Source organism: Bombus terrestris, chromosome 11, assembly GCF_910591885.1.
Source record: "Bombus terrestris chromosome 11, iyBomTerr1.2, whole genome shotgun sequence".
NCBI classification, from domain to species: Eukaryota; Metazoa; Arthropoda; class Insecta; order Hymenoptera; family Apidae; genus Bombus; species Bombus terrestris.
In genome coordinates, this window is record NC_063279.1 from 16,532,348 (window position 1) to 16,744,140 (window position 211,793).

Sequence of the window (211,793 nt, forward strand, 5' to 3'; positions counted from 1 at the left end):
TATTTCTAGACTACCTAACGTTAGACACCAATCGTCCACAATTAGTAAATAGATCCCACAAAATCCTACCCTTCGTTGTTTTCACATTCGTTCAACATAGGTTTGTTAAAAATTTATTGCGATTAATTTTTGTATCTTTTAATCGATCGTACGTAGCGATCGCTAATATTAGGTATTAAAGATAGGATCGATATACATGTGTACAATAACGTGAACAAATGTCTCAGACTAGTAATCAAAGAAGAATAGATAGAGATAGAATCTCTTTACGATATAAGGTACCTATAATTTATAACATCGTATTGAATGATTTGGAGTAGAATCGGATGCCGAGGAGAGATCTGAATAAAATTTACAAACAAAACGTTAAGCAGTTATTACGTACACGTAATACGCGCACAAGTAGGTATGCAACGACCGCTACAAGTGAAAATTTTATATTCCATCGGAATATACGCAAGTGTACATATTAAAGATTACTTTCTATGGTTAGAGAAAAGGAGATATTTTAAAATGATATGTAAACTCTGTAAACTACGTATAACAATAGAAAATTATTGCGTTTGAAAGACAAAGGCAATTTGAAAATGTACCGATATTTGTACCGATGTATCAGAAATGGGCTTAAATCCATTAGAATTTTATTAGAAAATTGTATAAATCAGTTTCAAAGCATATGCTGTCAGTTTTACGAAATAGAGAAGAAGAATGTATAAATTATTATTAAAAGTAATATTTTATGAATTCTGGTTTATCATTTTGATTTGTGATTATCTTGTTATATGTAGATACGTAGATAGGTATACTCGAAGGACAAGATTTTTACTTTTATTCTTTTATGGTAGGACGTACAGTTTTACAGATGATACTTTATAACAAAATTCTTTTAAGACCCAAACCAACAAATTTCTAACATAAAAATTACAAAAACGTTAAATTTATTCGGTGTGCTATACATTTGTTGCGATATCTTATGCTTGCTATTTGTTGTTAGTATTAAAGTGTTGTTCGAGTTAACATACATATTTAATTGTACGAGTCAGCAAGATATATGTACGGTAAAAAGTATTCTGCGCAAAGTCAACTATTTTGATAGTTGTTTAGAGATTTTATCAATTGCAAGAGAACAGTGGGACGTTTAATGCTAGATGCGAGTGTGCCAGCGATATATCAACGTCAATGCGTTTCGGATATCTGCTTTAAATACGGATTGAAGTAAGTACATAGTTATCATGTCGATGAGACCTTCATATTACCATTGTATCTATAAGGTGCTATGCAAAATCGTTAAGAAACAAAATAAAATATATCGTTAGGTGATTAGATTCAACGCTAATACACGTTAATATCATTTTATTTAGAGTTCAATATTTCTTTTAATTTCAATGCCAGGAATTATAAACGTCTATTTATGGAACTGCAAAGTTAAACTTTGAACTCGTGCAACGCATCTATCTATTAAAAGAACTACCTGTAGCATATAATATGCGCGCTGAGATTATGCAACATTTGTACCTATACCTATATAATACGAATTGCACATATGCAACGTATAATCCGAAAGAGATGTGTCGATTAATTAGATCACCTTATACATGCGTACATGGGTACCTAAATATGTACGTGCGTATGTACTTATATATTATACATTACGTTAAATTAAATCTTCAATGGTGAAGTAAAGTCATCCAAATATTTTTACCAAACATAGGCCTGAGAGGCATCTATGCTATTTTTTACGAATAAAAGTAAATTTGCATATCGATATTAACGTCCACTAATTTATATCAAAGAAATTAAATTATATATATTTCATTAAAGGAATGTAAGAAAAATAAAATATGCCTGTAGGTAAGAATGTTGTGTTTTAATTTTTCAGCGTATCTATTTTGGTCGTGATTCCTTCGGTGCAAGTCTTTGTACAAATCTTTAAACATTGTGCGTGGTTTTTTCACATAATAATAGAAAAAGAAACGTTATGGGAAAGCGAACGCGATATTAAATAAATACATATAATACGATTTAACGACATTAAACGTTAATATTTCAATAATTTTTCCAAGCTTTCTCGATTCCTTTAAAAAAAATGCAATTTCGAAGTTAATATCTCAAATGATCCTAGCAATCTCGATGTTTGTCTACTCGAGATTAGCTCGATGTTTCTGATTTTACATTTATCTGTGTATTTCGATTGTACCTAATTCGATAATCAAGTAATAATCAAGTAATGCGTAACGAAACGATGATTCCATTAAAAGTACAAATAGTTTCCGTAACAAAGGAATATCTTTTTAATAAATCAAATATTTTAAAGCGAAAAATTGTAGCAAATATCTACTTTCCTTTTAATGATATTCGATATTGTATTTATTCGAATCGAACATTTTGAACATTATGTATCTCTTATATTTTCTCTATTATTAATAAGTGGCACAATTTTTCAATGTGGAGGAGACGTGTTATCGAACAACGTAGTTGTTAATTATTTGGTAAAATATTATTAACTTTTGTTTGAAACCTGCTATGAAATACCTTCATAATCGTTAAGATGATAACTCTCAGTAAGATAAATAATATTTTCGCGAAATATCCAGATTTTATTAAATTTGTATATCTGGTTATACATAATACGTCGTGATAAATGGTTGAATGTGAAAAAATTATCAAAAGCTACTTACGATGAAACTAATATAATATTGCTCTAATCGTAAGTGGAATAATTCGACGTATGCGAAGATGTACGAGTTGTATTAAGAAGTTGAAAAGAGAGAGACGGAATATCGGTTTGAAACATGCACCAACCACTAGTTAACGAAAGAGAAAGAGCCAGGAAAGGAGAAAGAGGGGGGATTGGTAGAGAGAGGTGGGCGGTCTGGTAATGTGACTAAATGAATCCACTAACGGGGTTGGTTTTGCAGTAATGGAAGGGGTAATTAAAACCACCCTTCTGCGGATGCGGACCGAGCTAGATCCACTCTCCAGGGCCGCAATCCTGCGATGAACTAAAATTATTCAGCAATGAATTTTCATTAGCAGTTGTTTGCTATTCTATCACACCCTACGATACGTTTCGGATTATTTCGTAAATTTGTGTTCACGTGAAAGTAGCGTACCGTTACCTTTATTATTAGATATCATAATCAGAGTCCGAATTTTAACGCGTAGGTAATCGATTGCCTTTGAAATGAAAGTTCGTTATGAAAGAAGAAAAAGGGAGGAGAAGTTCGTTTTAAATATTTTAATAAACGTTAACACGTTATTCGTCATAACGAATTACACCATAGTATAGTACGCTAGTTAAATCGAGCAAATATTTCATTTACAAGAATTTACGCTGCAGCTCAAATTTCAAGGATAGATTTATAAACGTGTGTAGATAATATATGCAGACAAGCATCAAATTATCCGGACAGTAGTCTTAAACTTATCCATTTTTATATCTTTGTAACCATACCACGAAACTAGGCAAAATGCAATGAAAATATGGTACAAACTGGAAATTACTTTGTGGAAATAACAAGGAACGAAGTAAACGGTAAAACAAGTTAAAGATTATTTAATTGTATAGAACAGGATGTAATTGCCTCGTAACGATTCGTACGATGTGTAACTTAAATAAAAAGCAACATTGGGCACGTACTATGTACTTACGTACGTATGATGAGAAATTCTAGAAGAACCGGCGGCCCTGGAATTCTCGATTCAGTCGTCGAGGGAACTGCGGCAGCGATGCTTTGCAAAATGGAACTGATTAACAAAGATTCAGAAAGGCGCGCATCCAATTTCCCCATTCTTCGTAAAACCATCCTCTAATTATCGGTAATTCACTTACTGGCTTATACGATCGAGTCGACACGCTTATTCCGATCTCCAGAGATGTTCTCTTCTTTACAGTAGCGGTTCTAATTGTAACGAGTATGTTTCGATCTGTGCTTGGGTATCTTCTTCGGCATTGCTAAATAACATTCGCTCTAATATTATTATCATAACTATCCGTTCGACATTTTCGTCAATTCGAAGAGAAGTAAGCTTAATATTTAATATTTAAGTTTGGAATAATATTTAATAAATAAAATCCAATCCAGGCACGTGCATACGTACATAAAATAGAGAGCAAAGGAAAATTTAACGATTTAGAAAGAAATATTCAAACGATATCTGCAAAATTTATGTTGTCTTTTTTGACGATGAAAGGAAAGCTTCGATGTTAATTTACGGACTTAACCGAACAAAAGGTATCCTATTAAACGTCATTACAGCTAATTTAATATTATAGAAAAGCAATTTCTACGTAATTCTTCTAATTTCTGTATCCATAATTTTATCAATCACTTCCATATTTATACGACTGCCTATATAGGTACAATGATATAATAAAAATGATAAGAAATAAAATTTTCATTTCTTGATCGTTCGTTTTCTCTTGTTATCGTATTACGTTTCAATGAGACATCGATTTGAATAACCTGCACTATCCTTTTCCATTCGTAACCATATAGAATTATCTAATAAAATAAAAATTAACGTTGCGATAATTATAGTTATCAAAGAATTACGTTTTTTTTCAAAAATATTTCCAATGGAATTCCAGATGTTTGTTCTTTTTACGAAAAAAGTAATAAATCGTAGAATGTGAAACGTAGATAAAAGGATATGTTGCTATATAAATGTACATACTGTGTGAAAAAGTTGTTTGCATCTGTGATTAAGAAAATGAAAATTGAGAAAATAAAACGATAATCGAAGTAACAGCATTTTCTATGTGTAAATTTTATGTATCAACGAGACAGAAGCAAAACAAATAGGATACATTTTTCTTTATTCGACATCGATGAGCACAAGCTGGTAGAGACATTGTCCAAAGGTACGAATAGCCACTAACTTTTCTCTAGAGGGTTGCTCGACAAATACAAGCTCCGTCTAGCGAGGAAGGGGTAGGCGGCAGGGTAGAGGGTGGAGGAACGGGGGTGGGTTGGTGAGTGGGAGGAGGGGGGCGGGGCGTAATCAATGAATGGACCAGGCGGACAAACCTTCTGTTACAAAAGCCTGACATTTTTCGGCTTTTCAGTGTCATTACCATAATAATGCGAATAAAAGGGAATTCTCGGAGTCCAGACTACTCTCCTTCGCTTCCCGCTTGTTCACCTTCAGCCCCGGGAGAAGATGGTACTAATGAATAGATTTCTTCTAGCTGAAGTATGCTCGACATAACGACGAAAAAAAACTCTCTCTTTCCTTTCGTATTTATTTATATTTACTCATTTCCACGGAAACAGTGCTACGGTTGTAATACACTTTCTATGCTGTGTCCGTTTTACAAGTAAACAACGATACATACATTCGACGATCGTATTTATGTACGCTCTTTAAAAACTTATATCTAAAACATTGCATAAGGATAGAACTTTTAATTAATTACCGAATGTCTGGTACGGAGATAAAAGTATACCTAACAGCGTGAGAGCAGTTACGAGAATTATCAGTTCGATGACACAATTGGCAACGTTAAATCGGTATAATAATTTTTATAATTAGGCAAATCATCAAGCGTAAAGTAATCTTCTGTAATAAAGTTGTTCTAGTACTCTATTTTCGGTACAATACGATAGTTACGATACGATAAATCAATAATATAACGAAGAATAGTTACATAACGTAGTTACTAAATTTCAATATAATGTTATTCACTATTGACTTTTACGTATCATATCTAATACGCTAAATGACCGTCGATTTTATCGTGTAAGAAGATGAATGGTATACCCATTATAAATTTTGTCAAGTTGCGTATTGGATACAATATTTGAACGAAATAATGCAAATAATTTTTACGTCAAGTATAATTTCAAATTTAAACGTAACCACTAACATTGATTATAACCGGGAATAATAACGAGAAATAATTGTTAATATTATATATGAATATTGTACCAATAGTTTGCTCAATACAGTTATGTATGTGGGTAGAAGCTTAAAATATTATTTGAAAACTAGGGAATCGTTGGTTCGGGAGAAGTGCGAACCATTAGTATTATACAGTGGTATTTATTTACATTTCGTAACATAAAGAAGACAAAATCCGAGGCAATACATATACGTAACTACATATTATTATACGAAAGAAAAAAAAAACGCGATATTTACCTGCCTATAATCTTAATCCACGATCAGATATGTGTGTCAAGTTGGATCGTGATCAAACAGGCTACTTATGACATAGAATGTAAATACGTGTTCTACAAATATGATGATCTAACAAAAATATAATCTTAAATAACTAATTGTACATGTATGTACATCGTTAGTATTCCATATGGCTAAACGATTCGGTTTGATTCTTTTTAATTTTTATTGTCATTCTAGAAGTTAATGACAAAAGAGGTCGTTGAATTTTGGTACTTAACACGTTAAACGCTATGTCATGTCATGTCGATCCTGGTGACGGATTCCATTTAAGCGACGTTGATCCCTGGACACAGACACTAAACTTTTGTCTTTCGTTTATATGCAGACACATTTCCTGTATTATTTATGCGCCGCTTAAATGCAAAGTAAAACAGAATTATCTCCGCGTTTAACGTTTTGGTAATGATTAATCTGATTAGGTAATCGGGTTGATCTTTCAAATTCACAAAACGATAGTTTCAAGTTAAGTTACACGTTCCTATTATAAACGATTGTATTAGGTTGTCCGAAAAGTGTCTTTCTTCTATAGACCCGTCTTTTACAGCGATGCATCTTTATACAAACATGTAACCTAATCTGTCGAACGTTGTGATCTTTATTTCGATAGAAGAAAATGGATCATACGTAATTCGATAAAATAATACAAAACGGAAAATGTCGTGCATCCATTATTTCCTTATAAAACGAAAGAAACTTTTCAGATGACCTAATAACTCGATAATTTTAAAAAACTATATGCGAATGTATGATGCAATTGTGAAAAACGACAAGCATATTTACTTATCGCAGTTATAATTTTGCTCTTACAATAAGTGATTTGTTTCCCTGACTTGCGTATACATGATGCGTACCTAAATACGTACAAATAATATGTATATACGTAGAAAGCCAATAAACAGTTGAACAAATCCTATTACAAAGAAACAAGAATAAATACTATATTAAAGGGTGAGATGGGGAAAAAGAATTTAGGAAAAATCGGAGAAGAAGATCAGGGGAAGAAAGAGAAAAATAGTGGTGAAGAGGTCTTGCCGCGGAAGACAGGGACGGGGAGACGATGGAGGCGGAAGATGTAGAGGGAAGGGGCGGAGGGGGGGGGTAGTTATGGAAAGGTAGAAACGCAATGCAATTCGTAGTTTTCATTGTCACGCGACAGAGCTACCGTGATTCTGGGGTGGAACATGGCTTAGGAAGGGTAGCGGTTGGCGAACGAATCACAGTAGCGAGGGGAATGGAGGTTGTACAAGCGGTCCGTGGAATGAGAAAACATTAATCTAGGCATGTTTTGCAATCTCACCACCGCACCACCACTCCCACCACCACCACCACCTCCGTCTCTCCCTCTCGTTGGTCTACCTACATATAATGGAACACTGTTATTGCTACGTTATGGCGTGCGCACAATGTTCGTTTCGACGTCAACCCCCTTTCCACCTCTCTCTCTACCTTCCTTTCCTTCTCTCTCTTCCTCTACTTATCGTACCTAAAGATATACGCTTATATGTGTTTTTTCTCTATATTTACATACTTTCATCTACGAATGTACTCGGTACATTACAAGTATACGAATAAAGCTATAATATTGTATCCGTATGTATGTATGTATATATATATATTATATATCTGCTGTATGTACCTATATACATGTATATATGCATATACATATACGCGCATACACAGCATCGTTTGAACATTACATTTTAGTATCTCCATGTGTTCTTTGTGTTCATACGTGTATAGGATATATACGCGTTTATAGTTACATGTACTATTTACATTGACAGGCGTGAGACGCGGCGCGGCGGTAGGATTAATACATCGAGAATAACGAGAAAATTTCTTCATCTCGGTGCAACGGGTAGAATATGTTACCCTGCGTCGTGCGACTAGGAGAAAGGGCAAACACGTATAAACATATATGTATGTATATATAAATGCAAACAATACACGGAGGTATTAAAATATTAACTGTTTAAAGAAGAGTACCTACGACGATTCACTGAATATATCGATGTTGACATTGAAACGAACGACAGGCATCGGAACGTGTAATTTATAAATATAAATCTTTAGATTTGTTACAGTTATAGGTCGAAAGTTGCGAGAAACTGATTCTCACCATTTTTAACCGCTTGTAGATCATACTAATGTTAACCAATATCGATTAAGTTTTCAGCCTGTATAGCAAAGTACCTACGTCCAACTGACGTAAATCTACAAAACGTATCGTTTAAATTTTCGTTGCAGGCTCGGATAAAGGAATTGTAAAAAGTGACCTTTCTTCCGACTATTTTTTCATGATTCCGGCCAACTATAACTTTTTCAAAAATTTTTCTACATATCGTCTAATAAACTAATCCTTCTGATTTGTGGAGAAAACTCAAACAGTTTGATCCAATTTTGAGAGAGGTATTCCGTTTTTAAGAAGTATTCAAATAGTCTCCGAATAAACGCTGACATATTCTATGAATAAAAATAAGAAAAAATGTTATGCGCGTAAATATAGGTTTACGCTTTCTTAAGAATTTAATTAGAAGTAACAAAGATACAAAATAAGAACGGACTGATTTTTCGTTAGATAAAGGATAGGAACAGATTGATGATATTTATATTCGTTCCAAAACGTATTACGAATTCTTCGTATCATCTCTATCCATTGAAGGTGGTCGTACCGCATTCGTACTGTATTTTGTAATGCTATACCACATTTTCAACAATCGCAGATTTTATTCTAGCGCATTCAGAGCATGCTGCCTTGTACTGTTTTCCGCCATTCGGAATAGAATAATCACCGAACTATAGGCAAATATCGATACGTTATTTCCATATGTTTTAATCGATTCTTTAACGTTTGATTCGAATACAATAAATATTCATATTTTAATATCTGTGCTCCACTAATGCATTTTCACTGTATAATACTCGAGTAAAGAAGATTTTATTCCATCAAATATACTTGATAAAATACGAGAAATTAGTAGAAAATCCTAGTATCAAATAAAAATGTTTAAAGGAAACGCGAACTTTTTATGAGAATTTTTTAAGTATTCAGATATTCGGAAGGAATTGCGAAATCTGCGCAATATTTAACCAGAGAATTCGATATTTCCATTGATGGAACTGAACTTTTCGATGAAATCCGGCGCTTGAAAATGTTCCGCGGTGAAGAAAAATATGTGAATTGAACGAATGAGGAAGCTCAAAGAATCGCAGAAACGATAATTAGAAATAATTGAGCATTTTAAAAGTCGATGTATTCCTTTAAGGGATATGCAAAAATACTTATCAAATCAATGATCCTTTCTGGAAGAAACGAGATGTCGAAAGAATTTTGTCATTGATCTACGACTTTTGTCACTCCAAAGATCTACTTTAACAGTAAATACGCGATACCGTGAGCTGTCACGAAAGTAAAAACTAATGTGTGATAGATACAGCTGTGAAATGTTCTTAAGTATCTGCCGTAAAGGTAAACTATGTAATTGTAAAAAAGATTCATTTAAAAGAAAAATGTTTAAAATCAAAAGACAAATGTTTCAATCTAAAATGAGGAATAAGAAAATTAAATTAAGCCTATACGGTTGAATAAGTTTCTTGCAAGAAACAGAATTTTCACGGAAAAGAACCGGTCACTTTAATTTACGTAGCTATGTGACATTTTTATTATCATGTTTACTCATAAAATATACATTCTTTTGCATTGTTACATCCTTTCGCAAAAGAAAGTACCCTGTGCACATTTCGATCATTTGTTACAACGATGACATAACTCAAAAATCAAGACTTTGGGAAAAACGAGTTTAAACGTTTTGAATCATCGTGTATAATTTTGTAAAAACATGGCGTTAAAATATGAAATTATGATATAACAGGATGACGAGCTTACACAAAAGTATTATAATATTCTTATCTAGTTGGATAAATTCTCATTTACTTGCCCTTGTTCGATGTTCTCATTCGTTTATACTAGTCAATGTATGTATACGTATATATGCATAAACGTGGTTCACGAAAGATTCGAGCATCTATGTTTAAAACTTTTACCAAGCGAGAAAATTACGTTGTACCAGTAAGATTAAAAAATAATTCAATGACATATATATGTTATGTATGTATATGAATAGTTACGCTTGGTTTGTTTCAAACACGTATAAGCCACTGTATTTATGTATGTACGTTGCATTTTCCGGAATATTTGATGGCTACAATGTGAATCGTTAAAGTCTACGGTGCATCGCGGTGCAGAAAATCGAGAAGAGGATCGGTCCTCAACGATATCCGCTATATCGATTAAACGTCGAAGGACAGAGAGTTGATTCCGGAACTTTGTACCGAACGCACGTAACCTAAATTGCGCCGCTTTATATGGTACATTTGCGAATATATATATATATATATATATATATATATATATATATATATCGTGATCATCGTAAATAAATGGTAAATTATGAAAGAAAATCACCACCGCCCCGTGCAACGTTAATAATTCAGTTGTTAAAATAACGAAACAATCTATATTTATTAGTAATTACAAATTTTTTACTATATCCTATTCTTTTGTTCGGCCAGGAAAAGTAATAATAAAAAATATAATAAACTGTATACAATATATAAGATTATATAGTAATATAAGATAAAAAATAAGCGAGGTAATACGGATAGTAGCATGCTAGAATCTCAATATCAGTAGTACCGTATTGTCCTGTATTGTACTGTATTATACTCTATCGGTATATACAAATATGAAATATATAGATATTTATATGTCCGTACTGTGACCAAAGGCATTTACTCGTGTCACTAGATTTCAAACAACAACATTAATGATTAATCAAATAATTCTCGCAAACAAGCAATTGAAAGGTGAACGAACCAAAGATTCTGCCGTCAATATTATCGTTTATCATATTGATATTATCTAACGGATATGTATCAAAGTAATCGCTCAAACGTCTTAAAATCTATAAACAATCAATTCCTTTATATATTATCTGTAGATAAAGTAAAAAAGCATCTGTATGTTATAGGTGTCTATGGGCATGGGAATTGAGAGAGGAACTCGCTCCTTCCATTTCAAAAATTGTACAACTTTCTGCAGATCGCGATAAATTATTTTTACATTATGAGAAAGAAAGGACAGGACACCATCGTATTGAAAAATTAATTCGAACGTTAGAAGGCAAATTGTATTAGAAATCTTCTATGTATCATTCTATATCGCCTTTCTATATCATATCTGTGCATATTGATCTCTTTAATATCTTTGTAAATAAGTAAAGAAAAATAAGTTTACAAAAATAACGATCACTGACCATACGTATCTTGTTGTTTTAAAAGCCACTATAGTTCTTAAACTATCTCGATGTAACTATCTTTCTTCCTCTTCCATTGTACAACAATGACTAGTTGTTTCTTTTTCATAGCGAACGAAAACGATAACGAGAACGATAACGAAGATGTTCCTTCCTATCCTCTTCGCCCCTCGTTTTCTACATCCAGCGTTTCTTTGTTCTTGTATTTTTAATGCAAAATGAAAATGAAACAGAGGCGCGAAGGAAGGGGTTGTCGAAGGAAAAAGAATGAGGAAGAGGACGAGGAAGAGAGAGGGAGAAGAGGTGTCCATGCGTGGATTTGCGCATCGGCACTCCCGTGGATGCAACTCGGAATCGCCTCGATGACGTTAAAAGGAGACTCGATAAACGGGTCGCATTGTCGCATTATGAAGAAAAGGGGTTGCTGCCTTTTTTTCTCGCTTCCTTTCTTCTTTTTTTTCTATCAGCTACTCCGTCACAAAAGTATGCCTGATGGAAATGGTTTCCTCTCGACAGATTCCAAATAAGGAAAGTAATCTCCTTAACGGCAAGAATCAAAATTAATAGCAATTCGTTTCCTCTGTTTTCCAACTGTTTTACACGAGGCATTAATTTATGAAGCGATTTTCAAATACTCGAGCGTCTTCCATTTTTTATTTTATGATACAGCAAAAGACAAAATCGAAAAATCTGTACAAGTATTAATAACGAAACAAGTACTAATGTAACAAACGTTTTCGGGCAATTTTATTTTAATGTAACAGACATACGTATATAATAAAGTAAAAAATGAGCCATTTGACGAAAACTACCTAACTTTGAACAGTTTCTCTTATTATGATGTTTTTTATCTTAATACAGACATCGTAATAGATAATTGATTAAACAGGAAGTCAATCTATCGATGTTTTAAAGGATCTTTCATAAATTTTACATACCAGCTATCTGTATATGCTATTTGTTGATTAAAATCTTCGTTCTAACAATTTGAATCACTTTTGATAATTATTAATGTTCTATTTGCCAGCAAAACTGACCAACTGTATCGATCAGAAAACGCATTTTACAGGCGAAAATAATCTTGTGTCGGATAGTTTGTTATACATAGTAGTAGTCTACGTGTACCTATATATTTAATAATAAAGACGCGTTTATCTCGCGATATCGCTACGATATTTCATTACGAATTCAAACCTCGAAACGAATGAAACGTACGAATCCTTGAATATTCAAATTCTATGGATAATAATAAGAAAACATGACCGTTCGAATAAGGCAATTTTCGGATACAGCGAGACTCGCTCTTCTTTATACCGATCGATTACTTACCGAGGATAACACGCACAAAGGATAATTTTATATAGATACATAATCAATATTAATATCAATACCTATTAGTTTCAATTATATTTCTTGTGTTTTGAATTACCTATATAAATATCCTTTCTCTAATATCATAAATAGGTACATTAAAGTGAGAAATGCGTTTAGAATCGTACATTTTGCAACGTTTTTACCGTCTCCTAATTACTAAATTAAATTCGATTTCTTCTATAAATAAAGTGCTATAAATATCGTGAGCAATGTTACTATTGTCATTATGCAATAGTAGTTAAACGATAAATTGATTTATGAAATTTTTTCACCGTATTTCTTCTCCGCGATATAGCTTGACTTTTACATTGGTAAGTTTGTATTTTACAACTGATTTGTATAAAGTAAAAGTAGAAAAACGATCTATACAGATATATCATATATGACTTGCTATCTGTTTCGTCGTTTCTTGAATGTAATGATAAACGACATTTTATATCGGACATTCGCACGTTCCAAAGTAGAAACTGAATTTTTGACGAATATATGACGATGAACAAAATTATATGAAAAGACTTTCTTTTTTCTAATGATTCTTTTTATATACATAATTATTCTTATTTAGATACAAATTGAATCTTCAGAAGAATATCGTTAAATTAATATTTAGAATTTATCCTTTTTACCTATATATGTCATGTGTGCGCGCTTATTCGTTTTATGTTTCAAATATATATTTTAATATTGGGATCGAAGCCTGTTTTACTTTTCCTCGCAAATAATCGTCGATATTAAGTAATCTGTTATTCAAGATCATTATGTTTGATACTTTTTGTATGCGAGTTATAGGTATTTAACATTTTTTCTGACAGTAATTTTTTACGCAGCGCCTGGCTCTTTAACCAAACTTACTCTTTAACTAAGTAATTAGAAATTTTTACATTAAAGAATTAAATTTATCTTTAATGACATTTGTAGAACGTATCTATGTATATGCATATGTCGGGTTCACATTATGATTAGGGTTAGGGGCGTGTAACGAATCTTCGTTTGGATTAGATATTGTTGTTATGCAATAGAGAAGATATTTGCTAGTACAAATATGATTATTAGTACAAGTGTGGATGTTGCAGAATTGACAGGTAACCGCGGTGATTAGATACTAACGACAATGGTCTTAGGTTCGATAACGAATCCGCGGTCAACGGGATAACAAATATACTTTCTTCCAAAGTCTAAGTCGGACTCGATCTACTTATCTACGGTACAAGAATTATTATACTAGCTCTTTGTTAAAACGTAAAATAGTCACCGAGCGTAAAGACGCTATGTAACTATGTAATGAGACCTTACGAGAGAATGACTTTCCGTCACGATGATGCTGCAGAGGAAAACTATGATGGCGTGTGTCTAAGGACACGAGATCATTCGGAAATTGACGTTGCCGTTAATTGGTCAATTTCCATGTTGGTGGTGTTAGAGAAAGATGCTAGCCGCCTTTGAGGGAAAGTTGCTAGTGGAAAGTGTCGTTTGTGAAAAAAATAGATTTCCCTTATCTTCCCGTAGTTGGGACAAAGACTGTTCGTCTGTTTGAAGGAGTTTAGTTAACTAAATCTTAATATTTGTAACTGGACCTCGAGCTTACCCGAAGAATAGGGTCTGCGTGTGGCAAACCACGGGACAGAGACCGTTGGAATGTTTACTGTCGAGTGTCGCTACAACTATTTCTTTTTAAGGAGAGCTATACTATTACCCCATATCTTTGTTGGACAAAGCGTTCATCCTTTGACCGCGGCTACGTTCGGCGACTGGTTGTCGCCTCGAGCCTAAGCTCAATGTCACAAATCTCGAACAAATACAATCGGGTTGAATGACGACAATTGCTTAATTACGGCTATGATTAGAATCTAGATTATAATGTTAGGGGATTTTCGCAAAGTTCCAAAAGGAAGGCTTCGGTGTCCTTTCATCTCCAACATATATAAATTTACAAACTGTATCGTATAAATTTTCTTAATAGGCTCAGATCAAGAAGTTGTAGAAAGCCAGCGTTATCGTTTCTTCGCGATTTTCTAATCTAATTGCAATTTTTTGAACATCTTTTTACACTGAATGATTCAGCAAATTAATCCTCCTAACTTATCAAGAAAGAAAGAGAATTAAATCGTTTGGTCCCATTTTAAAGAAGTTATTTCATTTTAAAGGACGTACTGTGGAGTATAGTACTAAAACAGATTAATAATTTTTACTAGTAATACATATACAATAGATTGGTTAGGAATATACTCTGTCATTTACTTACTTTATGTAATTTAGTTTTGTTCTCTGATACCACAGTAGCACAAATTTGTATATTCTCGTACCGAATAAACGATATATAACAGTCGGATAGATTGGACATTTTTTTTTTGAATATGTAGGACAAAATAACTGCTACGATAATATAAAGTCATTGCCAAAACGATCAATAGTGAACAATGAAAATAAATTTACAAATGGTGGACATCCATTTGTGAATTGTGTACATTGCAAATCTGCCTAACGATGTTCTCAAACGAAATTTTATGTATCAAAAGATGTAAATATAATTATATTTTTGTAACTAAATACGATAATTCTATCAATAGTATAATATCGTTGCCGCCATTCTTAACTGTTCCATTTCCATTAGTTCGTGAACTGGCAATGAGAAAATTGAGTTTGAATTTTATGAAGTTTAATATTATATGTTGTATGAAGTTAGGACTTAAAATAACTGAATATTTATTGTTTTCTAAATAGAGCTTTCATCATGTTATTATGAATTTATATCTATTCTCTCTACCAATGAGACATATGTGGATAGGTTAACTACATTTCTATTAAAAATGAAATTAGATCAGTTGAGAACTAATGCGACGCGACGATATGCATAGGATACTTATTATCAATTCGATTTGTTTTATTCGGTTATACTCAACATCTTCTATAGAAACTACTGGATAAGCAACTCGAAAGAAGGCTGTACCTATCATATCTATCTATATTTATTGTTAATGTAGCGAAATACGTTATCAGAATATGAATATTCTTTGGCTACGTTAAACAAACGATAAGTAAGGAAAGAGAAAATATCAAAACGGCAGGGAAAAATCCAAGTGACAAAAGCGGAGACTTTTAATATGCTTTCGCTGTAAAAACGCGCGTTCGTTTATTTATGCATTTCATAAAAACGGCCGACCAAGGTTGTATTATATTCGATTCTCCTCCAGTCTGCTTACTATCCTCTCCTACCGATCGTGTGTCTGCGCAGCTCTTCTACAGAGAACTCTACGTTAATGTATAAATGAATAGAGTACCAGTGCTGTTACTCCCTCTACTACTTTCGTCATACTCTTGCAGAGGGTGATGCTAATGGTAGTAGCGGCAGCGGCTGCGGCACCGCGCACCGGCGACGACGACGTCATTCGAAGTGGGGTTTGTCAAGGGGGTGCTGGTGCTGGTGCGTTGGTGGTGGTGGTGGTGGTGGTGGTAGTGCGCTGGTGCATTGGTGCTGGTGCTGGTGCTGGTGTTGGTGCTGGTGCGCTGGTGCGCAGGTGTATTGGTACTAATGGTGGTGGTGGTGCGCTGGTGCGCGGGTGCATTGGTACTAGTGGTGGTGGTGCGCTGGTGCGCAGGTGTATTGGTGCTAGTGGTGGTGGTGGTGCGCTGGTGCGCGGGTGCATTGGTACTAGTGGTGGTGGTGCGCTGGTGCGCAGGTGTATTGGTGCTAGTGGTGGTGGTGGTGGTGCGCCGGTTTGCTGGTGCATTGGTGCTGGTGCGCCGGTTTGCTGGTGCATTGGTGCTGGTGCGCCGGTTTGCTGGTGCATTGGTGCTGGTGCGCCGGTTTGCTGGTGCATTGGTGCTGGTGCGCCGGTTTGCTGGTGCATTGGTGCTGGTGCGCCGGTTTGCTGGTGCATTGGTGCTGGTGCACCAGTGTGCAGGTGCATTGATGTTGGTGCGCCGGTTTGCTGGTGCATTGGTGCTGGTGCGCCGGTTTGCTGGTGCATTGGTGCTGGTGCACCAGTGTGCAGGTGCATTGATGTTGGTGCGCCGGTTTGCTGGGGCATTGGTGCTGGTGCACCAGTGTGCAGGTGCATTGATGTTGGTGCGCCGGTTTGCTGGTGCATTGGTGCTGGTGCGCCGGTTTGCTGGTGCATAGGTGCTGGTGCGCCGGTTTGCTGGTGCATTGGTGCTGGTGCACCAGTGTGCAGGTGCATTGATGTTGGTGCGCCGGTTTGCTGGGGCATTGGTGCTGGTGCACCGGTGTGCAGGTGCATTGGTCCTGGTGCACTGGTGTACAAGTGCATTGATCCTGGTGCACTGGTGTACAGGTGCATTGGTGCTGGTGGTGGTGCGCTGGTGCTGGTGCTGGTGCTGATGCTGGTGCTGGTGCTGGTGCTGATGATGGTGGTGCTGGTGATGGTGGTGCTGGTGCCATTGCTGGTGGTAGTACTGGTGCTGCTACTGATGGTGGTGCTGGTGCTGCTGCTGCTGCTGGTGGTGCTGGAACGGGTGGTGGTGGTGGTGCTGGAACGGGTGGTGGTGATGGTGGTGGTGCTGGAGCATTTGCTGGTGCATTGGTGCTGGCGCAGGTGCTGCTGCGGGTGCTGCTGCGGGTGCTGCTGCGGGTGCTGCTGCGGGTGCTGGTGCAAATGCTGGTGCGAGTGCTGGTCCAAGTGCTGGTGCTGGTCCAAGTGCTGGTGCTGGTTCTGGTGCTGGTTCTGGTGCAGGAGCTGGTGAATGTGCTGGTTCAAGTGCTGGTTCAGGTGCTGGTTCAGGTGCTGCTGCAGGTGCTGCTGCAGGTGTTGGTGCTGGTAAGAGTACGAGTGCTGCTGCTGGAGCGGGTGCTGGTGCTGGACTGGGCGCTGGTGCGGGAACGGGTACGGGTGCTGTTGCTGTTGCTGCTGCAGCTGCTGCTGCTGTTGCTGCTGTAGCTGCTGCTGCAGCTCCTCCTGCTCCTGCAGCTCCTCCTGCTCCTGCAGCTCCTCCTGCTCCTGCAGCTCCTCCTGCTCCTGCAGCTCCTGCTGCTCCTGCTGCAGCTCCTGCTGCTGTTCCTGCTGTTGCTGCTGTAGCTGCTGCTGCTGTTGCTGCTGTAGCTGCTGCTGCTGTTGCTGCTGTAGCTGCTGCTGTAGCTGCTGCTGCAGCTGCTGCTGCAGCTGCTGCTGTTGCTGCTGCTGCTGTTGCTGGTACTGCTGCTGGTGTTGATACTGGTGTTGGTAGTGATCCATACTACGCCAGAAAACGGGACGGGAGTTTACATAGCTGGAGAGCGATGAGTTATGAAAAGTTTTGTGATTTTGTTGACAAAGATTGGTGAGCCCCGATAGGATTCGTACCTCGCATATTTCTTTTACCTCATAGAAATGACAAGCTAGTATGAATCTGTAGCGGCACATGAGGTAGAGGACAATTCAAATCATGTTGTTGTTTTGCCTCGGAGTATCAAGACCGTTAGATTACAAGTAATGTAAGAACAAATAAATGCCGGGCAAAACAATGTAGCCGCTACATGCAACCGTCGAACGAAGACGAATTTGAATTTTCCGACTCTCCCCCGACCAGTATAAATAAACAGTGCGATCGCGAGCGACACAGTTCATATCGAGTACATATCGAGTACATATCGAGTATCTAACAGCATCTAGAGTATCTTCGAGTATCTTATTACGTGACGAGCATTTACGAGTATTTATTCCGCGATTCTATTTTGCGATTTATACTTCGTACTAACGACTAACGTCTACGGCTGTATATTAATTTATTGCCTTAAATATATTCGACGGTTACAAAAACGAGTAATCTCATTATTAATCCTCACGACCTACGTCCTCTTCACACAAACATCTACAAATCATCGACGTATGCGTCAATGAGAGCGTATAATAATAAAAGTAGTTATAATTATAGACTAGTTATTGTAATATATAATATCTGTATGAACGTAATTATGCCTTATTCTCCTATTTTCTACAAATCGTGTGGTTAATTATTATATTTTCGGCGAGTTGCGGGTAGATGCGTTCGCGAGGAAGCGCGTCAGCGGGAGTCGTAAATTCCCGTTACGATTACAATAATCGACACCACGAACAGATCGATCCCCTTATTTCTTTTGGGATAATAGGGCTGATTGATGTGGTATAACATTGCGATTAACATGTTATAATATTTATATTTCCAACAACTTATTACAAGATAAAGTTACCTTGTTACGTGTGATATAAATGTCGTAGACGAATATTTGACGGATGAAGACCCGATAGAGATGCACTGAATGTTCTGTCGTAGTAGAATAAGTCCCTTACAGTTGAATGTAGTAATGTAGTAGAAGAAGAAGTTGAGTTGACCCTCTTGATGTCGTAGAAGAAGAAGTTAACTCTCCTGATGTAATAGAAGAAGTGAAGTCCGTTCTCGTGTTATTACGGGGGAAAGCTCGGTGTGCGAATGCCTTTTGAACTAAGAAATCGGATTCGTTGCTCACACTTTTCGTTAGTAAAGTGAGGGTAACGATCTGCGATGCTCATTGGTTATAGTCAACGTTAATGAATGATGATAGGAGGATGAAATCTCCTACCAACGTTGCTAGTGAGTGTCATTGTTCATGAAAACACTTCTAGGATTAGAAAATCCTTCAGGATAAACAGATTAACTTAAATACCATGTATTAAAACAATTAAATTGAAAAGTTTATGGTGGGTCCTTAGGTTTATCGAGGTAATGAAGGATGTCGCACGGACCATCTCACGCGACGTAACGATTATTATCGACATTATTTATTTAAAATCGATAGCAAAGAAATATCCTATTTGAATTACATAATTTGAAAATTAACTATTTGAACATTTTCAAATTCTGAGACAAATTTAGTACGGTAATTTTCTCAATTTTAGTAGTTTTCTAACTTGATATATTACTTACTTTTCAAATATGTACGCGTTATATAAAGAATAAGCAACTATTTATTATAGATAAACATGTACATATGTAGTAAGTATCGATCGAAGGTAAATCTTAAAGCCTCTAAAATCGTAAAAATTTTTTGAACAAATTTCGAGATGGATATATTAATATTTAGTAGAATAGAATTGTTTAACGTAACAGGAGAAGTAAGAGCGAATAAAAAAGGATATGCAAGAAAGAAAGAAAGAAAGAAAGAAGGAAGGAAAGAAAGAAAGAAAGAAAGAAAGAAAGAAAGAAAAAGTTCTGGGGGATGAAATGCGGAATACAATGGAAATGTTGTAGAAATGATAACATCCGGTTGTCTGGCCCGTCCTGTTGATCTCCCTGGTAGCACTATGGTTTCATGTGCACCCTTGTTGTAAGGGGTTGGGGGCGGTGGCGGTAAGGGGAGGACGTGGTTTCGTTGATTAAAATAACCTCGTCAGTGTAGTCGTTCTGTTGTACCACTAGTCGGGGGATGATGAGTAATCGTCTGGCTTAGGAAATCGTCATGACAAGGGCATCGGACAAAACAAGGGGCGGAGAGGAGAAGAGCTGCAGGTCACCCGTTCAACAAGATCAAATGCGAATTGAATAAACTGTAATAACATAAATTTATAATTTACCTATAGTACTGACAATAAGTGACTGGAAAATTATATATTTCCTTAATCGTTAAATAATTTAACGATAAAAAAAATAATCGATAGATACTTGTAAGTATACCGTACGCGTAATTGTAATTGCAAGTACACGTACTTAATGTAAATAAATAATTAATTATAGGACCGATGAAGTAAAAATATCGTACTTTAAACGTAACTGCCTTAATTTTTATAATTATCCTTAAATTTTATCCTAATTCTTTAATTATTTTTTTTTTTTTTTTCATTCTCATTACAACAGTTACTTTCAATTCACGTGAATTAAATATACCTATTCCTGTAAGTTACGATTTAGAAATAGGATTACAGATAGTTTAAATTTTAGTTTCAAATTTTATTTGAAATAAACATAAAAGATAACAATCTGAAATAATAAATCGTTCCAACCACTTTATTATTCTTACTTTAGAAATAGAGAGTGTAACTTTATTTCATATCAAGATTAAATAAATTATTTTCAAATGCTTTTCCATTTTTGTTAACTCTTTCAAATGACAAATAATTTGAACTTTAAACAACACTTATACTTTGCATACGATTAAGTCATAAATAACATAATCAAGTTATTCTACCTACAACATAACGATATTTGCTCTTGGAATCGTTATAATTACGATAATATTTAAAGAACACGGGTTTGAAATTGTGAGCGGGAGAAACTGTGAGAAGATTTTTATTTTACGGAAGAAACAACAAATTATTTCTTATAGGTATTATTTCAGGAAACATTTATTCAAATGCGAAATAAGAAATTATATAAAATGATTATTCTTCTTCGTGAGGATAATCGTCTTAATAAATAATACAATGAGTGGAAGAAACTAACGCATAATTATATCAAAATAATATGTTGCTAAATGAGATAATGTATCTTTTAAATAATCATTTTTGAAATGTCTTATTTAGATAATATCTATCATTTCTTCTGAAAATAAATGCAAGTGGTATAAAAATTTCTTATTTGCATCGTATTTATACAACAATGTACACACAGATATACTTACTTAATTACATACATGTGAATATATGTTATTACTTATAAGTAATAACAAATAAATAATTTTTATATTTAATAACAATAAATGTTATAATAACTTACAATAACGCATTTTCATTCTACAATGGTCTTGAGGAAAAGACTTATCACTTTGGAAGAAAACGTTGCAGTACCTAAGTGCAAAATACTTATTTATCGTCTTGCATTAATTGAGAAAAGAATTCAGTTTTATAATAACAATTTGTCACGATTAATATTTGTAATATTCGTTTTTATTAATTAAACCGTTATAACTTGTTCGATCTTTTCATGATAGATACCTATTATTAATAACTTTTAATTTTTTTAGTATCTTTAACTTTTTTTTAAAACTACGATTTTTAGCTTAAATTGCTGAATGTATCGTACTCAAATATTATTTTTAAATAATATATATATGTTGTGAGTACATATGTACATAAATAATTTGGGATAATGGTGGGCACGATATTTATTATAAATTGTAAGGGATTAGTAAGGGATTATCGATAGAATAACTATTGGGATTAGCCGATTTTACTATAGGAAAAAAGAATTTTATACTTAAGAATGAGGAATAAAAATATAATCAATGTGTTAGTAAAAGTATCGAATTGTATCTATAGGTACATACCTATGTACTTTTAAATCGCATACGAAATTTTAACTTAGCTGGCTACCTATATATCTTTTTAAAATCACTGCGAAATAGGTATGTGCATACATGGCTACCTACTTACATATTAGATTCTCCAAAAGTGTCTTTCTTCTACAGACACGTCTTTTACGACAACGCATCTTTATACAAACATGAAACCTAATCTGTCGAACGTTGCGATCTTTATCTCGATAGAAGAAAATGAATCATACGTAATTCGATAAAATAACATAAAACGAAAAATGTTGTGCATCCATTATTTCCTTATAAAACGAAAGAAACTTTTCGGACGATCTAATATAAACGAGTAGTTTAAGGTCTAAGCACTCACTAAGCATAGTAGTAAGTCGATTATATTATAAATTATAACTATCCGTGTACATACTTACCATTAGATAGTGAGATAGTAGTGAATTTTAAAGATCTCAAAGATGTTTTATTTCGTAGTAATATATCGTAAAAATCGTTCAAGAAGAAATGAGTATTAACAGCGAAATAAATAGGATGATTTATGTAACCATGTTTGTACACGAGTATGGTTGAAATTCTTCAAACGATTAAACGAATTAGTATATTTTTGTCAAGTATAATTTCTACATAAGCATTAAGTTTATGGCATAAAATTTAATTTATGACGACAAAACGTTCACTACACACTGATATTTGCAAACTAGTGTTGTTACAATCCGAAGCATGCGCCTGTTGTTAATACATAATGCGACATTCTTACATGTATTCGTAATGTTCAACGTTCCAGATTCACATGATTTTTCACAGTAGGTATTACGTTTAGGTATATATTATATTCTGCACCAAAGTTGAAGAGAGAAACGTACAATTCAATGAATACACATTATGTACTTTTACAACTTGAAGGATAGATAAACATACATAGGTAAAGGAATAGGTATAATGTGTAACGTTCATTGAGCGATAAAAGTAGAGCAGTAGGGTAGACTAGAATAGATAGGGTAGAATAAAATAGTAGAATAACCTAACGATAAATACAATTGTTCTTTGTAATAACATACGTATACGATCTTTGATATGGTCGTATTTATTTGATAATACAAAAGAAAACACGGTAAACATTTGAAAGAAGAGAGCCACATCCGATTTCGATAATTTTTTAATATGTTCTCAAGTTGCAGTATTGCAAATTAAAAATGTATTAGAATTAAAAATATTTTACACAAAGATACATAATTTTTTGGACACCATTTGTATCTAATAGAGCGTAAATGTAGTAAATCGAATGCTCGTGTTTACTTCTCTTATCGTGAGCTATAGCGATGATATTTCTAATGGCTCCGACAGAAATAAATAAAACAGTGCGGTGTTTTGTAAAATTATTATTTTATGCTTTAATATCGCATAAGTACACGTGTATTATAGGATTAATGTTATGGGATAAAAGTGTGGGCCCGAACAAATCTAAGCCAATTTAAATCTAATTTTAATTTAAATATTAGATCATCCCATAAGTTCGTGCCGACTTTTGTGTATACATTTCACGCGTCGATTTATAAACATACGGCGATAAGGGACCAATGCACTTGAAAAATTGGAAGAAATTGTACAACGAGAGGATGATTACATTTTTTCGTTAAATCGAAAGGTATTTAAACGATCTTAACATATATAACCGCTCGAAAAACGGAACGAACTTATGGGATGACCTAACAGAAACGAGTTTGACTAAGGTTAGATTTTTCACCAAGCGGGAGTGTAGGAAAAGGTACGACGGAAAAGGCCCCTCTGCCATCCATGCGTTTGATTTACCCCCGTTATAATAAAAACCTTCGCAACACGATTCAGGCGGTGATTTAGACGACATATTAAAACATTATCAAAATCGGAGGTGGCTTCTCTTTTGTAAATATTTAATATTAGCCGACTAACACGCAGCAAATATTCCATATCATTTTATATCGTATACGAAGATCACAGAAAAAAGGAAATAATGCACTATTTGGTATATGTAGAGCTACAGAGATTCGCTTAATACATATGAATTTGTTATACGTAAGTATGTATACATGTGGAGATTAATCAAACGATAAGTAAATATACCTATCGAAAGCAATGTACGCAATAGATATATCGCTACATTTCCATCAAATATACCATATATCTCTGGCAACTACAAAAGACAGAAAACAAAAAAGTAGATCAAAGAGAAAATAATAAATGCACGAGTTTTGATAATTTCTCTCCGATCTCTCCTCTATTTCCGTAGTTTCTTTCACCAACATAATACAACAAAGTACATAAATATTGCATAACGAGTATACGTATTACCGTGCCGTTCGTTTATGTACCTATACGTATCGTCAAGAACGACGTTATAATTTGCCAAATAAGGAAAACGTTGGAACGAGTCAATATTTTATATCGCGTATTGCATTTGCCTAAAGAATGTCCATTGAAGCAAAATAATTAATACAATCTAGTTATAATTAAATTGATATAAAAACATTTTGCTGGTATTTGGATCATTAAAATAGCGAGAATATAAAAAGAGGAGTCAGGGTAAGAGAGAGAGAGAGAGAGAGAGAGAGAAAGAGAGGGAGAGAGAAGGAGAGAGAGAGAGAGAGAAAGAGAGGGAGAGAGAAGGAGAGAGAGAGAGAGAGAAAGAGCGTCGTCCAGAAAGAAAGACTCGGCGGACAATCACAGAGAAAATCAGATGGAAAGGGAAAAAGAGAAATACAGCGTAGCGAACAGAAAGGCTCCGTACAGGAGGCGAGCATAGAACGCCAACGAGAGAAAAAGCGAGAGCAAGAGAGAACTGTACTCAGTGCATGCAATCTTTTTAATTATGAAAACACGGCTTTGTGTTTCATTTTGTTTTGTCGTCAGGGGCGCTATTCTATTCGGGCCCTTCTCCTTCCTCATCCGGCTGGTTCTTCCTTTTTTTTATATTATAACGCGCGCGCACCGCTGAAGTCAGGAGAGGGTGTGCAGGGCTGGATAGGGTTCAGGAGAGGGGCAGAGATAGGGCAGGGTGAGATTGCTTTAGTAATGAATTACATGGCTTCGGGGTATGTGCCTGTCTGATGCGCTATGCTATACGAATACCGAGCATCACTTTCTGGATTTCGCTACGGCTCCTATCACTAAACTCGCGCACCTTCTTCCTCTACCTCTTCTTCTGCTTACGCTTCTTCTTCTTTTTTTTTTCTCTCTCTCTTCCTCCCCTCGCAGCTCCATCTTTTTCGCGGTCTTCTTCTCTTTCTCCCACTTTTCCTCGGTCACTTTTTACTTCTTTATTTCCATTTGCTTTTCCCTATTTCCCTAATTCTTATATCTTTTCGTCTCGTTTTATCTTAAATTAGTATGTATATACTTTGAAATAATACAACCGTATAGGTATATTCAGTTTGATATCTCGAAGAAATAAAATACAAATGACAGAAAATTGGAGTTGGCTGGAACACTATTTTCTTGAGATAAAGCAGGTATAATATTCTCGTTGTCGATATTTCCGTGTAATAAACGCGCGATCAAGTTGACATAAGTACGGAAAAGAAGAAAATTTCTACCCGTCACAATGTTAGATCGCATATAGTTAGTGACTAAATATAATACCATTCGAAACAAAATTCGATTACAATTGCGCTTAACTTTTGGTTAATTTACAACATGTAGATACTAACGATGAATTTTGAATACTTTGCCCTATTTTAGAAATTACAAACTTCGTCCCAACGCCGCCTAATAAGCGTGGCCATTAAATTATAGACGTACGATTAAATTATTCGCATAAAAATGGTATCTACGTAGGTATAGGTACTCGTAGTTTTTACTTATAACGATTAAAGATATAACTTGTTACCTGCTGATCATACTCCGTTAGAAACGTAATTTATTAAAGTCGTTAATAATAAGCCGTTGATAATCCAAACTACTCAAATCGCTCAAGTACGTATTTCGAATGCAACTTTTAAATAACTTTTATTTGGCCAAAGAAATTTTATGTTAAACGTTTCGGTCCGTCGTTTTGTTTTCATCCATCTATTTCCGTTTTCATCGCAGCAACAGCATAACGTTCTCGTTCTGTATAGCGACGGTATAATTTCTAGTTATAAGTTATAACCTCGATTCAAAATGAAAGGTGAAAAAATTGGAGCTTAAGCAAACGTTAAAACGAATATTAAATAGACGATGTGACTATTACGAGAAAAATTGCTAACGGGGTAAGAAAATTACCTAATGAACAAAGTGGAACAACAAACGACACGAACGAAGGAGAGTTTCGAGAATGCAAATTGTAAAAAGCGAGAGAAAATCTTGAAAAATCAAAATTCAGGTATCAACGTTCTTTGGAGAAAAAATTCTGCGCGGTACGATTTAGTGAATTTTCCACAAGAGGGGTGTGTACTTATCTCCATGGAGGTGGTACCGCCCCTAGAATCGGCGGACCAATCCCGTGATATAAACCAACCCCCGTTCTGCACGTAACTCGGAGCTTGATCGAGGGTGAACTCTCGAAAGGAGACTTCAGTTTTCTCGGTGTCGTCTATCGAGAACGATAAAGCGACTCTCTCGCAGTGAGATTCCAGGGTAAAAAGAACGCAAAGCTATATCTTTGTTAGTTTTGCCAAACAACCGACAACTTACGAAAGGATGGCAGGCCCGTATTTATCACCCTTAGGCCCTCAGGCTGACTTGCTCACCGAATATATGTTTGGAAGACGTCGTCAGGTCAGTGTACGTTTCTTTTTTGCTACTGTTTAGCTCCTTTTTTTTATATTTTCACATATTCCTGCTTGTATTATTAAAAGCAGCCAACTCGTGTTCGATAAGTATCTGTCGAATCTTCTTCTTCTCCCTTCTGCCTCGCAATTTGCTTTTGCCGTGTTTCTTCTTTCATACACGATCTTCACCGATGCATATTTTGTATAATTCTACCTTTTATTATTATCTAACGATATAATGCTTTACTCCTGTAAAAACAATGTGTGATAGGAACATATTCAAAATAACAATTAACGGCAAAAGTGCTGTTTAGCTAGTTTTAATTAGGTATCGCTTAATCGTTACGAAGCGGGTTGTCTTCATTTATTGGAAACCAGTGACTGAAAAATATTGTAAGGTTTGTAGGTACGTTTGTAGGTACAAGACAAAAATTTTGTCGTCAGATTCATATCCATACGTAAACAAATACTGTCGTTATAAAAGAGCCGTTTGATTCTTTTGCGTATTACTCGAGTAAGTAAAATATTGATTGATCGCGATTACGTTCTATTATGTTCTGCTTTACCGTATAAATGAATCATCGATTTATTTCTTTACAAGATTGTACCAACTTGGTACATTTGCTTTGGTAGTAATCTAATTGTAAGTTTTTACGCTCAAATATGTACTCACTCAAACTTTGTACTTAACTGAATGTTACAAGATGTTTCTCCGATCGTTACGAACGATTTATTATCGCTAAAGAGAATTCCAGCGCTAACTATAAGCAGGTGCATAATTGACAACTGACTAAAGTCAAACTGCGCTGTATTTCGCTGCGATAGCTATCGGCTATTAACTATTCCTACATATAAATATATATATATATATAACCAAAAAAGTAGAGATAAACATACGTTCATTTATTTGTAACAGACGAGTATCTATACATGAACCATTGTTATACCTAAAATCGTAGTTAAAATCGTAGTCGTAAAATTCTCTACTAACGCACTAATCTGCAAGCACAAGGGATGTAAAAATGAACCGAAAAAAAGCACGAAGGAACTACTCCTCTGATGATTAATTCATATACCTACAGCTTTGTCAAACGTTACAAGTTACGTTAAAACGTAATAATATACTTGCCAAAATACATGTAATTTGTTCCATAAAAGATTCTTATTAAATATGAAAAATACCCTAAATGCCAAAAGCTTAAGCATTATGCGATTACGTAACAACGATCAATCTCAAATTTATATACCTATATGTAATAAATTCTATAATATAAGCAGTTATAAAAAAAGACTGAAAATTTTAAAAAGGTAACGAAAATATATATTCGTCATTCATATATGTATAAACCTATCCTCTTACGCTGATGCTTGTAAACTGTATTTCTAAAATAAAAGAATTGGTTATTTTTATTCTTTTATCACTTATGATTTTTATTTTCCTGTCGATTAATTTTATGCTACAGTTCAAAATATTTTCTCCTTGTATAGCCTTCATGTATATTTCGTCTACCTTCCGTCTTCCAAACGTACAAAAAACCTGTTGTTATCTTATCTTTTAATTGATTAATTATGTATGTGTGTGTGTATATATGTATAATATAGGTATAGATAGTATATACCTACGTATAATATATGAACGCATGTATTAATGCATAGTAGGTAAACAAAGAAATTAGTTGCAACAGTGTGTAAACATACTGCATAAATTAAAAAATCTACCAATATTTATCCAGTTTGAAACTTTGTATATTAAAAGTATGTATGCATATCATGAAGGTTTATTGGAATTTCATGATGTCGTACATTATTTAAATAACATTTCGTTAGGTTTTAGATGACAGATTTTCGAAGGTACAACCAACGTACCTACTGATATTTATACATATATATATAAATCTAAAAACAGAGAAAAATGAGTAAAATTAAAAAAACAGTTGCTTTAAAACGTAATAATATGAACAATCGGAACAACGAAAATAATTCGATTGATTCTAAGGATATATGTACCTACTTGCGATAGGTATATACTTAATATCAAACATAGAAATTTTCTTATATTTATATAAAGTAATAAGATTTTTCCGAATAGTAAAGTGAAATAAGTTGATGTAAAGAAATAAGAAAGTGAATTGAAATAAAATTCAACATAATTTAGTATAATCATGGTCTCTCTGTAATTAAAATTAAACCTAAATTAATTTTTAATATTTTAATACTTTTAGTATTTCCCATTCTTTATTTTTATTTATTTATTTATTTTTCTTTTATTTGACAGGAAAATCAATAGAAATAATTTGTATTATTTTCCAACGCCGCTCATGTAGGTATACTATGATAATCTGATCTGACAACGAGATCAATTATGTGACATAAGTTTAGGGACATAAAACGTAGTAGTAAATATTTTTATACGATCATTAATTATTGTTAATCATGTCTGAATAGAGACGCAATCGGACAACTTTCACTCCGCAACAGCTTCAAGAATTGGAGTCGCTGTTCCAGAAAACGCACTATCCTGACGTTTTCCTAAGAGAAGAAGTCGCTCTTAGGATTTCACTTTCAGAGGCTCGTGTTCAGGTTAATAAACATAAATATTTTTCCCTGTTAATCCATAAATAGGTATTCTTCTTTGCTTTTTTTTCTTATTATCAAATTAACAGGACTATTAAAAGTATTTTACTTTTAGAAAAATCGCCTTTTATTATAGATGTTGCTTTATGCATAAATCCTTCTTTATACAAAACCAAATTACAATTTATTTAGACACCATGCAAATGTATGTAAGAGATCTTTATTTCTCTCTCCAATCGTTTTTAAATCTGGAATTGACGTCGCCTAAAATTTTTTACTAGAATTATTCGAATAATGGAAAAAACATTTAAAAAATAATTCGAAAACTATAGAGTTAGGTGGATATTGATGTAACGTGTCTTCAAGTCTGTTTATAAAATATAATTTCCCACAGTTTGATTAGTATCTACCTATGTTTAGCTCAAATTCTGTGTCAAAATTTTCTATTCACCCAACTACTATAATTTCTTTCGAATTTGTTGATGGATACAGAACCTTTCAAAAACCTCGTTTGCTACGGCCATTTTATTCTTCGCTATTTGACGGAGTCAAGCTGCACTACGCGTTTAGAGCTTCAAAGAGGTAATATAATAAAACAGAATACTTTATACAGTTGAAAAGATCATCATTTTTGCGGGGCATATTTACAAGTACATGATTTTAGAATGTTTTATAATTAAGTTATATTATTGTAACTAAATAACAATATTTATTTATTTTTATACAAATTACAAATGTTTCGCTAATGTTTCATTACAATTTATAGCGAATATCGATCTACATTTTGTGGAGAATAATTTTTTGTAACCATCGATCTACGCTCGAATAATTTGTTCCGTAAGGAGCATTGATGTTAAGTTCCATGTGGGAAACATTTAAGCAAATAGTTAATAAGCAAATATTTGATTAGCGATAGAAAAATTGGTAATAGGCTAAAATGATAGGTATTAAACATTGTATTTATAATATGACAAGAAAACGTTGAAAAACCTATTTCTATAATCGATACGCGTGATTAGTAAAATAAAATCTGCAATATTATTTTACAAGTCCATCTAAACACAGCTAAAATATCATAAAAAATTAAATAATGCTAAATTATTTAACTAATATATTTGCCGCCTGTTTTTTACTATAAACCGTAAAGTCTGTAGCATCGACATTTTACAAAAATAAGTTCCTATCGGTAATTCATAATGCGTGTGTAGCTACTTTTCAGCTGAAAATACTTATTTTATTTATGAAATAATAACGCGAATTATTTGCTATTTTAGGTTTGGTTTCAGAATCGACGAGCGAAGTGGCGGAAACAGGCCCGATTGCAATTGTTGCAAGATGCATGGAGAATGCGATGTTTGGGATTAGGAAGTGCAGCACCCCTTCTTTTAAGGCCGCCACCTACAGCATCTTTGGAACGACCTGATGCTGCGACACCACCACCCCCGCCTCCCCCACCTCCGCCGCCACCGCCGCCTTCAGCCTCTGCTTCTACCAACGGACCACCTATAACTATAACGGCGAGCAACGCGGACAAAATACCTGACGCTTCAACTTTATCCGTTTGCAGAGATTACAGGATTCTTCCACCTCCTCACGGGTAATAAAATTACTTTCCTTAATCGTATTCTGCTTTTACTAATTCAAACGTGCAAATAGTAGAACAAGAATTTACGCAAAACGATATAACGCAATCGTAAAATCAATGGACAGTGTTGAAATGTTGAGTATCGAAACGTATTATTTATTACACGGCGTGAACCCAAAACACTCAGTCTCTCTCTCTCCTAACTGTTCTTCCCTGCCTTTCGGAAGTAGATATACGTTCTAATCCTAGCCTATCGTTAGCCTTCTTAAAACTTCAATTTACAACTGCGCTATGCCGTTTCTATCTAGTATCTAAGTATACATAGGCGTGTTTTAAATTAGACTTTTGATCGATTAACTTCTATATTTAATTTTCTTGATATTCGACAGAGTATGTGAATATGCCGTATCCTCGCGTATTTTCGACATTTATGTTTCAATTCAAATGAAAAAATTCGCACACATACGCGCCTGTCGTAGCAAAACCATCAATCTTATATAATATAAAGAAATAGTACTATTCGAAATTTCAAGTTAATAAAGGATTAAGAGGAAAGTTCTTAATTCGTTAATTGTACGTTATTTCAGCTTCTGAATTATTTAAACTTTTCTAATAATAGCTACTTTATACAAAGGATACAGCAATTAATAATGTTACATAAAAGTATTTCATGTTACATTGCTCTCAATACTATGGAGGAAATTATTGTTGCAACATACCAAACAATAAGATTTCGAATAAGATTGGTCATCTTGTACTGAGTTTTTTAAAATAATCTTTAGAATGCAAACATGAAATTTCGATTGACCAAGTTTCCAGTTTAGAATAATTAAATCTATTGTAATATAATATAATCTAATTAAATTTGTAAAGTTGAAACAAATAAGAAACAGACGATATTTATTGATGCGTAATTTTTTAATTATATACTTAGCGTTTCTATGACATGTGATAGATTGGAGAAAAACTTTCATTAACTACGACGAAACAGATATTTTGTTCCATAACAGAATGAAACATTTCATTTATTGAAACTACGTAAAAATATGTAAAAGATAAAGGAGAATACAAGAAAATAAGAATAAGGGATATTCTTCCAAATATTATATACATACATAAGTACATAGTAGCGGTGAACGCTAGTAAATATGAAGTGTGTACTTAGTATCTACAATATAAAAAATATGCATAAGTATAAAAATGTTTATGATTCCTAGTAGGTACACATAATTTGCGAGATTAGATGTATCTATGTTCATACATTCAGATATTGAATTAATGTGTTCATTATAACTGTAACATACCTATGCAATATACCTGTTTATGTAAATGCGGAAAGACACTTTATTTTTATAACTAGGTGCACTAGCTTACGACTTTTTACATATTAATAGTATTTATATATGTGGGATAATATATATTTTGCACTTTTATCCCTAAAATTTCGTTCTCATAGAAAGGACAATTATTACATTTCAGATATTCGCTGACCTGTGAAAAGTCTCCAGAAAGAATGAAATGTGGTTGTGGTTCTCCACCAAGAATATGCGGCAGTCCAGTAGAAAGAGACATCAATTTAACCGCTAGAGATAGGCCTCAAGAGGCTGAGATGGATCTCACCGTGAAGGGTCCACCCAGGCACACACCGACCGCTACTTTGTTCCATCAGCTACCCCAACAAGAACTCAGTCCATCGCATAATGTCGACGAACCTTTGGACGTTACACTTAATGCTAACAAAAACAATTAATTGTTTCTTGTTACGTTAGCTTTATATAATTCAGTTTCTCACTCGCGACTAACTTATTATTTCTTCACTTTTTCACTCGAAAGAATCAAATATCTACAATGGACAAATCAGCTGTTGAAAAATCTTTGTTCTAAAGGTACGTCGTTAAAATTTCAAATAAAAATGCTACTTACAATTATATTAAAATACTCAAGTAGTTAGTTTAAAATTGAATATTTCTCCACAAATAACTTTCACTTTATATTTGTAACATTATTATTTTTCGATCTTGACAATGTTACAAGTGCTTCGTTAGACACAGTATTTTAGGTAATCTCACTAAAAATCCTTATATATTCTACATTCTGCATTCTCTTCTTGCTCGATATTTTACAAAATTACGAAATACCTCAATCATTATTTATTATATGTTGCGTAATTTTTATTATCTCATATATTTTTATTGGGATAAAAAAATATAGTTTATTTTCTTTTCTACATAACTAGAAATGTACATATAATATGCATATGTATTCTTCATTGTCTTTACCAAATTATATTCATTGATACAATGTATTATTAAGAATGATAATTGATTATATAAAATGTACTATTTATTTTATTGTTATAGTCAAAACGTTTCTTTCTTTTTAAAAAATATGTGAGAAGTAATGGATTTTATAAAAGTTATGTGGTTTTAGAAGCACATGGTAATGAACAAACTTTTTTCTATAAAACAAGCATTCTAAAAATACATTAACCATTTAAGCGATTATGTCGCACGCGTTAAAACTGAACTCGATTCGCATTCATAAAAAGAATGACGGATATAATCGGTTTATAAAAATTTATGTCGAGTACGTTGTGCTATGAGATTGTTCTGCGTTTATACCTTCCAATGTCTCATCACACTAATGGTCTTCTTTAAACTTATTTTTTCCTGTTCAATAGTAAAGTCAGCCCTCGAGATACTGTATTAATTATAATGGACATACATACGTATACGCTAGTGGAAGAAAATTCGTGCCACTGTGAAGTACATTCTACACTTTCAGCGATGAACAACAACTATAATGTTCGCGGGGTTAACGTCAGTTTTATTTTTTACAATTACATATGTAGTTATTACCACCTAGTCATAATTTTATTTTGTTATTAATAAAAATTACCTACTAAAATAAATTCTATGTTTATTTACATTTTACTGCTAATAATGTAATGTTCTTAATACATTTTAAATCGTATGATAAATACGATCTGAAATTACAGGACATACACAGGAAACGCTTTTTTAAAGTTCTGAAAATAAAATAGTGACCTTGTAAGGGTTACATATATTTACAATATTATTATTATATTTACATTACATATATGTTACATATATTATTTCATGCAAACATTAAATGCTTTTTACGTTCGTATAATATATATAATATATTACATTTTTAAATTGTTACCGTCTATTAATTCGATTGTTAATAAAAGACTAATGTAATAATAATTATAAAACGATAATTATACTTTTACGTCAATTCAGTTTTATCCATATTGTAGATATTATGAAGTTGAAAGTGCTGCTCAAGTATAGTAATAAATGTAGCATGAAATAATTGACTGTCGTTTTATCAGTATCTCACTTTTCGCTGTGAATGCATACTATGGATACGTGATGAATGGAATGATGATTTTTAAACCGCTTCAACCACCCTGTGCTCGTGTGAAAGTTGGATATGAATTCTATTTCTTCGTGTAATTGTGTCGCTTTGTTCCGTTGCACTAGATTAATCACAGAACCGTTCCCTAATCATTTTTTGCTCCGAAAACCATCAACTTACAAACGATTGTCTCATTATTTCTTCTATGTTCTACTGACCTTTCTACCTTGTTATGTAACATGTATTATATTGTCTCAATCGTATTTTGTTAGTAAATTATGAGCTTATTTTTATTATCTCACCGCTTTCATTCCGCTTTTATATTACTCTTTGAGAAACTATTATTTCTGATGACGTAGGATAGCTTTCATCAGACCGATTCTCCAGTTATCATGATGCACTTTAAGTATCATTTTGAACCTATAGAATAAACCAAAGTGTTTTTTTTTAGTAATTTTAATAAAGAATTAAATAAATCCAAATATTTTTCCTTATTATATATTATGTACATATGCTTTTGTGTTCATAATTCAGAATAGTTAAATTTCAACATTCTGAAACTCTTCTCATACTTGTTTAATTTTATGGATTATAGTTTATATACTTTTTATGTAGTAATAAGTCTCAAAGCACTATTCTCTAATGATCTAACGATATACACATGTTATTAGAGAGAACAATTTCTACATTCTGATATGCTTGTCTTTTATATATGATTTTTCACTGACTAAAGCTGTAAAATATTTACCTTTTTTACAAAATCTCTATATTTTCCTTAGCTAAATAATAATTTTTTATTTGTCAAAATTTTTTGTCACTGATGAGAGCATAAGTGTACATTGCTTTTTTATAAGAAATTATTGATTTATTACCTGTAAACTTCAATCGCACAAAAGCCTTAAGAAAAGTAAATACGTAAAATGGTGAGAAGAAAAAAGTGTAAAATTAATACTAAAATTGGTACTTATGCATATGTATGAATACTTTTCACCTTTCACTATGTTAGTAACAATCATCAATTCTGAGATAATATACACTGTATTTATTCGTTGCATGTGTTAATTATTCTTCATTTATTTTTCATTCATTTTTCATTATATTTTATGGTGTTTCTTTTGCTTTAACTTTCAAATTTTCTTCCATTCTCCATTGTTTGTCTTACACATTGGATATTTTAACAGCATAATGAATTAACAATGCAGGATATATAGACAAAGAAAGCAAAAGATTTAAAGGATAGATTTGTTTCTATGGATATCCTTGATCTTTATCAAATTCTGTCCTTATTTTAAAACAACCTCTCAGGTATCATTTAGTCGTAAATTAGTTCATAGTTAATCATTTAAGCCTTTAATATTTGCTTAATTTCTTTCATGTTCTTATTTTCAACCTTTTTATTTCATACAAGTGCGAAGGTAGACGAATATTATATTGTATTATGTAACTACCATTTCTCATAATTCGTGTATTTTCTATGATTCTTCTTATAAAATGCAATATTTATTGTTTAATCTTATTGAACATTTATTCTTCTCTATGACTTGTACGAGGTAAGCTGCTGGTATGTATCATCGTTTGAGAATCTTACATCACATATAAGATTCCTCATTATATTTTCTCCTTATGATTATTTCAAACTATTGTTATACAGAAACTTTTGAGACATTTTAGAGGCATTTCATGATAAATATTTTTTTATGAGTAAGAAGTGCCTGTAAGGTTTGGAGGTAAAACTATTTCTTTTTTGTTTTCGTTTAGGTATATTTTTTTAGATAGATGTATAGTCAACTCCAAGACGGATACATAAACTTATATAATTTAGTATCCCAAAGTTATTCAAGTTTGTTGTTACATGAATTCAAAAAAATAACGTTAAGTACAATCGCTGTGTACAAGTATTGGGTCGCCCGGAAAGTTCGTCCCGATTTACATTTCGATTCAATATACATTTATTGAATTATATAGGTGTCATTTTGTTCCACAACCTTTCTCCATCTTTCAGGCAACTTGAATATTCCATCCTTCCAGAACCTCTTTGGTTTTTCGGCGAAAAACTTTTCAATATGATCTTTCATGTCGACCAAATTCCTCAATGATCGGAACGAACTTTCCGGGTGATTCGATACAAATATTTTCCTGATCTTCCTGATCTTTCACTATATAAGACAATGTCTAAAAAATAAAACAATTAAATATTATAATAACTTATTTTATTCACACATAGTTTTTAAACTCATTTTTAATATTTTCAATGCAAAAAGATATAAATATGAACAAGTAGTATTAAAAACTAATGATAGTATATTGAAACAGGTAATAATGAGTTGATAATAACTCATATGATATACATACAGAAACATTTCTTTATTATATATCTCATAATATAGAAGGAAATTTAATTCTAGTATCTTTATATAAAATTAATACAGCAAACAAAACAAACGATACATTTAAGGCAGTGAATTTAATATTAATGTATAAATATTAATCTTTGTTTTAGTATGAAATTATTATACATTAATATTTCTTAAAAATTAGTAATAAAAACACTAATTAAATAACATGTACCATTAATTTATAATAGTAAAATATTCTATAATGTAATGTTGGAAGAAGGAAACTAATTTTAGCACGTAGTAGGCCTTCGGGAAACATTAACACACTTTTTAAATTCTCAGAATTACTTTTTCTTATGGTAAAAATTGTTAGGCCTATTGACCATATTGAAGTGTCTCGATATTAATATAATATTCAGTCTTATGTTGCCTTTCTACTACTTTTCTCATCAATATTTTATGTCTCATAAACGTATGCAAAAGCTCCTGAAAGTAATGAATATGTTAAAATAAATTTAATGCCAGTATCATAACAAAATAAAAATTACAATAAAATTTATACGTCTTACTTTGAAAAATCGCTACTTTTTTCTATAATATGTTCAAATTCAGCAAAGCTAAGTGCACCATCATCATCCAAATCTGCTTCATCAAGTATATATTGGAGAACCTGTTGCATATCAGTCTCGTTTAATCTTTGTGGAGCAGTAAGTCTATCTACAACTTGTCTTAAATCTCCAATACCAAGCATATCATCTCCATCAAAATCTGTATACAATATAATTCAATCAATAGATTAAAGTTATAAAGAAACTGTCAAATAAGATGTAAATATTACCGAATATTCTGAAAGCATGTTCTGCTTTTACAGCTTTTGGAGCTGCATCACTAAAAACAGACATCATGTCTAAAAAATCTTCAAAAGTACAATCTCCATCTTGACTAGAACTAAAAACTTTACAAATCCGGTCTCCGAAAGGATTTGCTCTTAATTCAGGATATTGTAAGATTTTAGACATTGGAAGTTTTGCATTTCTATTATGACCAACCTTCTCTGGAGCAAGTGCTTTAAACTTTTGATGTGCACTGTCATACAAAGTCAAAATTTCACACATGAATTAGTGACTTTCAATATATAGACTGTTAGTTTAAATACAGAAATATGAAAAGTTGCTAATAATACATAATAATACATAAGAGTATAAGAACTGTTCTTAATTCTATGATCATAATAACTATATAGGAATAACCACAATCATAAAATTATTGATATTTTATTGCATGTTCTGTATGTACGTGTCTGTATAATTAACAAAATATTGAACATTAATGGTTCTTAGATATAATAAATACAAATGTTGTATGCCTGAGGATAAAATATTTTTACACAATAATCAGAATAACATAAAATATTTGTACTTGAAATACGTATAAAATACCACATTAAAACAGATCTATTCTTCATTTTGAAACATATATGTAAAATACAAAACTAAATCTGTTTTTTATTTTCCATAAATACATTCAAATACATTACATCGAAAGATTAAAAATCCAAAGTAATATCTATATTATTATTGTAAAAAGCAGAATATAAATAGCTATGCATCTTCCTTTTTCTAATATTAGATAAATCAATGTGTTAGAATAATCACTGTATATTCCTAACTATTACAAGAAGCTATTAAATAGATATTATTTAAATTATTTAAGTATACTTACTGCAGAACTTCTTTTTTCGTAAAATATGTCAAATCCTATAATGATAATAAGATAAGATTAAATAATTAAACAAAATTTATGGATACTGAGTTATTAAGAAGAACCAAATACCTGGTAATCTTGTAACTCTTCTTCAGAAAATTGACTTTTACCTACTCCCATCTTTTATGGAACTCAAAAAATTAATTTACTACCCTCTACACAATTACTAATCAATAATATTTATTTTTTCGAAGCATTAGATTTATGATATCCTATATTAATGTTATGCTTGTCTTTAGCGCCTCAAACAATCGATAAATTTCTTTTATCTAAAGAGAATACTATTCATCTGTAGATAATACAAGATGATATCCACAATGAATAAATATACTGTTTTTTAAATAAATATCGATTAATATCGTATAACAGGAATCTGAACATATCAATTTCGTTACTACAAATTGGTTTATGCGAAAGATATGAAAATTATTATTTAAATTTACGATAGTTCATGTATATTCATTTACATATACATACTGATATTTTAGATATAAGTCAATACATCTTAAGATTGTATTCAAATCATATTGAAATTCCTATACATTGTTATGTATAATATAGTATTTATAATTATGTAAGAATAGTTTACTTATTCAATTGTAACAAGTACATAATTTTTTTTAATACAGTTACAATTAATATGAGAGCCTTATTTGAAAGATTTTTACATTGAACAATTCAAATTATTCCAATATTTAAAATTTGTCTGTTTAATGGTCCTTTGTTTATTTCGATCTGATTGGTTCCAATATAGGGACCTGTGTCATACTTCTTGTGTTTGCTTGTAGTTACGTTGGAATAGTTACAGTTGGTTACACACAATGGCAAGTTGGATTTGCGACATTTGTCAAAGTTCATTATAATTTCTGTGCAATTTGTGTTTTTTTTTGTTTCTATTTTCTGTATTATATGATGTAAACACTAATCGTCGAATCTTTCCTTATAACTTGTACAACTCAAAATACTTCGTGCCAAAATTGTTTCTAAATTATATAAAGTGCAGTGACATAAATATTGAATAAAATAAAAGAAGGTTAAGAATCGGCTTATTGTAACATTGTAACCTATATAATTTGCTTTTTCTTCGGTTAGTTATTAGTGGACCTGATTTGTTTTATTTAATTACATTAAGTTCAATTATTATAGTTCTATTCATTTCTATTTATATTGCAGTCTAAATTAGCAGCCAGTTTGTAAGAAGACGTTGTGACATGGTTCAACAATATCAGTCACCTGTTCGGGTGTATAAGCATCCTTTTCCGCTCGTAATGATGGTGCGTTTGTTGTATATTTTTTTATTTCATTATCATTATTTGTAGCAACCTATATTACTTTTTAACTTACTGAATTACATTTAGTTTACGCTATATCATATATGTGATGTGTATATTATGTACATATTATGTGTAGTAAGAATTATATTACGTGTGTATATATGCAAATTAATAAGATGAACTATACATAATTTCAAAATTTGGAATTAGAAAACATGAATGCGTTATGTCGTATAAAGTTTGTTAATAATTTATAGTTTGCGTGGATTAAAATGTCATATTACCACTGTACATAGTTAGTTACAAAACTGAACATATACACAATACAGAAATTTGTATGATTTAAATAACGTGACAAATAAAGAGATCATTTTGTAAATAAAATTGGTTGTAGGCATATGTTAGTAATTAATCATTCAATAAAAGCATAAGAATTATATTAATATAATTTTATTCACTGAAATAAGCAAGATATAAAAATAATATTTGCTACTACATAGCCTCATAATACTATAAAATTCTTTGTGCGTGTGATTGTGAGACTTGTATCTTTTTTGAATAATTATTTGATCTTGTGTAAATTGAATATATTAATTTTAACTTTATTGAGAAATATTACATTATTCTATAAAGTTTGATTACATATCTTTTTGCAATTCCCAACAATTTGTTCCATTTGCTATAGAAATGTATGGTTCCTTTTATGCTGTCCTATTATTATAACTGTCATTTTGTGGTATCCAAAACAGTTTCCGTTGAAATAATTTTCTTACGTTTCAATAGCATATCAATTGTTAATGTTTTTCATTTTAGGAGTAATTTTAATTTGTCTGATTATATATTCTCCATTCGTTATATTAGTTATAACATTTTTCTTTCCTTGTTCTGTCTTATTGTACACTGTCTAATTGTATCTATAAATACAATATATGTATTTCTTATCTTTCATATAGTAGTGTAAGCTCTATTTATTATGTCTTACAGATTTGCGCTGAAAGTATGATTTTATCATTAATTTACATGTTGAAATGTTAGTCTCTGGTCTGTTTAAAGTCATAATGCAAACTTTTATTAATATGTAAACAGACAGAAATGATTATTGAACATAACATAGCGTAAGTTAAATATATGTTTTGGTGCTTTAGAAAATGCAGTTTTTAAGTAACTCTATCTATATAACAATCAATTCAATTTTTGGCAACAAAATGTACATATCATTTTATTTTAATGAATAAGATCATATTATTATAGCTGTATATAGTATTAGGTTATCCCAAAAACTCAAAGTTGTCCCAATAGAACAAGTTGGATAATACCTAATTCAGTAAAATAATATAAACAAAAAATGTTGTGCATCTATTATTTCCTTGTATTTCCTTGTAAAACAAAAGAAACTTTTGGGACAACCTAATAATTAATATATTGAAGATATTAAAGATGTAGTGATTCATTCATGCTATTTAATATTTCTATTATATATTATTTACTATTTACATTATGCTAAAAATGCATGTTAAAATACAACTTATTTTGAAATAATTACATTGTTTTAATATAGAAGCATTTCAGATGTACAAAATAATTGATTTTATTTCATTTATATATTTTTAATAATGTTGATATAAAGATTTTTATAAATGTCTATTAATTAGTAAATTAAATTTATTTTGAAGAATAGGTAATTCTCTTTTAATGTAATTTTTAAATTACAAATATTTCGTAATGCACATTTATAAAAATGTTACAAATGATTAAATTAAAATAATTTGTAATGCACATTTATAATACATTGTATTTAATAGCATAATTTAATATGTATTTAATATGTAATATATAGTGCTCTATATTCATCATCATCCTAGGTTAAAACTAAATTCATATTTTTAATTTTATAGTATATTAGGCTGCATGGAAGAATTTATGTGCATCTATTATAATGCCTTTCATTATAGAAACTATGTATATTCTATTCAAATTATTTATTTACTTATAGCACGGTTTACATATGTGATAACATTATTATTAATGTTGTTATAACATAAATGTATTTTATATATTTTTCACACATTTTAATTTGCCTTTATTATCGGTTTTGTGATATAAATAATATTTTCTCTTCTTTCTAACTGCTGAAACATCTAATTCTTATATCGATACAATATATTATTATATTATACTATTATAGTTATATTATATTATTCTGTTATAGTTATCTGGTACAATAACCTCTATATGTTTAAATATACATACTATGGATATATTTCAATATTATATTATATTATTATATTATAGTTATATTGATACAATAACCTTTATCAATAGTGCATATATTTAAATATACATATTATGGATGTATTTCAATATAATTGAATGTATTTAGGTACATTATAGATATTATTTTCCTAATAAGAATATGTAACCTTCAGTTTTGATATATCCAGAATGTTTGTGATAATTTATAATTAGTATTATATATATTGTTGTGCAATTCAACTCCATCTTGTCAAATATTTTAACAGGTTTAGTATATCATATTTGAAAATTGTTGGTTAGTAAATATATTTGACTATTAGTTGCCATCATGGAATATAATAATTGAATAGTAGTATTACCTCCAGAGGTGTGCAAGAACCCGAAAATATCGGGTCGGATCAGGTCGAGAAATTTTTCCGGGATTGGATTCGGCCCTGAAAGTATCGCGAGACTCGAGACTGTCTCGAGAACCCGGACGATATTTCTAACGACTAGCTATATAGTGCTTGCCCATTCTACAACAAAGTTAGTTGCAAAACATTGTTCGAAAACAACACATATACAGTTGTTTTCGAAATTGTCGGGAATTCCAATATTTTCGAGTCTCGAAATACTTTCGGGAACCGACCCGATCTCTGCTCGACCTGTTTCGAACATCGGGTACCCGCATATCTCTACTTAATAAGTGCTGGTCGTAGAATTTTCAATTTTTCGTGCATTTCTTCGATATACTTGTAATATATTTCGGCTGTGATAGTCTCTTTTAAAATGAGTAGTGAAGTATTCCAGTTATATTTCACTAATGTTAACTAATGTTAACAATATCTTCAGAGGATAAAGTGACAAGGTTTCGGAGCATGAACAGTCAACTGATCTTTATCGAATCACTACGAAGATCTCTTTCGATTGTCGTAAAGAACTTACTTTTCAATGTTGATAGTAGTGAGATTAAAAAATGGCTCCCAATTACATGTGGTTAATAACAACGAGTACACATTCAATCACTGTAGCTCATATCTTGACATTTTTTCACATGACGCGACGCGGCGTCTCGCCGGTACGAGACACGAACGGTTCGCAGTGTATCGGACATAATTTTTCGACACCATCTACTTTAAACGAAATCATTGAAAGTAAGTTATTCTTCGCAAATTTTCATTTCGTTCTGAGGTTCAAGGTCAACTGAAGGTCACCTTATTGTAGGTAGTTGAATTCGTTCTCTTAGCGGCTGCAACGAAATGTAAAAAATATATAAAAAACTCAAGATCATCTTGATTTCTTAGATACATTTAAGGCATCAACAAAACACAATGTATTCATCTGATCAAAGTTCTTAAATACAATAAATTTCACTTCAAACATTTTTTGATAAAATCAGTAGATAACGAGTTATTTCGAGTGATAGTTTTTACTGATCCTGTATACATATATACTATATATGTTTATATTATAAATATGTACATGACATTATTAATTAATAGAATATGATATAGAAATAGATATGATCTTGTAAATCTTAAGGACGTGAGATATTGAATACGAAAAAGTTGAGTAATAAGTTTAAACTTCTTAAAATATCTATAAATATTACAAAATTAAATATATCAAATACATATAAGTACTATCGACTTGTATTTGGTGTTTACGAACATTTCTTCCTTTTGCATTTTTAAGCGAATTTTATTAATCTATTATATTATTTCTATCAGTAGTTTAAAATTTTTTATTTAATTCTGAAAATCGAATCGATACAGTGCATTAATATCATATCGGCGAGACATTTTATATGTGTAACTCGTAATTAACCAAAATTCGAATATTAAAAATTCGTCTAAAAAAGAGAAATGTCATTTACATATCTTTCATATATTTCACAATTTCTTCAGTTTAAATATTCACATTTATGTATGCACATGCATTCTTGTATTTACTTCATTTTCAGTTTAATTTTTAAATGAATGCTATAGAGTGCATCTGTTATTTTAAAGAGTAATACGTTTAAGCGTACACATCATAAAAAAAGTAAGGATATTTGTAATAATTTTGCAATATTCCCTGTTTTGGTACGTCACACATACAGTTTCAGGTGTTTAATTTAGAGCTAATTAATCCTTCAAAGACAGTAACAAAAGGTAGAATACCATTTAAATTGCATTTCACTATAATCTCATTTACTCTCATTGATTCTCACTCTCATCACCAATTCAGATCCAAGAAAGCAAGCGGCAAGTAAGAGCAGACAATTCCTGACCTACCTCCCTCGTTAACTGTCGTGATGCGAGCTTGCAAGCTCCTGAGGCTGCGACAGCTAAGTTAGGCATCAACGAACAGTGGACATATCTCAGTAAGCAAATCAGAATATGAAACTGTCACAAACAATGCATGAAAAATTTGAAAATTGTTATACAATTACCTTCGTAAATGAGCTTCTTGGTGGACGGTATTTTGTACTTCAAATTATTGGCACTGATAATAGTGTTATATCAAACTTATAATTATCATATTCTCTTATATGCCGTGTGCAAAGATACAGGATGGAATGTCTATACAAAAAGAGATTACGGACATAAAAGATAAATATTGAAACTGAAGTATTTTTATGTACTAAGATCTCAAAAAAAGAGTTAAAAAATTCAATTTGGAAATTTTGTAAACATAAACGAAGATTATTTTTAAAAAATGTAAAGCGAGGATAAACATATTTATTGTTCGTTTCTAAAGCGATGCATAATCTTGAATTTATAAATGAAATTATGCCTCGTAAGAATAGTGGCGTGAAATACTTTCTGCATTCACAATTTAATTAGGTAATTATTTTAAAAAGGGAGCCCCAATTCTAGTTTTGTTGGATTTCGGATATGTTACAGAGGGGAGGGCGCTGAGTCCTGAGTAACACGTACTTCGTCCGTGGTTGCGTGGAATCACCGTAATTCAAAAGTTAGATTAGGTTAGATTTTTTGGAGGATCTGCACGCTCGGCTATATATAACTTAACCTAAACTAATCATACCTCACCATTATTAAGATAACAATTTACATTTACTCCTATTGGAGTAAATGTAATGTAAAAGGTACCATTTTCTTTTTGTCACAACTTTTGAACCACGAACGTCCCATGCCTTGGACAAAGTATATGTTATTCAGGACTCAGAATCCTCTCCTCTATAACAAATCCGAGATTCAACAAAATCGGAATTGAAGCTCCCCTTTCTACATAATTACCGTTAATTATTCTGTTATGACTTGTTAAACTCATAACCAGTACTGTTTAGAACCAGCATTGATCAATTTTAAATTAGAAGAGGAGTGACATAGTAATATTAGAAATACAGTAATACCTCGATACTTGCCGGACACGATGTTCCTTCTAATTTCAAGGTCTTCATCCCCAATATTGCGGGGAGTTCCGCTCAAGCAGTCCTGGTGTTTCCTTTGACATATCGCAAAGCTCGACGGTTAAGTAGTATAATTTGATCCGAATTCAAATGTTAATGAGACGACACTAATTCAATAATGAAATTTTTTTATCTTTGACCTTTTTTAAATTAAACTTTTCATTAATGTATTTGTGATACTTTTAATTATTACTTCTAATTATAGTAAGATGAAATATGATACATCTTAAATCACATTTACATACATACTTAACAAGCAAAAAAAATAAGTTAACTTTATTAAATAAGCAATAAATAAATATATCGTGTTTGGCCTTATTTTAACCAGAAAAACTTCAGAATTACACTGATGAAAATTCTATTCAACAAAAATAAAAAATCAACATTTCATTGTTGCACTAGCATTGTTTAATTAACCGATATGTTTCTTTTCGTCGATCTCTTTCTTTTTCACTCGCGCTGTCCTCTACGTTTGGAAAAACAACGGGTCGTACCAATATTTATTGTTAAAGTCAAAATAATTGGCGATCGTGCGTCTCGGCTTTCCGGCAATTATCAAGACATTTATTGTATTATTTACTAAAATTTACCTTGAAATGTACGGTTATCTATTCCACTTCATAATTAACTTTATGACCCAATTTCTTTTTTTAGTAGTTTGTGCTAATCATATGCCTAGGAAAAAAATCAGAAAGTGTATAAAAACTGGAGTTGACCAGTTTGAGTTCTAAGAGATTTAACTATCATATGAAAATATTGTAGCAATGAAGTGCATTGCTATCTACTTGGAGAAAGAACGAATTAGATAGTGTTTAGGATTATTTGCCATTTTCACCAAAAACTTGATCAATTTACTAATATGTGCCCCTGTTTTACTATTTAATTTTGTGTTTCATATTTTACGGATTTTGCATGAACTATTAATGTCAACGTATAACTGTTATATAAGTTCTCACAAATGTTAATTTTGTTTGTAGGCATATGAACGCAGATTTCCTACTTGTCCAAAAATTCCTGTTTTTGTCGGTTGCGAGATAGTTTCAGATGAAGAAAGTAAAAATGGCTCAATTAGAATAACAGAACGACGCTGTAAATTAAATGTTGAAGCACCGTATATTTTAAAAAAGGTATGTATGTAAATATATGTATATGTATAATATAGTATGTAGTTGTTTTTTAGGTTTTCTATATCGGATGATATAGGCTGGCTGGGTCAAGCAATTTTTCTATTCTTCTCATAGATGGAATGAATGATATGGAGCGTTTTTGTTTGTTATGGATTGTTTCGGTGTCTTTTTCCTCTTTCGTGGTTCTTATTGATTCTGAAAGTTTAAAGATTAAGTCACTTAGTTGTATCGGCTGGAAGTGAGAATCTTCTCACGATATCAATAGCGGTCTTTTAATCCCGGTTTTATTTATACTTGGTTTTTCTGTTTTGTCAGTTTGATGTCGAATGTTCCAGGAAATCTGGAGGAGATTTGGACTTGTGGTAGTCTGAAAACTATCTACAGCTACTATTCTCGTTTGTGTTGTTGTTATTTTGGGCATCGTTTAGCAATGTACCTCTTCTGTTTGCACATGAAGCCGTTTTGTTACCCTGTGTAGATGAAAATTTTGTTTTCAGTGAACGACCTTTGTATTATTTTAGAATCCTCTGGGTATACGTAAACTTGTCTCAAGCTAAGTATATGTGAAAATTCGGGATCAGAGTTTCCTACTTTTAAATATCTTGTTTTCAACCAATGTTTTATGTTGTATTTTTTAAACATCCTGGATCGTACAGTTGGAGATTATTGGTGCAATGTTCAAGAGTATGATCCGATGTGGGACGAATGTCTATGTTCTTATTATTTGTTGTTATAAATTTATATTTCGATGTTTGGTTTATAAGGGTAATTTTTTTTTTGTACAAGTACATGCAGACTCTTTTGTTCGAAATTCAATAAATATTTTATTGATTTAGGTCCTATTATATGTCTGATGGCTCAAGCATATTCTTTGATTATGGCTTGATCCTTAGTTGGTGCGTATTCATATCTTATGACATTCACGTAGGAGATTTTCGGTTCAGTTTTGGTTCATGATTTGGGTTCTTTGCTCAGTGATCGACTAGGTGAGATTCCTGTACTCATAGATATCACGTATGTATCGGTTCTCTGTTTCTAGTATGATAATATGTATGGTATACGTATATAGGAGCCAGGAGTCAGTTGGTGTAGTGGTATTGATATTACTACCACTACTCTAGTATCGCTAATATTAGCACCATTTCTTTCGCTACCACTATCACTTGCTTCAGGATGGCACATACTGGAGATACGTGATATTGTCAAATACGTCCTATCGCGATGGAAGCCAAGGCAAGATTGTCAAGGATGTTATTTACATAGTTTATAGGTTAAACTTAAAAAAATATTTAGTATATGCGCATACATATATTATCTAAATAATTCGTTAATTTATACGAATGAAAATATGCTTTAGAAAAATGTTATTTGATCGCAGAAAAGATATCTGATGATTTTATAGCTGGGTTACTTTCTTAATCGCAATGAGATGTTTCAAGAAATGTAAAATAATCTAAGATATAATAGAAATACTATTTCATCGAGTAATCTACATAACAATCGATAATCACTTCAAATATGTAAAACTTATATGCTTTTTATTCATAAGAGTAAGAGTAAGATACATTTTTTAATAATATACATATAAAACACCAAACATTACATCTATACAAAATTTAACCGATATGTTTTCGTTCTTCCCTAGAAATTTTTACTCTTGTCGTTTGTTTCAGATCATTGGAGTAGATTTTGTATACTTTATTCAAAGGAATGTTTTAAATAGACGAAATAGCGTTCTAGAAATAGAAGCGTATAATGAAAGTTTTTCATCTAGAGTATCGGTTATCGAAAAGTGCAGATATTTTGTAAGTATTTATCTTAATTTAATCATTATTTGACATTTTTATTGCTATTTCTAACATGCTTGTTTCTGTATATAATATGTCGTATTTATAATTTATGAGGAAATGATATATGATGTAATTAAAGAACTTAATTTGGTTAAACAGAGTAAGTTCTACAGCAAACATTTCATAAATAAATGATTTGTATAAAAGTTACAAAAAGAATTTCTTTAATAATTTATCTTTAAGAACAGTCCAATATATATAGCTATGAACATATTTAGTGAATTGCTTGTGTTTTGGTTTAAAATAGAAAATCTGTAAAATTTAAGAACAATTTTCTATTTAATAATTCACAAAATACCTAATCCTAATTATTATATTAGCGGTACTGCTTTGCCGTACCGGTATATTTAGCACGCGTTACTAATTATGTATCTATTAAAGAAGAGAATTATTATGAAATTGGTGAAGTAGTAACAGAATAGATAAATGTTTAACTTTAACTAAACTTCTTTTCATTTTCCTTTCATATTTATTTAATTAAAAGCTAATTGGTTAAACTTTTATTAAAATGATTAAAACATTCTGTTTGAAAATAAACTTCCTTCCAACAATTTAAATTTTAAATGAGTCGAGTATTACGATTTTAGTGTATATTTTATTATTAATAGTCCAGTCAAAATAGACATAAAAATAGTGATCAAAGAACAACAATTCCAACGGAGCTAAATTTTGGTAGAGACCTTGGGTACACCTGTAGAAATAAAGTGCCAAAAATCCCTATTGATTCCATGCGGGCTAAAAAAGTTATTGAAGGTCAAAGTGAAAATTTTCGGATTTTTTGAATTTTTCTTGAAAACAATAAATTTTATCGAAAATATAGCCCAGACAAAAATTGTAGATCATAAAATTATCTACAAAAATGTTCCTCATACTTTTTTTTCCTAAGAATCACCATTCCTAAGATATCGCTATTCTAAAAGTTGAAGGAGTTACATTCTACATGATATGCGCACATTTCCACACCACCTATGAGGTAATGTACTTGGCGCCTTTTTTCCACGATCTGTTATGACGGAGTTTTATGGGAAAATACTGTATTTACTGCATGATGATTAGTGATATTGATATTGTGATATAGGTGATTACTTTAAACTGTAGTTCTAATTTATGTTAATATTTTAATCTGATTCATACTCTTCAAATTCGACTTCAACAGTAATTTCTTCTTCGATTTCTTCTTCTTCCATTTCTACCTTATTTTATTATTATGGCACCTTACATTTCTACAGGTGTACCCAAGGTCTCTACCGAAATTTAACTCCGTTGGAATTTCTGTTCGTTGAAATGTCTATTTTGACCGGACTATAGTGTATTATTTATGAATGTGATTCTATTTTTTCTGCCTAAAGCGATCATTTGCTATCCATGGTTGCTTTGAGACTTTTATTCCTGGCGATGAGTAGAATACGTTATAATAAAAAATTTTTAACTTTGAAATTGATGCTCAAGGTCAATTTTTAACGAGCTATTTTTACAAATCTCCACTGTCCCGGAGATGTAGAATCACGCTATGGTGTATTTTTATATTTACTTTTTATAAACTCTTTTGTACACCAGCATTATAATTCCATATGTGTCATTATGATATTTCGACCTTATTCTACTTTATTGTTAACCTTCTGTAAACCTTTGGTTTTTGGAAAAATAATTTTTAAATTTTTTAAAAATTCTTTCAAAGTGATATTTCAGTAGAAAAGTTTCTTGTCTTCATATTACTTGTTATTTAATATGAATCATTAAAACGAATCATGTTATTTAAATAAAAAAAAAAATATATATATTACGCCTTCTGTTCTACCGTATATTATGGATGAATGAAAATCAAATCGAAATCTACATACTAATTTGAGAGTGGAATCGATTAAGAAATACTTTACTGTTGTATGATGGGAGCTTTTAATAGTCGCACTAAACCTGACATTTTTAAATCAGTTCCATTTGTGACAAGACACGTCTATGCGTTTACCTTTGTTCATACATTACTATAATATTAAGACATTTACAGAAAATAAGATAAACTTAGTAGGGATGTATTAAAGCATTTAGAATTATTATTTCATTTAGACTCTTGAAATAAAAAGAATCTGTACATTGTACGTTATAATGTAAAAATCTAATCAATTGTATATAATATCTTCTCGCTATGACTGATAAAAGTTGGCATTTGTATTATTACCCTTTCCATTGTATTTATTATTCTTTGATTTCGTGTATTTCATAAATAAAGCCACGAATCAGATTCAGAGTTTTAGTAAATATCGAACTAAATATTGTAACTAATCTTCGCAATTTTAAACGCGTACCGATAACCCCTGGGATCTGTCACTCTCTCGAATTTTCTAAGTGCCAACGGCTATGGTTCCGTATTTATTAGCATTCGAACGTCCAAGATGTACGTTCGCCCTGGCGACATCCGCTGCTTTTATCGCTTGCGATAAATTCGAATTGCGTATTTGCCTACGTCCTCGTTGTTACAAGTCGTGAACCCATTGTGCTATTTGTTTCACTATAAAATTTGAAAATCTTGTTTGTGCTGATGGTCATTGCAATAAAACGAAGCCGTCTAGCGGATTAGAAGAAGATGAAGATCTACGCCTCATTGACTTCCACACACATCCCGCCATTCTCGTTCCTAACTTACATTTTCACTATTATCGCGCTATCGAACATTTTTGAGTCCTTCGAGCTGGATCGGCAAAAGCGACGAAGACCCAGGCATCATGAACAAGCTCATCCAAGAGATTTGGCTTATGACTCGTGAGATGCTGTGTCTTGTAGAGAATGGCAAGAAGGTAAGCTACTCTAACCTGGTTTGGGCAAGGCTTGGCTGGAGAGCCTGAGAAAATCTTGGGAGCAGCGTCAGCATTTGAACTTGCAACTCCAACTGCAAGTTCCGATAATGGAACGAAATTACCTCTATTCCGCTAAGGAGGAGTTTCTGTCGATCGAGGACACCTATTGGGCAGCACAAGATGACCTCAGTAGTGTGATTGCAGCTACTAAGACGACTTCAACGCAAGACACGAGTGACCGAGACCAGTTGTCGCACATCGCCATTCTACTCTTCTTAGGGAAATACGCCGATTGGCCCGGTTTTGGTGATGTTTTTCAGATTCTTATAAGGGGAAAGGAGTAGCTCAATTTCAAAATGGGGAAACGTTGCAAAAACGTTATGATACAAACATATTATCGTGCAGAAGCTCTTGTCTGATTTTGTGACATTACCCCCCACCCTATCGAAGAGCTAACCGGTGATCTCTCTCGACTTCGTGATACAATAAACCGTTCTATTGCGACGCTTGCGAATCAGGGCTGACGGACCAAATAATGAGAAGATCTTCTTATCTACGTCATCACGCAGAGATTGGACAAGAAGATTCTCAAGGGATGGGAATTCTTCTTAGACCTCCCACTTGCTCCGAACTCGAAGCGTCCCTCAAGGCCCACATTCGATTTTTGAAAGCTGTCTACATCATAACTAACGTGACCTATCACACCCAATTTCGAACCCAGGCCTTGTACGTCATACACACGCGCCTGCTTCGGTGGGCCAAGCCGAGCGATGTCCGATGTACGGAGCTCAGCACGCGCTATATCGTTGCTCTGCATTTAACATCGCAGCATCGTAGAACGTATCATTCGTGATTGCATTTCTCTGCCCTTGCGGGAGAAGGGCCCAAGGCCCTTGTACGCGAGGAAATGTTCACCAACGTCGACCCGGTGACGCCACACAACTGTCTCGCGCGTTCAGCACAGAGTGCGTCGCTGACGGCACATTCTGACAACAACTTACGGCCATCATCACGGTTCAGTTCGGCGATTCTGCATGCGCTCATGCGCTATCAGACCAAGGATCCGAAGTATTGTTCGTTTTCGAAGCCTCGTGTAGAGTCTGTGTGTTCTGAAACAACATGTGTTTACCGTTGTTAATGGCCTCGATTCGGCACCCCGGTTCGACAGTCCGGTCGGTGATTGGAGGGTCGGATACCGGTTGACGACTCTATTATTTTACGTCTTTTGATTATTGGACATATTGCTGGAAACGGCATATAATAAGAAGATTCTATCTGTATGTTATCAGTTTGCCACATCAAGACTAATGAATAAACATGGTATATTTACAGGTTCATCCTGAAAATCCAGAATGGACGTGTTTTGAACAAACTGCAAGTTTAGATATTAAAAACTTCTTTGGTTTTGAAAACTCAATGGAAAAATTAGCGATGAAACAATATGCTCAAAATATTGCAAAGGTGATACTTTTTTCACTAAATTGTTTTTCGGTAACCTTTATTATTTAAATAAAAGGTTACTAATAAAAATCATTACAGGGCAAGGAGATAATTGAATACTTCATAAATCAATTAAAAGAAGAGGGTATTGTATATGTACCTCCATGGAAGGATCCAAATGATATATCTGAGAAAGATGAAGGGTAAGTTTGAATAAGTATGTTTTCAGATTGATATAAATTATTAAATCGTTCAAAAAGAAGAAAACACACAGTAATGACAACTTTATAAACTTTATTATATAAATTGATAAGAATGTTTTTAATGAATTGAATAACAGAAATAATTTTGGTTAACTAAGTTACACACATCTTATAATGTTGCTTAGTTAGTTATTTGGGTTGCCTTATATTCGCTTTGTGTAATGACTACCAGAGGTCAGGGATATTTTGGTTGACTTTTAAATATCAGTAACTACTAAACACAATCTCAAATGTAACTTTTTTATTCTCTAGTTCTCTGCTACTTTAGCTTGTAAGAAACTCTTTCTTACTTGGAAGATCGAACGAATTTACTTGTAAGTGAAGTACGATCGCAATTATATGAAGAACCTCGATCGAAGAAATTATTAATACAGTCACAAGGCTCTTCATATAATTTCGATTGGACTTTGCTTCAAGCAAGTCTGTGTGATCGCCCAATTAGATTTCATTCGCCTTGTTCTCGAGATTACCTATGTAGTTATTCAGAGAAAAAGTACAATTTTAAATGCAAGAATTTTATTATTATAGTACCGCTTTTTTATAATCTTTGATGTAATCTTTTATCTTAAAATACTCTTAACCTCCTTATAACAATTATTTAATTATAAACGACTATATACTCTTGTAACAAACTCATAATTATCTGACAATATAAGCCTATTATAGAATCTGGCGAACGTCTGAAAGCTTATCTATTTTTCTGCAGTTTGTCTAATCATGTTAAGATCCAGTCTGTTCGACCGTTCGCGGAGAGATGCGTTCGCCGTAGACCGCGTCAACGAAAATCGTAAATTCTCATTACGATTCGATAATCAACACCACGAATTAGTCGATCTCCTATTTCGATTAGAATATTAGAGATGGTTGACTGATTATAACACCGAAGTAACAGGTTATAATATATACTTTATTCCAAAAATGGACGGAAGTGAGGACAAGGAGATCATTAGGATCCGTGGAGATTGGCGTTAATGATCGGGAATTAAGAATTGCTTCGATCTGAACGATAAGGGTATTAAAATCTCTTCCACCATAGATCGAAATTATCAATTAACGCCTGTACAGGAGCTACATTAACTCCAGGAATCCGTAACAGGTACAGAAGCGAGATGTGCTCGATCATTAAACACCGCTGAAGCAAGTTATACAGACGTTATCGCCGCTCTCAAGGATGGATTCGATTGTCCACGACAAACTTGTTTACGTCACTTGTCTGCAATGCAGAACTATCCTAAATTGACCAAAAAGACACCGGAAACCTTAACAAATTTAATCGACACTATCAAACACCATCTCAGCTCATTGAAAAACTTAGGTGACCCTGTCACGTCAAACACCATTATCATAGGACTCTTCCTTTCCAAATTAAACCAAGACACCATTCAACAATGAAAACAACAAAGAAATACCTCCATGCATTCGTTTATTAGACTTCCTGGGAATAAGGCAAACTGTACCATAACAACATTCATAGCAACTCAGACAAGACGAGCGCCAGAACCATACTATCCTCTATGACAAGGCGATCTACGGGGGCACGCATTCACCGCTGCGCATTCTCCGTCGACATGCCCAGTCTGCCAGGGATCACGGAATGTGGGCCTGCGACACCTTCAAGACAAAATCAGTCAACGAACGTCAAAGTCGTCAAGAAAACATACTTGTGCACCAATTGCCTAGGGAAAGGGCACTTGGTTTTTCATTGCCCTGCTGGATCCTGTCGCTTGTGCGAAAATTGTCACTACACGCTTCTACATCGGGACGAAGCTCACGTTAAGAATCGGCCGATCACAACCCGCCGATCGCCTACACGTTCTTCAACACATTCTTCGAAACCCCGTCCGACACACCCTTCGACACCGCCACGTGTTTGGAAAATCCTAAGAACCTTATCCAGTCCGCAACGACGAAGAAGACAATGACTACGAAAATCGACGACTGCTAGAAGAACCGAATCACTAACAACCTTCGCATCAGAACCACTACATAACGGCCTATTAGTCACGATTCAAATCAATATATTAAATGACTAAACCCAATCAGTCGAGCACGACTCGACACCGGTTCTAACATGAATTTCATGACCGAAAGTCTAGCAAATTCACTTTTGCTCATGCAAAGGAAATGTTCGGTTCCCATTGGAGTTCTCGACACCTTATCAACGACTGCTAGATGTTACACAACAACCACAATCAACTCCACGGACAGCACATACCCACGCACATTGACGTTCCTGATTATTCCAACCATATCGACATTGATTCTAGATAAACCTATAGATCGATCGACAATCCAAATACCTAGGAATTTCCAATTAATCGATCCAAGATTCCATATACCAGTCCTGATCGATATCGTATTGAGCGCGAGATCCACACTCGCGTCGCTGTGTGTCGGTCAAATAAAACTTAATTATTCTAAAAACCCTGATCTGCGTCTGCAGAAAACGCGATTCGAATGGGTCATCGGAGGAGCCCAGTCTTCCATTCAACGGTAAATATCTTTCACGCCTCCACGACGGATCTATAGATGGACCTCGCACGCTTCCGGAAAATTGATGAAGAACCACCAACGAAACATCTTTCAGAGCCAGATCAACGATGTGAGGAACACTTTCGAAGCCAAGTCCAATGCACCAGCGAAGGGTGATACAACTAGTGGTTCTTTGGTAACGGGTGCTTCCCGCAGATAAAAATCCATACAGTACCCGGGTCCCCTGGACCAATTGGGGTTGGGTAAACGCCCAACCATCGCACAAGGCACCCAGTGCCTTGCTTCCTGGATTAGCTAAGCCTGCAGGGGCTGTCACTCGTCTCAGGTCGAACGGGGCACTTTCTAAGCCCTCCCGTCTCCCAGGACGGTTCCGGAGCAGGTGGGACGCTGCTCACCCGCCGAAGGCCATTCGTTGGAGCCAATCACCTTAATTCGGCCCTCTTGCCAGCATCTTGGCCATCAACCACTGCCACCACGAGTCCATACCCATTATTTGGCCGAGCAGAGGGGTCGCTACTCCCTCCGGGCTGTAACTCGACCCGCCCGTGGTACCAATCTTAGTCGTTGGTGGGACTATCGTGTGGATGTACGGCCACGTCACTACCGGCCCGGCGACCTGCTAACCGAGCTCGGCAGTTCCAGATGGGACTCACGTAAGCGGGGTCCACAGGGTACTTGCGTACCCTGAACATACTCCGACAGTCCCATCCTTGGCATCAGGATCGTGGGTGCGCTACTACCCAAGGCCCCGTAGAGAGAGTGTAACCGTACTTAGACGCTTTACACCTCCGGCGACCTTCCCTGCGGTGTACATAGGGACTCACGTAAGCGGAACGCTTGTCCCGACGGTCCCCCTGGCTGCGGGAACGTGGGTTTGCCAGCCCCCATAGGCTCGCAAAAGCGAGCCCTCCCTGCGAGACGAAGGGTGATACATCGTCGCGTTCCATTTAACGAATAGCTTCCATTGCTTGGGTCGTCTAAAACAATTGCGATGACACGACTCGCCTCTCTCTACCGCCGATTCGAACGAGATAAATAATTTGAAACTGAGTATCGGGCCGTCATTCAAGAATATCTGGGTTTGAGGCACATGACCAGGATTATAACAGACCGCCCCTCAGAGAACGGATGTTGTCTGCCACATTACAGTATCATCAAGGAATTGAACCAAACTACAAAACTCCGCGTCGTGTTTGACGGATCTGAACCAAGCACCACCGGAATTTCTTTAAACGACACTCTGCACACAGAACCGAAGTTGCAGGAGAACTTATTCGATATCCTCTTGAGATTCCGCCCTCACCAATACTTTCTTACTGACGATGTGGAGAAGATGTACCGACAGTTCTTCGTGCGTCTAGAAGACCGAAGATATCAACAAATCAAAACACAGTGACGTTCCTGTTGTCAGCAGCCCCGTATCTAGCAATCAAGTGATTCAAACAATTAGCGGACGATGAGAGTCAGCGATTCCCGCTAGCCGCGAGATTTTTCGTTCATTGGAATTTGGTGGAATCCTGAGGATAAAACAAGTGCTGAAAAGAATTTTGCGTTTCCTAGTTGTGTTAAAATGTCGTCTATATCAGGTAAAGGGTAAGCGTCTTGTTCTGTGAGTTCATTTAGTTTCCTAAAATCAATAACTATCTTCCATTTCTGTTTTCCTGAGGCGTCTAACTTTTTCGGAACTACCCATACCGGAGAGTTATAAGGGGATTCGGATTCTTCTATAATATTTTTCTTCAACATGTCTCCTATTTGTCACGAAATCTCGTCTCGATGACATTCCGGTAGTCTATACGATCGTGTGTTAATAATTTTGTCTTTGGTTAACGAAATTGTATGCTGAGTTAAATTAGTACAGGGCAAAAGGTCGGTTCCTAAATTAAAGATGTCAATATAGTGAAGAATAATCTTTTCGATGGATTCACGGATTGGTTTTTCAATGCGATCTGTTCTCACTAGGCTTTTTAGTATTGATACGTTGGAAACATCATGAGAATTTTGAATATTGTTAGAAATTTCAATGCTTTGCTCACCAGTGTTGATAAAATATACTTTAGTTGGTTTGCCTTCCAGATAGATTGTTTGAACTCTGTTTTTTCCAGGAGTCAAGTGGGTTGTCAAGTTGGTTTAAAAATAAAATGGTTTTGACACTTAGTCGGATTTTGTCATTGGATATTGAATAGTTATACTTCTCTAAACATGGTAACCCAATGATTCCGTCTTCGATAATAGGGAAGTTGTTCGGTACTATGTGAAAAATGTGATTTTGTCCAAAAATTCGTTTCGTTACGTATTCGTTCGTTTCGTATTTGTCTCGTCCCATGTGTGGAGGAGCGGATAGCGTTTATTATGCTCGTGTTTAAGTATTCCATGGCTGTTTCAATATCTTCATTTGTTTTTAGAGAAATTAAGGCTGATGTTGAATGATTAAAGATTTCTCTAAAGAGCTGCCAGTTGGTGAATTGGTTATGAATAAAGCCATTAGGTGAATTTTCGATAATTGTTGAGCTAATTGTTGCAATAACGAGGGAATGGTCTGAAGAGAGTTCCGCCGAGGAGTTGATTTGGACATATCTTGGCGAGATATTTTTAGTTATAAAGAAGTCAAGTAAATCAGGTATTTTGTTAATGTCAATGGACCAGTAAGTGGTTTCATATGTGGTGAGGTAGTTGAGTCTGTTAGTGTTTATGCTATTCAAGAGATTTTTGCCCCTTACTGTGATAAGTCTGCTGCCCCATTGGGTATGTTTGGCGTTATAGTCTCCTCCAGCTATGAATCTATTGCCCAGAGCATCAAGAAAGTTTTGAAATCCTTCTTTAGAAATGGAGTGTCTAGGAGGACAATATACTGCCAAAGTGGTGATTGTACCATGGCAATCGTCTATCGCTACGTTTGTAGCTTGAAGATAGTCCTTCTGGAACGATGGAAACTCGTAATGCTTAATGCTGGCTTTGATGATAATTGCGGTGCCACCGTGGGCCTTTTAGTGGGTAATTTTTGTCGGTAAAGTGAGTTTCAGATATGAGCATTACGTCGATTTGCTATTGTTTTAAGAAGAGTTCTAGTTCGTATTTGTGTTGAACTAGACCGTTGGCATTCCAAAGAGCTATGCGTCTTGATTTTATTTTGCATTGGGACGTATTAATTTATCCATGATGAGTGTTAATAATGATAGTAAGTTATTAATTTCTTCTGATTGTTTCTCGATTAACTTTTCGAGTCTAGAGAAGTTATCCGTGTTTTGTGAACTGGGAATACTATTTTGAGAATGGTCACTATGGATTTTCGGATTGTTTTGATTTCCTTGAACTGCTTGGGCATAGGAGATTGAAGGAGTAGAGAATTTTTTAGGACTGAGTACTTGGTTGGTTATCTCTTTGACTCTGGGTTTAGGATACTTATTTGTGTACAAGGTTTTGTAGGCTGAGCAACCTTTATAGTTCACAGGATGCTCTCCTTGATAGAGGATGCACTTCGCAGGGGTTTCTGAAGATTTAGTACACTGATCAGTGGGGTGAATACCTGCACATTTAACGCAGCGGAAATTATGGTTGCAATATTTCTGCGTGTGACGGTATCTTTGGCATCTTTTACATTGTACTACCTCTTTTTTTATAAAAGGAGATTCGAATTTTACTACTGAGTTCATTAGTCGATTGATGCCGTAAATTTGTTTATTGTTTGGCCTTTGTTTTAAGTCAATGAAAAATAAGGATAGCGGGTTTTTCGAGATTCTATGCCTTATGTTGCTAATGTTTGTTACTTCATGGCCGTGTTTTAGGAGTTCGGACTTCAGTTCATCTAAGTTAGATGAGTGGTGGATGTTGCGTAGTACCACACGAAAAGGTCTTTCTTGTTTGAGTTGATATGTGTGGAAATTTGCGTTCAAAGTTTTTAGTAACTTTGTTAATTTTCTATAGGAGTCTGGGTTAGTCGACAGAATTTTAACTTGGCTATTATTTATTTTTAGTTTGTAATCCTCTTTGTTGATATCTTTGTCAATGGACTTTATCATTGTTTGGATGTCGATGACATCATCAATGAAGATAGTTGGAGGAGGGGGATTTTTTTGTATATGTTGGTTAGTTTCAGCTGCGTCCATGGAGTCGTTTGTGAATTCTAATATTGCGAATCCATTGAAGGTGGTTGCACGGCTTGTTGACTGTTCGTTCTGGCTAGTGTTTGTGTGTGTTAACTGTTTCTAATTTACGTTTTGTATGTTTTTTGTGTCGATTGAAAGGAGGGATATATTGTCCTTTTGCCACAGAGGAGGTAGAGCGGTGCAGTTATAGTTTTGCTCAAGAGAGCCTGATCGAGATATTTTGTCCTAGTTAATTCGAGCTAGTTAATTCAATTTAAAATAACTAGTCGAGAGGCTATGATTCGGGCCAGAGATTAGGAGAGTTGGAATTTTTCACTAGTAAGTTAGGAAACACTTGGTTTATGTTTGTTTCGATTCACTTTCGACGGATGGGCGTCACTAGATCACTCAACAGGAAACTGATGACGTATATCATTAACCACTAGATTCACAATTTAAATTAATTTTTGCTTTTATTTCTCAAAAATACTTGTTCAATTTATGGATACTGAAACGCTTTAACTTACTAACTAAAGTTTACTGTTTGATTTGTGGACAGTGTAATGCTCCAATGCTCTTCTTTTTTAATTCTGACCGTTGTGATCTCTAGCAGACAGGATAGGGGATTGCATGAGTAATCTTGAGAACGAGATGGATAAAATATCTTTATATTTTTAATATTTTTTTTATATTTTATATTTTAAAACGTATTATTTAATAATAGATGACGATTATGTGTACAGTGAAACTTCAAACAGTTGTTTGTCTATTCATATTTAATTTGAATTAGCAAGATATATGTATTTAAGTTAATACTTATTGTAATATTACTAGGCTGTGAACATAGAACCACCAGGGAACAGTAAGCGGTAAGCGGTAAAATTGACATTTGGAGCATTGACATTGGTTGTGCCATCGTTTATTTTTCCGCTTACTGCTCGATATGTTCACGGTTTTATGTATTTATTATTTTTTATGTTTAGAGATATTGAAAAAAGTCAAGAATCTCTTGATCCAGAAGAAACTTATTCTTGCGCGGATAACAAATTACAAAATAGAGGTATGTTATATTTTTCTATGTTATTATATGTAATATTTACAAATTTAGCTAATAGTTTTGAAAAACAAAATGTTAGAAAGAATGTAGATTTTAATACAATTGAAATCTGATAAAAAATAACTGTAAACAAAAAATGTATGGTCGTAAAAACTTTGTAAATTTAATTGTATTAATTATTTTACTTGAATGAAATTATTCACGCATGAGACAGAATCAGTACAATTTAGAAGAAGATACATAAAAATTGCGACAAGTAGTGATTCTTTTGAATAAATGGAGAGTTTTCTATAAGCATTAAACGTAAAATTATAGCAAATTTACCATTGTAACAAATGAAAATAATTTCCTTACAGGTGAAAAAACTTTCTTTATATTTGGATAGTCTTGGAACTACGGAAATCATTGTTTTTAATTTTGTTCCCTTAGAGTTTACAAGAACTTCCGTTTCTATATACAACTTAAACTAACGTATTTATATCTAACTTAAGACTAGACTCCATTATTCGCATTTACGCAATATTTACAATTTGTACAGCTATTATATCAATATGGTGTTCGCAATGTTTATAACTTTATCGCTTTTATCATCACTCGCTTCGTCATCAGTTTCTTCTACCTTCTTCCCTTCCCCGCTTCATTTTCTTCTATCTTATTCTATTTTTTATTTATCGCGATTCTATCTTACTTCCATCTACTACCTATTTTTCCTCTTTTTCTAACTTCTGCCTCCTATTTACTTTTCTCTTTCAATACCTATTTGTTTTGTCTCTTCTACCTTCTTATTCTTACCTTATCATCAGAATCTATTATTTGAATATAATACCCAAGCTTGTTTCAAATTATATTTCTCTCAATAGATTCTAGAGTGTAGTATACCTGTTTTTTTTTTCATTTGTTGTGGGGTTGTGTCAGGAGAGAAAGCTTTTTAAAAGGGTTGGTTTAGGTAAGCTATGTGGAGAATTGGTCTGTTTACATTTCATGGCACGTTAGGAGATTTATATTGTTTAGTTTCATTTTTGCTACATCTTCTTGTTTAAGGGAAGCATTTCAGAACTACCAATGTTCCTCCTCTATTCACTATTGATCATTTTATTCCTTTGTCTATCACATATCCTGTAGTTAGTGTATCTTTATTCTACATTCACCTGCAGAGAATTAATAACATCAAGCTGTACCTCTTTTGTTCCTTTTTGTGTCCGTATTGATTAATATTTAATTCGTTTGTTTAAAATCTTATAGACGCTTTTTGAGCTTCTCTTGGATGCTTTAGGAGATTAAGAGATGGTATATTAACATATTAAAACAATGCTATTTGCTGAATTAGTTATTCATGATATAAATATTTAAATATATTAATTTAAGTCATTAAAACTTACTACATATACTTTGTATTTTAGAAATGCAGTTATCTTCAGATTACATAGAAAGATACTTAGGAAAGCTTGACATGATGCAAGAAAGCAAACTTATTCAGTTGAGACAAAGCATAAAGGAATTAAGGGGAAGTTCAATACCTGGAGATGCGACTCTTCTAAGATTTTTAAGGGCTACTGAATTTTCAGTTGAGAAAGCAAAGGAAATGCTAACACAGACATTACATTGGAGAAAGAAGCATCAAATTGATAAGCTACTTGAAGAATATGACATACCACAAGTAGTGAAAGATTATTTTCCTGGTGGTTGGCATCATTTTGATAAAGGTATCGTTTATTTTTATTAATGTTTATAATGATACAAATTTTTTATTATCTTCAAAAAAATTAGATATATTATAATTAATTATAATATGAAGTAGATACCAAATATCAATAAAGTATATGGTAATAATATTACCCTAGATATTTCATATATTTTTTAATAGTATATATTTTGTTACATTTGTCTATTACTTTCTTTATTGTATTATATATCTTAAAGACACACAAAGATATAAAATGATATTAATCAATGAAATAAACATTTTCTCGTAAAATATTATATATAGAATAGACTGAGATCGAAAGTAATAATTTTATTTTGAAATACGATTTCATAAAAGCTGTTAGGGTTAAAATTGTCAGTAAAGAATAGACACGAGAAAAAATATCATAAGCCCCTTGCAGTCTGAATTTTAATACTATATGAAGTCAATAATAATGCAATTGTAATTTTAAAAGATTTCAAACTATCCAATTAACCCTCAAACAGCGAAGGATATTAATTCCAATATATGGAAATATTACATGTTTATTACTTTCTAAGATACATTATTATATATTATGTATTTTTCTTCTTTTTATTATTATTATGATTATCATTATGCAATAATATTAGAAACTATAACAATTTAATTTTTTTTAGTGAATTGTAAATATTATCATGTAAGCGTAAAAGGTTCACGCTGGATCTAGGATAGCAGTGTGGGAAAATATGCTCGTCGAAGTTCTTTACTTACAAATTTAATCTTTCTTTTCGTTCTTTGCTTTTTTAATCTTTGTTTCTATATTTACTTTTACTCTTATATCCCTTGTGATTATACATTTGATAAAGTTTTAATTTAACCACGAAGCATAAAGTTAAGTGTTCTTCATTGTTTACCGTAATTTATGTTTGCTTATTAAATTTTGCTCTTCGTATAAATCGCATCTCAAATCTGTCACCATCATAAAGTGGAGCTTTTAAATGTCTAATTTTGTTGTGTATCTATCTTTAATTTTTACGAGACATAGACCATTAATAGCAAATAATTTCATATTATGCAATTTACTTTTGTTCATCAAACATATTTTTTCCATAATTTGCATTGTTCTTAATATTGCCATTAGTCTTGTCGCGTATAATATTTAAATCTAACTGTTCAAAATCAGTTGCAGACATTTATTTTATTAAAGATAAATTTATTTTTCGCCCAATTAGTAATTCAGCAGGAGCATATGTATTGAGTACTTCTATACCACGAACAATTTATTGTCAATTAAATATCAGCCAATCTATATTGCCAATCTTTACTATAGCCACTTTCAGTTACCGATAATAGGTTCTTTAAGAAACTTATTACCTTTTCAATTCGATAATTTGGCTTACTGTAATTAAAATGTAATTCAATATGGTTTTCTTCACAAAATCACTTAATATTCTACTACAGAAAGAAAAAGACCTTGATACGATTGATGATGCGATTGGACATTTTAAACATATGTTGGAAATCAGGTAGGGAATAACTCGTAATTACAGAACAAAGGTATTTATTCTGTAACGCAGGTACACAATATGTATTGTAACACTGAACTTGTAATGGCAAGTAATGAGTTCGAATCTCACTTGGTGACGTTCGGATAGAATCTGACGTGCAGGAAAGATGTTGGCGAAAGGGCGGATTTTGGGAAATGAAACTATTGGTTCGTGAAATTTGCGGAGGTGAGGAAAAGCGATTTTTTATTGAATATTTGGGAAGAGAGGTGGTGGTTTAATTGGAGAAAGTTGGAGTTTTATAGGGCGGTTATTTATGGGGCTGCAGGGCCTAATCCGCTCGGGCTCGAAAAGGTCATATTTTGGAGATGATGGAAAACAGAATGGGTTGAATAAACAGTGGAAATAGAAAATAGTATCAGTAGAAATAGACAATATAGATAGAGAGCAGGGATTGTTATTTATGATCACGTTTGTTGGGTCTCCAACAACTTCGCCTACTTAGACGATAGCATAAAATTAAGATAAAGATTTGATTTACATGATGTAGATTCTGTACATATTCACATATGTATACAGCTAACGTTACAACTAAGTACTAGCGCAAGAAGGAATGTTATAATGGTAGGGGATATTTAATGATCATAAAAATGTTTGGAGGGGATGATAAGAAATTACAATAACAAGAAACTTATGATCAACTAATATTATTATAATAACAACTTAAGATAAAACAATGACAATAAAGATATTAAAACTAGATTGTGTTCATAGGAATTAAAGCACAATAAATGACTAGATACTTTAAAATTTTATGTCTAAGAAACGAGACTTGTAAGAGATAATAATCCGATTGATAAGAGTATGGATAATAATTACATAGTGTAATCGATAACGCGACATTTGACAGAACGATACAATTTGTATACTTGATTTTGAAAGAAATGAATAAATGAATTAGATTAAACAGCAGCTTAAAATCGAAATTCTAGTTAATGGTAATAGTTTAAGACTAAGTGTTATAACATACAAAGGTGGTAATACATTATATTTAGAGTGTGATTACAGTGGCTATTGTGACTAGGTTGCTCCGATTGGTCAAAATTAGCAGGAATGTCGGATCCAACCGATGTACGTGAGGCGAAGCGATGCAACAATCACTGTCCGTAATATTAATTGTAGAGATATAGTACGTCATGTTTTTATCTGTCATACCTTTTTGATTCTAGTATATGGAAATTGATGTAACTTTTATATAGTCCTTGTAGATATAGTATTCCGATTTGTTGTAAGATTATATGCTTCGTGCGTTCTTCGTCTCCCCCGCAAAGAATGGTAAGAGTTGTTGGTTGTGTGTTACGTAGATCGAATGATTGTAACTGACGTATTTCTAAATTTCAGGAATTCGGCTTACGTAGGATAATAGTGATCGTACTTCGCACGTTGATTCGTTGTGTTGCTTTGCTTACGTGTAAATCGGAGCATACGAATTTATACGTTCCCACATATAGTGGATTTCGTACTCGTATTCGTTTAATTTAAAGCGCCAACAGACTAGTTTTGAAGTTGGGTTTTTATAATTAAACGAACACTGTTATGATCTGTGATCTGTATATAGATAGGATGTAAAATATTTTACAGAGTTTATTATGGTCAGTAGTTTCTACGTCGAATGATTCTGTCTGAAAATATGCGATAGACAGAGTTTAATCATTCCGTATCTGGGACAGTACACCACTAATTCTGACGTTAGATACATCGCATGTTAGTGTAAACGTTTCCGAGAAGTTAGAATATTGTAGCAATAATTTTTTGTGTTTTAGAAAGCTCCCTCCTATTCATTTTTCCATATATCCTTCCATTATGTCCTTTTATAACAAATACGTCAATGTTTTGGTAATTACAGAAAAATTTTGTATACATTTTTTGCAGTATCCTACCATACTGAGAAACATTTTAATGTCTGTGACTTAGTAAGCGTGGTATGTTGACAATAGTTACAATCTTTCTCGAATTTTTTGGCTCCACTCCCTTATCAGAGATTCTGTAGTCTAAATATTTGAATTGCGTCAGGAATTCGTACTTATCTGGTTGGAGCTTCAAATTATTTTCGCGAAGTCTGAGAAAGACGTTATTCAGTTTCTGGTTATGACCATGTAAAGTTGAACTGTATATCACTATATTGTTGAGGTATACAAAACCTCATACAATTGGTTAGTTTTGTTAAACATTATTCTTTTGAAACCATACAGGAACATTTTTGAGGCCGAAAGGCAAAGTCGCAAAGGTCCGTCGGAATTCAGGAGATGGAACTTGTTTTCTTTCGTTTGATTTATTTATGATGATAATAAGGGAGGTATCTTGATTCCGAACTCTCACAACCGCGCATGGAACCAATAGAGAGTAGTTATCGGCTAATTGTCGGAGCGATATGATCACTTCCGCGAGATCCAGGGTTCCATCCTAGGATTGATCGTTATGAACGTAGTAGGCGATTGAAGTGTATTGTATTAAGAAATACTGGCACTGTGAAAGGAATAGGTCTCATTGAAATAGTAAAATAAGTAATACGATAAGATACAGTAAAAGATAAATCGACTATGTATTTTCGTGATCTAAGAAAATCAGAGGTGAGTTAAATGGAACATGTAAGGAGGAGCCTAGAACTTGCAATTTTACGTCTAATTTTACTTTATGAATCTCGAGGTCGATGACTGTCTTTTCTATTGTATCGACTTGAATTTGACTCGGATATTATGTAAACTAGGTCGTCGTCTCCAAAGGGGATATTATATGCGCATAGAGAAATTTGTTAAAGCACTTCGTAACGTAGCTTTACGTTACGAAGCTTGGCACTTTCTGAAAATTTTGACTTTCGAAATCCACGTCCGCATACTTATCAGAAGGAACATTAGCAGAAGTAATATCTTGAATCTATTGTCTGTTGTTATTGTATTGTCTTTTCCTGCACTCGTTTATTAAATGTAGTTGTATTGTTTGAAGCAAGTTGTTTGGGGCTAAGCTCGTGGGATTGGTCGTTTACGAATCTACTGTTATAACTATTAAGTCTTTACGAATTTTCTGATCTTTAATTCAAGGCGTTGTAATAATTTGGTTGTGGATTTTCATACCACAGGCGTAACGCCTTTTCCTCTGTAACAGCAGTTATAAGAGCATAGGTATTTGTACGAAACTGCGATATATTTTTAACATTTGCGGCATGGATCCGTGTGATGGATAAATTTATTTACAGTCATATCGTTTACCATCGACAATCATCCTATTTAAAGTCTTACCATCGGTACTAATATGAGTAATGAGTGCCTAAAATCCAGGATGATCTTCTAGTCGCTGGTACAATTGAGAAACGTCCTCGTCTCGCTCTTGTCCGATAATAAAGTTTTCTTATTCTGATATAGGCTAATTAAAAGTGCAGAAATTTCTGACGCTAAACCGCAATGAATATCAACTTGTTCACTAGCTTTGCCGGGAATCTTACTCTTTGCGAATAACAAAGAGGTCCGGTAAACCAAGCTATTTTGTTAATACTAATTGATCTCAATGATAGGATATAATTAAATTTCTTGTACTACATTACGTAGGTATAATGCCAGAAAAACAGACCGGAATCTCTATATTACTGGAGTCTCTATATTATAACTAGAGATTATATTATGACTAGAGCAATCTTTTCTTGTAATCGATGTGGTAGAATATACTGCGATCGCTGTTCTGATTAAACGTTTAAACGTCGGAACTCACTGTGTAGCTTTTACCTCTGTTTTCGTCTGATAATCTACTGGATCTGTGTGCGGGTTTCAAAAGTTGTAGAATGTGAATCTTGCCTCCGTTTGTAATTTTACCTTCGGTTCTATGTCACAATTTAAATTGTAAACCACGAATAGTGCGATATTATTCATTTCAAAGTTCCAACAAATTTCGCAGAATGTCGAATCCAATGTCCTACCGACTGCGTCTATTTTATGTTGCAGTCCAGATAGGGAATAACTGTTAATTATAGAACAATGGTGTTTATTCTGGTATACGATATTTATTCTATCACCGAACTTGTAACGACAGAGAGTGAGTTCAAATTTCGCTCGGATAAAATCTGACACGAAACGGTGTTGGTGAGAGCGCTGATTTTAAGAAATGAGACTATTGGTTCGTGAAATTTATTGGATAATCTATAATTTATTTCCGAGTTGTTCTACGCTTGTTTTACATCGTTCCAAAGAAATGATTTATCTCAAAAGGTTCCAGAAATAACCCTCAAAAAGTGAATTTTTGATCAGTCCCTATTTTTTTGAAAATCGAACATGTGGAAGTTGTTCTGGATTGTTCTAGCTGTCACAAACATTGTTTCAAAGTATTATTTCAATATCATATTTAATTTAGGAAATAATTTGGGAAAGCTGTACCCATAAAGCAATGGACATTTCTCTTCATTTTAAAAGTAATGATATACAGTAAAGGATCCTTCTTTGGAACACGTACTTACACCTCTAGAACAAGCCAGAATAAAAATTTGGAAATCGAAACATAAATATAAAGGGTAACTTTATTATCGACGCCATTCGTTAACGATATTTTTCAATTTTTTCGGGAACGGAAATTGTTCCAAGCTTGCCTGTTTTGAACAATTACCTACGCCACTAGAACAACTCTATTATATATATATATATTTTTTTTTAAGAAGAAAATGCAATTACGCATACCCAGGTGCGCTAGCGTGTCCAACAAATTTTTTAGACCTTGTTTACGTAGAAGCCGTCTGTTGGGACTTTTCAGGCTATCTTGGATATAATAGTCCGATAAGACCTCCGCCATGGGTCCCTATCCAACGTGACGCAAAATTCCTTCCATCCTTTTTTTCTTTATTTTCGCGAATCTTCTTACTAAGCTCTTTTCTTTAAATTCTAAATTCCTCAATCAATTTACCCGCGTCCTGTAATCCTCTTATTTTGTGCTCTCTGAGCTTTAAAGTTTAAACGCCTCCCCCCTAAATACCTTTAGTTCTTCACACCACCGATAGTTTCTACTTGTTTTCTTATAGCAGGATAAACTTTTTTTATTTCGGAGGCACATGTCGTTTCTACAGTAGCCTGGAAACATTCTGCATGTGCCTCTTCGTCGTTTGAATTATGAATAAATAAGTTCCGATAATTGAAGTCAAATTTTAAAATAAAATTATCTGCATCCATCTGCTTGCCCTTCATTAAAATTTTGTCTGTTTCTATCCACTGAACGGTTTCCTCTACTTTTACTATAATTGCTTTCGGTCTATTTCTTCTGCTAGTTATCTCCCCTTCTTTTCTCTTTTTTACCTTTCTAATATTAGGTCATCCCATAAATTCGTTGCGTTTTTCGAGCGATTATATATGTTAAGATTGTTTACATACCTTTCAGTTTCATGAAAAAATGTAATGCCCCTCTCGTTGTACAACTTCTTCCCATTTTTCAAGTGCATTGGTCCCTTATCGCCGTATGTTTATAAATCGACACATGAAATGTATACACAAAGTCGGCACGAACTTATGGGATGACCTAATACTATTTACCTCTATTATTCCAATATTTTCTATTTCTTTCCTTTTTCTCCTCCTTCTTTCCTGTATTTTCCAATCTCCGGTATCATCTTCTTGCGTATCCTCATTTCCGGCGTTTACTCTACATACATCGGCGCATGTGGCTTCACCCCTTTTTACTCTTTTTCTATTTTCTTCTTTCTTCTCCTGGGCTGGTGAGATTTACTTTCTTTTTGCCGCTTCGATCATTTTTTGCCATCTACTCATTTGAACTTCTTTGCTGTTATTCATTTCATCTGTATAGCGTGACGATGTCTGTGTCATTGTAGTTTTGCTTTCGGAGATTACTCTCTTGTCCGTCCTACGACTCGTTGTCTTTCTTCTCCTTGGCTTGCTTGTCCATTCAATCAGTGATATAGCATACCCGTCTATCATTCTTTCGATTTTAGCTATCTCCGAGTCCTTTTCTTACATCAGATGTATTCGTTTTTTTTCTGTTTTTTAGGCTACCAATGCTTTCCACTGCATCCATCAGTATCTGGGTTAGACGCCTCAGCTCACCTACTTTTATAATTATTGACTCCTCGTCATCTACTAATGTGGTTTTATCATCTTTCCCACTATCTAGTACATCTTTACCGTTCGTTGATTATTTCACTCTTGCGTTATTTATATTATGCATCATGGCCGTCCTGTTCAAGTCAGCCTTTTCTTTCATTCGTTTCGGCGAATCAGTATGCTGTAGTCACGCCACTAGAACAACCAGGATTCGTGTAACAAAAGAAGAAACCTTTACTTTATAATATTGCTATTAAAATGAAGAAAAATGTCCATTGTTTTATAGATATAGATTTTTTATATTTAGAACAACTAGGACAGTCCGGAATAATTTTTACGGCGTTTAAAAAGAGCGGGGCGGGGGGAGAGGCTGGACAAAAATTAATTTTTTTGGGAGCTTATTTCTAGAACCTTTCGAGATAAATAATTATTTCTTTGGAACGATGTAGAACAAACGTAGAATAACTAGTATCAACAACAAAAAGTTCGAGATATAAAAAATGGGAGTTAATTTCATATATTATAGATTAAGCCAGCCAGGAAACAATACTGACGTGTACGCTACCACAGATGCACAATTAAATTTAGACAGAATTCATTGTAGTGATATCGACATTTTTTTGCGAGTATTCGTTTAGTTATTCAAAAATTTGATTTGTATAACATACTTGAAAACCGGATATGAGATAGTTTTACCGAAAACAACTTATTGGAAATTGAAGATTTTGCATTTGATAATTATTACAAATGTAAGGCAGAAGTTCCAAGAGCGATATTATGTACAGTGAGAATATAAAAATGATACATGAGAATGCGAAATGAGAATATAGTGATGATAGCGATGATAGTGAACTATACGTATAACGACAAGAAGATGCGTGTGTAACAGAAGTGCCATATCTATAATAATTATTTCTAATCTTTAAGAACAATACGCTTTGAATTTCCTAACACAAGGTTTTGAAGAATTTTCAATCAAACATTTTCTCATTTTTTTTTACTTTTTTCTCGAAACTATCTTTTGCATATTCATAACCATGTTCAATAAAAATAGAAGAGATAAAGTACATATACTATGTTCTTAATTATTTTATAATAGATTAATATTGTAAATAGACGAATTCTTTCTGTCTTCATTAGTGTTTATAAAGTTAATTTTCAATTCACTATATATATATCTTCATATGCATTTTACAAGAAAGGTTTTATAAGCGTAAATTTAAATAACGATGTCTTTATTAATTTGTAGATGGTCAACCTTTATATATTTTAAGAATGGGACAAATGGATGTAAAGGGATTATTGAAATCTATCGGAGAAGATGACTTGCTGTTGCTGGTAAGTTTTATTTGTATAATAATATTATATGTAGCATTATACATCGTGTAAAAATAATAATTTATATTATTTATATATTTTATAGGTTTCCACAATATTCATAATTAATATTGTCATTGTAGGTACTACATATTTGCGAAGAAGGACTGGTCCTTATGGAAGAAGCAACTGGTGTTTCTGGCCATCCAGTTTCGCAGTGGTGTTTATTAATAGATCTTGAAGGTCTAAATATGCGTCACTTATGGAGACCTGGTATAAAGGTATAAAATCTATTTAATATACTTATAATATTATATTAATTATATTAATATTTTATTCATATTTTTATAATATTATATTAATATTTTTTCAAACAACAGTTTAATAAGTACATGTATGCTACTCATATACATTATATCTTATTTGAATACATACAAAATCAATAAATATGTTTCTTATATTAATCATCCCATAAATAATATTAAAATTACATCATATATAACTTAAGTGTAAAATATTAATACTTATATTTATTTTTAATGATCATCAATGTATTATTTTTTATAATATTTATTTATTTCTTATGTAATTTTTTAATTCATGAGCCAACATTTTTAATACTTTAAATATAAGAAGAAATCATTTAATACTGATGTTAAGGACCACTAGTAATATAATTAATATACTATACTATACTAGTAAGTATAATTTACATAGAGTATAAATCGTGGAATTCCCAGAACACAATTGTGATTTTCTAAAAATTATGTTTGTCATCTGCGATTTAACATTATCATAGTGGAATGTAATTTTTTGCTATTTATAATCATTAAAGATGTATATCTATGAAGCTGCAATAAAGTAAAGTACATATACTTCTAATACACTTTTGGATAAAAAGATAGCTCATGACATAAAATAGGAAAACTTTATTGAATAACAAAGATACAAAAGTATATTTCATTAACTTAACAACTAGTTTTTAATGTACCACTATATAGTCCTGAAGAGAAAATAAGTATCTTTTCTTGGAAAATTAGAAATATTGCAAGAATTTTTTCGGACAACATGATAGCTCACGCTGCAGAAAAATGAATATTTACTCATATTTATTAAAGAAAATGTTATGTTAATATTTCGTATTCTTTATTTTTTACAATTGCTGTCATCTTTTTTATTGCGATTTAAATAGGGTCTTCTTTCTCTTTTGTCTTATATTTCTATTTTCATAAACTGTTTTCGCAAGAAGCTCGCCCCAAAAATTCTTTATTATATTTAGGTCAGGTAATCTTGCTGGCCATCATAAAATTTCGATTTTTTTCTCAAAAAAATACTTCTTTACCGACTACGTAGTGTGACCATTATCTTATTGGAATTTGAAATTTTCTCTGCAATACGCACTGCATGTGCTCGTGTTTGTTAGTTGATCAAGTCAATATCCTTTATACCATTTATTTCTTCAATTAATAAATGTCCATAGGAAACAGAGGCTGGAATTTGCCAAAAAACATTTAAAATGGTTTAAAAGATGGAGGAATGTTATTTTCCTCGATGAAAAAATGGTTAATTTCAAAAAAGTGGAAGTATTATTATCATTATTTACGGACTATAGAGAAATTTGCAAGACGCCGACAAATAGGCGGTGGAAATACAATCATAATAGTATTATAAAAAGACGGAAATTGTATTCATTGCGGAAATTCTATTATATATACCTCATCACATGCATCAAGAAATGTTTGGACAGTCAAGTTCTGATCTTAGACACAGTACAGACTTTCAATATAATAGTCATCATAGTTTACATTTTTTATATACAATCTATTTTCCGTCACTAATAATATGCAATTTAATCAATTATAATACTTTATATGTAGATCACATAATGTATAATATAAATGTTTACTCGTCGGATATAAATCGTCATTGATAGATGCACATCTTTTAAATTTCAATTTAAGCTTCCGATTTGCTTTAAATATTAACATATAGTGCTACTATAATAATTACTATATTGATTATCTATTTTGGTATTTTTTCATAAATGGATGAGGTTCTATTTTGATCAGATGCTCTTGCTTCATTATTGTGTGTATTTTTGTTAAAATTTAGTGTCCAATCTTCTTTTAACACGTTCATCACCACGTCACCCATATCTATGTGACGGGTATACTTTCGTGGGGGCCCCGTCACCAAAGTATTCTTGTTCGAGTTAATTAAATATAGGATATTATATATAGAATATACAAGATAAAAATATTAAAAACACATTATACCATACTTTTTATTAATTTATATTCTGGATAAAATATTACATTATGCTATATCGCATGGTATTTGTTAAAACATTCCAAACACATTTGGGGTGATTTTGGGCACTTCGAACAATAGTTGTGGACTTCGTCATCACTACTCTTCTCACTTCCAAATATATTTTCACGCTATTTACTGAACATTTTGAGGATGAAAAAATCACTGATGTACGCCTTACAAGTATGCTTTTCACGAAATGAAAAATCTGAGATATCTCCCGTGAGATCCCTCGGAATACTCTAGCTGGAAGGCTTATCGCTTTCTCCATTTCAGAACCAAATAATCTTTTCTTTACAATGAATCGAAGGCGATAAACAATGAATCGAATGTGATAAACAATGAATTCCCACTTATCTTGTCTTGAAACTTAGCCGAATTACACTGGGTGACGAACGTGTTAACCTGTTAACTGCGAATTTATACGGCGTATACACGTCAAACGCAAGGCAAATGCACCTATTATAAATTGTACGAAAGAAGTAAAGCAAAACGAACAAGGATTACATTTTTATTCGATAAAAAATTTACAATTCATCGTTTAAAAAGATATTGTTATTAAAAGCTTTAAAATTGACAGAAAGTAATACAAAATAAATAAGTAAATAAGACAAATTTTAAAAATTTAGTTGATTTCAGTGTGGTATTATTCAAATAAATACTGCAAGGTACCACACAAAGTGGCACTTTGCAGGTCGAACACCAGTAACGTAATTCCTTATGGATTCCATTTTTTGAGCAGACGGCATATCTTCGAAGTGGATTTGCTTTTGATAGTGTTATAAGCTATATAAGTTGGTATAAGTTATATAAACTGATACAAAACGCAAAACAATTCAGGGAATAGCCGATATACGTACCAAAGAGAATAATCAAATAATCAAACTTTCTTTTATAAAATATATAATAGCTTTTCAGGAAGTATAAAGGAAACATACTACTAAACGTCATTTATATTACTTTTTACTAACATTTTGAGTTTCTACAGTAAATGGTAACTTCTTATTTCATATGACGAGTATCGTCAACCTCACCGAAATAAAGTTTTGGATTGACGTATATACACGTCAAACGCAGTTAACTGGATAAGTAAAAGGTACCAGTTTGAATATTTCAAACTCTACATTCAACAATGCAGAATTTTTCAAAGATATAAAGGAAATTATATAAACACATCATTTAATCATATGAATGCTTATTTAAAGATAAAAAACAACATTACTCATGGAATGGCGTGGTAGAAAGCGTATATACGAGTTTAATACATGTACATTTAATTTTTACGTTTGGTCATAGTTGTGTATTTCCTGTCGCTGAAGCATTTATTCGTGTAGACAAATTTGTCGAACTTCGTTGATATTTTCAATAATTAATAAATAGAGTCACAAACATAGCTTATTTTCGGTTTCGTCTCATTTTAATTTGCAAAAACAACTCTTAAATTTTTTATGATGTGTGGCATGAAATCTGCCAGAAGACTCTGCCAGAAGAAAAATCTTTTAATATACGAATCATAATGTTACACATATATTGTAATTTCGGTTAAATAAATATTTCCTCATTGAATATTATTTTAGTACTACTTACTACAAGGGTGAACTATTTACAATACATTTTTGTTACAGGCTCTATTACGTATTATTGAAATCGTTGAAATAAATTACCCAGAAACTATGGGGAGAGTTTTAATTATGCGAGCGCCTAGATGCTTCCCTATTTTATGGACATTGATAAGTACATTTATAAGTAAGTATTTCTTAATTGTTTCTTAAGATCATTTATTATGATCAACAGTACTGTCATGTATTGCCCGGAAACATCACTAAACCTAAAATACTTTATACCAAAATATCAGCATTTACATTTCTAATCTCGTATCAAATCGTTGCGTTAACGTTATGTAGAGCATTCCACAAAGTTATCGTTAGCAAAACCCCACCTCTCTCGATCACTACCGTCGAAAATATATGTCGGAGATGAAAAGACACCGGGGCCTTCCCTTTGGAATTCTTGGGAAAATCCCCAATACTTTAGTCTTTATGATTTAATCCGATTATAATTGTCCGAGATTTGTGATAATGAGCTTGGGCTCGAAATGACAACTAGTCGCTAAACGTAGCTGCGCTTACGGATGTTTTTACCTAACAGAGGTATGGAGTAATTGTATAACTCTGCTTAAAAAGAAATAGTTGTAGCGGCACTCGACAGTAAACATTCCAACGGTTTCTGTCCCGTGGTTCGCCACAAACAGACCCTATTCTTCGGGTAAGATGATTACCAGATGTCGATACATCTCCACAGTACTTGTTCAGCTATCCTGAGGACCCGCTATAAATCCTTTCTTCTTTTTTTTTTTTTTTTTTTTTTTTATTTGGTAGACTATTTACAAACAATTCTCATTGAGAATTATAAGTAAATTCTTTTGACGTGGTACTATAACTTGAATTATAAGAGTTTATAGTATGTTTGATTCTAGTTGAATCTAATGCTTCGATCTAAAGGGTATTGTCTTTTTGGTCTGCGAATGTGATCCATCGTGTCAAGTAATTGGGTAACTAATGGGTTTTGGTGGTTCTTAATTCTTATATTATATCTGTTTCTGAACTTGGATAATTCTTCTTTAGCTGTGGGTATCTTAAGGTCGCGATGTATCGTTTCGTTGGTAACATATCAAGGTGCATCTATTAAAGATCTTAGAGTTTTTGATTGGAATCGTTGGAGAATGCTATAAATCTTAAGATTTAGTTAATTAAGGTCCTTCAGACGGACAAAACAGTCTTTATCCTAACAGTCCCTAAATCTATCACCTACTACGGCAAGATACGGAAATCTGCTTTTCTCACGAACGGCGCTTCCCGCTAGCAACTTTCTCTCAAGAGCGGCTAACCACTTTCTCTAACCACAAACATAGAAATTAACCAATTAACAACAACGTCCATTTCCCTCACTTTCCGAACGAAGGCTTTCCTCGACGAATCCGATGATCCCGTGTCTTTAGACACACTCCATTATAGTTTTCCTCTGCAACATCATCGTGACAAAAAAGTCACTCTCTCGCGCGATTTCATCCGCGGGTTACAGCGTCTTTACGATCAGTGAATACTCTATATTTTAACAAAGAGTTAGTTTAGTAATACTTATATCGTAAACAAGCAAGTTGAATACAACTTAGGCTTTGGAAGAAAGCACATTTGTTATCCCGTTGACCGCGGGTTCGTTATCGAACTTAAGACCATTGTCATTAGTGTCTAATCACCACGGTTACTTATCAAATCTGTAATATTCACATTTGTGCTAATAAACATTACCTCAATTGTATAATAACGATGGCTAATTCCAGCGAAGATTCATTACACGCCCGTAACCCTAATCATAATGTGAGCCTGACATATAAAACTACCGCACGACCGCTGGGAAAGAGTTCATCGGAAAATCAAAATAAAGCTTTTATTGATTATTTGGGATACAAGTAGTATGTTTGTTGATATCTAAAAATAGTTAAGAATATTTAAGAAATCGCAATATTGCCAGTTTTATTGCCATCTGTTTACATCTTATTTATGAAAGATATTGTATATTTGATATTTTATTATATGAATATTTATTTTCACATAAAAATGTATTAATTTGTTTAAATCTCTTGCACAGATGAAAATACAAGAAAAAAATTCATATTTTACTGTGGCACCAATTATCAAGAACAAGGTCCTGGTAGCCTAAGTGACTATATCGATCCTGAATTTATCCCAGATTTCCTCGGAGGATCATCCGAGGTAAGGATAATTATATATAATTTATTAATATGCTTAATTTATTATCTTATATTTATGTAAAATGTATTTTCACCGCGAATAAAAAATATCTTCTTTATAACCGGCAATTAACACCATAAAATATTGCATATACCACGTAAATATATGTTTTTATATAATATTATCTTCGTGTTTTCATTATGTAAGATATATGAAAACACATGCACGAAGTAATACTTCCAACGTCTTTAATACTTCTTAGTTTCAAATTACTTAGCAATAATGTATTTTAACTACTAGGACAATGTATGCGAGGTTTATGGTATGGTACCTCGAAGATTTTATATTTTCGACGCAACTGCTAATAACGTAAGAATTTTTATATCTTTGTCTTATTTGTTAAAAATCGTAGTGATATTTGGTGCTTTTATGTTTTATTATTGTTTTGTACTTATATGTAGCACCTTCTAATAGTTATTAGTCTAGTGTTATAAGAGATCAAAGATATAAGAAATGGAAGAGCCTATATAAAAGCAATTAATCAACATATATATGTGTGTACTTATAATCAAGGCTTGCTTAATTAAAGTTCGTGAAGTTACATAAAACATCTAGGTATTTAATTATCAAATAGGAGTTATTATCCAATTGTTCGAGACTGCAGTCGCGTTACGCGCGTCTTTTTATGAAATACAGTGTATGTATAATATATACATATGCAAGATGAGATTTTGAAGGAGATACCTGAGAAGTACTGATCTCATTTTGTATCGAAATGAAGTTTAATAAAATAAAAAAGGGTAAAAATATATACAGAATATGATACATGTTATCGATTTCGATGGCCTTGGAATATGTTATCAAGATCAACATTCTAAGTAATTTCTTCCTATATGTATATACAGCCGCCGCTCGGGTTTCGAAAATCTACACTTAAACTTAGGTTAGGAATCCGAACCCACGATTACACTCAGTTAGAAAAATTTAGCAAATGTCCAGCTGGACAAATTGTAAAGTACAAATTAAATAAAAAGAAAGATTACACATTCTGACGTAGACAGCCGTCTTCTTCTTTTTAACAAGAAAGAAACGAAGATATGAAGTATATAGTTATGGATCTAGAGTATCTATGTGTGACAACAGATGCTATTTTTCCCGTATGTCTGCAAGATGTAAGCATATTACAAAATAAGCGAGTTCCGGAACTAATGGAGCTTTACTGGGCATTTCTTTCCAAAAGAACGATTGAGTTGCGACCCATGATTCATTTGAGATTTTTCATCTTCGTAATGAATAGAATACAATGCAATAAAAAAGATCTGACCTTGAATTTCAAGGTGAAGGTCAATTTTGCGGCTACTTTTTTCAGATCTTCACCGATCCAAATGTGTAGAATAACACTATAATGTTCAGAACAAATCATTTCGAACATTCTATACATATATTTCTTTTAGTTTCAAATCGATTTAATTACTGATAGAACATTCTTTTCATATGACTACTTATTCTTTTGAAGCATTTTAACAAGTACATGTACTTATATATACATATACTTACGTATAGCTAACATCATGTTACATCATATCCATCTCCATCAATTTTTTGACTGCCTCATAAGCTTATAATGAATATCTGTTAGTAATTGTTCAGTCATGATTTTACTTAGGATAACTGATAAGGGATGACTTGTTATCTTGACTGGTAAACTGATAATTATACTGATAAGATCTGTTAGAGGAACGCGTGGATGAATGTGTAACAGAAATATACTTGAGTATAAGTGTAAGTATAAATATAAAAATATAAGTACAGTGTAAGACAATCCAGATTCGCACGCTGACAGCATTACATTACAACAGAGCCCCGTGGGCATATGGGTATTTGTATAATTCCGAAATTGGCCTGTCTATACCCCTTTGCATCATCTGTACAAGGCATATTTTAAAAAAGGGCTATGAGTCTGAGACTCATTGATTGATTTAGTGCTAAACAACTCTTAACTTTGACTGCTACGTTGGTCGTGTATTGCCTGCCACGGTGGTCATTGGTGATCAGAGCGCTTGAACTTCTTACAATTGTAAAAATTAAATGAAAATTGACAGTTAGGGCATTTTGAATATAATCGATAAATAGAAGATACTTTGAAATAAAAAGTGTCCTATTGAACAATTAAACATTTTTATTAGAATATTAATAAAAAAAAAAAAAGAAATGAGAATAAATCTTGCATCTAACGGTGCACTATGTTTGCATCCATATCTTTGAAGGGTAATCTACGAATATTATTATAAACACACCTTAGAAAATAATCGTAAATGCTGCTTTATAATCATATAATTGAAGTTAGAAGTGTGAACATACCTTACTATTATATATAGAATGAGCAAATACCGTTTACTAATACCTTCTACACGTTTCAACAATATATTCTGGACATTTTGCTTACGACGAAATAACGAATGCGAATGTTTTGTTGAAATAAACGAAGCCTTGTTATAATATGTCGCTATCAACTGTTACCAAGACACCACCGTGGTACCCGTGACCACCAATAAGATAAACAGTCCATTGGGCAAGAATGTTGTCTTACATCGTCAATTTATTATTATTTTGCCATTATATGCCTTGAATAATAAAAATACTCCCGTGGCGTCCTGAGCGAAACATGTGATTTCGGCATGGCAGTTAGTGTTAACGGCTTCGAAAAGCAGGAAAACTAAACTTTTACTTCGACAAAAGAAATAAATAAATAAATAACGAACATCCGTTTTAATTTAAAGCTCGAATATACGTTTGTGATTTATAATCATAGTTTTGTTTATAAGTAAATGTAGGAGTGAACTGTTTAAAAATGAAATTGAATCTCGCCTGCTGAATGTTTGGATTAGTTTCATCGAATCGAATACGAATTCGAAATATCCGAGGTTATTATATTTTTTCGAGAATGCACGTTGATTAATTCTTATCGAAAAATGTTAATTTGCTGATCAATGACATCTTTAGTGTCTTAAGCATCCCTACATGAACCTCTGATGCGCCTTTTTTAGATGGAATGAGAGATGTATCTGAACAAACGTGAGGTGTCTAAAATTTCTCGATAACATCGCGTAATTTCTTCCAAGATCGAAACCTTAGCTATAAGTTCTATCTCGTCATTTTTTCAATTTTCAATTTTCACTCCTTTTATATATATGTATAGATATTGATACATTATATATGGTGTGATTTTATCATCACTATATTTATTTTACATATGTATAGAATCATTATCAGAATTATTAGAAATTAGGATTTCCAGATTTCTATTCTATATGATAAATTTATTGATAAATGAATTCATTTGCAGTGGGTTAAACTTAATGCAGTAATGTGTTATAGCTAAGACAACTAAATTGATAATTCACAACTCACAACTAACAATTAACAACCCATAACAACTCGCAACTCTCTCAACTCAACTCACGACTCGCAATTAACTCCTCGCAACTAGACTCTAAATTAACAACTGACGGTTAATCGTCTTTCTCCCTCAAACACCCCTTTGTTGTCTTTTCATAGCCCCCACTACGTACGTGTTCGCTAAGCGTCCGCGATCATAGCCACGTACGCCTTCTTTCGAGTAACTATTTACCCGAAGGACCGAGGATATGTCACGTAAAAAAGAAACTCTCTTGATGATACAAAAAACTTTATTTCTCAAGAGTCCAAGACCCTTGGGTACCACTTACGATGTTCAAGTATCGGCTCACAGTTCAGACTGACTTGGTCGTCGATATTCGGGCTTTATATACTAACCAAAGACAACGAAAATGATGGTGGGGATATTGTTTTTGGAAATTCTTTATCAGGGTGGCAATGTGTCGGCTGTTTGGAGAATGTTTAGAGGTGGTCGCCTAAAGTGACGTCAGTGTAGTAGATTTTGGGGTTACAGATACATTGATGGGCCGCTTGGCCCATTGAAGTTTCCTAACTCTTTCGGCCTGTCGGCACTTAGGCTTTTTCGCAACATTGTACATATTTCGTCGAGTCTTTCTTAGACAATCTCTCCACGATACTACATATGTTTCCAATATTTACAGGAATTTCTTTTCGCTCTTCTTTTGTTTGATATTTTCCTTTGTAGCAATGAAACGCGCATCGATTTATGTATAGAAACAAGGTCTATGAGAAATCGTCTAGACTTTAAACATATGTATTATAAATACTCGTGTTAAGCACATACAATAACTAATACTCTGATCTTTTACACTAAATACGCATAAAAAAACAGACACAAAGTAAAAATCTGAACGTTTGATCTTCTCCTATTGAATTTTGGATTATTTTCATTCTACTGGCAGGGCTTTTATTCAAAATGAAATAAGAAGGTAGAAAAAATCGTATAACTTTTAAGGGATTATTTTACCTTCAAATTTATTATAAAACGAATCGCAAAACGGGTTTATTAAATTCTGCAGAGTTATTTGAATGCATACAATTTTCGGGAAAAATTATCTCCGCTTTACCGTCCTACTTTCGAGTATAAAAACGTCTTCAAATTGAATTTAAAGGTGAGAAAGTAGAGATTTCACCTGAAGAAGATGATCCACACAAACTGCGGTACAACTTTTTCTCACAAGGTTCAGTAGTTCCAAGATCCATAATTTTTTAGCCAAAACTGAATGAGATCCTTTGATTTTGTTGTAAAACATTTTATTGTTTTATTAAATATATACAAATTTAGTTTTCCCAAGTTAATTTGAGTGCAATTAAATCGACATACAAAATGTTAAATATCTTTTTTACTATCTTCGTATCTTCTTTTTTTTATTATTCTAGATTATTATACATCTCTAATCATTAATTACGTATACTATCTGTTAAAACCATATATTTAATAATATTCGACACACATGCACAAATACGTCCACATATATGTGCATTATTGCAAATCTGAAAATTTAACGTACACATTTTTGTGCCGCATTAGCTGTGATTCAGTCCTGTTAATATGCATTATTTATTTTATTATGCTGTTCTTAAGGTTTACATTTAACATATATTTTTTTATTGATGTTAGGCCTACATTACTGAAGGAGGAATTGTACCGAAACATCTATATAAAATGGAATTGGAACCTACATCGTCTCAAGAAGAGCATAATCTATACCATTGCATTAGTTTAAGCCGTGGACAAATTCATCGTGTAATAATCCGTTCTAATGATCCAGGAGCAGTTTTAACATGGGATTTTGATGTGATGCGTCATAATATAATATTCACCGTACTTTACCAAGCTTATAATGATGACAAAGATCTTTCTTTGGGTATGTATACGTATATGTATATGAATAAAATTACAGATTAATTACAAATTAGAAAGATTTGATTTTGACCCTTTACAGCAACTGCTTCTCAAGCTATTATTAAAGTACTTATTGTATAATGTATTAACATCTAAATACTTTTAAATAGTGGTCTAACCAATATTTCTATTGCGCAACATCTACTCTTTTCTATTATATTAGTTCAGGTAATATGTTCCATTATCCAAATTATAACAAAAGAGCGCAACTTTGTATTTTATAAAATTATAATTATTTAATTAATGAAGAGAAATCTCTTTCCTATGACAAACATTGCATATAAACATGCGTAGCAGTTATTTGTATTTTCAATGACCTCAAAGTTATAAACACTATTGATGTTATGCAGTATGAGATGGAAAAATGTAAAATAGATAGAAATATAACTCCTTTTGGTTATCCTTCAATGAAAATTTCACATTTTCAAATACATGAAGTACGCATATCATAATTCAGTTATTATTACTATAAAGTACTATTGCTGCATGGTACTAAACTTTATTGAATGATGCGATACATAAAGCACATATGAATTATTATTATATAAAAGCTAAATATGTATCCTTTTTATTATATCTATACATATACATAGTTGTTATTTCAACATCACAAAATCAGACGGAAAGGCAAAGGGGAAGAGAGAGAGAGAGAGAGAGAATGTTATTAGAACACATCAGACCCTTTAAATTAAAGTACGAAAAAGAACTTGATCTTTACATTGACGTTAAACTGTCGATTATTCACGGAGTAACCGGAACATTAAGATATTAATAAAAAATGAATAAGAATTGATAGATGTTCAAAATTGTTTTTTGTGTATTGCATTGCCAATGATTCTAATTTTGAGTTTAAAAAATTATCATTGTGACGTATAAATAATCGATAAATAATAAGAAGGGGCAATTGTATCCTTGACATCGAAAAAAAGGTGAAAAACATCTTAAAATGTAGAACGAAAGAAGAAAATTAAAAAAAATTAATAGTAACTTTAATGAAAATTGTTTATTAGGCGTGTGTAACTTCAGTTTCATTGAAATGTTGATTTTAAAGAGGAAAATATACATAGATACTAATTCGAACCAAATAAATTCTCGGTTGGCAACATTATGGTATAGAATATAGAATTGTATATACCAAGAAATGCACGAAAAGAAACAAATTTTTCTTATAATATTTTGCCGTTATTCATACTTCATAATAATGTAGTCAAAAATATTCCAAAAAGAATGCATTGAGGTGGGGTGCAAACTCTTCACGGTTCAACAAAAAATATATGATTTTGATGCAATTCAGGGACAAAAATAATTTCACATTCTATTGCGAAAGTATTAAGAAATGCGTATTTCATACATATATTGTATTCGGAATAATTGTATAAATAATCGATGTAAATTTTTCAGAATCTGTTACAGCTGAAGATGCAGAATTATTAGAGATGAAAGAAATCAAAGGACATTTCATTAAGGTCGAACCGAGCATTGTTTGTCACGATGGTGAAAGCATTCAAGTAAGTAAACAATAAGTATATTGATGTTTTTAAGAATATAATGTATAGAGTACGTTTCACGACTATTGATTGACCTTAAATGACTATATTCGTTAAATTATCTTGATGCTTGATGCTTGATCAGTGTAAATAATTTTTTTTAAATAATTACCACTAATTTGTTTCCATTCTTTTTCTAAACGTTCTTTAATATACCCGCTACTTCGGGTTGACTTTTTCTTTTTGTAGTAAACATATTAATTGTCGTATTTTAAAATTTGAAATTCACCTTAAACAAATTAGTTACAAAACTAATACATATTCGCAATCCAAAGTGCTCGGATTTGAACGAAGCATTGTTTACAAACATTCTATATACAGGTACTGGCAACATTTAATGAAGAATTAAACTACAAAATTCCTCAATGTATACTTTTAGTCTGAAACTTTTTGCGGCATAAAAATTCGCTCTTCTTTGGCATTACTTTTAATATTTAGACAACAATAAATAATAACTCAAAAGTTTTTTTCTACTGTTGTCTATAACGGTATAGCGTAACATAATGTATTATATTTTGTTGATCTTTATACGTTTAGTGTAAATATACAAATTAGAAATTAAAATTGTGCAGTGTTCGAATCTTTCCGTGGCCTATATATCCGATCATCTGTATAATTCTCCGCAAATATACAATTTATACACAGGATTTTCAGAGAAAGATGGTTTTTTCACAAGCCAAACTAAAATGAAAATAAAGTATAAAAATTACATTTGATCTTTAACTTTATAATCCTCGAATTTAACCATATAATTAAAGAAAATGAAGGCAACAAACACAACATACATTATGCACATAATAACGTACACTTCACACACAACATTTATAATGCTCATAAATCAAGAATTTTATACCATCTGTTACCGAGCAGCTTTTACATACACGATTTACGTGAGATTAGTTAAGACATTGATCCTGACAATATCTGAAGATCATCGAAGTTCGTGAAATGTGCTCTATTTTACTTGCATGTAATTATGATAGGAAAAAATTAAAAACCGTGGAAGATGCGGATAAGATTGTGACAGATGCCTAATGATGACTCATAAAATCACGTAGCTATCTGGTACCGAAGGTTTAATTGTTGGGCGTGAGAGAGTTTAGGAATATAGCACGACGTTATGTTGCTTTAACACCTGAAGTGACTAGCAAAATTAAGAAAAGTGATAAAAAAAATTGTATATTTTTTTCTGTTAATCGTAGTAAGAGGTGATTTTAACATAACGACAATTATAATACAATTATTCATATTCAGTGATTCATTTACCATTATCATGCTTTTTGGAATTGTGTACAACGCTCTGCTGGTTTCGTTTCTTTTTAATTCGAAAGAATTTCTCCTATGACATGTCCTACTTCTTTCTATTATCTTTTAAGATTACGTAAGAAATATGTACTTTCATGATATTATAAAATATTATATGCCATATAAGCAATATAAGCATATGAGAAAAAGCAGTCAAAAATTATCAAATTATATCCATACGCGAGCGAGACTCAGCAGCACGGAACGGTCACGAGCTTATCGCGCATTGTTAGACTTAGGAAGTTAAAGGATAGAAATATTGTCTCTAGAAGAGAGAGTCGGAAGGTAGAAAAGATGTAGATACCTTTTGGTAAGAAGACTGTAAAAGAATAGCACGACTCTTATTTCAATGTATCAAAATTGAGAAAACGTCTGCTAAGTAATTCAATTATGTGGGGTCATTTGTTTATCATAAGATGATTACATGTTTTAACATATTTTACTAATTATTTTTTTATTTTTTATGCTAATAATAATTATTTATTTGAACATAGGGTTCTCATATAATGCAAGATGCTGGTGTATATATATTGCAATGGCATAATCAAGATGATCCAGGAGAGTTTCTTCCATCCATTAGTGGTCATAAAGCCCAGCTTATGTATTTTTATGAAACATTATCTTCAGTTCATTACAGGTATTTCTTTTTACAAATTAATTTTCATATAATCTGTGTTACACATAGATATACTTGTATAATTTAATTTTTAGGGGATCTATGATGAGCTTGCAATCTGCTATAAGTACAAAATCAGAAGCAACTTCATTTTTGTCTAGATGACGTGTAAAGCATACATCATAGAGTGTTTACCAAGGATTAGGATTATGAAACATTGAAAATAGTGGCTTTATTTGAATAAATTTATTAATTTGCTTTGGAATTTCTTCCATATTGCAATAACATTATAATATTTAAATTTTTGAATCTTAGTTTATAACAGCACTGTTATCACGTTTTAAATAAGTATATAACTATCTATATTGTAATCGCTTAGTAGAATGCACGAAATTTTAATTCATAAAATATGTAAAACAATTTGAGGTATAATTAAAAGTTTAAATTCGAAATTAACATAATGGAAATTTATATCCCCTCGTGTTTATTTTACTCCTTTAATTTCCGTTTAAACAGCGAAACTTATTTATATGTGTAAACTCCCTAGAGTTCATGTGGGATAGGGATTCTTTATGTTTTACGGGTAGCACGACAGGCTTTGTTTCGCGGACAGAACGATCTTCTTTTATTTTAAGGACAACCATTTTGAGAAGCACGCTTTTCCCAAACGGACGGACAGAGAGTTACATTAGAGACAGACAAGGTTACAGAATAGTTATTTAAGATTTTAAAGACCGAAGAAGAAAGATCGGTAGCTCAGAACGTTGAAAATCGATTCTCGATTTTCAGGTAAACATTGTACCAAAAAACTTATTATCTCCCGTTTATATAATTATTGTTATTTATTGTTATAGACGGATATTAATTGTTTATTTTTGTATTTTATCTAATTACTTTATAATAAAAATCTCGATTTTCAGACTTAAGAATCGATCCCTGAATTATCCAAGTATTGAACATTATATATGTATATGTATCTACTAATTTTCCTATCATTTTCTTCTCACTCAACTTTCATGCAACATCTAAACTATTTTCCCTGAATGAAAATTCTGTGATTTCAAAATTATCTTACGTCAAAACTGATTTAACATTATTGATAGGAAATTGTTAATTACAAGTTCAATGTTTTAAAATAAATATTTTGTTTTTCTATGTTCACGTATATTGTTTCCTTATTGTCTTTTCGCATGTTTTTTTCGTATTTCTGTTGCAATCTTGCATACGTGCATCTTTTAAAACTGTATCCTTGCCATCAAATTTTTAATTTTTGTAGAGTATAAATTAATATTTTTCTATTAAAAATATTATTAATATTAAAACGTAGAACATTAAAATAAAACATTCAATATTAGAAGGGGCACAAAGTAGGAAGCATGCATAGAAATAACATCACTTTTACGGTGAATTAAAATGGAGTCCCAAATAGAATAAACAAAAACAGACTTCCTATTAGCCTCGGATTAAAGATCATCTAAAAGAACATATATAGCCAGCAATAGTCTATACAAGAAACATTTAATATCCCCAAAAATATGAGATTAGGAAAACACAAAAAAATGAGCAGTATCGATAACTCACAAGAAAAAGTAATGGGAGGTAGACCCTCGAAAGTAATGCAAAATACAAAAATTACACACTAAGATAATAAAACAAGAACCATAGTAATAAAAAAAAGACCAGGACAACAAACTAAGCTTTTACCCAAATACCAACCAAAATGAAAGAAATAAGCAAAGAAGTTAGAGAAGTGTGAAAAGAAAGGAAGAAATCTTATGATATCAAGACATGAATTAGTTAAGCTGTTGAAAGCTGGTCAGATTTTCTTATGTATATGTAGTATAGATGCAAAATTAATCATTACATAATAATTATAAATACTATATATACTATAAGTTATGTTATTAGAATTGTTTTAGGTTATATTCTATTATAATCCGTTATAAAATAGACGTAAAACATATTTGAACAGTACATGCAAATGTATATATTTGTATAGATAAGTATCCATTGGTGTTATAATATTATTATTAAGTAGAGGACTTGCACATATTGCCTTCGACTTTTAACCTGCTAGTCAGTAATATTAGGATATAGAATTCAACAATATTTTCGAGGACTAATCGAATTTTTGTTGCTATTCGTGTAAAAGGATTTTAGAACGAACTTAAATTTATACAGCAGCTAACTTTGTAAATCTTGTACTAAAAAATTGCTATCAGCTTCTAAAGACAAGCTAAAAAAACTCAGGATACGCTGGCATTATATAGAGAGGTACATGAAAGTACGCGTTATTAACAATATTTCCTAAAGTGCATCATGACAAATGAATAACTTCAGAAAATATATCATTACAGTTACATGTGCATATGCAATAGTATCTTAGGAAATGGAAACTGTGTGTGAAACACTGGTTATGCATTAATTTTTAATTATTACAGACATTGAAACTTATGTAATTAATCTATCATAAGAGATCTCACAGGCTGCTAATGTTTATTGCATTATCATGTATACAATTGCAGATACAAGTGCAGAATACAAATCAAATTCAGTTGTTTTTACTTTATACATTAATAATGAAAAGATCCAAGCCTAGTCAAACAATAACAAATATTTTGCAAACCTTTTTTTTATAATTATTTATTATCGTAATTCATGTCTCAAAAAAGAATGAAAAATTAGAGCTGTCTTTCACACATTCTATACTAATTAAAAGTTAAAACAAACAACCATCACATATGATATAAAAGTATACATAATTAATCGCAAAAGTCAATATACACCTCTTAAAGACAAAACATTATAGATAAAAACTTTCACAAATCTTTTTAGTACATTAGGACATACTGTAGAAATGTAACACAATTTATTCACTTTCACCTTTATTAAGAAAAGAGAAGTAACAAAATATGAAATATATGCATTGTTTGAAGCTTTTGGCTGAAAACCGTGTCCTTGTCAATGTTGAATGTGATTTCACTATGTCAAAAAACTAAAAAGATACAAGATCTTTCTTGATCAATCCTCTGTCATTGCCAAAGCCAAAGAATATACTGCACAAACTATACGTTTTTGAAATACTAAATATCGTGACGATATGAACAGATGAGCCTCTAACTCGATGCACCCTGGGACACTCTCATCCCAATTTTTTAATTGTTCAACTAAGAAATTGAAAAGGGCTGTTACTTGGTTGCAGATTCGAAATGCGAGCTGTTCACAGATTCGGAACAGGAGTAATGGTATATAAAGAACATCTAAAGGATATCTCTCGAAGATGTATCACTATTAAGACATATTTAGGCTCTTTAAAGCTTTTTAAAGCTTGTTACTATGTAGGACACTGCTTCAAACCAAAAATCTCAAGATTATAATACAGTACATAATTACATATATCTATTATATCCACATGAAATCATACAAATAATAGACTTAATATTATATTAATATCTTATAGATCCCTCCCCCTATTTAAGCATCAATAGTATCCTACTATCTCTCTGGTGTTGAAAAAAAGGTTTTGTAATTTCTGATTGTATTTTGTCCCAAGATTTTTATGAACTAAATGTTTTAAGTTTCAAAATAATTGTAACAGTATATTTCTTAGAACTGTTAAATTTGCTTTTTTATGCTCCACAAGAATAAACTTTTTTAAAAGTATGATGACCTGCAAATCTCTTAAAAAATAACTTAAAATGAGATTTTTTATACGCTTATGTTTGCTCTTTTATATAGTGCAACTATGTCATGACAAATTCTACCATATAACGATAAATACATAAGGTACATTCCGTTTAAATCATTCATCCTATATATGCAATAATCTACTGTTGAAAATTAAAACACAAATTGAATAGTATATTATAAATAAAAGCAGATGTTAAAGCTTTATGTTTAATTAAATTTATATCTCATACTTAATGTTTTAAATACAAAATAATTAATATTACTTTTCATGTGTAATAAAATTATGGGAAAGTAAGATATACTTATCGTATGAAATAATTGTAAATGAATGTTGTTATTGAAATAAACAAATTTAATTTACTTTGTTCCTCTCTGAATATTTTTAAGACATCTGTATAAAGTATGAGTTATAAAATGCAATAATTACATACATGCATATATATATATATATATATATATATATATATGTTAATTCTGCTTTAAATTCTTTTGGAATATATATAATACTAATAACACTAATATACATCAATATCGTTCTGTGAAAACAAGAAGATATATATACATATATACTTTATAGATTTTAAGGTGGTGAGTCTTGGGCCCAGTCTAGATATGTGGATTATTGCATATACAGTTATAGTGGGTGCGTGTTCTTATAAACTTTCATTTTCACAAATACAGATCAATCAAATTATGTATATAATTTTGAATTAATATTGAAGTTTCCTATGAAATTGTAAACAATGTATAAAATAGGATATTCTATATCATAAATGAAGTATAGAATTTTATATAACATATTTCTTCAATACAACTTAAAGAACACATTCTGTTTATTCCACATTTTTCGCAAATAATTTATTGTGATCTTCCATTAATTTAACACCGTCTTCTGCTGGTATCATTGACAACTTATAGTTTATTTTCTAGTTTCAGCTCATTAATAAAACTTCTATTTTCGGATCAAGTATACATCTCGTGTTTCAAAATGAACTGCGGAATGTCAGCATATGACTCACACACTATCTAGACGAATCTCAAATGACACGATTCTGAGAGTTCTTCTTAAATGAACATACAATTTGACAGTACTCTTGCGAGAGACTATCAGGAGGAATTCTCAAATGGATACTTACAATTAACATATATTTGTTCTGATACTGCTTCGTGCCGTGTGCACATTTCTTCTTTACAGTATTTACCAATACAATGCAGTAATGCAGGATCACACGATTACACATTTCCTCACTCGCTATGCATTCTCATATTTAAATCCCAGTAAAAACACTGGAGACGAAACTTACAACTAGTTCAGTCATTGACCACGAGAGGCTCTTATTTTTACAATTAGTACGCAGTTTTTAGTTGAATTTCACTACATACGTATCGCCCATAAGCATTGATGATCATCCTTATTCATTTCTGAAATAACCTTACTACGTAATGCTAGTCGTGTATGTTTTTGTTTATATTTATAATAGGTATTGTTATATTAATAATAACAATAGACGAGTTTTTCAACAGTTTATGTAGCAAAATATTGTATTTATTTTGAAAGAGTCCGAAATGTGTGATCAATATTCTCTTTTGGTTAACATATATTTAAATACATTTTATATTCTAATTTCTTAATAATTCAGAAGAAAAATATTACCAGATAATCAATTATGAAAAGTGATTATAATTTCAAAATTGGTTAAATTATATATGTATAATATGGATAAATCTCAGATCAATAAAAACGATTTTTTCTTTCAAGTTCAGTATGCATTTCCTATTTTATATGAAAAGGTTTGTTTATATTTGGTAAATATCTAGATTTGCTTATCCTGAAAATATACTTAGTAGTAACGAATACTTTATTGAGTGCTTATAATGTAATACATAATCAAATTCATATAATATTCTTGAAATATGTGTTTAAAATAGTAACTTGATATTTGTAAAGTAAGTAACTTAATATTTGTTTTAGATTCAAAATGAATGTACAGATGAAGAATTTGCAGATGTGATTAAAGAAATAAAGAGGTTGAATTTGACACAATTTGTTGAAGATATAGTTATTTATCATATAGAGTTATATATTCGGCAAAATGTAGCACCCACATTTTGGAAAAAATTCACAAATAATGTGACTGGACAACAAGGTTTCGAACATTTTAAAAATGCAGTAGATGGATTATATATAAGTTTAACAGAATTTTTGCCATTATTAAAAAAGTTAGAATACTTAACACAAAATGAAACAGTTCAATCTACAACAAATGGGAACAACGTACTAAGTCAATTTAAATTAATTGTACGATCTACGCTATTAAGTCAGTTACCACTTCACTATGAACACATAGTTGAACAATTTTATAAAATTGCGTTTAATGTATTTTGTAGTGCAGATAGTTCTACACAAGGTACTTAGTTCTATGTTACAATTTAATTATAAGAAAGTAAATAACAAAATTTTAATATTTATATATTCTACTTACTGAGTGTACTTCTACTACTGAGTGTTTACTTTGCAGTAACTAATGGAAGTGATACTGCTCAATGTATGGGTTGTTACCAGGAAGTAGATAAATGTCAGTGTCAAATGATTGTATTTATGTTCCATGAAACAAATAGAAAATTAATTGAGTTAGAACTATTAGAGAGATTAGTTGGTAATGTTCTTACATCGTTGATACATATACGTATTAAAAATCGTGTCAATCAATCATGTGATAAAACATTTGATGTGTCACAATTAAAATCATTAGAAAATGTAAGATTTTGTTATACATACTCCACTTACATAATATAAACTGTACTTGCCTGACTTCTTGAATGCGATGAATAATATAATCAATGTCATATTTTATATTTTATTTCACAGTGGCTTGAAACGGTTGTTATGAGTTGGTTAATAAGAATATATTCTGGTGGTTTTTCAAAGGTTGTATCTTTGACTAATCAAACTCGTAATGCTATAGACAAATTTAAACAGAAACTGTCTCATTTTTTATATGAAACATATACAAGATTTAGAATTGAACAACTCTTTGACATCATAATAGGTTATTAAAACATACTTCATACATATATCTTCTTATACTTGCTACATTCATATTTATGTTACTTAAACTGTTTTCTATGTTTAGAGTATCCTGATTCTCAACCTGCTATAGATGATTTACGTATTTGTCTAGAACGAACTGATTTACGTAAAATCCTAATAGAAAGTCTACAAGAAGCATTAAAAACAAGATTATTACATCCAGGTGTAAATACACCAGACATAATAACAGCTTATATTGCAGCTATAAGAGCATTGAGACAATTGGATCCTACAGGTGTCCTCCTTGAAACAATAACAGAACCTATTAAGTAACTATTATATTAACATCATATTTTATCAACAATTATTAAAGTGTACTAATTTTAATCTGTTAAATCACCAATGAACTTTTTCACAAAATATTTAAATGCTTTTACATATTATTTAGAATTTATTTAAGAACCAGAGAGGATACTGTACGTTGCGTAGTGAGTGATTTGCTTGATGACTCACCAAGTGATCTAGCTGATGAACTAATCAAGGGCGAATCCTTACAATTAGATGATGGTTCTGGCGATGAAGAAAACGAAGATTGGGATAAATGGATGCCAGATCCTGTTGATGCTGATCCTGGTATGTTTATAACATCTAAAGTGTTTTAAGATGATTACTCAAAACACTGAATATGAATTTTATGTTTTATACTAAAATAATAGAAATATGTCTTCTCCAAGGAATGTTGTATTGGTTACGTTTCCATTTAAGATACATTTGTTTCTATTTATATATCTGATTACGTAATATTTAGATAACAATTCAAAATCTATATATATAAGTCTGTTATATATCTATTATAAGTAGATTTTGGAATTATTTAGGATTAGAAGTATTTAGGATTATTATTGATATGCAGATTGTGATAAAAAGAACGTTCTTTATGATTGCTAAAATTTACCTAATTTGAATCTTTCCAATCTGTATTTGTTAAAATAATCAAAAGATCTTATGTGTGCAACTCATGCATAAACTGAGAAAATGTTTTACTGCAATATTGTAGTATGTAGTATGTAGTATTTTCAATATATTTAAACTTGCAAATTTATTTTATAAATATCTGGCTGCACAACCTCTTTTTAATTTTAATAGAATTTTCTTTACAACGTTCCTATTTAAGTTTTAACTAATTTTTTTATACATTATTATATAATAAATCTTACAAAGTACACATTTGAGCTTACTAAAACAGATTTAAATCTCTTTTTTTATAGCAAAATCAGCACAACGCAGGATGTCAGATATAATATCGATGTTAGTAAATGTATATGGTAGTCAAGATCTATTTGTAAATGAATATCGTACATTATTAGCAGACAGACTACTGTCTCAATTAAATTATCATACTGAACGAGAAATCCGTCATTTAGAATTATTGAAAAGGCGTTTTGGAGATAATCAACTTCATTACTGTGAAGTTATGTTAAAAGATGTATACGATTCTAAAAGAATAGACGGGCATATACAATCTGATGCTAGTTACACTTTAGAAAAAGAGCACTTTCCTACATCTGCATTGATATTATCAGCACAGTTTTGGCCACCATTTAAAGAAAACTGGAAATTAGAGTTACCTAAAATTGTACAGGACCAATTAAACAAATATGTAAAAGCATTTGAAACTCTAAAAGGAAATAGAACACTTTGTTGGAAACCTCATCTCGGAAATGTTAATTTAGAAATTGAATTAAAAGATAGAAAATTAGATATAAATGTAACGCCCATACATGCTACAATAATCTTACATTTTCAAGATAAGAGTAAGAAATATTTATGCACATGTTATTATTAACATCCTTAAATTTGTTTAATATTAATATATTTATTGTATTTTTCAACTTGCAGAAGAATGGGCTCTAGAAGAACTTGCAGAAATAATGCATGCCCCTGCAACTGTGTTAAGAAGAAAAATAACTTTTTGGGTTTCACGGGGTCTTTTGAAAGAAATTTCTAACGATGTCTTCATATTACAAGAAGAAAGTTCGACGAAAACCAAATCTTTATCAGACATCGTTCTGGAAGAAGAAGTAGAAAGTGCAATGGCGTCTGCAAGTGATCAGAGGGAGGAAGAACTTCAAGTATTTTGGTCTTATATCGTTGGCATGTTAACCAATTTAGATTCTATGCCTTTAGAGAGAATTCATCAAATGTTAAAAATGTTCGCATCTCAAGGTCCAGGAGCAATGGAATGTGGCTTACCTGAATTGAGACAATTTCTTGATAGAAAAGTGAGAGAACATCAACTATTATTTTCAGGTGGCTTATATCGTTTACCAAAATCATAATTATTATTTAATTCTTTGTATTATATGATGTATAATATGTGATAAACTCATCAATGTGTAAAAGCTGATTTCATACAATAAGATTAATAATAAAAATTAATCTGTATAATACTGTTTAAATCCATAGTTTAATATACTGAGCAACAATGAAATTTTATGTGCTGTATAATAAAGACGAAGGCGAGAATTACTTTTTTCTAACGCGTAAATTATATGTTACAATCAGATAATAGATACAGTTATAACAAAATATTTCTGTAATGCATTTATAAACAAAATGCATAATATAATAAATTCAATATATCAATGTAATTGCCTGCATAGTTAAGTATTATATATACATGCACATTATAGTTTAATTATATATTATATTTTAGTTTCTCGAAGAAATTAATATCATCTTTGCACATCATTCACATCATTTGCAGCACAATTTTTTAGAAAGTATACTCCTCTATACTTAAAAATATGAAAATGTTATTATATTTATACAGCAATCTTTCTTACCCTTCTCTGATATGTATGGAAAAATTGCAATGAACAATGGAAAACCTTAATTACACATTTAATAAATAAATCTTTTAGATAATTTGAAAATAAAATTATTTTATATTTTGACCTATACTTACTACATATCTTGCATTGTTGACAGAAATATCAACAATAAAATAAAATATAAAACAAATCATTTTATAAATTTTGACAAGAATTAAGCAACTATTGTAATAAACGTAAATAGTAAATACAAATATTCTTAATAACAAAACTGTATACATACACACATATATAAATCTATGTATGTATACATATATGCATATAAAGGTACATATACATGTTATTTGAATAAGTATTGTGAATACAAATGATATTTATTCCTTGATCTCAATGTTAAAAATTTTTAAATAATCTAATCCAGTTAAAATAATTTTGATGAAAGCATCTTTAATGTTTTGTGACATATATACATATATGTTACATCACTGTTACCAAACTTAAAACACTATAGAATTAAACAAATATTAACTAGTTTTTGCCATGACTGATTATTAATAGTAAATAGATTATTAATGGTAATATTATTAACATTTCAAAGTTACAGTTTTCCAAATATAATGAAAGAATACATTGTTAATTCTTTGACTGTGATTAAATGTTAATGATTATATATCATACATTCATTTCAAAAACAATGCCTCGCATATGAAAACAATATATCATAGTGATAGTATGATATATCATATTGTTATTTCCAAATTATGTTTTTTATGTTTTTAAAAATTTGTATGCGTATTTTGTAACATGTGTATGTACCTGCAACTGTATAAGACTTAAAAAATATGTAAGTTCATCTACATATAAACAGTCAATGAATACATATAATAATTTGTTTAATATTAAAAGGGAAAGTTAAAAAATAGAGACAATTTTGCCGAACTTAAGATACATATCAAACGTCTTGAATCTAGTAATGATACATATGAATGTAAGTATTCCATAATCTATATATGATATATTTAGATATACGTAAGATTAAAAACTTTTTGTTTCTAAGAAAATGGAAGAAAAAGTCTTAATAGAAGAAAAAATAGAAGAAAGAACTTTTGTTTGAGATTGCTAGAAGTTGTCGAATATTATATATCGATTATTGTAAACAAATCATTTTAATTTTTGAAATTTATAACACTTTTACTCCCTATGATGCAGTTATAAATTCTTTATTATTAAGGGAGAGTATGATAAAAACTTGATTATATAATTATCATTCCAATCAAATAATATATAGATTTTTAATACATAATCAATAATTAATATCATTTACTAAAAGTAATCTGTATTATTTTTTATTTAAAAAGGGTAATTTATATTTAATGCACTATTATATTTTACTTAATATTAAAGTCCGACATAAAATATCAAAGAATATATTTTAGTGATTTTCAAAACCAGGACATTTATATAAGACCAAATAAGAAGTAAAATATGTATATATTTTTAAGTTATTATTTTATGTGTGATTCAAAGATAGATACATATATACATACATGTGTGTGTGTACATACATATATATATATATATATGTATATATGTATATATGTATATATGTATATATGTATATATTAATGATATCATCATTGCACTAAATACACGGCAAAAGTTTCATCAATTTTCAACTTCCCCCGCTCCTACATATGTATGTACTTTTGTAAAATATCTGTGTTTCTTTTGCATCATTATTTTGAATTACATATTGTATTAAAATATAGTGGATACACTACTTTAAGCTATAAACTTAAGTAGAATTCAGATCACTCTTAGTACAATTAGATCATGAAATATAATCTATTTACACGAAGTAATAGTTGTTTGTTCTTATATAGTTGAAAATGTTCAAAATGCTTGTTTAAAGTACAAGCATGTTACACAGATCATCAAATATACACAAATGAACATGATAAAAAGTTCTTATTACATGTACATATGGCAAATCTAAATGATTAACAGAATATTATTTGTATATCTAAATGATATTATTGACTGGTAAATAAATCAATCTCACATATAAACACTCTCTTCTATTATATATAGATAACTTCATTATATAACATTATAAATGTAGATATATTCCAAATAACGATGACAACTTCCATATGCTGTTCTTTGTCTTAATTAAATTGCTCACCATTTGTAGGAATATCGTTTTTATAAACAACCCTTCCTAATCTACATTTATGAAAAGCAAAGAAAAATAAATGGTTTCTTTGTGAATTTATCTAAATAAGTAAAATTGAAAATATTCAATAAATGATCAAAGTCTATTATTTTACAAGTAAATTGCACCGTAATATTACATAACAGAATTTTCAAATTATAAAATAATAAAATATTACATATGTATCTCTTTGTTAAAAAGTGGAGATTCTTCCTAGCCGCACAACAAACTAATATATGTATTTAAAGAGACGTTTTATATTCTTAATACTTAATTAATATCTTCAAATATATTTTGATTTTCTTAGCTGTTCTTGATCAAATTAATGAGTTGTAAATTCAGAAAGTTAGATACAAAGTATCTAGTAAATTTCTTACTTATAATTAAATTTGACACGTAAAATTTTATATTTTTGTGTTATGTTATAGTTCATTGTCTATTAATATAACAATTATTTAACATGCTATTATTGGTATAAAACTTTATCTCTGTAAATAGCTCTCACTTAACATTAAAACAAAAAATATTCTTAAATTTTTATTCAGAGAATTGTTTTTTTCGCGGGTTAAACTATTCAATTTCAGTTAAAAAGTATCAAAATGAAAACAAATTTTGATTTTATATTGCACCTATTATATGTCGATATATTATTTTCTAAGTTGTATAAAATACATAACGTTATTTAAATTTTTAGCCCCTTTTCTCTCCCTATTCATTTTATTGCTCTAATAAGGACGTAAGTACTAAAAAATTGATGTAGCTATTATGCATTTTATAATCCGTGACAAACTGTTCTAAATAGAAACATGTATATTGTTTAAAATGAATTTTTAGTATATAAGTCATCTAAGAGGTGTGATATAACAGAAAAATGAGATTCTTATATTACTAATAAATTAATTTGAAAAATAATTTGCAAGAATTTTGAATATTTCCTACTTATTCATTATACAAATGTATAACATATATACATATATGTATTATTGAAATTTTAATTTGTCGTAAATATCAATTAAATTAAAGTAATATCGAGTCAATCGCCTTTGAGAACATTATTCAGCTAGGAGTACTATACATATAATGGAATCAGAAGTTATAAGGTATTAAAAATTCGTAAAACAAACGTTTATGATTCTGTTTCTTGTATGAATAGTGTTTTTATGCTTGTTTCATTGTGCATATTATTAGAAACTCAACTTTCATTAATCACACGTACATATATATATACGTACAGCAAAAATACGTTCAAGCATCGACGTTATTAAATATAGTAAGGTTTACAAATATTCAATTTAAATTGTAGGTAATATGAAGAAGAAATAATAACAGTAAGAAGATAAATGGAACGATACTTAAGAGATAGGTAATATTGTTCCACATTACGGCATGTCACAAATTTAGCGAATATAATTCATAATGATATACGCCATAGAGAATTTCTATAGATATGTACTATTTACACGTATTATACATGTTGCAAATCATGCATATATATGCGATTTTTTCTAGATTATTCAACGAATAATAATTGTGAATTTAGTAATGTTGAAAATCTATTATTTTCTAGTTATATCACGCCTTGAAACATTTTATACGAAAAAATTTGAAATTTATGATTTTAATAATAAATAAGTTAGTATTTTAACGTGAAAAAATGATGATGGTACATACGTAAAGATAATAGTCGAATAAACTCTGTACTTTGCAATAGTTATGTTTAAGAAGCAAAAGAATCGATAATAAATAATGTTGGTATTGCATTAATTTTATAGTGGCGATTCATTGAAATTCACGCAAATTTCTCAAATTTATGCAGTAGAACTGAAATAATTTTAATTTTGCTTCGAAATAAAAAATGTTGCAAAATTATCGCTTCGTTTGTGTTAAAAATAAAGATGCATTTAATTATGATCCTGATTGATTTTTGTTGAAAATTGATCCTTTTTCGTCGGTAAGTAACTCACAATCAGAGACTTAATTACCTGTCTGACGTTGGAAACGCCAGCACAAACGAACGCTAGCGGAACGAGCAAAGCAATTTAAACAAGGCTGTACAATTTTAAAGACACGAAGAGGGTACAGGATGGATAAACTTGACGAACAACAGGGCTGGTGATGCGAACGGCGAAGGTGGTCATCTGGTTGGTGAACCGATCGAACGCGGATGTTGTTCCAGAGTCCAGGTGTTAGCACGGGGCGAGTGGATTCCATTGTTAGCACTCCAAGCCTATAGGCCATGGGCAACCAAGGTTAAAAAGAAAGAAAAGAAAAACAGTTTGTTAGTAATTTAATTATGATCGATTCATGTTAACATTAAGTTTTCGAACAGTTCGATAGTTGAAAGAAATGTAGTTAGTGGGAAGCATTGCCTTTCCTTACATATTTTTGCACTTTAAGTTATCTAAATTATTAAACGATTAAAAGGAATTCATTTGCCCGATCGCCTAATAAGAGATTTGTTTTATTAATTTAAGGTACGTAATCACATATAAAAAGTAAAAGCTAACATCCAATGAAACGAGTATAATCAAAGAAATTAACGATTAACAAGCAACTGCTTCGCACTCCCTTTTGGTCAATATTAGTGTATAAGCATTTATTTCATATAAAACATGATACACGTGATAGAAACATTGTCAGAATATTATATATCGATGAAATGAAGCTCATACTTCGTTACTTGTCATTCATCGTTTACAATTAACAGCCCTCTAATTACCGAAAGTTCATATTACCGAAACTTGACACATATATGTATCCAGGTATACATATAATTTAGAGGATTTCATCATTTTTCCAAGCTTCGTTATTATTGTTACAATGCGCATGATCTGACACGATGATAGCTTTTTTCTGTCTTTCTCTTATAAAAGAAACTCGATCGATCATTAGAGGGTTAAACTATGTATTTTGGTTATAAGTTTCACATAATCATGTGCCCTCCCCGCGCTTAGGATAGTCGAGAAGATAAATATATAAAACTGTGTACAAGATTCTAAAACGGAACGATTTAAAGACATAAACAAGTGTAAAAAAAGCAGACTTAGAATAGTAGGTGGTAAGATGATTTTTAGTTATTTAAAATGCGAGGAATTCGTTATTTCCCAAAAAATTATATCATTTTGTAGGCAGCTTGGGTGTGCACCTGCCACCATATAGTAGCGTTAAATGACACTGTACGTATGTATGATATTAAATCCATAGTTACGGCAATATTATTACTGTGAATCGTATTAACTATAACGATTAATATCCTATCATCAAGCAGGTGTCAAAAGGCCAATGAATTACACGCGTGCCGTACAATAAAATAGGTCTATTTTACAATCTCTGAAAAAAGCATACCTTTGCATATGGTGTTAAGATCTGTTTACATTATATAAATACGTAGCGTTAATTGTCCAGCAAAACATGTACAAAGGAAAACCTGCGAGGTAGATTCGATGTCTCACAATTTTTGCTCACAATTGACTGTTTTGTAATTACATTGTTGTTGAATATTTTCAATGTTTGTTTCCCCTAAGAATCATCTGGATAAATTTTGTCCTCACTTTTTCCCATCTTTCCTTCTTTTTTCAATATATCCTCAATTATTCTACGATTAACACTTACAATGAACACACGATAAACACGTTGCATTATTATTTAAGCATAAAATGACAAAGAAAATCGAACATACTACATTTTCGTTAAGTCTATCAAAATAATGTATATTCTTTAGATTTTTTTCATCCAGATTATTACTTTTGTTGGTGTACCTATTATTCCGATAAAAATATTATATAGGCTACATGAAGATGTATATATATATATATAATTATTGTTACAATATATATATATATATATATATATGTATATATGTGAATAGAAACATCAAGTTAGTGTCAACTTGGCCGTGTGGAGCATTTCTGGTTAGTTTTATAAAGACAATGCATAGTTATACGTTTTGTGTAAAAAATGAAATCGCTTCTATAATAAAGGTGCCATTGTAAATTATGCGTGGTATTGTTAGTGATGATACATAAAAAAGGATATAGGATGCATTTTTAGGATTAAAATATAAAATCTTTTATTTCTAGGTAATAAAGTTTGGCAAAAATTGTTAAAAAATATTGTTTACAACGCGTTGAAAAAATTTTTAACTTTTGGTAAAATTAGTTGAGTAAGTTTCCCGAGACGTTAAAAAGAATAGTGATTAAATTAATACGATATATACAGGCAAATTTTTAGGTACATGTACTTCTAAATTTGCATATTTTCGTGCGATATAAGTGATGTCCTGGATTCAAGTGGAACGAAAACATCCGAAGTTGAAAAATAATACTATATAATAAAGTACTATACAATAGATCAGACTACACTTCTTCGTAGCTTAAGCCTTCGCATCGTATCGTAGTACCACCCCTGTCATTTTTCTTCATTCGAAATAAAAAGAAATTACTCTTCTTGTACTTTGTATAAATATTTATTTGAAATACACGTACGACACGCACGCGTAGACACGTATGTATATCGTATAAATGTACACGCACAAAAAGGCAGACGTAAATGGAATGAATAAGTGTTCCACAGGCACAAGTTGCCAAAAAATTTATCGATTTTGATGTATGGTCACATGCGTGATCTTTGAACAAAGATTACATATTATGTCGTAGGTAAATATTAAATCAATCGTAGTACACGATATTATTTTCAGAGCTGCATTTTATATTTATATTTGCTCTTCTTCAAAAGTATTTTTTATTTTCTTTTTTCGTTTTTACTTTTAAAGTATTGTTTTTATTCATGTACATCCTATATCAATTATCCTTCGACAATGATAACGGTACTCTCATCGATTATCAATAGCTATAATATGAAGATTTCAGATTAGCACTAATATAAAAATGCGGACAGATCGTGTAGAAGTAAAAAAGATTTAGAAAAAGAATGGGTAGGTGCGCACCCATACCATACCGCAGTCTCTCCATCATTTATCTTCTTGTTTCATGATGCAAAGAAGACAGAGGGAGTAATATATATATTTTAAAGATATTTAGTCTTTATACCTAATTGCGGGGAGTCAACATTACCTTGAAACTTTAACTTTTATTTCAGTTGTGCATGTGAAGGGTATAAACGGTAATATGTATCGGATCCTTTAATGTTGTACAAAATCACTAACCATACTAATCACTAACCACTAATTTGTAAAGTAAAAATTCCTTTCAACATATAGTAAGTTAAAAATTATTTAATACGAAATATAATATGATTTGAGTCTTTCATAAAATATTTTTAACTAAATTTCATATTTATTATAAATTTTATACTATAATTCAACAATAGTATCGACTAGAATTTCGATAAAACTGTTTCTTAATAATAAAGGATCACACTTCAATGTGAGATTTCATCTTACGCTTAATTAAAAAATTTAAAGTTTTAGAAACAAAAAATTTCGAAGTTTCCTTTCATATGGATATTTTTCAGTTTAAAAACATTTCAAATTTACGATAATAGAAACATTACATGAAATTCGCATTTTACCAATATGCAATTATATTTGAAAATAATTACGTAATCATTTGATTTTTGTTTTATGTAAGTGATGAATTTTACAAGAAAAATATTATTGTAGAACACTGAAAATATTATTATATTAACGTCAGTATTGGATTACATATTAATAAACATCGAAGGAAATAACATATGATAAATTAACTTATAAATAAAAAAGAAGATTAAAGTATTCTTCAAAGATATTGTTTATATAGCATGTTAAATTAAAAAAGTTGTATAGTAAATAAAAAGGAATAAAAAATTACAATGTTTTATACGAAAATAAAATTATTGGTACTTTTTTTTTTAAATTAGATGTAAATTTGGATTAAAAGTGTTTTTAATATACATAAAACAGATGTATATTACATCGTACAAAAAAGTTCCTATCTCTACTTCCAGTCTAGAACTTTATGATTTATTAGCAAATTTTTTTATATGGTTAATAGTACGATACATCATTTGCACTTTATGCAAGACTCAAACATATTTATTCGAATACTACACGTTTTAACCGATTCCCACGTGTAAAAGATTCAATAAACGCAACACATTTGTATCTCTATATATCGCAATAAAATTTGTAAATAATTTCATTGTTGTTCTTATTAACGTTATGAATATACGTTAATGTAATAATCGGAGCATACACATTTTTTGAAACGGCACCATAATTCTGCTATTACCTTGTTATATGTTATATTATACTTATACGTATAATAAAAAAATTAAAATTCACCGATATCTCCGTTACGATTTATTAATTCTAATTCATTACCTATTTATAAAGAGCAAAATGTTAAAAAAAATATTTCTAATGCAATACTTTGGATAAATACCCGTTACTATCAATTATTTTGAATTTAAACTGACATTATTTCATGGCTAAAATAATAATAATAGCGGTTTGTAATATAAATATGTAAAAGAATAAATTTTTAGCTTTGAAGTACAGAAAAAAGATGTTGTAGAACAAGAAAGAAAAAGGAAGGATCTTTTTTAATGAATTTAAATGATTTTTCTCGAACCTTGAAGCTTTCTCATATGACCATAAACAATTTAAATTTGATTTTCATATTCGTGTCTTTATGGAATGCGTGCAATTTTTTGACATTTACAGAATTATTATTATGATGCAAGTTATTATGACTGACTAATAAATAGGAAATTGTTAGCTGCGATAAACTTATAAGAAGATGAAATTAAACGTACAAGAGGAAGAAATGTATAAAATCTCAAACATTATACATCTACGATAGAATCGTTTACCTTTTTCAATTTTAAGTGAATGTACACCCAATTCTGCCTTTACACGGATTTTTGACAATGATTTTAATTTAACATGGCACAGAACAAAAATTTAATTCTCTTTTCATACGATTAAACATGGCATAAACAGAGCCATTTGAAAATGACAAAAATGTCCATTCGTTTTCAATCATCTTTGCTACAAGTTTCTTTTTGGTACTTTTTCTTAAGTTTGTAGTCTAATTCTGTTTCATATTTCCTCGGTTTTGATTAAGTTCAATTATATCGACGGCTGACTGTTTCTCTATTCTATTTTCTATTTTATAGCAATATTGTGCGGAACCTGTTTCATTCGAATTAAAATGGCAAAAATAAGTCCTGGCAATTCCCTTCTTAGAAAAGTTAGACTTGACCTGTCGTTTCGCGTTCGCTCTTTTCTGTTCTTACATACTCTATATATATGTCTATGCATGTACATATAATTGTCTTTACAACATAAAGATGCATTATATTTTGTCACATAATTTCTAGAAGGACCTGTCCACCGTATAAAAACATAAGTAGGTGCATAAGTTTCGCATAACGAGTTATTAATTTCATTCTAACATCATAATAGTTGAAAGTAACAAAGTTTAAGAAAAATCAATCAATTCTATAAAAAGAAGACTTTTCCTGCAAGTAGTGTGCACTATATGAAAGAGAAAGACATTATACATATAATATATTTTGCGAGACAATATAATATCTATATATCTGTATCTCTTTATGAGTATATATAATATATATACAGGAATATAATATAAAATAAAATAGAATATAATACAAAGGAAGATAGATAATAAAAATCTTTGTCTATCCACACGCATAGACTATAGATACGGATATATAGATATTACGAAAATAATAATTGTGGAAATAGTATACAAAAAATGGAACGTTTCTAAGAAACTAACCTTTTCACGGAGGCGCGTACAGTATTGTGATTGCGCTCTCCGGATTCACGACAAAGCACCAGCCCTTTGATAAGGGTGCTCGCGAATCTGACCCAAGTGTCTACGTTGTTTCGCAGCGGCTGCTGCACCTGTCCCCAACATACAAATGTGTATAATTCATCTGTTTCCACATGTATTTAATATTATCCAGTCCTCGGCAGGTCACATAACTGCCGCTATAAACAATAATAGCAAATTAAAGTTATCCACAAGTTTACGATTAAAACGCAAACTAATTAGCCAGTGCTTCTTTCTTTCATACTTTTGTTCTCATTTTTAGTTTCCGCAATCCTCTCACTTACATCTTATACATATATTTTATATTTAAACGCGTATAAGCACAATTCGAGCACAATTTCACAAATCACTTTTCCTATGCTCTTTATTAGTTTGCGTTTAATCTTGAAACTTGAAACAGAAAAGTTATTATCGTATAGGTATTATCCTATCCCCTGAAATGAAATAGCATAAAAGCGTTATATACATGTACATATATGTATGTGTACGTGTATTATTAATTATTTCAAATTTTTACAATATCTTACTATATATGTATATGTTTATAGTTTATAGTAATCTTACGGATCTAAAACTCCAATTTTCTTTACAAGATTCTGAACAACGAATATTTGTGTTCGTAAAAATAAAGATTAATTGGAGAAAATATACGTTCGTTCTTTTAAACCGTTTTCTTCCTTCATCCGTTACTTTTTAATATTGAAAATTGGAACAATTTTTAATGTTCCCCGTTTATATCATTAATCTATTAATTAAGCTGTTAGCAAATATACACGGGCGCATACACATACGTATTTAAGAATTATGCAGATTGTATTTATTAAATAAAACTTATTTCTTAAGTAAGAAATGAAATAATTCTCAGTAATTATACGTCATCCGATCATCGATTTCTTCTATATATGTAAAATTCTTTTGCAGTTTATTGTAATTTGTGTATCCATACGGCAAATTTTAACGTAGAGTGAATCTAATATTTTCATCTTATACCTTGCTATTAAAAAAATAGCATCATAAATTTCATTAACACGTTAAAGGTATTTGAAATATATTTACTTTACGTATGTCTAGTACTAATCGTCGATGATACTAATTATTGAAGTATTAGACATGCGCATTACAAATTATCTTTCTTTACAATTTTTTTTTCTTATTATCTATCGAATATACAATATATATATTAAATACAATAAACAGATATATTTATATGGTTTTTAAGAAATTACACGATCACGTTTAGCAAATTTTATCTATATGTATATTAAAATTCTTTGCGTTTCATGGCTATAGAGAAGTCAACAAACCGTGGACAATTATTGTTTATTTGTTCGTTAATAATAGGTATTCGTAATTAATTATTTGATTTATTTGTAATGAATAACTAAACTGTTATAAAACTATTATTCTAATCACGTTGCTACAATACACAATAATTTACGTAAATGTCAGCATTGCACATAAGATTATCGAGTACTTTTTACTAAAAAGCTTAATTAAACATATCCTTTGAATTCTCTAATACGGTGTTATCCTGCACAAATAGTTTTACTAGTCAGGCTATACCGTTCGTTAATAATTTCCATAAATAATATTTATAATATAAAAGATTTTATAATTCTTAAAATTTTTTTACGAAATAGGCCAATACAATCTTTCACAGCTATTCTCAGATTTCATTCGAAAGAAAACACTTATTAAATACTGCTTACATTGTTGAACGTATAGAACTAGACAGATGAATAAATATTTACATGCGTACAGATAGTTGCACCAGAGTATTTGGTCCCTAATATATTATTTTTATTATTGCTTCTTAATTTATTTCTTTATGTCGAATAAAAGTTCCTTAGCACAAGGAAGTTCATGAGAGTATAAATTTCTATACATTTTATTTATAAACTAATACTCAATTGTTCTTCAAACAAGTAAGGAATTAGTTACTAAAAGAACAATTTCAGCTCCAATTAAATATCACTTGACTTTAAAATGACATAAAATTTAAATATTTTGTATTCCTTTTCTTCTAAGTTTCTTCCTAAGATTATGCCATTTCTAACAAAATTCTACTATAATACTATCTTGATCAAAGTACTACTACTAAATCTTATAAGCGAAAAACATCTTATATCTCACACTTTGTTAAAATTAATCTAAAATTAACATTAATTATGTATTAGATAGTATTTAATACCTTGACATGTGTTGAAAACGTGTATAGGAATTTACAGAAAGTCAATTTTTCAATTACGGAGCGTTACTTGACAGCAGAGCAAGATTCAGTTTATATATTGAAAGGATGTTTAGCAGTCACAATAGTAAAACAATTTAAACGAAGGAATTGTAACGATGTAAATATTGTAAAACTAACTTATCAAAATATTTATAAATGAGTAATTTTTATATTTATAAAATACTATTTAATATTCAATATGTTAACAACTATTTGAATAGCAATAGTGTTTTCAATTAATTCCATTTTATTTAAAGTATTGTGTTCCAATCTCTCGCGGCAAAAATATTTATTTTCAATATTGAAACATAAAATATTTAAACATAAATACCATGACAATGATATAAAAATGGATTTAGGAAAATAGCAAAATCAATATTAATACGTAAACGATTATCACTCTTCGCAATTGTTTCTTATAACCAGATCCATCGAACTTTTTTAAAATAAATATAAGATAATCTAATCTTTTTAAATAACACGAATCCGAAACTATAAAAAATAATTTAAGACATTTATTAAGCAATTTGATATTCATTATATTTAAGAAAAGATTACATTACCGAAAAAAAGAAAATGTAGGTATGTGATATCGAGGTATTGTACTACGAGTACAATCCGCCAATGATATTGTCGATAATGGAATTAATAAAATCACAGCCATATAAAATAGCAAATTGGAAAAGTATTTGATTTATCAGAAACTATGAAAAATATTAGTAAAATTATTTAAACGAATTTTTACAGTAATCCACGTTCTGAGACGCCATTAAACATTGATATAAAAGATTTTAGAAACGTCTAATGATTTCCCTGAGAATCTAGTATAATTTTATCACTAATAAAACATTGAAAATGTGAAAACTATCCTTTTTGGATTAATGGATTGCAAAACAAATAATCGTTAATAATTAATATTGAGTACCATTAAAAAAAGGATTTTTGTCTAAATATAAACCAAAGTAACTTATATTTTACATGGTAATACAATAATTTATCTTACAATAAATTGAATGTTGTCTAACGAAAGAAGTATTAAACATAAAATATCTATTGACGTGTATATAAAAAAGACCAATTTGCTTTTAGAGGTGTATAATATGTACTTCGTATAATTATTTTCAAAGCATTAGCAATCATTGTTTGTAACGATCCATGACCCTATTGTATATGAAAACCTAGTACCTAATGATGTAAATTGTAAATCACATTAGGTAGATCATTTTCAGAAAGTAGAAATGGATATAATAAAAATATATAAAAAATATCTATCTTTAATTTCTAAGTAATAACTATTATTTATGCATAAAATACAATTTCTAGGTTTAAACGTGTCTATAATACGTAACTTTCCATATGAGGAAGGTATTTACAAGATATTTTTGTACGATATTCTATATTTAACATATGACAAGAATTGAGCGCCATTCTTTTTTATCTCGCGATATTTAATTTCTTGTTATATTTCTTAAATAATTTATTTCTCATTTCTGCACACATGTGTTCCAGTCCTAATATATATAAATATCAAATTTTTGGGACATATAACTGTATATATTTCAAAAATATTTATTTATTACGATTTGAGATTGCAGTACAGTTTTTAATGTGTGATTTGAAAAGTAAGTTTAGACTTGCGGAAATTAATCGAAAGTAATTGTAGACTACAAAAGCAACCCGAAAATATCTCGATATATTATAAATACATTATTTATATGTATATACAATTAGATATTTAATACGTATATCTAATCATATAACTTTATTATGTGCAAACAATTCCTAACATGGAATAATAGAACTAGAAATACAGATGTGCATTAATAAGTTATGCCAAACTTCTGTACACTAAATTTCACATAAATTTAATAAGCGTACATTTAATGTTTATTTATCTGTTATATAAAAATTGAATAAATAATAATATCATATATATATATATATAAGATATTGGCTTTAGTTTTGACTTAAAATATTTTCACTTTTCAATTGCGATGCAACTTTTAAAATCATTTTTACCTTGTCAAAGGTCGTAAAATATTGCATACATACATGGCTGAAAATAAACAAATTTCTCGTGCAATAATAAACTGAATACTATAATACTAGAATAATCTATTTGATCGTACTTACTACGAAAATCGTGTTACCGTAACTCTGAAAATATGTAGAATATTTGATAAATATTTCAAATAAAAGTAAAATATCTTTTACTACGCTGGACACGTCATATTAATTACTCATACGAATAAAATAATACGAGTAAAGTTGCAATCTGAAAATAATATTATATAAAAAAAAAACAAAAAGCTAAAGATGTACATAGGTAGTTGATGTTTTTTTGACGAGAAATTGGCTTATTTCTTTTCTTAATTCTTATTGTATAAATTATGTTAAAGTTGATATTTAGCTATATTGATATTAGAGCTATAGCAATAAATAATATTTGATTATTTCATTAAATATATAATCAATATGGCAATGCACCACAGAATCGATCATGCATACGTATTAACGCGTGCAGACATTCTATTCTTCAAATTCTTTTAAATAATACAAATAAAATACGTAGTATGTCATAAGACGTGATATGTTTGAAAAATGAAAGTTCCTTTTAATAATGTAAAATAAAGAAAAAAAATGATAAACGCATTTGGTTTCAAGTCACAAAATTAAGCTTGAAATAATTTTCACAGCAACATCACATAGGTGAATTGTTTTAACAGATTACGTTCTAACAAATAATTTTTCATAATATTTAATTTCTTAAACTGAAATAGATTTCACCTAACACTGCTGTATACAACACTATGCAAGGCTTATTCGGATAGAAGCTACGTCCAAATGGAATTTTTTCCTGATGTTTCTCCAGCATTGCAGCTAACTTCTTCAGGATCTAAGAACGTATTGCAACTGTTATCCGTAGTTGATGGTCTGTCTATATAATCACAAAAATGACATTGTACAACAGTGTTAAGTATAATAATCCGTTCCATGGAAGCCCCAAATCTCTGAAATCTGTTTCTTATCAATTATTTACATATTTTTTCATTCCAGAACGTTCATCTTTACGAAAAGATTATTACGATACTTTTCATTTTTTATGTTGCTAATTAATATCCTAAATAAAAAACAATAATAGATGTATATGTATGATATACGCATACATACACATATGTATAATAAATAGTAATACTTCGTATTAAGAGAGTATTCTAGTTTAAGCATTTTAAAAACCCAATTCAAGATCAATGTATAAATTTTCCATATTATGTCTGCGATAAGATTGTTTTGAATTCATAAAATTAATAAAAGTTTTAAAAATGGCATGCAGCTAACAACGTGTGACGTACAATAACGTAAAGAGAAAATTAATGGTAAGCTCAAGTTTAAGCATGCCACTTTAATAACATTTTGAAATGACAAACAAACAAACAAACAAACAGAAAAAAATATATTCCTTCGCTTCAAAACATATAAATACATTCAGAAGTAGTAGCTGTGAAAATCGCTATCTTTTTGACTGTTGATATATTTAATGAATGATTCTTAGCAGTTCTGTATGTTTATCTGTGTGATGAGACTAGCTATTGATCAGTAAGCAAAAGTATACGTAAATTTCTGCGATAAGAAGAAAGAGTCCATCGTTCAGAATGTTGGTAGAAGCTACTAAGAAGACTAAGACTAAAACCGTTCACAGAAAAAATAAATCGGTTGGGCAGGACTTTCCTGAACAAAAGTTCTGAACAGTCCTCACCTAACAAATTATTCTTAATTATAATCAATTTCGGTTAACTGATATGGTATGAAAAACTTTAAATACATCTTTCTCGAAATTGGGTTTTTTAATATAAGCTTCGATCAATTGATTGATCTCAAATTTTTGCTATAACTTCGGTATATTAAAAGTTCAATCTGTCATCCAATAGGACGCATTTTTTAAGAATCGCGCTAAATAGCATGTGATTCACTCAATTCATTAATAGCGGTGAATATTTTTAAGAAATAAATTACGCGTGTAAAGCGCTGATATCGTAGATATCGTGATATTTAGCGCGTTTTTTAATATAAGCTTCGATCAATTGATTGATCTCAAATTTTTGCTATAACTTCGGTATATTAAAAGTTCAACCTGTCATCCAATAGGACGCATTTTTTAAGAATCGCGCTAAATAGAATATGATTCACTCAATTCATTAATAGCGGTGAATATTTTTAAGAAATAAATTACGCGTGTAAAGCGCTGATATCAAAAAGTTTAATGATATCTCTGTAAAAAATTCGTAAAAAGGCCTAAATATGACACTCTAGACTAGAATAGCCCCTTAATGTTTCATGCCTCGACGAATGATCAATTTTTTAAAGTAAAATATAAGTATAAAATTTTATTGCACTTGTATCACTAATAAATTTCATATTATAAATATTTATCTATAAATAAATGCAATAGCACCACTATAATGATTATAATATATACAAATTATAAAGAAACAGATAATAAATAGCAATTATTACATAATAGAAAAGTATACGAAAAACATTCTTTAAAATATGTAATACTAAAATAATAGCGTATCAAATACGATATTATATGAAAGACGAAGTAACAATTTCATACCTAACATAATCATTTATTCGTGTACGTAAATTCCACGGACGAAACTATTATTATTTCCTACTAAAATAAGGTTCATTTTAAGTCGGAACTACTTCATTTTTCAAACATATCATACCTACTGAACACATTGATCTATATATATCTACTATAATGTGTAATAAATGGTAACGAATGTATGAGTGTATAACTGGACATACGATAATCGAGTATTTCATTCACAAAGAGAAGTCGTCTTAATTTTTAGTCTATACGATTATGTGTATATTTATATATATACAAATATACGAATTGATTTCTTATACTTATCGCGTACGAGCTTGAATACTGCATGTATTGAAATCTTGTTTGTTCTAAAGCAACTTATGAAATTCGAGTATACAAATCGAAGCTTATTATTACATTACTAAAAAAGGTTGAGACAATATGATCAAACAACATTTTAAATATTATGATAAACTTTTAACAAAAACACGATTAATTATATTCTTTTTCAATTATAATATACTTCGATAAATTTGTATATAATTATACGAATACTTTTTATAATTCTATTCAACAATATAGAAACTTTAACAGTAAAAATTTAACAATATATAACATGCTCTTCTTTAATAATAATTCTTTTACCTTTGCAATAAAAAAGAAAACAGCCATAAATCGCGTATAGAATAAATAAGAAACATTGTTACATGAAATATACATAAAAATACGTCAATTGTTTATAAACTTACGAAATTCTTTCGAAAGTTATTTGAATCGAATACTTAAGAGAAGTACGTTAAAGATCAAATAAGAAAATATTTTTTATGAGATTCAAAGTTTGTCTTACTCCGATAGATCCGCAATTCGATACAAGATTGTCAAATATTATACATGTAGTATTTACCACATACTAATTCTCTTTATACGGAATTCTAAGATTTGTCTCTTCATGATACACATATTTTAATGTCAATTATTTCTATTACTTGCTACTATCTGTTTTAAAAATGCAAATTATAATATCATTGGACATAATCAGTATTAAATAACTATCAAAACTGATACGACTAGCAAATGACTGATGTGACTCTCTTAATATGTATGTATAAACATTCAATATTATAATAAAAATAATATCATCTAATTAAGAAATGTTATCAAATTTCTTATTTTCTTTAATAACTGTCGTATTTTGACATTAAGATCATTACGACTTCTATACCAATCTGCTCATTATGTTTCTATTGTTGCTAATGATAATTATGAATGATGAAAATACTAATGATGACAATCAGGATGATGTTGAAAAATGGTACATCAACAGTAATAAAACTAAATGAGAATAATAATGGTGATTTGCGGATAATGTGCAATATAATAATGAAAACAGTAACATAATATCAATAATACCTATTACTGATAAAAACCAATAATAAGTATAATAATAATTAAAAGCATAATAATATATGACGATATTGATATAGTAATGATAGTAATATTAATGGTAATAATAAAAATAAAGACAATAATAATAATAATCGCTTTCAAATGCGACAAAATATTTGACGACATTAACATTCTTACCATACAAATAAAAACAAAAAGATACATATATACACACATGTAAATATGTATTTTTCTGCTTAATAGTGGAGAACATTCCTTTTATATTTCTATTTTTAAAGCAAAGCTTCTTTTAAGCAGAGAGATGTATATATACTATGTAAATATATATATAAAATGACGATATCAGCATATACGTTAATATCATTATACAGAGTAACTACCGTAGTTACATTTTTCGATCCAAGAATTTTGTAAAAATATTTGTATAAAAACTTTGCACGTGTTATCTTATACATCTTAGCGATTGAATGTTTAACACTGAATAAAAACGTGTTATTCCCGTAAAATCGTACGTATTTAGTGGAATATTGTTTTGATTTTATTACTATTTTTTTCTGATTGATTACTATTGTGCAACATCAAATATTAAACAATAAAATTAGGCAGAATGTTCTATGTAGAATTATGCCATTAATCTCTTATGTATTCGTTCATTAATACATAAAATAAAATAAGATAAAATAAAATAAAATAAAATAAAATTAAATTAAATAAAATTAAATTAAATAGAACAATATAAAATAAAATAAAATAAAATAGAATAAAATAGAATAAAATAGAATAAAATAGAATAAAATAGAATAAAATAGAATAAAATAGAATAAAATAAATCTTTAGCAACAATCTCCTTGTTTTTGTAAATAAATATATGGAATATACAGCATGCTATTTAAGTATTTTTTATCGCTAAAGAAAATTCTCCACGAAGAAACACAAACTTAAAAATTGATAAAAAATACAAATATATTAATTGTTTTTCATTTGTCTCTATTATTTCTTTTTATCTCGTTCTCTTTCTTTTTCTCGCACACTCTACTTTACTTAATCTGTGCTGGAAGGTCGAGAAGAGATCAAACAGGACAAGTAGCAGTAATCATAATAATGATAGTAAAAGGAAATATTCATAAAAAACGTTGTTGCAACTAATATCAGCGTGCAAACAACCCACCAGAATTATCAGCAGTAGTGTAATCCGCGAGGAGAGGCGAGGCTGCTAAGGCTGCGTAGTTGGCATAATCGGCATATGGCGTGTAAATTAAACCATGGGGATCACCGGCAGAAAGAAGAGATCCTGGTGGACCCGAACCGTTTAGAAGAGATGCCGCGGTGGTTGGGACAGATATCCGTGGCGAGAGTATTAGTGGAGCTCCCAACGGAGCACTAGGTGTCCTCATAGGTGTGGCCAAACCTGGAAGAAGCCGTTGTGTCTCTGCCGCTGCTGCTGCAACACGTCTCCACTCTTCGTCGCAAGCTGAAACATTCATTATCATCGTTTCAAGTTACAAAGGAAACTGATTTTATATTTATTCATATTTATCGTTACAACCATAGCAAACAATTTTTTACAACTCTTCTCCCCCTTTCAGTACCTTTACCTCCTTTCATTAATTTTCTAAATATTCCATCGTGTTATAGAGATTCATTTATCTATATACATAACTTGCGAATGTATAATAACATATAACATGAAAAATATTTTGAACGATTTAAATGCGTATGGTAGCGTCAGAAAAGTGTGAATCGAACAACAATAAACTGGATATGTATACCTATTCCTTATATAATATTTTTAAAATTTTGTTCTGTACAGAATTAGGTAATAAATTTATATTATAAATTTTTAATAAAGTTATACTTGAAAATGCTAAATCACGTTTAAGAAGGTGTAGTTTAGCAGATTATTTAGAAGTACAGAAATTCTTGAGATATATACAGAAGAGAAATTAATACGTAAAATTGATAGCCGTTAAAATGTTGTGAACGAATTACACGCTTCTCGTTGAGAGTTAGAAACATTCATATCTATTTACTTTATACTAATGCGTCTATATTACTTTATATTATCACTTTACTGCAAATTATTTGTATTCAATAATATAATCAATTCCTCAATCAAATCTTATATATTTTTGAACAATTTTAATTTTGAATTCTATAAATGTTATTATCAAAAAGATATTAAAAATAATTTAAATTAATATACGTCCCTCAAAATATTTATTACCATCACTCATGAAGTGTATATAGTACTTAGATAGACATATACAGAGTGTTCAATCTTCGTCAATTTTTAATAAAAAATGCGAATGGTATTCCCTATAAAATAATCTACCCTGTGAATAAAAAAATTTTCAGATAAGAATTGAATGATTTCGAGGAGAATATAATCTGCTGCAACTATAGTATATTATAGCATAAATGAATGAATTGAAGTTACATGAAGGTAGCATACTTAATTTTTCTTAAATGGGATCATATAACTTTAAGCGAACTAATCAATCCATCTTGATATTCTCTATACAATGTTATTAACCCATTTAATTATAATATACTTATACATATAACATACTCGCATATGCTTACCATACCTATCGTATGAAAGACGCTTACCTTAACTACTTTTGTATTTGTTTTTCTTGTCTTTCACACAAATTAAAGTAAAAGTTTCTCAAGATAGATAAATTGGTACCTACCTTTTTATAGGGAATGCCGAGATAGATCGATTAATGCATTAAAAATTACATGGTAACATTTTAAAAAGTAATAACAGTCATGATAATATATTCTTCATGCGTCCACCTACAAATAAACTAATTACATTAAATTACTTCTCCCTCGAAGTATCGTCCGAAATATCTTTTGGATAATGAACAATTCGAACAATGATTGCATACATATGTAGATACATACAGTATGTATGTATGTATATATATATATAGCTATAAAAAAAGTGTCTAATATTAAATAGTATTAATCAAATTTGATTTTGAAATAAAAGTAAATAAATATTTGAATCTATACCTGTAGCTGCAGCAACTTTCGTGTTAGAATCCCGATAGGTTCCATTGATAATAGCAAGTTCCATTAACTGCCGCTTCTTTAACTCATCCTCTCCATCAGCCTGCTAACAGTCAACATAATTAATAAGAAATATATTAATATTTTTGAAATTAATTATAGCAATCTAAGAAATATGTTACTCATTTTTTCAAATATTTACAATTTTACTTTAATGTAATTTCAAACCTTTTATTTCTTCGCATGGCATATAACATTTCTAAAAGATTGAAGAAAGAGAAGCTACGTTTGTATTTTATCAATCATACCATTATACAATTAAATATTTTCTATGAATATCACTTTATAGCTTAAAAATTAAGCTTCTATCAAATTAAATCACGTGAATACTTATTCTTTTAGTTTGCACGAACAAATAATATTTATTTATACATGCAGGAACATGCAGTAATACAAAGATGCAGCTGATAGGAAGTAATTAATATTATGGGGGAAACTAATTCAATAAAATTAGAAGTTATAGTTAATAATAGGAACTTTCTCACCACGGGAACAAGAAGTTTCTTCACTTCTTCTACAGCTCTGGCAAGTTTCAAAGTTGCTCGATTTTCAGTATCCTCAACTGTCAATAAAACATGCAGTTCATCTGTCAGATGTTCCCAGTTTGGTTTACCTCGGTTTAACTCTTCCTGTTAAAGGGATTAATATCATATATAGTACAATTGTACAATTTAAATAAACAAATATAAAAGACTTTATCTATAATCGTTATTATGGTAAGAATCATTGATATTATAGTATTACAAGGTACATATGTATGCCATTTATTCTAAAAATATATCACAAATATTAAGTGCGTGTAATAACAAATATCTAATTGTAGGAAACTAATTCCTGAATTAATATTATACGTCTATATATCCATGATATTACTCTATATTAATTATTATCAATTATTTCCATATAATCAATTTAAAATAAAAAATTAATATTCACATGTATTTGTTTCAATAAAAGTCATAAAGCTACAATTTCTTAAATAAATTCTTGCGACAAGTTTAAACTAATGTTGAACACGAGAATTTGGAAATAAATTTTGTATATCGATATTATTATTTGATGTATATACTTACGATAAAATGTTTTCTCAGTGATCGTACGCAGCTTGGAAACAAATATTTAACTTCAAATTTGAATAATAATCGTGTACTTTTGACATATTGCTTATGTGTATATTATAAAGAAGTTATAAATATATATGTATAAACTAACAAGGTAGCAACTTTTTCATTATCATTTTTTTATCAGTAAAAAATATTCAATCACAAAGATTGAGTACTTAATCACGCAAACAATTAGGGTTATTACCTATATTATAATATAATAAATATGATAATGTAAATTGTAATTACAAAACTAGTTACAATTGGGAGAAATTTGAAACCTTACATATGCAACAAGGAAAAATTGTACATGTCACTCAAAAATTTATACGCAAAAATATATTATATCTATGTATACAAAACATCTGTGTAAAAACAATAAATTTACCTTCTTCTTATCCCTCATAGAACCTTTTCCCCTAACCATAATTTTACATCCTGTTTCTTGCTCTAACTGTTTAGCTGTCATACCACGTGGTCCAAGAATTCTTCCAACGAAATTAAACTGTAACAAATCAAATTTTAAGACAATTTTTAAAGAAAAACATCACATCTTCATATTACGTTTGCAAGTATATGATATAAAAAATTGTGTTTTATTTCTAATGGCGATTCTTACATGTACATGAATAATTTTTTGAAAAAAGTAGAAATTTTTTAGTGTATTTAATTAGAAACAGTAGAGTTGTTAAATAAATGCCATTATTTATTGTTGCCATAAAGTACTTTACTGCACTTACATTTTAACATTCACCTGATATAAAACTTACACGGGTTATTTTTCTAAGTAGACTTATATGTAACATGCGTTTATATTATATATATAAAGAATAAGCGTAGAATACTATGCAAAATATATAAATATATAAATAAATATAAAAAATGTTATTATACATATTCTTTTTATTCTTTCGTTTAAAAAGATGATTACCTCATGCACGCTTGTACGTTCGATCAGAACCTGTATAATTATATTTGGAAGTAAAATAAAGATTTTATCATATTGCGATATCGAACTTTATGAGTCTTATTTTAGACGAATTCCCTTTGATTAATAAAACATAGATGCAAAACTAATTACTTAGGAAATTAACAAATTTATGTCAATACTATCTTCATATAAAGTAGATCAAAACATAAACCTCGTCCAATTAATTTTTTAGGAAAAATAATTTTTTCGTGGTATTTCTAAGAAAATTTCATTGTTTATATTTCAAAATCATAATTTCCTTCCTATTTTATTCTTTTTTCCTCTACCTACGCTTAAAGTTTGTCCTAACTAAACGATGAAACGTTATCGTCGTTATGCATTTATTAATTTAATAATAATTGTACTCTCTTGATTCAATGTTGACATGTAAAATCTCTTCTGTAAGTGAATAAATTCTATTTGTAATTTATTTATTTGTTCTACATTTAAGTAATATCCTTTGGACTGCGTGATTTATAAACTATGTCCCCTGATACAATATCAAATTAAATGTTCCATGATTAAACAATGATATTACCAAGAGGATTGTAATAAAAGAATAATTGCTTTATACACATGTATAATTGTTATTAAGAAACATTTATATATATCTTATTATTAGCTCAATTTTATCTCACAAGGGAAATTTATTTCAGAAAGTTACAGCATAGCTTAAGAATTATTTAAAATTGATCTGTTACACATTGAAAATTAAATATATTTTATATATTTTTGCAAACTCTTCTATTAAAAAGAAAAAGAATAAAAAATACAAATGTTAAAGAAAGCAAATGCAAGAAAACAATGACAAAATTATTAAAAAATCAAGAATGTATAATAAATAAATTAATCAACAGTATCGAACATATAGCATACGTGTAATATAACACACCTTCGCATTTAATAACAATAACCATTCTATTTAGTAAAAATTTATATTAAATTTATATCAAAAAGTTATTTTTAATAATATTCAGTCTTATTTATTTTCATTCGTATTGAATGAATATCATGTTATCTTGTTAAAATTTTCTGACTAGATACGTGTTTGTCGTTTTAGTACCCTATTTTGACAAGATTTCTTCAATATTATATAGGTATTATATAATATTATAATATTAAATATTACATAATATTGACAAATTTCTATAATATTAAACCGATTTAAAGCTCGAGTCTCTTCGTGTTGTGGGAAAATATTTTCTTACCGTTATAATACACATGCAGCATTATGTATCTTCAAAGATACGATGTAACATAATTTGGTAAAATTATTTAAGGCAATTTTTGTGACATACGTATTTATTTTTCCAGCAATAATTTCAAAATACTTCTCGTTATTGATTCAGCTTGTAATAAATTTTGTCTCTATCTTATCACGGTATCCAATACCAATAGCAGTTCAGCAAATTGAAAATAATAATTGAGATAATCAGATCCGTTCCTCTTAAATCTCTTTTAATCCGTAAATATAACTTCTTCTGTTTGTTTTAATGTTGCTTCAACATCAAAGGTCATTAGCAACATTGTCCAAATTTAAAATCTTTGGTTCAGATAGTTTGGTTCAGATAGTTAGTTTGTTCAGATAGTTTTTCAGGTGAACTATTTTTCCGGCATCGTCATATCGTTATGTAGCTTTTTTCTTCATGTGTACATACTTTTTTGCAAATAGTAAACATATAGTAGACGAAATTAATCTTCCAGATAAGACTTCCTTTATATCATATATACGTATGTATATTTACATTTCTGTAAAATGTGTCGTTCGTTTTTAACATTAGTATCGTTACGTTATAAGAATACTTATGTTTTTAAAATTTCTTCAGAAGCACTCGGCAAATAAAAATACGTTTTATTCTAAACATCTCTTGCATACGCAATGCGGGAGGCTTCGATTAGGTTGGATAACATTGAGACCAGACATGGGAACCGTTACAGATACGGCTTCACGAAAACCTCAAAGCACAATCTCACCCGTAGGATTAGTTTATCCATATGCGAGCACATATGTTTGATAATGTTTCAGATGATAAACTCATGGCCTATTCCACCACATAAAATTATCGCAGTATATAAGAAAACGGATACTTACGCTTCTTAGACAAATCGTTACGAAAAGTCACGGTGATGCTTCGCGTTATTTGCTTCGTCAAGACCGAGGTCGCACGGGCGTTGAAATGACAGGCGTTATGGGCCTCGACGGACACGGACGTTACAACGTCCGTCTCGTAACGTTCTATCTCGTTTTGCATAGGATCAGGTCAGTCACACGAACTACGCCTACTTACGTCCGTCAAACTATATGACGGACGTTGTAACGTTCGTCATTCCAACACTCGTATGACCCCAGCCTAAGGTTCAAGCTTATATCATGTGAGATGGGGCTGAATTCCGTTCCGAAACAATCATTACGCCTTAAAAATCTGTGAATCGAGATAAATTCTATTCGGCATTATTTTCGGGCTACTTCTAGTAGTACTCCGTCAAAACCAAACATTAATACTCATTTATTCGCGAAACATACACATTTGTAATAACATTTTGACTTACAAAATATATGTTGATGTTGCCATGTCAATTCGAGTTTAATTATTTCAAATCTAATATTCGTAGTATATAAGTCATAGCATCTCATAGTATATAATATAATAATCTAATATTCGCAATCGTAGTTGAATGTTTCCGAAATTACCGCTCGAATCGTATCTTCGTTTTTTAATTAGAGTTTTTCTTTTTTATTAATATCATCCGCGATTCCTCAATTTCTATCAGCAACTTCCACATAAAACCCTTCTTGCGACTTTTTGATCTCGCGTGAGATTTAGCTGAATTTTTCTAATTTCTCAACAGCTTCTCAATTTGACGTAGAATTCATCTGTATTATTCTAGAAGCTCTTCTATACTGTCTTTCGCAATGAATCCATGATGTCGTATCGGTTCATTTGCACATCTTTGAATGCCGCGCTGGCGCAATCCAAGCACGTCACAATGTTTACTTTAGTATTTTCCATAATTTGACTCAACCATTTGTTAATTTGATACCGCTGTTACTATCTTACATTTATCCTGAGTACATAAACTTTGTTTTTTTTAATAAATCAGCGATTGTTAATGCATTCTATTAATTTCACGTCAAAATGAATGTTAGAAATATCATAACGAACGCAAATTCATGTTTAATTTTTATTACTATGGAGACTAATTTCAGAATAATTGCTGAATTGAATAGGCAAATTAATAATCGTTGTTTAGTCCTAAGGCAACTATTAGGAAATATAAAAACCTGTGTGTCGTTTCAGTCTAGAAAACAAAAAGAGAGACCACTTTGTTTCCTCTCTGGTGTTCGTTATATGTAAAAATTTTTATTACAAACAGTGGCTAGATAAAGTGTTTGAATACACTCTCATTTTTTATAATAAAGCGTATCTTTATCAAGTTCCACGTTTTATTTTCATAATATTTATCATATTTTATAATGATGTGAGACACTACTGAAGATGAAAAAAGATGATAAAGACTACTTTTTGTAGCCACTGTATTTCTAAATTTATATGTTCACTGCTTACGGTAAATACGTTTGAAACATTTGTGAGCTTCCTGTGTGGTAAGTCGGAATGCATTGCACATACGAACAACAGTGCACTGGACGAATTTCTTGCCAGGTACTGATACTGCTCAAAACACACAGAAACGCGCTTAAACGATCGACAAATATATGGAATATTAGAAATTAGCTTGTAATATTGCAAGTATACAGAGCTTGATATATCGATAAGAACACTAGAAATAAATGCTTGAACAATACAAGTTAATGTGTTGTTTTGGAAGATTTTATATACCTAATGTGCAATATTGATGAAAAAACATAACAACAAAAGTAAGTATGAAATTACATTTTAAACGAATTTTATGTATAAATATAAATGCATAAATAATAATCATAATTTCCCATGTTTCACATTTTTTTCCTTAACAAGTTATTTATAGTCTTGGAATATTAGAATATAAACTTTTATTAATTCATCCCCTTGTTCCCTGAGTTGGCATTGATTTAAAGTTAAAAGTAAAATTGATTCCATATTGTTAACAAAAATACAGTACCGAGATCAATGAATGATTTTTATCATTATTGTCCCTAAATAGGAAAAAATTTCAATTTTTTTAAATATGAAAAGAAAATTTCGGAAACAAAATAAAGTTTCTAATCAAATTTCCACATTTCTAGATATTTACTACACATTTACTACACAATTAACACATAAATTAAATTTAAAAATATGATTAATTTAGAAACAAGTTTGACATACAATAATTTGAAGATATATATAAAAATTTTAATTGTTCAAAAGTGCAAAAGTTATAAAAGATACTTTTAAGAACAAAATATTTATCTCAACGGAATAACATAACTTTTACATAACATTTATTTACATTCCACATTTAGAAAAACGCATAAACAGTATACTTACGTTACTTTTTCTAATATACATCAAATTCTTATCTTATATTGATATATATATTGAATCAAATATTCTTTTAACGTATATTATAATGTACTACGTTTATTATTTTTTATATATTTTATACTGATAAAAGAATAAGAGTATAGATTATTGGAAAAAGATAAATACGTATAAATGTGCACATTTCTCCAGATTTACCATTCTTATAGAAAAGAAAATAGTAACTATTATTTCCAAGCATGTATTAAAGACGATGTCAGTTACCAACACCTTATTTAAGTACTTAATAATCATATTAATATTTATAGACACTAATACGGATTAATATATATGTACACATTAATATTAATATGCATATATATCTTTAGTATTTTAAAATTTTATGATTAGAGATTTTATGATCAAAAAGAAGATAAAAATTACTATGGATTTTTTAAAGATTTTCTATAGAGATAAAGTAAAATATGACTCATATAAAGTTGTGTAAGCAATGTCGCCAAAAAGAAATCATTTTTAGAATTTTATTTAATACCTGTCTAAAAGAAAGATGTTGAAAGCGTGTATGTTTTAAGGAAAAACTTACACAAACTTTCTTCATCTCTACGAAACGTAGAGCATACACTTAAAATTGTTTCTTAAGTAGATATGTATACTGCTGCTAATATTCCAAACAAGATTGGAATTACCGAAGGACCTTTACTGAAGAAAGTACAACTTTCAATTTTTGTAGTAATTTGTTACATTGCTATACACTATATTACAATGGAATGATTTTTTACGTTTCAATTACTTATTATCTATTATATATAAAACAAAAGTTTCTATTATAAAATGATATTAGAAATTAAAATTATTAAAATAGACACGTTAATAATGGTGATGGATATGAATAAATATTTAGTTGAATATGTAATGTTATTAAAACTTTTCATTGGTAAATTGCAAACTATCTAGTTAGATGTTACAATGTCACAACTCTAATAATAGTAGATACTTCAATAAAAACTCATACGCTAATTATAAGACAGTAAATTGTTATCTAAGATAATATAGCGATATAAATAAGAAATACTTACATCTGGATGTTCTTTAACAGGTACATATACTTTTTCCGTAAGCGTTGTGATATCACCCTCTGGTTCCGGTAGAACTAGTGGCTCCTTTTTGACGCCACTAATCTGGAAAAGACTTGCCCGCACTTTTGCGATTTCTGTAACAAAGATAGGGATGCATGTAAATATTTTTAGTTCCAATTTTAATTAAAATATTTCGTCGGTTAAAATATAATATAAAATAAAATCAGTCGGTTTGTAATTATACATATCATCTCTAATGAACATTCGTAAAAAATGAACATCGTATATACCATTCTTTCATCACGTAAAATGTCATTAGCTTTATGATAAAGAGTAGATGTGATGAAAAGACGAATAAAATTAGACAATTATAAAATCATTTAGTCGTATGTATGTAGACATGTGGATTGTGTGATTATAAAATTCATTTCTAAAAACGTAAGTTTTTAAAGCGATTAAATTTCAATTTCCTCAACTATCTTACTAAGATAAATGCGATACACATAGGAGAATTTTATAATCAATAAAATAATGGATGTACTTACGTATTTATATATATAGTGGCGGAGAAAAAAAAAAGTTCAAGTTGGCATTTGTATATGTGTGTAAACATTAATAACTTTTATATTAAACATTTTTTATCGCATGCCTAACAATCATCTATTCTATAAGATATATTACATCCTATCTTTATTTTTATTCAATGCCCTTGTCAATCATAATTCCATTGTGTAAAATTATATTTTTACCCGCTGAATATCTTTTAAACCGTTTTTTATCCACCAGTGCATTTCGATATTTAATAATTTTTGATTATAGAAACTATATCGTTGAACAAAAATATTTGGTATATCAATTTATATATAATACCAATTTATTTTTATAACAATATGTACATAATATGTATATATTTTTAGTATCTTTTCACGAAATATTTAGACACTTGCTTGTATTATATTAAATGATTTATATGTCAAAGCTTTAAAAATATTATCGCAATGAAAATAATAGAATAGCATTTCCTTACAATTCAAGGGTTTGCAAATATGGAATTAATTAATAACAAAGTTAAAAGCATTTCTCATATTAAAATACTAAATTGAATAATAGGTTCGTTCGTCACAACCTCGTACATATTTCGAGAAGTGTCATATCAAACTACTGCTTATGCATTATACGCATACTTACTAGCTACGTGCTAGATAAATGCTTACTATTGCTTATCCATTATACGTACATGCTTACTAGCTGGATAAATGTTAAATATGTATAGATATCAAAACGAATTAAAGGCAGTCTAAAGTATATAAGCTGGTTTAGATATGATCAGTTTAGTTAAGTAGCAAGTGAAACCGAATTTATATTGTTTCACTGTGGATGATCAATATCAAAGCAGATGATCCATCGAAACAGGTCGCTTTAGTTTTATTCTCGTTTCATCCGCCATGATCCTCCAATTCAACATGATTCGGCTTTACTTACTATTTTACTAGATTAAATTACTGGCCGTGCCTGATCCAGACTTAAGAGTATTTCATCTACTTATACAGCGTTAGCCAGTTCTGCTTCAGTTTTGTATAAAGTAAAAATCCTCTTGAACATGAACCAATGTAATATCCATTTCCGAAATTAAACGCGAAAATGATTACAATGGATGCAAAAATGAATTAACGCGATGAATTAATGTAGAAAAAATAAAAAGAAAATGTATGATATGTATGCTGATGATAATATCGGTAAACGTACCACTCAAAAATGGATTAAAAGATTTAATAGTGGAGATTCTGACCTCGAAGATAAGGAACAAAGTGGCAGCTCAATGAAGATTAATATTGGTAAATAACAATATTAAGCGAATAAAACTTAAGATACTCAACTAGATACTTAAATATTTTAAAGAAATCAATTTTATAACATTTAAATAAACTTGCAATGACAATTAAGTAATGATATCTGGGTTCTGCATGTGATAGCCAAAAGGAATTTGCTAGACAGCATTTGAATATGCGATTCAATATGCAATCGTTTGTTAAAAATACATAAAAGTGGTGGGTGTTACCCCACTTACCATATTTACCTAACCTTAATTTTGCACATTGGAAAATTTCCATAATTGAAAATTTTTCAAGAACATAAAATGTCCAAGGATGCACGTGTCTGAATTTTCTAATGAGAAGAACGAAAAGTTTTACAATACAAGAATAAATAAATGACGAAAAATGGCAAGAGATCGTAGAATAAAATGATGCATAGATATATCATTATTTATAGGTGTGTATTATATAAAAATACTAGTACCTACTTATAATTGTATTATAGTTCTAGCTTTATCAAGTTAACAGATTTTGCCGATTTATAAATAATATACGATTTTAAGAACAACCGAAGAAAAAGTGAATTAAGTGGAAATACAAAATGTAGAAAGCTGTATGTTCCACCTCTTTTTTACTATAAGCAATATTTTTAAACTTGTTTCCAGTTCTACCTACTTTTAAGTATCACTAACTACACAGTTATGAGTATAGATATACATATGCATGCATGTATGTATATGTTACCACAGTACGTATTACGCATGCGTGCGCAGATATAAGAGTGCAAATGAAAAGAGAGGATAGAACACACGAGCGAAAGAACGCAGCATCATATCCACTTTTAGCAACATTGCTCATTACAACTGACATCAGCTGTATTGTATTCTCGTAGCTTTCTTACCTTCCTGTTTTCCATTACATTTGTTTTGTTTTGCTTTCAGTAATTATTCAGAAACGAAATTTTTAATTAAACACGAAACAAGTACTATATGTTAATTTAAACTTTCACATGCTACGATATTCCACCTCTTCCCTTATCTAAAATCAGAAGAAATCTAGAACAAACTTTATCTGACGTAAACAATATTTTTGGTTTGAATAATAACTTTAAACACATATATATTTGACTCATATCGTGAGTCAATTAGTTAATTTCATTCGTGGAAACATCTTGCGACTCACAGAAATGCGTATTGATATACATACATATGTATACCTACATATGCATGTACATTAAGATTGTTATAAGACAAGAATATTGTACAAAGTTAAATCGGAAATACATTGAATGCTAATTAAAAGAAATATCTTTTTATAAAATTTTACTCATTGTCTGTCATATTGCTGAACACTGTAGTCATATTTTGTAAATACAAATCACAATTATTTTCAAACGATGAATCATTGTTTTTGGAATCAACTCCAAACGAGGGAAAAGGATAAAGTAAAATTCCAAGACGATATAGACCTGGGAAGTAAGAATGCTCATTACCTGTGAGAATAAAAATCTATCTAAGTGTAGCGTAGGTAGTGATGTTGAATCGATGTTGGTATTGGTTAGGTGCAGCGTCTATGACATCATCGATGGCGTAATCGTCAAGACTACGATCCATGACACAGATCAACCGGTTGAAAAAGACAATGGCGTTTTGAGGAGACAAACCTTCTCGTTAATTTACAATAAGAAAAATAATTTAATTCCTTACAATGGTAATTACAATAGTAGTAATTACAATGACACAACTTCCAAACATTTCAACGAACTTCAGCGATCGTCTTGAAATTTAATAACAATAATAAAATATTTTATTACACTTCGTGTCTTATAATATACATATTGTACTCATGTATACAATATGTATATATACAATATGTATTTCATGTACAATGAAAGCTACTATTACTCTTGCTAGAAACTGTGCACCTAAAATTTCATCGAATTTCAATTTTTATAGTTGAATAAAATCATTTAGTTTTGTAACCTTGCTTTTCATCCAATAGATACACTAACACTTACTGATGGTAATAATTATTTAATAGTAATTCAAACTATATAGTTAACCTAAGGGTATTTATAATCTTATTGGAAGAATAAAAAAGAGATTATATATCTTTTTATGTAGCTCCGTAAATCAAATCAATAATTAAGTTTTTAGATCCATTTGCATATCGACATAATATAGATACAAGTAATTTTACATGACCTTTCAACATTTTACAAAGAGTATAATTCGAGTGTGTGTTCCGAAAGTTTAGAAATTTGTTATACAGCAGACCCTCTCTCTAGATTCGTTTTTCATTAAATTAACATAGTGATACAATCTATAAAATAGTGTTAACTATAATATAATAGTTAGTATTAACTAGTATTAACTTTAAAAGAAAACAATACTGAAGAGAGCGTAAAGAATGCTTCCTTTATTTGTATGCTTGCTTTATTTATATTGCGTAATTAATAAAATATTATTAACAAAATATTGTATAATTATCAATTGCGTAGTATAAAATTTGTGATAATATTTATGATATTTGTATAAAGTTAAGCTTAAATAAAAGATAAAAATTTGATCTGAAAAAAATAAAAAGAAATATCACAAAGTATAAAAAAAGTTAATTCACAAACACACAAAATAAGCACAAATAAATAAATGACAACAAAGGAATACCTATCTTGTTGACAACTGAAACACAGAATTGTGTTTATTAAATATTTGTATTATTGTTCGGGTAATTAAGAGCAAACATTATGTAACTATTCATAAGAGAAAATATAACCCAATCGTATTGTTAATTAAAGAACAACAAAATTGAAAACGATCGATAAATATTGTATAGATGTTATATTGATTTTGTATTATCACTATGTTGTTCATCGATTTCAACAAATTAATTCTGGAATTAACACAATAGTCAAATTTAATCGCGTTATAAATACAGATTTTAAATCAATGTCACATGTATTGAAGTTATATCTTAGTAGCCAAGTTTCTTAAGCAATTCACAACTTATTTTCACATAGTGAGTCACAAGGATATATTTATAAGTCAGTGTCCAAGAAATTTTATACCAACACTAAACTATGCCTTCTAACACAAGCCTTACAAATATACAAGTATAACGTTAAAAATAATGTAGAAAAATACATTTCGCGTACTATTTACATTATCTACACACTTAGCTGGAATATAAGAATAATAATATTATTAACGCTTCTCCATAAAATGATGTCATAATATGTTTAAAATATACGATAGTTAAATTCTGTTATTGAAAACTGCAACATGGAACACGGGTAAATTTAATTTATAAAATTATTTAACAAATAGCACGCAATTCATGCTCACTAGAAAATCATTCAATATTTTTTATCAATAATTGATGATATTGTTATTTATCATTTATCAATAATTGATAATTAATCTATATAATAGAACATTTGTTACATATATTTTTAATCTTTCAACCTTTTACTTTTCCAGAATATAATATTTCAAGTACATCAGAGATCATATTACGCAAATATCATTAACCTTAATAAAATTGTAGCCAATGTATACGTATATTATTCTGCTACAGATAGAGTTTTTAAAGAAATATTTGAGACATTATTTTTATTTTTTATTTTTTATAAAATGGAAATTAAATCAGAATTTTCATTCTCTGCAGTATATTTTATTATTATATTGTACATGTAACAAGTACGTGTAGCAGACTTTGAAGCATGAAAGGCAAGGAAATATTACACTTCGAAAAAAATTTTATTAGGAGAAATTAAATAGTTTCGACTTTCAAGTGATGCATCAGATGGTACATATGTCTTCTCTGAAAGCAGAGACGTTTCAAACATTTGGAGGTCACCCCTATCTTTTTTTAAACGGAACTGTAAATCTTTTTATGCACCATTCGATGCATTTTTTAATTCTCTATAAAGAATTTCAAAGTATTTGGATCGAAGAATGATTAATTTAAAAGATATTTTAACTTTAATATTCTAAAACTTATCGTATGGAAGACAAGGAAACACAACGCAGTACTTTCTCGTTTATATTTCTCTTACGTACATGCGTATAAATGAAAACAAATGAAATTATTTCACGAAAGGTTAAAGTTACATATATATTTTCTGTCATTTTCTGTCAACTATTAAATTTAATATTATTATTTCATATGTACTAATACTATTGTACACACTACTCCTAAATACTATTGTACACACTACTCTATCTATTTATTGCGATAACAATTAAAGAAGTATGTTAGTTTAATTCAATAAAGGATACACATCATAATTTTTAAACGGGTATCCATTAGCGTGTAATATTTTAGCATTTGATTACATTAATGATCTACTCTATCTACTCTAAATTTAGTTTTGTCCAAAAAGTTCATTCAAGATGTGATCTCTTTGTGTGAAAACTATTTGAGATTTTTTAAGGGTTAAGTATAGAGATTTTGTTTATTTCACCAGCTATAAAAAGATAATCTACTAATATTTCAGACATGTTTTGCTTCAAGCTTTCGTAATTAATAAATCGAAAATATAAAATAAAATCTATTTTATTAAACTTCTTTCGTTTATATGAAAGAGCTTTTTCTTGAAAATGTACATATTTTATTACACGAGTTTCACGCGAAATATTTCATAAAATTCTTCATATCATAAAGTATATTGTATTTCCCTCAATATTTAGTTCTTTACATTAAATGTCTTATTCATGACAAAGTATTTCATATTTCGATTTCAGATATCTTATCTGATACGGTTAACATCTTTCAGGGCAAGAATGTTACAACTATTATATAATTTGAAGGCAGTTTATCTATTAATACCCATATTAACAAATGCTACTGCATTCATTTACGTCGATTTTGAAGAGGTCAAGTTTTCTTGCTTTTATTCACACTGTCTTTGTACAAACATTACACTAATAATACAATTTAGTTTCTTACTATTCATAGAAGTTAAAATGGATCCATAGATATTAATTTTGCAAGAAATATACATAATAATATACATAATAACAATATAGATATCTTTATTAATACAGATATGAGAAAGGCACGTACTTTCTATAATTAAAAACATACTAACGATACAATATTGTTAATAATTTATAGAATATAAATCAGCAAGAAGAGATGTATTTTCAAAAATATTTTTCTAATTATTATCACATTTTAGTATTGAATCATGTTGAAAGCATTTGGATATTACATTATCTTTTACATGATTAAATTAAACATACATGTACATAAATATTTCTTTTACGTCTATATAAAAACATTAATTTATGTTGTATAAAAATAATATTAATATATATTAATCTTAAATGCAAATTGAATGAACTGGCACAAATATATATTTTCACCACGAAAAGCCGAAAATTTAATTACTATGATTACCGACTACCGACTTTATTCTCTTACTTTCATTTTCCAGATTTTCGAATATTTAACTTGTATTTATCTTTGTTAGTATTTATTGCTTTTCATTTAATTTTTAAGAATTTCTAATAATCTCTAATCATTTTTATTTAATATTTTCATGGTATAGAATTAATAAAATTTTATATTTCATGTTAGTCTACTTCTGAAAGGAATACATTTTATATATGAATAAAATATAGAGAAAAATAGAGAAAACAATCTCTTCACACTATATACAATATGAATTTTGCACAAGTTAATCTAGAAATCATAGTATAGATTACAAATGGAATCAGGGTGATTCTATGACACAAATTAAGACGGAATTTAAGAAGGCTGAAACTGTGCTGTGGGTTTCATTTTTAAGAAAATTAAATTTGGAAATTTGTCAAATATTATTTGACTAATTCCCAATAGAAATGAATTATTGACTACAGGCTATCTTACATACGAAAATAAATTGAAAATGGACAATGCAAATTTGTTCGCTTATAGCCTTTCTTTTTTTCAGAAATTAGATTAGAATTAGTTTACTAAATGACGCAAACAAATTGTCGAAAAAATTTGCAATTGGCCGAAATCACGAAGAAAAACGTAAAAATCATTGTTTTCAAGATTTTTATCTGTGCTTGTAATAAAAATTTAAACAATACATTTTAAATGCATATATATAAGATATCAGAATCACACTGACGTCTCGAAGTTCCAACAACTATAGATGTTGAACCTGCTTCGCTTTAACTCGAGGCGAAGATGACCGACTAAGACTGAGTACAGTACGGGAATATACGGTTTGGTATAATGACCCAAGTAAACGTGTGTGAGTGCACGCCCAACTCAAGGCAAGCAGAAAGATTGACGAAGAGAAGAGCGAAGAGTGCCGCTTGGAAACGGAGACGGTAGAGAATTCCTTTCACCCTACCTACTTTTCGAAGCTTAAAGTAAGAGACTCGAATCGAATGGAGTGGGGGAGGGCGGATGGTGGATACCAAGGAGGATATGCGCAAGAAGGGTGGAGAGTGAATAAAACGCAGGGAAGGAGAGTAAAAAATATTCAAGAATGATAAAGAACGAAAATTGTGGGAGTGAAAAAAGAAGGTTAAAGGGAACAGGGGACATAATTGAGCGAATTGATATTCGAACGAAATAGAAAAATTAAAAGATGATAATTGCACCGCTTGAAAAATACGAGATTTTTCCTTTTTGAAATAAAAATATAACAAAAATGAACCCAAAGAATGGAAGAAAGCAGGAGGAAAAAGAAATAGAAGAAGAAGAAGGAGAAGAAGAGAAAAAAGAAGAAGAAGGTTAAAGACTAAATTCACACGAGTGAGCAAACGAACAAGTGAAGGAACGAGGGAGCAAAATAACAGAAGAGAGACGGAGAATGACGAGAATGGAACGAAGACGAAGTGGCACGAGCCCGTTGGTGGATGCCATGCGGCATGAAGCGAACTGCAGGTCAATCCGGTCATCGGCCCCTATGTGTTCCCAAGGGCCACTGTTAAGGGTTTCATGATATTTCTCTTTTGTCTAAATCTCCGTACCATCATTCTATTCGTCGTTTCTTTGCACGTACGTATTAACGCATTTTAAAATAACGATAATCCATATCACCGTATCAACCTATAAATCGTATATCACAAACTAAATTTATTCAACGTAGTTTATTCTATTGATCGATTAATCGCAGGTGCATCAATTAATTACAATCGATGTTTATCTATTATATGTAATTAAAAAGATTTGTATAATTAACGAAATCTAATGAACGAAAAGTTATGTAATGTAAAACATATACATAGGAGCAAAAATAAATTTAATCAATTTGATAAGTTTCATTAAGGCTCTTATCAATAAAGATCGTATTAACAAATTTCATTGAGTCATTATCATATATTATTATCAATACTGAATCAGTCAACATTAAATCACTATTATGTATTATCAATATTAAATCAATCAATCAATATGCTAAATCACTATCAAACGCTGTCAAAAATTCACAAAATATTATACCATTTGTTATATTATATTATTAATTGGTATGTTCTGTATCTAGACACATTCTATAGGTATCTTTTGTTAATTTTAAAAACAAATATCAAGTTTTTCATTACAATCTTTAAAAGCATTTTACACTCATATAAACGCTACTGACAATGAGCTCAAATTCATAATAACCAGGAAAATATCAAAACTTTATTGTACGTATATTACTTTCATTAAGAAATTATCACATTTTTATATGTTACCTAACAATTACTATATGCATAGTATATATGTATATAACTGAATATTCTTGCAACCAAAGATTTCATTTTTAATGAATATTTATTAACATGAATAAAAATTAGCTACGTTTATATTTCTAGTATTTAATATGAGTTTATTATATTTTAGAAATTTAATATATTAATTAATAGTAATAACAAATGAAGATCACTAAATAGAAATGCATAAATATGCATTCACTATGGATAATTATTGATTTAAAAAGCTGATAGACTGATATTCTAATGTGCATGATAAACGTATCACCGTATGTGTATAATGAACGCTACATTCACAGATACTTGAGGAATCTATATATGGCAAGCTTACGGAACAGCCTATATATTATATATACGTGCGTAAGAACGTATACGGTGGTCTGGTCTCCACGACATAGACATAGGCATAGACGAAATGACGACATGACAGGTCGACCACGGTGAGGACTGCAAAAGTGGGGGCGCGTAGACATTTCCTTATTTAGAAACGGAGAAACGTCTTTGCTTAGTAGAACAGCTACTGCGAGGGATTTAATAAAATTTAAAAAGGTAACCTTCTCTTATATGTATAAGAATGTAGAAACAGATTATTTAAAAGCAGCTACAAAGAAAGGAAACAAAAGAGGAAGTGCAAACAATACTTTGAAGAAATGTTGACTATTATTATTGACGATGCAACAATAAATAGTTAAATAAATAAATATAATAATAATAATGAAATAAAACATAATTAATGATTATAATTATTATTAGAATAATAATAATTCTATTACAATAAAAGAAGTAAACAAGTTACTAAATTATAATAGATATGCTGAGAAGGTTAATGAATAATATTTAAATAAAATACATATTATCTGTAATAGATTAAATTGTTTTAAAAATTTATAAAAAATATAGTTATCCGTATATTATTCCTTTCTTATCGTTAATATCTCAACTTGTTTCTTAAATGAACTAATATACGAAACTTTGAACATAGTAACTATTTATTCATACAATACGACATTTTTTTGACCATTCAAATCTATTAATTTCTGCATACGAAATACGCATGTAATTTTCGATATACATCTATAAATATGTATATAGACATAGAATGTCAGATATATATACTTTCAATTTTCACTACACTATTCAATCCACTACATTTTAATCGTAATTTCATTCACAATATAATACACTCCTATAGATAAAATCGCATTAATGTTTTCAGATATTATTCTCATGTTTATAATGACTTTCTAAATGAATGAACCTGAAAAAAAATTTAATAATCGTTAATATTTAATAAAATAACTATTATCCGCATTCGTACATTCAGATGAGTATAGATATAATTAATGATTAAATTTAAAACATGTACTTACGTATTAAATTTTTATATTATGAAAAATTCTTATGTTTAACGTATCGTGGTTTCAAGTAATTTGGAAGAATTTAATGTTCACGTTAAGCAAATAATTTTCATCCTATATTTACATAAAATAAATATGTATCTCGAAAAATTAAAAAATCAGAAAATTGTTTATCTTATTTATAATAACAATGAGATAACATTAAAAAGAGTTATTAATAAGTCGAATAAGTATAATGACGTTTAGAAGGGAATATTATAGAAAGATCATGATATAATGATATTTGGGAAAGATATTGTACTTATATACCTACGTATATTAAAGAACAAATAAAAATTCTACTTTTATTTTGGGTGCAGTCTAAGTTCAACTCTCATATTACGTATCATTTAATTGTTAATATTCAAATTAATCGTAGGAATTTTCTGATTATCTGATTATAATTTTACATTCATATTCTTACATTTAAAATAATATTCGGCGTTCGTTGAAGGATTTTTGTATAAAATTTTCTAATTACGTGCAACATATTACGAATAAAACTTCACTCATCTAAGGCGTATTTCATAAAATAAATGTCAATCATAAAGAAATAGTACCTTTCTAAATATTACAAAATATTAAATTTAGTTATATTCATTTAAAAAAAAGTATTATGATTCTATATTAATTTGAACTTTTGTTCTGTATTAATAATATTAAAACCGATTATAACTTGTTAGAATGATCTAAAACGCAAAAGTGTAGTGCAACGTACGTATCTATATGTAAACTATATAAGTTTGCTAATCATCATTTAATATATTATATAGATCCACCACTTGTAATTTAATACTTCACTAACAGTTATCGGAGATTTGTCACAACAACTTGTTATCAAATGATTACGATCTTATGTACTGTTGACATTAAGCGCGTGGTACACTTGAAATCTCCACATTATAAAGTGGTTATCATATCAGATAAAATTTATTTAAATGTAAATCGCTATTACGGTCGAAAACCTTAAGTATTTAGGTAATCCAACAACATTAGAAGAAGTTAAGAATGAACGGGATTAAATATATCAGTGGAAAAAATAATAATATCTTTCTGTTTCAGTAAGTACTTATGTAAACTGTGCCTACGTACGATATCGACCGCGATCGCTAACGGGTATGTGTAACCTCTTCGCTGAAGTAAAAGGAAGAGAAGTAAAGAGGAACAAAGAAGAAAGAAGGAATGCGGCCGCTACCGCCTTTGCAACCACTGCTGTCGCTATTGCTACTGTCGCCTTGTTACTTATCATTAGGACATACTAAAGAAAACAATCAGAAGAGAAAAGAAGAGTAGAATCTTTGCAATCGTCTTCTGATACTCTAGTGATAGCTGCGAGTACGAACATTTGTCATTCAACATGCTAAGAATATCAAAGGGAAACGAAGAAAGTATAAACACGTGGTTCTCTGCTTTCGAGGAAATCGTTTCTTCTTCACCCACCTTACTTCCCTTTTGTCAACTAATAACACACACACATACACTCTTCCTCTCCATCTTTCTCATTGGATGTATTTTTTGGATGTACTTGCTCATGTATGTATTTTTATTTTTACGTACAGACCATCGTCTCAGCGTTTTTTTCATTAAAAGCTAATTAATAACCTGTCTGCCTGATATACTGCAAATTCACTATATGCACAAAATTAAATATATGTATATACATACTTATATATTTGTTCGTTCGGTTAATGTCAGGAGAAATAATTTAGATATTTTTGAATAAAAATAGTAATACATAAATATCAATTCTAGTTACTGATTTCACCAGTTGTATTATTATAGTGAAAAGAATATAATTTTTGTGAATATACAGAAACAATTTCTAAAGTTTATTTAATCGAATAAGTATAAATGTCGTGTATCAACCTTGGAAACATTACACATATACCTATTTATTTAGATTATACTAAAAATCTATGCTTATTGAAAATCAAATCAACCAGATATTACAGTGTTATTCGTTAAACTTTATGTCAATTTCATTAATAGTAATGAGCGCAAATATAGGTACTATGCAAACCGCAAGCAGAAAAAGTTTGATCAAATATAAGGACAATTTCATAAAATTTCATTACACAAAAAGTTAAACATAAATTAGGATGTAATAAATTCTTTAATACATTTATTGAAAACATTGGAAGTTCTTCACTACTACATTTAGTAATTATTAGTAGTAGCAGTCGTTAGAGATACATATAAGGAGACTATTTACATTTGTAACTTATTATGGCAGATTATGGTCGTGTTTTAATGTTTTGAATACTTGTAAACAGATCAGGTCAAGTGCAAGCAAGAAATTGAATAACAGGGAAACAGTTAGCGGAGAGAACGAATAGTGAAAATGAGAATGTGAAATATGTAAGTTTACTGGAAGCTTACTTATCGACAAGCTTTAAACGAAATAAAAGTTTCAAAGATACGAAAATATTATTGTTATAATCGACCTCAATATATGTAAGTACACACCAATGTTAATCTTTGAAACTATCGCTTCTCACTTGCTTGAAAAGTTTTATGTCTGCGAAAAGATATTGATTGAAGATGCAATAGCAAAATACAGCAGTGCCCTTTATAATCATTACTGAAATTAAATCCTTACTTCAAAATGAAAGAAATGCAAATGGAGATTAAAGAAATTATTCTTAATGCATTGTTTTAATGTTTATATCTAACTTACATACTTCATTAAAATCTAGATAGATATATTTGATCTAAATGAGATTATCGGTATACATATAGATAGGAAAAGCTCGATTTCCTTGAAGTATGTATGAATTGTTCCGTGAGATGTGATACGACACTAATCAATCTATTATATTTGAGACCGTGTATGATTTCATACGTTTCCATTTGAAATGATTAAGCACAACGACCTAGTAGCAGAAGAAAACTAGACCTCGTGTCTGTCCAAGTTTTCGCTAGACAGTTTCGAAAGGACGCGCTTGACAACGAGTTCTATTCACGCCACTAGGTCACCGAGAAAACTTGCTACGTCGTGTTCGAAATAGATCTTTCGAACACGATTGCAATACGGTTGAGCCATCATGAACTATGCATTACGATGAACAACATTGTGCGGAGACTCCAGGTCTACATCATAACGCGTTATGACATGTTTGTTCTTTTCAATATTTCGCTAATTTTCTTTCACTACGTTTAATACTACGTGTTCGTCCTCAGTTGTAAGCTAGTTCAACTTTTAGCAGACAAGAGAAGTTTAGGTCGGAGAGAAGCTCCGTATACGTTAAAATCCTTGTCGAAAAGATTGTTTAGAATGTAACAGAAGACTAAATGCGTGCAATGCAAACCGTACTTTCGTCTGAAGGCGTCGTACACCAGAGCACATAATAGATGCATCAAAATATATACGTATTACCAGATTTTCTAATCCTGTTAATTGGAGTTGATGTTGTATTACTTAAAGTCGCACCGACTGTCAAAGATATTAGCGATAACTTCTTGTGTTAAAACAACACAATATATAATAATATAAGGATATATAATATTCTAATTTTTACTAAAGGTTCTAATATTCTGAAGTTGTTAGCAAGACGTTGTTCGTCGATTTTTTTTTTTTTTAAATAATATAATTTAGTTAACGTAGCAAGTATACTTATATAGCAAGCACAATATCTGAACAAAATTATTGACGAGAGGTTTCTCGTTTATGAATCGATATACTCGTACAAAAGTTAAGATATGTATGAAGTATGAATCAATATAAGGAATAAGAAATGCATAAAATTGAATTTTGAAGATTAATCAATGAAATATTATACTAAATTGAATCGAAGAGGAGAAGAATAAAATGAATTTCTTTGCATCAACAGGACTATATCCTTGTAGGAATGCGCGAGATCAGAGAGCTTTCGCAAAACCGGTTCTTGTCGTAAACGTCATTTGACACATTTCCTGTGAAACAGTATAGACGACTCGAATGCACATACGCTTTAAATAATGTTATTTTCAAGCAAATCAAAAATAACAGAGAAGCTTTCACCTGATTTTCCAAATATAATCTATACATACATTTATTTGTTATAGTTACTAAAATAATACATTTAGAACTTTATTATAGTTATTAAAATAACACGTATTTAGCTGCAAAAATGACAAAAATTACTTTTAAATTTATTATTTTTCTATATGTAAATCACATACTACGGAGTAACTATGTATCTGTTATTTACAAATGCAAATACAAGTTACAATCATAAATGATAGGAATCTATGATTGTAGGCACTATCAGAACTATTACTTACAAAGTTACTTTTAAACACTAATCATCATGATTTATGTTAAATAAATACGAATATTACCATTTATATAATTATTATATAATTATAGTATAAAAATAAATATATATACCCTTTAACCTTTTAATAAATACATATATAGTAAATGATTGTTTCGATGCAGTAATAATATGCTATTTAGATATAGGTTATGCATTTCCCTTCCAAGAGTTAAATGCTCGTATTAAGTATAATTTTACTACTGACAATAAGTCACGATAGAATAATCATTTTATAACTTCTTGTGAATTAAATTATTCAATTAGATTCACTGAGAATATGTTTGCGTATACATAGCAAAATGACACATATAGTAAAAATGCTAAAAACATGAAATAAATATTGACAAACATATTTCGAAAGATATTAAAGTATTTTAGAAAATACATAAATAGTAGCTCTTTCATAAAATGATATTTCACAATCAGAAGGTATTATTTCCAAAGTATAGTTTTTGTTCAAGTTTTAGGTACTTAAAATAAATTCATTCGTAAAGAAACCAAATAATAATTTAACCAGATATACAGAAAATATATATTTTACTTTATAATTCGTGCTTTATTATAATAACAGTGCTATTAAATTATATGTATTTCCACGTGACTCATGCTTCAGTAATTTAAAGAGAAGTCAGAAATACAATAAGCCAAGTTTTCAACACAAACCCTATATATGATATATATATAAGTATGTATACTGAAATTACATTATACGAATGAACAAAAAATACATATATGAATATGAATCGTCTTGAAGCCACATTGATTAACTATGAAAGTTGACAATTAGAATTATGAACGTAATTTTTTAAAATTTGCCTTAGAGCGTAGATAATATTATTTACGCCATGCCCATGAGCAAAATGAGCTTATGAAATTAAGTCATTTACTACTTGAGAATTGAACGTAAATCGTGTATCTGAATAATGAAAATTGACATTTGCAAAAAACCGAATTGATCAGTTTCCCTTTTAAGTGGTTCGTATATTGGAACAAGTATATATCAGAAAATCGTACACATGAAGTGATAATAGAATTTAGAGACACAATTTACAAACCAAAAATACGAAATAATTCGTGTGTAGACTGGATGCTTAAAATTTTCTGCATTCAGGATATTACATGTATCTCTTTGTTCATCTTTTAAATTACTAACTTTAATTTGCAAACTTTTCTTGTTTCCCAATGACATATAATACTCAAATGTACAACGCACAAGATAAATTTAATATATCGTCGCCCTGGTTCGTAATTAGTTCTAACTCCATTTTTCAAAAAAACACAAGGAATTGATTAATTCATATAAGTACGTATGTCTCATTGTTATAAAGAATACAATTTGGTGATAATACGATGAAAATTCCAGTTAGAAAGCAATAAATATTCAGTTCTGTTAAGCCCTAACACCGCACAATAATATAAACATCATAAACTTTAGACTGAGTTTTCTCAGTTTACAAAGCAGTGGAGACAGAATAGTTGAGAACTACATAGAGCGGCGATATGTTACGATATATTAAACAATTTATTAGATTTTATATGAAAATTTACGAAATAGGTTTCTCGTCTAGAAAAAAACTGAAAGCACCGTAAACATGTCGTAAAGTCTGCATGTGTACAGTGCATACACGTACGTGACGCGCGCACAAGACTGTCTAAAAATAGAGAGTGAAAAACTATTCTCCAGAATGGTTGATACGAGTGAAGCAGATTATAGAGAAAACACATATTAACGAGCAAGAGAAACGCAAACATAAAATACGGGCGTGAGCAAACTGTGCACTACGAATTTTCCATAATCCATGACATTAGTAGATTTGTATAGTTGATTTTCAGAATGACAGTTTCCTCACCCGTTATTTCATATCTTGTTTCCTCAATCGTATGCAATAATTCTGAGCCAGGCTGGCGGAATGCCGAATAGACTAAATCGAATTATGTCAAGATTAGTAGAATCGATCAGTTATGTATATGGATCGTAAGTCACATGAAATTGTAAGTTACTTTGATCAACTTACATTGTATAAGTTAATTTCCTGTCCTTCTCGCTCCGACGTAGAAAATTGGAAAAATAAAGTGAACGGCAGGCTCGAAGACACGAAGAGCAGACCGGGACGCGTAACACGTGACACATGATCGAGATACGATGTTTGCGAGCAGTTCGTTGCCGATTATGGGAAACTACGAGGTAACAAGAACCGGTATCTCAGGCATGAACAGCGTTCCTCGACACGACGCGACGCGACGTTGCGTATTTTTTTCGCGTGCACGAATGCCGTAGCGAAATCCGTAAGATCTCAGAAACTATGGCGAAAGTTTCACAGGCATGTAGAACATGCTTGGACCGAACTCCAAGTATGAATCGCTGTGGGCGTTAATCATGCAACCAAAGTAAGGCGTGTCGCGAGTGAAATGATGCATTACCGAAGGTACAGAAGATATTAGTGGATTAATGGTTGCTTACCTTCGTCTAGTAGGCGCTCTACATGTATGAAGACATTAGGGAAAGCAGCTAACTGCTTTCGATCTTTTAGTAACTGTGACAGGTAGTCCGCTATACTCTGCGTCGTCGTGTTAGTATTATCACACATCGCAATTACTTGATTACTCCTATGGCGGTCACGCGAAAATAGAAAAAGATACAAAAACAAAAAAGGTATTGCAAAGAGAGGGAAACGGAAAGAAAAAGTGATCGTTAAACGTAAACGAGCAAGAGACAGACGACGTTGCAATTAAGATTCAAAACAACAGTAGTCCTTTCACGTTTTGGTTTTGCACAACGTTAACGCTGATTTTTCAATTATTCACTATTATATCACTTTGCCTTTTTATTTTTCGCACAATTATCTCGTAATTAATACAACTCGCTGTTCGTGCGTCGCGCCTTCTCACTCGTGGTTTCTCTGGCGCGCTCCTCGCATACGTCGCCACGATTGCGTTACGTTTTTAGAAATAGCGGAGTCAGTATACTATGTATAAGAAGGAGAAGGAGGAGGTAAAGGAGGAGGAGGAGGAGGAGGTAAAGGAGGAGGAGGAGGAGGAGGAGGTGGTGGAGGTGGAGGAGAGGGAGAGAAGTATGTAAGAGCGACAGAAACAGGGAGGATAGAAGGAGGGACAAGGAAAGAAGTAGCACGCGCGAGAAAGAGAGAGAGAGCGAAACTGCGAACAAGGGAGAAGAAGCGGAGGAGAAAGGAAAGACGAGGAGGGTTGAGAAGGAAGAGGAGGAGAAGGAAAGGAGAGGAAGAGAGAAGGGGGAAGAAAAAGAAAGAAGGAGGGAAGGAGAAAAAGGAAAGAGAGATAGAGGAAGGGAAAGGCAGGAAAATTAGACACTGAGAGGAAGAGAGAAAGGAGAAAGAAAGAGAGAGGGGGAGAAAGAGAGAGAGAAGAAGAATACAGCCTCTCTCACGAGTTGGATTCTGTTAAGGTTAAAAAGTTAGATCGTAGATCGCGAAATTAAAAACAAACACACGCTACGGGATTCTCGGCTCTACTGCACTATCCATGCATGTGCCGCGGTGAGCTACCCGTAGATTCCTGAGTTTGAACGCATGCGCAGCACTTGTTTTGCGCATGCGTCGTCCGTGTATTGGTCTTGCGTACCTCTATCGGCGCGCTTCTACCGCCCACTACCATATACGGCCTCTGCGTACGCGCGAGTACTGATCGTGATCGTGAGGTACGCGCCATACCATCACCGCATACAAGTTGGATAATTCAGGGACGTAGATATCTACTAGCATACCCTGCCTCTTGCGATCTTTGTGATTCATGAGTCGGCCGCCACTCCGTTTCATGAAATTCTTTTTGTTAACGGAACATCACGAAACACGTTTATTCGTATATCCTGCCGTTGTGCGAGGGACTACCAAAATCAAGGACGTTGATCTATATGCGACCAATCTATTGAATAGGCTTTATTCGCTTAATTACGTGCTCATTACTGAAAGAGAAATGAGAAACTCATTCTCTACGTATCAAACATTTGTATTTACTAACTTTATATACCTTCTTTGGTACTCTAATTTATTTCTGGCCTGCCATTTACGACAAATTTTTCTAAATTCAATAAAATTAGCTGATCATCTAACGAAACACACGTAATGCTTTAAATAAACCACAAGCTAAATATAGATTTCGACTTTAACTCGATATTTTAGAGTCAGCTGAAAATTATTTTGTACGTAAATTTTCGAGACGATAAACTGCATCAAATAGTTTCTTTAATCGTTTAATTAGTGACATTTAGAACAAGTATATTTAAGTGTAGGATTAGGTGTTAGTATGTGCTTAATAATGTTCATTTACAAACCAAATAACAAGAAATTGATTATGTAACATATTATTATATATTAATGTATTCTAATCTGGATGCTTAACTTATTGAAAATATTCTTTCGTGAATTCTATAAATTTGTATGAACTATCAATGAAGCTATTACAGAAAAGATACATATTCGTTTTGATATAATTCATACAACGTTATTTGTGCATTTTAAATATAAACCAATTACTTCTAAAAGAACTTTCGTGTTTATTACTAAAACGGCCAAACAACAAAATAAAAATTTGTTTATTATAATCAAGTAGAAATATGTATTTAGGAATTTTATTGTATTTTATTTTAAGTAACAAAGAGTTATCGTTGATTGTATAAAATACAGATATATTAAGTTTTAAAATATTTAGAATTAATGTAATTTAAGAAAAAAGAGAGCGTAAAAATTAGTTGAATTCTCAAAAAATTTTTTAACGCTATACGTTAATGGATATATATATATAGCATGAATATATGACTTATTTTACCATATGCAAAACTCTTCCGATTATAATAATACAGAGTATCAACGCACTCAACTAGATACGTTATAATGTCGAAGTATACTTTAGAATGTATAATTAATGCTTCTACCTACTTTCAATTTGCAGCCACGCAATGTATCGTATCATGGATTCGAACTACGCATTGATTGATGTATCGCATAGGAGATAATAATGTAATATCGATTAACAAATAATTACATTTCCTGAACAGGTTTATTAAATTTTTGATGTATAAAAATTATTTTAAAAATGATAATTTTGGATAATAAAGAAAACGTGATTTTAAATTTATTAATCTTAACATATAAATTTCTTTAATTAACAATCGTAATATAAATATAAATCACAACTACCTTGCCGTTGTTTTTATTATTTGACAATCTACTCTCGCAAACATATCTTTATTAGTTGTTTCATGTGTATATAATAATTCAAAGCAATGAATTATAAAAGTAATTATTTAAAAGTAAATATTTATTAATTTCTTCGCTTTTTGACACTAGTTTTACCAAAAGAGACACATTCCTTTAATGTTAACAAGTTTTCGAAATCAAATATTCAATATAATTACGCATCATATTAATATTGCACTGTATGAAGTCATTGCATAAAGGATACTGCCGACTGATCGAATTATTAATGTGATTTTATCTTGCCGTTAAAAATTTTAAAAATATATACATTTTTTCTTTTCTAGTAAGATTCCCACTAAAATATACATCATACAGAGTGTTTACGCTGTTAGTTGCTACCGATTTTTCTATAAATAGTAAATTTGCGAGGAAAAATACAAAAGAACAAGCTTTTACTATTTCTAATATTTAATATTGCACAATGATTTCTCGCGTAAAAACGATACACCAGAAATATTATTAAATCGATAGTTAGCTATAATCTTTCTTACGTTATATGGAAGTACATTACGTTTATTTTTCGATATGTCAATGAAACAAATTGAACAACTTATGATTCAATAATATTCTATATTTTATTGAAATATAAACATGAAGGAATTTAATGTCTCTCTTCACTGGATTTTGTATCCAAACAGAATAGATACTGCTGCAGTTATGAAGTTATTCTTCTTTCTAGTTATAATGTCCGATATTAAGAATTTCGTAACCATATTTAGATACTTTATTAGTAAAGTAAATGCAGTCATACAAAATCTCTAAAATATTCTCCTAACTTTCATAGTTTTCACTTTTTATATATTTATAATATAAAAACAACTACAACTATCCATTTGGAAATGGTTATAGCTATGTTGTTACGTATAAACCATGACAAATATAAAAGGTAGGAAACTTTATCTTTTTCTACCGTAAATTTATCAATTGCGGAGAAAAAGTTGAGAATTAATAGCGTAAACACCCTGTATGCTATAATTAGAAATATTGCTTGATTGCTTGATACTATTCTCATTTATGTTTACTCTTGATGTTTGTTTATATTATGTTTTTTCAATATAATTATAGTTCTCTTAACAAAATAATTTTATTAAAAATTTTGTATTAAGGAAATTTTAGATACGAAAAATGTCAAAATTGAAAATGTAATAAAAGTGAAAAAGTTAAAATCCGTGAATGAATAAATTAAACAAAATTTTATATTATGATTAAAGTTCTTCATGATTGTGCAATGTTTTTTGCATTATTGTTACACAGGGTTGTTTTAAATTCATAAAGGATGTCGTAAAGGATACTTATTTATTAATTTCGTATGTATATTTTTTATATTATATATAATTGCGTTTGTTTTAAGTTTTAATCTAGTATTAAATGACACAACAAAATAACCAATAGTTACATATACAAAAGTTCTCAAAATAAGTTTGATTGAAAATGGAACTTCTTATACTGAAAATTTCATTTCACTCATGAATACAATGAATAATAGATAAATTTTATTGTATTTTTTATGTAATTATTTTTATTCTATAATTCTCTTGATTTTCAAACGATGTGTTCATATTACTTCGATGTTTCAATCTACGTGATAAATACACAAAACATACTTAATATTAACATAAATTACACTTTTGCACACATTCATATCGCAAGTTTACAGGGAAACTTGACACGAAACAAAATAAATATACGACTAATATATTTGCTCAAACCTGGCATTATGTATCAGTATTTAAATTCTGTTGATATTTTATTATTGTCTAATTATTACTATTAGTATATATACAATTTAATATAACTAAAAATACAGCCACATGGAGGGTAGAGAGTTATTTGAACTTGCAAGATTAAATTATTTCAAATAGTTATGTTGTTCAAAATATTCCCTTGCTTTTGAAGTAATCAAACGGTAATGAAAAAACATTTTATTTAGAAAATAATTTTCACAAACAATAATTTCTTTCAATTTTTATTATAGTCCTTGGACAAGGACTGAAAGATGCATAATATAACAATTAAATATTGGTAAATGTTAACATTGTCCTTGATTAGTTTGTACAAAAATGCTCATTCAAATTATTTACAAAAAATGTGCCCATTTTTGAATAAGAAAAATATGAAAGGTTCATTTTTGTAAATCTATGGCCAATTCTCTACATTATTATATAATGTTACATATAAAAAATTTGAGTATTGAAACGTTTCTCTTTAGTTTTTTTAAATGTTTGAAATTTATTTTAAGTTTTACGTTAAGTCGTATAGAATAAAAATATAGATATCTATTAAATGGAGGAAATATATATTATTTGATGCTATTGACAATAAATTCTTCTTTACAATTGTTTAAAGGATCACAGGTGATAACAATAAAAGTTAAAAGTAAAAACGTATACACCTTATTGAAAAAGTAAAATATATATCGTAATTTTATTTCTTGAAAAGAGAGAAGAGGAATTTTAGAGGAAATAGTAATCTATAAAGACGTGACTCAAAAACAGAGATCGATTATAAATTCTGTCGCCTTAGTGTTATCCCACGAGCGTTACCTTTTGTGCCATATCCAACACGCCTACACACATGTATTGGTTAGTATAAAGTAGCGTTGACGTCATACACCATGTGCCATACATGGTACTACTGAGAAATAGCGTGGGTGTCACACATAAAGTATTTCTCTTGTCATTTTTCACCAATCAATAGTTTCTTTTTAGTTGTTTATTTTATAAAAAATGACAGGTAATATAAATAATTAAAAGAATATATTGGTTATTTTATAATACTTAAGCAGCACCAGTTATATATAATAACATAATATATAATTTATTGCCATCATATTCTAGTAATGCTGAGTACTTTACAATATATTTATGTGAGATATTCTATATCTGTTTACAGTCTTCCATTACTTTTAAATCAATAAGCTATAGTACCACAAGTTTTACCGCTTTTTTTTTGAGAATGTATTCTGTGTAATTACTTTAAAAACTGTTTCATGGATCATAGTATAATTAACTAGTATGCTATTTATCTTTTAGTCACAAAAAATAAAAAAATAAAATAAAATATTAATATGGCATAATTAAATATTTGTTAGCGTAGCATGAAATAAAATCTTTACGGATGAATCAAATTTTTCCTCGAATAAGTTAACTTTACTTAAATCTAACCTAATTTAATACAGTTGTAAAAAATATTATAATATATCTAGATGGATTCTATATCTCTATATTATACTTCATACTGTGATAATAAAATAATTACATATGGCAACAGTGATTATATAGTTTTACAAATTGCAGTATATATAAATAATTCATTAGTTACCATTTAAAATACTCTTACAAACAATACAATTATTTCAGGAAATAAATATTCACACATGTCTTATTTATAAATTTTGTAATATTTTATACAAATTTTGCATTTTGTACAATACCTTAAAAAGGTAAATAAAGAATTATGTTTTATGAAATATATCTTATTTCTTTGTAAAATTAGGTAAATCGTATTTTGCATTTTATATAAGATAATCAATTTAAAAGTTAGACCGTGATTTAAATTTAGAGTATCCATAACCGCCTCCACCTAATTTTTTTCGTGGTCGGGAATTTTTACTTACTCCCACTTCTAAAATAAAATAATGTTAAGGAAGCAATTTTTCTACGATATTTGTATATATAAATGCAGCTATCAGGTACATATATGTAATCCAAACAAAAATATATAAAGAATAAAAAATTTTCTGCGCATTATAAAAATATAGCAAATAAAGAAAGAACATTTTTAACATTTTATATAATCGAAATCTAGTTTTCTGTGCATCATACGCATATACATATAGTAAATGAATATAGTAAATACGCAAATTAAGTATTAAAATACCAAATATTATTGAAATCTCAATAAGAGACTATATTAAAAAGGATACTCAAGTCCACAGCTGGTGGAACGACAAACCCAAAAGATTTTGCGACCTTTGATAAGTCCAGGGTTTCAATATCAAAAATTTGTTTCAAATGATGAGAATCATATGCCCTCACATATGCTTTGAAGGCTTCTTTTGCTGACATATTTAAAAAATAATTCTTCGAAACCAATTTTTCAAGCTAAAACAGATGAAGAAACACAATATAATTATTTTAATGTAGAGCACTTCAGATAGTCATAACTATATTGAAACAATTATTAGAATTACTTTAAAACAATAGAAATTAATGATAAGAAGTATCAAATTTAATAGCATTATACATTATTAAATATCTCTAAATTTTTATAATATTTATTATGGAAAATTATGGTTTAATGTAAAACAAATATAGAAGAAACTCATTTTCTTGTCATACACATTTTGTTTTTTCTGTGCATTCAAAATGTTAGAGTTAAAGTTATTTATATTTGTAGATGGAAATAACAAAAAAATTCAATTTATTTTAGTCTGAAATATTGTAACTGATACTTAAGGTATCCAATTCGTGTAGTTAATTTACATTTTTAATCGTCTTTGCATTTTATAGTTTACAGAAAATGTTTGCACACACAATTATTACGTATCTGTTAGCTATGACTTTTAAAAAAAGAAAGCTCAAGAAAATTTAGAGTAATACAGATATATATATAACTATATCATTTTTTATCTTATTATATTATTCAAATATGTATCACATTTAATTATATTATTCTAATTACCTATATATATAGATGTATTAGAAGAACTTGCAATACATTAATTTAATTAATAATATATATTATATAATATAATATATATTGTATATATATTATTCTACGATAAAAATAAGGCCAAAATTGGAAAAGAAAAGAATATTTTTTATATTTGGTGTACAGACACCATATATCAGTAATAACCATGATACACATGTTGTGTATTTTAAAACATAAGGCATGATTCGTTAATTATGAATATATCAAAAACTATTAACTTCCTACATATACCTAAAATATTAGGTATATGTATAGATATATAGGAACATAATCATTCTTGTTTTGACAAATTCTACAAATTGACTTTGTTACAAAATTGAATAAAATTTAGAGATTATGTTTCGCTATCTTCATTTTGTGAAGTTTTAATATGGATTCACAGATTTCTGTACATAAAATATTTCCAATTCTATAAATTTTTAGTTAAAAATTAAAAATTATAATATGTATATTTACCTGTAATTGAATATCAGCAATTTTATTCCATGAAAAATCAAATTCGTTTACAGGTACTCTAGCCTGTTTAAGATAACGGAGGAAACCAAGTTCCTCTGGCCTTAAAATTAGTAACGCATGACCGCTGCTACCTTCTCCTCGAGCTGTTCTACCAACACGATGAATATATTCCTGCAACAGCATTTAGCTATTATATTCATTACCAATTTAATAATGTTTGCATTATGTTACATTTAATTTAATTTACCTTAGGATCATCTGGAGGATCATATTGTACAATCCAATCAACAGCTGGTATATCAAGACCACGAGCAGCCACATCAGTACAAAGGAGTATACCAGAAGACGCGTTACAGAATTGGAAAAATGTTGTTGTTCTCTTTGTTTGTTTCTGTTTCCCCTATTAAATAATTAAAATATGTAATATAAAACTGTTAGGTGTTTAATTGAAAGTACTAATTGAAAGTATTCCACATTGTACCGTACATGTATGCTTAATACTGGCAAATCAATGTAATTTAGTAGTTCATGGTGATATTTGACTGACATGCACGAACTGAAGAAAACCATAACCTTTTTCTTTCTGTTCTTTTTTAAAAAAGTAAATAAAAGTAAAAATCTCTTTTCACTGGGGCACACAACATAACCCTGTTCTAAACCTTCTACTGTTGCCTTCTCCTTATCATCATCAACACCAACATAAACTGGTTCCTTTTTTAAAGCTAAAGTAGTTAACATTTCCGTTCGCTTGGTTTGTGTTGCACTGAACAACATTGTTAATCTCTTTTCTATAATAAAATATGTATATATTCTTTATCATTATCATTATTTCTGCTACAAAAATATGAAAGATTGAACTAACTTGGTAAAATGTTAATAATTTGTTTTAGTTCTTCTTCAAAACCAATATCTAAGATACGATCAGCTTCATCAATAACCAGACATTGAAGATTTTTATACAAAAAGTCTGCTGTATTTTGTAGATGATCCAATAATCTACCAGGGGTAGCTACGATAATATTAATTCCTTTTGCAAGTTTTTGAGCTTCAGTCTGTCTATTAGCACCCCCCATTAGTAAACCATATGTATGGTAATGATATTTCATTAGTTCTTTTAAAACTCCAAACGTTTGCATGGATAACTCTCGTGTTGGAGATATAATAATACAACCTGTGCCTAAAAATAGTAATATAATGAAATACTTACATCCCAAATATTTTGTCTATATTATTAACATACCATTGCGAGGCATAAATTTTAATTTATAAATTAATTCAACAGCAGGTATTAAAAATGCTAAAGTTTTCCCAGATCCTGTTTTTGCAGAACCCACTAGATCTCTTCCTTCTAGTAAAGGAGGTATAGCTTTTGCTTGTATTTCTGTCATGTTTGTAAAACCCATGTCTTCTATTGCTTTTAAAGTATTTTCACAAACAGATTCTGCTAATACTTTAAAATTTGTATCATTTGCTATTGTTAGACCCATTGTAGATCCAGGTACTGCAAGAATGAAAAATAAATCAAATTAATATTCATATATATATACACACAATACACAGCATGTATCACGTAATAATGTTCACAATTTCTAAACTTCTCCAATTGTCTTTTTGGAAAAAATTGACATATAGAATTATCTATCTGTTAATTAATAATAAATTGCAATAATTATGATTTTTAAAATATATATACATATTTTTCTGTACTGAAAAAGAATTGATCTTAATTCTCTTAGATGAATTCATATACTTTTAATATGATATTCTTTATAAAAAAGTTCTTTCCTAGATTCTAAAAGAATATTAAACAAATTTAATAATAATTATTTTCCCCACTGTATTGACATTTTTAATTGGCATATCCAGTTCTTTAGTCACTTGTCAAATAAATGAATACGATTAACGTGAAAGTGATTTAATACTTAGATAATATCATCCTCAATTGTAATAAATCTTTTGAAGGAAATTTATCACGCATAACCAGAAATTGTTCAAAACTATAAAAAGATCTTATATAGGGATAAACTCTATTTGAGTATTGTTGTCTATGGAAATTTATTGATTTGCATGTATTTTTTTTGCATTCACTAAACTTTAATAGCATGTTATGAAAATTGTCTATTGAAAAACACACTTATTGTGATACAATAGTTAGAAATTAATGTTGTATATATGAAACTAAGTTATTAATACAGAGTAGAGGTATGAATGCATAAACTGTTCTATATTTTTGATTAATTTTTTTATAATGAATCTAACCATGTTGAGTTGTATTATCTGCAACGAAAGTCTCTATAAATCAACCTTTTTCAAAGAATTATTTGATGCGGTTCAAAAATTGTAAATACCATTGAACTATACAGCTTAAATATAATTTAATACTGATTATTTAAAGGAATAAACCACAAAATTGTATGAAAAAAGCTTTTTAAATAAAAATATTTTTAATGCACTTCAATGATTAACTCCAAATAATATGTCACTTATAGCAAATGTTTTTGTTTTGGAATTTACATTAATTAAAAGATTAATGAAATTTTCTTAAAATACTTACAATTTTCATCTATATTATTAGTATTGTTTTCTTGTGATGTTTGATCATCTTCGATTTTCTTTCTTTTCTCTGTAACATATAATAATTACATGTTATACAATAAACATATTCTATTAAGGGAAATGCTTGGATTGATGAAACAAGATTTAGATTTGAAATTTTTTAATATAACATACAAGTAGTTGTTTTATATTATATAAATAGATCACTCAAGTTTATGCAGATGAAAAATATATAAAGTAAAAGTCATATACTCTCGACTAAACAGATAGCACATGTGGCTACGTTTAATTTCTCATGTCTCAGTCGCTTTGCAGTCTTATGTTAATAAACATCTACATGATATAATACCAACAATAGCCATACTACTAATGTATAAACTATAGAAAATTTCAGCAGATTAGAAAAATTAATTGAAACAAAGACAGAACATATAAACAACTTATTATTTCTGTTAGCACTGGTAATAAATAAAATAACACTAACTACAAAATAATGAAGCTGATATGTATTACTACAGGGAATGCCATTGCATTCATTCAACATAAAAACGAACTGGAAATCATCCTAGGAAATCAACCTGCCACAAAATACATATAATGCTTTATTTGTGAAACTCATTTCACAGACAAAAATCACTTCAATATCAATGTCTATAATACATCACATTCAACATCCCAGTGGTCACGTAAATCAGATATTAATATAAAATCAAATATAAGACATTATAAGCTCCATCAGAAGCATGATATAAAAAGAATTATCTCCAGGCATCTAATGTTATGACTCAAGACTGGTATAGTCTGCAATATCTATTATTTACTTCTCTCCTAGGCACGATCTTTTGAAGAAAGATTTTGATTATTTTTTTGGAAGTTTTATTCTTAATAACAACATAAATCCAAAGAGAGCTCCAGGACACAACATGATCAATGATAAAATGATCAAATTTGTGATCATAGAAACTTTATGCCATCTCTGCGTCTGTTTATGCCAGAATGAAGTATGGTTGTACTATAAATTTAATTGAAGTTTCTTGCGAATATCTAAGAAACTAAAGTCAAACGATGGTAAAAAAAAGCTGTTCATGATTTTGATTTGGACAACACACTTGAAGGTCATTGGAACCAAAGAGATTGTTTGATATTAAATAATTACTGTTATTTCTCAACTTACTTTTACAGTATTTAGATAATTAATCATAATTTAAATAATTTAAATAATGATTCTGCATACCACATACTATGTCAAAGCATGTGATGAAATGAATGACCATCATGTTAATTATATGTTGTAGATTAATGTAAACAGAGATAAGTAATGGAAACATTCTATAGATCAAAAACTAATTACATTTGGATTCATGTTCATTAAAACTCTTTTGCCTGTATTAATAAATACTACATGCTGTTAAAATTTACCATTAATTCGTTGACATATCTTGTATATTATATATATTTTTCATTATATGAATATTAGTATGCAAACAATAAAAATTTTAGAGATATCCAATCTATTATTTTCACTCATCCAAGAAGATAAGAAATTAAACTTTGAACATTTTTACGGTAATTGTAAATTATATATTTCACATTTGTAGAAAGAATTACTTTCGTTTACTATTTACATCACACTTTCTATTCTATTATGTATTATTTTTTTATGGTTAGATGGTAAAGAATATGAACATTAAAAGGTTACTGAAATATCAAAGAATTTTTTTCAAACATGGTTCAGATTGAAATTAGGAAATTATAAAAAGCAATTACTTTGAGTAAATCTGTTTTGATTTTAACAGATGTTAATATACTAATTTCAGTTAACAAATTAAATTCTACATAGCGATACTTTCACTATTGTATATACTTTATATGTGCCTTAGAAATATAACAAACATAAATACATTCTATTTTCAGTTTTGAGGAAAATTAAAATATTAATAAATATAATCTAAATTGTAGAAATCAAATAAATAATTATTTTAACTTACTTTTTACTGGCACACTTTCTTGTGACTGATGTCGTTTCGATTCATTCATAACATCTACCTCATTTTCTTGAATATCATCTTCTAAATTTTTAATTGGAGCTTCACCTGCCATTAATATAAAATAGATTATCAGTAAGAGCTAATAATTTTATGTAAAAATAGGTTATAATATAACAATAGTAAATTATATTTTATGACTACATTTATAACCTTGTACTTGCTTCTCCCGTTCTTTCAATACTTCAAGCTTCTTCTTTTCTTTTTTCTTAATTTTTCGCATTAAAACTTTATTAGGTACTGACATATTTATTTAACAAATTAAATGCTTATTTTAATGCAATAAAATATCTCAACACGTTTTATCCATGTGCTAAATTGAAAATTGATGTCTTCTTTAAAACTAGTTTGCAATGACCGTCAGTGGGCGTTACGTTCGCCCAATCAGAGCATTTCTCTCACTGACATATCAATGGCTTTTCCCTGCTTCACACATGTGAGAAGGGACATTCTTGATCCAATGTTAAAAATATCAGCCAAAAGATGGATGTGGGAATTCTATCCGCATTAATTTTTCCCTATTATTTTTTTTTAATTCATATGAAGAAAGAGTAGCTTAAAACTTCAATACGATAAGAACCAAAAGAAAGGTTTTATTAGAAAATGAATTAAACAAACTTAGAAATCATAGATTAAAAAATACAAATATTATGAAATTAAATTAAACGCCAAACTGAACTTTATTATTTGAAGGACCGCGCTCTTCTGTCCGTTTTTATGGGTTTGTTTATGGAACTACTTATAGTGAAAGGTACCTTACAAAAATTAATGTCTAAACTATTTTACAATATACCATCAAAGAGGAAATGAATTCTAATTGTTTTCGAGCTAATATTGTTTCCAGCAACCAAGTACTGATGGTATTCTATGCTAAAATATACGAAAACTTATGAAGTTAGGAATCTGTTCTATTTGGTTTCGCGCCGGCATATACAAGAACCTATTTAGTTCCACCGCAAACGTGGTATGCTGTGGCGCTGTGGTTCACGTCATTAGAGTCTGTTTCATTATGTGGTTCTATGGAAATCTTTTCTATTCGATATAAACAAATATGAGAATAATAAAATCGCGCAATAATTGAACTAAGTTGCCTCTGAAAGAGAAATTAATTATTTATTATATCTTTTTAACGAAGAAAAAAAAATCTTTCCTTTCAAACGATAATGAATCAATAAAATGATGCAATAATTTTAATATATTCTCCATATACAATAGCTTTTTAGATATAACGTTCAATTTACTTTTCTCGCAATAATGTTTTTGTTATTATAAAACTTAAATTTCATTTTAATAGTAATTTCAATAGTTGGTAGGCTACGAATAATATTTCTGACGATAATGTATTTGTTTTGCATGCGTATTAATTTACAGAAACGACAAAGACAGAAGAACAAATTAACTGCAGACGAGATTTGACCTTGTGATTAATTTTACGATTTTCATCCATCTTACTTCCATTACTGAGTAAAATTTATGGTAATTATTTAGAGGTTCGCCCATGTCATCGATTTTGATGTTTTTTGTATATGCTATTGGGGCCACAATTCCAAACATATTTTTATCACATTTCAGATTCGCTATATACAGGTATTGTAGAATGTATATATTATGCAGTAGTCAATTCTGTATGGCATATATTTCATTTTATTCTCTTATTTTTTTGTTTAACTCTTAATCGTAATTATTATAATTCTTAATCATAAGCAATTAGTTTTCATTTTCAGGACAATAAAAGTCGAAAATTTTGATGCACATATATACAGGGTGGTTGGTAACTGATGGTACAAGCGGAAAGGGGGTGATTCTACGCGAAAAAAGAAGTCGAAAATATAGAATAAAAATTTTTCGTTCGAAGCTTTGTTTTCGAGAAAATCGACTTTGAATTTTCGCTCGGTACGCGTGCACTTTATCACGTCTTGTTATAACGGATCTCACTGTAGATCGTTGTCTCGATTGGGCGATCCTTTACATAATTGCATACTCGTGCACTTGTCACCATTGCGAATAAGAGTGTCATTCCTCTGACACATCGAGAAGCTCGGTGTCACGTAGGAGATACAAGAAATCACGAAATTGACAAATCACCGGTGATCTCCTCGCGTCGTAGTTCGAACGTTTCACAAGTAAGGTAAAAAATTTGGACTTTAGATATGATAGTAAAATTTATTGTACGAATGACGGTTCAGGGTATTATAACAAAAAGGTGTTGAGTGCTGATTTGAGAGGGTTCTTATACTAAGATCTTGTTTTTCTGGAGGGATTATCGTCGCGGCTATTCTGTTATTATCTGGTTATTGTTTCGATGGTGATGTTTGTCACCATCACATGGTGATGGTATTGTGGTTTTTGTGAGAGGTCCGAGTATGTCCATTGCGATTTCATCATTAGGGTTTACGGGTGTGTCAGTTATCATGGGTTGCTCTTTGGCTCTGATACGGTTTAGTTTCTCTCACTGACAAGTTTCGCAGTTTTGTATAAATTCTGTGACGTTGTTCTACGTTTATGCTAGGTGCGATGTATACCTAAGTGTCGTACTATTTCGTTATAGTTTTCGCGTAGTAGCGTTTGTTTTTGTTCGTTATCGTAATCTACTGACGGGTCTTGTCCAAATATTAATTTAATTTAAGGGAACTTTGTAGTTAGGAATTTTAGCGTGAGTTGAATGTTTACCTTTTCTAAACGTGCTGAAGCTATTATCGTTCATTCCTATTTGTAAACGTTCAATTTGGCGTTTAGTAAAGTGTGTAGTTAATTGATGTAGCCAGTGTTGTTCGTTAAAGTCTCCTAGTTCGGTTTTTGTAATTTGTTTAAAGTGTGATTGGTAGGTTTTTGAATTATTGGAGCTGGATATTACGGACTGAATTTCTTCGTCAGTGATAGGATACAATCGGGATAGAGCGTCTGTTGTATTTTCCTTTCCTTTTTTGTATTCAATTTCATAATCATACTCTTCGAGCCTCAAGCGCCTTCGCATGAGTCTCGATGAGGGATTAACATTTTTTAACCATTTCAAAGCTTGATGATCACTTTGAATCTTAAATTTTCTACCAAGTAGGTGTTGTCTTAGTCTTTCCATTGACCATATTATTGCTAGTAACTCTTTCTCGGCTGTGGAATAATTTTTCTCTAGAGGGTTCAAGGTTCGGGATATGTAACAGCATGGATGTCCATCTTGGGAGAGTACTGCTCTTAATCCTTCGTTACTTGCGTTTGTTGTTAATATAAATGTTTCTTCAAAGTCTGGATATTATAGCACAGGAGCTTCACAGAGTTTTTGTTTTAGTGTGTCAAATGCAAGCTGTTGTTGTTGAGAAATGCTAAGTTAGTATAATCGCTAGTTCCTATAAGCTAAGTTGATATGACTTCTAACGACGCTCTTTTGTCTTAGAAGTCGACCACGTGTTAATTATCTATGTGTATCCGGTGTGTTCAGACGTTTTGTACGAGGTGGTGAAATATAAAAGTAATATTCAATCTGAGTGAATCTATTGAATATCAACCCCAAACCTATATTTAGTAACAGTTGTTTATCAGTCCAGTGGAATGGAATGTCTTTCTTTGTAAGATTTATCAGCGGTTTCGCGATTTTAGAAAAGTTGTGTATAAATTATCTACAGTACCCAACGAGTCCTAAGAATGATTTTATGTGAGTCGCGGTTTTTGGTATTTTAAAATCTTTTACAGCCTGAATTTTTTTGGGATTAGATTTTACTCCTTCCTTTGTTATTACGTGTTTTATATATACTAAATCTGGTTTCAAAAATTCACATTTGTCCGGTTATATCTTTAATCCTAAATTTCGTAATTTGTCTAATACAATAGCAAGATTTCGGTTATGTTCTTGGATGGTGCTTTCGAATATTATGACGTCGTCTAGGTATACGAAACAGTTATTTCCTACTAATCCCCGGTGCGCTTTTGAGTCCGAAGGACATGCGATTATAGTGGAAGTGACCTTGTGAAGTTGAAAATGTAGTATATTTTTTAGATTTTTGTTCCATGGGTATCTGATGAAATTATGACAAGAGGTCTAGGGCTGAGAAAAATTTAGTTTTGCTTAAGTGATCGAGTATTTAGTCCGAATTCGGTAAAGGATACGCGCCTTGATCCGTTTGCTCGTTTAATTTTCTGAAATCTATAACGATTCTACATTTTTGTTTGTCCGATGCGTCTAATTCCTTTGGAACTACCCACATCGGTGCGTTATATGGACTATCCGATGGTTCTATGATTGTTTGTTTAACATGTTGTTGATTTGAGATTTTTGACAACAATAGAAACACAACAGAAACCCAGCGTATGTCAATTGCGTAGAAAAGCACCTAACAATAAACTGTCTATACATAGGAAAAATAAATAAAGTGAAATGTTACAACTGTAATGGAAATCACCCAGCTAGCTACAAAGGCTGTGTAGTCAGAAAATAACTCCAACGTAAACTGTTTCCGCCGCTTCGAAACAGGACATACAATAACTTTCACGCGCAACAGGATAGCACAGAAACTGAGACAACACCAAATTTACAGCAAGCAATGAACATTAACCACAGTAACACCAACACCTTTGGTAGCAGAAGCTACGCGCAAGTAATCAACCAATCGCCACCCCTAGACAACCAAAATCAGAACAATAACAGCAATGACACTACAGAAATCAAGGAACTGCTCAAACAATCCATCAAAAACACCGAAATGCTCACAAAAATGATAAGCGAACAAAACGCAGTTCTCGGACAGCAAATGCAACAAATCACAGTGATGCTACAACTACTTACAAACATGCTAAGCTAAAAATAAAGACGGGTACGTTAAAAATAGCAGCCTGGAACTCAAACGGTCTACAACAACGGGCCCTTAAAACATTCATAAATGATAACAATATAGACATACTACTTGTCTTAGAAACACATTTCACTCCAAAAGGCTACATGAAAATACCATACTACACCATATATGATACCAAACACCCCTCAGGAAAAGCGCACGGAGGGACCGCAGTGATAATCAGAAACGATATCAAACATTATTTACACAGCCAAGTTAATAAGGAATATATACAAGCAACCACCGTTACAGTTCAAACTAGCAGCAACTACTTCCAGTTGTCAGCAGTATATGTACCTCCGCGACACAAAATTACGTCACAAATGTGAGAAGAGTACTTCCAACACCTAGGGGAGAAGTACATCGCAGCGGGAGACTACAACTCAAAGCACACGTTATGGGGATCAAGAATTGTTCTACCTCGAGGTAGAACAATACATTGGAAAAATACATTAAAAATAATAACCTCAATATATTAACCACAGGTAGACCGACTAACTACTGGCCGACTGACCTGAACAAAAAACCAGACCTACTTGACTTTGCAGTCACAAGGGGACTAAACACAAACAAACTAAAAATAACACCCAACCTCGAGCTTAGCTCCGATCATATACCCATAATAATTGAATACAGAAACAAACCAATACTTTGTAGCAATCCAGAGATACTATGCAATAAAACTACCGAACGGCAAACTTTCAAAGAAATAATCGAGAGCAAAATAATCTGCAACATCCCATTGAAAACTCCCGAAAACATCGAACAAGCAGTAACAACATTGACAGAAACTAACCAAAAAGCAGCATGGACCAACCAACAGACAAATAAAAATAATTCCGCAAGACATACTTGTAAAAATTAGAAAAAAAAAGAAAAGCGAAAGCAAAATGGCAAAAACATAGAACACGAGAAAACAAAAAACACCTAAACAAACTTGCAAAGGAAATAAAAAAACAAAATAAAAGAGCACAACAATAACAAATTCACAAAGTTCATAGAGACACTCTCTGCACACGAGAACTCCAACTACTCCCTATGGAAAGCCACGAAAAAAATAAAGAAGCCAATAAAACCAGTCCCAGCAATCAGAAAAGCAGATAACACATGGGCAAGAAGCAACGAAGAACAAGCTGAAGAATTTTCCAATCACCTTTGCAATACATTTACACCACATAATATCAACAACAGCAACCTCAAATGTTATACGGATGAGGATGCGGAAACCACTAGTACCTCAACTGACAAGCAATACACCATACCTAAAACAACAGCACAAGAAATTGGAAACATAATCGGGAAAACAAAAAACAACAAAGCACCAGGAATCGACCTAATCAATGGCAAAATCTTGAAAAACCTTCCGCCAAAAGCGATAAGACTAATGATCATAATATTCAATGCAATACTAAGAATCCAATACTTTCCTAAACTATGAAAACTAGCACAGATGTTGCCTAAACCATGCAAAAACCCACACCAAACTGCATCTTACAGACCAATATCACTACTTCCAGTATTTTCCAAAATACTGGAAAAGATAATATATGACCGCATAAATCCAATAATAGAGCAGAAAAAATTAATACCAGGTCACCAATTTAGATTCAGGAACAAACGATAGAGCAAATGCACAGGCTCATCAACGAAATAATACTAGGATTAGAAAACAAACAATACTGCACAGTTCTCTTTATGGACATAGAGAAAGCATTTGACAAAACAAACCATGAAAGCCTACTACAAACAATCAGGAAACAATTCTCGAAACAAATATACCAATTAATAAAATCTTACTTAAGCAGCAGAACCTTCGTAATCAAAATCAAGGACACATACTCTGAAGTTAAAGACATCAAGGCAGGGGTTCCGCAAGGAAGCGTCTTAGGACCAATATTATACATATTATACACGGCCAACATACCAACAACTACCAATAGCAAAATACTGACATTCGCGGACAACACAGCTGTACCAGTCAGGCACACTAACCCAGAAACAGCAGTCAAATTACTACAAGAACATATCACAAAAATATAAAAGTGGCTGCAAGAAAAACAAATAAAAGCAAACCCCAATAAATGCAACCATATTACATTCACGCTGCGAAAACAGATACCACCAAACATCCTTCTGAACGCACATAACACAAACAAAGCAAGTCAAATACCAGGACTCCACTTAGATACACAACTCACATGGAAACAGCGTACTAAATCAATAATAGACAAAATACAGACAACAAGGAGACAAATGCATTGGCTAACAAGTCGAAAATCCAAATTGAGTATAGAAAATAAATTAAAAATATACAAAACGATCATAAAACCAATCTGGACGTACGGAATATGGGGGACAGCAGCAATGAACCATATAAACAAGATGGAGACAATGCAAGCTAAAATTCTTAGGACGATAGTAAACGCCCCATTGTACGTTAGAAACGAGGACATACAGAAGGACCTGGGAATACCAACGGTCAAGGAAGAAATTAACAGATATGCGGAAAGATACAAGGCAAGAATAACAACACACCCAAACCGGCTAGCTGCAGAAACGATCAACACCTCAAATATGGAAAGAAGGCTAAAAAGGAAATACCCAGCAGACCTCACAAAGGATATAACCTAGCAAACGCGAGGATGGTACCCCCACCAACATGTTAATATAATTGTTATAAAATTCTATCAAATGTCCAAATTGGACAAATTGTGAATAAAAACAAATAAATAAAAAAAAAAAAGAAATACTAAAGCCTCGCAGCGTAACAAAGCGTACACCCCCCTCTTTATTTGATACTACATACATACACAATGCAGGTTAATATTAAAACCTTGAGCAACAGTTAAAGTGAAAGGCACTTTAAGTAATCTGAAATGTCAGTAGGATTCGAGATATATTGTGAACACTACGCCTGTTTATATTCTCAGATACTGCAAACTGCAGGTCTTTTTGCAGTGAGTATTATTTCTGTGAAACTTACAGTGTTTCATATTATTTACATTTTTTATTTTTGCATATACATATAATCAAAGGAATTGCAGATAATAGATATGATACATCAATATGGAATATCCAATATATAGAAATGTTAGGAAAATATACCTATGGTCACTCTTTAATAAGAGTTTCAATAAATGTTAGTTATTCCGCGTTATTTATTGATATTGTGATCTAATTCTATATTATTTTAGTATTATTTATTCACGGAAATGCAAAGGTGGCAAAACATAAATATATAATAATAAAATTATATTATAAATATACAAATATCATTCAATATGTATAAATTACGTATGAAATTACAAGAATCGTTGACTGTAAAACAAATTCCTTGCAAACTATAACTGAATGGTGATTTATACACGTATACATGTATGTATAGAAAAAATTTATTTATAACGTTGAGCTTAATAACATATTTCAAGATCATTGAAGTCGGTGATATCGTCCTATTCCCAATAATTACTAACTTTTTTTATAATAATTATCTATGTATTTATTTCAAAAGCAATAAATATACTTATATGTAACTACTAAAATATGTATGAAAGAAGTACCACAAGTATGAATAAATATATCATTAATATAAACATAAATTATTATACAAAACATTTGCCTATATATTTATTGTAAAGTAAATACCTTTCGTTTCAGGTCAATAATGAAACTGTATAGCGTTTCCGATGGACCACCATCTCTTGCCTGTCGCCAAGCTTTAAAAGCTTTAAATATTCAATATGAATTAATCGACGTGGACTTTGGCAAGGGAGATCACATGACAAACGAATATGCACAAGTATGTTTATATTAATGACATACTACTACTTGATATAATTAAAGCTACTTAATAAATACATTTATTATATGTAAAAATCTTTTTAAATTTGATACTTATTTTCAACATTAATAATATATCTATTTTATACTACATACATATAATCTTTTTTATAGTTAAATCCACAAAAAGAAATACCTGTGTTAGTTGACGACGATCTTATAATGGGAGAAAGGTACAAATTTACTTAAAACATAAATTATTCCGCCTACTTTAGTAAAGAGAAAAACTTTGATGAATTTACTATAAAAAGGTAGTCTTTATGAAACTTTTTATGAAAATAATATTATACCCACTGATTACTAAATATTAAAATGGCATTAAAGTAATGCATTAATTCATAAATTAAATTCAATTAAATTGCAATCTTACAAATTATATATAAATATCATGTCGATATGAACATAGTAATAAAAATTACGTTTTATCTTAAATTCAATGGATTTGAAGAACACATTCGATAATTAAACAAAATTTTGAATCCATAATCCAATAATTATATCGCATAAACTGTATTAAGACCGAGGACTCAATAATATTAAAATAATAAGGAAATTTCTTTCTGTTTTAATACACGTGTATGCTAGTAATGCTATTCTACAATATCTTGGCGACAAATATGACACAGTAGGGAAACTATACCCGAAGGATCCAGAGAGTCGTGCAATAGTTAATCATCGATTGTGCTTTAATTTGGCTATGTATTACCGTAGTATTTCTGAATATGTGGTAAGTAAATAATAAACACAATTTAATGTACACATATAACGTTAAAAATTCTAATGTGCTGTTGTCAATAAGCTTTAAAAAAATGTAAACATTTAAAAATAAAATTTTGAAAATATTATAAACCTAATTGTACGTCATGAACTACATCTGATCTTTAAAAGAGAAAAATGCACAAATAGATCATATCTTCTTACAAGTAACGTTTGCAATCTTCATAATTGTATATTAATTTTGGATACTAAAGCATTATCAATTTTGAATAATTACACAAAGAAAAATAATTTCACATATGACTACTTCCAAATACTTCACAAGACTGATTGTATTGCCATTACTGATTACTGATTATTATCGATTACCCATATCTAGCATTTACGATTAGTGACATCATCTACTGCATTTTTCAACTTTAATAATGATGACTTAATTATATAAAGTAAATAGTTAAATAACCATTTTATAACGAATATATAGTTTTATTACAATGCTTTTAAGTGATACATCTGGTATTTAGTTTATTGCCAATGAAATAATGAATTCTACTTTCCGTGCTCATTTGCAAGCGCATAGATGCATATTTATATTATGCACAAAGTATAGATATCAATGCATACGAAAACATTGAAATTGTTTACATTACCTCACTCAATGCATTTTTTCATATTTACTTTCTATTTGAAACTTATCTTTTTTCTATGGTTCATATGGAACAAATAGGATATACAGTTAGTCATTGTGATAAAAGTTTCCTATGATAAATGCTCAAGTATTATAGTTTCATGATCTATTGTATGCAATTATTTTGCAAGATGTTTGAACAAATTTTTACTTTGTATTAAAATATTTTTGTATAGATGGCTCCTATATTCTTTGATTATAAAAGAACATCTCTGGGTCTGAAGAAAATGACAATGGCACTAGATGTTTTTAATACATATTTACAACGTGAACATACAGAATACGTTGCGGGTAGTAAGTATCATGATTTTAATACGAATACTTTCTATAAACCGTACAGGTATTGTAACAGTTATAGAAACTTCACTAGATTATTAAGTTACACAAAAACTTAGTTCATTTATAAGATTTTATTTTTTTAATGTGAAAATAACCTAAATATTCTGTAATAATACCGATATAGTTTACAAAAAGAGATAATTCTATATTTTTCATTTCATATCGCTTGTATTATTAAAGTACAATGGTTTAATTATTACATTTACTTGACAGATACGCTGACCATCGCCGATTTCCCCTTAGTTACTGCAACTATGTGTCTAGAAGCGATCGATTTCAAATTGAATTCGTGGCCTTACATAGAAAAATGGTATAATAATTTTAAACAGAAACATCCGGAATTATGGGAAATCGCTGCAGAAGGTATGCGAGAAATTAGTTACTACGAGAAGAATCCACCCGATTTGTCTGATATGGATCATCCGATTCATCCAATTCGCAAAACCAATAAATAGCTTAACATATAAGTTATAAGATGCAATTATTTTATAACGGTTCTACATATATGAAATGCTAACGCATTTCTAAAATTAAATGTTAATATACGTATATTACTATGTTCTCTAATAAATTAAATGTTTTTACTGATATTGACATATGTGATATTTCTTTAAATATTAGTTTCAATCCAACTAAGACTATGACGTATTTACATACACATACGTAATATATACTCTAACGACAATTATATATATTTCTTTATATAGATACAAAGTTTAGTTCATGATTTGTATGTATATAATTGACCACATGCGTCACAAGTTAAAAAGTATTCTACTTGAGCTATATGTATAGTACAGTCGATTCGATGTGGAAATAAACGAGTTACAATGATAACAATCCCCTAGACATTTGTACACATATATGTCTTATACATATGTCTTGTACATATATATATTTTTTTCCAAATTTTTTAATAATCTCATTACAGAAATACATAATTCTTCGTACTAAAAAATAACGCTTATTAATAACTAAATATACAAAGATCGATTATAAATTTGCATAGTTTGATTACGAACATTTGCACAAATAATGCATTCTTACTTAAAAATAGTGAAATTTCTGAATTTCAAATGATACCTACGTTAGTTATTTTAAATACGAAGATATTTTACAAGATATACATATACTTGTAGGTACATGTATTGATGTTATAACACAGAATATATATATGCTCTTATCTATTACTTTAAGCATTATTATATAGGTATTTTTGTAAACATACATGCTCATGAATTTATAACACGTAAAGTAGTAGCAGGGGATAAAAGTCTTTTCTGAACGAATTTATGTTTACATTCAAGTTGGAAAAAATTTAAGAGCGTTATTTAAACTTTATCAAAATGTATCATTACGAACAAATATGATATTATAACCATGGCTGTATCTAATTATGTATTTTAGAGTGGAGGGATGTGATTATATGATAATACCGTAATAAAAACAATTAGTTTAATATACAACTTCATTTGCTATAAAGGTTTGACAATTCTTCGGATTTGTGGAATTTACTTACACAACTTAAATGTAATGAAGTGTTTTAGAAAATGGATATTAATATATTTATAATTGCGATATATGCTTGTATGTACTTAATAAATTGCATGTGATAAATGTATTGTCACTACAAATATGTATTTGTAGTCATCTGGCATTCATTGTATATTATCAGTTTACATACATATGTATATATTTATTATGTATAGCTTGTTTAATGCGTACGTATTACGCTGATACTAAACAAAACCATGCAAACTTTTGTGATCCTCTACTCCTAGTTATTAGTAGTAACGAATTTTTATATGGAAGTAAAATCCAAATATATTTATAGTACAATACAAATTCACTTATTGATAATTTAATTGAGCGAATATTCTAATTTTTTACCGTCTAAAACAAAAATCGACGATACTATTTGTTGATAAGAACACTTTGGTAAAGAACTTTGGTAATGCTCTTTTTATTTTATTTAATAAATTAAGACTAAACTGTTAAAATATTAAGTCAGATAACAAATCACGACAAGATAACAAAATATTATATATATATACTTTACATGTATAATAGAATAACAACTTCGTATAAGACCGCAAGATAATTATAACATGCGATAATTCAAAGAAAAATTCTTCTTGTCTACTTTATCTATTGTTATGGTATTTGATTGTCTTTACACATAGTATACATATAAATCACGTATTTGTAGATTTATAAACTTTGTCTATAGTACAGTATACTAATACTGTTAATGAGAAACTTTAGACAGAAAACGAAATTCGTCGTTTCTCCGATAGTAAAGCATTTAAAAAAATTTTTGTCATAAATAAAAAAATTAAACAGTTTCTAGCAAGGGCGAAGCGAGTACTTAACATTAATAGAAACGATTTTCAACTACTTTACAGTATAATCACTAACAATACGTATAAATTAAAGTATACGTATGTATATGTATGTACTTGTATACTTTCATATATACAGATTTACTTTTCTGTATTTGTAACTATTTGTAATTCGTTACTTACATAAATTTAGAAATATAAAATAACAAAACCAACGATATGAGTTAAATTTAGTTACAAACACATTAAATGTGTTAATTAAATGTAAATTTACTAAAAAAATATAAATTCCGTATTAATCTTGTTAATTTCACATCGTTTAGAATTGATAATAATTTAAGAATTCGGTATTTAAAACGTTTTATTTGAAGAAATCTAACGATAAACTTAAATAATGATTACAAGAATTATAAATATTTCCTATCAGCGTTGTTTTATTTTTATTATATTATTTGAACGTCAATTAATAATGATACAATTGATAATAAATAAGTACTGTTTAAGTTTAACTCGTTAAATTCATTTTAAAGTACAGTATAACATGAATGCAATGTAATTTGAATTTTCATGCTATGATATTTTTAATGCAAAAGAACAAAAGTAATCCACGATGTTCCATCCGATCCAATTAACAAGATTGTAAGATTTAGAAGTACTACATTATTTTCTCTTTCAAATCAAACAATTTTCGCATAAGTAACTTCGTTCTTCGATTATACTGCTAAAAGAAGACAAAGCATATTGTACTATATGTATGTAACAAGTAGAGCATTTCAATGGGGTCACGTAAATATCTCTAATTGATTAATTATCAGTACATAAAGAAACTATTTAGAGCACATTAAACCGCTCAAAAGGAAAAACAAAATGATAGAGAAATAATTTTTCTAAAGATCAATTTTTAAGATATTTGAAGGTTATCGATATGTTTTTAAACAAAATTAAATTCATGTTTTCTTTAATGTAATCCCATAACCGTATTTTACGTTCATATAAAGAATATAAACACAAATGTAACAGTGTTCCCATCGTTTAATCTAAAAATATTTTATTCCGAAAGTATCTAAAACTTTTTAAAAAGCTAATATAACTTCTATACACACATTTTTTCACATGCTTAAATATAGATAATACATTACAGATATTTAGACGATCCCATATACGAGCGTGTAAGATGGTTCGTGTAATTTAGCCCAGACTGACAGAAATTGTCCGCCAAGTGACTGTAGCACGATTTCGCTATACAATGTTTGTATATAAGTACTTATATACCAGTATGAGTATATTTATCAGCGGCAATTGTATGTGAATCTGAACTAGACTCTAGTATGGTCTATATCGAACACATAAACATTTTTATATCTTATAAAAGCTATGAATCCAAACCAATACCAAATAATATACATATTTAAATAACCAATTTTCAAATATAACGCTAATTGTAAGAAAATGTTTTTTAATTTCCAACTTTGCTTTTCACTCGACATTTAGAAAATCAGTTGGACACTTGACTAGGTGGTTAATGGCATAATCTTTGTTTATTTAAACACCAAAAAATTAAATAAAATATTACTTTAATCGAATATAATTTTATTTTAATCAAATTAGCTTATCAAAGTTCAATATACGACGTTAATGAAAATAGTTTATCTGTTTAAAATATAATACGATACAATTAAATAATTTTATATATTTAAGGTAGTTACTAATAATAATTTAATTAATACATATTAACAGTAGTTATTTATAGTAATTTCTACATAAGACATTATTACTTAAAATACGAGTTAAAATTTATTCACTCTCCGATCAACAAATCTATAATCTACTCTTAATTTTAATATTATAATTGCTATAATTATAATTCTGTTATATATTAATAACCGTCGGTATTTTGTCGAATGGATTGTTTTTGTATAATAACGATATTGTTGTATAATGATCTTTTACGGAACTCATAATTTACTTATTTAATAGAAAATCTACTTTATAAAGTAAAACAAGTTGTTGCCATTTTTTATAGAAAATTATTTCGATAAAATTTCTTTTCGTTTAAAATTGGATATAAAAATTCTATTCAGCCATTCAGTGCTGTCACAACAATGTTTCTTATTATTATATTTCTCTAACTGAAAATAACTTGCATTATTAAGCAAAATTTCCTTCTTTACGATAGATTTAATAAGATATAACATATAATTGATGTATAATTATCGTGATATCACGTAAAAAATGTACTTACAATCCCTTGAAAGTATTACATAAGCATACTATTTACCGCTTACAGAATATATCTATTATGTAATTAATACTTTTACAGATTCATTTTAAATAATTTCATTATTCTATAATAGAATAATAAATATAAAATAGATAGTAGATTATTTGAATGCCATAAAAAGACAGATTCATTTTTCGATAATCGAGATATTTATCGTAGCCAAAATAAAGTGCTATGTACTTAAAATGTTTTATGTTAAAATATTACAAAGATTTTTAATAAAATTGTTTATATACTCGTATGATTTTCTTCGTAGTATCATAGAGTCATCAAAATGTTAAAGGCTAAAGAAATCAATAATTGAAGCATCACAAGCGAAATTATTACTTAATCTTACACATTATCGATATTTTCATAAAGTTGATTTCTTTTCTTTTTTTCGTTTTTTCTGCAATGATTTCGAAAATTCAGAAAGGAAATGGCAACTCCTGCTAAAACCACGTAGGTCAGTTTTTCGCTAAATCTCAAGAATTCTACAAGGGAAAGATCTTTCAACTACCAGAAACATGAAATAATGTCATCGATCAAAGTGGCACATACATGATTGATTAATCTTATTTCTATATTTAGAAATTGTTCTATCTGGAACACATAGAAGAGCCACGCGAGGTCTTTGTCAGAAAAGCTTATAGAACGATTGTACAGGGGGCTACTTTTGAGCTGGAATCTAGGGAGGCCATAGACAAATCGCTCTTTAGAATTTTAATTTATTTCGCACTCGATAGTCGTGGATATGTTATAAATTCGGTATTTCCAAAGGGTAATTTGGAAGCATATTGTAAAGATACAAGTTGCCAAGAAAACCCGGAAAACTCAATTTCCGCAAAACCCGAATACTTCTCATTACTTCAGATAACACCTCAGCCTTGCCAGAGAAAGATGCGCTACGGCAATGTGAAAGGTTGCAGTTCAGATACGTTTCAACTTTCGACACAGCATCCTTCAACCCTCGTACGAGACAGACATTCTTAAACATTTACATATTCAAAGTAATCATCGGTCAAACGCACATAGGTATACACTCAGTCAAAAAAAACATACATATACACATATACACGTGCTATATTCATTCTCACTGTTTCTGTTAAAGTTCAAACTTTGCTTGCTACTATTGAATTAACAAGACACGTCCATATAGAAATAAATGAAAAAAATGATAAAACATTGTATGTAAAATATAATATTTTTCAATATTAGCGTTTGAAACGCACTGAAACTGATTAGTAAAATCAACTGATTTATCATGAATACATTTGAATTTTATAAAAAAATATGAAGTAACTGTATAATAAAAAATAAATTCAAAGTCGATAAAAATATTATTGAATTCAAATACGATATTTTTTTAGAACAAATTTTCTAAAGTTATTCCATACTTATCAAATATAAAATATACGATTTACTACGATGCTTCGATAAGAACTTTTGTCGATTTGGATCCATTCACTTTTACACATAATTATAATCTTTACTTAATAATACGGATTAATCGATCAAAAACAAACAATCTAAATAATATGACGAAGAATGTCGTATAGCTTGAGAAGAAAAAAGATAATATTTACTAAATCACTTATCTGAAATTTATTTGGTTTAGGAATTTCAATAAAAATATATGCATACTTATTTTAGAATTATTGAAAGAGAAAATTTATAATAGCTTCTTTTAACTTCTTTTATTAATATTCTGAAAGAGAAATGCAATAAAAAAGAAATTTGAACGAATTTTTATTGCAACGAAGAATCCCTTCCGATATTGCTTACCGTATTTGTTATTACCGGCATTCTTTGGGACTTTTTCGATTAAAATGTTAACATTTTGAAAGTCCATACATTATTTCTTTGGCAAATCAATTCTACCTGTAATTGAAGCGATAGTACACCTAGTCACCGAACTCTTCCCGACGGTGAACGAAGATGTGATTTTATGTAACCCGTGCGATAATCGATCACGTCGCGTTGCGTGCCTCCTGATACGCCGTGTCCGTGTCTTCTACTCCATCTGCAATTAAATCTTAGATTATTCGAGATGTCTGCAGGTTTTTCGGACTAGCATTTTTCTCTGCATGCAAGTATATATTTCTTTTTTTCTTTTCAACATTAAATAGCTAAATTGTAGAAATTTTCTAACAGGAAAATATTTCACGCGAAATATGATTCTAATCATGACAAGAATTCCTGTAAGTTAACATAAATTGTAGAAAATTTCTACAGGAATAGCTTTAAATGATTTCTGTTTTAAAATTTGCGGACTGTTTTTTCCATGAAAAAGAGAGAAGAAAATATACAATGAATTGAATATGTAAACGATATCTCAACATTTCAAACATTTCCGTAAAAGCCTACTTATTTCTCCATCTACACAGGTATCTTATAATGATAATAACTGCATGTATTCAAATAAGTTTCTTGTTAAATGTAAATCTCTCTTACGAAAGGTCTAACTTACTTGTGTGTCAATTTTTCATACGTTTCAGAACTTTACTGAATATAACAGGTAATACCACATTATACATTTAGATGACATGTTATAGTGAGTAGTCTAACGGAGAAATATTCTATGATAAAGTAAAAGCATCCAATAATTGAAATTAAAAAAGATATAAACATACATGATATTACATGTATGATGTTGCAACGATATGGTTGCACTCAGATTTGAGTAACTCCAATGAAACAAATTTGAAAAAATAACTGTGTATCTTATCCTTATTTGAGAAAGTGAACCGAAAACAATTATATCGAAATCTATAATATAGTAAATCGTACTATTTGATAAAAATTCAACGTTAGTTTCTTTAAGAATGAAATTTCATTTTCTATTTTCTATTTGTTCCTGCATATAACATCATTTTCTAGGTTCTGAGTAATGATATCGATACTCGATGCGTTGAAGATAATTCAGAACGTGATATTGAGTAAAAAATAGCGTACAAAATTCTTTCAGTTCCATAATTAATGAAGTATTCTATCGATTTAAACAAATTTTCTCTTCGAATCTGTTGATAAGTATATGATTTCTGTTCTCGTTTTACTTAAAGCTATTTTAAGAAATCCATTTTAACCTTCAAAAATAATTCTTTTTATATCTTTAGCCATATTACGTTTTTACGTCAGTCCTAAAAATCAGAAATAAACATTATTTCACTTTTTTATATAAGTGTTGTTTCTCTTACGCGTAATAACGTTTTGCGAGTATAGTTCGGTTCCATGCGAACAATACATGTTTGAAAACGAACACGACAATGAAAATAAATTAATTATACTGTTTATCAATATCATTCTACTTTCATTAAACATTATTTCTCGATAAAAATTATTTAGAACATCCCTACAGTAAAAACAATTGTGCTTAGGAAAGATCTTTATTTTAAAAGATAGAATGAAAATAAAAATCATATTTGGCTAATTAATAAATGATAGAGATACATTTGAATTATGAAAACATGACGAAATCGTAAAGAATTAACAACGTTTTTAGATAGTATTCATTATCGAATGTATTGTATTTGATTTTGAAAGATATCTCTATCTGGCATTTTCTATTAAAGATTACCCTCTGAATTAACTGGTAAAGTTTTAATATTCTTTCCTGGTATAACTTGTATATAATGGATTAAATATAATATATGCAATCTAAACTTCTTTGAAGTCATATATCTTTTTAACATTAATTTAAAGTTCAAAGTGATCAGCATAGCAAAATTTTAGAAGAAATATATATGTACAGTTATATCTCGATACATTTTATGGAAAAGTCCGCAAATCTTAATAATATGTTACATTATACTAAATCAAAGACAGAAAATTTTTACGCGTAACGTCAAGCAGCATGACATTAGTCACGATGCTTCATTCCATAAAATGATTTACATACATATAAATGAATAATACATTAAGGAATAGGGTCAAGAAAAGGCTATGTAACAAAGTTATCTATTAACTACGGGAAAAAGATTCCAGTCATTGCTAAATGCCAGGCATATTGCGTATACTAAGTAAGAATTTTCATAAAAACACAACCTACCAGAAACTAGCATTTCAAAATTAACGATATGTACTACCTATATGTATAAGGTATGTATAATAGATACATATAAGGATACGTATATCATTATTCGATAAAATTCTAGGAAGACATTTTGATTATTAATTGTTTGAATTTATGTTACACAAAATAATTTTTATCTAACTCGACAACATTAAAGTACTTACAGCTTTTCATTGCATGATAAACTCGTTTTAATATAAATTATACCTATAAACGAAATAAGTTTCGATACATAAATTACGATATTTTTAATTTTTTCAATAAAATTCCTAATTTTTGGACAAACACGAAAGAAGTATCAAAGCCAACTGAAAGACGAATGCACGAAAGCCAAAATATCATAACTTATAAAACATGTTACATTTTGAGTAATATGTCAAACTACATACTAACAAATAAATATTAATTTGATAAATGAAACCACCGACAAAACTGTGTACGATATTCAAGGTTTCTCCCATGCAGATCTCGATACCGTGACAGGTGAAACGTGGATGGTTTTCTGAGAACAAAAAATTTATAGAGTTTGTCTAATAATAAGCTTGAACGTTGGAATTTGCGCAGGATTTATCGCAAAGTTAAAAGTATTTTTAACTTATTTCATGAAATTTAATTTAGTATTTAGAACATAAGATTAACGTATATAATGCATTAATGTATCTACACACATATGTATATTGACATACGTAAATTAACAATAAATGAATAAACATTTTCTTAATTTGAACAACAAGGTAACAGTAACAAAAAATTGGGCTACTATTTGATATACCAACATAGAATGAATTCAATGATTTTCTTAATATATTATCGGGAGCATGATTCCGCAACAACAACTTTTTCCTGATGTACGCATGATACATATAATCTCAATACATATAATCATAACTATGTAGTTCTCGAGGTATTCGCAAAAAGTTGCCGACACTGTTACATTGAATTCTGCCTACAATTGTGCGTCCGTAACAATGTACGCATTACTATTAGTTGCCGGCTACCTTACGACGGTTTATTTACAATTTACGGGCATGTGATTATATTATATATGCACGTACTGCGATGTGTTTATATGTATGTGTGTCTAACGTTTGAATCTTCAAACACAAGGAGATGAGAAAAAAATACAGCTTCTTTATAGGTGATACAATGCCTGATCACGAGTAAGCGCCGAGCTCACCATTGTTTGAGCAGCGAGTGTCATTTTTTTTATTACTACATTGGGCTGCCGTCGACAGTTCGGCAATCGTCGCTAAACACCCTGTATATAATATTGTATAATATAGTTGTATAAATATAACAGATAAGAGTTGGTTGCCAGTACTGAGACGTATGCTGCCATGGACGCATAATTATAGGCAGGATTCATTCAGGTAGTGCTATCGGTGGTTTTTTGCAAATATCTGAGAAACTAGAACCGTCCGCCACTTATATGTAAGGAAACACTTGTTCAGAATCATGCCCCGACAATACGATCGTTACCCACCCAATATAAAAAAAAATACAGAAATATTGAAAAATATTGAAATCATTTTATATTGATATATCAATTAAGCCCCGAAAACTGATCGAATAGCTAGAAATTAATTATATTCAAATGTGTATACCATGTGTACCCTAATATTATTATATTATTATAATACAACGAGCAGATTGCAAGTAATTTGAAGTTGTCAAGTTAAATGATTTATACGTTATACTTCATATTAAAAGAATATGATATATTTAACGTATAAGATGAAACATATTAATATGATTACACAAAGTGTCCCTGATTTTTATTAATTAATTTAATAATTAATTTAATAATTTTTACTAATATAAACAAATTTTTAAATAGGAAAAGATAGGATTTTCGGGGGACGAATATTATGGTTGTCAAATTATTCTTGTAGAAATCAAATTTTTTTTTTAGACTCAAAATCTCTTATTATTCTTTTATGTAGAATTATTTACTTTTCTATTATTTAAGATATTCAATTCACCGCGTTATTGCAATATTACCCTGAAACGATTTTGGCATCAAAGTTTAAACCAGATTAATCATCTTTTATTCTTGATTGTATTCACAATCACCACCATGGATCGGTGGAGATTTGGAGGTTTGCTTGTATCGTATTCTACTCGTCATGAGGACCAAACTTGTCTAAGAAACCATAAATCGTAACTTAACCCGCCTTTTTGAAAGATGATGGTAAGGTACCATTGACATTATTTACAATATGTCTATATTTCGCAGCTAGATAGAAAGTAAATAGCGTAATATTAATGAGAAAACAGGAAATTATTCTTTAGTACGTGAAATAGTTCACCCTAAATACAAACACATAATATTGGTGTTTCCAATATGTCCTCTCCGCGTTCTTCGCGAATCGTGTCTTCTTCAACGCTATTCGATTTTCGTTTGAAGGGTCTTTTCATACAGTGAATATTTTTGTGATATGTATTTGAAATTATGAAGTTAGTTACTTCATTCTATTTAGGATGGACTATCTCACATGCTAAGAGATAATTACCAGTTTCCTTATTAATATATCACGTTATTTACTTTCTACCTGACTGCGAGTTCTAAACGTATTGTAAATGTCAATGTATAAATCAACGAAACCTTAATATTATTTTTTAAGTAAACTGTTGCGACTCGTGGTTCCTTTGACAAGTTTGATTCCCATGACGAGAAAAATACTACGACACAAGCAAAGCAAAAATTTGATCTTCAATTTCAATCTCGCAGCAATACTTTTTAACAAATCTCAGCCGATCCGAAGATGTATGTAGAATTGCGTTATGGTGGTCTTGGTTTCTGATTACCCTATAGACACGTAAGTTTGATTAATTAAACCTTTTCATAGAGTAAAATATGTAGTGCAAAAATACTCTTTTCACGTACATTTTGATCTAATTTGCTTTTTCAGTGAAAATAATGTTTATTAAAATACAATACTTCGTTAATCTATTCCCTTTTCCAAGTCTTCCAAATTTGAATGCATTTAGTAATTATCAGTTTTTAAACGAGACTGCACTTTTAGATGGAAGCGTATCATACTTTATGTCTTCAAAATACAAGTGCCTTTCCTTGTTATTGTTCTATTTTGCTTGTTCTACGATCAAAACTTGAGCTTTTTACATAAATGTGCAAAATTTATAGAATTTTGACTTGCTACATCGAAAGTTAATATTCTCTTCTGTCTTCTCTGCCTAAGCGACCTATGTGTTAAGATAATATAACCTAATTGGAGTTATATCGTTCAGATTATTGAATTTACATTTACGTTAGTTATAAATTTATATGACTGAAAATATATGATTCTATGTAAATGATCGATGATTTGAATACAAAAATAATTTGCCAAGCATAATATCAAACCTCATAACTTTCTCTTCAATCACTTTTTCATAACATTAACACGATAATTTTAGTAAGAAAAAGCTGATCTCACCAAGCATAATGCGATATCGTCAACATCGTCTACTATCTCATTTTAAAAATTTGTCTTTATAGAAATTCATGGTCAACAACGTATTTTACGTTAGAAATGTCCGAGAAAAATTTTTGCAGAACATATATTTACAATTTCCTATAACCTGAAAATAAGAGTGGTAAACATAAATTATAATAATATGTAATATAATAATGTAATATAGAATAATTATTTCCATTGTTCTCAGAATAATGATTCTTTTATGAGATAATAAAAAATATGTGTGTGGGTAACTTTCTGTTAAATTGGTATTAATTGGGTATCGGGCAGACCGTACAGAATAAAAAATTGATACCCTTCTTACTTCAGGCATTCTATAACTTATAATTATTTGTCTGTACTGTGACGTGTAAAGTTTGATGTCTATTAATTACAATAATTATGGAAAGCTATATAATTACTGCTTGTTCTTATTTAACACAATTTTTAAGAAATAATATTAGTAATTATGTGCTGTGACTTTCTTGTAGAATATTGCGAATTATTTTTAATTGCAATATGTAATTTCAGCTTATTTTTTATAACGATGGTACGTAAAAAAACAAAAAAAAAAAAAAAAAATGGAGAAAGAAAAGTCAATCAATGAAATTGACTTTGAAAACAAGTTTAGCAACTTTTTCGAGTAGATATATCGTATGCACGTAAGCGCAGAACCTCGAGTCGCGGCTTTGATATTCAGCCATACCTTGAAATTAGTTCTGAAGGCCAGGAGGATGGGAACGTTGATGACTATTCGTCGTGATCGAGGTTGTGATCGAGGTTGAGGTCGAGGTCGAAGTCGAGATAGTCGTTGTGATGGAAGTTGAAATCGGAGTCAAGGTTGAGGTCGTGATGGAAATAGGGACTCGGCGACGTTGGGATTCGGAAGCCGTGTTGTTCTGCTGGGATGAGTTAATATGCCGATGTGTCAGATTCGCGGTCGTTGTCATCGGTGGTTCGCTGCTTGACTGGTTGCTGTTAACTTGACTGCTGTTACTGCTGTTCATTGGTAGTAACATTTGACCATCGCCATGAGTCGACGGCACACCGTAGCTTCGCAGCCGATACTGCCGTTGTTGCATTGAAGGACAGCGGCTTCTAGCAAAAGTACTCCTGCGTTGCTGCCCACCCGTGGTACTGCGTATATTAATCCCAGGCTATCATCAGTATTTTCATTATTTCCTGCAAGGACCTGTACACGGCTTCTTTCGACAGCACTTGGCCTTTGCCTTGGTATTTCTCTGATGTAGCGGCATTATCTTATTTTCTATTCAACTCGTACGTATCATTAAATCAAACAAACTATACGCGTTCGTTAAGCTACCTAACTCTTTGCTCTTTTTCATGATTTACCACTGTACGGGTTGAAATTAATTGTCGTCGCAGAAATTCTAACTTTTCTCTAATACTTATTTTATTTTAATATTTATTCTTTTCTATATTTCTCTCGTACTTCTGAATCACAATCACATGCTAATTATACGTGAAATACTGTATGCTTTATTTATTTCTAATGTTGCTCAATGTATTTTCACTAATTACATCACAATTACGTAATTATAAATATGTACAAACATTTGTACGAATTGTTGGCACATTCATTAATGGCAAAAAGATACTATACGTATAATATAGGACAAATGATCGCAACATTGATAGAATTTATATCCTTAGAATTTCTGCGTCGATTAAAATATTCATTGTCATGATAAAATATTGATTTGCGTATAATGAACATTAGAATTGTATAGTGTCGGAAAATATTGCAGAATAGTATCAATTTACAGCGCACTTACGATACAAAATTTTGTTTTGGTTATACACGAAACAAAAATTGAACTTGCAATTGATCTATTTACATCACCTTTTATTATCAAAGGACACGTTTAATAAAATATATGATACATTAGGATTAGTGTGAACATTAAGATTTACTATATGTACAGAAGCAAGTATGCACGGCATGCCTTTTAGTTAAAAGAAGCAAATGCCTTAAAAAATAATTGGTTTTACACACATATACACACACGCACACACATAAAGATTAATACTGTCACGGCATGCAACAAGGCATGCATTTTTTCATATTTTTTATTTGTCACTTAGAAAAGAAAATTCATCTGAAAACGCTAAAGATTGTGCTCGAAATTTAAAATATCTAGAAATCCAAAGAGTGTAAATAATAATTGTTCAATATCTCTAGTCAAATAGTTATAACGTTTTTATCTCAGTTAAATGATTATAACTTTTCCATCAGTTAGACATAAGGCCGAAACTTCCGAAAATGTCCATGCTCCGATACGATGGAAATTTTGAAAATAGATTCTTCGTAAGTAAAAAAAATGTTTAAAAGGAGGATTTTTAGCGTCTCATAAGTTGAAACACTTTTCCATTTTTCCTAAACATAACTGAAACTTCCTCATATTTCGACATAAATCATATTTTTCTTATGGTCTGCACACCATTTTTCACTTAGAATTAATTGTACGTTTCTTTAGCCACTCGACTTTTATTCAACGATTACTCAATTTCTTGGCAAAAGAAAATAAATAAATGCGATGCAACATTTTAGAGATATTTGCGAAATACATTTGTACTTATTGTCGATACTCGTTACCGACGAATTAGCCCTGAATTACGAAGTAAAGTAACACAAGCAATGTAACCAACGTGCAATGTAAAACATCATCTATCGTGCATACATAGATATATAGGCCGATATATAGAAGAAAAATAAAAAAATGTTAAAAAGGTGTCTTACCTTCGAGTTGCCAAACATTCTTCTTCTAAACATTGTTTTTATCTAAATGGATCCTACATATTTCAAAAGTTTTGGTCTAAATCGGAGCACGAATGTTTTCGGAAAAGATACATATTTATACACTATAATCGAATGAAATTGGTATTATTAATTTATTATTTTACTTATTGTCAATAATGTGCAACAATTATGATTTATGTTACTAAATTGTAAACTTGTGACGTTGAGGTAAAATAAACAGATGAATTTTCGACGTAAGTAACATAAAACGAAGGCGATGTATTTTCTTACCTCGAACTGTGACTCATGAGGACTATATTTCTGTAACAGCATATAATGGATCCTGATTGTTTGGAAGCGAGTGATGAAGTGTTGACGTTGATTCACACACAACACAACAAGCAGCTCAAGCAATTTTGTTGTATTTCTTATGTGATTAAATGTTTTGATTCATATAGAAAATAACATTAATAATAAACTGTGACTGTATAAATATCTCACAATCAGTCAACTTTGCAGATTAAAAGTTGAAATAAAATAACAAAAGAAATGTCGAAATATATATTGTTACAATTGAATATCAATGAAAATTAAAGGATTACTTTAAAATCCCCGACATAGGTTTCTTCAAAGGTTTCACCGACATGATTCACCAACACCAATCTTGATCGACAATATCTTTGACCGACAATAATTTGGTTGATAATAATATTTAACCGACAACATTAAGTAATATAAGACCTTACATTAATTTGTAAATGTCTTTGGATTAGATTATAAGGGGCCTAATGTTTTGGCATGGCATTTCGTAGCCGATAGCGGGTGGCCGGTAGAAACCGTTTGGGTTGAATTTTGGCTCCTCCGCCTTTCTCAACCAAACTTGGAATCGGCAAGCTTCTAGTTGGTACAACTTTCCCTGTGGGGACGCAGGCTAGCCGTTTTCCAAGATGTCTTACCCTCGTCCAGACATATCCAGTCTTCTGAGCTAATTGGCTTTTCTATTATTTCCTTCTGTCACCTCGCACATCCCCATGTATAGGTATGAGCAGTAACGCCTTCATCAATCCGTATCCCTATTCCCTTAAACCACCTCATGTAATCCACCACTTCCTTCCAACATTCGCTGAACTCATCAACCCTCGTAATCGGTGCAAAATAGCTAATTGTTATAATCACCTACTATCACAGCCTCCTCTTTCTTTTCATTTTATCCCTCTTTATGATCCCATCCATAACCATAGTTACTGCTTTGCTGTTTACACTAACCAACCACCTCTCTTCTGTTTTGCTGGTGCTTCAGCAACCACCGCCAATCTACGTTCGTAAAAGCAGGTCTTGCGATACTCTTGAATTATTACGTGAAAAGATTTATCTATATAAATGCAAGAGCATATCTTTTCTACCTTTCTTCCTCTAGCCCTCCATTTCCACCCTAGTCACCATCGCTATGCCCGCTGTCGTCCTCCGTCTCCATTAAGTTCATCACAACCTCACCAAACCCAAACCTAACTAATTAAAAATCTGTATCTTTATTTTTTAAACATGTACAAATAAAAGAATATCTATATTTTATATTTCTATATAAATATTATACCATTACGTTTCAATTCATTTTATTAAAGATTTGTTTTCATCCTTCTTGCTTTTTTCGAATGTTCCTATTTATACTTACCTTTAACTTATTTATCGTCATACATTATTGATAGTGTATAATTGATAGAAAACATACATTGATCAAGGCTGGTGTTGGTGAATTTGTATCAGCGGAAACCATATTGATGAAATCTGCGTCGGCAATTTTAACGTAATCCAAAATTAAAATTTCTTTTGTAATAATTAAATTCTTTAAAAATGTATGAAGATTCTGAAATTTATACACATATTTTAAATACACCCAACAACAAATTTTTCATATTCTTAAGTTGTCAAAAATTTTTTAGTGCAATTCAAAAGCTTGCATGTAGAATCAATATTTCTCGTGAATTTTCTTAGTAAGAAATATGTTTATACGTAGAACAAGTAAACAAATCGTAATCGTAAAAAATATACTTGGGGTTATATTATTTTTTCATATTTTTATATTATTTTCTCATCGTCGCTATTTCTGATAATTGAGAAATTCAAATATAAATGAAGCAGAAAGCAAAAGATATGATATTAAAGATATTTTGATATGTAATAAACTGAGAGAACGAAAAAGAAATGAGAAAATGCGAAATAAAATATGAATAGTTAGAAAGAAACGGTTTCTAATTAATTACACACTTTTCTTCTTTTTAATACTACGAACAGATATACTCGTATATGTACAGAGTAATTTATAAATGCATGTCAATATTTCAAGGAGGTAATGTAGAAACACAAGAAAATAAATAAAAAACATCCTATGGGCATATGTCTTACGTCCTTAGTTTTCGAGTTACAAATAATTAAAGAAAGTGTTAACAACGTCTTCGCAAATCGATGGATAGGGTAAGATAAATCCATTATATAGCTACCATGATCTAAATCCACTTAGGTTTTTGTTTTTGGAGTCATTTAAAATCTATTGTATATTCAACGCAAGTGAGCAATGTACAAGATCGACAAGAAAAAATACAAAATAGATTTGAAAGTACTCGAAGAGTATTATTAACCGTTTGAGTCGCAGGAGTCTTTGAAAAAACAGGGTCGAAAAATCCCAAACAGTGTAATAGCGCTTGTCCTAATCGATTGCGAAGAGAAACTAGCGACGCAATACCGCTCGTCATATTTGTTATTTTTATGAAATACATCTATATTATTATATATGCGTACTATTAATTTATAAATATTTCAAGTTTTGTTCAATAAAAATTATTGAGAAGATAAGAATGAAATACAAAATACCGTCAGTCGTCCGTTCAAATGTACTGGGACGTTTTGTATTTATTTTCATGTGTAGATTTACTCCTTGGAGTATTGACAAACATTTATGAATCAGCCTCTATGCATATTTATAACAGATATGAAAATAATTAATCCTTCTTTTTTTCATTTAACAGGATATTCAACTTTAAGAAACGTAAAATGTTTGTTCATGTTTTTTTAATAAATTTTATCAAAGATACGTTAATATCCTTTTTGGTAAATGGTTTTCTGCATTCTATATTTTTCATTAAAAAAAGACAAAGACAATAAAAATATGATACTGCCTATATAGAGCAGTACGTTTAAGTATACCGAAGAACTAATTTGGACAAATCTTAAAAAATTAAGTTAAATGAGTTTTGAATTGATAATTCAAACATATAACATACTGTACACTATTCTTCCAGAAAAATTAAAAACTCCATTGATGAAAATCCTTATAAGTAAAAATAGGGATTAATTGTAAGAAAAGAAATAATAAAATACAGTTGTATAGATCTATAAAAAAAACATACATGTACAATATACATATATAGAAAGATTCCATCTGATTTTTAGTTTTTCAGAATATACTACTTAATGGCATATAGTATTTGATGGCATCAACATATATGTATATTTATACAAAATTTCACAAGTGCAAGCTAGTTCATTGATTCATCAATTTGAAGATAAAGTAGCGATCGTGATATGGCAATAATAGTTATTGGTTCGATGTACTTTTGTTTATGTAGTGTTACTTCTCAAGAAAAAGATACAGACTTGGTTATGTTTCTGACGGATATACACTGAAAATTGGTTAAAAACAAGTGAAAAGATATCGAAAATGGCACGATCTTGAGTCAATAGCTTTTTCTCCGAACAATAAGTAAATATGTAAAAAAATATGATGATTAATATTGTTTCATGAAGAAAGATTGTTCATAATATAGAATAAATATTCATATATTTTTATAGATTTTTAAATTTGTAGTCAACGTGAGTACACAGAGATGGTGCTCTTGTTTATATAAAAGTAGATTAGTTATTTAAATTAACGATAATACCGAATAATATAGTATCAGAGAGGAAATAGTATAAAGTATAATTGTGTATGTTACAGATACGAATACTTTACAAATTCAAATAGATTATATTCTGGAACAAAGGGATACCAATATACATATGTAGGTACCTATTATCTATGTATGAGTTGATCATATTCAACAAATGATATAATATAATATAATAGTAATGTGATAATTTAGTCTATTTTCGTTCACAATTTTCTTAATGTGAAAGTTAATCTAATAAAATCAATAATAACTGAAGAAAAGATCAAAATTTGATAGCATGAATGATATTGACACTAATTGTAACTCAGTTTCTGATGGATAGCCACTCTCTACTTATTAAATGCTGCAAATTCATTATATCCGGGATTCGTTGGATTATTTTCAATAAATCCCTATCTTCAGGAATTTTTCCTGAGACATGGAAATTATTTAAATGTATTATTTAAATCTATACCTAAAAATGATAATCTTACCTATGTTAAAAATTTTATACCTATTAGCATTCAAAATCATGTCTAAAATTTTGGAAAGATTGGCGACCCATAAGTAATATTTTTTTTGTAGAAATATAATTATCAATCAACAATATGAACACTAACAAACGTTCGATTAAAACTAATTTGGTGGAATACTATCAGTAGCTGGCTGATCATGTCGATAAAGGCACATAGGTCGATCCGATTTATACCGATTTTCGTAAAGCTTTCAATACCGCTAGCAGCTCAATTCTCATGACTAAATTACAATTACTTAATTAGATACAATTACTTGCACATCTTTGGGGATCTACTCTCGCCATTTAGGAGCTTCGTTAGGATTAGGATTCAAATAGTCAAATTTAGTAACTCATTTTCTAGAATTATCAAAATTAACTCTGGTATTTTCCAGGGTTCCCATCTAGCCCCATTTCTATTTAATTTATTTATAAGTGATATATCTGAAGTCCATAACTTTGTAAATACCTTTTTTATACTGATGAATCAGAGATCTTCCATAGCACCGATAATCCATCTTATATCTACTCTATTAATTCAACAAGACCTACATATATGTATAGGCTCAAGGACTAGTTCACAGCTAATAAATTATCCCACAATATAAATAAATGTTATATCATAAGATTTACAAAAAATGCAACATTGCTTTTTATTATTCTCTAAATGATCTAATTCTAAGCTCTCTTTACCCAATAAGATATTTTTTCTGAATTTTTCCTGAACACTACAAGTATGTTATTTCCCGTAGCTATATGTAACCTATACGGGTGTTCGGCTAAAGGTGTAAACAAATTTAAGGAGTGATTCTTGAAGCTAAAATGAGATGAAAATCAAGAATAAAAAAAAATTGTTTTTTCAGTCTTGTTTTTAGTTATCGATAATTAAAAATTAGCCGAAATATCTCTGTATGCGAGAAAACCTCCTTACACGACCGAAAATAGGTCAGTCTAAACACCGGTGTGTACAGGGAGTCTCAATTCGTACGATATATGGATAACAGCTTATTTCGTACAAGTTGTAGAGAAGAAGTAAAGCATCTTGCACGATGTTTCCTAAGAAAAATCGTAGATTAGACGTTATACCTGACCACTCGTTAAAATTCATAACAGCATTTCGAAAACCGCCTTGTGAAATTTTTAAGTAAAGAGGATTAATGTTTCCTTTAAACCATTGCTTCCGTAAGTAATTAATAAATAATGGCACATATAAACAACTTTTGCAACTTTTTTACATCTGTAGCCGAACACATTGTATATATCTATAGAACCGGTAAATTTTTCTATGATACTAGCATCAAATATATGTATATACATGTCGGATTTCGTTAAAAATTTTAGGCGTGAAATAATTAATAAGTATAACAAAAGCTATTGACAATGTTCCTGGGCTCAATAACGAATCCACGGTCAACGGGTAAACTCTTTGTACAATGGAATATATTTTGTAGCACGCAGACACGACAACTCAGACGCTGGGTTACTTTCAGACTCCCTCCAAGTCAATGACAGAAAACTCTCCAAGGAAATTGCAAAATAAAAGACAGATACAGTTACATATGTCAAATACATATCGATCGGGAATATCAACAAATTCCCAAGCGCCGTAACTAGGCAGTTCCACGTAAACCAGCATTGCTCCTGATCAAGACTTGATTGTTTATACAGCGAATCCTTCAACACTAGTACCTCCTCTGTAAGACATTTCGTTCATCCCGTGACCGTGGCTACGTTCGGCGACCAGTTATGTCACCTCGAGCCCAAGTATTGGGGAATCTTCCAAAAGAAAGGCCCGATGTCCCTACATCTCCGACATACATATATGTATTTAAATAAGTAATTTGGTCGAAATAAGATAATTTTCCATATTAATGATGATCAAACTTAAATTTCAGAATTCAAGATCATTTCATGGGTCCTGGTATAGCAAATCATCGAATTTGTTTTGGCGTCAGATACAATTCTGGGAAGTCCAAAATATATGGTGTCATTTAAAAAAGCCAAGATGATCTTGACTTTTTATCGGGAAAATTTTTTTGGAGCGGATCGAAAACTGACTAACTTTTGTTCAAAACATTTCATTGGCAAATTATCAGAAATGCCCAAAAAATGGTAGTTAATCTTAGAAGATATATCCAGTACATATATTTCCAAATTTTAACATAAAAAATACAACATTGCATTAAAAAATATAAAAGTAAATTAACTTTAAAATTGTTTAAGCATCTCCTCTATAAGACAAGTAAATACGTCCGTCTTTCTTATTAGCACACACATACAACTTTTATATATGCCACTTTTTCACAAGTCATATAATGTAGACGTTGTTTGTTTTTGACATATCAAACTCGATAGTCTAATGTATATTGCATAATGACAAAAAAAGATAGATTTGTACGAAAATATAGCTGCTAAAATGTTACCTGCTATATGTTATTGACTTTCATTGATTAAATGTTTAGTTACTGCATTAAATAAGCTTACAAATATTACTCGTCTCTTTAACACGTTGACGCCGGCGTGCGCCATCGGCGGGTCACACGTGTCTGTCCCGAGGGACGGCGATGGGTCACACATGTATTTCACAAAATAGGTCGTGACCCAGAGCCGCCCCACGAAGCAGACGGTGAATTCGAGCGCCGGCGTCAACGTGTTTTAAGGAAATAGTCTATACTTTCAAGTGTTTTTGGCAATAGAATTGAAAATAGAATTGAATGTCGTCGACATACCATTAATAAAACTATTTGCAACTAGTTAACTAGATGACTGTTTTCTGGAAGATCATATATCGTTGTATGTATATCTTAATTTTATTAAATTACTGTATTAGTGGCTATTTTTACTTATTATCGTTCACATTAAAAATAGAATCTATTCTTAATAAATTCTTAATTGAATTGAAAACAAATGAAACGACCCTCTAAATAATTTTTGATAGGATTAATATGGTAACATGTTGTAAATACTAATTACAATACTATATAATTTCCATAATTCGTATTTACATATTTAAAAACTGCGTGAACGAGACAGTATATTTTACTTAATTGCATGAATGACTTTGAGACTTGTTACATGTAAGTATATTATCTTACATAAATAACGACTAATACAATATATTTAATGTTTGATGTAATAATGATTTATTTCTTAAATATAAAAAAATATTCATTCAATTATACTTTAAACCTGTTGCATATTTCCGGCATCCTGTAAAATAATATGAGTACTATTTTTTATTTTTATTAATTCATGAAACACAAAAGTTCGTACCTCTAAATGGCAAAGAAAATATTCTACAGTTTGCTTAGATCTGTATCTACACAGCAAAAATATAAAATCATTGAACGGACTATCGAATGTTCAATTGATATTTTGATTAAGCGACATAACCATTTCGATTAATCGAATCAATCTTTCGAATTTACCTACGCATATGTACGCAAGTATAGTATTGCTATATATTTTTAAGAAAAGAATAAGAAGTGATCTTCATTAAGGATGTAAGGTAATAGAAAATTTCGATGTAGAAGATATATTATTTATAAATATTTCTAAATATCTTTAAATTATTGGTAGAGTTAATGTGATGCGAAGAAGCACTACACGTGATAATTTTATGCATAATATTCATGTTATGTACAAATATATATTTACATACATAATTAAAAAATAGATTGCCTTTGAATTTTTGTCATAAAAGCTGTTCCCAGAAAGAAACATGTGAACTTTAATATGCTTTAAAAAGATTCAAATACAGAAGTGAATAAGAGAAAGATAGATATTTATATAGGCCATTTTTATATATCAAGCATATCCTACATCAGTGAGACTACACGCTGCCTCTATGATGGTGCAAAACAAGATAAATGACATTTTAATATCCTTGCAAAAGTAGAAAGAAGAAATATATAAATACGTGTATGTATGTATACATATTATACATACACATACACGTGCGCACACGTGGATGTAAGAAGGTAGCAAACATAGGACGCTTAGAATATCTACAAAAACTAAAGACTAAGAAAATAATTCACTTAGAAGTAATAAACATACCATAAAATTACGTTTAAAAAATATATTTAAAGTGCATACCGAAGCAGCCTGGTTATATAATCTGGCCAATTATCTGGAAACATCACGAGAAAGAAGCCGACTGCTATAAAAATCATTCCTGCCAATTTCATCCCCATGAAATGGGCTCCGTATAAAAGAACATCCAATGCTGTAACACCATAATATTACATAATTATTGAGTAATTATAGACATTAGCTGAATTAATGTCTCATTTTTTCCGTACCAGCAGATACAGGTACAGCGGTGATCAATCCTAGCGTAATGAACAGGTCGTAGGTCAGAGCAATACTGAAGTTACCAAGCATGTTTGCAACTATCGAATAAAAACAAAATGTAACCTTAATATCTATCTCAAACTCTTATTTCTGATATATCCAGAATACCTCGATATTAGGAAACATACCAATTCTTCAAATTATTATATAAAAAGGTATGAATAATAATTTTTGAATAAACGATCGCGAAATAAGATTACTTGTGATCACTTAATCGGGATAGAACATGAGCTTTTGTTAAGTTTTGCGAAACCGTAGAGACAATCATACTACATTATGAGTGAAACGAAGAATTAACATTTATAATAATTTCTCTATGAAACAAGTTTAGTATTTTGCAGCGCTTTTGCAAATCGTATTTCTTATAAATAAGGCTCTATATTGTGATCGACATGAATTTAAGTACCGAGAATGCACGTTTTTTAGAGATATTCGTCTATAATATGAAGGACTGAAAATAACTGTTTAGACAGAGACTTTTAAATATGTATGAATCGTTATAAACGTTTCATGCACTTTGGTTCTAAAACATGTAAGAATCTTATTTTTCTAACACTTCATTTTCCAACATTTACAACTTTGGAATCGACATTTTCAAAGTTACTGTGAAACATTTCTTATGATAATCGCAAATCAGTTAAAGACAAATTTCTTAAACATATTTTTAACAATAATTAAATAGGAACATTCAGATCTATGGAAGGTCTTTCAAAATTTTCATTGGCTACAAAATCTTCTTGAATGGTCATACTTAAAACGTTTAATGACTCATATTAATTACACTTATTTGCAAATGAATCATATATAAAAGCTTCATATAAAGGATAAAAGATAATCCAAAAAATATACTAATATATTAATAAAACGCAAATGATTTTTGCGGACGCAACGATCGCGGTGCGTGTACGAAATTTGTATAAGCATTGTTTATGAGCTATTAGTTATTAATTATTTTTGGAAGCAAAGAATAAGAGAAAATACTAATGAGACAGCTGTCGATATGCTGTAATGAATTTTAATGAGTAGGCAGGTACAATGTTTAATCTACGATTTTTCTTAGAAAACGTCGTGCAGGATGTTCTACGCCTTCAAATTTCATAATTTTCTGTACGACTTGCACGAGGAAAAATGCTACCCATATCCCTGTGCACACCGGTATGTCCGGTGTGATCTATTTTCAATTATGTAAGGAGGTTTTCTCGCACACAGGGATATTTCGGCTAATTTTTAATTGTCAATAACTAAAAACAAAACTGAAAACACAATTTTTTTATTCCTGATTTTCATCTTATTGTAGCTTCAAGAGTCACCCCTTAAATTGTTTTACACCTGCAGCCGAACATAATATATATATATATATTTACAACAACATAAGATATAGGTAAAATAACATAAGATAGGTTGGTTTAAATATAGATAAAGAACTATAGAATAAGAACGATTATGTAAAAAACAAATCTGTTGTCCCTTGAAATTTTTCAAGGGAAAGCAATAAAGCATTACTATTTATACTATTTAATACTATATTACTATACTATTTAAGTTTCTCTTTAACAATTTGTTTCTCTTAGCAAATTCGAGATACAAGATATAACCCACCCCAATTGCATGATATACCCTGTATAATCACTGTATCTTGTTTGTATGTAGTGCTTAATCAGCGGCGAAATTTAAACAAATGTTCGCAAGTATGTAAAAATATTTAAGTTGCAAAATCATAAAAGCTTTACTTTATTATGATACGAAGAATTCATATAATCAAACCTATATCTTAACTTGGTGGTGTATTCTGGATAGAAGTTTAAGATTACGATTAGTAAAGATACTAACCTAAGTGCAAAATGCTTGCTGAAAGTAATGCCGTCCATGGCAATCGTCCCCAGTGTATACTTTCTGCTCCCGAAAAGTAAAGAGCCAAACAAATTGGCCATAACAACGCCGCATTACACAGCCCAATAAGAGAAAAGAATAAAGACATTTGACCAAATGTTGTTTCTCCTATGACTTTCTTAAACAGCACCTAGTTTAACATTATATTTCCTTCCTCATATGTTCCACCGAATTTATTCTCAGCGTTTGTTTAGAATGTATATTGTCAAATTATAAATTATATGTAACTGATATTGCCCAAAATCATCGATCTCTTGGTATTAACTTTTACCTTGTAAACAGCCGAACCAGCTGCTGCCGATGTTGCCAGAACAACGCCACCTAAAGTTGGACTTCCAGTAATGCCATCCATGTATGCTAAAAGTGCAATTCCGGTATTGCATAAAATCACTGCTACTATCTGCAATATTCATAATTGTCACATAACAATTTCATCAACAGTGTTAGTTTTATTAGGCAATTAATAGTTACAGATTGCAGACAGTTTATACGAAAACATCTACTAACCCTTACTCCAACAAATTGCTCATGAAGGATCACCCATGATAACAAATATACACAAGATACGTTGGTTGCGAAAAGTGCCATTACATCGGTAGCTAGTAGTATCCTGAGCGAATAAATATACATATAGTTTGTAACTACCCAGAGACCACAAAAAAGACTACATCTGATCAAAAAACGACCACCGGTAAATCCTTTGTCACGGAAACCTCGTAAACTCTCTGCAATTATTTCAGATGGACTATTACATTTGATTCTTGCAGATTGGCAAAGGAAGTAAACTGGGAAGTAGAGAATTTCCCAATTCGTACAAAACCAGGTTGTGAAGAATGGAGCATTGTATGAAGCTGTCTGAAAAGATATAGATAAAAATTTCATGGTAACGTCATATCGAAAAAATTAGATACAATAATTCCTAAATTATTAGAAAATAAATGCCGAATCAATATTTGTATACTATAATTATCATTTTATTCATATTTTAATCAGAAAGTATGTATTGCAATTCACAAACATTTTCTGCCAATTTATAATATGGTACAAAATGCTAGCCCACTCAACATTTTTGTTTACTTCTGAATACTCGTAGATCTATACAAGAAAATATACTCGTACATTTTACGTACGTACAGTAGTAACATATGTAGATATAAATTCTATATCAGATCGGATAAACAACCAAATATATGTATAAATTTAATTATGAGCAATTGAAAAAACATGCTATCCGCATTATACAAAAAAAAAATTGGATTTTTAGCAGGACATTGTACCCACCTACAATAAGATTATACAAAATTATTTTTGTTCAGAGAATATAAAAACTCTGGATTCGCTCGTCAGGTTACCAAATCTGAATACTTTGTTTTCTTTTTTTTATTTGGATGTATTTTACAATCAATTCTCATTGAGAATAATAAGTAAATTATTTTGGCGTGGTACTATAACGTGAATAACAAGTGATTATCGTATGTTTGATTCTAGCTGAATCTAATGTTTAAATCTAGAGGGTAATGTCTTTTTAGCCTGCAGATCTGATCCGTCGTGTCAAGTAATTGAGTAACTAGTGGGTTTTGGTGGTTGTTAATTCTTATGTTATATATATTACTGAATTTGGATATTTCTTCTTTAACTGTAGATATCTTAAGATATCGATGTATTGCTTCGTTGGTAACATATCAGGGTGCGTCTATTAGAGATCTTAGAGTTTTCGATTGGAAGCGTTGAAGTATTTCAATGTTGGAATTACTTGCTGTTCCCCTTAGTTGAATTCCGTAGGTCCAGACAGGTTTTATTATGGTCTTATAAACGCAATTTTGCTCTGCGTGCTTAAGTTGGAACGTCAGCCAATGAGCCAGTAGAATTTTTTAAGTTTAGCCTTGAGTTGGCAAATTGGTGTTCCGGTATTAATTTTTTTATCTCTATTATTGTTTTTATCCGGCCATATATTATTTTTTCCAGTATTTTGGAAAATACTGGAAGCAGTGATATTAGTCTGTAAGATGCAGTTTGGTATGGATCTTTGCCTGGTTTAGGTAACATTTTGATCTGTGCTAATTTCCATGGTTTGGGGAAGTATTGAATTCTTAATATTGTCATTAGCCTTATCGCTTTTGGCGGAAGGTTTTTCAAGATTTTGCCATTGATTAGGTCGATTCCTGGTGCTTTGTTGTTTTTTTGTTTTATCAATTATGTTTCTAATTTCTTGTGCTGTTGTTTTAGGTATGGTGTATTCCTTGTCAGTTGAGGTGATAGTGGTTTGCGCATCCTCATCCGTATGACATTTGAGGTTACTGTTGTTAATATTGTGTGGTGTAAATGTGTTGCAAAGATGGTTGGGGAATTCTTCAGTTTGTTCTTCGTTGCTTCTTGCCCATGTGTTATCTGCTTTTCTCATTGCTGGGACGGGTTTTATTGGCTTCATTATTTTTTTCGTGGCTTTCCATAGGGAGTAGTTGGAGTTCTCGTGTGCAGAGAGTGTCTCTATGAACTTTGCGAATTCGTTATTGTTGTGCACTTTTATTTTGTTTTTTATTTCCTTTGCAAGTTTGTTTAGGTGTTTTTTGTTTTCTCGAGTTCTATGTTTTTACCATTTTGCTTTCGCTTTCCTTTTTTTTCTAATTTTTTCGAGTATTTCTTGCGGAATTGTTTTTGTTTGTCTGCTGGTTGGTTCATGTGTAGTGGTTGTCTTTGTTGCTTCTTGGATAGTTCCTGTCAATGTTGCTACTACCTGTTCTATGTGTTCGGGAGTTTTCAATGGGATGTTGCAGATTATTTTGCTCTCGATTATTTCTTTGAAAGTTTGCCGTTTGGTAGTTTTATTGCATAGTATCTCTGGATTGCTACAAAGTATTGGTTTGTTTCTGTATTCAATTATTATGGGTATATGGTCGGAGCTAAGCTCGAGGTTGGGTGTTATTTTTAGTTTGTTTGTGTTTAGTCCCCTTGTGACTGCAAAGTCAAGTAGGTCTGGTTTTTTGTTCAGGTCAGTCGGCCAGTATGTCGGTCTACCTATGGTTAATATATTGAGGTTATTATTTTTAATGTATTTTTCCAGGGTTCTACCTCGAGGTGTAGTAATTCTTGATCCCCATAGCGTGTGCTTTGAGTTGCAGTCTCCCGCTGCGATATACTTGTCCCCTAGGTGTTGAAAGTATTCCTCTCATATTTATAAAGTAATTTTGTGTCGCGAAGGTACATATACTGCTGACAACTGGAAGTAGTTGCTGCTAGTTTGAACCGTAACTGTGGTTGCTTGTATATATTCCTTATTAACTTGGCTGTGTAAATAATGTTTGATATCGTTTCTGATTATCACTGCTGTCCCTCCGTGCGCTTTTCCCGAGGGGTGTTTGGTATCATATATGGTGTAGTATGGTATTTTCATGTAGCCTTTTGGAGTGAAGTGTGTTTCTAAGACAAGTAGTATGTCTGTATTGTTATTATTTATGAATGTTTTAGTTTCAAGGGCCCGTTGTTGTAGGCCGTTTGAGTTCCAGGCTGCTATTTTCAACGTGTCTGTTTTTATTTTTTGCTTGGCACGTTTGTAAGCAGTTGTAGCATGACTGTTATTTGTTGAGTTTTCTGTCTGAGAACTGCGTTTTGTTCGCTTATCATTTTAGTTAGCATTTCGATGTTTTTGATGGATTGTTTAAGAAATTCCTTGATTTTTGTAGTGTCCTTGCTGATGTTGTTGTGATATTGGTTGTCAGAGGGTGGCGAGTGGCTGATTACTTGCGCGTAGCTTTTGCTACCAAAGGTGTTGGTGCTGTTGTCGTTAGTGTTTATTGCGTGCTGTGAATTTGATATTGTCTCGGATTTTGTGCTGTTCTGTTGCGCTTGTAAGTTATTGCATGTCCTGTTTCGTAGCGGCGGAAACAGTTTACGTTGTAATTGTTTCCTGACTTCACACTCTTTATAGCTGGCTGGGTGGTTTCCGTTACAATTATAGCATCTAACTTCTTCTATTTTTCCTGTGGATGGGCAGTGTATTGTTAAATGGTTTTTTGCACATTTAACACATGCCGGGCTTCTGTTACAATAATTTTTTGTGTGACCGTATTGTTGGCACCGCATGCATTGTGGTATATCTTTTTTGTAGCGTGGTGGTTTCACTCTTACTATTGTGTTTAGAATTTTTTTGATTTCGTAACTTTCTTTGTTATTGGTTCAGGATTCAAGTTCTATTAAGAATAATGGTAGCGGTTCCTTAGTATCATATCTTTTTATGTTATTTATTGATCTTGTTTGATGGCCAATTTTTGCTAGTTCGTCGCTTAATTTTTTTGTGTTGGTTTTTGGATGCAAACCTCTTATTACTATTTTGTAGCTCCTTTCAGCTTTGAGCTGATACGTGTGGTATATGGCATTTTTTTCCTTTAATGCTTTTATCACTTTTCTATAAATTTCTTGCGCGTTTGTTTGGATTTTTATTTGTTCAATTTTTGTTTGTTTCATTGTGTAGTTGTCCTTCCCGACTAAATTGTTTAGTAGGTTGATAAGAGGGTCTATTATTTGGGCCTCAACAAATATTGGTGGTGGTTTTGCAATGTGAGTTGGATGAGTTGTGATTTCACTTGTCAGGTCAGCTTCTATCTCTTCAGTTAGTGAGCTGAAGGAGTTTCTTAGTGGTAATTCTTGCAGCCATCGCTGCTTCTCCGTGTCTAGGTTTCCTGCGGCGCTTGTGCCTGGAGTTATTTTCCGTTTTTTGTTGGAAGTTACCACCTTCCAGCTTTCATCCTGGTGGGTTAGTTCATTGTTGATTTTATTCTCCTCATAACTTTGTTGATATTTCCATCTCTATTTCATTTGTAGCTGAGCATTCCTGATTTTGGTTTAGTGTTTGTCCTAGATTTGTTGTATTTGTATCTCTGTTTATGTGGTATGTTTCACCTTTTGCTGTTATTTTTATTGGTGGAATTTGCAGTTGCATTTTCCACCATTTGGCGATGGGCGTTGTCGTTAGTCATTTTATTTTTACCGATTGACGCACTTTCACTGGAGCACTGTTTCACACGTTCGTTTAGCTCGGCTGCTCGGGCAGAACTGACAAAAGGGACATGAAAAGAAATAGAGGAAAGAGTAGACGGAAAAGAAGAGGAAGTGATGATCATCGGCGAAGACTGGAAAGCAAGAACGGGAGAAGAGAGAGGGCCGATAAACGAGGATCTAGGGAAAGAAAAATACAGGCGATCAAAAGACAAGACAATAAACATGGAAGGAAGAACCCTGCTACAGTACTTGGATGATAATTAATAGAAGAGATAAAGAAGAGGAGGAGTATTGGAGGATATATTGGAGAGAGAGGAAATTTAGTAATAGATTATGTGATTGGCAATCAGGAAGCGACAGAAGAAATAATCGACATGAAAGTAGGAAAAAGAACAGAGTCGAACCACATGCCGTTAGAAATAGAAATAGGGGGGGGGGGGCGGAATTACAAAAAACTGAGGAAAAAAAAGAAGAAGAGAAGGAGGAAAGGGAATGGATAAACGAAAGTATGGAAAAATACCTGGAAGAATGTAAAAACTGGACCTGCAAGGGAAGAAGAATAGAGGAAATGTGAATTGAAATCAACAAGAAGATAAACAAAGCAATGCCAAAGAAGAAAGTGAAGATAAGGAAATGGGGCATGGGATAAAAAGCGTGGGAGTGGAAGGAAAGGAAAAGAGAGATGAGAAGGAAGATGATAAAGTTTATGAAAGGCAAAAACACGAAGAGGAAGAAATGGAGAAAATAAGGAAGATCAAACAAGAAGCGTGGCAATACATAAATAAATATAGAAGAAGTAGAGAAGGTATAGATGAGGATATAAGCGAAGAAGAGTGGAAAAATCACTTTATGGAAATTTTAGAAGGAACAGAGCACAAAGAGGGCAGAAAACTGGGGGCGGGGGGCACAGAACGGAAGAGAAAATAATGGAGGAGAGAGAAGATAATATAGAGAAGGAAGAGGTGATCTACCAGCTAAGAAACTTGAAGGAAAAGAAAGCGATGTGGGAAGACGGTTAGAAAATGAGGTATGGAAGTATGCACCGAAGGAAGTGGGGGAGGCATTATGGGAGTTGTTAAGGAAAATATGGAATGAGGAGGGGATACCAGAAGATTGGAAAAAAGGAGTAATATGTCCGATATATAAGAAGAGGTTACAGAGGAGTAACAGCATACAAGATCTATGCAGGGATACTGGACGAACGACTGAAGGTAGAGGTTGAAAACAAACTGGAAGAGAACCACTTCGGATTCAGAAAAGGAAGGGGAATAACCGACGCGGTATTTGTGATAAACCATATCATAGATAAACAGTTGAGTAAAGAAAAAGGGAAATTATATGCCTGCTTTGCGGACTTAAGAGCGGCGTTCGACAGGCAAAACAGAGAAAAACTGGAGGAGAAAATGAGGAAAATGGGGATTAGCGAAAAACTAATCCGAAGGATTAAAGGATATGCGCAAAAACAAAGAATGTAATGAGAGTCAAGACAACACAAGAGAATTTTGGACAGTGAGGGGAGTCAGACAAGGATCTCCGTTGAGCCCGACATTATTCAACATCTACGTGACAGGACTGGAAGAAGAACTAAGGAAAGGACAAGCTGGGGGCATAGTGGTAGGAGAAAGAAAGGTATGGTCACTAACACCTGCAGACGATATTGTGCTGATGGCGGATAGAGAAGAAGTGCTAAAAGAAATGTTAAAGAGATTCAAAAAATTGTTAAAGGAAGCCGGATTAGAACTGAGCACGGAAAAGACCAAGATAGTAGTGTTCGAAAAAAGAAGGAACAAAAGGAGACAAAGATAATGGAAATGGGGAGAGCAAGAATTAGAAGAAGTAGACGAGATAAGATACCTAGGGTACATACTACAGAAAAACAGCAGTGATGAGAAACACATACAAGACAGGAAAAAGAGAACAACAATAGCAATGAAGAATACACGGAGCATGGGAGAAAGAATATTCAAACAGGACTACGAGAGGAGAATGAAGATGTAGAGAGCGTGGCGCTGTTTGGAGCAGAGGTATAGGGCTGGAACATGGAAGAAAGACTGGATAGAATACAAAGAAGATAGACGAAATGGATATTAGGTTTAGATATGACAACACCAAATTATATATTGATAGAAGAATGCAAGCTAATAGAAATCACAGAAAAAGCATTAAAAAGAGCAGCAAGGTATGAGAGAAGAGGCCCTAGAATCAAAAAAGGAACTAGCAAAGTAGTGTATAAAGGAAAAAGAGAGAAACTGGAGAAATGGCCAAGAAGGGAAAAGAGTAAGAAAGAGAAAGAAGGAACTAGAAGAGGTGAGAAATGGAGGGACGCAGATAGAAGCAAGAGAGGAGCAAGAAAGGATGACAGCAGACCAAATTATAGAAGAAAGAAGAAAGAGAGAAGCAGAAGAGAGGGGGAAAAGGATAAAGGAATCCAAATATAATATACAGTGACGAGCAAAAGTGTAAACACACTCCGTTGATTTTATGTAAAAGGCGATACTACGATTAATTTTTCAAGTGATCGGTAAAGATTAGGTAACAGTAACTACAAGCTACGTCTGATTAACGAAATGTAATAGTTCATTTTCATTAACATTGATAATGTACAGAACATTTTACAAAAATGGACATCTCAAACTATGTTTACAGTTTTGCACTTTAATTATACTCGTCGAATTAAGGTTTCAACCTAGTATTTCGTCCACTTTCCTTTACTTCTTTTTAATGCTTTTAATCTACGAGGCATACTATCAATTAAATTTTTAATTATTTGTAGTTCAATATTGTACCATTCCTGTTGTGTTCTTTCCCATAATTCATGAACATCTGAAGGTGGATTATTATATTATTATATTATTATATATTATTATATTATTATATTATATTATATTATATTATATTATATTATATTATATTATATTATATTATATTATATTATATTATATTATATTATATTATATTATTGTACGCAAATGGGATACGTTAAGTTAAAATTATATCCAGAAACTATATAAATCGACACCAAATCGTACAATAGAAATAATAGAAAATAAAGGGGGATGTACCCATTATTAAATAAGTATATATGTTTGATAAGTAATTATTGTTAGTTACAATTTATGTTGATTAATATTTTCTTATTGTACATGTGTTATCATTTCGTTCTTAAAATAAAACAATATTTTTTGTTACACACTAAACCTCAGACAAAAAACTTTGCACGCGTCATTGAGAAATAAAAGATAGCACACCTGGGCTATCTCTTTGACGAGCAGTGTAACTCGGAACCCGCGTTCGCGAAACAATATTTTTTTTTTTTTATTTATTAGAATATTTACAATCAATTCTCGTTGAGAATTTTCAGTAATTTCATTTGGCGTGATACAATGACATGGTTTATAATATTTTTATATTGTTGGTTCTAGTAGGATCTAAGGATTTAATCTAAAGGGTATTTTCTTTGTAGTCTGCGGATCTGGTCCGTCGTGTCAAGTAGTTGGGTGACTAATGGGTTGTGGTGGTTGTTGACTCTTGCGTCATATCTGCTTCTAGACTTGTATGTCATTTTTGACTGTAGGTACCTTGAGGTCGCGGTAGATTGTTTCGTTGGTAACATACCAGGGTGCATTTATTAGGGATCTTAGCGTTTTCGATTGGAAGCGTTGGAGCATTTCAATGTTGGAATTACTTGCTGTTCCCCATAGTTAGATTCCGTAGGTCCAGACAGGTCTTATAAAGCGTAATTTTGTTCTGCGTGCTTAGGTTGGAGTGACAGCCAATGAGCCAATAAAATTTTTTGAGTTTGTCCCTGAGTTGTTTAGATTTGTGTACGATGTTCGAGACAATATGACAATAGCAACAGTGTAACATATACACTTGCTACTACCGTCAGATATCGCCCGCCATCTATGAGCTATTGTTAGAAGTACGCTTTTAAATATCACAATAGGGAGAAAACTATCGCTGAGGAAGCGGAACTTCATGTCCCTACACGCTCCCAAAGTTTCGAAGCAAGCTACGGCATCCGCTACTATTCCCATATGTAACATAATTTCCTTTTTTTTACTAAATGATATCTTTTTCTATGTTTACCTGAAATTTAATCACAATAAATTTTTTCTTATTTGAAATTGTATTCATCTGCCAGAGTTATTAGCGAATTACAATAAAATAGTACATATTCTTACAAGCATCAGGCCCCTTTTTTTATCGTTAAATAATTTTCATTTGTAACGTATTAAACATTCTCTTCTACATCATACTTCAAAATTTGTTAACGATCTTTTTACAAATTGACCGCTATTACCTGATTTTAGGTCGCTTTGCTATCAAATCCAAGAATATGGAACAAGGGCAAGTGAAACACAACAAAACATCTCACACTGCAGTGTGCTCACATTTTTAAAAAAATTTTACAAATTGAAATAATCCTCGTACTGCAGCGCCTGGATCGAACTAGTCGGCAAACGGAAGTTGTTTACGTCAGAGATGAAACTAATCGCTCGCTGAACAGGTTCCCTGTGGATTGTTCCAACGATAACACAATTATTTATAAATCGTCGGAATAAGAAAAATAAAGTTTTTATATCTTTTATTTTATCGTCATAACGTTGTTTTAGTTGGATTGTTGAGATTTTTACGATCAACATGATACCGAACATGGCTATAGTCCTGAAACATAGAGGGTTCAGTAGCTGCTCGGGAGACGTGTAAGTTCTAACTTTGAATTTAAGTTCGGGTTTGACTCTGGACAGGAGATTAACCTGGAAACAACATATCCTAGACAAATCTAAACAACTCAGGGACAAACTCAAAAAATTTTATTGGCTCATTGGCCGTCGCTCCAACCTAACCACGCAGAACAAAATTACGCTCTATAAGACCTGTCTGGACCTACGGAATCTAACTATGGGGAACAGCAAGTAATTCCAACATTGAAATACTCCAACGCTTTCAATCGAAAACGCTAAGATCTCTATTAAATGCACCCTGGTATGTTACCAACGAAACAATCCACCGTGACCTCAAGATACCTATAGTCAAAGATGAAATACACAAGTCCAGAAGCAGATATAACACAAGAGTCAACAACCACCACAACCCATTAGTCGCCCAACTACTGGACACGACGGACCAGATCCACAGACTAAAAAGAAAATACCCTCTAGATTAAATCCTTAGTTTCTACTAGAACCAACAATATAAAAATATTATAATTCATGTCATTGTATCACGCCAAATTAAGTTACTGAAAATTCTCAACGAGAATTGATTGTAAATATTCTAATAAATAAATAAAAAAAAAAAGTTCGGGTTAGGTTTTGGATAGACATAATATTCTGAGATTACGTTGGATACTGATATTAAGTCTGTCGTTTAGAGATGCGTCCGACTTCTTACGGCTGTATCATAAACTTCCATCATTTGCCGACTAATCAGATTCGGGCACTCCTATGAGGATTTAATTAATTTCTATTTTTTAATCTGCTCTATATAAATATGAGTTCAGTGAGATGTTTTGTTATATTTCATTACTGTTCTTGTTATTTATTCTTACATTCGACAGCAGAATGACCTAAAATCAGGTAATGGCGGAGATTTATAAAAAGTTAACAAATTTGGAGCACGAAATAGAAGAAAATGTTTAATACGTTAAAAATGAAAATTACCTGACGATAGCAAAAGACCCCGTTGTAAGAATGTGAATCATTTCATTATAATTCGCTAATAACTTTACCAATCGAATGCAATTTTAAATAAAAAAAAGTTACATTGTGATTACATCTTAGATAAGCATACCCCAACATATCTGTACAGAAATGCTGTATGTGAACACCTGGGATAGCTCCATATCCTTTGTCACTCTCGGCAGTGGAAAGAGAAAATATCAACACTTGAAGATACCATAAATTAAGCCCTCCCCATATGGTGTGTTGGCTAGGAAGCCCCAACGTTTTGCGACTGCGACGCCTGGTATTCTCGAGTATTCTTTGTACAATCGTTAACGTGAACAAATGTCGAAGTAAAATCACGCGAATTTGACATTTCCGAACCTACAGAACGTTCTGTAAACGTGACTGCCTTGAACTCATTTTTGTTATTTTCTTATATACCAGTTATTAAAAAAAAAATAAAATTATATGTGGGAACAAAATCGGATGCCCATGCTTGTGTCACGTAATAAATAACGAGGTGTTATAAAAAAGGCGAATGAGCAATGGCCCATTCGTATGCTTTATTAATACGACAATATTAAAATTCAATTGTAGAATACAGACTGAACTGGAGCTGGTTGATGTCTCGGCTTATATATGTTTTGGTTTGGTGATGTTGAGGGGCTCGGTGTAGGTTATGATATGAAAAAGTGTCCGAAGATCGAGGGTCGATGTCTTATCTATGATGTAGACTAAGGTGTATCATAGCTTGTGATGATGCGTCCAAAGGAATCCGAAGCTCAGGGATCGATGTCTTATCGATGATGTAGGTTGCGATGTGATTGATGTCACACTTGTGTAACATCAACCAAATCTCAATCCACAACAGAGACCAGGCCTTTACGCATCCTTACTGCGTACCCTCAATAGTCTTAAGGACCCACCAATAAATCTTGGCATTTTCATAATTAAGGTCCTTCAGACTAAAAACAAGCATCTTCTATTTCCAGTGTTCTTTACATTTTTGTTTACGACAAGATACGGAAGAGTTAGTTTTCTCACATTTGGTATTTTCCATTAGCAACTTTCTCTCAAGGGCGGCTAAAACCCTTCCTAGTCCACCAGGGTTCTTGTGCTCCAATCAAAAACAATGTTTATCGCCCTCGCTTTCCTAAACAAAATTGTCCTTAACGAATCAGCTTATCTCATGGCCTCAGACACACCCACCCCTAGCTTTCCTGCGCCACAACATCGTCACAACACTCAATCTCTACCTTTGGAATAGTCAACACCTTTTGCCGAGTTTCTATCCTTAGACCGGTCGCGTACTTAACGTATCAGTGTAACTAGGTTTTACATAAAGTTGTTAGAGTGAATTGTGATTTATGTATGTTAATTCAGTATATATTCCATTGTGATTGCTGAATTCATAATAAAGTTTAATAAAAGCAAAATTGATAACTGTGTTACGACCCAGCTATTTTATTTTATCATCCAACCCTCAACTTTACGTGACACTTGCTTCGAAGCTTCGGGAGCACGCAGAGACATGAAATCGTCGGCAAAAACGAGAGGCTTGCTTTCTCAGCGGTCGTCTTCTTATTGTGACATCAAATTTAAAGTTCTTCGGCCACTACCAAACCGCTCTATGTTCTCACTTACTTATACTTCTAGCAACATTTCGTAGGTAGCGAGTAACATTTGATTGTAGTAATAAGCGTATATGTTACAATATTGCCATTCTCATATGTCCTCGCGAGTGCGCGAGTTAATGGATAACCCTGTATATAGATATATATGATAATTACCTTGGAAGTTTCTTTTTTATCCTATAAAAGTAATTAAAGAAACGAACGAGCATACATATGTATAATCAAAGGAAATAAAAAGCTAAATTATCTTTACGCATATATAATACATACAGATAATTTTTACTATACGCAATAGTCGGGAAATCGCATATCATGACTTTCTCTTTATCTAATGCGTTTATGAAGCATTCGTAGAGTATTCGTAAAGATATGAACAAATACAAGTTCCCACTTTCATTTTTTTGTTTTACTAGAATGAGGGAAATACCCTAAACCATGTCTAAACTAAACGCACCATGTGCCGTCCCGAAACTCAGTTTTCGTAGATTCATTATCAGGCTATTCTTACACATCCTTTAATGTTACTAATGTATCCGATTCTGGCTTATCATAATGCATTAATTTACTATTTGTTTCATAGAAACTTTATTTTAAGTTGAACCATATTCAAAAATGTAAAAAGAAAGATTTGAAGATAGGGTATACTTACATGTTGATGACGCCCTGTAATAGATGAGTTAGAAAACGATGAATAATTAGGAGTTTCGTATTTGTAAAAATACAAATATCTGATACAATGTGTCGCACCGACCCAACTTGCTGTGACACATATTGTGACGCACACTCCAAAATATATCTGAAATCATAATATACCAACATCTTAAAAAGTAATTAATAGATATATTTTTCAAATTTTACGAGCTATAAAAATCCATGTTCAATTTATGTATAAAATTAATCAAAACGATTTTTTTGTCATTTTTGTAAGTTTTATAATTCCGTAACATGTAGAAGAACGAACAAAAAAGAATGAAAATGCTTTTGAAAGTGAAAGTGCTTTAAAGTGAAGAATGAAAGGAATTGTACTCTAACAATATATAAAGCGCTATAAAATTAATATTATTATTATTATATTATAATAAAAATATTATATAATATAATATTAACATAATTATTAATTATGGAAGAATAAGCGAAAGCTAAAATTTTAGAATAAACTTCTCTTGTATGAAGATTCATTGTAAAGTTTTCTAGCCGAATAGTAAAAGTGACTTTAACCACTGTAAGAAAATGGTATAAACAAATGAAATAATAGAATATTGTTATTTTTAAACTGAAAGGAGCAGCATAAAAGATTTGTTCATTTTTGAAAAGTAAGATTGTTTCAATCATATACATACATCCAACATTTCCTGTTTTCTTCTATTATTACAGACAAACAAATAAATATTAGAAATCAATGGACCTTTTTTGCAGATTCGGCGCAACAAGATGCGTAACAAGTGGATAAGGAGTTGGGCCTTTGTTGATAAGTAACTGGTGGCACTGTCACATGAGACTGAACTTGAGTTTGACTTGTATTGTGTCCTTGATTATCTGCACTTCCTCCAGAACCAACTCCGCTTCTAGTTGTTTCCAAAGAACGACAACTCGGTACAGAATCACCACAGCCACCACTAACGCTGCATCCTTGTTGCTGTTCACAGCCTACACATTTATATAAAATAATTATAATTGAAACAAAACTTTTTTCGAGGACGCTTACAATTCAAGTAACAAACATCGTGTAGACCAGTCTTATTATACTTATACTAAATTTATTATTTGATATGATAAGTATGTGTGACGCAAGATATAAATTCTTTAAAATTTACATTATACTATCTATAATATTTATTATATTGTGACTGAGTAAAATATTTTTTTTTAATTTTAGATGGGAATCATTGTTGGCCTTGATCTTCAATTCAAGGTCAAATTTTTTTATTACATCTTATTCTATTCATTATGAGAGTCAAAGGAACCATGGGTTGCAACTTAACTGCTGTCTTTAAAGGAAATGTTAAAGTGTCATTAGTTTTTAAACTCATTTTATTTGTAATATGCTTATATTTTGAAGTTATATATAAGGAAAATAGGACCTACTGTCGCATATAGATATCCCAGATTCTCCATTACATATCCCATATCTTCCTTCCTTCCTCTCTTTTTCGCTGTTTCAGTAGCCTAAACTCACATTTTTTCACTCTGGTCAAATTATCCCCCAAGATTATGCATTGACATTAGACGATGAAAATCAATCCGATGTTTTAATTGTTCAACGTATATAATCCATCTACCAGAACTATTATACAAACAATTTTGTACGGCTCTCCAAAGTAAAAGATCCACTGGTATCGAAAATTGGTAAATGAGAAGGCCACAAGAGAGGAGCAGGTTTGCATCTTATCTCCGATTACTCAAACATTTCATTCGAAATTTGATGAACTAGTCGATTAATGTGAGATGAAGCATCATCATCAGCCGATTCACCAACTTTTTCGTCTAAAGTCAATACGTAATCCTAAAGAGAAACTTTGACAGAATGCAGAAATGCGAGCCTAGGGCTACTTAATTAACGAGAAAAAAGAACAGAAGGAAGATATATAAGGAATATACAGGCTGGTTCGTAACTGGTGCTACAAGCGGAAAGGGGGTGATTCTACGCGAAAAAATAAATCGGAAATAAAAATTTTTCATTTGAGGCTTTGTTTTCGAGAAAATCGTCTTTGAATTTTCGCACGGTACGCGTGCACTTTATCACGTCTCGTTATAACGGATCTTACTGTAGATCGTTGTCTCGATGGATATTGACAAATTAATCTTTAGAAAATGCTACATCGGAAAGAATTAAATTTCAATCAAAATGTCCATCAGTATATTTACATAAAAACTTCACTTTAAAATTTTAAACAACTAAAAAATAATTATGTCGGAGTCCAAGCTAATACCACTGAAATTTACAGTAAAATTATTCTAATCTTGAAAGAGATGCATATTTCTATACATTACAGTTAAAGAAAAGTAAAAGTTATAAAATAGTATTAAGAGGAATGCACCCTAAAACAAACATTGACACAATCACCAAGGAGTTAAAAGATTTTAATTATTAGATAAAATATAAATAACAGAGTAAAACACAATACAAAGCTACTACCGTTTTTTTTTTCATCAAACCTAAACCTAGTGGCGATAACAAAGAAATTTCTTTAACTTTTTAACCTTATGATATTACAGAAACTAACATTAACAAATTAAATTATAATATAATACAAACTTTATGAGTTAATATATGTATTTCTATTGAATAGCATAAAACATAGTATGAATATAATATATGTAGTACATTGAATAGACAATTAATATGGACTTACCAGAATTGTCATGAGTAATTTGTCCAGCAGTGTTTTGAGAGCCATGGTTCTGCTGATTATCACCAAGAATAATACTTGAGGTATGAGTCTGCTGGGGATGAAATATTGTAGGAATATCCCCGACTCCTCTGCTACCCATGTTTAAGTTTGTTCTTTGAAACATGTAACATTTGTTGTCATCACACTTATATAAAAGTATAATATTATTTTATATTAACTCATATGAAATACTTGTGATATACGTATGAAAATGTTAGTGAAGTCTGCTGTTGTAAAAGAGTACTACAGTATAAGTATTAGTGCACACAGTACTGTAATATAAACATTAGTACAAAGTCTTCGTAATTTCAAAATCTATTTTACTAAACTTTATTGATATTTTAATATGTAAGAGATATTTTAGTATATAGCATAATAAGTATACTAATCTAAGATATTAAATTTCAAAGTTCTCCAACATAGGTAATATCGTTTGTGTACAAAATTAGCTGATAACAAAGCAACTTTAAACAGGAGTCTGTTTCTACTTCTATATTTATTTAAAATAACTACTCTATTATTCACAAAATTTTATAATTTTATTATTAATAATCACATTTAATTAAATTTCATCATAATGATAATACTTAAATTTATAAACCCTTACATATACAATTACTAGAAAATTATAAATAAGCATACACTTGTTTAAGATAGTACATTATTTATAATAATATATTTAATATTTTGAGGGAATTAGAAATAAAAATAATATAGCTGTAAAAAATCTTTATTAATGAAAATGTAACATATCTATAAACACAAAACAATGAAAGTATTGTTTAAAAATGACACTTATTAATTTATTCTAAGTTAATAATTGATATTTCTAAGCTATTATAACCAAATTTAATCTAAAAAATAATAATCTATGTTACTTTTTTTTTAGCATCCATACACTGATGCTTATAAACAATTTACTGTAGAATACATATATTAAGAAAAATACTAACATTTTGATTTTATAAAGATGTAAAACTTGTTAAAACGCATGAACATTATAAACATGTGCAAAATATTTCATTAACAAGTACAATATCCAAAAGAAAATAAAAATGGTTTAAATTTTATAATATACACATACATACATATATTAATTGATATACATATATATACTTATTAAAATTAATTATTACCAGAATTTATATCAAATAGCTACTGACAATGAATAGAACTTAACATGAGAGATAATACTCACATATTTTATATGATATACTACTTACATTGGAATATATTACATCTTTTTATAGATTATATTATATTAGATCTAGAAATCTAACAAATTTCTTTCTGTGAACTAATAAATTTAACATTTAAGAAATATTTATTTTATAAATCAGTGTCTTTTATGTATATATATGAAGCAATTTCTTCATTTTTAGGGAAAAACACTGATTAATTATTAGACATAACAATAATGAGAATTTTGTAATTTTTGCGACTTATGAATTAAAATTATATCTACATAAACAATGTATAAATAATTCTTTACAATTTCTAAGTTTAACAAAAGATGAACAAAATATTTTATCTTCTATACTTTTTCCAATTACTTTGATAAAATATGTAAGTAATATTTTTTAACTTTTATGTTCTACGTTAAATATTTTCATCTTTTAAAAAGCATAAAAACTTGCGATTCATACAAGTTAGTAAAATTGTATAAAGACGTGTATGATGTTTTATAAACGAGTTTTTTCAAATCACAGAAATTGACATACCTTCTTTACATTTTTCATCGGAGATCATAACATGTGTTAAATTTGATGTATCCATCGTTCACGATGCATTTAACTGGCTATTACATATCACAAGCACTGTCATTTTAGTTTTATTGTAATTACATCACACGATCGTTTCACTCTTTGTTGCTCCATCAGTTCTTTAGATTAAAATGTTTTATGGCTGCCCTATTAACGGAATCTAATAATGCAGTAGCTAGCAGAGAATTTGTATTCCACTGTCATTCAGTATAGCTTGTTATTTTCTAGATTGAATAAAATATATAATTCTTATTATTCATTAAGAAGTAACTTGAATTACTCGATTACTTGGTTATGAAGAAACACAACATTAGTATAATATCCACATCGACGTTACTTTTTATATAAATTCAATACAACCTATACAAATGATCTTCAAGTAGTTTTAAGTGTGCTATGCTATGTCACGCCATTGATTACTAGTAAACTTTGTACTACCACCCGTTTGGAACACCCTAGTTGCGTCTGCGCTTCGTTCACTTTCTATCTATGTATTTCATTGGGGTTTAAGAGACCATTCAATGTACTGAATTATTATGTGTTTATATTTCATTAAATTTAAATTTACTAGAAAAAGTAATTTCTAGTAAAGTTGATGTTTCTAATCTGCAAGTATTTGAAACCACTTTTACAGGTTGTCTAATACATTGCATCTAAGCATAAACATAGCAGCATTAATTTAAAAAGTTATGATATTGAAAGTATTATTGTAAAAGCATTGACCAATCTTATATATCAATTAAGTAATATAATAAAGGTAAAAATATCATTTATTAATCAATTATGTGTTCATTAGTACATTTTAATTATACAGTCATTTATAAATGATATACTTTTAAGTTTTACCTTTCTTTATTCGGCATTATTACATACATAAAAGTTTTAAAATAATTTAGATTCGATCTTTCTTTAAAAAGTGATTTTTTCTATTTCGAATATACATTATTAAAATGTAAAATGTAAATAAATATGTACATACATACAAATCACACAATGTAATTTTAATCATTTAATGTCAGCACTTCTTTACTTATATGTAAACTTATTATATGTAAAATTATTTATACAACAAATAATTGTCAGAATTAATCATAGGCATGGAATATTACTATACATTTGTTAAGTAATATATTGTTCACTAAAACTAAACTAAATCTTTGTGACGAAAATTAAATATTTTTAATCTTTCTTCAATCGTAGATATATTTTTATTTAACCCCCCCATTACTCGTATGTATGTATATGGAACATATTAACTTACTTACTAAGCACTTACTGCTAAGTGTTCACTATACTGACGGTTTATAAGATCGTATATCGGTATGACATCGTACATGATATATTTCGCATATAATATATCTCAATCCATAGAAGATATCTCTTGAATATTTCTTGGTATCAATTCTAAAGAACGACTATTTTTTGCAGATATTACAAAAGCTTATACAAAATACACTTATAATAACAAAAAATGGTCATAAAATTCGTGTATTTGACTCTTGGATGTTTTTAAAGAAGAACTTATTGCACTTTCTATTTCTCTTATTACTTCTTTAAATTCATTTTGTGAATTCTTTTCACCCCTTGAATCATAAAATATTTTTCACAAATCTTCATAAAATATTTATTGACAAAATATTTTTTCATTATACTCTAAACGATCCTATATGAAATATAGAAAAAATACTATATAAAAAAGAATGAAATGTATTTTACCAAATTATATTATTACCTCTACTATTATTTAGAGTATTACTGTATTTTAAGTATCACTTTAAACGCACATTATGTTGAAATATTTTCCGTGACGACTATTGGTTGTATTCAACGTATTTAACTTATTGTAACATAGGCTGACGTAGAGTACAGGTTTGTAATATAATTTATAATCAAAATAGGAAGACAAACAAGCAATTGTTCATATTCACTGGTTCATTATTATGTTGTTCTGACAGATTTATGCTTAATTGAAAGTATCAAATTTATTTAGATAAAATGCAATAAACATGGACCAAAAAGTAAATTAATCAAATGCAAAATGTGACTTTTTCCAATTTGATCCGACACGATTCTTTATAAAAAATTAATTTCTTCGTTGTTAAAGTCGATTTTAGAACAGCTAAAACCTGAAATATTGTTGGAACTGTTAATTATACCGGGAAGTTCTTTAGATAAAAATTATATACTTTTAAGAAAAGAATAATTTTATATAATTGGTTTTTTATAACTTGATGCGTAGAGGTCATATGAAGGTCAAATTAATTTTTTTTAATCATAATTCATATGGATATTTTTTAATATATTAATCAAATTACTCGTCACTCCCTATAAAAGATTTATTAATTCGTTACCAAAAAGCACTAGTTTTGAGAAGATATTTCAATTAAAAAATTACGAAGTATTATTAGGATACCCATTTGCGATTGTTTTTTAACATATGTTACTTTCTTTTAGAAGATGGTAAAGTCTAATGAGTGAATTTTATCTGTACTATTTAATGTGTTATTATAATAATGTTGATTCACTGATAATCTTTAGTGAAATAATAAATCTTATAAAATTTATTGTTTGATTTAGTGAACGGAATCATTAATTGCTGCGAAACAAAAGGTAGTAAGTACGTATAGTAGTAAGAAATAAGAAATAATTTAGGAAATAAAATTTAATATTCCAATGAAGATTTTTTTAGTAAGGACGTACAATGTTAGATTATTTTTGTTTTTTCTAGAAATAATACTTTACAGAGGTTCGTTTAGATGGAAAAATTACTGTGACGGTCGTTACACTTACTTTTCTAGCACTCTGTATAGAAGTGTTAAATAAAAACAATTTATGTAAAAATGCAAACTGTTTCTTTTTATAAAATAAGGCTTACGAAATTTATAAGGACAAGTGAAATTAACGTTTTTTATGTTCTTTTTTTTCATTTACTGTGTTAAACAATCAACTTACCAATAAGTAAATACAAATAGCATGAAAATATCATATTATTCTTTTTACGCGAAATTATTTTTAAATACGCATCTATTACAATTGGTATTATATAACATACACTAAAATGTTATTTATATTACATTTTACATCTATTTTACTGTTCATAACATTTATTTTTATTACATATTATAATATAAAATATTGTCATTTTTTACATCGAAATATAATAATTTGTCAACTTCTCAGTAAAATTCCATTTCTCTGCACTAACTTACATATTTCTTTCCGAGAGAAAAATAACAAGTAGCAAAAGGTTTAATTAATACAAAAAAATAATTGCTATAGAGCGAGGAAAGAACATTTTGTATTCAAAAGTGAAAAAAGTTCGTTTTAGTTAACCAAGTTAATTTTATACACAATGCATTTTAATTAATGTTGAAATATAAACAGCGACTACCTAGCTTAAAAATTTCCTGTTATTTAAATTTCTAGTTAAATTATATATTGTAACTTAAAAACTATAAGTTTCTTCAAGATGTGTTTTATAAAAATGATAAAACAAGTTTCTTACATAAAATTCTTTATGTAATTAATATTAAGTGATACCATTTTCAAAAATTATAATTTCCTTAAAATAAGAGAAAACTACATAGAAAAAACTTAAAACATTTCATTTTTTTTCTGATTTTCTATGTATGTTGTGATCTTTTAATTTAATTAAAAATTACAATCGTTCATATTATCATCGAAATACATATTTCATAAAATATGTATTTTATTTCTTTTCA

At 30.6% G+C, this 211,793-nt stretch overlaps 9 protein-coding genes and 3 long non-coding RNA genes across 32 annotated transcripts; 5 read left to right on the forward strand and 7 right to left on the reverse strand.

Moving 5' to 3' along the window:
* Positions 1 to 14,720: 14,720 nt before the first annotated feature.
* LOC125385927 (skin secretory protein xP2-like) lies at positions 14,721 to 18,179 on the reverse strand. Its single transcript, XM_048409958.1, is given in 3 exon segments — positions 14,721 to 17,440; positions 17,442 to 17,890; positions 18,173 to 18,179. Coding segments are annotated over 3 exon segments (1,620 nt in total). The 3' UTR covers positions 14,721 to 16,276.
* An 8,370-nt stretch (positions 18,180 to 26,549) lies between these two features.
* On the forward strand, positions 26,550 to 33,125 carry LOC100647782 (homeobox protein aristaless-like 4). 4 transcript variants are annotated; one of them, XM_012314135.2, is made up of 4 exons: positions 26,556 to 26,820; positions 29,253 to 29,387; positions 30,656 to 30,978; positions 32,446 to 33,125. In XM_012314135.2, the coding sequence occupies exons 1-4, from the start codon at positions 26,737 to 26,739 to the stop codon at positions 32,714 to 32,716; spliced, it is 813 nt and encodes a 270-aa protein (XP_012169525.1). In that variant the 5' UTR covers positions 26,556 to 26,736; the 3' UTR covers positions 32,717 to 33,125. The 4 variants fall into 4 exon arrangements, with proteins under 4 accessions (XP_048265926.1, XP_020721115.1, XP_012169525.1 ...); XM_020865455.2 differs by having other exon boundaries at positions 26,562 to 26,814; XM_048409969.1 differs by lacking the exon at positions 29,253 to 29,387 and having other exon boundaries at positions 26,550 to 26,820.
* A 1,990-nt stretch (positions 33,126 to 35,115) lies between these two features.
* Positions 35,116 to 38,866, reverse strand: LOC100648991 (calcium and integrin-binding protein 1). 2 transcript variants are annotated; one of them, XR_001099174.2, is made up of 6 exons: positions 38,520 to 38,866; positions 38,409 to 38,443; positions 37,525 to 37,772; positions 37,256 to 37,454; positions 36,919 to 37,172; positions 35,116 to 36,522 (listed from the first exon to the last, which is right to left on the reverse strand). XR_001099174.2 is itself a non-coding variant. In XM_003399298.4 (5 exons), the coding sequence occupies exons 1-5, from the start codon at positions 38,568 to 38,570 to the stop codon at positions 37,151 to 37,153; spliced, it is 555 nt and encodes a 184-aa protein (XP_003399346.1). In that variant the 5' UTR covers positions 38,571 to 38,866; the 3' UTR covers positions 35,116 to 37,150. The 2 variants fall into 2 exon arrangements, 1 of the variants encoding a protein (XP_003399346.1); XM_003399298.4 differs by having other exon boundaries at positions 35,116 to 37,172.
* Positions 38,867 to 39,229: 363 nt separating this feature from the next.
* On the forward strand, positions 39,230 to 86,382 carry LOC100650613 (protein real-time). Of its 4 annotated transcripts, none has more exons than XM_048409966.1 (17): positions 39,230 to 39,274; positions 39,624 to 39,724; positions 46,349 to 46,498; positions 48,172 to 48,303; positions 52,473 to 52,601; positions 52,680 to 52,783; positions 60,405 to 60,481; positions 61,879 to 62,181; positions 70,985 to 71,073; positions 71,196 to 71,333; positions 74,988 to 75,108; positions 77,011 to 77,135; positions 77,415 to 77,483; positions 82,174 to 82,420; positions 83,860 to 83,966; positions 85,805 to 85,947; positions 86,022 to 86,382. In XM_048409966.1, exons 2-17 carry the CDS (start codon positions 39,662 to 39,664, stop codon positions 86,089 to 86,091), a joined length of 2,067 nt encoding a protein of 688 aa, XP_048265923.1. In that variant the 5' UTR covers positions 39,230 to 39,274; positions 39,624 to 39,661; the 3' UTR covers positions 86,092 to 86,382. The 4 variants fall into 4 exon arrangements, with proteins under 4 accessions (XP_048265923.1, XP_048265922.1, XP_048265924.1 ...); XM_048409965.1 differs by lacking the exon at positions 39,230 to 39,274 and adding an exon at positions 39,281 to 39,537; XM_048409967.1 differs by lacking the exons at positions 39,230 to 39,274; positions 77,415 to 77,483 and adding an exon at positions 39,281 to 39,537.
* Positions 41,486 to 45,400, reverse strand: LOC125385929. The gene is made up of 3 exons (XR_007225671.1): positions 45,315 to 45,400; positions 44,391 to 44,520; positions 41,486 to 43,205 (listed from the first exon to the last, which is right to left on the reverse strand). It is a non-coding gene; the product is annotated as an uncharacterized LOC125385929 (long non-coding RNA).
* Positions 71,060 to 90,886, reverse strand: LOC110119703. Of its 2 annotated transcripts, none has more exons than XR_007225669.1 (2): positions 90,753 to 90,886; positions 71,060 to 71,322 (listed from the first exon to the last, which is right to left on the reverse strand). It is a non-coding gene; the product is annotated as an uncharacterized LOC110119703 (long non-coding RNA). The 2 variants fall into 2 exon arrangements; XR_007225670.1 differs by having other exon boundaries at positions 71,060 to 72,542; positions 90,753 to 90,861.
* LOC110120118 lies at positions 87,763 to 89,589 on the forward strand. The gene is made up of 2 exons (XR_002308736.2): positions 87,763 to 88,200; positions 89,129 to 89,589. It is a non-coding gene; the product is annotated as an uncharacterized LOC110120118 (long non-coding RNA).
* A 379-nt stretch (positions 90,887 to 91,265) lies between the features above and the next one.
* LOC105665618 (anaphase-promoting complex subunit 2) lies at positions 91,266 to 95,106 on the forward strand. Of its 2 annotated transcripts, none has more exons than XM_048409964.1 (8): positions 91,266 to 91,407; positions 91,589 to 92,024; positions 92,136 to 92,374; positions 92,486 to 92,666; positions 92,751 to 92,976; positions 93,096 to 93,280; positions 93,916 to 94,461; positions 94,547 to 95,106. In XM_048409964.1, exons 1-8 carry the CDS (start codon positions 91,324 to 91,326, stop codon positions 94,984 to 94,986), a joined length of 2,337 nt encoding a protein of 778 aa, XP_048265921.1. In that variant the 5' UTR covers positions 91,266 to 91,323; the 3' UTR covers positions 94,987 to 95,106. The 2 variants fall into 2 exon arrangements, with proteins under 2 accessions (XP_048265921.1, XP_012169526.1); XM_012314136.3 differs by having other exon boundaries at positions 91,324 to 91,422.
* Positions 95,107 to 95,572: 466 nt separating this feature from the next.
* Positions 95,573 to 143,223, reverse strand: LOC100651653 (protein held out wings). Of its 4 annotated transcripts, none has more exons than XM_012314145.2 (8): positions 142,093 to 143,223; positions 124,423 to 124,556; positions 118,302 to 118,418; positions 117,299 to 117,439; positions 116,754 to 116,856; positions 114,901 to 115,203; positions 105,439 to 105,566; positions 95,573 to 99,923 (listed from the first exon to the last, which is right to left on the reverse strand). In XM_012314145.2, the coding sequence occupies exons 1-7, from the start codon at positions 142,217 to 142,219 to the stop codon at positions 105,484 to 105,486; spliced, it is 1,008 nt and encodes a 335-aa protein (XP_012169535.1). In that variant the 5' UTR covers positions 142,220 to 143,223; the 3' UTR covers positions 95,573 to 99,923; positions 105,439 to 105,483. The 4 variants fall into 4 exon arrangements, with proteins under 4 accessions (XP_012169535.1, XP_003399369.1, XP_012169534.1 ...); XM_003399321.3 differs by having other exon boundaries at positions 116,754 to 116,853; positions 117,296 to 117,439; XM_012314144.2 differs by having other exon boundaries at positions 117,296 to 117,439.
* A 5,018-nt stretch (positions 143,224 to 148,241) lies between these two features.
* Positions 148,242 to 155,022, reverse strand: LOC100643903 (probable ATP-dependent RNA helicase pitchoune). 2 transcript variants are annotated; one of them, XM_012314147.3, is made up of 10 exons: positions 154,780 to 155,022; positions 154,579 to 154,683; positions 152,589 to 152,657; positions 151,275 to 151,535; positions 150,897 to 151,211; positions 150,521 to 150,822; positions 150,282 to 150,434; positions 150,035 to 150,205; positions 148,788 to 148,965; positions 148,242 to 148,486 (listed from the first exon to the last, which is right to left on the reverse strand). In XM_012314147.3, the coding sequence occupies exons 1-10, from the start codon at positions 154,880 to 154,882 to the stop codon at positions 148,395 to 148,397; spliced, it is 1,749 nt and encodes a 582-aa protein (XP_012169537.2). In that variant the 5' UTR covers positions 154,883 to 155,022; the 3' UTR covers positions 148,242 to 148,394. The 2 variants fall into 2 exon arrangements, with proteins under 2 accessions (XP_012169537.2, XP_003399387.2); XM_003399339.4 differs by having other exon boundaries at positions 154,789 to 155,021.
* A 1,591-nt stretch (positions 155,023 to 156,613) lies between these two features.
* On the forward strand, positions 156,614 to 165,636 carry LOC100646355 (glutathione S-transferase 1). Of its 4 annotated transcripts, none has more exons than XM_048409976.1 (6): positions 156,614 to 156,758; positions 163,116 to 163,257; positions 163,413 to 163,471; positions 163,884 to 164,025; positions 164,880 to 164,997; positions 165,256 to 165,636. In XM_048409976.1, exons 2-6 carry the CDS (start codon positions 163,123 to 163,125, stop codon positions 165,495 to 165,497), a joined length of 696 nt encoding a protein of 231 aa, XP_048265933.1. In that variant the 5' UTR covers positions 156,614 to 156,758; positions 163,116 to 163,122; the 3' UTR covers positions 165,498 to 165,636. The 4 variants fall into 4 exon arrangements, with proteins under 4 accessions (XP_048265933.1, XP_048265932.1, XP_003399406.1 ...); XM_048409975.1 differs by having other exon boundaries at positions 156,619 to 156,763; XM_003399358.4 differs by lacking the exon at positions 156,614 to 156,758 and adding an exon at positions 162,227 to 162,415.
* Positions 165,637 to 166,483: 847 nt separating this feature from the next.
* Positions 166,484 to 208,504, reverse strand: LOC100647668 (putative thiamine transporter SLC35F3). 5 transcript variants are annotated; one of them, XR_007225673.1, is made up of 12 exons: positions 208,030 to 208,504; positions 206,270 to 206,421; positions 204,322 to 204,563; positions 203,566 to 203,712; positions 191,126 to 191,473; positions 190,890 to 191,018; positions 190,559 to 190,748; positions 188,677 to 188,766; positions 188,471 to 188,600; positions 177,881 to 178,311; positions 174,141 to 174,218; positions 171,475 to 171,667 (listed from the first exon to the last, which is right to left on the reverse strand). XR_007225673.1 is itself a non-coding variant. In XM_048409971.1 (11 exons), the coding sequence occupies exons 2-11, from the start codon at positions 206,406 to 206,408 to the stop codon at positions 171,553 to 171,555; spliced, it is 1,560 nt and encodes a 519-aa protein (XP_048265928.1). In that variant the 5' UTR covers positions 206,409 to 206,421; positions 208,030 to 208,501; the 3' UTR covers positions 166,484 to 171,552. The 5 variants fall into 5 exon arrangements, 4 of the variants coding, with proteins under 4 accessions (XP_048265928.1, XP_048265929.1, XP_048265927.1 ...); XM_048409971.1 differs by lacking the exons at positions 174,141 to 174,218; positions 177,881 to 178,311 and adding an exon at positions 180,227 to 180,256 and having other exon boundaries at positions 166,484 to 171,667; positions 208,030 to 208,501; XM_048409970.1 differs by lacking the exon at positions 174,141 to 174,218 and having other exon boundaries at positions 171,572 to 171,667; positions 208,030 to 208,503.
* Between the last annotated feature and the right edge of the window lie 3,289 nt (positions 208,505 to 211,793).

Bases quoted from the DNA above. Each gene is read 5' to 3' on its own strand.
- LOC100643903 (XM_012314147.3), bottom strand. From the start codon at position 154,882: ATGTCAGTACCTAATAAAGTTTTAATGCGAAAAATTAAGAAAAAAGAA. The intron at 151,212-151,274 runs GTATGTTAATAA...TACTATTTTTAG, and splicing joins AAAATTTATGCCTCGCAATG to GCACAGGTTGTATTATTATA. The intron at 148,966-150,034 runs GTAAATATACAT...CATCTGTTTTAG, and splicing joins TTGCTGATATTCAATTACAG to CTTGAAAAATTGGTTTCGAA.
- LOC100646355 (XM_012314148.3), top strand. The intron at 163,258-163,412 runs GTATGTTTATAT...TCTTTTTTATAG, and splicing joins TGACAAACGAATATGCACAA to TTAAATCCACAAAAAGAAAT. The intron at 163,472-163,883 runs GTACAAATTTAC...CGTGTATGCTAG, and splicing joins GATCTTATAATGGGAGAAAG to TAATGCTATTCTACAATATC.
- LOC100647782 (XM_012314135.2), top strand. From the start codon at position 26,737: ATGGCAGGCCCGTATTTATCACCCTTAGGCCCTCAGGCTGACTTGCTC. The intron at 26,821-29,252 runs GTACGTTTCTTT...ATGTCTGAATAG, and splicing joins GAAGACGTCGTCAGGTCAGT to AGACGCAATCGGACAACTTT. The intron at 30,979-32,445 runs GTAATAAAATTA...ATTACATTTCAG, and splicing joins ATTCTTCCACCTCCTCACGG to ATATTCGCTGACCTGTGAAA.
- LOC100648991 (XM_003399298.4), bottom strand. From the start codon at position 38,570: ATGGGAGTAGGTAAAAGTCAATTTTCTGAAGAAGAGTTACAAGATTAC. The intron at 38,444-38,519 runs GTATTTGGTTCT...TTATCATTATAG, and splicing joins AAGAGTTACAAGATTACCAG to GATTTGACATATTTTACGAA. The intron at 37,455-37,524 runs GTAATATTTACA...TATTGTATACAG, and splicing joins ACATGCTTTCAGAATATTCG to ATTTTGATGGAGATGATATG.
- LOC100647668 (XM_048409970.1), bottom strand. From the start codon at position 206,408: ATGGGTAGCAGAGGAGTCGGGGATATTCCTACAATATTTCATCCCCAG. The intron at 191,474-203,565 runs GTAAGTATACCC...ATATCTTTTCAG, and splicing joins TTACAGGGCGTCATCAACAT to ACAGCTTCATACAATGCTCC. The intron at 191,019-191,125 runs GTTAGTAGATGT...TGAATATTGCAG, and splicing joins AGCAATTTGTTGGAGTAAGG to ATAGTAGCAGTGATTTTATG.
- LOC100651653 (XM_012314144.2), bottom strand. From the start codon at position 142,219: ATGTGTGATAATACTAACACGACGACGCAGAGTATAGCGGACTACCTG. The intron at 117,440-118,301 runs GTAAATTTATTG...TCCCTTTAACAG, and splicing joins CTATGAGGGATAAGAAGAAG to GAAGAGTTAAACCGAGGTAA. The intron at 116,857-117,295 runs GTGAGAAAGTTC...GTTGACTGTTAG, and splicing joins AGAAACTTCTTGTTCCCGTG to CAGGCTGATGGAGAGGATGA.
- LOC100650613 (XM_048409966.1), top strand. From the start codon at position 39,662: ATGGTTCAACAATATCAGTCACCTGTTCGGGTGTATAAGCATCCTTTT. The intron at 39,725-46,348 runs GTGCGTTTGTTG...TTTTGTTTGTAG, and splicing joins CTTTTCCGCTCGTAATGATG to GCATATGAACGCAGATTTCC. The intron at 71,334-74,987 runs GTATAAAATCTA...TTTTTGTTACAG, and splicing joins TATGGAGACCTGGTATAAAG to GCTCTATTACGTATTATTGA.
- LOC105665618 (XM_012314136.3), top strand. From the start codon at position 91,324: ATGTATAATATGGATAAATCTCAGATCAATAAAAACGATTTTTTCTTT. The intron at 92,375-92,485 runs GTAAGATTTTGT...TTTATTTCACAG, and splicing joins AATTAAAATCATTAGAAAAT to TGGCTTGAAACGGTTGTTAT. The intron at 92,977-93,095 runs GTAACTATTATA...CATATTATTTAG, and splicing joins ACAATAACAGAACCTATTAA to AATTTATTTAAGAACCAGAG.